General features: G+C 36.8%; 12 protein-coding genes and 1 long non-coding RNA gene across 17 annotated transcripts; 7 read left to right on the top strand and 6 right to left on the bottom strand.

Moving 5' to 3' along the window:
• The first annotated feature begins 24,749 nt into the window (after positions 1-24,749).
• Positions 24,750-34,924, top strand: vps16 (VPS16 core subunit of CORVET and HOPS complexes). Its single transcript, XM_059571587.1, has 22 exons — positions 24,750-24,993; positions 25,879-25,967; positions 26,067-26,158; positions 26,894-27,022; positions 27,137-27,281; positions 27,408-27,523; positions 27,663-27,785; positions 28,018-28,073; positions 28,164-28,348; positions 28,781-28,857; positions 29,345-29,476; positions 29,588-29,751; positions 29,911-30,019; positions 30,867-31,001; positions 31,088-31,196; positions 31,565-31,662; positions 32,249-32,353; positions 32,613-32,690; positions 32,827-32,996; positions 33,835-33,931; positions 34,011-34,114; positions 34,599-34,924. The coding sequence occupies exons 1-22, from the start codon at positions 24,944-24,946 to the stop codon at positions 34,741-34,743; spliced, it is 2,508 nt and encodes an 835-aa protein (XP_059427570.1). The 5' UTR covers positions 24,750-24,943; the 3' UTR covers positions 34,744-34,924.
• Positions 34,925-35,523: 599 nt separating this feature from the next.
• rgn (regucalcin) lies at positions 35,524-38,765 on the top strand. Its single transcript, XM_059570249.1, has 7 exons — positions 35,524-35,652; positions 36,592-36,757; positions 36,974-37,159; positions 37,623-37,829; positions 37,928-38,059; positions 38,311-38,465; positions 38,557-38,765. The coding sequence occupies exons 2-7, from the start codon at positions 36,595-36,597 to the stop codon at positions 38,605-38,607; spliced, it is 894 nt and encodes a 297-aa protein (XP_059426232.1). The 5' UTR covers positions 35,524-35,652; positions 36,592-36,594; the 3' UTR covers positions 38,608-38,765.
• A 4,219-nt stretch (positions 38,766-42,984) lies between these two features.
• On the top strand, positions 42,985-53,935 carry zgc:112023 (PI-PLC X domain-containing protein 1). The gene is given in 11 exon segments (XM_059570113.1): positions 42,985-43,008; positions 43,139-43,202; positions 43,283-43,370; positions 50,420-50,492; positions 51,030-51,065; positions 51,068-51,163; positions 51,237-51,281; positions 51,689-51,808; positions 52,504-52,577; positions 52,579-52,682; positions 53,683-53,935. Coding segments are annotated over 11 exon segments (972 nt in total). The 3' UTR covers positions 53,931-53,935.
• A 924-nt stretch (positions 53,936-54,859) lies between these two features.
• si:ch211-207l14.1 (histone H3.v1) lies at positions 54,860-59,853 on the top strand. The gene is made up of 4 exons (XM_059570248.1): positions 54,860-55,318; positions 57,829-58,092; positions 59,005-59,103; positions 59,432-59,853. Exons 1-4 carry the CDS (start codon positions 55,124-55,126, stop codon positions 59,537-59,539), a joined length of 666 nt encoding a protein of 221 aa, XP_059426231.1. The 5' UTR covers positions 54,860-55,123; the 3' UTR covers positions 59,540-59,853.
• Positions 59,854-60,798: 945 nt separating this feature from the next.
• On the top strand, positions 60,799-66,112 carry sft2d2b (SFT2 domain containing 2b). Its single transcript, XM_059571586.1, has 8 exons — positions 60,799-61,084; positions 61,324-61,413; positions 61,506-61,591; positions 62,515-62,596; positions 62,719-62,754; positions 62,910-62,968; positions 64,555-64,584; positions 64,978-66,112. The coding sequence occupies exons 1-8, from the start codon at positions 61,022-61,024 to the stop codon at positions 65,015-65,017; spliced, it is 486 nt and encodes a 161-aa protein (XP_059427569.1). The 5' UTR covers positions 60,799-61,021; the 3' UTR covers positions 65,018-66,112.
• A 1,608-nt stretch (positions 66,113-67,720) lies between these two features.
• tbx19 (T-box transcription factor 19) lies at positions 67,721-81,689 on the top strand. Its single transcript, XM_059570247.1, has 8 exons — positions 67,721-68,137; positions 70,261-70,525; positions 76,495-76,629; positions 76,964-77,025; positions 79,566-79,627; positions 79,733-79,921; positions 80,832-80,967; positions 81,051-81,689. Exons 1-8 carry the CDS (start codon positions 67,908-67,910, stop codon positions 81,286-81,288), a joined length of 1,317 nt encoding a protein of 438 aa, XP_059426230.1. The 5' UTR covers positions 67,721-67,907; the 3' UTR covers positions 81,289-81,689.
• Positions 81,690-83,267: 1,578 nt separating this feature from the next.
• Positions 83,268-89,168, bottom strand: iqcb1 (IQ motif containing B1). Its single transcript, XM_059570246.1, has 13 exons — positions 88,897-89,168; positions 88,451-88,616; positions 88,253-88,373; positions 87,649-87,742; positions 87,438-87,537; positions 87,164-87,336; positions 86,961-87,067; positions 85,978-86,099; positions 85,735-85,877; positions 85,407-85,555; positions 84,617-84,748; positions 84,310-84,466; positions 83,268-83,668 (listed from the first exon to the last, which is right to left on the bottom strand). Exons 1-13 carry the CDS (start codon positions 89,000-89,002, stop codon positions 83,448-83,450), a joined length of 1,791 nt encoding a protein of 596 aa, XP_059426229.1. The 5' UTR covers positions 89,003-89,168; the 3' UTR covers positions 83,268-83,447.
• A 6,268-nt stretch (positions 89,169-95,436) lies between these two features.
• On the bottom strand, positions 95,437-106,962 carry ccdc14 (coiled-coil domain containing 14). The gene is given in 12 exon segments (XM_059570112.1): positions 95,437-96,332; positions 96,778-96,910; positions 97,278-97,454; positions 97,609-97,691; positions 98,016-98,154; positions 98,774-99,134; positions 101,112-101,206; positions 101,305-101,511; positions 105,236-105,373; positions 105,454-105,508; positions 105,644-105,657; positions 106,860-106,962. Coding segments are annotated over 12 exon segments (2,400 nt in total). The 3' UTR covers position 95,437.
• Positions 106,963-109,135: 2,173 nt separating this feature from the next.
• On the top strand, positions 109,136-222,083 carry kalrnb (kalirin RhoGEF kinase b). Of its 5 annotated transcripts, XR_009438153.1 has the most exons (49): positions 109,136-109,760; positions 139,076-139,168; positions 139,365-139,479; positions 139,892-140,084; positions 140,543-141,043; positions 142,473-142,595; positions 142,725-142,916; positions 144,325-144,456; positions 145,357-145,587; positions 146,220-146,342; positions 146,523-146,714; positions 147,777-147,949; positions 149,264-149,438; positions 150,543-150,738; positions 156,814-156,980; positions 158,299-158,418; positions 159,272-159,490; positions 160,324-160,473; positions 161,404-161,518; positions 161,648-161,763; positions 162,275-162,397; positions 162,705-162,887; positions 163,067-163,191; positions 163,463-163,529; positions 163,722-163,828; positions 164,659-164,728; positions 165,038-165,127; positions 165,493-165,585; positions 165,697-165,808; positions 166,245-166,435; positions 166,559-166,660; positions 167,198-167,340; positions 167,555-167,657; positions 175,477-175,723; positions 183,622-183,899; positions 188,695-188,808; positions 189,492-189,598; positions 189,743-189,809; positions 189,987-190,090; positions 191,712-191,781; positions 191,859-191,945; positions 192,016-192,108; positions 193,124-193,174; positions 193,278-193,355; positions 193,642-193,827; positions 193,914-194,085; positions 194,179-194,342; positions 196,617-197,165; positions 221,972-222,083. XR_009438153.1 is itself a non-coding variant. In XM_059571581.1 (48 exons), exons 1-48 carry the CDS (start codon positions 109,694-109,696, stop codon positions 196,833-196,835), a joined length of 6,939 nt encoding a protein of 2,312 aa, XP_059427564.1. In that variant the 5' UTR covers positions 109,136-109,693; the 3' UTR covers positions 196,836-197,963. The 5 variants fall into 5 exon arrangements, 4 of the variants coding, with proteins under 4 accessions (XP_059427564.1, XP_059427565.1, XP_059427566.1 ...); XM_059571581.1 differs by lacking the exon at positions 221,972-222,083 and having other exon boundaries at positions 196,617-197,963; XM_059571582.1 differs by lacking the exons at positions 109,136-109,760; positions 139,076-139,168; positions 139,365-139,479; ... (29 more) ...; positions 167,555-167,657; positions 221,972-222,083 and adding an exon at positions 172,416-172,586 and having other exon boundaries at positions 196,617-197,963.
• LOC132160603 (uncharacterized) lies at positions 124,293-129,781 on the bottom strand. Its single transcript, XR_009438056.1, has 5 exons — positions 129,514-129,781; positions 129,371-129,429; positions 129,212-129,282; positions 124,893-124,957; positions 124,293-124,777 (listed from the first exon to the last, which is right to left on the bottom strand). It is a non-coding gene; the product is annotated as an uncharacterized LOC132160603 (long non-coding RNA).
• LOC132161493 (sterol 26-hydroxylase, mitochondrial-like) lies at positions 216,289-241,992 on the bottom strand. Its single transcript, XM_059571585.1, has 9 exons — positions 241,583-241,992; positions 239,482-239,672; positions 227,759-227,958; positions 227,447-227,644; positions 225,246-225,409; positions 224,609-224,775; positions 222,561-222,642; positions 222,237-222,443; positions 216,289-217,439 (listed from the first exon to the last, which is right to left on the bottom strand). The coding sequence occupies exons 1-9, from the start codon at positions 241,820-241,822 to the stop codon at positions 217,323-217,325; spliced, it is 1,566 nt and encodes a 521-aa protein (XP_059427568.1). The 5' UTR covers positions 241,823-241,992; the 3' UTR covers positions 216,289-217,322.
• Positions 241,993-246,205: 4,213 nt separating this feature from the next.
• map3k2 (mitogen-activated protein kinase kinase kinase 2) lies at positions 246,206-262,666 on the bottom strand. The gene is made up of 18 exons (XM_059571580.1): positions 262,644-262,666; positions 262,212-262,477; positions 260,620-260,692; positions 260,377-260,492; positions 259,162-259,202; positions 258,135-258,234; positions 257,926-258,039; positions 257,729-257,825; positions 256,615-256,745; positions 256,425-256,504; positions 252,196-252,263; positions 252,005-252,097; positions 251,675-251,893; positions 249,412-249,560; positions 249,192-249,323; positions 248,175-248,304; positions 247,612-247,789; positions 246,206-247,276 (listed from the first exon to the last, which is right to left on the bottom strand). The coding sequence occupies exons 3-18, from the start codon at positions 260,621-260,623 to the stop codon at positions 247,057-247,059; spliced, it is 1,872 nt and encodes a 623-aa protein (XP_059427563.1). The 5' UTR covers positions 260,624-260,692; positions 262,212-262,477; positions 262,644-262,666; the 3' UTR covers positions 246,206-247,056.
• Positions 262,667-263,314: 648 nt separating this feature from the next.
• Positions 263,315-273,417, bottom strand: LOC132161489 (cytochrome P450 27C1). Its single transcript, XM_059571579.1, has 9 exons — positions 272,706-273,417; positions 269,531-269,721; positions 268,771-268,970; positions 267,570-267,779; positions 267,317-267,480; positions 265,576-265,739; positions 265,378-265,456; positions 264,473-264,676; positions 263,315-264,320 (listed from the first exon to the last, which is right to left on the bottom strand). The coding sequence occupies exons 1-9, from the start codon at positions 272,997-272,999 to the stop codon at positions 264,204-264,206; spliced, it is 1,623 nt and encodes a 540-aa protein (XP_059427562.1). The 5' UTR covers positions 273,000-273,417; the 3' UTR covers positions 263,315-264,203.
• Between the last annotated feature and the right edge of the window lie 14,941 nt (positions 273,418-288,358).

Below are 288,358 nucleotides of genomic sequence, written 5' to 3'. Positions count from 1 at the left end.
GATATGGATCAGCTTGCCTGAGCATGGATATAATGCATGTACAAATGGAAGATGCAATAGTTTTTCAGAAACATGGCTGTTTAAAAACCCACAATGCTGATCGTCGGTGATCAGTTGATTGGTAATGGCACAGTGCTGTCATAACGACACCATCAGTCTGTATTCCTCGCTCTCCCTGATGGAAATTCCTTGGAATGGCCTAAAGCTCTTTACTGGCTAGGAGCAAATTGACTGGGGTATTTATTACTCCGGCGATAACATTTGTTTCCTCTGACATCTGGGTCATTACAAGAAGCGGAGGCTTGGACTCGACCGGCCCATTATGACCCTGATGTGTTTCGCAATGTCATTATGGGCAGATTAATGCCAACCATCAGAGCGGCTATATCACACTTTAATCTGAGAAGGAAACCAGAATGATGAAGCCTACTCAGGAACCAAATTCAATCATTCTCCATCTCTCGTGTTCAGTATAATGATCATAACACTTTAGTTTTGATTTTTTTTTTTTAGAAATAGATAAACTAATTATGACAGTGCAGAGCCGTTTATCTCCGGCTGAACAGCTGCACTCTCAGACTTGCTTTTTCTTTCTGGAAGAAGACGATCTGTGTATACACAAGAGAATGTGCCTCGAGTTTGAGCGCCTGAATTGTAATTACCTTAATCGTAATGTAATATTGTTCTGCTGCTCTGTTTTGTGCTTGTTATTTACTACATACAATAAACATACTCAGAAATTCCTGTGACTTAATAAGTGGAATTCAAACACCTGGATCTCTAAGTCCTCAAACAAAATGCACCTCAATACCAGACGAAGGACAAAGTGATTATGAATGCTCCATTAAGACGTGTCACTGGTTGTCCCCACAGAATGGACAGAGTAATTATACATGGAATTAGGATGCAAACGATGAATTATAAGAGTGAAGCCACAATTAATTAAAGTTACAGTGACAGTTTATATATATATATAGAAGAAGCTAAGGTTAACAGGAAGTTCTGACAAGAAAACATTTTTTTGTTAGTCTATAAAGTAACAATTTGTAAAACCAAATTATTAAAAAGAGGGTTGATTCAAAAGTTTCTGATTACATTTGTGACATAACTCTATTATAAATAATCAACTAAGTTTTTCTAATGGAAAACATGAAGTAGCCAACTGTTGCTATAGTTTCCTCCTCAGGTGAACACAACTTTTGTTTGTAATCACTCATTTTTTTAATTGTAATTGATTGATTTATTTTGTGTGTGTGTGTGTGTGTGTGTGTGTGTGTGTGTGTGTGTGTGTGTGTGTGTTACAGACACTTGATCATACAAGTCAGTGAGTTTCAGACAAACAATGAAGACTTCAAGAAATGATACAGGTTCCGAATGACATGAAGGTGTGGAAATGTTGACAGAATTCACAATTTTGGGTGAACTTTATTTTCTTTAAAATCAGGGGTTAAAACATTACCATAATTCACAACCTACAGTCACTCTAGCTAGTTGTTAAACAGTGAGACAGCTCAGTCAAAGCTGTTTGTAATAGACAATTTTCCGTTTTTGCGTCAATCCCTTTTCTTTAGAAGAAAAGCTCAGCTGTAGTTAGTGAACAGGAGGCAGAGATCGCAGTGGAGAGTTTGTGAAGGCGGCGTGGTGTTCTGGGCAACAGCTGACACAGATGCTGATTTCATGCTCGGAAGGATGTGCCTTCTTCTATTAAATGATTGGTCAATTAATGTAGGTTGAAAGATTTGTTAGTCTGCTTTGATCCCAGTGAGAACGTGCACATTCATTTCCGTTCTGTGGGACACTGTACCATTAGACAAGACTTTTACCCAAAATCAGCAAACACAAAAAAAAAGATCATAGGTCAGATATTTTATCACAATTTTCTTTTGTGAACTTGAGACAACTTACTATATCTTGTTCATTTGATAATGTTCTCAATGCCTTGTCCACTTAACTTGACATTATGCTGCTTTTACACAACACAATTTTAGCCCTGAAACTTTTAATGGAGACTTTAGACAAAAACCTGATATTGCAGATGCAGAGAGATATTTAGCACATTCAATATGTCTGCAACTCCATATCCTGCAGTGTCAAATGTGTTTAGACTGAAAATTGTACAAATGATAGTTAGACATTAAGGACAGCACTCCAACAACTTATATCATTAATAGAGATACGATAGTTATACTTTTTTTTTATTACCTAGTTTTAGAGGTTAGTCAGGCTTTTTGCAAATAATCCCCCCCCCCCCCCCAAAAAAAAAACACAGCTCAGGTCAATAGGGCCAGTGGCCTGGAGTATCAAACTGCAAAAGAAAGTTGAACGCCTGGGTCCAAATAATGGATGTTGACCACTAAAGGCCCCGCAACACATGAGAATACACTGAGCAGTAGGTTCTTCACCAATATTTACACTTTTTTAGTACGGTATTGTTATTTAACTTTAAAATACCATGAATAATTCTAGACACATTACCTTAGTACAAACTGTACAGATTTGTATCATGGTCGAGAAGCATGGATGAAGAAGTGAAGAAGACTGGCTGAATGAAAATGCCAATTTACTTCTTTGATAGCACTGTACATTTTTTTTAACAAAATATTATTAGAATACTGTATACAAGACTGAATATTACTTCAGATTTTCTCCTTAGAAAAGCAATGTTTAATGCAATGTGTTACTTGCAATTTCTCTGAATTTTTTTGTAAAGTTTATTAATAATTTCTGAGTGAAAGTAGTTTGAAAGTAAATCCTACACCAAATTTTTCTCCAGTGCATACGTGGAGCTTAGAGAAAGGCAAAAATTATGTGGTTCTTTTTTATCGTTCTTTATAGTTATGCACTTGATCTTTTGAAACATTTATTTCTTTAAACATTTCAATGCAAATAAAACAATAAATAAGGTATATAAATTTATTTGTATTACATGAAATAGTTATTAAACTTATTATTAACAGGACAACACTCACCGTACATTTCTGTACCTTGATAAAACACCATGATCATACTATGATAAAACTTTAGCAGTTATCATGATATGAAAGTCACAATGTTAACCTATAAAAATGTTTCCTAATTTAAGCAAATATTTTTAGATCCATGACAAAACCATTAGAAAGTAATAAAATACAAAGTTACTATTTCAATAACAAAAGTTTCAAAATGCCAAAATGCAGAAAGCTTAAAAATAACCAACAATTTGAAACTCAGAATGATTGAAAGCAAATCCAGGGCAAGATTAATTTTTAGTGCAGCCACATTAGATTCTTACAGTTGAAACTAAAACTTTAAAAAGAATAACTGAGTCTAAGTCTCATCTAAAAGAGTATACATTAGTGAAAGTGCAATAATGAACATGTTCAAACAATAAAAATTCTTCTTATTTTGACTTTGACTCTGCTCACATTTTTTACTAACAGCATTTTCTTCTGGCTTCAGAGCTGACCACTCTTGCAGTAGTTGGGGTGTATCAGCAATTATGGATTATACCATTAAAGAAAGTCTCTTTAAAGCATCCCAGAAGGGAATGCAGTTTAGTGTGCAGGGCTCATCAAGGCCCTCACTGATGGCTCTTTCTCTCGCCTTGATGTCCACTTTCAGTTCGGATCATTTATAAACAAAATGGAGCCTGCCAGATGCAGAAAGCTTCAAAATGGCTGTCCCTCCGCCTGATTGAGATTAATGCTCCCACCCCGGCACAGATTAGAGGAGTGAAGTAACCGTGTCTGATTTCAGCTCAAACTGGGATTTATGATAGAGAAACACAGGGATGGGGTTACGCTTGTCATTGATCCGGCCCTGACTCGGTAATGCTAGCGAGTCTGGGAGATGGCCTGCTGCTATATATCGATAACTGATAAATAATATCTGTCAGAGCCACATGACTGACAACCAATGGTTTAGCGTTACAGTTTGAACTTAAGGGGTTTATATAGCTCTTTTTATGACCATTGGTGTGATAGTTTCCTTTCGTTTCTTTAGTTTTTTAAGCACAAATCATGTTTTATTCCAAGTGAGAGCATGCAGATATGTTATAAACTATTATCTAGAATAAGATTAACCTAGTAGCAGCTTTAAACACATTCTTAATCAATTTTATTTACCAAAAACATGATGCTTATTATTATTAACGTAAGTTAACCTTGTTGTATATTTTCGCCTCTAGGCCGTAAAAAATATTGTTAACAATTTCTCAATTTTCTAACAAATTATTGAGCTCATTGTATTAGTCAAACTCAATTTATTATAAGAAAAATAATCAACTAATTGAATTTAAGTTTTCAATTTTCATTTAATTTTCATTTATTATCTATTTTTCAATCCTCAAATAAATGTACAACAAACCTACTTGTATAATATTTAGTCTAATGTTGACAGTCAACATTTTCTGAAGATCAAGTATTACCTTTCATTGATCATTTGTTGTAAAAAAAAAAAAAAAAAAAAAAGAGAAAAAGAGTTTTACAGCATACATTTTCCCTGTTCATGAAAAGAGCCATATCACATTTAAGAACACTTAATGGGTGTTTTATGATGTATAAATGCTTCTTTAGATAAAGACATGCTGACATATAATGATATTTATGAGTGCATATGCTTAATAAATATTTATGGTATCCTGCATGGCTCAGCAACGAAGAGGCCCTAGTGTGATCACACATGTTCTGTCTCCTCGATGAAGAGAGAGCACCTCTGATGCATAAATATTACCTGCTACATTTTACACAGTAATCTTGCAGTTACCTGCTGCTCTTTGCCCTACATTTTTAATCATAAACCAAACTGAAAAGTGGAGCAGAGGTTTGGGTGATTCGAATATTGAAAAATATCTGAGAGAGTTTTAAGATTCTTATATTATTTATTTTAGTCCAATAAATTGGTCCGATTAAATATTCATTTTAAATGACCAATTCGTTCAAAAATGAAAATATACTAAAGACTAACTTACTCAGCCTGAGGTGATCCAAGATGTAGATGATTTAGTTTCTTCATTAAGAACGGAGTTGGAGAAATCTTGAAGGACAACAATTGCTCACCAATGGATCCTCTGCAGTGAATGGGTGCCGTCATAAAACAGCTGATTAAAATAATCCACAAGTAATCCACATGACTCCAGTCCAACGATTAACATCTTGTGAAGTGAAAATCTTCATCATTAAGGATTTTTAACTTTAAAACCATTGCTTCTGGTTAAAATATCAATCCGTAATAACCTTTCCTTCAGTGAAAACGCTTATCCCCTCTCACATTCAGACAAGATGACTGTTTTTTTTTAACTGGAGAAAGCAAAAATTATGGATAGAGGGCTCATATTTAACTGGAAGCAATAGTTTGAAGTAAAAAAAATCTTTTCGATTGCACTTTATTTCAAGGTGTCCTGTTACAGTGTAATTATACATTTAAGTACTGAGTAATAGTAACTAACTACATGTTCTCACTATATGGTTAGGATTAGGGTTTGGATTAGGGTTACTTGCATGTAATTATGCATAATTTATTGTAGTAATAGTAAGTACATGTAACGTGTAACTATGACACTGTAAAATCAAGTGTTACCAGTATTTCACAAGAAACAAAACAAGAAACATACTCATCTACATTGTGAGTGCTGGACAGTGAATAGTTTTGGTTTAACTATTCCTTTTAAACCAGTGTAGATTTAACTGCTTGCCAAAAGTGAACTTGAGGGGAATAGATTTAATAAATCCACTAAAAACATCCACCTAATACTACTCGGTTACAAGGTCACAAAAAAAGCCACAAAGTTAAAAGATCTTTTGTTTATAGACGCTGTTTTGTTTTTTTCTAGCCCAATGAAATTCAGTTAAAAGGGAAGCTTAGTTTCCATATACGTTAATTTCCCTGTGTACAGTACATCAATTGAAAATGCACTAATGACTTTCCCTAACTTCCTCAACTCTCTCTTAACTTATTCCTTTTTTCTCATTAAAACATTTTCAAATCCATTGACTGCTTTCAACAGCAGTCCCAAACACTCTGAGTTACTGCTGTCTGTGTTATAGCTATAGCTGTTTAATATGCCATAATTATTGCTCATGTTTTTTTTATGGATGGTGCGAAAACGTGTTGTGAAATTGGCAGTAAAATTAACAGGCTGTTAGATGATCGCATAGAACAATTATCTGCTTTGTGCGTGGGCAGGCATAAAGTACAGATATCACTACAAGAAAAAATAAAAAGCCTTTTACTGGGTTTAACAGGCTTTCTGCATTTGGGGTTTTCACACTGCATTGATCACCAAATGTTACCTTTTTTACCAGCTTCAATTCTCTCTTGAAACGACAGCAGAAAGCTCTGCGCTTTAGTTCTATTGTGCTTTAGAGCTGTTCAGAGTGGCACGGTATGCAATGGTATTCTGTTAAAGAAGTATCTGCCAGGGACTGGCTCATTTCTCTGAGCACTTAAACGTGCTCATTCTTATTTCAGAGAACCTCTCAGTTTTTGGATGAACAGACGGGAAAAAAGACTTTTACTGGCTGGCCACCTGTTCTCATCTTTTCTAAAGAACAGGAGAAAGAGAAGCCTGTATGTGAATGTGTGTGGCAGAAATAGATAGAGAAGGAGAAAATGAGAAAGAATAGGCAAGCTGAAGGGAGGATAGGGAACTCAGTGTGACTGAAGCATCTGTTTTTCCGTTGTATACTGACCTTTGGGGGGAGAGATTTTGAGCCACACACACAAGGAAATGCTGTTATATCACTTGGCAGCTACATTTCTTACCTTTCAGAGCTTTGCATTTATACATACACACACACACACCATGGTTTATAGGATTTCACACAGGTCACCAGGTCACCCTACTGTTGATTGCTATAGTCAGTTGAACATTTTGTGCCATTAAGCTGTTGAAAATCTGATTGCAAGATTTTATTTGATTTAGTCAGTAAATCTTACTTGCTGCTAAACATTCAAATTTTCATGGGAAAATGTATAAAAATTGTTCATTCATGATTCATTGTCTTTAAGTGCTTTAAGACCAAGGTATTGCAGCAACTCCCAGCAACAAATTTCCATATTTCTATGCAGCAACAAATCAACAGAAAGTATTTCATTTTTAATGAGAGTCACTGATTTCCGCTGGCATTATTTATTCAGGTTAAATTTTTGAGTGACTGACCATTTTTAAAATACACCAATTAAAAATGGCATCTGTTCATCAGCAGGTGTACAGATGTGTTTTTCCAAACTGTATGAGTTTCTATGTGCGGTGGAACACAATTGAACCTATGTTCTTGTCCATAATAAAAATCACTAGGGACCAAATCAAAACTGGGCCCACATATATTCATTACAAACAAACAAGCAAACAAACAAATAGATAAATAAATAATGTAAAAGAAGATAAAATAGGTAAGATGTTTGGAAAATTCACAAATTGAGTAAACTGTATTAAAATTTAAATGTTGGGGTGAACTATTCCTTAAATTATACCCATAAAATAATAATAAGAAGAAGAAAAAGGTAAATTATACAAGCTGGTAAAAGAATCTGAATATTTTGGTACCAAAATAAAGTATTTATATGTCTGATCTGGAAATCTAACAGCTGGTTATTGTTATGGGTGTAATAATATTTTATTGATTTCTTTTTTTTTACATAAAGAAAGAAATTCAAATGATAGAATTTTATTAACTGAATCTCTGGTCCATGCTGAGGCCTAAAATTAGTTCATTAGAAAACTGCAGATCATTGCAGAAAATTCTGAATCTTTAGCGAGGAATCCAAGTGGTCCTAAAGCGGACACCTGAGGCATGCCGCAGCCAGACTCAGCAGACCAGAAAAGATAAGGAATTTTGTGGGGTTGTACATTCACACTCACCGATCAGCAGAACAGATAGCGAGTCAAAGCATGCCGCAGGGTCCTATTAACAATTGTGGCCAGGCAAGCGTGCGAGCATTTATGACCTCTGTGAAAAGAACAGAGGGAATATTGTTCCTATTATTCTCGGTTCATCGTTTCACTTTTCGTGTGAAGGTCAGTTCCAGAAAGAGGTCGAACTAAGAGGTGGGAAGGGAGGAAAGGAGAATAATTCATATTCTCATAAAAGGGTCAGTGCAAAACACCACTGAGTCAATCTCTATAGTTCTCTCTCACTCTTTTCCCTTTCTCTCTCAAAGCTTAAAAGGGATCTAGCTAGCTGCCTTTAGTCAGAGACACCCATACAGAATTAAAAGCTTCTTGTTTTATTCCTTGTAGCATTATCAAATTGTTCTTGTCCATATTTTCTTATCAAGAACCATTTTCACTGCAGAGCATCTAGTTGTCAGCGAAGGAAGTAAAGGATTTACTAGTTCACCCAAAAACTGCAATTTATATACTTACAATTCCAGACTGTCCTGTGACTGACGTTAAATGCAAGTGAAAAAAATAAATAGCTCTTTAAGAGCCTAATTTCAGTTGCTTTTTGTAAAGAAAGATGCATTTTAGGTCCAATTTGTGCAATGTGACAATGGAGACTGATGTTAAAAAGCCAGCCAGCTAAACTGAGCTCAAGTTCAGTGGCTGGTTGCATAAACTTCTTAGATTAGTCTTAAAAGTTGGTCATCTATCTATTTATTTAGCCTATTTATTTTATTCAAGACTGGTTATAACTTTTTAAAGTTAGTTACATTAAAAGATCTTATTTGAATCTGAAAAGTAAGACTTGGCTAACTGCTAGTTGATTAAAGACACAGTCTTAACAATGTGGCCATATTTATCCAGATCTGCATATTGCTTTCTATGTTCTATAAAGCACCAGTAACCATTTTAATGCTTTACAAAAATACCCCAGAACATTAATTCAAAACTATTTTTTAGGACTGCCATTTTTTCTATAAATACATTTTAAATTAAAAACAAAAATTTTGCTTGAAAAAAAATTCATGTTAGGTCATTCCTCTTCTTTCATTTAAAATGATATACAAAATATTTTTAAAGCTTTTATAACACTTGAAATTATATTTATATTATAGTTATGAAATCCACATTAAAGAACTGTTTTTCATTCCTTATTTTTAAGAGTAAATTAGTAAATACTATATAAAGTGTCTAACATTTTGTCTGTGGTTGTCTATCAGGACACAGCTGGATATACATACACACCAAAAGTAACTCACACACAACATGCTCACACTAAACACAGCTGATGGGAAGGCCTGGGGCTTTACTTCTGCGGTCTTGCCGTATCTCCATGCTGCCTTCTGTCTCTGCATCTGCTCACTTTGTCAGAGTCTATTATCATCCTCTATATTATAACTCCCAGTTTTGACTCATAAACCTGCATTGATTTGTCCCTCAGTATACAAAAATTCTATTTTTAATTGAAAAGTCTTAAACCTATGTCACCATGGACAAATAATCCCTGGAAAAAAGGTAGAAACAAGTTACGTTCTGTTATTGCCAATTAGATCATCATATTATCACTATGTAGAAAAGAGAATTCAAGAGCTGTTGGTTTGGTTGATTTGACATGCAGTTTATGAACTCAGGGTGTTTATTAATGCTTCTGTGTTGCAAAACAAAAGTCTCTGGTGTATTAGTTCGCTCAGCAGAGTTGTTAGTCATGGTCCACTACACTATAACATCATAAACACCCACAAAAATGAGAAAAATTATGATGCAAGCTTCATCTTCTATCAGAGAAGTAATTAGTGCTGTGGCCTGTTAATTAAGGCTAAGAGTTTCTCTCTAAATAACCTTAGAAGAAAAGAGTTTTGTTTGTAACACTGTAAAAATAATTAGTTCACGCTTATTTTATGGAAATCAATTGCCTCCTTACATTGTTGGTGATTTATTTAAAAGATTACTGATGACTTTCTTCTGACTCAATAAGGCAGCTCATGTGCATCATTGCCATAAAATAAAACCTGTCAAAAACACGTCCTGAGCCTGGGTTCCTGTTAACGATTGATCTGAGCACTTAAGAGCGTTTTCTACGAGTCATTTTACGATTGTTGTTATTGTGCGTTTTCCAAAAATGCACTTAAAGCAATTGCACGTAGCTGTTCTTTAAGTGCTACTTAGTAGTTGCTATACGTTTGTCAAGTGCTGAAATGTTACCTTATAGAATGGCTCTTTGTAGTAGTACACGATCATTTATTGAAATGCTAACCTAATGCTGCATTCCAGACAACCTGGATATAATAACTATAATACAATACAATACAATATTATATTATAATATATTATATAATATTATTCACATTTCCCTGATGCTTTTATCCAAAGCGATTTACAATTGCTATATATGTCAGAGGTCACATGCCTCTGGAGCAACTAGGGGTTAAGTGTCTTGCTCAGGGACACATTGGTGTCTCACAGTGGATTCGAACCTGGGTCTTTCACACCAAAGGCATGTGTCTTATCCACTGCGCCAACACCACCCCATTAGCTTTACTTTATTATACCCCACCCCATTATACTTTACATAATAATATATAATATACTTTATATACTATATATATATATATATAGAGAGAGAGAGAGAGAGAGAGAGAGAGAGAGAGAGAGAGAGAGAGAGAGAGAGAGAGAGAGAGAGAGAGAGAGAGAGAGAGAGAGAGAGACACGTTATTTCCGGGTCCAATACATAGCTGGTTTTTGTGCACATCAACACATCATTTTTCCCCAGTCTTTGAAGCATGTTTCCTACATTACTTCTTTTATTCTTTTTTTTCTTTTAGATGTGTATTTAAATATTTTGTGCACTTTTTAATTGTTTCATTTATAAATTAATAAAAAAGAATGAAAGAAAACGAGTCATAAAGTGTACTATAAAGCACAATCAAATTCTTATATTATAATATCATTGCATTTGAATCAAGTTAAAGGTGTAATCTGCCGATTGTCCTGCAGGTGACCGCATTAATCTGTCTTCTTAGATGCACTTAGGGCTTTACGATTACTCCAGAGCACTCGTAGATCTAGAATGATTTTCAAGTGCTACTTATGTTATGATGCTTTTGGGAAACAGACCGTAATATTAAGATCAAACTTCTTAGGTTTACGAAGCGTTTGGGAAACACAGCCCTGGTCATTTTTCTCACCAAATTTTGTTAAATATTACTTGTTCTTGACAGGTTTCGTGAGTCACCCTATACCTTGACACAAATTATTTGAGTTAAAAAGACAATGCTCAGACTTCCATTCAAACTTTCTAAGACTAGGAACTTGTTGGAATGTTTTTTTTGTTAGTTTTTTTTTTCTAATGAGAGAGTAGGCCTATGTGTTCTGCTTTCTTTCTTCAAAGAGGAATATTTTGAAATGCCTGATTCACTAAATGGAACTAAACCAAGAGAAATGTTTTATGTAATTTGTTTCCTACTGTATTTTTCTCATCTGAAGTTTTTGGAGAACTCCTTCTGAATGGTCTTAAAGTTTGTACAATATATGCATGTGCACTTGAGTTCGTAAAGTATTAGAAACTCTAGTGGTGGAGCATAATCAATATTTCCCTATCTACTCCCACTGGGCAACTCTGATAATGGTATTAGGCCACACGTGTGTCTTATCAAGCCTTAGTGATTCATTCATTACTAGGATGAATCTCAAGCAGTGCAATAAACTGAGCAGAATTTCAGCTGTTTATTGTCTCGTATGTGCCTAATGTCTTTTTAACACTCTGGAGAGGAATAGAAAGGAAAGACAGAGGTTAAATGATGAAAGCCAAATACATGACATTTTCTTGTTAGTGAATCAATGACCTCTTTATACACACATTACACTGAAGGAAGTCTCTGTTAGAATGAAACTCCACAAAATTGATTTTATTGTTCTGGCTTTTTAGTTTATTTGTGTTAGCTTTGAGGTATCCATATGCTAGAGGTGTCCTTCTCAGATGGTAGGTCATCATGTGTCAACATGGATGAGTTGTATGACATAAACTCATCCTTGAAAACCTTGAACTATTCAAAACTATGCAAAGTGAAAGAAAATGTGACCTAGATTACATGAAATATGGGTTCACTTCCAACAAGACTGAAAATGGTATGTATTAGGGGTGGAAAGGTTCACCCTATACCTTGACTATACTGTCAAATATAAATAAATAAAATAAGGATAATCTATTCAACTACAAGAAACAGCACAAATAAATACAACAGAGTAAATATACAAATAAAATAAACTGTGATTTTCAGATTCTAACGTTAGTTTTTAGGTACAGAAATTTAATAAAGCAATGAAATGTAAAAAAATTTGACTGTATAAATAAAAGATTGTATATTAAAGTTACAAAAAGCTTTTCAATTAAGAGCAGTGAGTGATTTCTTTGATATTAGGAATGTGCTGTCACTTTAAGAGAACACACTGATCCTGTGCACTGATACAGTAAGTTCAGCCGGCTATGTCTGCTATAGGATACATACCAAGACGGGTCTTTTGACAATTTTTGTATGAATTTGTCCATTTCAACACAATACTTTAGAGAGAGCATTTTGAGCGAGCTCGCGTCCTCTGGCTCTTAAATGTTTAAACTGGCAAAGCTTACATGAGTTTAGTTTGAACAGAAATAATAACGTGTGCTGTTCAGGTGTCTGTACTACGGTGGCCCAGTAGTGCACAACACAACGACATTAAAAAAGCAAACATAAGCACACAACACAACGACATTAAGCCACAACACAAAGACATTAACCCACAACACAACAAAATTCTCACAACACAACGAAATTAAGCCACAACACAACGAAATTACGCCACAACACAACGAAATTCTCACAACACAACGAAATTAACCCACAACACAACAAAATTAACCCACAACACAACAAAATTCTCACAACACAACGAAATTAAGCCACAACAAAACGAAATTCTCACAACACAAATACATTAAGCCACAACACAACGGAAATGCTCCCGACCACTAGGAGGCAGTTGGTCTGCAGAAACGGGCAATAGACTACGTATTTCCTGTGAAATCTCAGGGCGAATAAAAGGTTCCTGTCTTTATTCTGCCGTAGTGTGAGTGCATTACCAGCTGCAAACTTTTATCCATAAACGATGAATATTAAATAATATTTATACATTTTGCTATAATACAACAAATTTAGTATACCACAGCAATATAATTATTTAATGAAGAGTTCCATAAACATCTGTGAGGGTGGTTTACACAGCTATTGCTGTGACCCGTTTTGTGAGGCTCCTCAAAGGTTTTTCACACTTCTCCCCTGGATGTAGAAACTCGAAATAAGTGGATTCAAATTAGTAATGTAAGATTTAAGGATTTCAACATCACTTCTGATACTTCAGTCTGCAGGCGCCTCTTCAAGAATGACAACAGCATGCGAATCTACACTAGGTAAGATCTAAACCTTTATTACTATATTACCGAGCACAATGTAGGCCTATTGTGAATTTTTTAATTGTCATTATTTATTTTTTGTCGCTGTGGTTGCCTGTTTGTTTAAAAACCTCTTCCGTGGATCAAGGCAATACGTGTTAATAGATGATCAACCCAAAAATAAAGCTGTCATCATATACTCAACATTATGTCGCTGTAAACCCATATGGCTTGCTTTGTTCATTGGCATACAGAAATGTTGTAAATAATGTTACCGTCAGTCAGCTATCTAGATAGACCCCGCAGAATAAATTCAGAACAGTTTAGAATGACATGAGGGAGAATAAGCTAAAACCCCAGCTAAAATCTTTTTACAGACCTACCTATTTTCCACTTGTATGTCAATACATTATACATTTTTAAGTATCCTTCAGGTTCAGTGTAGGCAAACAAACTTTTAATTGTTTGGTGTGTATTTTCTGAAAACATGTCTCATCCAATCTAGATTTGAGAAGTAGATCCATTTAATGGCCTTTTGGAGAGTTATTGACACTGCATTCCACATGGCTCGTGAGACCAGAGCAAGGACAGCTAAAGCGAGGAGAGAAGTTGGAATAACAAGCAAAGCAATGGTAAATATTGATATTGTATTGTTTGTGACAGAGAAAGAAAATGTTATATTTATTTTCACTTTTTGATGCACACGTTACATGCATGTATCATAATTATTCAACATTTATTTTGACAGTGTCAGTCTCTGCAGCCCTTCGATGAGTTCCTCCTCTTCATGGTCCACCTTTCAGTCGATCTTCCACAGAGAGATCTGGCCTTACACAAAAAACTTGGGATGGATTAATTTGGTTTTATTTGTACAGACTACAATATAAAATGTAAATTAAATATTATGTAAGTGCAAATATATGTAACTTTAATATGTTTTCTTGCTCACCAGTGTAATGTAAACATGTAAATATCCACACTTAAATTTTTGAAACTTTGATACAGTTTTAATAGTTATGTAAAATACAAATACTAATAACTATGACAGTGTAATGGTGTGTTACTATATTTTTATAACACTACTATATTTATAACACTTCTGCCACTTGGAGGACTGATAGGTCAGGCAGATCACTTGTGACATCACTGTAAACATTCTCCTGAGATGAAAAACAATCATCTCATCATTACAAGTAGCATGCATAATGAATAGAGCCATAATCATTATGATTGTGTTTTTGTCTTTTTTCTGTTAGGGCTAATCAAATAGGCATGTTATACATTATGAATAAAAGCAAGATATGAAAAGATGATCAGTATCAATATTAGACACGTTACTCCTAGCTTAACCACTCAGCGAGTTTCCTCTCTTGAAAACAGGACCACCATCCCACTGACAGGACCTGGCTTGACTCTCTAGGCATACCAATGGGCCGTGTTAATATTATTAATCAAAGTTTATTAGTTATGTCATACATTAAAGAATTTGATAATTCTCTTACTTACCATTGTTCTAGGTTTGTGCCAGCTCTGCTCCCTTCAGTGCAGCTCTGTACAGGAGGAACTGCACTGATTCTCACTTCTGAATAGTGTGCTGTCTGCTACAGTGCTGCAACAGTATGGATGGGAGTCCGTTAAAACAATCTGTGAAGATAATAACATTGGTTTACATATTTTATTGATTTCAGATACATTTGAAATTACTTTCAGTTGCATTTTAAATTATTATATTGTAAATTACTCTATATTTAAAATAAATTATGACAAATAATTAATATTTTATATAATGTTACAAACATGCCAATAGACTGTAAAGAGATCAGTAATATTTGAAAGGATGTCCCTATCTCTCTTAACCATTTCTGGTCTTGTTTGCTTTTTACTGAATAGCTTTATCGTGCTTGTGTTGGGGATCCCTGGAAAACTGCTATATAAATGTGAACAATTAATTCAAGCTTCTGGTTACAGATAATACAATTTGAAAATATAACAATAACTGTCAGACTAAAGCCCCGTTCACACGATGAATGATAACTATTAAGATAACGATAGAGTCCACAGCAGCGAATGATATAATCTGTTTATTCTAAGTGCGCACACGCTCGTCCGCTGCTTTACATTCTCAAGCTCGTTATAGCAGGATTCTGATTGGCTGTCAATGTTTTTAATCGTTCATCAGCTGGAAAAAAAATTGTTCTTAAAGTGATTCCAATGATATTGTTTATCTATGTCTTTATCATTATAGCTGTGGTGTTGACTCTTTTTTTAAATAGTGAGAACGATTTTTAAAACTAAATATCTTTATCGTTTTCTTTATAGTTTGGTGTGAACGGTCCTTTAAGATTTATTACGATACATGGCAATCTAAAAATGGCAACAGTATTTAAATTACTTCATATCAAGTGAAGAAGTTCCTGTCACAGCAAACACCTCTCAGAACCACCGATGCAAATCAACGTGGATTACTACTATCTCTTACGAGTTATAAAAAGATGAGGTGGACAGAGTTTACAGCTAAACTCTAACTTAGCCCTGCTATTTTTGAGCTGATCAAGTCAGTGCAGCACCGTTATCCAGCCTTATTAGCTAGATTTGCTAGAAGACGATAGAACAATACTCACCCTAAAGTTGTTGATGTAACTTGAAACGTTTAATGCCCTTCTCCGCGCGATGAAATTCATTTACAGTCATCAGGGGAAGTTCTTGTAAGATGAAAAATCTTCTCCTCTTGTCAATTTGAAAGCTCTACGGAAAGAGCAATGGTTTCCCCGCACAGCATCGGATTTACATAAGCCCCCTGAGGAAAAACATTGTGTACAAGAGCATAGCTAAACGAATTGAAAATATTATCAAATAGTCCAAATTGAAAATATTATCAATTTATTTTTTGCTTGATTCATGAATCGATACATTAAGATTATCAGGATATAAAAACATTTAATAAAAACACGTTTTTCATTTAAAAATCGATTACACATATTAAGTTACACATACGTCTCGATGAAATATCGGTGTTTAACTTTCAACACTGCCCCCTAGTGGTCGGGAGCACTTCCGTTGTGTTGTGGCTTAATTTCGTTGTGCTGTGAGAATTTCGTTGTGTTGTGGCTTAATGTATTTTTGTTGTGGCTTAATTTCGTTGTGCTGTTAGAATTTTGTTGTGTTGTGGCTTAATGTATTTTTGTTGTGGCTTAATGTATTTGTGTTGTGGCTTAATGTCGTGTTGTGAGCTTATGTTTGCTTTTTTAATGTCGTTGTGTTGTGCACTACTGGGCCACCGTACTGTACCGACCACAGTGTGTGATGAATTACTGGCTAACGAGAACATCAGTTTGACATTCAGTTGACATTTAGAAATCAACCCTTGAAGACTGTATATCCCACTTCTGCCATTACATGCAATTACACATTTTCTTATTCAGTCTGTCATGTTAACAATTTGACGTTTTTGGAATCTGTTTGATTATCAATTTTGGAATGTTTGGAATGAGAACGAAATGGTTTGTACCAACCACAATATAATTATAAATAGAGGAGTAAAAACAATATTAATACATAATAATATTAATTAATATAATATTAAATATTAATACAAAGAATAACAATAATAATATTCATATTATAAATATACAAACATACTAAAAAAATACAATATGTTATTCAAAAGGTTATTTATAACACTTTTATTTATAACATTAATCCTAAAACAAAACGCAAATTAAGAGCAAAATTCATAATACAATAAAAAAATGGAACATTCCTTCCAATTAAAACACTGACATGTTTTCACTATATTTTTACTGGTTTTACAGTGCATGTTTGCTTTTAAGAAACATCACAAATACATTTCTTTGTAACTTTTTACTACTTATACTGTATGTGAATATTTCGTATAATTGCATTCAGCCCATTATCGACTTGTTAAAAGTTAATTGACCTCAAAGTCTATTGTTTAGTATAACTTTACTGAACAATAATCACATTAAACTGTAATTATAAGTGAGAAAATCACACTGCCATTAGCAAGAACGGTTATTTATATACTGAAGTGCTCAACCAAATTGGTCTCTAAACAATTTCTTTGATGACTGATCGCATTTCAGACGCAGTGAACAAAGGTCGGCATTTGTTGTTAGTCAGGCTGGGCAATTAAAGTGATATTTCATTTAAAAAAAAACATCATTCATCTGTTTATGGAACACAAAAGAAGATGTTCAGAAGGATCTTCAATGCTTTTAGCATTATTTATGTCAAAATCTTGATGTGTCATATTAATGTAAATCACATTTGGGAACATACTAAAAGGTATTTCCATTAAAGAAAGAAATAATCACACAGTTTTGCAATGATATGGGAGTCTCATCTTCATATGGATTCTTTCCAGGATTCATTTTTTCAGACTTGTGGGTTTCTCTTCAAACAGAGGTGTTTTCAAGGACATCCACTCTGTCAGAAGGTCTCTTTGTTTAAAACTGGAAAGAGAGGTCAAACAAACCTAACTAATTGAAAAGGTAACAGAATTTATAAAATGTTCACTTCTGTTTGAATGATCCTTTCAGATTAATTAAGTGTGAGGATAGCATATGAAATGTTCTTTCATAATATTAATTATAGATAAAAATCCACCCCCGGATAAAATATCTTCACGCAGATATGCATTCTTGCTTCTTCAACTATACAGTGTTTGATAAGACTATATGCATTTTAGAAAATATCTATACAGTGTAATACCTACATGTACTGAATTTTTTCTTGTGAGTAAGAATGAACTGTTTTTCAGAGCTGAGAACACCCTACTGATCCAGGGTAAATAAGGTACATCAGTTTAATTAAAAAGCCTCCGAAAGGAGATCTGGTGAGATTTACATTTCAAAGCTCCTCTGTCTCTGCTGCATATCCTCCTGGAATGGAAAAAAGGGATGTAATTTGGTTAGAACACCCCTCTGAAAATGATTTGGGTGATTAAGTGACCTGAAATGTTTGAATATCAAATGAGAAACCTGTGAATTAACCATGAGAAAGAGATGAGTTGCAAGAGGAGGGAAGAAGAGGTTTGACAGTGAGAAATCGACTCATCAGGCAAAGATCTTCAAAAGGCATGGGAATAGTCAGTCACCAACAATTTATTTTTATCTGTAGATGAAGTAACAAAGGCTGAAAAGTTAAACCCTTATATTGACATTTCTTCCCTCTGACCAGTCGGATCTGGAGAGCTTAGACCTTCTCTATTTAGCCAAAGGATATTGAGTTTGAGGCCTCGCAGCAAGACCATGTCTTATTGATGTTTGGAGCGCAATCATATGCACTTCGATAAAGCAAATCGAATTTTGATCCTTTTTAGACAGTGTGCCAAACCTTTTTGGTGAACTGTAAGAACTGTACAAAGGTTTCTCCCACAACTTTTCCATTTTCAAAAAAAAGTGAGCTCACTTCTGACAGGCTTCATGTTTTTATTCCACTTCACATTTATTTTTGGAGAACCATCCAGAGGTCATCCACAGTCAACATGCAGATTTTAAAGGGAGAACGAGTTATTCAGTTCAGCGCGTTTGGGTCACAATGGCAGAGCCTGATATAGGAAACATTCTTTATGGAGGCTTCGTTAATTATGTATGCTTAATTAATGCAGGACTTGAACACAAGTCACTCTGATCGCATTGCAGAATCCTAATAACCAATAACCACCTAAATTAGGGGTTCTCAACAGTGGGTCCTGTAAGAATAAATAAACAAACGTGTTAAACAACATTAATTTACCCTTTAACGAATACGGGATGCCTACGTTTACTTCACTATATTACAATCAAATCTAATCTAATCTTGACAAACTATATATCATTGGAAAGGTCTAAGACTCCTAAATATATATTTTACCAAGTTTTTTTACAAATTTTTTTTTTTTAAATTATGTAGGAAAAGTAATAGACTAATTTATGACAAGAGTGCACCCACAAAAATCTACATTATAATAGGAGTTTTGACCTTTGTTTAAAAAAAGACTTCTTCGTTGCCTTTTTCTCTATCACATTTTAGAAATCATCAGAAATTATATATCAACTGAAAACTTTAAATCTCAAAATCCATCCTTTAAAACCCATTTTAAAATCCGACATTGCATTACCATGTAAATGGTACATCAATATCATGTTACAAAATGTTTTCAGTCATGAATTATAAAAATGTAGGTTTGTATCATGCACATTCAAGTCTATCACCAAAAACGTGAGTGACAGTTAAGGTTAACCAACAAAGTTGTGAAAAGTTCAATTACATATAATTATTCCTCCCACACAAAAAGAAATGCATCAAGTTTAATTCAAATGTACAGAGTCATATACTTGTTTTGATTACATCAATAATTATTATTTTAATGTCTTTGCAATTTAATGAATCAATGTAAATACACTACACTTTGAAAATGTTTTGGCGCAGAAAACAAAAAGATTAGTTAGAAGTTGTCATAAATCAAAAATATTGATGCTAACTTTTTTGCTTGAATCTCGAGTTATAACAACTTCTTAAAAAAAATTATGCTCAACAACAAATTAAACTTTAGAGGATAAAAACATTAACAGGTATTTTCATTAAAAAAAACACTTAATTGTATCATTTACTCTCCTTAACTTATCAACATTTAACTATTACTTAAAGTAATAAATCTGAGTTTTTAACATGCAGCCATGCATTTATTTAAGTTAGGTCCCACTGAATTCCTTTTTAGAGTATATAATTTGGTACTATATACATGTTACTTTAAGCCAGGTTTGCATTATAACCATTAAAAGTTTAGATCAGGGATCATTTAAAGTCAGTAGAAATGTATTGTTTATTGTGTCAAAAGTAATGCACTAGATTTGCAAATTGGCTAGATATTAAAATATGATATATGATTTCCATTTGTTTCAAAACGCATAAGAAAATCCCTTCATAATACAACTAGCAATAGTTTGTATTAGACAGGCATAAGTCCCAGGCTGGTGTGTGTGTGTGTGTGTGTGTGTGTGTGTGTGTGTGTGTGTGTGTGTGTGTGTGTGTGTGTGTGTGTGTTTTCACATAAGCCCATGCACTGCATCATCACGCACGTCCATAACACAGACACCTGAGCCTTATGACTCTCTGAGTAATGACTCTGCAGGGAGATCTTTCCCAAGACTCCACCCCTCATTTCCAGTCCAGGTGGTCTGATGCCAAACTGCGTTGCTTCTCCAAACTCTGATAACTGACGGGCCTTTTTCCCTCTAATCTGATTTCTATTGAGTGAGTGCGGCAAGCAAGTGCTACTAAAGCCTCTCTATGGTGTGTTATAAATTTTACCACTGACACCTTAAAAGCCAACAGCCCCCACCCACCCCATCCCGATCTGACAGACTGTATAAACACACACGCTCCCCTCTTGCCCCTTGCCTGTATGCTGCTGCTCCTCCACCATCCTGCAGCCTAATGGGGGAGATAGTGTTACGAATGGAGAGGGAAGTGCCCCTATCATGATGTCAGACTTCCTAACGGCTGCTTAAGTGCTGCTTAAAAATGACCCCAGCACTTTCTGAATCTGAGCGCATTGTATCGCGGACTAATGATTACACGTGCAATGAGATGCGGCTTAATGAGGAAGCATTTTACGGTGGAAATGACTTAAATCTTCTTCTCCGGCTGTAGGCTCATTTGGTATTAAATGAAAGCAGTCCAGGCAAATGTCTGATGCATGCTGGGAAATGGAGATTAGTATGTATCTATGCTGCAAGGAGGAAAAGTGTCACAACTAGTAAATATCATTAGTTTGCAGATGCCGCTTTGTTTGATATTTTCTTATACACTGCTACACAAAAGTTTGGGGTAATGGCTGCTGAAAATTCAGTTTAGCCAACTCAGGAATAAATAAACTTTTAAATATATTAAAATATAAAATGGTTATTTTAAATGTAATAATATATCAAAATATTACTTTTTTCTTGTCTAAACACTTTTTATGGTTACTGTATATTTGAGTTGAATATATTTAACAAAGAGCAGGAGCGAGACTGTCAGTTAATATTTCAGGCTCAACTGAAATATCTCACATGTCACATCTATAAACAATATTGAAGCGAGTTATTGAAACAATGAGTATTTTCCATGTTTACATTTGCTGTTATTTACTTTCATTGTAAGCACCTCATTGTAACCCATATTTTTGCTTAAAAATTAGATAAGTAGAAGAAAGCAAGAAAGAAAGACAGAAAGAAAGAAAAAGAAATGAGGGATAAGTGGACGTTTTTAAGGTAATCAACATTATGCTGTCGACTGAGCTTTACTTTACTGAACCTGGAATTCTCCTTTCAGGTTTGTCCCTTAGACTCTGAAGGAAAAGCTTTGTACTATAGAGTAAAATTGGGTTCCCACTTCAGCAGAAGAAAGGCACATGTCAGTTGACATTTGAAAAGTAAGCACTTTTGCATACGCTCTAAATCTCTTTCTTTTTGGCTCTTAGTGTGTGAGTGAAAATGGTCGCTGTGCGGGCACTGATGGATGATGGTCTGGTTTTTCCTCTTCATCAGCCTGATCAGAAATGTGGCAGCCACCTCAGACAACCCCAGAGCTGCCGTGCTCTCTAAATCACTGGCCAAAGAGACAAATAAACATCTACTGCACCAGTACTGGAGCGAGTCACAAGCCCTGGCAGCCTATTTCTGTTTTAAAAAAGAACTCTTTTCTAGCTATTTTAGTATGTTTTCAAGTTTTATTTATTTCTGTGATGGCGAAGGGGAATTTTCAGCAGCAGTTACTCTAGTCTTTTGTGTCACATGATCCTTCAGAAATTATCCTAATATGCTAATTTGCTCAAGAAACATTTCTCAGTATTATCAATGTTAAAAAAAAAAATTGCGCTTCTTCTTTTGTGGAAACCATGCTACGTTTGCAAGAAGTTCAAAAGAACAGATTTTTGTTTTAATTTAGCAGATTTTTTTATTATTTGATCATTCTTATGCATCCTTGCTCCATAAATAAATAAATGGGAATGAAGGAATACAAAAATGGAAAGTAATAGCCTATATGCATCATTAGCTTATACTGTATATAGCTGTAATGATAAAACCTTCGTAATCATCGGGAAGAAGGAGGCGGGAACCGGCGGACACTCAACTGAAACTTTAATAATCCAAATAAACACAAAACAGCGCACCAGCCCCTCACGGACGACTGATGCGCACAAAATAAAACCAAAACATAAAATAAAGCCCAGGCCTGGTCCTCTCTCGTCCTTCACTGTCGTCGCTCAAGTTTTATATCCTTCTATCTCCTCCGTAGGCCTCGAGACCGATGGGTCGAACAGGTGTAGCTCATCTCCAATCACTCCACCGGCCTCGCTCCCACGTCCCTCGGCCCCGCCCCACTCATCACAATAGCCTATACATCATTCCCCGGGAACTGCTTCCACTTCACAACAGTGAGCACAAGCTAGATTAAAGTGATTATTACGTTTTGAATATGGCTAAATTTCTTGCAAAAATGCGTTGATTAGCTACAGAAGCCCTTTGTTCACCCCCGGAGCAGTGTGAGACACTTTTTTTAATGGATGTGCTTTTTATTAAACTTTTCATGGACCGATGGAGTGCAACACCCGCTGAGTGGCATCAAACAGCTTGAAAGATCCAAGACAATTTTTTAAATGACTCGATTTAAGGGCTAATTTTCTTTTTTTGGGGGTGAACTAACCCTTTAAATACAAACATCATGTCTTTTTAGGCAAGAACAAGACATGGAAACATAAAATATGTTTCATGGGGCTATATTTATATTTGTGATTACAAATCGATTAAAACATTATGATGAGAGAATTCTTGAGACAAAAGTCCGGATTTCTGACAGCGAACGCGGGTGCGCTCAACAAACCGAATGAGTTTCAGCGATGGCTCATCTGCACGCCTCTGATTGGCCATTGCATTCCTAAGCTCAACAGAATCGCGTGTGAGTAGTTTAATGCGCAAAACTGTAAAAACGCCTAAAATTAAATACGGTGCAACATGAGCAGATCTTAATCTAATGCCGCAAACGACACTTTCTATTCATTTTCAATTTGTTAGTAACAGATTTAATTTGTGCAGGAGCATTTTTGTCCAATTTAGTAGCATTTTTGCCATAAGACCCCGTTACCAACACGCTCTGCCTATGTATACACAGTTTTTCTGAAGTAAGTTTATTAGGAGCTGATATTCTTCTTCTTAATAACCATAATAATATAGGGGCAACTTGGCATGTTCTGCATTGTTTTTATAAATAATGATATAATTTATCCCAGTAAGGCTACATAAATTGTGCCTCGCTCTAGCTAGAGTGAAAAATTAATTAATTTTCCTCACCAGACCTCCTCCTCTCCAAAAACTTCTTTTGTCATGTCTTCTTCCATTATAACCACTTTTGAAATGTGTCTAATTTTAAAGAATGACTAACAGATTTTTTGATTATTTTTTCGATTTTGAGAAACATAATTATATCTTAGAATTAACAACTAGGCAGGCTATGCCTACTAAACCAAATTCCAAAGTTGACAGTAGAATCTATATCTAAAATATTCATTCATGAAACTAGACATTGTATGAATTATACTTATTGGCCTGTGCATTATAGTTAACACAACGTTTTATCCTTCAGCTAATTATCTATTTGTTTTGTGCTCTCTGATAAAAAAAAAGGACTCCCATTCTTCTCATTTGACTGACAGTTAAATAGTCAACCCCCAACCCCAGAAGACAAGAGTGTAATTATAGCAGGACTGCTTTTGTAATGTTAACCATAATGCGATTTTGAGACGCTCAACAGCACCATGTTATCTCCACCGCAAAAAGTCCTAATGATTACAGCCTGCTGCATTCTAGCTGAATGAGGTTGCATTTCAAAGAGACCCAGACAATACAAAGACAGGAAGACAAGAGCTAAGCCCAGACTGATTCCTAATGTTATGTACGTGACAGCGTTGCTTTTAAACGCCAACACACCTGCGCCATTCTTCGGTCCATTCCTGGATGAAACGACACAACAGGTGTCCATATCAGGTGCGCTGCAGCTGTGGATAGATGTGGCACAGCACAGCAGCGACATCATGTGGTAATTACGGTTATTTCGTTGTTCAGTCGAGCTGAAGAAAAAGTTGTCCTCTTCCTGGGGCTTCAAGCGTTTTCTAATAACCTGTAACTGACATAAAAATCGAATACTCTAGAAACGATTTATCCTTGTAACCTGAAAAGACTTTATCCGATTTTAGCAGCGCTGAGAAAAGTAACAGAGACCACGTGACAACGCAGTCTACGTGCTATGTGCTTTGAATATCTGTGCACATAAATAACTATAAAGAGAAAGTTGTAAACGTTTAATCTAAAATACAAAATTAAAAAATATTATTATCGCGTTTGAACAATTAGAAACAGCATCTAGGTCCCTTGAACTTTTGGTAGGAGCCTACTGTAGTGCAACTTCCGAAACACTAGAAGGCGCCAAACACAGGCGCTGATCTCTGATCAACGACATCATAGAGTCAGAAGAAGATTACAGGAAAAGCTGGGCGTCTATGCGAAGAATGAAATAAACAACACGATAAAAATTATAAATCATATTGCTGCGCTAATACTGACATTTAATCATAACCTTAAACACATTACATCGTTTCATCAAGACAGGAGGACATGGCGTTTGTCACAGCGAACTGGAACCCTCTGGGCGAGTCTTTTTACAGGTAAAATATCAGAACAGCTGAATCATTCTGTTTATTAAATGTGCAAGAATATGAGTGTATAAAGCATTGTCCTGCACAGATGTGTTCGTTTAGGTCCAGAGGAAGTGTAGCTTTTAAACTGGATGTTTGTTTTGAGGAGCCTCTGGTGTCATGTGACAGCTGTCATGAGTGGCACTGAATCAGTTAACAAACAGCACAAACGCCTTTGTCTTTCCTTCATAGAAGTAGCCTGGATTTAATTGCAACTATGACTGAATTAACTATTCTATTCTGGAAAAGTTCATAATACTGTAAATCTATTAGTAGGAAATGTTTATTCCAACTAGTTTTTTAAAGGGGTTTAGTTAAGGTTACAGTTCTTTTTTATTTACAGTTTGCTTTATGAAAACTACAATCACATAACTTGGCATTAAGACAAGAAAATGAATGCAAAGCACTGCAGAAGAATTCTGATTTATTTATGTTATGCTTTATTAGTTTTATTTTATACTTTATTGGTTGATTTTCGGGTAAATTAACTGCACAAGCAATCAGACATGGAAAAATATTTTTAATTATAGGTTTAATGTAGGCTATAGGTGCTGTATTTTTTGTCATGTAATTTCAGCTAATTTTGAAGACTAAGAATGTTGTCATTGCTAAGCATATCTCTGAAAACCCTAGATGTCCACTTTAAAGTACATTTAGACTTAAAGCTGTGGCATGTAAGACAAAACAGAATTGCTGGGTCCATTGAGGTTTTCCGGAATGCATGGGTTGTGTTTATCTAGGCAAACATATTAACCTAGCTTTTACAGTATGTTGTACAGCATGGCAGTCATACCAAGTACTATTATGCTTTTAACATTTTGCCTCCCCCTTCTTTTTTTCTTTTTCCTTAAACAGAAAGATTGAATTGTATGATATGGGCTGGAATCTGAAAGATGGCCTGAGAGAGTCTCTGGTTGCTGCAGCTCCATATGGGGGTCCCATCGGTGAGTTTTGGGTTAAATCAGCCCCGCAAAATCTTATGTATGATAATTTCTCGGTACAGTTTTGCAGAGTTCAAAGACTGACACTTCTTTCTGTATCAGCTCTCCTAAAGGGTCATAATCGACGTTCTTCCAGTGCCAGACCTCAGTTAGAGATCTTCTCTTCCTCAGGACTGCCTCTAGCCAGTTTTCCAGTAAGAACACACAGCTGCACAGGAAGGCTGCCTGATTAATTAAGATATGGCTTAGTGTGATTAGCAAATCATAAGACTACCATTTAGTTAAATAAATATGTGCAGCATTGATTTCCTAGTTTTTTATTATCCAGCGGTGTTTGTGGCATCTTTGAGCAGCTCAGTTTGCAGTAAATGCTGCTTCACATGAATTCATCTATGTACTGTATCTGCACTAAGTTTGGATTGTTTCTAACATGCATTAGGAAACTCAAATTGCAACAACCATCTTCCCATACTTGTTAAAAGAAGTGCTTAGACAACAAAGGAGATGCTTTATGGGCTCAATGTAGTTTTCTGTCTAAATAAAAGTTAGATGGTTTAATATAAAAAAAGAATTCTAATAAAAAGTAATATCACTGTTGTAATTAAAATAAAATAGTTTTTTCTTTTTTTACTTATTTTTTATTTACAATGAAATTACAAAGCAATATTTCTTATTTCATTTTTATTTCAATAATTGTCCTATTTTTATATTATTATTATTATTTTATTGCCATATATATACACATATAAATGCAAACCTTAAATTTTTTCAAGCTAATTTTAAATTAGAAATGTTATTGCAGTTCACTTTTTCCCCAGATTGAGCAGCCCTAGAACTAACTAATAGTTAATATTTTTTTGTTGTTGTTGAGAATACTATAATCTTGAACAAAAATTCTGTATAGTAACTTCACTCTTTGTCTGTCTCAGTGGAAGAGTGGAGTGGTGAAGCAGCTGGGCTGGACGGTGTCTGATGACCTACTGTGTGTTCAGGAGGATGGCACTGTGCTTGTCTACGATCTCTGGGGTGGCTTCAAGAGACACTTCAGCATGGGCAATGTCAGAATGCATACATTTGAAAAAGGATGCGTTTGTGATTCTTTAATTTCAAAGCATTGCTTTTTTAAATCAGTATTGATTTATAGCTGAGCCATAGCTTTGTTTCTCTCACAGGAAGTTTCTCAGAGTCAGGTGCTGGAGACCAAGATTTTCCATTCGCCATATGGGACAGGTGTTGCCATATTGACAGGTGCCTTGCGATTCACTTTGGCCACAAATATTGATGAAATAAAATTGAGGCGGTTGCCTGAGGTTCCAGGTAAAATATGCATTCTTTGTAATAACAATACAAAATTCCACAGTATTGTGAAAGATAATGTGTAAGTGAGATATAATTATTAAGGGTCTGTGTTTCTAACCCCTAGTGGTCTTTTTTTAATTTCAGGTCTACAGGGTGCGCCTTCATGCTGGGCAGTCCTGACACAGGACAGACAAAGTAAAGTGCTGGTGGCCAATGGATCTCAATTGTTCATCTTAGATAATACAGCCTGCACACCTGTGGTAAAGACCACTCACACACGCTCAAACTACACAGATATTCAGATACAATCAGTGTTTTATTACCTCATAAACAGCCAACATGGATAAGAGAGCACCCCGCTAAACAGTGTTTGAATATATGTGTGTGTTTGTGTGTTAGACTCCCCCCGGTCTCTCTCCACAAGCGTCCAGCATAGTTCACATGTGTGTCTCATTCAGTTATAAGTATCTGGCGCTCCTCACCGACTCTGGCCATGTGTGGATGGGTACATCCAACCTAAAGGTAAGTGAAACCCAGCAATATCACTTGTGTATTTTATTCACCAGTATACTCTGGTCACAGTGGTCTAAGTGATTGTTTTTCCATCATTCATTATTCATTCATCATTCATATCCACTTTAATTGATTAGTTTACTAATTTTCTAGTTAATTAATTGCTCTGTCTTAAGCCTTAATTACAGCCTTAATACTTTTGTACAACAAAGCAGCATCAGGCGAATGTTTTCTTGTGCAGGAGAAACTCAGTGAGGTGGACACTAACATCAAAACTCCCCCTAAACAGATGGCCTGGTATAGCACTCTTTTACTCTTTGCATGATATATGTATATTTGGTGTATGTTGTGTTTTCACGCACATAATTTATTTATTTATTTTTGCAGGTGTCGCAGGCCCAAGAGTCAGCAGCCATCAGCTGTGGTAATGTGGGATGGGCTCCTCATAGTGGTGGGAGAATGTCAAGAAACAATTCAGTACCACCTGGACGATGACTCCGTTCTGGTGCCAGAGCTGGATGGGGTTCGGATTATCAGTGGAACACACCATGAGCTTCTGCAAGAGGTCCCAGGTTAGTAAATTAAGTATATTGAGGAAATTCCACACTACCATTTAAAATTGTGGGGTCAGTCAGATTTTGACAGGATTAAAATATATGTTTCTGTGATGGCAATGCCACATTATCCTTCAGAAATCATTCTAGTAAACTGGTGTTCAAGAAACATAATATCAATGTTTAACACAGTTTTGCTGCTCAATATTTTTGTGAGTTTCTTTGATGAATAGAAAGTTTAAAAGAACAGAATTTAGCATTATAAAGGTCTTTAGTGTTACTTTTGATTTAATTTATCTTTGCTGAATAAAAGGAATAATTTCAATCAAAAGCTAAAGCAAAATCTTACTGACCCCAAACATCTGAGCAGTGATAATGTATATGGATTGCTGCCAGGTTCTACATCCCTCAAGCCCACTAGTGATTTGATTTTCCCATGATGCTCTGCAGGTGCATGTGAGGAGATCTTTAAAATTGCCTCAATGGCTCCTGGAGCATTACTTCTGGAGGCTCATAAAGAATATGAGGTAAGACACATTTGCTGTGTCGGGTACACATTATTAAAGTTCGACATTATTAAAGTTCGAAGAAATGTGAAAATGTAATACTTATTAATGACAATAAATGTACAGCTACTATTGAAAATTAGATACTTTTGTTAAAGTTATTGGGGTAAAAAATTGTTGTTAATTTGTCTTAGAGGTAAATATTTGGAAAATTAAAAAATATGTGTTTAAAATATTTAATTGTTGCCAGCAGAAAAAAAATCTCTGTATCCAAGGTACAGTTCACCTAAAAATGACATTTCCGTTTAGTCACCTTTAAGTTGTTCCAAACCTGTATGAGTTTCTTCTGTTGAACACAAAATAAGATATTTTGAAGATTGTGGTTAACTGAACGGTAGCCATTGACAATCAGCTATTTATTTCTACGTTTTGGGTGAACTATCCTATAGGTGCTAATTATGGCGGGTATATTATATCTCATGGCTTTTATGTTTGAACACATTTGCAGAAAGAGAGTCAGAAGGCAGATGAGTATCTGAGAGAGATTAAAGAGCAGAGTCTGTTGAGCGAGGCTGTGAAGCAGTGTGTGGAGGCCGCCGGACATGAACATGAACCTGAGACACAGAAAACACTCTTGAGGGTGAGCCATAAAGCTTAAATGCTGCGGGAAAAGAGACATTTCATTTACAGAGGGAATGACAATACACATGGGTTTTATACCTTCTCTCTCTCTTAATTGTTGTCTCTGCAGGCAGCCTCATTTGGGAAGTGCTTTTTGAGTAATTTTCCTCCAGAGCAGTTTGTCAGCATGTGCAGAGACCTGCGGGTGTTGAATGCAGTCCGAGACTATACCGTTGGAATTCCTCTTACCCACACTCAGTTCAAACAGATGACTTTGCAGGTGCTCATTGACAGGTGAGACCATTAGAGCATCTAATTCTGTGCAGAACAATTGTCTGTTTGCATTGCAGAGAATTGTTGTCATCACTTCCTTTAAAATGAGTAAAGTTGTAAAATAAGTGTGGCAAACCAGATTATTCATCTTCGCTCTTATTTGCTCTTTCTGTGTTTCAGACTGGTGTATCGTAAACTCTATCCGCTTGCTATTGAGGTTTGCCGCTATTTAAAGACTCCAGAATATCAGGGAGTGAGCCGAGTACTCAAACACTGGGCCTGCTACAAGGTGTGTGTGTGTGTGTGTGTGTGTGTGTGTGTGTGTGTGTGTGTGTGTGTGTGTGCGCGCGCGCGCGTGCGTGCGTGCGTGCGTGCGTGCTTGACTCGTTTTTTTAAAAGTCAAAATATATGAATGTTTTGATTTTTATTGATAAAACTATCAAATGTAATTCATTTTTATATAATTATTTTTATTGAATTAAATGATTTATATTATTCTCAAAATACAGTAAAAACAGTAATATGCTAAAGTGAAATATTAAAATATTAATTAACTGTTTTAAATAATGGTCTATTAACTGTTTTAAATAAGAGTCTTTACTGTCAATTTTCATCAATTTATTGCAACTTTGCTGAATACACCCTTTTTTTCTTTAACTGAAAGTTTTATTTAGCAAAGTTGCATTACATTTTCAAACTTGACAGTAAAGACTATTATTATTTAAAATAGTAATAATATTTTACTGTATTACTGTTTTTACTGTATTTATAATCAAATAAATGCAGCCTTGGTGAGCATAAGAGACTTCTTTCAAAAACATTATATCTTACTGACCGCAAAGTTTTGAATGGTCATGGACTACTTTTTTTACTTTCATTTTATGCCACTTTTGTGTCTCTTTAAAGTCCCCATTTATTATAAAGTTGATATCACAGTCATTTATGAGTTTTATGAATCCACAGACATCAGGTGTTTTCACAGATGTTGTTTACAGAACCTGTGGACATCTGCAGGTGCAGATGGGTTTCATTGTACTTGCTAAACCTTGTGAAGATGTGATGTCTTGTTCATTCTGAGAGGTTCTGATGTCAATCAGCTAAAACCCATAAAAGTTTCTTTGTGTGTGCTTTTTTAGGTCCAGCAGAAGGAAGAATCAGATGAAGTCATAGCAAAAGCTGTGAGTGTGAAGCTTGCTGATGCTGCTGGAATCTCCTACTCTGAAATCGCCACTAAAGCATATGAGAGTGGACGCACAGAGCTCGCCATTAAGGTACACACACACAGACTTCTAATAAAAACCAAGGGCCGTTGGTATTATGGGTTGTCAGTTAGTTTGTGTTGGTCTCTCTCTTTCAGTTGTTGGAGTTTGAGCCTCGTTCCGGCGAGCAGGTCCCACTGCTGTTAAAAATGAAGAAAAGCCCTCTGGCTTTGAGCAAAGCCATTGAGAGTGGAGACACAGACCTCGGTACACACACCTTCACATACATGTTCCAAAACCTCATGAACTGTCCACCTAGATACACTGCTTTTCTATTTTGTTTAAAAAAATCTTACAGACCCAAAACTTTTGAAATTAACTGTGTGTAATAAATTACAGCAAATAGTAGCTTGGTCAGATCACCTATGTGCATTAAAAAGATTTGATGTATTTTAAAGATTACATTGTTTACGATCCATTTGACAGGAATGAAAAATAGAGATGTCATCTGATGCTTAACTGAGCAAACACTCACACAAATGCATTAGAAACACACACTCTGTTACAGATACACACTTTGAATCATATCCAGAATCACTGGAGATGGGTTACCTGCATGCTCTCTTGTATGCTAGTGTACACAGTGGTTATGTACCTGAAGAATGAGCTGAACAGAGGAGACTTCTTCATGATGTTGAGGAACCAGCCTGTGGCTCTGAGCCTCTACAAACAGGTAAGCACATCTGCTTCCCAAAGACACACTGAACTGTGTCTCTGAACTGAGAACCATAGGCATTATTTATGACAAGAACATGCCCCATCTCTTTTTGAGCTAACCTATATAATGTTCATGAGCTAATGTTCATGTCTGGGAACATTGCAAAGGGCCACAATAAAATCTGATTGTTCCAAATCCCTCAAAATGCTCATATATGTACATCAAATCTGTTCTGATTGGCTAGGATTTTGTTGCATTATATATGGAAAAATGATTTCTGCCTAGTTCTTCCACTTCAGCACCCTAGTTGTTATCATTAACTACAGTAAAACTAAAACTACTGAAAGTTTTCATAATTGAAAAATACATATTATTACATGAAAAGCCTAAACTTAAATGAATATATATGAATATGTTGAAGTTCAACTTTCCAAAACTAAAAAGGAAATAAAAATAAATTATAGGTAAATATAAGTATTTTTAATAGACATAAGCACATAACAAAAAATGTTTTGTGTTTTTTTTTTTTTTCCACTGTTCACATTGTCATTGATTTTGTGTGTGTGTGCGTGCGTGCGTGCGTGCTTGCGTGTGTGTGTAGTTCTGTAAGCATCAGGAGCAGGATACACTCAAAGATCTTTTCAATCAAGATGATGATCACGATGAACTTGGCAATTTTTATGTCAAGGCCAGCTATAAAGAGCAGGTAGGTGTTTACAGTTCTTTCTTCCTCATTTTCTTCCCACTTCTGTGATTTGAATGACAGACGTGCTATAAAAGTGCTAAAAATGATGGTGGATCCATTTCCACCAATGTGTGGGGTTTGAAGGCATGCCTTCTTTGGTTTACACCTTCATTTCTTAATACTCTTCTATTGTTTTTAGTAACATGATTTTGCTAGTTGCATTGGTGGAAATGCATCTGCTAAGAATGTAAATGTACTCTACATATGTGTGTAATTGCAGAGACTGGAAGCTCGGATTGCTCTTTTACAAAGTGCTGTGGACGAGTACTACAAAGCCAAGAATGAATTTTCTGCCAAGGTGAAGACCTCAGACTGTCCTGTTACAGGCAGATTAGCAGCCTGGGTCAGAGTTCACTGTCAGTGTAGCCAGAACATTACATCTGTGAATTATTAAAAGGAATTATAGTCTTTCTTTCTTCTTTCTCCTCTCTCAGACAACAGAAGATGAAATGCGTCTTCTGCGGTTTCAGAGGAAGCTAGAGGAAGAGAAGGGTGAGTTGCTCGTGGGATTCTCCCTTCATGACACTATGACCACGCTGCTGTCTGTGGGACTGCACAAACACGCCGAACAACTTTACAAAGACTTCAGAGTCCCCGACAAGAGGTGTGTCTTCTGTTTATAGTTTTACTTATATGATTTATAGTGTCTCCTTCTGTGGCACTGTTTTTATTTTGTTTTAATGAAAGAATAAACCTTGAACAACATTTAATTCATTTCCCAATGGCAGTGTTGAGAATCTCGACCAGAGCTAATATTGTCTACTGTAATTAAAGACAGCAGTTGTAATGTAATGTAATGGGCCAGTTCTGACATTCACATGCCTACTGTATGTACTTTCGCCGATGAACATGAGTTATCAGGGAAACTCTGACTGGTCTGTGGCTACAGAGCAATCTGCAGTGCGCTGTGTCCTGAAACCTTGGCCAGCATTGAGGTTTTTTTTAGCTATTAGTACTTAAATTGTTTTTCTGTGTGATTAGAGACAGTCTAGACTTCACTTCCCACCTATGCCCATGACCCAGACTCTGTGTCCCAATGACTGCATACAGCCCACCAGACTTGCCTTTTTGAGATGCTTTAATCACTATTTGGCCATCATCAGAGTCACTCAGATGTTTTCGCTTGTCCATTTTTTCTGCCAACTTATGAATGTAAAGAACTGACTGTTCACTTGCTGTCTAATGTATCCCACCCCTTGACAGGTGCCATTGTAAAGATATAACCAATGTTATTCACTTCACCCATAGTGGTGTTAATGTAGTGGCTGATACATATATACTGTATGTTTCTGAATTAAGAATAATATAATGTGAATAGAGGTCCTAGACGCTGAGATAGTCCCCATCCCCCTGCAACCCTGCAGAAGATAAGCAGTAAGGAAAATGGATGGATGGATAAGGTATAAGATATTGATATGAGTGAAGGTGTTTCTCATTATCAGGTTCTGGTGGCTGAAGTTAAAGGCTCTGGCTGAGAAGGAGGACTGGGAAGAGCTGGAGAAATTTGGCAAAAGCAAAAAATCTCCTATTGGATATCTGGTAACTTGTGTCCTATGATATGAATTATTCTTAGACTTGCTGTTGTGAAGTATTTATAATCGTCTTTCTCTGATTACAGCCATTTGTTGAGGTGTGCATTAAACACCATAACAAATATGAAGCCAAGAAATATGTGTCTAAAGTCACACCTGAGCAGAAGGTCAAAGCTCACCTTGCAGTGGGGTAAGAGTTTGTTCTGAAATGTATTAGGCATTTTCTTCTTCTTCTTCTTCTTCTTTTCTGAAAGAAATTAATATCTAAAATTAGCAAGGACAAATTAAAGGGACCAAAAAAATACAAATTAGTAAGCAGCACAAACATTTTCAACATTGATAACAATTAGAAATGTTTCTTGTGCAGCAAATAAGCATATTAGAATGATTTTTGAATGATCATGTGATACTGAAGACTGGAGTAATGATGCTGAAAATGTAGCTTTCCCATCACAGCAATAAATTACATTTTAAAATATTAAAATAGAAAAGTTATTATAAATTGTAATAATCTTTCACAATATTAATCTTTGTACTATTTTTTGATCAAATGCAGACATGGTGACTTTTTTCAGCAACATTAAAAAATATTTCCTACCCCAAAACTTTGATCAAAAGTGTACATTACTGTTCATGATTAAGAACCACAATAAATATTGTTGTCTCTCACACAGGGATATAGAGGGTGCTGCAGAGGCTGCTATCGAGAGGCGTAATGAATCAGAGATCAGTACTGTTCTGTCACGCTGTTCAGCCACCACTGATCATCTTCTGATGGAACGTCTCAACCGTGCTAGAGCCACTGCTGTCAAAAAGTGAGCCTGTACGCTTCTTTCCTGCTCAGCTCAACTGCATTTGCTGCCCAACAGTGAACCACTGTGCACCCATTCTCCTGCACAAACCAGCTCGCAGCTGAATTTGCTTTTGAGGCTATGTAAATTCCTCCTGATGTAATGGAACATTGTCATTAAAATTCTGCACAATGAAGGAAATTTCTTGGGTGCATGTCAGCTGTTTATGTTTTTGCTGTGTCTGTCGGACAGCTAGAAGCGGTTCCTATCTTGCATTTACCTGTAAACCATAAAAACATTTGTACCTATAACTGCATTATGAACCATTGTTTGTGTGTTGTATAATCAGACTGTCTTTGATCGTATGTTCATGCCTGTGCTCTGTAGAGATTATGCCTTTATCAATATAACAAAACACTTGTTATTTTAATTAAAACATGATTGTATACCAAAACGTGTTGAATGCAATGTGTGCACATAAATCACACTGTTGGTTCTTTTTAGAACAATCATTCTTTTTTGTCATCATGACCAAGTATTGAGGGACTGGGGTCAAGCTCCTCTCTCTTGCACCTTTATCCTTATTTTAGGGTGTGTTTAAACCAAATGCATGAGACAAGAGGGGAGACTTAGGTCTCTGCAGAGCAAAAGTGGGCGTCTATCACCTTGTGGGTGTTTTCAAACTGCTGGGTGTTTCTAAATCATGCAATTTAAATGAGCCCCCTTACCCAACCCCACCCCTAAACCTAACGTCACTATGACGTCAACCAATCAGGTATCATGGTTTGATATCTGGTAACTCCCATTACTTTCCTGCAGAGACCTAAGAGGGCGCTCTATTGTCACTGTCACGTCACGTGACATTTACAGGCGGAAACGTTGCAAAGTTGGAAACTTTTTGCAAGAACAGCGACCAAAGAGGATATAGTTTAAAAAGGTAAGACAAAACGTCTTGGTTTGCAGGAAATACGATGTCCAATACAAACTGTTTCCACAAAAGCTGCATGCCTTCTTTATCACGTGATTTTGTAGTTCAGTCTTATCCAAAATTGCTGCTCTTTACAGTTCTTATTGTTTCTCTTGGTTTTGTTGGTGTAACTTCGTTAAATGAAACATCATAACGGTATATGTCTTAAAAAATCCATTGTCTTAAAGCCAATTTTTCAGTACATAGTCGATTAATGTTGAAGAGTTTCCAGTGTATTTCAATAACAGATGAGTCGTGTAGACACGAGCGTGATTAACGACAAATTGTGAATGAGCAATGCTCTGTATGACTGTCATTTAACATTAATTCGTCAGCAAGTGTCAAATGAATTATCGAGGTGATTACGGTTATGATTATGAATACAGTTACATTGTATTAATATACAATCAGCTGTCACGTTCATTCGTAGCTCAAACAAAGAGAAATAATAATTTATTTAGGTTAATAATCCATATTAAATGTATTTTATGTACTCAATAATAGTGTGGCTATCAGTGCAGCATATTTGTTTCGACCAATGGCGTGTGTTTGGGGGAGGACTAAATTTTTGCTCGACCAATAACAGACGACCCATAACAGACGGGGGCGGTGTTCTGGGGAAATCAGTTTGACTACAGTTTTTTTTTTTTTTTTTTTTTACATATCTATCTTACATATTTATACATATCTATTTATTTTGTAAGAGTTTTTTTTTTAATTCTGTTATAAATATCATAATGCCTGCTAAAATAAAGCTTTCAAGTTTAGTTTATTCTAGAGTGTAAACTACAAGAGCATGTGTCTTCTTGTACTGAACTTTGTTTTCCTTGATCTTAACTAAGCAGTTTCTAAGGTAAAGGTTGTTTGAGGACGTCATACAATTACTTGAACTTCACTTGTGCGTTTCAGGTCATGTCATCCATAAAAGTTGAATCTGTTATCAAAGAACAGAATGAAGTCGGTGAAAGTCCGGTCTGGGAGGAGAAGGACTCCACTTTGTTGTACGTTGATATTATGGGTAAAAGGGTCAGCCGGTGGAACTCACTGACCAATCAAATAGACAGCATTGCCACAGGTAAGCCTGAAGACATGGAAAGTTTAGTTGTATGTGTGGGCTGCATTTTTAGTGACTTTCAAGGAAAATGCAACCAAATAATTAATTCCCAAAATAAAAATCATGTTGTTACTGTTTTGAGTTTGCATTTTATTTAAAGGTGCATTACACATTGATTCAAATTAAATTAGCATGCATTATAATGTCGATGAATTCAAATGTCTTCTCTTTGCACAGAGAAACTTGTAGGCTCTGTGGTTCCACGGCGGGCAGGTGGTTACGTCATCGCAGAGGGAACTCGGTTTGCATTTGTTGACTGGGTAAAGCGTTCAGTTACACCTGTCGCCAATGTTGATGACAGGGAAAAACCAAACACCCGCTTCAATGATGGAAAAGTAGATCCAGCTGGCAGGTTTTTTGCAGGTACTGTGTGAGAGAAATCAGTGTTGTGATCTTGTGACAGTTTGTCATTTTGCATTGTAGTTTTGGTTTTTACAGAATTTACAGAAGCTGATAATAGTTTCTGGCTGAATATAAAGATGTAGTTCACACAAAAATAGAAATTCTGTCATCATTTACTCAGCTTTATGTCATTCCAAACATGTATGCATTTTTTCTTCTGCTGAATACAAAAGAAGATATTATGTAGAATGTATGAAGAACCAAACAGTTTTGATTCCCAATGATTTCCTTTGTATGCATACAAGTCAATGGGAACAGAAACTGAAGAAAGAAAGTCATACAAGTTTGGAATGACATAGGGGTGAGTAAATGATGAGAGAATTGTCATTTTGGGGTTAACTAAACCTTTAATTCTTTAAATAAACCAGTTGAATTATTCCCATTTGGACTGCGTCATTGGCACTTCTCCTTTACTTGTGTGCAGGTACCATGGGTTTGGACATGAAGCCTGATGTGACGGATGGGGCACTATACACCCTTCTTCCTGACCACTCTGTTGTCCAGCATTTTGACCAAGTGCACCTCTCCAATGGTTTGGACTGGTCACTGGATCACCGCATCTTCTACTACATTGACAGCCTGGCGTTTATGGTGGAGGCGTTTGATTATGACATCCAGACAGGAGGGCTGTGTGAGTTTGTTTCGCATTGCATTGGACTGTGGTCTTGATGTAAAAATTAAGATAGAGTGGTTTTGTAAAATCTGTGTATTTATTTATTTCTGTTTAAGCTAACCGCAGAATGGTTTACAACATGGAGAAAGATGAGGGCACACCAGACGGTATGTGCATAGACACAGAGGGCAAACTGTGGGTTGCCTGCTACAATGCAGGAAGAGTGCTGCGTATCGACCCACAAACAGGTGTGTAACATAACATAGTTAAAAAGTCTCCACAATGTTGCTTCCATAATTGGCCTTTAAATTCATGTTTATGACAGAAACATTCCCATATTTAAATGTTCATACACAAAGTTTCGTATCTCTGTTTCCACAAAAAAAAAGAAAAAGAAATTAAGCATCACAACTGTTTTTAAATTGAGATGAGTCTAAATGGAAATCAAAGATCAGTCCAATCTTTCAGTTGTTGAACGGTAATGGGCTTCCCTTCAAAGGCAAACGGCTGCAGACAGTGAAACTACCAGCTGAGAAAACCACTTCATGCTGTTTCGGAGGGAAAGACTACAGTGATCTCTATGTCACCTCAGCGTATGCAGGCATGGATGCAGATTCACTGGCCAAGCATCCGGAAGCTGGCTGCATATTTAAGGTATATATTAATCCTATTTCATATCATGCTCAAAGTAGCTTGACATCAGCTCTGACACATAATGACATTATGTGCTTTATTCCTATCATAGGTGTCTGGTTTAGGAGTGAAGGGCATCCCACCATTCTCTTACACTGGATGAAAACAAAGGAAAAATTGTTATTGAAAGCCTCATGATCATTTTGCAGTCACGATACAACTTTATTGTTCTAATCATGCAGTATATTTGATACCTGCACCTCATAATATTAGAAAAATCGTACCTTTCTAATATTAGACAATTAACCGGCACAAGCATTTTGTAAAAAAAAAAAAAAAATGTAATTGCATGTGTAATAGGAATAGGAATTTAATGTTATTAAATTTAAATAATCTACTCAAAGAGCAATATGTGACTTTGCACACATTTCAGGACATTATTTTAAGGGATGTATTTTTGGGTCATTTAGGGTAACTTGTATATTAACCACAAATGTGAGGTTGGTTTGGCTCTGCTGCTGAAGTTAGTCAGATGATCATGATTTTAAAATGTAAGTAATTGTGATTGACAATTTCCCTTCCATGTCCAAATGACAAACTGTTCAAACTATTTTACATCCATAATCTGTATTTCAGAGTAAAACTGTCAGGGATCTGGAAGGAGGACCCTATTGCATTGTGAGATAATGAGGGTTTATTAACCAAAACAGACAAGAGAGATACAAGAGGGTAGTGAAGTGCACAAGTGATTCCACAACAGGAACACAGTAAACAAACAGCTAGGGAAGGCCACTGGGACAGCTTCAGAAAACAACAGGTAGAATACTTTGGCAACAGAGGGGGCGGCAAGACCAGGCTGATGGAAAACACCACACAAGGCACCATAGAGCAGAGCTTACACACACACACTTGTTGACTGCCGACTCTGAAGCAGACCAAGTGCCAGGCAGGTAGAACCAGGTCAGGAACTCGAAGACAAGACTAGACAGGACAAAGCTCCTCAGAAACAAAACAATTTTCCCTTGTTCCCAAGACAAGGGAAAATAAATCAATGAACTAATAAAGACTAAAGTAACAAAATAAGTAAGAAACTATTACCAATTTAACCAACTTCGAGTATCAAACAAAACCAAGACTCAGGACTAGAAGAACTAAACTATTAAAAAAAAGAAAAAGAAATTACTAAAACAAGGAGCAAGACAAGAACATGGAACTACGAGAACTAGACGCCACAAGACCAACTGGGAAAGAGACAGAGGAGGTGAAAATGACCACAAACACAAACCGGTAAGGGGTACTATAAATAGGGAGGAAAATATATGGGGGACAGGTGAGCACAATTAGACTAACCAGGCTAACAAGAGGGCGTGGTAGAAAGGAAACAAGGAGGAGGGGCTAAAGGAGCACATGGCCGAGAAAACAATTAACAAGGCCATGTGCTAACACAAGAAACAAAACAAAACAGAGTGAGAGTGCAAAACCCTGACAAAAACGATTTCAGTGAGAAAATGTGGAACAGGACCTGATTTTAGTGGGAAAAGTTGCTGTTATATGCCAAAATAATGGTTGGAAGGAAGAGGCTGAAAATAAAGGGATTTATGCATTAAAAGTCCCATTTTTGCGCTTCTTTGAAGCTTTGATTGTGTTTACAGTGTGCAATATAACATGTGTTCATGTTTCGCAATTCACCTATCTTTATACCGCTGTTTTCACTGTCATAAAAACGGGCTGATGACTTCCTTGTTCTATGAAGTCCCTCCTTCAGAAATATGTAAGGAGTTCTGAGTGGGCCAGCGGTTCCTGTGTTGTGATTCGACAGCAGCTGAGCGCAGGCTGCCCTCCAGGAAACGCGATTGGGTTCGTTTTGAGAAGCAAGTGGGCAGGAGCATGTGAATCAGAATCAGTATCAGAATGAGCTTTATTGCCAGGTATGTTCACACATACGAGGAATTTGTTTTCGTGACAGAGCTCCGCAGTGCAACATAACAGCGACAGAACAAAAAACACAATAAGGAATAAAAAATACAAATAGGTGGGTAAGGATTGACAATATACAAATTGACAATGTATGGCAGGTATATTTAAATGAGCATTTATGTATGTACATGTATATTATGTGGAAAAATTTTAACTGTACGTTAAGTATGTGTGTTTGGATAAATAAGTGTATGTGTATATAAATATAAATATAATTAGTATAGTGTGTTCCATGTATGTACATGTATATTATGTGCAAAAGATTTACGTGTACGCTGGAGATGTAATCACAGGAGCGTTTTTACTGACGAGATGCGCATGAAAATCTCTTTTGATTTTTTTGCACAGCCCTAACATCTAGTTAACAAAGCTAAATAGTGTTGCCCTTTGTGTAATAAGTTACAGAAACTGTTAAACGAACCAACTTAAATAATAAAATACACTTCCGGTTGTGGTCCATAAACAACGCCTTCTCCAGACAAAGAGGGAACTGCTCCATCTTTCAGGAATAATCTTTGTGCGAATCCGGCATCAAACTGATTGAGATTGAGGAAGCTGTCCTCTGCAAGCTGTCCTCAGCAAAATGTGCTGCACATAGTTTTACATGTGGATTATAATTTTCGGGAACCGAGTTAGACATAAATTGTAACCATTCATCTCCAAGTACAGCGTCCCTGGGAAGGCCAAACAAAGATGATTGGACTCCGAGATGAAAATAACAGCGTTTCGACGACATGGCGACAAACGCAACTCTTCCTCTTCTCCGTCGGAGCGCAACAAGGCCACGCCCCCTTTTTTGGGTATTGATGTGGGCGGAGGTTAGGCAAAAAACTGCTTTAGTGACGTCATTACTGCAGGAACTAGAGGGATGTAATCCAAACGGGTCGTTCATTGTAGGCGAATTCTGTTAAATAAAATATCTCGCTTGGCATTGAACTTTGAGCATTAGAATTTTACAGATATTTTTTATACTCTAACAACAACATTACACACCAACTAAAGTTTAAAACATGGGATCACAAAGAACGGGACCTTTAAGAAGGGTGAATAGGATCGGTTTCGTGTTGACTTTAAGGATACTAAGTAGACCTAAGGGTTGTGGTGCAAAGGTTGAATGGATTCATTCGTTTTGTTTGTTGGTTTGCTGTTTTTGTGAATCTTTCAGCATAACCTGAAATAATAAGATAAAAGTTTTGAATTTAAATAACCTCTGGAATTGTAGATTTCAAGAGTTTATAATCATATTCAAATTTTCCAAACTATCCATTAAACTTACATTATATAAACGTATCATCACATACAACAAACATGAAGTGGACATAGGATGCTGTGTGAACTGAAACAGAACAGACATTTCTTTAAGGGAACCATGATGCTATGGCATACAGCTTGGATACAGTACTCTTCAGTACTGGAACCTAAAAATATAAAGGCCTTGGACAAGATGTTCAGTACTTTCTTAAAGCCCATTGTCAAAAAATGGATGACTGCTCAGGTAATGTCACATAAATGTCAGGAGCAAGTCTATGTTCATGTTTTCAAGTGATTGTCCAGAAAAAAAAACATCTCTGAGCAGACTCATGTGGGTATGCAATACTTTGATCTGAGGGTTGCTGGGAAGCCTGAATCAAGTGATTTATTCTTCGATCATGGACTATACACAACAATGACTGTGAAGGTTATTACCCTGATTCATTTTCATGTTATTCTTTTTAAGTTAATTGCATTTAACAGCTTAATGGGAAAACTGTAATGACAGCTAACCTTGAATCACCACAGGAGGGAATGACAGAACTGGAGAGATTGTTAGGACAGCACACTACGGAGGTTGTCATCCTTGCTTTCTCACATTTCAAAGAAATATCAGCCGATCAACACACCGACCTGAACAACTTCCTCAAAGAGCACTTCAAAACTAAACTACGCCTCAAGTGGTACATACATACCCTTTGCCATATCCTCATAAACTGAGGGAAATAATTCATTCAGGGACCTCAGCATATTATGCAAATGGTTCCAGCAATGAGTTAATAATCATTCAAACTTTTTTTCCCCCCAATTTATGTGAAGTTCAAACTTGTTCTCCCCAATTTATGTGAAGCCCTCACTCAAGGACTGCTGGGAAAGTGGCTACCAGGTCATCCTCTCTTATGACAACAGAAGTGTTGACGATTCTGTTTTGTGGCCTCAAATCGATAATTCAGACCCCAAGGAGGTCATTTCATACCTTAAAAACCAGAAACAAAAGGGAAGACCAGGTGAGTTAAGATGCCAATAGCTTAAAAATCCCTTACATGTAAGTCTGATATTTGTAAAAAAAAAAATGCTCAGAGGGAAAAAATGTTTTATTCCTTTCTTGTTATAACAAAATAAAAAAATAAACAAAAAAAAAATCACATGTGAGCCAGTGTTGTTGTTTTGGGTCTCTTCAAGAAATGAAAAGTGTCAAGAGATCGACCTGCTGTTTTTCACAGTTATAATGATCTCGTCAAACACTGCTGTACTTCTGTACAAAGCAGCACTTCTATACATCATTTAACAAGGTGTTTCTGTCTGGCATCCCATGAAGATAAACGCGGAAACAGTGGTTATTTTGTTACAGCGGCCGATGTGAAGAGGTTGGTACAGTGAGTAATACAAGTGTTTAGGTTAATTGTTCATAGAACACGTAACAAATGGAGGATGAAGAAAGATTATGCATCTCCAGCTGTTGTTAGGACTGGATATCCGAGATGCCCTCGGGTTTTTGGGACATTCCGCTGTGGAATCTCGCTATACCCGGTAAGTCAGCTACATTTGATTATTTCCATGTTTTATTTCACAATTTTTACTGATTAAAAATTTCAGCATCTGTTTTTCAGGAAGTCATGACACCATGACTTACTGTTTAGATGAATGTCCCTCAGTACTGAAGTCTTCCCTGAGGTTGCTTCAACTATTAGACAATTGGTCTTAGAGTTTATACTTGACTAACTGGGGCCCAGGTCATGAAGCAGACTGGCTAAACCGACCGTCTGCTAGCTGCCTCCCGTCACAGAGGTCAGTTAATTCTCAGCACATAGAGACTCTTTCACCTAGATATCACACTATAGAGACTGTGTCTGTTCCCCGAACTAGAAAATACAAAAAATGTCCAAACCAAGTTAAGATTAACAATTTAATTGAGGTTCAACAAATAAAAAACAAATGCAATATGGATAAACAAATGATAAAGCTTGGCTTATTGAATATCAGATCCCTTTCTACGAAAACACTTTTTGTAAATAATATGATCACTGATCATAATTTAGATGTACTCTGTTTGACAGAAACCTGGCTAAAACATGATGATTACATTATTTTAAATGAGTCCACCCCCCAAGATTACTGTTATAAACATGAGCCGCGTCTAAAAGGCAAAGGGGGAGGTGTTGCTTCAATTTATAACAACGTTTTCAGGATTTCTCAGAGGGCAGGCTTCAAGTATAACTCGTTTGAAGTAATGGTGCTTCATATAACATTATCCAGAGAAACAAATGTTAATGATAAATCCCCTGTTATGTTTGTACTGGCTACTGTATACAGGCCACCAGGGCACCATACAGACTTTATTAAAGAGTTTGGTGATTTTACATCCGAGTTAGTTCTGGCTGCAGATAAAGTTTTAATAGTTGGTGATTTTAATATCCATGTTGATAATGAAAAAGATGCATTGGGATCAGCATTTATAGACATTTTGAACTCTATTGGGGTTAGACAACACGTTTCAGGACCTACACATTGTCGAGATCATACTCTAGATTTAATACTGTCACATGGAATTGATGTTGATAGTGTTGAAATTATTCAGCCAAGTGATGATATCTCAGATCATTATTTAGTTCTGTGCAAACTTCATATAGCCAAAATTGTAAATTCTACTTCTTGTTACAAGTATGGAAGAACCATCACTTCTACCACAAAAGACTGCTTTTTAAGTTATCTTCCTGATGTATCCAAATTCCTTAGCATATCCAAAACCTCAGAACAACTTGATGATGTAACAGAAACTATAGACTCTCTCTTTTCTAGCACTTTAAATACAGTTGCTCCTTTACGCTTAAGGAAGGCTAAGGAAAACAGTTTATTTATTTATTTATTAGGATCCCCATTAGCTGATGCAACAAAATGCATCCGCTACTCTTTCTGGGGTCCACACACAACATATAACACACTACATAATCAATACACAAATGAACATATTACCAACATACACAACCAATGCTCAATCATCCACTGAAACAACAAATTCTCATAAAATACATATATACATACATACACACATATATGTACATATACACTTACACATACACATATACATACACACAAACACATACAATGTACTCTATCTACTAATATAAGCTAACATAAAAAATTCCTTTATTTGTTTTTTAAAACCAATATTATTTTGAGTTTTAACAATATGACAGGGAAGAGAGTCCCATTCAACCATAGCTCTATACAACACTGTACGTTGTTTTGAGTTTGTTCTGGATTTTGGAATAATATATTTACCAATGACGGCATGCCTCGTGGGATAGGTATGTACACTAGAACTCAGAGTAAGTTGCCTATACAGACAGTCAGGAGTCTTCCATACATTAATTTTATTTATAAAGCCAAGAAGTGATGCTTTTAACCTCCCATCAACCGTTAACCAGAAGAGTTTGCCGTGCATTTTGTTAACATTAGCCCTTATTGTACAACAAAGGGCTAAACGAGCAGCTCTATTCTGAACCCTCTGTAGTTTCCCTAAATTCTTCTTTGTAGTTCCTGACCAAACCACAGAGCAATAATCTAAGTGTGATAACACTAGGGTCTGCAAAACATGTTTAGTTAAATATGGATTTAAAAATGAATAACACCTTTTAACTACAGATATATTTCTCCCCATCTTTTTCACCACTTCTTCTATATGTCTTGACCACGACAAAGTACAGTCTAAGGTTACCCCAAGAAGCTTTACTTCATGTACCTGCTCAACAGCAACATTATTTAGTGCTAAATCCAACATGGGCCTTGTTTTTAATGAACATTTAGTTCCAAATAAAATACTTTTAGTCTTAGTTAAATTTAAAACAAGTTTATTATCAGTAACCCAATTAAATACCATCTGCAACTCATTGTTGAGAGCTGCAGTAATATTTTCTAAAGCTGGTGCAGGCATATAAAGCGTTACATCATCCGCATACATAGACACAGAAGCTCTTTTACAGACCAGTGGGAGATCATTCGTAAAGATAGAAAAAAGCAATGGTCCTAATGAAGACCCTTGTGGAATCCCACATGCTACAGACCTCACCTCAGAGAAGCTTCCATTGAAATACACCTTCTGTGTTCTATCTGTCAAGTAGCTCTCTACCCATGCTAATGCAGATGGTGTAAAACCATAAAATTTGAGTTTCCCTAATAACAAACTATGGTCGATTATGTCAAAAGCAGCACTAAAATCTAATAATACTGCTCCGACAATATTTTGGTGATCAATATAATGTAACCAATCATCTGTCATTTGTGCAAGAGCTGTACAAGTTGAATGTCCTTCTCTATAAGCATGCTGGTATTTGCTTAACAATTCATTCATAGTGAAATAACCTTGTATCTGGTTAAATACAATTTTTTCTAAAAGTTTACTTATAACAGGTAACAAACTAATTGGTCGACTATTAGAGCCAGAAAAAACAGCACGAGCATTTTTCGCTAAGGGGATCACCTTTGCTTCTTTCCACACTTGTGGGCACACTTTCCTCTCAAGACTCAAATTAAAAATATAATGTATGGGAGTGGCAATATGGTCTGCTACCATCCTCAATAGCTTTCCATCCAGGTTGTCCGTACCGGGTGGCTTGTCATTATTAATAGACAATAATAGTTGTTTTACTTCTTCTCTTGTCACTTCTCGAAATTTAAATGAACAATTCTTATCATTCATTATTTCTTCTGATATACATAAATAAGTTGACTCACAGTATGATGTTGGCATTTTCTGCCTTAATTTACAAACTTTATCAATGAAGTAATCATTAAAATAATTTGCAATGTCTACAGGTTTAGTTATAAACGATCCTTCCACTTCAATCCATGATGGGATCAAATTACTCTTCCTACCCATGATATTATTTAAGGTGCTCCAGAGCTTTTTCCCATCATATTTTATACAATTAATCCTGGATTCATAGTACAGTTTCTTCTTCTTTCTATTCAGGTTGGTAACATAATTCCTCAATTTACAATATATTTGCCAAACATATAATAATCCAGACTTCTTTGCCACTTCTCTTGCATTTTCTCTTTGACCCATGTATCCTTTTAATTCTTCATCAACCCAAGGAGCCCCAGTAGCTCTAACAGTCAGCCTCCTAACAGGTGCATGCTTATCCATAACTGGGGCCAACAATTTCATGAATACATTAAGTGCAGTATCTGGGTCTTTCTGTTGAATGACATCAGACCAACAGATATTTCCAACATCTTCCACATATGAATCACAGTCAAAACCCTTGTACATTCTTTTATATACAATTTTCGGCCCCGCCTTTGGAACTTTAGTTTTCCTGGATAAGCCCACCAAATTATGATCACTAAAGCCGATCGAAATTGAAACGGCTTTAGAACAGAGATCAGCTACATTAGTATAAATATGATCTATACATGTGGATGATATAAGTCCTGTCTTATTAACAAATTCCCTGGTTGGCTGATTAATAACCTGAACCAGATTACAGGCCCCGGTTATAGTAAGAATTTTCTTTTTCAGCGAACATTTTGATGCAAGAAAATCAATGTTAAGGTCTCCCAGGACATAAATTTCCCTATTTTCATCACATGCTCGCTCAAACATTTCTCCGAAATCGTCAAGATACTGATTGCCAGACCCTGGTGGCCTATAACAGCATCCCATCAACATAGGCTTTAAATGGGGTAGGTGAACTTGTAACCATAACATTTCGACATCACATGACATTAGATCTTCTCTGATTTTAACTGGAATGTGGCTCTGAATGTACATGGCAACTCCTCCCCCATAAACATCCCTATCCCTTCTATAAATACTATATTCCTGTATTTCTACTGCAGCATCATCAAACGTATTGTCTAAATGAGTTTCAGAAATAGCTAAAATATTAATATTATGAGATGTTAACGTGTTACTTATGTCTGGAATTTTATTTCTTAAACTACAAATATTTATATGAGCTATTTTTAGGCCTTTCTTGGGAAATGACATTAATAGTGTCTAAAAATTAACACACCATGTTTGACACCATGATATAATGAGCATACTCGCACCCTAAAGAGAGCAGCCCGAAAAATGGAGCGCAGCTGGAGGAAAACAAAACTAGAGGTATTTCGTATTGCTTGGCGGGAAAGTAACCTATCCTACAGAAAAGCATTAAAAACTGCTAGATCCGATTACTTTTCTTCTCTTTTAGAAGAAAACAAACATAACCCCAGGTATTTATTCAATACAGTGGCTAAATTAGCGAAAAATAAAGCCTCAACAAGTGTTGACATTTCCCAACACCACAGCAGTATTGACTTTATGAACTACTTTACTTCTAAAATCGATACTATTAGAGATAAAATTGCAACCATTCAGCCGTCAGCTACAGTATCACATCAGACAGTGCACTATAGACCCCCTGAGGAACAGTTCCACTCATTCTCTACTATAGGAGAAGAAGAATTGTATAAACTTGTTAAATCATCTAAACCAACAACATGTATGTTAGACCCTATACCATCTAAGCTCCTAAAAGAGGTGCTTCCAGAAGTCATAGATCCTCTTCTGACTATTATTAATTCCTCATTGTCATTAGGATATGTCCCCAAAACCTTCAAACTGGCTGTTATTAAGCTTCTCATCAGAAAACCACAACTTGACCCCAAAGAACTAGCTAATTATAGACCAATCTCGAATCTCCCTTTTCTGTCCAAGATACTAGAAAAGGTGGTATCCTCACAATTATATTCCTTCTTAGAGAAAAATGGTATATGTGAGGATTTCCAGTCAGGATTTAGACCGTATCATAGTACTGAGACTGCTCTCCTTAGAGTTACAAATGATCTGCTCTTATCATCTGATCGTGGGTGTATCTCTCTATTAGTTTTATTGGATCTTAGTGCTGCGTTTGACACAATTGACCACAACATTCTTTTGCATAGACTTGAACACTTTGTTGGCATCAATGGAAGTGCATTAGCATGGTTTAAATCGTACTTATATGACCGCCATCAGTTCGTAGCAGTGAATGAAGATGTACTGTATCATATCGATCACAAGTGCAGTACGGAGTACCTCAAGGTACTAGGGCCGCTACTCTTCACGTTTTATATGTTACCCTTGGGAGATATCATCAGGAAACATGGTGTTAGCTTTCACTGTTATGCTGATGATACTCAGCTCTATATTTCTTCGCGGCCCGGTGAAACACACCAATTTGAAAAACTAATGGAATGCATAGTCGATATAAAAAACTGGATGACGAGTAATTTCTTACTGCTAAATTCTGAAAAAACAGAGGTGTTAATTATAGGACCTAAAAACTCTGCTTGTAATAACCTAGAACACTGTCTAAGACTTGATGGTTGCTCTGTCAATTCTTCGTCATCAGTTAGGAACCTAGGTGTGCTATTTGATCGCAATCTTTCCTTAGAAAGCCACGTTTCTAGCATTTGTAAAACTGTATTTTTCCATCTCAAAAATATATCTAAATTACGGCCTATGCTCTCAATGTCAAATGCAGAAATGTTAATCCATGCATTTATATCCTCAAGGTTAGATTATTGTAATGCTTTATTGGGTGGTTGTTCTGCACGCTTAGTAAACAAACTACAGCTAGTCCAAAATGCAGCAGCAAGAGTTCTTACTAGAACCAGGAAGTATGACCATATTAGCCCGGTCCTGTCAACACTGCACTGGCTCCCTATCAAACATCGTATAGATGTGAAAATATTGCTTATTACTTATAAAGCCCTGAATGGTTTTGCACCTCAGTATTTGAATGAGCTCCTTTTACATTATAATCCTCTACGTCCGCTACGTTCTCAAAACTCAGGCAATTTGATAATACCTAGAATATCAAAATCAACTGCGGGCGGCAGATCCTTTTCCTATATGGCGCCTAAACTCTGGAATAACCTACCTAACATTGTTCAGGAGGCAGACACACTCTTGCAATTTAAATCTAGATTAAAGACCCATCTCTTTAACCTGGCTTACACATAACATACTAATATGCTTTTAATATCCAAATCCGTTAAAGGGTTTTTAGGCTGCATTAATTAGGTTACCTGGAACCGGAAACACTTCCCATAACACCCTATGTACTTGCTACATCATAAGAAGAATTGCATCTATGCTAATATTTGTCTGTTTCTCTCTTATTCCGAGGTCACCGTAGCCACCAGATCCAGTCTGTATCCAGATCAGAGGGTCACTGCAGTCACCCGGATCCAGTACGTATCCAGACCAGATGGTGGATCAGCACCTAGAAAGGACCTCTACTGCCCTGAAAGACAGCGGAGACCAGGACAACTAGAGCCCCAGATACAGATCCCCTGTAAAGACCTTGTCTCAGAGGACCACCAGGACAAGACCACAGGAAATAGATGATTCTTCTGCACAATCTGACTTTGCTGCAGCCTGGAATTGAACTACTGGTTTCGTCTGGTCAGAGGAGAACTGGCCCCACAACTGAGCCTGGTTTCTCCCAAGGTTTTTTTCTCCATTCTGTCACCGATGGAGTTTCGGTTCCTTGCTGCTGTCGCCTCTGGCTTGCTTAGTTGGGGTCACTTCATCTACAGCGATATCGTTGACTTGATTGCAAAAAAATGCACAGACACTATTTAACTGAACAGAGATGACATCACTGAATTCAATGATGAACTGCCTTTAACTATCATTTTGCATTATTGACACACTGTTTTCCTAATGAATGTTGTTCAGTTGCTTTGATGCAATGTATTTTGTTTTAAAGCGCTATATAAATAAAGGTGACTTGGTTTCCTTGTATCATTCGGCCGTGTATAATCAAATGGGTGACTACACAGGTACAGACGATGTGATATTTTGTTGTTCTAACACTGTTAGAACCTCAGTCACCTTCACCCCACTTTCATTGCATCTTTGACATATGACAAAAGTAAATCAAGGGATATATCACTTGAAAATGAAAATTCTGTCATTTACTCACCTTTAGTTTGTTCTAAATCTGTTTGAGTTTCTTTCTTCTGTTGAAAACAAAATAAGATATTCTGAGGGATGTTGGTAACAAAACAGTTGACAGTAGCCATTGACTTTCATAGTTAGGAAAAAAATACTATGGACGTCAGTGGTTACCGTCAGTTGTTTGGGAACACACATTCTTCAAAATATAATCTTTTGTGTTCAGCAGAAGAAAGAAACTTATACAGGTTTGAAACAACTTGAGGCTGAGTAAATTATGACAGAATTTTCATTTTTGTGGAAACTATCCCTTGAATGGTGACTGAGTCCTTCTGATTCCTTTGGTGTTTCTAAGAAGTCACATAGGTTTAAATCAACTTAAGTGTGAGCAAACTATTGATACTATTGAAACTATTATCCAGGAAGATAGCATCTGTAACCAGCTGGATTTAGGCATTTGGTTTTTCTTGATTTAAGAATAGCTCATAAGATAAAAGACCCTGATAAAGTTTTCTACTTTGCACATGGTATCTTCTTCTCCCTTCTGACAGTGGAGGTATGGCTGATCAGAATTTTAGAAGAATCTTAATTCCTCATTCCAAGTCGTGTTGTGGTTTTGTTATTTTAAGGAAGTGCTCACAGAAGTTGCTCGCTGGTTAGATCAGTGTCACAGTGTCTGGGTTGTGTTCCCTGGGTTTCCACTAGGTGTCCTCCTGTTCCCACGGTGTGTATCTTATAACCACTTCCTGTTCCCTTATTTGGTCACCTTCCTCCTTGTTTGAGTTAATTGATTGTTCCCCACCTGTCTCCTGTTTCCCCATTATCCTTTTGTGTATTTATACCCGGTCTGTCTGAGTCTGTGTCACGGAGTCCTTGTTTAAATGTTCACGTTAATCTGTAGTTATCACGTCTTATTCTAAGTCTTGTTCTTGCCCGTGTGTTTGTGTCTGTTTATGTTCATTGGCTATTTTGGTTTTGACCCTTGCCTGGACTGATTACGAACTGGATTATCCCAATAAAAAGCATTCCTGCACTTGGATCTCTCTCCCTGTGTTTTCTGGACCGCGAACGTGACAATCAGCACACCAAGGAAGTGATCATTATTGCACTTTCTGCCTTTGATGGCATGAACCTGGATCAACACTGAGATCTCATTCAATTCCTCATAAGCACATTTGACAATAAAATTTGTCCCAATCATGTAAGTAATTTCCATGTATTTTAAAAAATGCAAATTTTATCAAATACTATGTAACATAAATGTAAATGTAACAAAAAAATCTGAATGGTACAGAGCACTGCATATATAATTATGGACAAAAAAAGATACTGTGACCACAAATTAAGTTAAATTAAATTATTCATTCATGGCTAACTTTTTTGATTATTATTTTTTTCTTATTTGATTTAAATTGTGTCCACAATGTACTAATATGTGCCCTTGGTTTTATTTAGTAAAATCATAACTATGATTTAGATTAATCAATTGAACAAATTCATAATTCATGGGCACAGTACATTTTAGACACTGTACTGTATATGCATCTAAAATTACATGCTATCTAGTAGGTGCAATATTTGGTTTAAAAAAATACTTTATTACCATTAAAAAATTCATATGAATGAAATCTGGACATACTTCATCTGCCATGTTGTTACTGTCATGTGATCAACCATTATTAATTGTGTTACTTCACTGCCATTCACAAATCATCTCCTGTTGCCTCATGGGATAGTAAAGTGTCAATCAAATGCCCACTTCAGAATCTCAGTGCAAGCAGTTGGTCATCCGGGTACTTTTAGCCTACTATGACTTCTGACATGTAACTGTTTTTATGTACTGTTTCTCACATACTGTATATTTCAGTAATCTCTTGATTATGATACTTTTTTCAGACCATACCCTCACTACAGCAGTGTTGGAATCACAATTATCAGGTTATTTTGTCATATGATGACTTAGCAGCGTATGAATGAGGAATTGTGGCCACACTGTGAATATTGGTGGGCAAATACATCAGATCCAAAACATGTCATGTCCTACCTGGAGGAGAGAAAAACAGAAGGAAGACCAGGTCAGTAGTTAGATGACAAACTTTGATGTTGGCTTGACAAAGCCTTGTTAGAAAGTTTGAAAATTTTTGCAACATTTGCAGTTTGAAGATTTTTCTCTGAGAATATCAATAAAATGTTGCAGACATGTTTTAGCATCTTACTTATATGATATAGCATGTTGCTAGCTAAAGTACATTACTAACTAACATGTTTCAAGCATGATCTGACACATTACTAGCATATTTTAGAATGTTGCTAACATACCAACAGGCATGTTTCTAAATTTTTAAAATGTAGGAAACATGATATAGCACATTGTTAGCAAGTTACTAGCACGAGTTGACATTACTACCACGATTTAACACATTAATATGTTTGAAAATGTGCTAACATGATTTAGCACTTATCTAGCATGTTGCTTCTAGCATGATTTAGCACATTCCTAGCATAAATTAGCACATTACTAACATATTTCTATTAAGTTTTAACACGTTAGAATATTTCTAACATGATTTAGAAACATTAATTGCTTGCAACAAGTTAGCACTTAAGCACATTGCTGTCATGTTGTTAGCATTATTCAAAACTTTCTAGCAAGTTTCTAGCATTATTTAATATTTATAGCATTTTTCTAGCATTATTACAACACTGCATGCTTTAGCATGTTTCTAGCATGATTTAGCATGTTGCTAGTATGATTTAGATAAATAGATATTAGACTGATCTTTAATGAAATTGTTGAATGTAGCGTAACTCTATTAGATTTCATGTGTTAAAGTTTTGTCTCTGGGATTCTTCATGATCATCTTGTTTTTGAAAATCAAATGTATGATCAGTTAGAAAATATATCATACCAAGTCAGTACAGTCTGAAAGTCTGTCCTAAGTTTGATGGTTGTAGCCTAAAGGAGCAGGAACATTTAGAAATTGTGTCTCAGAAGAAGAAGCCGGTAGGAAGGAAAGAAAATATTTTCCATTAAAGCTTGTTTTCCCTAAATTATTGCCCTGAATTTGTTTTCAGGTCAGTTTTTTGCTGCTGGTCTGAACCTAACTGAGGATGCCAACTATGTTCTCTCTCATCCTTGCCAGTCTTTACAAAGCATGGCCTTGAGCTCCTATAGTCTGCTTTTGAACTGGGTCAAACAGCAGCATCCAGGCCCAGGCAAATCATGTGTCAACATCATCTGTGCAGATTTTGTGGGAGCTTTCAGAAATGAATTCACCCAACTGGTTATTGGACTCAATCAAACACTCTTAAAGGAGACCTGACCCTTAAATCTGCCATAAACATTACATAAATGTAGCATCTTTCTTACAGTGTATCTTGTTATTTTTAATGGAAGCCTTGTTGTTTTTGATGTTTACATATTAATATTGTTTTAGTCTTTTATGACAGTCCCTAAACTGTGAGGAAACGATGTTTTGTGCGATGCTGCCATCTACAGGCAATCCATATTTAGGGTTTTGTTTGCTACGTGTCTCAAAATAATGTTACCTGCAACTTTACAGTTAAATCAATCTACTGAAATGTCAAAAACTAAACTTCTTTCCTGATTGTTCTTGGATATTTGACAAAAGGGCAGAAAAGGCAGATTGATATAATCAAAGACTAAGTGGCTCAATAGATTATAGCATTACCTGTCCAGTGAGTCACACTTAATTTTAGTAACGTCTAATGTCCTGTCATGACTTCATCTATTGTTGACACTCTGTTTGGCTTTCAGTCTATGTGGGTAACATGTATCTGTGGGCTCCAATTTTAGACGCCCCTTTGAGTGCACTCTCTAAAGTGCTTAACATTTATAGTATCTACTTAAATGATAATCCAGCTCACTGATGCCTTTCACACTCAGTTTATGTAGGTTGTATGAGGTAAATAATCATGGGTTTTACTTTTTATGCATGGTTTTTCCAGACTTTTTAAAATCAGAAAATAACCACAAAGAATTTTCTGAAATTTCTTAAAAGAAGTTTAATTGTTATTTTAACATCTCATTAATCTGAAGACAAAAAAACATGTTTCATAGGCAACTTTTTTTTTTATACCAGAGTTAGCAACCTGGATATCATTTTGCAGATTTTTTTACTTTTTTTCCAACAATGCCTTGTATTAGTGTGCTCTCCAAATTATTTAGAATATTCTGAACAGATCTGGAGAGGGATTCTTCCAGAGAGCTTTGAGAATCCCCTCCTTCCTCTTCCAAGTCCCCACCTCTCTCCTAAACAGATTATTGAGGAGCTAAAGGAGCTTGCATTGGTCCCTGTGTCGTCTCAATAAGGCTTAAGAGTTCCAGAGGAAACAGATGGGATAAGAAAACCAGGGGATCTAATTACAGAGGCTTATTTAGCAATACAAGGCCCGTCCAGAACCCAGTCGCAAGCCTCAAGCCGCCGCTGCTCCTCGCAATTTCTCTTTCATAGTTATTCGTCTCAAAGCCTTGAGACGGCTACGGTTGTTTAACATGGAGAACGAGGAAGAGGAAGATGAAATCTTTACCACATTTCAGGGAGGATATGAAAGGCAGGAAGATGCGAAGGAGCAAGAGGAAGAAGAAGAACAAGAGGAAGAGGAGCCAGAGGCTGAGAGGAAAAGCAGTTGGGATGTCCCAATTCCAAGTCGATCACTGGCCAGTCGCAGAGCTTCACTTCCATGTCCGGTTAGTGTCCAGTATGTGTGTAATTTGTGGCATATATGCTTTTAAATGAGAGCAGAAACAAACCACTTGTTATGGTGCCAGGCCCTGGCTTTCTTTTCCAGAATGTCACCGAGCAGCTGATTTAATTAACTATTTTTAAATAGTATATCAAAGCACACTTGCTTAATAGTGCTTTTCCTAAAGCAATTTAGTTATCTTACCTTCTTAGTTAATTTTGCATTTTTATTTCTGTTTACTATTATTTTTATTTCAACTCTATGTTCTAAAACTATGTGTCCTACGCACTGGGGAAAAAAAAAAAGCTGCTAAAACAATTTTCACTCAGGAATAGCTAGTTACTGTCATTTCTCAATTAAGTACAAAGAAACAAGTAACACATTTAATTAAACCTTAAGTTTTGATGTAGCGAGACTGAAATTGAATTTTCTTGTTAAACATACTCCGATAATCAGTTTTTACAGTGTGTATGTACGAGAGTTGTATGTACAGTACAGACCAAAAGTTTGGAAACATTACTATTTTTAATGTTTTTGAAAGAAGTTTCTTCTGCTCATCAAGCCTACATTTATTTGATCAAAAATACGGAAAAAAAATGTAATATTGTGATATATTATTACAATTTAAAATAATTGTTTTTAAATGTATTATACTTTAAATAATAATTTATTTCTGTGATGCAAAGCTGAATTTTTAGGATCATTATCACATGATCCTTTAGAAATCATTCTAATATGATGATTCATTATCAAAGTTGGAAACAGTTCTGCTGCTTAATATTTTTTCAGAACATGTGATACTTTTTTTAGGATACTTTGATGAATAAAAAGTAAAAAAAAAAAAAAAGCTATGTTTTTAAAATATAAATATTTTGTAATAACAGTATACACTACTGGTCAGTAATTTGGGGTCAGTAATTTTTTTTTTTCTTTTTTTTAAAAATAAAACCAATACTTTTATTCAGCAAGGATGTGTTAAATTGATAAAAAGTGATAGTAAAGAAAATATATTATTAGAATATATATTAGAATTTATTTATTTTTTGAATAAATGCAGTTCTTTTTAACCTTTTATTCATCAAATATATTAGACAGCAGAACTGTTTCCAACACTCATAATAAATCAGAATATTAGAATGATTTCTAAATTATCATGTGATAGACTGGATGTTACATGTGACACTGAAGGGTGGAGAAATGATGCTGAAAATTCAGCTTTGCATCACAGGAATAAATTATTTTTTTAAAGTATATTCAAATAGAAAACTATTATTTTAAGTTGTAATAATATTTCACAATATTACAGTTTTTCTGTATTTTTGATTAAATAAATGCAGGCTTGATGAGCAGAAGAAACTTCTTTCAAAAACATTAAAAATAGTAATGTTTCCAAACTTTTGGTCTGTACTGTATATGAACGTAAAAATGTTTTAAAGCACTTTATATAGTGCTGCAGTGTCACTTTTTATGAAGTTTTCTTACTTGCCTCAATAACTCAAGTATATGAATTGCATTAAATTTTTTTTTTTTTTTTACAGGACTGAAGCTATAATTTTAAAAACACTGATTTGTTAAAAAAAATATATTATTAGGTAAAAGAAAAACATGTAACTAATAAATGAACAGTTTACCCTATGAAGACCAATTCTCATACAAATGAATCCTAATTGGATATTATTATTATGTCACCAATTTAGGGTGTGAATCAAAATGTGCATTTACATTTTTACTTTTATTTACAGGTTAGGTATATCAGAGATCAATGCAGGACACTTTTGCATAATCCAAACTCTTAAGAGCAGTTTATCCTGAAATTACCTTCCACTGTTTAGACAAAACTGATTAAAATTTTGATAATAGAGTTTCTGTTTGTGCTGTGTCTGCTTCAAAAATGCAGATGAAGTTGGAACATTTTTTTTAATATTTAACTTGATTTAAAAACAAGAAGTATATAAAATTCTGCCCTTGTATTCCATGTGTGCTCATCATATAAAATGCTTTGTATCATTCTCACATACTGGATAGTATGGAACATCATATTTTAGACAAACGTGGATTTCTGCAGCTCAACTACTTCTGCCATTAATGAGATACTGTCCAAAAATTTATTCTATCATTATTCTTTATTATCAAATTCTATTATCAAATTTGGTAAGCATTTTTCGAGGCTGCAAATAAAGCAAAAACTATTTGAGAACATTGAACAAGATAACAAGATATTTGGTACTATTTCAGACCAAATTGAAAATGTAATGTTGAATTCAGTGCATTTCTTGTCATTTTTTGTAACTGTTAAATGTACAAGCAGTGGAACAAAACTATTTTTTTAATATTGTTGCAAATAAAGCAACATTGGATTCCACTGGCTGAAATTTGTGTAAAAAAGAAAAACTGATCAATTTCTTCAAAATAAACTTTTCACTAATGCTTTTATACTGTAGTAATTTCCTTAATAATGAAAACGCATTGTATGTGCCTATCCCTTAGTATTTTGCATGCATGCATATTTTTCAGGCTCAGCTGAATGCGATGCATCTGAGCCGTCTGCACACTGCCACCACAAGCCCTAGCCCTAGTCCAGCGTACCTGAGCCACTGGCTTCAGAGCGGTGAGGCAAGGCCGTGCTCTCGCTCCAGCCATGTTGCCAATAGCGAAGAGGAAGCACACACCAAGAGCAACGCATGTGAACGACGCCCACATGCCATCCCAACCATCCCTGAGATGCACGAGCCTCTGGAGAGAAAAGCTCGGTTTAGGAGCCGCAATGTCATGTCTCTGGTTGGTGTGATATGATTTTGCTTTTTAATGTGTAAAAATGTTAATGATTACCAATAGGTTATGCAATCACAAGAGCATTTAGATAGGCAAATATAAGATCATTTTATTGTTATGATACAATGCTTTGGCAAGGCTAGAGAAATCTGAGGCTATATCAGTGGAACTACGAGATATGTTATATCCTGAAGCTAAAATTAACAAAGCTAAAAAGACACAACTTTCGAGAAATAAATAACCATAATTTTTTTTTTTTTTTTTTTTTGCTTTCAATCAAGTATGTTCGAATATTTTGTTTAGATACTTATAGTTTTGACTTAGTAATATATTTGAGAAGCAATTATAGGCCTACTTTAACTTAAGTATACATTCTTATTCACATTCTAGTGTGTAAGCAACATGTTTCCAAAATAAATCACAACTTTCTATATCACAATTCTGACTTTATATCAAAAAACTCTGAAGTTTACATCTTGTTATTCAATTGTTTCCGCCACGGAATAATAACTAAAATAAAATAAACAAAGTCCAAATCGTGAGATATAACTCAAAATTTTTGATTTATTTTTCAGAAATTCCAAGTTTGTCATTTTTATCTTGCATCTTTAGTATATATCTCACAATTCAGAACTGTGAGAAAAGAAATCTGAATTGTGAGATAAAATGTTGCAATCCCCCTTTTATTTTCCCTTTTTTTTTTTTCATTCATTCATTACTTTTGTCTAAGATTTTTTTTTGAACACTAAAGAAGATATTTGATGACATTCAGTGGACTATCACTTTATTTAAATGATTACTTCACAGAAAACTGAGAAATGGAATTGCAATGGAATTGCATTTTTGTAATGTTGATCAAATATAATGTGGGGTGAAACTAAATTATTTGGCTGATATAATGTGGTGTTTGTTTTGTAGAGTGATGCAGACAGTTTGTGTCTGATCTGCCATGACGACCTATGCAAAGGAGGAGGAGTTATCAGAAAGCTTCACTGTTCCCACAGCTTCCACAGTGAGGTAAAGGTTCAGACTTTAGAAACTAGTTGCCAGGATATTGTAAATGATCAAATTCAACTTCAGAAATCAAATATTGCCAAATATTAATGGCCCAGAAACCTGGACTTTTCAGTTGAGCTATTTTTTAGCTGCTGAGCATTAATTTCTCTTAAAGTTCTTCCTCACTCTACATAACCCTCTTAGGGAGTTTAATACTTGCCATTGTCCCCTGTCTTGTTCACTGGGGTACTGAGATACTGTCCTTTGTAAAGCTGCTTTAGAATGTGTTGATGAAAGCACTGTACATAACAACCAAACGTTAACAAAATACTGTGCTCCTCTGGTGTAGTGCATAGAGGAATGGCTGTGGACCAAGCAGACCTGTCCCACGTGTCAAAAGCATGTTGCCATGCCAGAGCCCCTGTACTGGACATCTACCAGAGTAATAGTGCCCTGAGCTCTTCCAGCCATCTCCCATTCAAACTACCTTGGACGTCAGATGGCTAACCAAAACATCAGACATGATGGTGGATAACTGACAATGGATAAAGTTATTCAGAGAAACATACTGGTAGAGCATTTCTGTGTACATAGGCTAAATTATTTTAACTTCACTAAGTGTAAAACTAGTTTTTTCTTTAAAACATACTTACATATTAAGAAAATGTGTTATTTTCTATTGTTTTTCTTTTTCTGCAGAAATGTAAGCAAACAGCACAAGTTGTATGAAGTTGTACAATTGAACATTTTAAAATGTACCTCGCTATATTAGTAATTAGTAACTAGTAACTACTATAAAAAAAAAAGTGTAGGCCTGCATTTGCCAGATGTATCTGAGTTTTACTATACTTAAGTACTACTTGGGGAATTTGTTCATACAGTATTTCACTGATCATCCTGACAAGGAATTTTGGTGATTCTTACCAAAACTAACGTCAAAATAGCATTCCTGTGATGTTTACTAAACTTTAATTGAAAACACAAATCTATTTTAATGTTGTCGTCATATTTGTCCTTGAGTTGTTTTTTTTTACCAAAGCAGCAGGTTTTATTATAAACGTATGTCTTTGAAGTTTAAACAATGACAATTTTTATCTAACATCTGATCTATATATATTATAGATCAGTGCATCTGATGTGTTACATACAGGATAACAGTGAGACAATTTGAGGGTAAACAAGTTATTGTGTGGTTATTTTGCACAGTTTAAGTTAATGTAAATACCTAGCTAAGCTTTCACGTGAGTATGTTATGTTTAGATACATAAAGTTTAAATGAGTATAACGGCAATGCAATTCCACCAAAAAAAAAAAAAGTAAATTCTTAATACTTTTTACACCTCTTTTATTAAGTTTTCAAAATGGATCGTCTAGAAACGTATTGATACATACTTTATATCATCGGTGTGAATGTAATACAAAACGTAAGCGTATTAAAAATTGAAAAACAAAAGCAAACAAATCACGGATACCACCTTTTTATTGTCGTAAAATTATGAGCTGCCGATTGTAAATTCTATGGGTCTGGCTTCCGGTCTCATCTTTGCTGCTTGATATTGAAAGTTGCTGTGTCTTATCATATTATTTTAATGTATTATCTTAATTATGAACACATTGGTTTGTAGTGCAAACAGTTTTACCGTTCTCACCCATAGGCTTACTTCCGCGTTAAAGAAAAAGGTGGATACCCATAGACAGTAAAAGAAAGGAAATACCTACCCCGTCGTGCCGATTCAGAACGTCGAGCGTAATGACGTCGCGTGATCGTTGCCGTGGCTACACACGGAAGTCATCGTGTGCACCTGTTACACTTTCAAACAGGAAAGAGAACGAATGAATAGATATTCACTCGAACTAAGTCGCTTCGAGCCAGTGTTTTAAACTTGAGACGTCTTTTTTTTGGGGGTTGTTTTGAAAAACCCCGTCAACCTGAACCTTTATGGACAAATTAAAGAAAGTTTTGAGTGGCCAAGATGGCAGTGACGACCTCAACGTACTGCAGGTAACGTTAGTCTACTGCATTACACTTGAGTTAGAACTTCATGTGTTTACGTCTAATTATGTATAGAGTGTGATGAGATATCGTTTTGAATTCGAATCTAGACTTTTGGTACTTGTTTAGTTGCGTGCATGTGTTTACACGACTGTCATTAGCAAAAGCTGGATATCTGCCTGTTTATGAATATCAAATGGATTTAAATCTCTTATGTTGGACATGAATATATATAAACGCTGTTTTAGGAAGCGAATGAAGCATCAACACTGGGATGGGGCACGCGCGTCAAGGGATTCCTCGCGTGTTTTGTGGCTGGCGTCTTGTGTTCAGTTTTGGTAAGAGGAGTCCACCAGTCGTTCTATATTGTTTTATTTTAATTGTGCATACAATGGCCAAACGTCTACTCTTTCCTTACTTTGTCATTCAGGGAACCTGCTTGCTTTGGGTGCCCAGAAAAGGACTGACACTCTTTGCAGTCTTTTACAGTTTAGGTAATATTGCTTCTATTTTAAGGTGAGTCATGCAGCTTTCATTTGGCCAGCTTCGATATTATTTCACCCAAGGTGTGTCACTGGCTACATTGTTTATGAAGGTACACCATGTTTGCATTGGCATGTGGTCAGTGACAAATACGGATGTTTGAGTTGAAGAACACTTTAACAAATTGATTAATAAGTGACTTTTAAATATCAATTGATACAAGCACACTGAAGAAAAAGTATGTAGAAACACATTTCACTGAGAAATTGCTAATGGTCTCAAATAATTACAAAGAATCTGCAAATAACACATTGAGTTAAACATGAAATGAAGTAGATAACTGAAATAGTATTTTCTTGTAAAACACTTTAGCAATCTTTGTTTAATTCACTATTTTGTAATCATTTTTTATAGTTAAATTAATCAAATATTTTCCTTATTACATAAAGGAGTTATTGCCAACCTCTCAATTGTATTAAAATGAAAGTGTTAGTGTGTGTTTGTGTGTGTGTGATTTTATTTTTTAATATCACGAAGGGTTAAACCAAAATCTTTGGGGTTATACCATTTGACATTTAAAAACCTAAACTTTTTTTCTTATGTTTTATGTCAGAAAGACCACAACATTTAATGGCTCATAAAATAAAATAACTCCACAATTTTGTCCAATCATATGAGAACTAGGTAAAAACTAAATTACAATAAGAAATATTAAAGATCATGTCCATTTTCAGCCTTTTCATGTAATATGTCCCCAAATATATATCAAAATAAATACTTTTAGAGAACATGTATATTAAAACATGTACACCACCTTTGTAAAGGTTGAATGTCAAACATTTACATCATGTTAAAGCATTTGTGAACAAATTAATAGAAAAAATGCAATGCAGTTGTAGCATCTGTGAGAATCTGTAATTCAGTCCTGAGGTCTTTTGGGTGTGGATTGTTTTCAGCACAATGTTCTTAACCGGTCCATTAAAGCAACTCAAGAGGATGTGTGACAAGACGAGAGCTCTGGCAACTTGCATTATGATTGTGAGAGCACACATACATATACAGATATCATATACTAATGCACAGGGAGATTCAGTGTGTCATATAATTCACTAATTGGCCCTTTTCCTTTTCCTGTAAACCAAACATTTGTTGTTTTAAAGACATGCCTGGTGCTAACCTTCTGTGCTGCTTTTTGGGTAAGTGGGTTTCTTATTTAGCATGATTTTGTTTTGTTAGGCTTATAAAATTGGTGTCAAAATATCTTATGTAACACAGTGTGTAAATCTGCATGTTTATTATAAGTAATTGTTTCTTTTCCTTATCTTTTTGATTTCTTTGTTTTTGTATTTAGTGGAATAACAAAGGCCTTGCTCTGCTGTTCTGTATCCTCCAGTTTTTGGCCTTTACATGGTAAGATACCAGCCATAGTTACGTTCTTTTATATATGACTCTATAAATGTTATAATTGTATATATGGAGTACATGTACAAATACACACAGACATTAATGTGTATATATAAGAATGAGTGAAAGTGAGAACACCAGTGATATGAGAAAATAAAAATACTTTGAACCATGCAGTACTGTAAGTGATATGTTTACTTTTTTAATGGACTGGCATTATTACGTGACCAATATCACTGTAATAGGCATCCTGAACGTTCACACCTGTCTCTGAGATGGCCCAGGGCTTTGTAAAACTTTCAGAAGATAATTTGTGGTTTCAGTGGGCCTAGATAATTGAAGCAGGAATCTGAGGCTGATGATACATGGAGCAACTTTTTGACCAATTCTGCTGGGCAACTTTTTTTTTTTTTTTTTTTTTAGCAATGTTGCTTGGGCACTTTCCCATTGAGAACGGGTAACAAATTTATATTTGGATATTTTAGATTGGTCATGGGCTCTGTGTCTCCGTGCATGGCAACATTGCTCAAAAAGTTTCCAAGTGTATCATCAGCCTGACAGTTGAACTGGATATTTGAATTTAAGTGCCAGAATGCTATTTTGCCACTTGATTTTGTCAGCACAGAGATGATGTTCTTCTGCCCTCTTTCTTGCTCCATCTCTGTGAGGGGATGTGTGTAATACAGTCAATACCTAGGGGTGGTGTTGGCACAGTGGATAAGACACACGCCTTTGGCGTTAGAGACCTGGGTTCAAATCCACTGTGAGACACCAATGTGTCCCTGAGCAAGACACTTAACCCCTAGTTGCTCCAGAGGCGTGCGACCTCTGACATATATATATATATATATATATATATATATATAGCAATTGTAAGTCGCTTTGGATAAAAACTTGTAGATGCAAAAACTGAGCATGGAAGAGTTATTTTAGCAACAGTTGGGGTTTTGTATCTACACTGAAGATATTTAACATACATTCTTATCAAAAAGCTATTAAGATAGGGCAATAGTGGCCCTGCTCTGGTAGCTGTAATAACGAAAATAAAAGTAATGCAGTGAATGCTGCTGTTATTCCATATTCAATTGAAATGACATCTTATTTATGGTGTGTGTGTGTGTATAAAACCTTATGTTATGGTGACCAAATCTCCCCACAAGGATAGTAAAACTTGAATTTTTCAACACTATCTCATGACAAATTTGTACATGGTTTATGAGATGGTTAATTCGTACGACCTCGCTCATACAATTTTGTGTGTTTTCTGTGAGTGGTAGGTTTAGGTAAGGGGTTAGGGGTGGTCATTTGCATATGTACAAATTGCAGTGAGATCAGGTTGAATTTTTTTTATATTATGGGGACATTTTTTGGTCCCCATGAGGAAGGCAGCATGTAAGTCCCACTGGATGCATTTGAAATTGTACAAATGCAAGTTATTTGTGAGGTTTAAGGTTGGGAATGAGTAAGGGATAGAAGATAGAATGTACTTGTACAGTATTAAAATCATTATGTCTGTTGAAAATTCCCATAAAACATAAGAGGGGGAAATGTAGCTTAAGATCTGTTTAAATTGTATCCCTTTTATTTCACAGGTATAGCTTATCCTACATTCCTTTTGCAAGGTGGGTTTCTTTAAATTTTCAAAACCATACATAAAAAAAAAAGCTGTTGACACAAATCAACAGTCACTTGAGGAGACAAATTACAAATAAATTAGCTTAAGTGATATAGCAAAATAAATAAATTACAGATGTCAAAGTCTGTCACTGGACCAATTTACCTAATTTTATTGTAGTTGCTTTTTTATCTATTATACAATATATACATGTAAAATTGTTAAAATCTGCCATTTCCATTTTGAAATATCTGTTTTGCCATTAAAGTGTCTATTGTGTGTAAAAATTCACATAATTGCTTCATAGACTAAAATCTAAATTTTGTCACAGCCAAAAAAAGGCATCATCTGTTTTTTGGCTTTGGTGTTTGTTTACCTTTGGCTGTTTGTTTTTATGTAGGGATGCAATTATTAAGTTGTTCTCCGCGTGCTTCAAGTGAGATGCCTCTACATTTGGCCTTGGCTGTCTCTCTATGTGCTGCTTTGGCTCCAGCTTCGGTGCTACCTTCAATGCCACTCATGTACCCACTCTGCAGCCTGGCACAGACACCTCACCACACTACAGGCTCCCCTTACTCTCCCCAACGGATGGACGCTCTCCATCTGTGTGAACAAGCACACACAGACAAGTACTCTCTCTCACACACACACACTTGTGCTTTACATTCAAGTAGGGAAATATGAAGGATGAAATAATTTAATTAGGTAAATGGTTCAGTTTTGGACACTGCCCTATAGTGACATGTTTGGTGCAACAAGATGGAGCAGCTTATTTTACATTTAACTGCTGTGTAATTGATAATTCGTTCCTACGTGCCTTCCTCTCTGCCGTTATCCAAGGATAATTTAAGGATTAGATTGGGTAGAAATGTAACCAGTGTTTGCAGTTTTTTAGGATTTAGGTTGATTTTTTTTTTTATGCTAGAACAAGACAATGATGAAGGGCTTTCTAAATAATTAATCCAATTATATTTTAATTCGGAAGTTATCTATTATAGGTAAGTAAAAGGATGACAGAAATGTCTTATTGTTATCTTATTAGATAAATCAAATATTAAACTCTTATTCGGGTGCCAATGTATATCTTTATGGTCCATTTGTCTTCAAAAAAACTTTCTTTCTTTGCATTTAGGAGTAAAATGATGTGCCTTTCTGATTCATGTTTATTATGCCTGTCCTTATTTTTTCAAATCATGTCAGACACATTTCCTTTTAACTGTATTGATTTAAAAAATGACAGTGGTAGTTTTCCTCCTTGTTGTCTTTTAAAATGTCTGCCAATAGATTCACTGCAGAGATTCATTTTATTTATATGTATACAAATATTTTTCTGACTGAAATGTACATTCCAGAATTATTTCATCATGACTAAAATTGAAATTTCCCCTATCATGGTAATTAATTGCCCATGTTTGTTTCATTATATAGATTTGCATTATTTCTATGAAAGGATTTCTATCTGAGGTGTTTAAAATTGTTACTGCTACTGTATGGACATTATAACAATCAATGCTATTAAAAGTTATTCATGTTCATTTAGTCTGTGAATCAATTTCTCTTCTCTAATTTTATGGCGTAAGTTTTACTTACATTTTCATCTGAGTGCATCCTACAGTATTGTAAATGATGAGTACTGTATTTACGTGCTGTCATTTAAGAAGCCCCGTCCCACAATGCATCTGTGAATCTCAACAAGACTTTTATGAGTTGACTGATATGCGTAAGTCATCTGCTAGTGAAAGGTCAGGGAGGGTTGGTTTGCTGATGTTTGATATGCCGGTGGATTCACCGCTAATGAGACTCTTTTTCTCGGATTTAAACTCTTTGAATCCTCTAATCTCCGTGCGCGTGGCTCTGTGATTAGAACACCGGTCGCTGGATCGAGTTTCCGTTCATTCTCGCCCGCTGCAGAGAACATCCAGTATTTGATTTCTGCTCCACATGTCTTCCACAATACTACAGCCCTTTGACAGAATGCCCTTGTTTACGCCCTCACACATGAGTCCATCTTGTGAATCACCGTGGATCTTCTGATGACTCATAGCAGTCCGATTGCAGTAAGCCAAATGAGGTTTAAAGCATCACGTATACAAATAACAGCTCCATCATTCATTGAAAATGAAATATGTGGATTTAGAATTGTTGTAGAGTTATAATGTAAATATACATAGTGATATTAATGCTATATGTTTTAAGCTTTAAATATGGGTCCATGACAAATAAGAATGTCCGATATTGAAAGTTTAAAACTCGTACTTAGATGTCTTTACATTCAATTATTTAAAAATATTATATTTAATACAGCTTTTATTTCAAATGAAGTTTCATGTTTGATCCGAGCAAGACGTCCTATTAATAAAAGGCAAAGATATGTGATATACTATTTTTTTGAAAATCTAAAAGATACACATTCAGAAGGGGTGCTTTGTGTTCTATGGTTCTATCGTCAGATGACAATAATAATAAGTTTCTTGCGTATTCTAGTTAGTTGACAGTCATTCAAGATCTTTTAAATATTTTTTTTTCTCTCTTGATAGTTTTAACCCGTTAATAAAAGTGGGGAAAAATACATCTAAATGACTTTTTCAAGAAATTGGAAACATACTAAAGAAGCTTTACTCAAGTATTTCTAAGTATTTTTTTTAAAGTGATATGTATTTTTAAATAACTACATAACGCCGTTAATACAGTTCAAATTTTGATAGGCCTACATTTTGCGCACACACAAAAATAAAATGTAATTAAAATGACGAGCTGTCCATGGTTCTGAAAAAGAAGAACATCAGAAGTCATTTTATATTTGCAGTATAGCCTATATACATAAAACAAATCCGGAGCGTGACTGTCCATCATGTTTTTCATTCTTTTGCTTGAGTTAAGGTAGCGTTTATCATACGTTTATTTTTCTCTCTGAAGGGTTATGCCTGTAAGTTTCCTTTTGAACTTTCTGCGAAGGTTTTTCCTTTTATTTAAACAGCATAATATTTCTAAAAAATATAAATGTGAATACTGAAAATAAACGTTAATGTAGAATATTAAAGTGGGATTTGAACTGAAAACAATGGGTTGCGAAAGAATCACTTAATTGGAGAAGCCCACGTGACTGCACGTGTATCCTCCGGTCATAAGAACAGGTGGTCGCAGAGAGCTGAAGGATCAGATCAAACACACACACACCTCCTACTAAAGAGAGTCGTTTTTCTATGATTGAAGCCGTCCTAAAGTTGTGTTAGGCACAACGTTACGTCTAAATCTTCTCATAAATTCTAGAAAGCTAAAGTTAAAGTTATTTTGTACTTGTCAAGCGCGTGTGAGATTTGCCCGTCACTCATGAAGGTAGAGGAAGAGCTTAGGAGCGGCGGCGGAGCGGTGACCGGTGCTCGGGGCACCAACGACTGCTGCATCACCAGACTGCTGAGCGTCGTTGAGAGCGAGTTACAGGCCGGCCGAGAGAAGGGAGACCCCACTGAGAAACAGCTCAAAGTCACCCTGGAAGATTCCGAACTCTGGAGGAAATTCAAAGAAGTGACCAATGAGATGATTGTGACCAAGAACGGCAGGTGAGCCTCCATGAACCTGATGCCAAAGCTGTAAAAGTCTTGTGAAAGCAGTGGTGTTTGTTAATAACATTTGTTTTTTTATAAACCTACGGTTTATTTTTCACAAATGACATTCAAATTCTTACATTCAAGTAAATTACAAGTTCTTATTGTTTATACATTAAAGAACATGTGGTTATAGTTAATAATTAGTATAAAGATTAGTAAAGAAATTAGTAAAGAAATATGCCATTCGCGTCAATGTGATAGTTTGAATCTAAACTTTAAAAACAATTGCGTTAGTTTGGATCCTTATGAAAATGTTTATTAATTTGTCAGATGTTTATCAAATTTAGAAGTTTTTAGATTTTTTTTTTTTTTTAACACGTACATAACGTTACCCCAATGAAATATTCGGACAATGAAATTAGTAGGCTATTATTATTTATTATGATGTTTACATTATTTAACAAAATATAAAATCAAGTGACATTTATTTTAAAGCAAAACTTTTTCCACAAAAGATAGCCTATTAGGTTTTTATATGATTAAACAATATTTATACTATACCAAAAACTTCAATTCAATTTTTCAAAAATGTCTCAGAAAAGTTGGTCATGGAAAAAAAAGGGGGTTGCAGACGCCAATGCAATGACATTCAAGCATTTTTAAATATTACTTGGGTATCTTAAAACTTTTAGGGGCCAGTGTAAACATGTAATATTGTTTCTCAAGAGAACAGAAAAATGTCGATGTGATTTGAGTTTGAATCTAAATGCTGAAAACAATTGTGTTAGTCTTCATCCATATAAAAAAAGTTTATTAATTTATCAGTCGTAATTTTAGTGTTATTTTTTTAGAAGTGTTCTCATTAATAAAATTAAACTATGTCCCCATGGTCCAGTTATCTATCTGTTTTTCTATTAAAATGCCTGGTCATCCCCAAGCAGGTTGATCATTTTGTGTTGCTGGTATTGGCACTTGGTGGTGTTATGGTTTTTGGAACAGGCAGATTAATTTAATTGAAAAGGCTTGTTGTGGTGTTATCGAGCTGAAGGGTGACTTGACCAACTCATTCAGTAGTTACAGGTCAGCTCTGCAGGTGGGTGTCCTTCCATTTGCAGCCCCTCTTAAACGTGTTCTCATCCATAAAAAATAATCATGGGGGAAAAAAAGTGGAAAATGACTAGCGTCCAACCTCTCATGAAGTTCATGCTTGTAAAGTTAAGGCAGGCAGTGTGAATCATTGTTGGGGATAACTTTTTAATCATGTATGTGAGTGTGTGACAGTTTTTGGATAGATAAGATATTGTGTCTTAAAAAGATGTAAAAATGTAAAATCCCAAAATGTAAACTCTTTGATTTCTTCTTTATATGGAAACAAAAGAAGATGGTCCATGTCAGTTGTGGAAACCTTTGAGTTTCATTGTATGGACAAAAGAGAATTTAATTTAAATGCACAAGATGTTTCAAAAGTTTGTTCCTACACTTATAAAAAAAGATACTTTGAAATAAATATAACACAAATATCTTGTGTTTTTTGTTTTGTAGCAGCAATGGCATAGAAGAACCATTTTGGGTTCCCTAAAGAACCTTTCAGTGCACCATTTTTAATCTTTATCTGAAGAACACTTAAATATAATTGTCTTTTATTGGCATTGATGGTTCCATGGAGAACCTTTAACATCCACATAACCTTTTTATTCCACAAAGGTTATTTTTAGTGGGAAAAAAAATTCTTTAGATTATTAAAATGTTGTTTACACTAAGAAGAAAAGAAAAGGTTCTTTTAAGAACCGTTCAGGTTCAAAATGGTTCTTAGTCATTGCTTTGAAAACCCTTTTTAGAAGCGCTTTTTTAAGAGTGAAATAATCTTTTGTGCAATGCACCATCAACTCATCAAAAAATCTGTATTTTAACTGGTTCAGAAACACTTTTCACTCAGAAATTCCTAGCAAATTTCACAAATAATTACCAAGAAACTACGTTGATTTAAACGGGGAAATTTTAAAATGGGAAAGACTGAAATAGTATTTCCTTGTAAACAAACTCTGGTAACCTTCATTTTATTTACAGCTTTGAAAAAGCTTGATTTATTTATTTATTTATTTTAGATCTAGCAAGCATTCTTCTGTCCTTTGTAGGAGGATGTTTCCAGTTCTGAAAGTCAGCGTGACGGGTCTGGATCCCAACGCCATGTATTCGTTCCTGCTGGACTTCAGCCCTGCAGACGGTCACCGCTGGAAGTACGTGAACGGCGAGTGGGTTCCTGCGGGCAAACCTGAGCCTCACAGTCACAGCTGCGTCTACATCCACCCCGACTCACCCAACTTCGGTGCCCACTGGATGAAGGCCCCGGTGTCCTTCAACAAAGTCAAACTAACCAACAAACTCAATGGAGGCGGACAGGTGCTGACATGCTGACACATACCAGACAAAAAGTTCCCACTGCATTTTCTTCGGCCGATTTCTCAACTTAATCATTCCCAGTTAAAAGTCTGAGAAAACAAAGTCCCCCTGCACATTACTCACATGTAACACTCATGTTGTACAGGTGTGTAATGCCGTATGTGACCCGTTCCGTAATCTTGAGTAGCCTCTCTGGGCTCTTGTGTGTCCATACAGGCTTCTGTAGCTTTTAGGAGTCTTGGCCTGCCTTTAATCACCCTGTGCGCTGCCACAGGGAAATTTCAAGTGTGCATTTATACAATTAGTGCGCTCCTCTGCATCCACTTCACCTATGGAGCCCCTTTGTTCAGCAGGGACTGCATGTAAACAGGAATAAACAGCTCTTAATTGCCACTTTTCTCATTTAATGCACTTCCTGCCGTTCAGACAGAGAGTGGTCTACTTCAGCTAGCCATCCTGGCTTTCAGCGGGGCCGCTGCGAGGTGCTCCAGCCCGCTCCATTCGAGTATGACTCCGCCACCAAATTATTATTGGTATTTACATGACCCCTCCCCTGCGCCCTCCCCGCCACCCATCCTCTTCTCCTCTATTCCTGTCTGTTCCCTATTTACCGGGGTTTTTAAACGCAGAGCTGGCAGCGAAGAGGACGATGAGAGAGAACCAGCTCTAAATGAAATAATTGCTGTGGTTAGTTGTACATTATGGTAATTACCTCTGTTTTTTCTATGCAAAATTAATTTAGCCATCAGTCCTTAGATGTTCAAAAAGGCAACATATTAAAAAAGGCAGCGGGGACAGAAAAGCAAACAAAGCCCTTTATGTCCCCTGTAGCCATGCGGATGAGTACCTGCCCCTCATCAGTCATTGTAATCTACCAATTAGAGTAAAAAAAAAAAATGCTGCTTTTCTCTCTCGTTCCATCCGTCTCTTTCTCAGAATTCAGTCCATAGATTTATCCATGCTTGATGTGGTCACTGCAGTCATCCGAAGAATTTTTCGCACACACACTCAAAAAAAAAAAAAAAAAAAAAAAAAAAAAAACACAGACAATGAAGTATCTAAATGTAAAGACCTACCAATACACAGTATAGTGTTACTGTCCGAATTTTCAGCTGATGACTTGGAATGCTATGGCACAGTTCTAATCCAACTTTTTATGGCATAAATAATTACGTATTGACAAAATACATTTATTCTTATCTGATTAGACTTATTATTCTTAGTAGGATAGTTCATGCAAAAATGAAAATCATGTCATCATTTACTCCCTTTCAAGTAGCTCAAAAACTAAATGAGGTTCTTTCAGCTGTTGAACACGAAAAGAAGATATTTTAAAGGGGTTATATGATGCCGTTTCAAGTTTTCCTTTCTCTTTGGAGTGTTACAAGCTGTTCGTGAATAGATAAGATCCCTAAAGTTTCAAAGACTAAAGTCTCAAACCCAAAGAGATATTCTTTATAATAATATAATAATAAGTTAAGACTCGTTCACGCCCTCCTAAAATGCCTCGTTTAAACACGCCCTCACAACTCTGTCACGGTGTGGGAAGATTTGCATAACACCACCCAAATGTTCACGCAAAGAAAGTAGGTGTAACTATTATTCTTGCTGTAGTGTTGTTGCTGCTGCCGTCATGTCGTGGAGACCCTGTGTGTTTCATTGTGAAAGCGAAATTACTTTGTTTGGTCTTCTAAAAGAGAACACAATTAGAAATCAGTTGTTAAGTTGTATTTACAACACCGTTCCAGAACAGTTCAACCCAAATAATCAGGGTGTGTGCAGCATTTTTATAGAGGACTGTTTCCTGGGAGAGTAGCCTACAGTGCCGGCTGTGAACAAAGGCTGTTTATATAAACACGACGCGTAAAAAGAGTCATTATAATCAATAATTATGTCCCCACGGAATGCAAAAAATGCCTTGTTTGTAATTGGTTTTATTGTTTTTTCCCGTTGTGCCGGGACACGACATCACAGTATGGTAAGGGGCGTAACATATCCGTCACACACTTGAGGCATTCAGCCAATCACAATGCACTGGATAGCTGGCCAATCAGAGCACACCTCTTTTCAGACCGATGAGCTTTGTAAACACGGGGCATAGAGGAGCAACAATAATGTACAGTGTTGTGGAAAATAATGTGGTATTTTTTAAACCTTAAACCGCATCAACACATTGCATTACACCAAATACACACAATAATGTTTTGTTTTTTTAGCAACGTCATATGACAACTTTAAGTAATGTTGGTAACCAAACAGTTGATGATAGCTATTGACTTCCATAGTTTGGAAAAAATACTATTGAAGTCAGTGGCTATCATCAGCCATTTAGTTACCAACATTCTTTAAAATTATCTTCTTTTATGTTCAGCAGAAGAAAGTCAGTCATACAGGTTTGGAACAACTTTAGGGTGATTAAATGATGACAGGATTTTCATTTTTGGGTGAACTATCCAAGTTTGGTACTATCAAAATAATTAGCACATCCATCAAAACAATTTTTGCCATACAGCACTGCAAAATAGCCACCATGTCAGGTAACTTTATACAAATATGTTGACATTATTATTAGAATCATTACAATTATTTATTATTCATTCCACCACTTAAGAAACCCAACCTCAACCCATCTCTTTTACTACAGACCAGTTTCTCTTCTTCCTTTCATTGCTAAAACACTTGAACAAGCTGTGTTCAACCAAGTCTTTGCATTTCTGACACAGAACAACCTCCTTGACAGCAACCAATCTGGCTTCATAAGTGGACATTCAACTGAGACGGCCTTGCTCTCAGTTGTTGAAGCCCTAAGACTGGCAAGAGAGGAATCCAAATCTTCAGTACTTATCCTGCTTGATCTGTCCGCTGCTTTTGACACGGTTAACCACCAGATCCTCCTATCAACCCATACTGGCAAAGGGCATCTCAGGAACCACACTTCAGTGGTTTGAGTCTTGCCTATCAGATAAGTCCTTCAAAGTATCTTGGAGAGGTGAGGTGTCCAAGTCACAACATCTAACTACTGAGGTGCCTCAGGGCTCAGTTCTTGGACCACTTCTCTTCTCTGTCTACATGGCATCACTAGGTTCTGTCATTCCAAACCAAGGCTTTTCATATCACTGCTATGCTGATGACACTCAACTCTACCTTTTATTCCATCCTGATGATCCGACGGTAGCTATTCGCATCTCAGCTTGTCTAACAGACATTTCTTGCTGGATGATGGACCATCACCTTCAACTCAACCTTGCCAAGACAGAACTGCTTGTGGTTCCAGCAAACCCATAGTTTCATCACAATTTCACCATCCAGTTAGGCACATCAACCAGAACTCCTTCAAAAACACCCAGAAGCTTTGGAGTTATGATTGATGATCAGCTGATTTGATTTGCTTTATTCAACATCAAGAAGATCAGACCCTTTCTTTCAGAACATGCTGCACAACTCCTTGTTCAAGCTCTTGTTCTGTCCAGGCTGGACTATTGCAATGCTCTCTAAGCAGGTCTTCCAGCCAGTTCTATCAAACCTTTACAATTAATCCAGAACATGGTAGCAAGATTAATTTTTAATGAGCCAAAAAGAATACACGTCACACCTTTGTTTATCAATTTGCACTGGCTTCCAATAGCTGCTCGCATAAAATTCAAGGCATTGATGTTTGCCTACAAAACTACCACTGGCTCTGCACCCATTTACCTAAATTCATTACTTCAGACTTATGTGCCCTCTAGAAGCTTGCATTCTGCAAGTGAATGTTGCTTGATTGTGCCATCCCAAAGAAGCACAAAGTCACTTTATGGACTGTTTCCTCCTGTTACCTCCCCAACTCAATCTGAGCAGCTGAGTCCTTAGCCATCTTCAAGAATCGGCTTAAAACCCATCTCTTCCATCTTTATTTGACTCTTTAACTTTAGCACACAATATTCTAATTCTATTCTTAAAAAAAAAAATTCGAACTACCCTTCTAATCTTTTTGTATTTTATTTTAATTTATTATGCAATTGTGTGTGTGTGTGTGTGTGTATATATATATATATATATATATATATATATATATATATATATATATATATATATATATATATATATATATATATATATATATATATATATACAGTACAGACCAAAAGTTTGGAAACATTACTATTTTTAATGTTTTTGAAAGAAGTTTCTTCTGCTCATTAAGCCTGCATTTATTTGATCAAAAATACAGAAAAAAAGTAATATTATATATTATTACAATTTAAAATAATTGTTTTTAAATTTATTATACTTTAAATTATTTATTTCTGTGATGCAAAGCTGAATTTTTAGGATCATTATCACTTCATATTAGAATAATTTCTAAAGGATCATGATTCATTATCAAAGTTGGAAACAGTTCTGCAGCTTAATATTTTTTCAGAACATGTGATACTTTTTTAGGATACTTTGATGAATAAAAAGTAAAAAAAAATCAAATCAAATAAAAAAATAAAAAAAATCAAATAAATGCAGGCTTGATAAGCAGAAGAAACTTCTTTCAAAAACATAAAAAATAGTAATGTTTCCAAACTTTTGGTCTGTACTATATATATATATATATATATATATATATATATATATATATATATATATATATATATATATATATATATATATATATATATATATATATATATATATATATATATATATATATATATATATATATCTATATCTATCTATCTATCTATCTATCTATCTATCTATCTATCTATCTATCTATCTATCTATCTATCTATCTATCTATCTATCTATCTATCTATCTATCTATCTATCTATCTATCTATCTATATAGATATAGATATAGATATAGATATAGATATAGATATAGATATAGATATATATATATATATATATATATATATATATATATATATATATATACACAAAACATATATACACTTACAGTACAGACCAAAAGTTTGGACACACATTCTCATTCAAAGAGTTTTCTTTATTTTCATGACTATGAAAATTGTAGAGTCACACTGAAGGCATCAAGGGCTATTTGACCAAGAAGGTTTTAAGTGGTTTAGGGGTGAGCTGGACCGCAGACAGAAGGCAAAAGGGCCAACAAGTGCTAAGCATCTCTCAGGGAACTCCTTCAAGACTGTTGGAAGACCATTTCAGGTGACTACCTCTTGAAGCTCATCAAGAGAATGCCAAGAGTGTGCAAAGCAGTAATCAAAGCAATAGGTGGCTACTTTGAAAAACCTAGAATATGACATATTTTCAGTTGTTTCACACTTTTTTGTTATGTATATAATTCCATATATAATTCCACATGTGTTAATTCATAGTTTTGATGCCTTCAGTGTGAATCTACAATTTTCATAGTCATGAAAATAAAGAAAACTCTTTGAATGAGAAGGTGTGTCCAAACTTTTGGTCTGTACTGTATATATCATTGCTCTTTTTGTTGTTTTTAATTGCTTCCACCGTCCTCATTTGTAAGTCGCTTTGGATAAAAGCGTCTGCTAAATGAATAAATGTAATGTAATTTAACAACTAATTCGACATTAAAACTTTTAATCTAACAAAAACGTTTCTTGAGCAGCATATCAGCATATTCGAATGATTTCTGAAGGATCATGTGACACTGAAGACTGGAGTAAATTAAGATTCACCATCAAAGGAATACATTACACTTTAAAATATATTAAATGGACATATTATGTGTAAAATATTTGATATGTAATGTTTGTGCACTCATAGCTGAAAAATTAAATGTATTATACCCATTTACAACAGTTGTATAAAATGCTAAGGATGTGTTGATAATTCTTCTTTACATTCAAAACCTTTGCCGTTTTGCATCCTGTTTGATACCTCATTTAAAATTCATTTTAAAACATATAATAGTACAGTACGAACCTTGATTTGGTGTGTTAATAGATCTTACAATCTTCTGTAATAATCTTCTCTTCTCTTCTCTTCTCTTGCTCCAGATCATGCTGAATTCTCTCCATAAGTACGAGCCTCAGATTCATATTGTTCGTGTAGGAGGCAGCCACAGGATGGTCACCAACATCTCTTTCACAGACACGCAGTTCATCGCTGTAACAGCCTACCAGAATGAAGAGGTAAGAGCATCTTCACAAAATATTTTGGTTCAACATGTCTAACGAGATCATTCACCTAAAAATTTGGATTCTGTTAATTGAATAATTCTGTGATTTAGTCATTCCAAAAAACAGGTCACATTTCTGACTACTATAGCCCTTGAAAAGTCTTTCCCATGCAATGAAAGTGAATAATCAAGCTCCTACTACAACTTGTGCACTACAGTATACACCCACATCTTTCTGGGTGAACTGTACCCTTAAAATAAAGCTGTCATGTTTTGTTAAATCCAAAATATAATGACTATGTGAGATATTTTACTCTCACAATCCTCTATGCTTTCTCCTTTCACAGATAACTGCACTGAAGATAAAGCACAATCCATTTGCCAAAGCTTTCCTTGATGCAAAGGAAAGGTACTATTCGTTTAAATGACATTAAACAACAAACACAGTCAGTGTCAGAAGATAAGTTTTCTCACTGAGTTAACAATGTGTACTTCAACTCATAATAATATCATAGCGGGCATTAGCGCTAGACTAGTCAAGCTAGCATGACTGTGCGAAATCAGCCATGATTAGCAACCAATTATTAAACATTTATGCTTTGAATCGAGTGAGTGTGTGAGTAAAGGAGCTTGTTGGAGAGGCAGTGTGAAGTGAGAGTGAGAGATTTCGAGCAGCTACAGTGAAGAATGTGTGAGATATTACACAATAATGTTGGTGTTAAATTACTGTTCTCCAGTATATGTAGTCATAACTTCACCAGAGCAGAGGTACAACACTACTCAAGTGAGACTGTACAGAGAAAATTTAAACTATTAAAGGTGAATCTCATGAACGTGTTTCTCACCATTTCTCACTGTTAACTTGCTTAACAGCATGCATATTTCTAGCATATTGGCTGTTTATTAATACTTATAAAGCACATATTAATACCTAATTCTGCATGACCATATTTTACATCCCTTAATCCAACCCCATAACTAAATTTAACTACCTTACAAGCTGTTATTAATAAGCAGCAAATTAAAAATTTATTGAGGCTAATACTATACTTAATAGAGAGTTAATAATAAGAATTTGACCTTAATAAAGTATGGCCAAAGTAATTATATTTTGCCTAAAGCAAATGGTATAATATGCATATATAATTAATACATATTTTAGGACTGTAGTATTTTGCATTGTTACATTTTATTCATGACAATTGAAAAATATTTCAGAATTAAAGGGAGTACTACAAATACTATTTTGATATAAAACTTGATTATTTAAGTTATATATATATACAGTACAGACCAAAAGTTTGGAAACATTACTATCTTTAATGTTTTTGAAAGAAGTTTCTTCTGCTCATCAAGCCTGCATTTATTTGATCAAAAATACAGAAAAAACAGTAATATTGTGAAATATTATTACAATTATAAAAATAATTTTTAAATTTATTATACTTTAAATTATCATTTATTTCTGTGATGCAAAGCTGAATTTTTAGGATCATTATCACATGATCCTTTAGAAATCATTCTAATATGATGATTCATTATCAAAGTTGGAAACAGTTCTGCTGCTTAATATTTTTTCAGAACATGTGATACTTTTTTAGGATACTTTGATGAATAACAAGTAAAAAAAATAAAATAAAAAAATAAGCTATGTTTTTAAAATATAAATATTTTGTAATAACAATATACACTACTGGTCAGTAATTTGGGGTCAGTAATTTTTCTCTTTTTTTTAAATAAAATTAATACTTTTATTCAGCAAGGATGTGTTAAATTGATAAAAAGTGATAGTAAAGAAAATATATTATTAGAATATATATTATTAGAATTTATTTATTTTTTGAATAAATGCAGTTCTTTTTAACCTTTTATTCATCAAATATATTAGACAGCAGAACTGTTTCCAACACTCATAATAAATAAGAATATTAGAATGATTTCTAAATTATCATGTGATAGACTGGATGTTACATGTGACACTAAAGGCTGGAGTAATGATGCTGAAAATTCAGCTTTGCATCACAGGAATAAATTATTTTTTTTTAAGTATATTCAAATAGAAAACTATTATTTTAAGGTGTAATAATATTTCACAATATTACTGTTTATTCTGTATTTTTGATCAAATAAATGCAGGCTTGATGAGCAGAAGAAACTTCTTTCAAAAACATTAAAAATAGTAATGTTTCCAAACTTTTGGTCTGTACTGTATATGTATATGTATATATATATATATATATATATATGCATTACACAGCACAGTCCATACACCAGTGAAATATGAATACTAAATTTAATCAAATTATTAGAAAATGTTTGATGAAATTGAAAGTGATTTGTCATGATAATAGTAAAAGTATAAGAGAGATTATTATCTGTGAGATGTACATCCAGTAAAAACCTGACAGGTGTCACATGATGTGCCTAAAAAGAAAATAAACAGTGAACAAAATTATGATAATGTAAGTACTCTTGGATACATTATACTGTTCAGTATTTTTAATAGTTGTGTAATGCATACAAGTGAACACATGCTATTAAAAAAATAGTGAAAGTAAAGGTATTTAAATTGGTACAAAAAAAAATCAGTTTCTAGTGATTCATCATCAAAGAATTCTGTAAAAGAAAAATGTATCAGTTTTCACGAAAATAAGCAACATGGCTATTTTCATTAAATAACAATAAGAAATGTTTCCTGAGCAGCAAATCAGCATGTTCGAATGATTTCTGAAGGATCATGTGACACTGAAGACTGGAGTAATGATGCTGAAAATCCAGCTTTGAAATCACAGGAATACATTTGTTACATGAGCATAAAAGAAAAAAATCTTACCAACCCAAACTTGAACAATAGTGTATGTGGTTCATTTATGTGTATTATTAATCATTATGATATATTAGTCCTATATGTGAGGTTTGTCTCATGCATGAAGCTGTCTCTCTCCATAGGAGCCATCCTAAGAATCATCTCGAACTGCCAGCTGAAAACCAGCATATGGGCATCCCGCACTGTTAGTCATTCATTTTCTGATTTATAAATTTATTTTTCTTTATTTAAAAAATATTTACAGCATTTTGTCATGTGAATCATATTGGTGTCTGTTTGTTGGCTGCAGGCGGATGGTTCATATCAAATCCCGACACCCTGTGTTCTGCCAGTGGTGGGAACTTTCCGTACCCAGGAGGTTTACCGCTCACTCCCCATCATGGGTACAAACACTACCCAGGCCTGCATGGGCACCGAGCAGCCCCCTACCCATCACCCTACCTGCCCCGCCATCATCACCACCACGGCCATAACTCAGGTGCAGTTTAATTATGTCTGTATTTATAGACAGTCATGCTTTTTGTAGAAAGACAGGGTTTATGAAGGAAATGCAGGGGGATTGTATGCTGATGAAAAGCTAATAATTAATAAAACGGAATTTTGGGTTCACTGTAAAGGCGGCTTCTCACAAATTCTATTTCTGTATGTGCTGTGAGTTTAATACATTAGTGAACACAGTTCTAGATTATCTTTATATTCACATTTGCATAATATTTAAAAAAAATTTGGGATAAAAGTGTACTGCATCTCACCAGTATTATATATATTATTTTGTCATTTTTAGTAATTTATCAGACACTTTTATCCAAAGTGACTTACAAATGAGGACAACAGAAGCAATCAATATTCTTATTAAAATAACTAAAAATCGAAAACTGAAAGCTAAAACTTTATAAATACTACCTATACACATTTTAAAAATAAAGAAACGTAACATTTAAATGTAAAACTAAATAAAAAAATATTAAATTATAAAATATATTTATATGCAACCATTAACAGTCATCATTAAAACATAAATGTGCAAATGTGTCTGTAAATTATTCAAATGTGATATTAAAATATTGGGGTTCCTTCCAAGTATTTTATGGTCAAAGGGTTTGGCTGACAAAACAAATGGGAACCCCTGTATTAAGGGAATAATTCATCTAAAAACCTAAATCAAGTAATTGTTCACTCACCATCATGTTTCAAACTTGTATGACTTTCCTCCTCCTGTGTAAAATAAAAGGAGAAATGTTTTAAAATGTACCAGTCATTAATTTCTCTATAATAAAAGTAAATGGGGCTCCAAACTGACAAATAGTTTACATATCGTGTCGCTTCAAGTTTTTTTGGTTGTCAGTTTTTTCTTTATCTCACTTGAGTTTTCTCATTTTTCTTTGAAGTGTCTCTATCTGAGAATCTGAGTCCAGGTGCTGTGCAGATGTTCTCTGGTCACGAGGGATGGACAGGTGTGTCGTCTTCTGGTCCTGCTGCGATGCTGTCTGTGCAGCCCGCTCCAAGCTCTCCTGGAGCCAGCAGGTCAGAAAGAAACCCGACTTTTAACTCTTAGGTAATATGACAATATTTCCAACAATAAGTGAATAAGCTGATGTTATTTTCAGTCAGTATCCATGCCTGTGGACTGTGAGCAGTTGCACGGTCTCATCCAGTCCTCCGGGGGGCATTGTGAGTGCCACACATAGCCAGGAGGAGCCCGGAGATGGAGGCTCCACCTCAACATCACCCTGCTCTCTGCTGCAGGGCCACGGACCAACCAGCTCTGAGGGTCGTGTGGATCAAGCCAATCACAGTAGGGTAGGCGGGTTAAGCTGGCCTTCTGTCTCCACCCACTCATTTTGAGTGTTCTCGTTTATTTGCAAAGAAAGAAATGTACATGGTCTTTGAAGATTGTAAGTGTACAGCTGGTTCTGACATGTCAATGGTCCTGTCCCAATTGACTCCATCAGCCATTTCTCTGTCTAACTTCTTTTATCTTTTATGGTAGAAAAATTGAAACTGTTTGTGCTTTCAGTGTGTTGTAAACTTGTCGTAATATTGTATTTTGGTATATTATATTAAGTCATTGCAATGGATCTGAGCACAGCTTTTGTGTTAATGTTGTCGTCAAAGTCAGTGATCATCTAACAGCTGCAGAGGTCATGGGTTCAATTCCCAGAGAACACACATGGTGATTAAAAAAAGAAATAATTCGCATAAAAGCATCGGTCCTATAATTATAAATGTACATTAACGTTCAAAAGTTTGGGATCGGTAAGATTATTTTTAATGTTTTTTGAGATTTTAGGTTTTTAACTCTCTTATGCAAACCAATACTGCATTTATTTGAAAAAACAGTAAAAACAGTATATATTATAGTGTATTATTATTATTTAAGTGAACTGTTTTCTATTGTAATATAATTTAAAATCTAATTTATTCCTGTGATGGTAAAGCTGGATTTTAAGCATCATTCCTCCAGTCTTCAGAGTCACATGATCCTTCAGAAATCTTTCTAATATGCTGATTTGCTATTCAACAACCATTTCTGATTATCATCAATGTTGAAAAAACAATGTTCTTGCATTTTCATGGAAATGGGGATTTTTTTTTTTTCAGGATTCTTTGATAAATAGAAATTTCGAAAGAACAGCATTTACTTAAAATAGAAATCCTTTTTAACATTACAAATAATGTTACTATCACAAGTATAAATAAAAAAAAAATACTTACTGACCCCAAACCTTTGAAGGGTACTCTACATGTAACAAACTCATTCCTTTATCTTATATTCTCATTTCTTTTCAGTCATTTTTGGTACATTTATACAGTCTGGTAATAAGTTCAAAGCTGTTATCTGAACACAGAACATCTGACTGAAGTAACTCGGAGAGAAAGCTTAACACAGCTACAACTGTAGTAAAACTCTACAATTAGGCCCCAGCATAAATGGTTAATCAATTAAACCACTTTGGCTTGTGGAACAAGCCAGTGTTTTGGCAGGCACAGTGATTTCGCTCTTACCTGGACTTTTTTCCCTCCACAACAGCAAACACATTCATTCACGATCTTTCTCTCTCTCTTACACACACACGCACCACACACATTCATTGCATTCACACTATTCAGGCAGAAACACATACACATTACAGTTGCATTCACAACTACGCACACAGCTCTGCTTCCTCCAAAAGCAGGCCTCACTTACCCGCAGTTTAAAATGCTACATAAAGAGAAGACAATTATTCCCCCATCATATTTTTCCGCTCTTGAAAATGTTATTTTAATTGTGCCGGTGGAGTGGACCACTCTGTTGTTTTCACATGTGTAAAAAATAATGACGGCTGTCCAGTGAATGGGCCCTTGGCATGTTTTGGCCACTATGGGCATGCAGCAGACTCTCTCTCTCTCACACACACACACACACACGCACACACATGCGCACACACACACACACACACACACACACACACACACACACAGTGTCTAAACAGCATCAGAAAGGACCAAGAAAATCTTCAGAATTTTATTTTCTAAATCCACTGATCTCTTATATTTTCATTTTCCATTTGTCTTATATTTTCATATTAGTACTTATTTTTGGTCTGTGATGACAAATCATATTTTAAGCCTTTAAAATGGAAAAATTGAGTACCTGGATAAAAAAAAAAAAGCCAAATCCCACAGCTGATATATGACCCCAAACTAAATAAATAAAAATAGCACTTTATATGATGTTAAAAAGGTGACTATAATAGTCTTGAACCTGACTGCTAGTGCACTATGTACCTGACATGTTTAATAATACATTTAAAAAAAAGACAAGAACTTGTGTACAAGACTTCATAAGACAGTTCACCCACAAAATGTAAATGTACTTCACTGTACTTGTTCTGTTATTTGTGATATTGCTCTTAAATCACATTGGAAGCCTTAACTTGCCATTAAACCTGTCCACATGTACCATTCTTTCATATTGATATGAACAATATATTGCAAATAAAGTCTCGTTTCATCATCTGTTAGTTGCCGCCTAGATACAGTGACTCAATGTCCATGTCATAGTCTTTCCTGGGAGGCTCCTCTGGGCTGGAGGACTCCTCTCCGAGCGTCCTCCACCACGGGAGACGCATGCTCTGTATCAAGGCATTGTGGGATTGACGGGCGCGTGTGGCCACAGGGCAGGAGCGGCTCAGGAACAGATTCACATCCTCCGCTCTGGCATCCTTCAGCGACGGCGCATCTAAAATGGACAAACAAATGAGTGATTTTAGATTGGTGGTTCTCAGTGCCCAAAAAAAACTATACCATAAAAGCAGAGTGGGTAAATGTCTATGGTAACATATTAAAATAAAAAGTGAAATGATAATAAAATGCATTTACAGTTCAGACCGAGGTTTTCATAAAAAAGTTTTATAAAATGATAAACTTCACATTTTATACTTTGAACAATTTTTAAGAAAAGCGATGACTCAAGAGTACCAATTATCACATTATTTTACACAATTATCAATCAATTATTATATTAATTCAATAATATAAATGTGTCTTAATTGTTGTTGATTTTTATCATGCATAAGCATTAGCTTCTTGTCGATCCACCGTTTCACATTTGCAAGTACATGTTTGCTGCATAAAAATATGGGTAAATTATCCATTCCCGCCCCTGAATAACACAAGATTTAAAAATGTGTGACATGTAATATAGAGGTATTGCACCAGATACATAATCTATGCAAATTTGCAAATGTAGCCACATCTGAAATCAGGCTTGCACAGCTACAGTAGAAGCTTCTGCGCTCACATACAGTATTTAGATATGTTTCGGGAATTCCTGAAATCATACTTCACATCAGTAGATCAGCTATAGATTTAGGTACGTACTTAGTAAAAGCTCCAAGTCTGTGTTGATCTGCGCAAGTAGAGCCTGTCTGTGCTGCTCCTGCGCTCGATCGGATGCTCTGTGGATCAGGTGCTGGTGCAGGAGACTCTGTGCTCTCTGATGGAGCTCCACACTGCCCTCTGCTGACGTCACTGAAGACTGCACAACAGAAGAAAAAAAAACACTTTTAAAATTAACATTATACAAAAGAGAATTTGGCTATATTTGGATACGGCTTAATTGATGCTTTAACTCCGAGGCATAAAATACCAAGAGAAAACAAAATGTGATTTCTTCAAGGTGACTCACAGGATGTAGAGAGATGTGCTCCTGTATGTGTTGCCTGAGCTCCGTTCTTCTACTGTCAGTCAGTCCTTTGGGTCCTTTTAACGGCGTGAGAATACTTCTCTGTGCTCTATGATGTTTTAAAAACTGCAGAATCTGTCAAAGAAGAACATGAGCACATAAATGATCGAGATTATCGGAGAAAAACAACTCAACCTCTTTAATGTATTAAAATGGCAAGTGTACAATGTTCATTTATTATTTTCATATATGAACAAAGTCCATGGTTATTAAAGTGAACAAACTGAAACCATAAAGAATAAATTTATGCTACTTGAAAAGATTAATGAGTAAATAAGCTTATTTTAGCTATGAGTACATAAGCTTATTTAAGCTAATTACCAAGGTAACATTTCAAAATTTTATTAAAGCTGAACTAAAAATAAAAACTACAAAAGACAAATCTAAAAAATATACATTATTACACGACTCTGTGGAATACTCGATTCTGATTGGTCAGTCACCACTTTCCTAGTTATGTTATTTCCTGTTAACAACTGATAAAAACTAATAACACAGGCTCATCCGGGTAACTCCGTTGAGCTTTATTCTGCAATAAAAATGGACCTTACTTAATAAGAATAATCAATTAATAAAACAAAACTTTTTTTTTTTTATGAAAATGGAAAAACTCATTCAAACCATTAGGAGAAACTATAATTGTATCTCAAGGATATTAAAATACCAGTGACAGAGCCTGAGCTCCTGACACTGTAAAACAGCTGTCCTTTAGTCAGATTAGTTGTACACTCACGGCTCTCTGTAGAGTGACAGCAGCTCTGTGCTGTCTGAGAATGTATCTGTGCTGCTGGAAGCTGCGTCTCTCTCTGTGTCCTCTCCACACTCTCTGAATCAGCACGGCTGCCTTGTTCTCCAGCTCCCCCAGGTATCTCTCCACCTGGGCTGAGAGAGGAAGACAACAGACTTTAATTTGTTGACATGCTTGCTGGCTATATTTTCAGTCTTCATTTTAATTGTTGTAAATGTGCTTTTGTGTTTGTTTAGTATTTTTTTCTGAAATACAACCCTGATGCATACGCACAACAAGGTTACCACACTATGTTTGATTAGGTGTTTGTTACCAGCCGGTAGTATCTCCATCAGATGAAGCTGGTGTTGGCGGAACTGTCTCATGGCTCTCTGTCTTCGTAGACACACTTGATGACGTAATTCTTCTTGTGCGCGTTGTCTCTCAGTGTGTTCCTGTTGTCGCCTGCGCTTTTCCCTATTGCACAAAGATAAATCTCATTTACCTAAAACATAAAGTGTCCCTAAATGGTAAATTTCTTCATTTCACAGAGGGACTGACCAAATCATTTTCTTACCTGAAGCTGCGCTGTAATGTGCTCACCGCTCTGGGGAGTTTCCGAAGTCTTTTTCGGGTCTGATGGGCTCTCCAGGCTGCCTGGATAATACAAGCTGCTCGCACACACTCCTCAGATGACTCCTTCATTTATATACAGTATGTAGGGAAAAGAAATACACAACAAACAGCCAGTATAATTATAAATGATCAGCAAGATAGTGGAAAATGATAACATGAGTTTTTAATGAAAGAAACCTTAAAAAAAATGGTTTATCTAAAAATTAACATTTGAAGAAAATATACTCTCCCTCAGGCGAGAGTAAATGTAGATGAGTTTGTTTCTTTATTGATTTGGAGAAATGTAGTATTACATTACTTGCAATGGATCCTCTGGGGTGAATGGGTGCCATCAGAATGAGAGTCCAAACAGATGATAATCTGGTGAAGTCAACAGCTGCATGTTTGTAATAAACAAACTAATCAATTATGATTACTGTTAAATAAAGTTCTATACGAATATGTCAGACTTTGATCTGAGAGGACAACAGGAGACTTTCACTGGAGGAAGCGTTATTATGGATAAAGTTTTTAAAGCCTTAATGATGGATTTGTTTATTACAAGCACACAGACTTTTGCTTCACAAGACATTAATTGATGGACTGGAGTGCTGTGGATAACTTGTGGATTATTGTGATGTTTTTATCAACTGTTTGGCCTCTCATTCCGACAGCACCCATTCACTGCAGAGGACCCAGTGGTGAACAAGTGATGTATTGCTATTTTGGATTAATTCATATCTGTTCTGATGAAGAAAAACAGATTCCTCTACATCTTGAATGGCCCGAAGATGAGTACATTTTAAGCAGATTTTCAGTTTTGGGAGAACTATTCCTTTAACTATCATTACAAGTGGATTTAAAGGATAAAATAAAATGCTACCAAATGTAAAACATGTCTACATTAAGGCATTTAGCAGACACTCTGAGCTAGTGGCCACTGACCTTAGTGTCTCTCCATGGGACGTCTGACCGCAAGTGATCAATAAGCTGATCCAGAACAGAGTCAAAGCCTTTACCACGCCAGTCTTTCACAGCTAAATCAGCCAAACCTGCAGGACCAAACAGCGGAAGACAGGTCTAAACACTAGTCCATAATTGCAACTAAAACTTGAAGATGCTTTGAGATCTAAAGAGTGCAACTGTACCTCTGTATCGTTTGTGAATGAGATGATGGGTTGAGCTGCTGTGGTCCATAATCAGAACAAGGGTCTTTACAGCTGCTCTGCCAATCACAGGATTCGAGCTACTGGACATTTTATACACAATATCATCCATGATGTCAGTCAGAGCCCTGTTTCCCATCTCAGCTACAACAGCACTTCAGAAACATAGGGAGAGATAGAGGTATTTGAGTATTTGAATGTGAAGCAGTTACATGGATAAAGACTGTATTATGGACTAGGTGGCTTTCTGTTGTACCCGTTTGCCCTGAAGATATTGTTCCACATGGTGACAGTAACAATGGAGACGTCGTCATCTTCACAGATTTGGATGTTCTCATAATGTTTAGATCTCAGTACTGAGAAGAGAATGCTAAAAACGTCAGTTTAATTTCAGTTCAAGCTAAAATCCATCTCTAAACACATCTTGTGATGGTTAATTTGTTAAATTTATAGAGGAAGTTGTTTACCGTGATGAATGAGATGTGTATGAGCCCTGAGGAGCCAGCCAATCGAATCAAAGACTTTTCTAAATAAACGAATTATCTCATTATGTGACTTGTCCTGTTAAAAAGAGAAATGAAGTGATCTGGTTGGTTACTACTCAGCTAATAAAATTATGTTCTTAGAACTTCCCATTATTTATGAATGTGCTCTTAAAGTTCAAAAGCTGAAATTATAATAGTATGAAACAAATAGTATGTTTTTAATGTTATACATTCAAGGCCCCATGAATGATGTATAATGTAAACAACATTAATCAAGACTTCTATTACGGTTCTATTGCAAGTGTGATACGATAACATTCTATTATGATTACAGGTAGAAGTTAACTTTCAGAGAACCTTGCCAGAACATTTGCCAAAGTTCTGAGAACGTTCCCCGTTAGCTGGGTGCTGTCTCTTGTAATCAAAATACAGCAATTATTATCAAATTTCAGATATGAGAGAACTAGTTAGAAATAATGACAGGTGTTTAAGATTCGCATTAAAACGTACTAGCAGATTGTACAATAAATAACCCAAACCTTGCTACTTGCTGTTTTCTGTGATTCAGGAGACTATAATATCTTACCCGCAAAGCTCTGTTCATTAGACGGTCTGCAAGAAAAAGAAGGCTTTCCACCACAGAAGGCAGAAAATCGTGACTAAACACCTCCATGTCTCTGAAAGCTCCCAGACCCACACAGCATGTGCTAGTTGAACAGAAACATGCTTTAAAACTGACGCTGCGCATGACAACAGTACTCAGCTTGTGTTTCTATCTGAATACCTGAGAAGGTCTGCCATCTGTGTCAGAGCCGCATAGCCTCCGTGAATCTTGGCTGGACTGAATCTCAGGGAAGAGGAGCAGTACTGCAGCACACCGTGAGAGTAAAGACTCTGTTTGCATGCCTCCAGATCCCTCTGATCTCCTAAAGACTTCCTGCCTAAAAGATCTGTTCATGAAAGGGGTTTGAGTTCATTCATGTAGGTCAGGAGATACATGGTTGTGTTCTAGGACAGCTGACATGCAACATGTTTCAATAATACTTTATAATTATTGTAAAATGAATGTACATGCAGTTTTATCAGCTTGTATGAACTGAGAGGTTATATCTTATAAAGCATTTGTCACACCGCTTGACTATTTGGGTGAACTGCAAAAAAGACAGCTTTAAATGAACGAAATTCTACAGTGATAAATGAAGGAAAAGAGAGGACTTTCATTATCTTTACCTTTTAATTTAGAAAGCACGTCGTTAACCTTGTTTTCGGATTTTTCTCGAGTGTCTGCGACCAGATCCTTCATTTCTGGGCTCACTTTATCTCCTGATGGACCCATTGCGCTCACCAGCTCGGATAAAACGTGTTAGATTTCATATATGAAAACCCAGGTCGAATCTCAAGAGTTTATGTAGCTTATCCCTTCTCATATTTTGGGTGAAGATTTAACTTCCATGATTGTTTAGTCAAGAAAAGCGACAAAACAGACGGCAACAGACGAAAGCCAGTTCAAACCTTACGTCATCACATTGCGACCCATCGTGTGTGTGTGTGTGTATATATATATATATACGTTTTCACACATGATGTTGTATTATAACAATAAATGGTATTTTTGTTAAAATAAAATACAAATTCACATATCCTTTTCATATATTTCTGACTGACTGTTGCGGATTTATGCTAATCAACTCCAACAAGGGTAAAAGCACAACTAGTGTGAATGTCTTGAATGTGTTTCTTTAGAATAATTTTTTATTTTTTTGTTAATTAAATTTCCTCTTAAATTTCTAACACAATGCCAAGTTGCCAACAATGTCGTTATTTCCGCGACAACAGCGCCTCCAACTGATGAGTCGATGTTTTAGTTGTAAATTGCTGATCTGTGTGCAGACAGGGTCTGCACCCAAGCGTGCCGCACAAGTATGGGATTTAAATCCTGCCATGATTCAAAACTGAAAATACAGGTCTGAAAGGTTGAAACTAAGTGTTCGAAAACTCAAAATCTTACAAAAAAAAGTTTTGCAATATCGAAAAATAAGATTTGCAAGCTTGCAAAATGTAAAAAAAATAAAAATATCTCTGCAAACATTGTTGTTTTTTAGATTTCCTTCTTCAGAACTGCAACATTTTTTTACGATGTTGCGCAAATAAATTTTCAGAGTTTCAAATTTGTCAGTGTTCTCCCACTGTATTAGATTGTTTTCCAGGTTTGAAACCTTGTAAATGGTGATCTGAAAACTGGTGTGCGAATGTGTGAATTTTTTTTTTGAAACTCTGAAAACAGAGCTTTGCAGGCTTTCAAAGTGGTAAAAAAAAATTACATCTCTTCAAACGTAATTTTGTTTTTGAGTTTTCCCTCTTCAGAAGTGCAACACTCTTTTTTATGGTGTTGTGCAATCATTTTTTCAGAGTTTCGAATTTGTCACTGTTCTCCCAGTGTATAGTTTGTTTTCAAGATTTGAAACCTTGTAAATAGTGATCTCAAAACTGGTGTGCGAATAGGTGAAAAAAAGTTTTGAAACTCTGAAAACTGAGGTTCGAAAGGGCGAAACTTATTACATTACATTAGCACTCCTATTGCAGACTATTTTTTCAGAGCTGAGTTTACAACACCCACTTTGCGGAGATACGCACACACAGTTGCGAGCTTGCGTCTCACGTGATTTGTGGCAGCGTTGTCACGCAGCTCTGCTCTGAAACTCTGAAACTCAGACTGAGCGAAAATTAAGCTTCGCAACCTCGCAAATAAAAAAAGCCTGGAGGGAGGGCCTTCTGCTCTTGGCCAATGCTTTGCTGTCTGCAGACGTATAGTCCAATCACAAGTCGTATTTACTGGAAAGGTGGGATTGACCGACTGCTCCGCCAATGACAAAAGCGCACAGGATACTCAAACAGAGGATGCACAGATTTCTGTCCACAAGGCGGTCCCGTCGCGGTCCAGTTCTAAAATAAAGGTTTACCCACTTGTCGCTGAAATTCACCATACAATTGCCAGTAGCCACTGAGTTTACCACTGATAGACCGGCGGTGCATCAGTATACACACTTGCACCTTGTCTGGTTTAGGCCTGTCATTGATAAATAATGATGACAATAAAAACGCCAGTAGGTGACAGCAAAACCATGGTTTTAAGTAGGCCATTTATTGAATCGTTCAAATCAAACTTTTCGTTCAAAACGCCTGATTCTATTAGAAAGGAAACAAAAGAGTCCATTTGAATGGACTGTTGAATCACTGGCTCACTTGATTCGTTGAAAATCTGATGAATTCAAGGAACAAAACACCGTGTTAAGGGCCGTTCACATGTCGCGCCTAAATACGCGTCGCTTTCTCCTTCTTTCCAAAGCGCTCGGCAGTTGCGCTCCTATGTGCTGTTGTAGCTATAAAATTAATAGCACATTTTTGCTCGCGCACGTGCTACTCAATAATTAATGTTCAATGAATATAAAAACGTACACCATTTTTTTCATGACTTAAATTATAAGGACATTCTAACTGTATTTATTAATTCTAACAGGCTTCATTGCGAAGTGAATGCTTTTGGACTCTTAGGACGTGTTTTTGTTGGGTTTTTGCAAAGTCGGTGACTCAAAATGTCAGCTCTATCGTCTCTCAATCCGTCACAAACAGCGTATGAGGACAATGGAAGCAATAAAAAACAACAAATATACAAGTGCTATAACAAGTCTCAGTTAGCTTACACGTAACAAAGGCTTTTAAATAATATAATAAAGAAATACTGATAACAGATTGAATAGAAAAAGAATAGAGCAAGCTAGAGTTAGAGGTCTTTTTTGCCTTTGTTAATTGTATAATAAAGTGAGTACAAGAAAAGTGAGTGTTAAAGTTAGAAGGTCAAATACATTTCAGAGATGTGTTTTAAGCCGATTCTTGAAGATAAGGATTGGGTACAGACAATCCAGTAAAGATTTACCCAAACGAAGGTCTGAGACGACAGAATATCCTCAATGCAGAAAGCACTCTCTTTCACTCACACACAGTATCAATTTTAGCATGTGGTGGAGAACAAATAGTTTATCATATGTTTTAAACATTATATATTTATTAGCCTACTTATTTATGTTATATATATATATATATATATATATATATATAATATATGAAAATACAGATGTTTAGATTATAATTCAGGTTTATTTTTACAAAATATAGATTTTAAAACGTCTCAATACATATAGCCTATAGTGATTGCAGAAAAAAGTTAACCATGCATTCATAAATTTGTAATAGGCAATTATTTATAATTTTACTGAAATATTTTAATAAAAGTAAAAAATACACTGTACACCTTTCTGAATATTTCAATATAATATCTAAATATTCTTTTGGATGCACTATTGAAGTCACTTTAATTGTAATATTCGGTCTCTACATGAAGAGAGAGTCAGTGGTCCACTGCGTGAGGAAAGTGAGTCGTGAGGAAAGTGAATCGTTCGCTGCGTGAGGAAAGTGAGTGGCCAGCTGAGGAAAGTGAGGTGAGTGTGTATACTGATGCACCGCCGGTCTATCAGTGGTAAACTCAGTGGCTACTGGCAATTGTATGGTGAATTTCAGCGACAAGTGGGTAAACCTTTATTTTAGAACTGGACCGCGACGGGACCGCCTTGTGGACAGAAATCTGTGCATCCTCTGTTTGAGTATCCTGTGCGCTTTTGTCATTGGCGGAGCAGTCGGTCAATCCCACCTTTCCAGTAAATACGACTTGTGATTGGACTGTACGTCAGCAGACAGCAAAGCATTGGCCAAGAGCAGAAGGCCCTCCCTCCAGGCTTTTTTTATTTGCGAGGTTGCGAAGCTTCATTTTCGCTCAGTCTGAGTTTCAGAGTTTCAGAGCAGAGCTGCGTGACAACGCTGCCACAAATCACGTGAGACGCAAGCTCGCAACTGTGTGTGCGTATCTCCGCAAAGTGGGTGTTGTAAACTCAGCTCTGAAAAAATAGTCTGCAATAGGAGTGCAAATGTAATGTAATGTAATAAGTTTCGCCCTTTCGAACCTCAGTTTTCAGAGTTTCAAAACTTTTTTTCACCTATTCGCACACCAGTTTTCAGATCACTATTTACAAGGTTTCAAATCTTGAAAACAAACTATACACTGGGAGAACAGTGACAAATTCGAAACTCTGAAAAAATTATTGCACAACACCATAAAAAAAGAGTGCTGCACTTCTGAAGAGGGAAAACTCAAAAACAAAATTACGTTTGAAGAGATGTAATTTTTTTTTACCACTTTGAAAGCCTGCAAAGCTCTGTTTTCAGAGTTTCAAAAAAAAAATTCACACATTCGCACACCAGTTTTCAGATCACCATTTACAAGGTTTCAAACCTGGAAAACAATCTAATACAGTGGGAGAACACTGACAAATTTGAAACTCTGAAAATTTATTTGCGCAGTTCTGAAGAAGGAAATCTAAAAAACAACAATGTTTGCAGAGATATTTTTATTTTTTTTACATTTTGCAAGCTTGCAAATCTTATTTTTCGATCTTGCAAAACTTTTTTTTGTAAGATTTTGAGTTTTCGAACACTTAGTTTCAACCTTTCAGACCTGTATTTTCAGTTTGAATCATGGCAGGATTTAAATCCCATACACAAGCCCTGAAAAGTGAAGCCAAAACGTCTTGATCGCCCCCTGGTGAGTGGTCCTAGTATAGGTCTTAAACCCCGCCTCCCCATGTTATTCAATGGGACGCGAGACCAACTAAACAATTAAATTACCCTTCAAATATCTTTTTTCCGAAGCTGTTTTTTGTCATTTACTATAGTTTGTATCACGCTAATGTAAATTCAAGTGTTCGTTTTTAAAATAAGTTGTTTTTTAGATAGTTATTTAATGCTCTAAAAACAGTGGTGTGACGTCGTGATTGACAGCTGTGATTGACAGCTCTCTGAGCCGAGGAGGCACTGAAGCGTCAACAGGCTTTTTTCATGATCTTCGGAGGACTGAGGAGATTGTATTTACCTTATTTTAATGAGATTGGAGTGGAACGGAGCAGACAGAGTTCACAGGAGCAGGACTCCACTTTCAAAACAGTGCAGATTACGGTATGTGCATTCTGCGAGGGAGAGTGAGGGTGGGGCACAGGGGCGGGGCCGTTGATTTCGCGGCTTTAAGGCTTTACTTCCTGCTTGCTACTGCGCATAGCTACTGCGCAGAACTGGTCCCTAGATCGCTATCTGCGCAGGCGCAAGTCCAAGATGTCAGCGCCATATCGGGACACTGGCGGCTTCAGTTTTGACCAATGGAAGAGAGCGAAGGCGAGTCGTCCATCTTTTTTTACAGTCTATGGGTCTGCACATCAAAAGTGTTTAAAGCATGACAGAAAATTATTAAAACATAATGAGTTGAAATGCACTTAAAATTAAGTGAACTTTTTAAATGTAACTTATACGATATTTACGTGTGTTAAGAAGCACAGTCATGAAAGCGCACCACACGATCCTGGAGTAGCCTAACGTACGTTACAGGTTTTTAAATATAGATATGTTTTTGAAAGATTTGAAGCTCACTTTTTTCACGAGGGTATACTACACAACGTAATTTTGCACTATTAATGTAAAGGAATAGTCGTGTGTTCCGTCTATGCCTTAGATGATCTGTATTAATTAGATTAACGAACTATATTAAAAGATATTGAAAGTTACCACCTGAAAATTCAAACTAACATTTGTGTTACCTTAGCTGGTTTAGTTGCTGCTTTTACCTCGGTTATATTAAGAGTTTATAATCTAGAAATTGAACAAAACACGGTCAAAATAGCTACACAAAACTGGGGTTACATTTGCAAACAAAATAATTTTGATGTATCGTTTTTAAATATACTTTGATCATTCAAAGTATATCTTAGGCTATATTGTGCATTGACCCCAAAAGTGTAGACCCCAAAATAACCTTTTTGTTTTGTTCAAAAATTCACTGTTTGTGACATGAAAAGCACAAAAAATAGAGATAACATCCTTACTTTAATCGTTACGTTTAGACAGAACCAGTGCACCACTTCTTGAGCTTCTCAGTAAGCTAAGCATTTTGTAGGCTGACGCAAAGTGAACGCCATTTCTCAACGCCATAGCATCTGGGAGGGCTGAAAATGTTCCTGCCACAGTCAACCAGGCTTCCTCTGCTTTACTCAGCCTAGATCTCACTGTTTTAGTCACCCTGGACCAGTCCTATTGATTCCTATAATAGTCCAGACTTCTTCCCAGTTTTCAAAACATTCCATCAGTGTGCTTTTGGTTAATAAACTCAAATAACATCTTTATTTTCTTACTGTCTCTTGGCACCTAGCACCATTTGAGCTTACAGAGTTACTGAATTTTCTAACACAGCCTCGGAGGATTTTATGTATTTAATAAACCTTTTATGAGGTCTAAGATTTCTAGAAGTTCAGGAGTCCCTAATAATTAAAGCAAGAAGATGAAAACAATGCTTGGAAGGAAGGAAGTTGAACACTCACAATCATAAGCAAAATTATTCAAACACAATAAATTAAGAGTTTAATATCATTTTTGTGAAAGTATAATGTTAAAATACAGGACAACCTGTGCCCCGTAAGGATCTAATATGGAACATTTCAGTTGATTCTCTATTATTCAAGACTTAATCCTAGCGAACTTGGGAACAAAAAAAAAAAAATTAACTGAGAACTGTGATATCTATTGATATTACATATAATAATTTAATAAAAAATAAAGAGACATTTAAAAACAACCACTGATTACATATAATCAAAACACAATACATTGTCGTACTGAATTATATCTTTAGATCAACTCTCAGGGTCTTCTGCAGACTTTCTATGCTGGCATCTAGTGCTGCAAGACCTTCCCTGAAATTCTGCTCATCCTGTGTGTTAAACGTGGTCCAGGAGTTAATGCTCCAATCAGAAGCTAAAGATTTAATATCACACGAGGAAAAGGTGTTTTCTGTCACTGAAGGGTGTCCAGTGGATGCTGACTGAACACCCATCCTTAGACATCGACGGGCATGTTGGGATTGCACTAGCCGATTGTTCAGGCCCTTATTTTTCTGATTTAAATGTAAAGCCATGCCATGATGATCTGAAACGTAATCTTGGCCATCATTCTTCACATCCTGAATGTGAAGCCCATCTGAGATGTCCAGCTTTTCAAAAGCACGGCCCATATATTTCAGGCCTATATGAGCATCCACATCTTCCCTTTGATTCTTGGATGTTATCAGCTCATTACACTGAGTGAGTGGACTACTGTGAGCAACTCCTGAGGCAAGCTGCACCACTGGAGTCTCTCTTAAAGGGGTAAACGTTGTTCGCTTCTGCTCTTCTAACTGAGACTCATTATCAGCTATGGTTTCCAGGGTAGGTTTGCGTATATATGGAGAGCAGACTGGCATAAAGTTCTCTTTTCCACCATCAGTCCGACCAGGAGAGGTTGGTTGTAATGTCTGGGACCTACAGTAAACTTGGTGGGGAGGAGAGGCCTGTTTGGTGCCCTCCAGGGTCTGAAGGTAGGTCTTCACAGAGTTTGAAAATTTATCTGAGAAAGCGGTCTCCCTCTGTGCATTTTCATGCAATTCCAGAACACTCTTGGTAAGCTGAGAGTTTGGTTGGCATAAGTCCAACTGATGAGAATATTTGCTGGTGTGTTTTGTTTGACTTATCTGCAGATTTCTGTGTGCATGAAAAAAAAACAGCATTTGACCTAGATATTCTGTTATATACTACAGTCTCTAAATTACATTTGAAAGGGCAATTTCATTGTAGTTTAGATGAGTGGCACACAAGCAAGAATTTAAATTACATCAAGTTGCACAAAGTACAGTATCAAAATTTCTTGTTCTACAGTACAAACAAAAGGAGGACTTGTCATGCCACCTGTCCAAATTAACATATCTACTTTGGCTTTTTTTTTTATCAAGTGACAGATGAATGTTCGTCAAAATAGATTTTGACTGGATGCACATCCTTTCAACAACAAAAAAGAAGCACTGTCTTTTAAAAGTCCTTCATCTTAACTATAATCAGTTATGTTTATTTGCATGTAGAATGATTGATTTTTTCACTGCTCTCCATGACTCCATGAGAACATACCTAACCCGTGGGTTTAGTTAGTTACCTGATGACTTCCTGCAGCCTGCTGATCTCTGCCTCCCTCTGCCGAAGGCTCAAAGTCAGTTCAGTCTTCTCAATCTCATACTTTCCAAGTGTACTCTGCCAACTCTGCATTTCAGCTAATGCCTCACTCACCTCTGCATGGGTACCGTAAGTTACATGACAATTACTCACAGCATACAGAAAAAGGCTTCAAATATGTATGTAAATTTAACAGCAGTCATGGTTTTAATATTAGTAAAATAAATATATCTTGGAATGTGCAACAAATGTTACAATGCAGTCACCTGTTAATATAATATCAATATAGTGATTATAAAAATCAATTCTGTTTTTTTTTTTAAATAGGATAATATAAAAATGCTAGATGGTTAACATATTTACTATACTATAATTTAAAAAAATAATAAATAAAACCTATATAGTATTACAAATACCAACTAAAACATGATTTAAAGCAAAAAAAAAAGAAGAAAAAAGAGAAGTCTAAAAGAATGCTCTTACCCAGTCTTAGTCGGCTGTTCTCTAACTCACACAAGTCTTTGTGCTGCTTCAGGTCACCGTCTTTGTCCTCCATGGCTTTCTGTAGTCTCATGTTCTCCTGTTGCAGATCATCGAGCTCTCTACGGCTCTCATTTAACTGAGTTTGTAGAGTGAGGTTCAGAGACTGCAACGCAACCGCTGTAAAACAACCGTGCCAACAAACTCATACATCCACTTGGTTAGAAAATATAAGGTTAAATTCTAAGAACATATACATATTTGTACATTTGTTCTTTCATTGATTTATTAATTTCTAAATCAAGCCCTTAATAGACATCATGAAGCCACTCACCCTCCATGTCGAAGGCTTCCGGCCTCTTCCGCCGTTCTGCTCTCTCTCTCTCTAATAACTGCTGATTGAGAATTCGCAAACGTCTGGGAGTCATGCAAATTAATACAAATTAGACTTGTCAATTAAAGTGTGATTTATTAAGATAAAAATAACAGGATGAAACCCTTTTTATATAATCAAGCTTTTATCCAATGCCATGCAATATACTGACTTCTAAGGTAGCTTTTGTATGCTATTCAATGCTTTTTTGCCACAGTAAAGACTCTGAATGAACTTGATTTAGAGGCTACACATACCAGTAAATCTGATTAGATTTTAGTTTAGATTAATTAAATGGCATGTACCATGTAATTAATTTAATTGCAGTTTTATTTTCTATTATATTGTATTTAGCTGTAGTCACTGACCTTCGCAGCTGTACATTCTCACTCCTGAGTGGCTGTAGGGCGAGTGCGATCTCAGCCTGGATGTTGGTGCTGCCCACCATGACAGGAAGCAGTGAGATGCTCTGCTCCACCTCAGAGATCAGCCGCACAGCATCACTGTCTGCACAGAAGAGTGAACGATAATACCATGTGAAACTAACACACACACTCTACTTATTGGCCTAGTTTCTAGAATCTGCAAAACCAGCAACTCAATCCTCGGGTGATCTGATACTCTGTGACAGTCCAATATTTTATTATGTTACAGAAAGTGAATTAGAGAACCATCGGATCAGTTTTCATTTATCAGAACTAGAGATCAGGACAGAGGGAAGAAAGGAAGATATCCCTGTAATAAAAGCCTGAAAACAACAACATACACAAAGAACAAGAAAAATTTTAAAAGATATGTCGACAAATGTCTCATTGTTTTTGTCCTGTATGATGTACATTCTATTCCACAGAAGAAAGAACATCATACAGGTTTGGAACTACAAAAGTGTATGTACATTAAATAACAGAATTTATAACAGATATATAACAGAATATATATATATATATATATATATATATATTACACACACACACACACACACACACACACACACACACACATATATATATATATATGGATGGATGGATGGATGGATAGATAGATATTTGCTAAATTTAATATTATATGAAAGTATTTAAGATGGATGAAAAAGTCATACGAAGGAAATGTAATCAATTATTCTCACCCTGATTAGCAACTAAAGTCTTCAGTTCTCCCAGCAGATATTTAACGGTTATCACTTTCTGTGTGGTTTTCTCTGGACTAGTGGGTTTGGCGTTGTGATTGAGAACTGTTAATTTCTCACTGATGTCTCTGACAGGTTTAGTATCCATCCCATCTTTTATGTTATCCTCTGCGTTAGTACCACTTTCTTTAGAACAGATCTCCTGCTTCTGGTCATCGCAAATAATAAGTCCATTTGGATCAGGTTGAGGTTGGCTGGCCTGGGGCTGGTTGGGCACCTGTGTTGTTAGCACTGCAGATGAGGGAATGGTTGAGGACCCCGTGGATGATGCCAAAGGGGCTCTTGGCTCTACAGATCCCACCTAATGATGAAGCATCTATATTATTAGAACCATTAATGAAAGTGCTAATTCAGTATTATTAGTTAAACTAAAGGGGCCATATGATGCGATTAAAATGTTTCCTTTCTCTTTGGAGTGTTACAAGCTCTTGGTGCATAAAGAAGATCTATATAGTTGCAAAGTCTAAAGTCTGAAATTCAAAGAGATATTCTTTATAAAAGAGTCAACCACTCGTTCTAACATGCCTCCACATCTCTACGTCACTATGTGGGAAGATTTGCATAACGCCGGCCAAATGTTCACGCAAAGAAAGAAGGTGTAATTTTTATTCTCTCTGTTGCCACCACCGCCATGTCGTGGAGTCGTGTGTGTTTGGTTGTGAAAGCGAAACTTCTTGTTTGGCCTTGCAAAAGAGGACACGACTAGAAATCAGTGGTTAAGTTGTATTTCAACACTGTTTCAGAACAGTCCAACAGAAATATTCAGATGTGTGCAGCACATTTTATGGAGGACTGATTCCTGAACCAGTAGCCAGCAATGCATCTGTGGCACAAAGGCTGTTTCTATAAAGTTGGGCAGTTCAAACATTGCAAGGACAGTCTGGGGCTTCTGACTCACAGCTTGGAAGTACGTTATTTATATTTAAATAATTTGCCAATGATAATTCAAACGTGAGTTTGAGGAGTGTAGAGTAGGCTTGGTTGTTGTTTTTCAGATCACAAATGTTTTATGTTTACGCAGCACGATACACAACGCAATGCGTAAAAAGACAGTATAAGTCATAATAATCAGAAATTATGTCCCAACTTGATGCAACGGATGCCTCGTTTGTAATGGGTTTTATTGGTTTTGTCTTGTCTAGACAAGACAAAACACATTGGATTACACCAAATAATGTTCTTTTTAGCACTATCATATGACCCCTTTAAACATTTTACACATACAGCATATGTATTCAATAATGAGGAATAATCCGAACCAAGAAAGATGCCAGGACAATTCGAAAGTTTGAGGTCAAGTTGAATGCTTCAAGATTAATACTTTTATTCAGTATGAATCCAATCAAATAATAAAACATGAAAGGAAAGACTTTTAAATTATTACAAAATATTACTATTTCAATTAAACACTGCTCTTTTGAACTTTCTAATCAAAGAATTTAATTTTTGAAATGTATCACGGCTGTCAACTGTTTTCAATACTGATAATACAAAAGGTTTCGAGCACCAAATTAGCATACGGTTTTATTTCTTTATCTTAACAAATTATTTTAATCTTTTATTATTTAAGAGTTATTTTTATAGTTTTTTTCCGCAGGCTATATTCAGCCTGAACAATTAAACTTTCATAATTATACACCGTCCATCACAACTGACATATTTATACACAGAATCCAAAAGTTGTACACTTTTGTACATAAGTACACTACACACTTTGAAAATCACTTATCTGCAAACTTAGATCTGTACATTTATTTAAACAACTAAAACATTTTTTTCTACACTTCTATTCTGTATATGTGACCATGGACCATGAAAAGGGTCTTTTTTTTTATTTAGATGTATACATCATCTGAAAGCTGAACAAATAAACTTTCCATTGATGTATGGTTTGTTATGATAGGTCAATATTTGACTGAAATACAACTATTTGAGATTATATTGAGAAAATCGTCTTTAAATTTGTCCACATGAAGTTCTTAGAAATTGCTTATTACTAATCAAAAATTAAGTTAATATATTTACAGAAAGAAGAAATGTAAAAAAAATATTTTCATGGAACATGATCTTTACTTAATATCCTAATGATTTTTGGCATAAAAGAAAAATCTATAAATTTGACCCGTACAATGTATTTTTGGCTATTGCTACAAATATACCCCAGCGACTTGAGACTGGTTTTGTGGTCCAGGGTCACACACATATTTATTTTTATACATTTTTAATGGATCAACAGCTCTCCTTGTTTGCATAGTGGATTATAGTGCAGTAAACATACAGGTTCACTGTGAGCTGATCCAGGTCTCTGAGGGCTCAGCGCAGGTGTGGATGTAGTCAGCCGACAGTTAAATACACTGGATTTGTAAACCTGACCTGCAAACAGAGTGAGTACACAAATTGTATGTTCATTTACTAATTATATTTACTATGTTAGAGTCATTATACTGTGTGTTAGTTAGTATGTCTGTTACCAGAAGATGGAAGATTACAGCTAGCAGCAGGCTGAGAGTAAGCCAGTGGAAGTGAGTTTTGCTAATCATGTTCTGCTTGTGTCACAGGGGTCAAACCTGAAGGATGGTCCTGTGACACTTGTTGTCTGATCCCAGGGTACTGATCACGACGCCCAGCTGAACTCAGGTGACAACTGGTAGATGGAAACGTCTTCTGCACTGGAGGAGCTACATTAAAAGAAGAACAACAAATTTGTGATCTTGAAGTATCTGTGCTTCTGAAAATGACTTTAACAATAATAACCCGTTTCTACATTTCATTACATTTTCATTTAGCAGAAGCTTTTATCCAAGGTGACTTACAAATGAGGACAATGTAAGCAATCAATCAACAAAAGAGCAATGATATACAAGTGCTATAAGTCTCAGTTAGCTTAAAGGAGTACACGTTGCAAGGTTTTTTTTTTTATTATATAATAAAAAGTAAACCGATAGAATGAAAAAAAAAATTAGCAAATTTTAGCAAATAGAGTGCAAGTCTAAAATGGAAAAGTTTTATATATATATATATATATATATATATATATATATATATATATATATATATAAGGGGTATAACGGTACGTGTATTCGTACCGGACCGTTTCGGTACAGGGCTTTCGGTACGGTGCACGTGTGTACCGAATGATAGAGTGCAATATTTTGTGCGCGGAACAAGTACATTTTCGTGTTTCCAAACGAACATATTAAGTGGCGGAAGTCTCCGGGTTCAGCGCAAATCCCGCCCTGCAGCCGGCAACACACTGGATGCGTGGTTTAAGCGTCTCAGCTGCATGGCGTGTCCGTTTTTAATTCGGCTCCCATATTAACAGGTTAGAGCTTGCAGACTGCCTGCATGAGACGCGCATCTCAGGCGCGGCTCGAGCCGCGCGGAAAACGCGTGCATGCTAGAAACAGAACCGACGCCTATTTTTCACGCGACACGCAAGCGTGTTGGAAGCGTTTCCAGGCAAAATAGAATAGGAAAATATGTTTATGTGTCATTTTGTACACAAATACATATTAATTCATGACACTTTGATGTTTGAAAGTCTATAGGTTGACATAAATTCAGATATAAATGTAATTTCAAAAATAAATTAATAATTATTGATTTTCAAATATTGCACCTGTCAAACATAGTCTATTTTGCCGTCAATACTGTTGACGGTGTCCTTTATCAGTAGGCTTTATATTTATGCTCAACATGAAGTATAGATATTGTTGTCATGAAGACATGTCTGGTCTGTTGGCATTCTCCCTGTCACCTACAGCAGCAGGCATGGCACGGTTCTGGTGAAGCAGGCCTACAAGCTGGGATTTGTAATGCTGCACTGTAATCATAGTTATTTATTTATATTTTACATTATATTTTATTATATGATATTGGTTTGAGACTGAGAGTATTTTATTTAGAGGAGAACTTTGCAGCAGTATTTTATTTCTTATTCTTTTTTTATTTTATATATATTTAATTTAAAAGTATTTTTTTTAAAGTGTATAGTAATAAACAACCTGCAGTTTAATGTTTGCATTTCTTTCCCTTACTGTACCGAAAATGAACTGAACCGTGACTTTAAAACCGAGGTACGTACCGAACCGTGATTTTTGCGTACCGTTACACCCCTAATATATATACACTACAGACCAAAAGTTTGCAAACATTACTATTTTTAATGTTTTTGAAAGAAGTTTCTTCTGCTCATCAAGCCTGCATTTATTTGATCAAAAATACCGAAAAATTGTCAAATTATCAAATATTGTGATATATTATTACAATTTAAAATAATTGTTTTTAAATTTATTATACTTTAAATTATAATTTATTTCTGTGATACAAAGCTGAATTTTTAGGATCATTATCACATGATCCTTTAGAAATCATTCTAATATGATGATTCATTATCAAAGTTGGAAACAGTTCTGCTGCTTAATATTTTTTCAGAACATGTGATACTTTTTTAGGATACTTTGATGAATAAAAAGTAAAAAAAAAAAGAAGCTATGTTTTTAAAATCTAAATATTTTGTAATAACAATATACAATACTGGTCAGTAATTTGGGGTCAGTAATTTTTTTTCTTCCTTTTTTTTTAAATAAAATCACTACTTTAATTCAGCAAGGATGTGTTAAATTGATAAAAAGTGATAGTAAAGAAAATATATTATTAGAATATATATTATTATTAAAAAAAATTATTTTGAATAAATGCAGTTCTTTTTAACCTTTTATTCATCAAATATATTAGACAGCAGAACTGTTTCCAACACTCATAATAAATCAGAATATTAGAATGATTTCTAAATGATCATGTGATAGACTGGATGTTACATGTGACACTGAAGGCTGGAGTAATGATGCTGAAAATTCAGCTTTGCATCACAGGAATAAAATTGTTTTTTAAGTATATTCAAATAGAAAACTATTATTTTAAGTTGTAATAATATTTTACAATATTACAGTTTTTTCTGTATTTTTGATCAAATAAATGCAGGCTTGATGAGCAGAAGAAACTTCTTTCAAAAACATCAAAAATAGTAATGTTTCCAAACTTTTGGTCTGTACTGTATATATATATATATATATATATATATATATATATATATATATATATATATATATATATATATATATATATATATATAATTAGAATAGAGTGCTAGAGTTAGAGGGTCAAATAAAGATGCAAGAGATGTGTTTTAGATTGAGTTGGACAGGTAATTCCTCCAGGAGGGAACATTTAATTTAAAAGTCCGTGAAAGTGATTTAGTGCTTCTTTGGGATGGCACAATCAAGCGGCGTTCACTTGCAGAATTCAAGCTTCTAGAGGGCACAAAAACTCTGAAGTAATGAATTTAGGTAAAGGGGTGCAGAGCCAGTGGTGGTTTTGTAGGCAAACATCAATGCCTTGAATTTTATGTAGCCAGTGCAAATTGATAAACAGAGGTGTGACTTGCATTCTTTTTGGCTCATTAAATTGTTCTGGATTAATTGTAAAGGTTTGATAGAACTGGCTGGAAGACCTGCCAAGAGAGCATTGAAATAGTCCAGCCTGGACAGAACAAGAGCTTGAACAAGGAGTTGTGAAGCATGCTCCGAAAGAAAGGGCCAGATCTTCTTGATGTTGAATAAAGAAAATCTGCAGGACTGGACAATTTTAGCAATGTGGTCTGAAATAGTAAGCTAATCATCAATCATAACTCCAAAGTTTCTGGCTGTTTTTGAAGGAGTTATGGTTGACGTGCCTGGATGGTGAAACTGTGGTGAAACTATGCGTTTGCTGGAACCACAAGGATTTCTATCTTGGCAAGATTGAGTTGAAGGTGATGGTTCTTTATCCAGCAAGAAATGTCTGTTAGACAAACTGAGATGCGAGTAGCTACCGTCGGATCATCAGGATGGAATAAAAGCTAGAGTGTCATCAGCATAGCAGTGATATGAAAAGCCATGGTTTTGAATGACAGAACCTAGTGATGCCATGTAGACAGAGAAGAGAAGTGGTCCAAGAACTGAGCCCTGAGGCACCCCAGTAGTTAGATGTTGCAACTTGGACACCTCACCTCTCCAAGATACTTTGAAGGACATATCTGATAGGTAAGACTCAAACCACTGGAGTGCTGTTCCTGAGAAACTCTTTGCCAATAGGATTGACAGGAGGATCTGGTGGTTAACTGTGCCCAAAGCAACAGACAGATCCAGCAAGATAAGTATTGAAGATTTGGAATCTGCTCTGTTTCTACTTTGGCATTCACACAAATTGTACTAGGGTTTTTACAAAGGATGGAAGTGAAATAGGAAGATTGACAAATTTGTCACATTTCATAAAACAGGTATACATTCTAGCAGGTATACATTCTACATTCTAACTTCTTTTGATAAGATACAAAATGTACAATATATTTAAGGACAATACCTGGCCTTTTGTTTGCATGTATAGCTGTGTTTGTCTTCTTCCCATGCCTTTTCTTGTCAGTTTCCATTTTTCTTGATACATTTTTGGGTTTGGATTTGAAGGTGCAGGTTTTTGTTCCCTGTGGTTTAGGCTTTGATTCTGTTGTGGGAAGATTATTGCTCTCATCACTTCTCAAATGCTGAACATAGAAAATGTATGGATTTTTTAAAATACAATACCTGCTTGTTCAGTTTGAAGTATCCCATTGAGTAAATCAGCACATCGGTAGAGTCCCTTATGTATCGTCGTCCACAGGATGCAATTTTTAATCAGAAAGAATGTCACAAAAGCTTAAAAATGTATATACCGATTTTCAGTTCTGTTCAGTTTATACACTACTACTTCTAGTATGTGGCTGCTATTGTTTACCTGATCTTCGGAGTCTGTTGAATAAAGAGAATATGCTGGTTCAAGAGGAGGAACATATCTCCCAGCAACCCTAAACCAGACACCATTTCTGTATGTCAAATGTTTGTTTCAACTGTTTAGAAGTGTCTAAATTCATGCAGTATGGACAGGATTTCTGTTATCCAGTCTGTTACCTTTTCTTGTGTATCTGTTCACGTCCAGAGGCTGTCAGTCTGCCTGCTGAAATCACCTGCAAAACATAATTTGCTTATAAATAAAACAAAACAATGTACAATAACTTATATAATATAAATATATATCTTACAACCACTACCTTTGGTTTTGATACTCCCTGTCTTGCCATATTTGATTCAATCTGCAAAATTCACCAAGTGCACCTACCAAGCAACAAATATTTATTCATCGTGATCGTATAGGTCTAATAATGGCTTGTCATTAACTTCAAAACCGTAAAGACCAAATGTCAAATCAAACTGCACTCATTTAAAAACCAGAGCCATATGGCTCTGCTAAAAACTAAGGAATGAAAATCAAAACAAACCGCTTCTGTTACAATCATCAGTAGCAGTTTGCGTTCAAAAACGGAAGCGGAGTACCGTGAACCAATGGGAATACAGTCAATTTTAATCTGTGGATTTCATTGGTGGATTACAGAAAAAAAATCAAACCTGTCATCTATTGGCCTCGGACTATGTCAATCAAATAAGCGCTAGCCACTCAGATTCCTCAGACTCAGCCAACGCCCAACACGGCTTCAGACGCCAGAAAGGTGTTTCTATGGAGATGGAATGGAAGAATAATCAGTCCGATATTTTGCGGTTCTGTAAAATGATATTCCAGCATGTCATTTTATAATTAACGATTTTTTTTTGCCTTTAATATTTTTTATACAGTAAGTTAAATAACTTTTATTTTAATATGTCAATATGTTAGCCCCATAGACTGTAAAAACAAAAGTAGGCTCATGTACGTTAGTTTTTTAATTTAATTCTAGTGAAATGAAATCGGACAGCATAAGTGGTCCACCATATTTCAGAGCAGAGTGCGAAATACCATGTATAAAATCCAGTCTTGTGACAGAACAAGAAAGCTAAAACCCCTGAACGCTATTTTTGACTGGGGTGTTTATCGCCTCCTGGGTAATGGGTAGATGAGGTTACAGTCTGTTCTCTTCCTCTCGTTATCCCATTAAATTCTCATCCAAAACACAGTTTACCACAATTGATGAAATCAGACACCCTCACGATGCCATATGCCTTCATGTGGTGAAAGAAATCATACAGCTTTTCAGAAGGGAAAGGTGACCACAAATCATTCATGTTTGATCGTTTATAATGTTATCCATCTTTGAACAACTACATCTGTAAAATTAATTTATACATTTTAAAGATGTTTATATTCTACAGGGTATCCAGATAGAGAGTGTCATGTGAAATCTGTCTCTGTAAGATATATGCTACAGGTCAAAAAACATCGCAATCAGCAAACATACATTAGAGCACATATGGTCATTGTTTAGATGTGGCATGAGCCATGACATTTCTATATATTATTATTTATTTTGATGTAAATCATGAATTCACTTGTATATGTTTTATTCAGACTCAGCTGTAACTCAGAATCAAGAATATGATCACCATTGCATGCACAGCAGTGAAAATTGCAGGTTTGGGATCCATTAAAATCAAGCACTTTTCTCACTGGCAGAGGGTTTCATTAGACCACTGCTCTGAAGATCTCATTCTCACCAACTTTTCCCTGCATACTCTGAAGAATATAAATTCTTCCTTATGAATGTTTGATGACTAATAGATTTGTGTTCTGCTTTCTCAGCAGGTTATGTAAATCTACATAAAGTGATGTGAAACTGTTCGTTTTGATCCTCACAGCGCTGCCTACTCAATTATGTTTTCCAGCTGGGTTTTGATGACATCCTTCTGGAGGGATGATCACCTGCCTTGGCGTAACAACTATTATATATAAGACCAAGCATACATCAAGAATCAATCCATCTGAATCAGGTACATTTTATAATAGCAAAATTAGACAAATAAAGTATGTCTACTAGAACACTGCATGCTTTCAATTGAATTGCTTGCACACAATTGAAAATGTGAATACATTTTTCTGTTGTATCATACCACTGAGGCCTCTATAAAACCATATTTCCTCAAGAGGGCGGTATTTCAACATCTACGAGCACGTTTTCCTCACATAGCCTCAATCTTTCTAAAAAAGCGTTTGTCATTGAATTTAAGTTATGTAGAAGACCGATTAATCGTTTTAATATTATCTTACAAATCAGCAAGTCATGCGGTAATACAATCATTTAGTAGGCCTATGTCGACATTTGTTTTCGCAGATGTTGAATTCACCCTGTGCAAAATCTGAATCACAGGAAGACCAAATTTCCTGCATGGTTTGAGTCGACAGGGCTATTTAACTTCCAGAAACAACACAATTGTGGTCACGCTCAAGCATACTTTTGATTTCTAAAGGGATGTGCTGATTGACAGTAGTGCTACTGGCACATTCCCACCAAACTAAATAATATTGTTACAACTAGAAAGTTTTTATAGACTGAACCAAAAACCTGATAATAGACCCTACAAGTGACACAATACAATATATTTAATATTATCATAATATTATCTGTACGTTACAATATAAGAATAATCATTCCAATGTATCTTTAATAGGCCTGCAGGTTATTTCCTGTTAATTTGAGGAACAATGTAGGCTACTCGTACTAATGACTGTTTTTTCATGGAGCAGGGGATAGCTTAGGAGGTTTCTTATTAAAACTTATTTATTTATTATCTGATTATTATTATTATTATTTTATTTTTTTATTTTATTTTTTTGCTAATATTAAGTGGAGTAGTGTGGTTTTGTCTCCAGCACTAATGAGCGTTTTTTCGCTTAAAAAATAAAATAAAAAATTGGATTTCTAGCTTGGATTTGGAGTTGAAACTATAGCTCCGATCCACTCATATGCGCTCCAGACCTTGATGCTTTGGTTTCTTTATTGGAACCATTTTCGTTCGTGACTAAAAAAAAGAACGATGTTGTTTATAAAAAAATAACAATTCTTAAGCAATATTGTTCCTTAACATAGTAAATATTATATAATAAATGTATTATATAGTGTAAAAATCTATAAGTTCTCACTCTTTGTGTGATATTGTTTACATCTATTTTCAAAAATATATAATTTCACAGAATAGCTATCTACTAATGCTATTTTTAAAGAATAACATGACCAACTTTTCATAAACAACGATATTTAGTGAACAAAATAACCACGTTTATGGAAATCTACAAATAAGTTTTAAATAGAATTCCAATGATAAAAGCATCCTAACAGGCCGCGATTCGTTGATTCTAATTAGCAGGCATCCCCTTAACAGGACCGTATGGTGATGGTTTGGGGTTCTCTGGCCTCTTGAGAAATACACACACCCCATTATCAGCGCATCGGGAGGACAGATTTGGTCCAGTTCTCCACGCTGCGCCACAATAAAGAACCTAGAACGATTGTATATACCTCTATAACAGTCGTTGCATTAGCTGCATTGTTTCATATGTAATAGTGGGAGGCTGGAGCATACTGTGGAGGCAGTTTGCGGTTCGCTCGGTCAGTGTAGGTTAGCGCTGCCATTATATCCACTGGGTTGTGCGAAACATCGAACGGATGGAGGAATATACTACGGGTGGAGGAGGAACGGATGAATAAGGGATTTTAAGAGACATGTATTAACATTGCATACGCGTTTTACACGGCTCTCTATATCGGGGTTCCCCCAGCAGTTGTCTTGCAGAGGCGGGTAGGCTTTAAACAATAGCGCCCCGAGGAGCGCTGGATACAGTATCGCTGAGCGCAGAACCTCGGGCATCATCATCATCATCATCATCATTCACTACTACGAGCGTTCACCAATGGAGAAGGCCACGCGCTCTAGTGTTCCTCACACATAGATCACAAAGATCCGTAGGTGTAAAGTACGACCATCATCATAAGCATCATCCGTGGAAACGTATCCTGCAAAGATGAATTCTGCCGAGGCGGCTGAGGAAGGACCGACCGATCCAGACACGGAGCCGTTTTTAAAAACAGGTATATGCTTTTGTTACATTGGATGTCAATGAGTTTATTTTACTCATCAATCCGCACATGCACTTAGAGGTTGCATTACAGAGTTAAACAGCATTAGAAGCTGTCAGATGTGTCCCATTATGCCCGAATGGCATAATTTAGCGGTCTGGATGTGCATCACACCCTTCACATAGGCTATAGGATATTGCATACAGCCTGTGATGCATATGCGTGATAAAACTGCCATATTCCTCAAAAGCCTGTGTGTGATGTTCATACGTGATTTGGCACGTTCAACGCCCTTACATTGCATGTCTGGGCTATTTTGCACAAGAGCAAGGAACCCCCCTGTAAATTGTATGCTACCTCACCTGTCACTTTTTCTCACTCCCTCAACACCTTCTCTAATTACGTTACTATCACCGACGCGCCAGGGATCGCGTTGCGCGGCGCGGCGGGCGCGGGAGTGGCTCAGCCTTTTGTCGGTCGTGACATTGATTCATGTTTCTGAAGCCTGTTGATTCAAACAAACAGTAGATATTCTTAGTGCTGTACTTCCCTTTTCACGAGAAACAGAAAAGCTTTTTATTATGAGAAAAGGCAGCGTGGAGAGATGCAAGAAGGGCATCTACTCTTCTGCATCCAGCCCAGTGTCCAACCTGACACCTCCACCAGCTGTGGTTCAGTGATTTTGTTCACTTTTATTTACTAGAGATTTACCAGTGCATGAGCTATGACCCTTAAAACTGACCCACTTCTGGTAAGCCAATAATGCACATCTGTCTGTATGTTGCCTATGTAAAATGTGATTCTGTGTCGGAATGTGAGTATGCATCTATGGATCTCACATATGTGTATGCATAATATGGCATGCATTCATTGTGTTTTGTGAATAAATATATATTATATGTCATTTGCATCTATCCTGTGTGGTGTTTGTTTACATGTGAAGATCATACATCGTGTCTGCATTATTATATGAACAGAGATGGCTAAACATATAGTTTTCTACGATATGAAATAGACGATATGGAATAGACAAATAGACTTAAATGCCTTCAGTCTTGTTTTTGAGCATTTCCATCATTATTGCACAGGTAAAAAGATTCAGTTCATTTAAGCCATATTGACCCACATTTGTGACAACATGGCCCAGCGGGTCAAATTATATGAGAAGTTGTCACACTGAGAATCTGCCATTATAGCACATTTAAACTGTTAAACAATTGCAAAGTACAAAACATTTATTGCAAAAGCAAAAATACAATATGTAACTTACAAAAATATTAACATTGTTAATATTTTATACACCATAATATACACAATATACACCATAATAGATATAAATAAATTGCATAAATTAAGTAAATTGTATAATCTGTATAAATCATACATACATACATAAAATTACAAAATTTGAAACACATGACTTGCTCCAATCTAAAATTTACATAAAAATGCCTTTGTTGTAAGAATATAAAGAAGATAGACTTTATATAAAAACATGCTGACTGCAAAAAATATATAGTTACCTAATATTTTTCTCATTTAGTTTTTTTTTAATTTACAGTAGAAAATTAATTTTCATGAGAAAAATGCTTTGAGATATTAAGTCTTGTTTTTTCTTTTCTTTTCCTTTATGTTTTTTAGAAAATAAAACCTAAATATAATTTATTTGTAGAATGATAAAATTATTTCTGAATTCTAAAATATTTATCTAAATATTCTACATATTCTACCTTTGCTACACATCTTAAAAACTGGCTGTCCGACAATTATAACTGCATACATTAATCTGAAAGTTGTGATGTGTATTTGATGTGACATGGTCATGCTGCTGCCATTAGATTTTTCTGCTGTCTGTTTCAATGTTAGGTTTTGTCTGTGTTATTATCGTGTATGTTGCTTTGTACTGTTTTAATGCATTAACTGCTTATATGCCTTTGCAATTTCTGCTTGTTTGTTTGTGCTTGTCTCATTTGTGTGCCACATGTTTGTATGTCTTATTCAATCTTGCTTATCCGTGTTGTAAATATAATTGTATTGTTTTTTATTTGTTGTGTGCCTTTTAACAACTGGCCGGGGACTACAGCTGGAAATTAGCCGTAGAGGCTAAAGCTGCTCTTTTAATTAAAAGGGATTGTCCACGTTATTATAAACTAATAAACTCAAACTCAAACTAAATGAAGTGTGTTAAAAAACTAAAATTTCCATAAGTTTAAGGAAAATTGTAACTAAATTCAAAGGGAAAACGTTTATTTTTCTTATACCCCTTTTGCATGTTTTTCCTATTTTATTTGCATAGAGTCACTGAATTACATTTACATTAAATACATTTTTCAGAAAATACTTTATCTCTTATGTCATTTTGATTCTTAATTAAATGTATCTTGATTTAGGAATGCTTGCATATCTGTATTTGGGTATGAACCAATTTTTGCAGTGTTTGATGTTAAGACAATTTTTTATCTATATATTAAAAAGCAACATACAAAACCACTTCTAGAATCAGGCATTTTTGTGACAGGATTTTTGACCCCAAACCCTATAATCACAGCACTCATCTGGACGTGTGTCAGTCTGTCTCTCTGATTTGTCAGTTAGCAGGAGGTGTGTGCGCAGGGCAGACTCCGAGTGTCTCCTCCTATGATGGAGGTTCTCTTGCACTTTCCTCCCACACCCCCTTCGCTGTAATCCAACATATTCACCGTCTAATAGTGCCTGTATTTCTGCTCTCTTCATCGGATTAGCATGATCACACTGGGTGGGATACTCATGTCCATAGGATTGGACGTCTGGGAATCAGGTTGTCCCTAGTCCGCAAGGATGTCAGACACTGAGAGAGGGCGGCAGAGACAGACACCGCTGTGCCAGTGTGGGAGATCACAATCACTGTGTGGGGAAGAGTGTCTCGTTCATGTGCAGCATCCCTGCAGACGCTCATCTGGGGTCTTGTTTGAGGTGTAAGAGGGAGGCAGAATGAATCAGAGCTTGAATGTTTGTTTATGAACATGAATCACCTCATTATCTTTTACATGAGTCCACAGATCGATAGATCGATAGATAGATAGATAGAAAGATAGATAGATAGACAGTCCTTGTTACATAATGATTTCTAATCTTTTAAATGGTATGCTTCTGTTGGTTCATGCTTTGCAGAATTTAAAAAGTAACTAGTCTGTAGAGCTTCTCATTTAAGCGTTTTGACATTTAAAGGTTGAGATTTGCCAGAGAACAGATGCTTGTAAATTGTTGTGACATGATTTCTCAGCTCCAAAAAACAGTTTTTTAAATAAACATAGGCTATCTCAGACTGTGAAGCAGACAGCTGTTGAATTTATGATTGCTCTTTTATTATGTTCATGCATTCCAGGTGCATAGATAAAGGGTATTTGCTTTTCCAAACACCATTCAGTTTGAAATCTCTCTTTAAACAGTGAAAACACAGACTGGTGGTGACGCTGTAAAAAGTCTTTAGAGAAACAAACTGTAAAAATGCTGTTGGATAACTGCAAAAGGAAATGGTTTAATGCTGCTTTGAATGTAAATTTGAAGTCAATAAATCAGATTAATGCTTTTTGTAAGTTAACGGTATAAGAACATTCCCAGAAGTCCCTGAAAGCACATCTGATCTATATAATCTTTCATTTCTGTTATGTACTATTAGTGGTGTAAATGTACAATTAGTAATGTAAATGTACATTAGTGTTTATTCATTTATTTTATTCGTGTTTATTAGTGTAATTTTATTTGATTTAATAGAGGTTTTTATTTATGTTGTTTACATGAACTCTGAATGGTGCTTATTAGTGAGTAAATGTAGTTCTGTCTTTTGGAGTGAAAATCCAGGGTGTTTTGCTTGTACCTGTGTTCTATAGAGACAAATTGTTGAGGTTGTGGCCAGTTAACCAAAAAAAAAAAAAAACAACACAAAAAAAAACTAGTGAACTTGTTATGCAGCTTCCTTTGCATGTGTCATCACAAATTGAACTAGAAAAATTGTGTCTCCATTTCCATGAGTGCAATAGTACACAAGTATGAAAATTAGTGGAGATAAGGTTTCATTCTCTGGAAATTTGTTGGAACTTGATAAGGACATGACCTTAGGGGTCATATCACATTGTTTTGATTTGTGAAGTTCATCTTCCAAGCATAAAAAGAAACGGAAAAACTGTGGAGGAAAATGAACAGCAAAGTAAAGTGTTACTACTGTAGTTATAAGATAGAAGGCTCAAAAGAGGCAAAAGAACTTGCTGCTTACTGAACATATTTTACTGAGCACTGATATCGAAAAAGTGTTATCTTCAGCAACTAAACCACAAAGCAAAACTGCGACCTGTGTTATTATGATTTACTGTAATCCCTGAACATATGGATTTTACAAGATGCAAGAGTTATCCTCTACACCTCGTTCCACACAGAAGAGGACTGTGCTTAAAATTTGAAACATTGGCTTCAGAGAGGCAAATCTTGCACCACACACCTCATCCTTAGCAGGCTTTCTCTACTGAATGAGGGCCAGAGGGGTTGCTGTAGCAACTGTTGCCAAGATTCCTGCTCAGGAGTGGAGTTCTCTGAGCAGAATAGGTACATTCCGTGATTATGTTGGCCAGGAGACAGTGAAATCAATTTTAGAAGTATTTTTGGATTATATCCATTAGGGGCAACTCAGCTGCACTTTTTCATTACAATACTTCTACTTCCTGCCATTTGTCAGCAATGCACTGATTGAAAAGTTTTCTATAGAAAATCTTTAAGGGTCTTACAATCTTTAAATGTGATATTAAAGGGATAGTTTGCCCCAAAATTCAAGCTCTGTCACCATTTACGTTGTGTGTGTCACATGCTAGAACAAACCTCATTGCTTCTCGTACATCAAACACATGTTCACCATATGTGATCTGCTTTATGTGAGTGAGTGTGACGGTCCTTGTTTAGATTTAAATAAAAGCCTAAATTTAAGGAGACCTATTATGTCCCTTTTTACAAAATGTAATATAAGTCTCAGATGTCCCCAGAATGTGTCTGTGACATTTCATCTCAAAATACCCCACAGATCATTTATTATATCATTTCAAAATGGCCATTTTGAGTGGAAGCAGAAACACACTGTTTTTGTGCATGTCTCTTTAAATGCAAATGAGCTGCTGCTCCCCACCCCCTTTTCCAGAATAGGGATGTGCCTTTACATGTACCCCTCAGATACTTACCAAAAAACATCTTTTTAATTTTGATTACCATGTCTATCGTACTGAAATCATGCATTTTAAACAATATTAGTTTAAACTTCTGATAGAGGCTTTTCTAAGCGAACACATCCAAAGCACACGCACAGAAAGCAGCTTTCACACAACATGTGAGTACTACACTAAGTTCTCTTTCATGTCTTATTGCACTTAAACAAAAATCTATGTTAAAAACAAGGTAAACAGCTGGGAAAGATATCACATGTTTATATTAGATCTGTGTGGCAGCAGGTAATATTCAGTTAATAAATAAATCAATAAATGTACTGCTTCTTGTCTCCTCTGAGGCTGGAACTCTAAATTGTGTTCTGTGCTCGTCAGTTCTGTCAAAGACAGAACAGTTAGCATGCTTTGCTCGCACTTTCACCATGCCGTTAGAACTGGTGCGTCACTTGCGAAAACACAATGGCGCCACCATGCTTGCACACTAAGAGGCAGAAATATTATAATAATAATATTTCCCCCCTTTTTCTCTTCCTGTCTATGTCACAGGGGATCGAAATCTGACTTGATCATTTTTTTCACAAGCTTGCACAGAAAGTAGTGGTGGAAATTATGAATCTTTCTAGAGGTTCGTTCATTTTCAGTTCGTTCACCAAAATGATTCGTTCAGAATCGTTCACTGATTCGTAATTTCTTCGTATTACACAAAATATGCCAGCAGGTGGCAAAAAAAAGAGTGTATTATGTGTTATGTCTTTAGTCAATGAACGTATTCACTTGTTACTTAAACTGTTCTGGCTTTATTAAAATGTGTGTATAATCGCATTCAATATATAAAGTCTAATTAAGTTGTTCAGATGAACAAAGCACAAAGTGCTTAATTAGCAAAGCACAAAGTGCCTAATTAGCATTTTAATTGTTTGGTCAGACAGTTTGTATATTATATATTCACATTCATAAATCGGGGATTAAACATGGAGTTGCTAAATATCAAAACAAGCGTATGTGCACTGCGCTTTGCATTTTGTGAGATTGACATGCTAAATGGCAGACTAACCTGGTTTACTCTCATTCAAGATAAGCTAGGTACCAGTTCATTTCATTCACGAACGACATGTATCCGTTCATTCAGCTCGTTCACGATCGACATGTGTATCAGTTCAGTCATTTCATTCACGAACGAGATGTACTAAATCATTCAACTCGTGCACGAACGACATGTGTACCAGTTCAGTCATTTCGTTCACGAACGATAAGATCTCTAGATCTAGTTCAGACTCATATGAAACTCGTTCATTGAAGGGCGTATTCAACAAATCACATACTCTGTCACATCTCATACTCGAAGGCTATCACCTCGAGGTTGAGTAGTTCTTTGACAGGATGAAATGGTTGTTACCCGGTTCACTGAGCTGCGCATGCGCTGCTTATAGCACTGTGCTGCTGTGGAGGGAGGAACTTCACTGAACGAGAAATATGAGTCAGTGGATTACTTGAACGAGAACGATTCGTTCACCTAAAAAGAACGATTCGTTGACGAACGACACATCACTAACAGAAAGGCTTACTAAAATTTTTTACTGGGTTGTACTACTTTTTCACATTTACTGTGTTGGTAGATGCACTGGGGACCTGATTATAGCACATATGTAGATATATCACCTTTAAATCTGTTCATCATTTAAAGCAATCACATCTCTTCACAAGACTTGGATTCAACTTCTCGATTCATATGGATTTGTTTTAATAGGCCTTTACTGTGTCTTGTTCTTCTACATTAAAACGGTTTTGGAGGTTAAAAACTTTATATTTACATTGAAAATGTTCAATTGGCACAACTAAAGTGCCATGTTGAAAGACATACCATTTACATAATTCAACTGAGCCAACTGGACATTTTCAATACAGCAAATCAAAATTCAATTTAGAATTTTGACCTCCAATATCCTTTACAGTTCAAGTTTTTATAACTGGTCTTTCAATTGAGAGACAGAAACTTACTGTGTGTTTCAAAAGATGTATTTAGAAACAACCTAATAATGATTTCACTTTCATTTTTTGGGTGAAATATCTTGTTAGTATAAACATACTAAACATAACATTATAGAATTTATTGCTTCTTGATAATGTAAGGTAGATTGTATTCCATATTCCATAAAAATTGAGAAATACGGAATAGAACATGAATTTACATTGGGCTAAAAAAAAGCCAAACCCAAGGGAATTCATTTCAGATGTCCACCACATGCCATTGTTGTATATCTATGTAATATTTCAAAGCCATCTGCCTATTCGAAGATATTATCAGACGTTAACAGACTGTTTGATCACATTACACATTTCTGCTTTCAAAATCACAGGCTTTAGCCAAAGTGTGATTTACACAAGAGCTGTAGAGATTATTTTTAGATTTGTTGGAATACGCGATTCATCTTAAAATATGAAAGATATTGTTTCATTCCTTTTTGGCTCTTTATTTCTTCTGCTCACTAATGTTTTTTGTATAGTAGATTTTAATTTATTTGATATTAGATAAGTTGTTTCAAGTAATCTTTCCTTTTTGGTCTTGTGGTCGATTTGTGGTGGGTATTTAAGCACAAAGCAGCACTTCTGAAAATAGCCCCCATGCCCCATTCAAACCTACAGTCCCCTGAATAGCCGGGCACCTATAAAATTAGGTTATGTTAGATCACATCCCAGTGTTATTGGACTGGGACCAGTTCTGATCTCACAGCTTACACTTACACAATAGTTCATACTAACACCAAACCTCAGCCAGCCATTGTTTTCTGACTTCCCAGGACTGTAAGGGCCATAATCATAGCTTTCTGGCCCTGTCACAGTTCTTGCTGTCCTTGGCAAGATTCAATCCTGTGGGGCCATTTGGCAACTTTTTGGCAGGATTGGTTTCATTTGCAGAGAGCAGGCTGTTTCCGGGTACTTCTATGAGGTTTATATTACTGTTTATGTGGATACACCCTGATCCTGTAACATGGGAAGTTCAGAATGCTTCATATCCCAACCCTCTCATCAGGTTGTATTATGGGTGACAGTGGGAGCACAGTGATTATTTTGCTGATGTTCAGTAAATATTCACACAGAGTTAGTCTGCATAACCTATACTGTAGTCACATGAAGCATACATGATGAAGATCTCATAAAACATGCAGAAAACAGTGCATGGCACCCTTATGAAATATGGATACTGCACTTTGAATGCGGTGGATAATCTCATGACATCTCAGTGATGCCCGTGTCCTTTCATCTGACATCTTAGATGTTACAATCTATCTGCAGTATTTACAAAGCTTGCAACAGTACCTGGTTCTGCTGGGTAAAGCAGCAATCCAGCATTTTTGTTTAGAGTACACCTTTGTTTTTAGTCTTGTGGAAAATAATGATACTGTTTCGAATACATAATGCATGTTTTGCATGTGTTTTGGTGCTTCAGAGTTTAATTTGGAAGCAACATGGTCGATCAAGTTTGGTAATAAGCTGCCTCCCAATTTGCATAGTTATATTAGGCACTGCAAGTACTTTGCTGATGATGGAAAAGTACTGTAAGACAGACACACATACAAATAAATTGCACCTTGCTCTTGTTGCTTACTGATTGCATGTAAGCATTAGCATCTGGCTAAATTAGTTACGTAACTTTTAAATGAATGCATTTTAAAACTGCTAGACTAACTGAAATGTTGAAAGAAGGGAAGGAATTGCAATGTAGCAAAATGTAAAGTAATACAATGAAAAAATACTGATTACAGAATAGTTCAGTGTTAGGTTGTTAGCATAGCAGTGTGCTAATGTAAAACTCATTTGAAATCAACTGTGAGTAGCGTCTGCTTTGCTATTAGTGTGATTTATGGCAATGCTACCTATACAGTGCATTACTAATCAGTCACTCAAGTTCCATCTTAGCTTGGATGCTGCTTTAGAAAGCAGACTCACAGTAGGCAGTGAGGCAGATCAGTAGGCTTTTGGAACGGAGCCTCTTTTGTTGTGCAAGAGCTGGTGGGCAATACTAGGCCAAAAACATTTAGGTATCCACACTTTAAATATCCAAAAATATTACATAATCTGGGCACATTTGCTGTTAAAGACGTGGACTGAATTTACTGTGCGGTATCATGTGAATTGATTAGGGATGCAGCGTTACACGTTTTTTATTTATTTATTATTATTAGCAATTAAGTAACAAGGTGTTACTCGTGAGACTGCAAATAAATAGTTTTTTTTTTGTCGAGACCTTGTAAAACACATCTTTGCTGGTAACAATCGATATTTTCGTATTAAAAATATGTTTACACTAGAGCCAAAAATTAAAAAATGCAATTTTTCTTTATTACATTTAAAATTTACTGGGTGAAAAAAAACATATGTCTTTAGGAATATACAGCATCAGTTGAATTAACCACATTTTGTAATGCGTATTGTTTTTCACATATTATTATTTGAAACTTGTCAGCACTAGTCTTCATTAATGTTAATTATATTGGCTAAAACAATAAAAATGTTTGGGTTCCACAGCAGGAATTTTTTTCTTGTGCAATAAATATTTAAAACCTTAAATGTATGTTCATGGTCAAAAACACTACTGTTCAAAAGGTCAGTAAAAGATTTTTCTTTTTTGAAAGAAGGAAAAATACTTTTATTCATCAGGAGGAAAAAGTACAGTAAAAATGTTGCAAAGTATTTTAGATTTCAAATGCATGCTGTTCTTTCAACCTTCTATTCATTGAAGAATCTTAAAATATATATGCAGCAAAAACATTGTTTCCACAGAATAATTAAACAGAACAATTTTAAATTAATAATACCAAGATTACTATCCTTTCAGTATTTTTGATCAAAGAAATTAAGCCTGGGTGATCATCAGAGACTTATTTCAAAACGAATGTAAAAATCTTACCAACCCCAAACTTTTAAACTGTTGTGTCAATACATATTTCTTGTGAGCGTTGGAAAATGTACTTTGCCTAAACTTCACTGAACCTTGGACAAGGTTGTCACCGCACAATATGCCAGATCAGCTAGTTGTAAATGAGAAATGACCATGTTCAAGTGTGTTTAAGTAGCCTTGTCCTCATTTATGTTTGTGTGAGAGAGAGTGTGAAATAGCATCTGCCCTCTAGCAGGGGCTGAGGAAAGTAAGTTCTCACAGTAAATTTAACATGCCATGTTCAGCATCAAACACTTCCACACAGGTTTAATAGTTTATGTAGTCTGCAGACGAGGGTGAGCAAGAGAGATGAAATGCAGACATAAGCAGTGTAAAGACCTTTTTAGGCCTCAGACAGACTCAACAGATGTACTGCACAGTAGTGTGTGTGTGTGTGTGTGTGTGTGTGTGTGTGTGTGTGTGTGTGTGTGTAAGCATGCATTTGTGTGTGTGTAAGCAAGTGCATGTGGCGCATCTGTGAGCATGCAGCTTGTGTGTACACTGTATGTGTTTCTGCTGTCTATATGTGTTTAAGTGGGATTGAACTTTTCCCTACCGGCTGTCCCGGTGCCCAGCTGTTGGCCATGGGATTACAGAGGGGGCAGATTACACCACTAATGAATCTAAACAGAAGGAGATGTGCCAACAGCTGGGCTTCCCTGCCCCCCGCTCAACCTACTATGGCCTACTACTCTATTTTCCATGAAGCTAGTGTTATGCTTAATACTGTCCGTCATTCAGTATTTACAGAATGCATGTGTCCCCAGTGATCCTTATACAAAACGTAGAACGCAGCAATGTTGGTAGCATGCCTACACAGCATTCTGTTTATACATATTTACTAAGAACAGAACTGTTTTTGCAGTGTATTTATGTTATATTTGCACACATTTGAATTCAAGGATGCTGTAGTACATACATACAATGATTAAGCCAAAATTAAATTATCTATAAAATAACAGAATGTCTATTTACACTAAATGTAATTAACCCACCTTGTTTGCACTAATTGCAGGCTATTTACACCAATTCTGTCACCTACTCTCTTGTTGAGCCAAACATGATTACAGAAGAAACCAGTTTGCTAACGAGAACTGTGGAGAAGGGAGTAAAAATAAGGATTTATCTTTTGATGATTCCGATTTAAAAAGTCGGAGTCTACTTTTTTAAAATCCCATTCTTCTCCCTTTTCCCATCACATATGAGCTTGGAGAGATTATTTTATATATATATTTTTAAATAAAAGTGAAATAACATATATTTAATAGGTCTGTAATTGAAATTGGATGTGGTGTCTTCGAGCAACCACTTTACAGTTCATATAAATAACATGCTACATGCTAAAATATGGAAGTAAAATAATGACTTATGTCTTTGAAACAAAAAAGCATGCTGAATTAGCACTAACTGAAAAAAAATGCATTGCATTAACAGTACTTGCATTTTAATGCCTTGAATTTCCAGGGCTTGCATTGTTAGGTCCTGAAATTTTATATAGTTGTTCATTTAAGCTGTGAATATTTCAATTGAAAATATTTCACACACCTTTTCATAATTAAAAAATCAATAATTCATATTCACGTTCCAGAATTCACTTCCAAAATATTAAATCGGTTAAAAAATACGATGTATAATATTCGACAGGCAAATTTCGGTCCATTTTATTTCACTTTCCAAATTCGCTTCCAAAAATTCAGTGGTTAAAATTCGGCAGATAATTCGCCCTTTCACATCCGGGAGCTGCAGGAATAGCAGTAGAGCACAGAGGCATAATCTCCAACTGCTGTCAATTGCTCACCAGCAGGTGGTGCAAGCGGCTTCTGATGAAGACCAAAGCAACAGGTGGATTAAGTAATACAGTTACAAAAACTGATCTGCAGAAATTAAGCAAGCGCTAAGTAGAAGTTTTGATTATCGGGGCATGTGGAAAAGCTGATTGTGCGTATGTTTATTTCAACCTCTTTGCTGTTACCAAGTAAGCAGCATTCAAAGGAGATTATAATGGTGTTTTACCCAACGCTGAATTACAGAACTAACATTACATCTAAGGAAGACACATATTGCTTTCGGTTGTTTAGTTTCCGTAACTTTGTGTCATGGCTTGTTTAGTTTCCGTAACTTTGTGTCATGGCTTTTGCGTCGCTGAGCTGTAATACTGGGGATCCCCTCACGTCACACTCCAGGATTCCCCAATGACGAGTAATGCTTCTCAGTCAAATAATACTGTGATATAAGACCTCAGATCTCAGAATAGATTTTATTGAGGATTATGCAAACTATATACAGGCAAGCAAATTGGGTCAAAAAGAATCCAATGCGCTGCATTTTCTTTATAATTGATTTCCATTACCGCTGATCTATAAAGTCGACAGTCACACAAAGATATCAATACCATGATTAGTTTTAACAATATGCAACCAATTTATATTAACATAAAAAAATGAGTTAAAAACAATCTAGGTATATTCTGAAAATTTAAACTGAAGAAATTATTGACGTGCTACCGCACCCAAGGGACCGTCTGACAATTCCACTGACTGGGTTAAAAGTGTGTTTTAATTAAAATTTTAAATAACACAGTCAAATTCTTAATCTTGTATTTCTCATAGTGATTTTCTACAGGTGAGATTTTGCCAATACCTGGAAAGGGTTTTCATGTTCCAACAGTTGTAGTACATTGCTAGATACAAGACTGACTAACTAGGGATGGGCGTTTTCCACAAATATCACATTCGAATATTTGAGCTCACAAAAAAAAAGAATATTCGAATATTCGTTTATTTAAATTAAGTTTAATGAGTCAGATGTTATTTTTCAGCAACATTTGTTTTAGTCTGTTAACAATAAGGCCGGCCGCGAAGAAAACGTGCTCTGACGGCACAGACGTTGTCGGGACTTACAAATAACGGTGTGCTAAGCGAATAAGTTTTGTGAAGCGCTTCGTGTTTTCGTTTCACCACTAAATGGGATCCTCATCTGGTGGAATACATGGAATACATGGCTCCAGCAAGAACTGTTCCCACTCGTCTCGGCTGGACTCTCTGTAATCATCGCTGAAGAACTGGCTCAGCCTTTTCCAACGAGTGGGCATTGCATCTTCTTCATCGTGGCGGCTGCATCCGCACCACTGGCATCAAGGAAAATGTTCTGATAATGTTCAATGTTCTTACTTCTCTCATGTTTTCATCGAGAAACCTGAGATGTTTGTGCCGAGGGTCTAGGGCAGACACGAGAAGAGGAGTTTTCACTGCATTCTCCAAGCCGCAACAATGTTCTTGAATTCGGTCACTTTCTGTGATTCTCCACGGCATATTTGAAGTAGAAGACCGCAGTTCTTAGGGGGCGTTCACATATCGCGTCTTTTGCATGCTCCAGTTCGTTATTTCCAATGTAGGCGCGCGGTATGCGCGCTCATAATGGAAGCGACGCGGTCGCGATGCGCACGCGGTCGCGATGCGCACGAGGTGCGACGCGCCGCGATGCGCACGCGGTGCGACGCGCCGGTAGTAGCCCAGAGTGCAGTCTGGACGATGGGGCGGGGCGACACGTTGGGGCGGAGCGACACGTGTCGCCCCGCCCACCTCAGCGGTTATTGGTTTATGATTAAGATGAGCTTATTGGTGTACAGATGAGTGACGATTTTACAGCTTATTGGTATAGAGAATTATGACACTGTGAGCAGGATTGGAATGCGGAAGTAGACACTCAGATTAATAAACTTTTAATATAAATTAAAAAGCGAATATAAATGTTGTGTTTTTGCATTTATTGTTGCGTTTCCACAACATCCCGTATAAATACAAAGAGTTTTGGATTACGACGAACAGAACAGAAATAAATGGTCTAATTTACAATTACTCCCTCAACGGCTGTAGACGCTACCTCGGCATTACTCGCTGGATTTTGAAAATGACACAGCAATATAATGCGAAGTATGGTTATGTAGATAGTCATGGAGTACCTTGATTTATATATTCAAATGATATATACATATATATATATATATATATATATATGTGTGTGTGTGTGTGTGTGTGTGTGTGTGTGTGACAAATTGTCACCAGTCTCTGAACGTCACCAATAATATACTGAACATTCCCTTAGCCCCTACGAAAATTTACCATGGTTCTGCTACAAAAACTATAGTTAAACTATGGTGTTTTTATAATTACAGCACATGGTAAATTAATATGCCAACAAATATTTTTACTACAATAAATCCATGGTTACTTTTTGCAAGGAAGGAACTATACAGGTTCTAAAGAACTTGCCCAAAAACACTCGTCACTTTCTGTTATTTGTTTTCTGAACTGCACTACTGAAAACCTCATTAATCCTGAATTTATTTAGTTACCCGCTTCTATATAAAAACAAAATACATTTAATCACCCCTTTAAACACTTCATTGTTTATCAAAATCATTGGTAATTGAAAAATTACACCGAATTGTCACAACTAAATTAAGAATTCATTATGAGCAATGCATAGCAAATGATGTTACCATCAAATATGAGAAACCTTAAAGAATGATAGACTGATGTAAATGACTGAAACCTGTTGTCATGCACGTGTTTGCCATAGCTTTTTTATTAAAACATTATACACTGCAAAGTTTAACTTTAAATGACATCAATTAATACATCAAAACCAGTTGATCTCAGTTCATTCTCTATTTCCCTTCAATGGACACACAAATGTGTTTCATGCCGCAAAAAAAAAAAAAAAACGGCCCTTGGAACAAAATCCTGTGTAAACAAAAGCCCAGAAGATCACCACGCCGGCCTCTTCCCTGTACCCTGGTGGGTTAAACTTGAAAAGGGCTCTGCACTGCAAGCATTCCCTGATGCTGTACATCCGTCTGAACTCGTTCCGGTAGACAGGAGGACAATTCTTCCAGTTGGCCACAACTTATAGTGTAAAGACAAAATACAGGAAAGATAATAATAATAATAATAAAAGTTTAACAGCCTCATACTACAAAGTTCAATTGGAGAATGAGCATTAAACAGGGGGAAATCTTACTGTCTAGCCAGGCAAAGTGTGCCGCTTTCCGGAAAACTTCTTGAGTGACCACATCCCTAAGCCATCTGCAAACCAGAGATTATTGACTTGGCGCCGGTACAGGATGGCTGCCTCCGTGACGTGCTCTGCATATGTTTTTGTCTTTTTGTTAGTTTGTCCTGTCTTTAGTTATATTCCTGCAATCAGTTTCACCAGGGATGAACTGCTGAACATTCGGTAGAACGCACCACAAGATGTTTTTCCGGATTTCAATTATTCAGACGTTTTACTAAATATTGTTATCGGAGGAGCAGCGGCGCTGATCAAACGCTTCAGGACGCGCAGGCGGGGAAAGCGAGCTGGTGCGCTCATCAGACTCAGGAAGCGCGGATTTCGAACGCCGTTGCCTAGCATCCATCTGGCAAATCTACGCTCTCTACCCAACAAAACGGACGAACTCCTTCTGCTTTCTCGGACAAATAAGGATTTCACACACTCTGCTGCTCTGTGTTTCACGTAAACCTGGCTGAATGACGCCATACCGGACAGCGCGCTCCATCTGCCGGGCTTTCAGCTGTTTAGAGCGGATCGCGACGCAGAATCAACGGGGAAATCGCGCGGCGGCGGGACATGCTTTTACATCAATGAACGGTGGTGTACAGATGTAATTGTGTTAAAGAAGATGTGCTTTCCTGATCTAGAAATGCAGTTTGTCAACTGCAAGCTGTTCTATTCGCCGCGGGAGTTTCACTCGCTCATTCTGGTTAGTGTTTACATCCCTCCGCAAGCGCAAGTAAGTCTGGCTTTACAGAAACTCGCTGAGCACATCACAGAGATAGAACAACAACACCCGGACTCTGTTTTAATCATTCTCGGGGACTTTAATAAAGCCAATCTCTCCCGTGCACTGCCAAAATACAGACAGCATGTTACATGTCCCACCAGAGACAGTAATATATTGGATCACTGTTACACCACAATAAAGGATGCATATCACTCTGTTCCACGAACAGCTTTGGGACGTTCTGATCACCTTCTGGTTCATCTTATACCGACCTACAGGCAGAAACTAAAATCAGCTAAACCTGTATTAAGGACTGTAAAAAGATGGACTAATGAAGCAGAGCAGGATTTACAATCTTGTTTTATACCTCACTGATTGGAGTGTTTTTGAAGCTGCTGCCACCGATCTGGACGAACTCACAGAGACCGTAACATCATATATCAGTTTCTGTGAGGATATGTGTATTCCTACCAAGACTCAACTAAATTACAACAATGACAAACCGTGGTTCACTGCAAAACTCAGACAGCTCCGTCAGGCCAAAGAATATGCTTACAGGAAGGGGGACAATGTCTTGTATAAACAGGCTAAATACACACTGGAAAAGGAGATCAGAGTGGCAAAGAGGAATTATTCTGAAAAAATAAGGACTCAGTTCACTTCGAACGACTCAGCATCAGTGTGGAAAAGTCTAAAGAAGATCACCAATTACAAGACACCACCCCCCAGCACTGTGGAGAATCAACGACTGGCAGACGATCTGAACGAGTTTTACTGCAGGTTTGAAAGAACACCCATCACCTGCCCTGAACACCTCTCCACACAACCGTTCACACCAATAACAACTCCTGCAACCAACCCTGAATGCCTCTCCAAACAACCGTTCACACCATTAACAGCTCCTGCAACCCATCCTGAACACCTCTCCAATCAAGCACTCTCACCATTCACACCTCCTGCAACCAACCCTGAATGCCTCTCCAAACAACTGTTCACACCACTCACAACTCCTGCAACCCACCCTGAACACCTCTCCAATCAAGCGCTCTCACCATTCACACCTCCTGCATCCCCCCTCTCCCGCACACCTGCAATACAGATCAGCGAGGATGCGGTGCGCCAGGTCTTCCGGAAGCAGAAAAGGAAAAAAGCACCAGGCCCAGATTGTGTTACACCAGCCTGTCTGAAATCCTGTGCTGACCAGCTGGCCCCCATCTTCACAAAGATCTTCAACAGATCGCTGGAGCTGTGCGAAGTCCCTTCATGCTTCAAACGCTCAACCATCATCCCCATCCCAAAGAAATCCAAAATTACAGGACTAAATGACTACAGGCCTGTGGCTCTAACGTCTGTAGTCATGAAGTCATTTGAAAAACTGGTGCTGGCCCACCTGAAGGACATCACTGGACCCTTGCTAGATCCTCTTCAGTTTGCCTACAGAGCAAACAGGTCTGTGGACGATGCAGTAAACATTGGACTGCATTATGTTCTGCAACACCTAGACAGACCGGGGACCTATGTGAGGATCCTGTTTGTGGACTTCAGCTCGGCTTTTAATACGATCATGCCAAACCTCCTCCTGCCCAAACTAACTCAGCTCTCCGTGCCCACCTCCGTCTGTCAGTGGATCAACAGCTTCCTGACAGACAGGCAGCAGCTAGTGAGGCTGGGGAAATACACATCCAGCACCCATACAATCAGCACCGGAGCTCCCCAGGGCTGTGTTCTCTCCCCACTGCTCTTCTCCCTGTACACTAATGACTGCACATCTAAGGACCCCTCTGTCAAGCTCCTGAAGTTTGCAGATGACACCACACTCATCGGCCTCATTCAGGACGGTGACGAGTCTGCTTACAGACAGGAGGTTAAAGAGCTGGCTGTCTGGTGCACTCTCAACAACCTGGAGCTTAACACGCTCAAAACAGTGGAGATGACTGTGGACTTCAGGAGAAACCCCCCTGCACTCCCCGCACTCACCATCATGAACAGCACTGTGACTGCAGTGGAGTCATTCAGGTTCCTGGGCACCACTATCTCTCAGGACCTGAAGTGGGACATTCACATTGACTCCATTGTGAAAAAGGCCCAGCAGAGGTTGTACTTCCTTCGCCAGCTGAGGAAGTTTAACCTGCCACAGGATCTGCTGAAACAGTTCTACTCCACCATCATTGAATCCATCCTCTGCACTTCAGTAACTGTCTGGTTCAGCTCAGCTTCTAAATCGGACCTCAGAAGACTACAGAGGGTAGTCCGGACTGCTGAGCGAATCATCGGTTCAACTCTCCCATCTATTCAAGAACTGTACTTATCCAGAGTGAGCAAAAGGGCTGTTAAAATCACTCTGGACTCCTCACATCCAGCACACTCCCTCTTTGAACTGTTGCCATCTGGTCGACGCTACAGAGCACTGAGCGCCAGAACGACCAGACACAGGATCGGTTTCTTCCCTCAGGCAATTCATCTTATGAACAGCTGATACACACTGAACACACTGAACACACTACACTTTATATTTATATACACATACACTTAATTTATCTAACACACATACTTAGTATACACTTAAATTTTGCACATAATTTACATGTACATACATAACTGCATTTTTGTAATATACCTGCCTACAATTGTCAATTTGTATATTGTCATTCCTTGTCTACTTATTTGTATTTTTTGTATTTTTATATTCTTTTATTATGTGTTTTATGTTCTGTCGCTGTCATTCTGTTGTACTGCAGAGCTTCTGTCACGAAAACAAATTCCTTGTATGTGTAAACATACCTGGCAATAAAAGCTCATTCTGATTCTGATTCTGAGAAAGTGTCAAATATGCGTAGTCACCCGCTGACAAAATAACTTCACTGAGGATTTCCAGGGGAAGCTGTTGAATCAAAAACATACATAGGTTTATTTATACAAGTATATAAAAGTTATTAAACATTATATAAACACTGACTACAGACAACCTTGCTTTAAACAAACTCTATAGATTGTTGTCACAACTGCATACTCATTCTTTTATAATACCACTAATAAAATGTTAATATATACAGTACTGTGCAGAAGTATTAGGCATGTTAGTATTTTCACATTGAAAAAAATATTTTTAAGCCAATTATTTATATCTTTTGCTGTAGTGTGTCAGTAGGATATATTAGTTTACATTTCCACACATTAATTTTGCCATTAATTGTAATAATCCAGTGAGATATTTGTATATATTTGTATGCATGATCCACATGAAGATCTTTTACATTGAATATAAATATTTCTGTCTTATATGGTGAACAAAATCCACATTAGATCGCAAACAGAAGTTATTTAAAACACTCGCTGCTGTCTGAAAATGAATTAAGATGAAATGTTTTTAAATGTATTTGATGCTGATGTTAACTGATAGCTATATATGAAATAATCCACGGTGTTGACCAATATAGTACTTGTACATAATCCCAATTTCATATCTGAACAACTATGTAGCTGTAATAACTAAAATACCTCTGCATGTACACACATGTAATGATTAGTTCTTAATGAATGTATGTGCACAAATAACCTGCTTTGCTGGACTCTGCCTGAAGACACTGTCTTTTGAATGGTGAAGTTCCTCCCCTCAGTGGTTGAGCTCTAAAAGAACAAATGTCAAGAGGTAGGTATATTGCTAGATATAGTACAGAGTAATATTTCATGTAGCAACATTCAAACAGTTACATACATTTGCGGAGTGAAGCTGTCCAGGAGAACAGAACACCACCACCTACTGATCATCTCATCCTGAAAAATAATAATAATAATATACACACAATAATCATGCATGTCTGTTCAAATAACTTGACAAATGTAATGGCATAACGTTACCTCTGTAAAATCAAACCTAAGAACTAAAGCCATGTACAGAGTGTACTGTTACAATCCACAAAGAACAATAAAATGAGCAATTTATAACAACTATTAACAATAATTATTCAAATTGAACGTACCATGGATAAATAAATGATCGAACATCGCATTTAATATTATAAGATTTTTACACAACCACTTTTACTCACCACATGCAATCAACGTGGAATAGCGTTATTACTCTGCTGCTGCAGTTGCCACCGTTCTGTTTATTTCAACGCAAACTGTCCCCTCCTGGCTCGGAGCAAAATGTCAAAGGCGGGGGAAACAAATATGGGCTCGAAATGTCGCCCCGCCCCATCGTCCAGACTGCACTCTGGGGTTACTCACGCGCCGCGACGCGCCCGTTTTTTCCAGGCGCGTCCGCACTGCATCGAGTTAAAAACATCTCATCTTTCAGAATGGCGCATGCGCACCGCGGGTCATGTGACAAGAACTAAACATTCAGCTTCATCCTTTCCCGTAAACGTTGAAAGCTCAGCCAAGATGAAGGAACTGCTGATCATAGCTGTATATGGATTGCCATTTTGAAATAAATTTAGTAGCAGAGCTACTGAAAGCGATTTTTTTCTTTTGTGCTGCAAACCAATTTATCCTTTGCTGAAATTTCCGCGTCTTCATGGAGAGAGCAGGTCATTGTTGCTTAGCCTCAGGAGAGCTTCTGCCCGAGCGCTTTGGAAAAAAGGAGAAAGCGGCGCGCATAGCCTTTTCCATGCATTATTAGGCGCGATACATGAATGGCCCCTTATTCATTCATTAATTATTTTTTAAATAAATTAAATAAATTATTTTATATATATAACATGCACTTTTTCTTGTTCCGTAACTTGCGTTCATATCCTCATCCATCTGTATATAGTTTGCATCATCAGTAAGATGTGAGTTTTGTCTTTTAATCGCTGTCACTGTTAGTGCGCTGAGCCACGTAATGTGTTTTCTTTTCTTTAACAGATTTCTGAGGGAAACCGCGTGAAACCTTGAGCGTTCGTTCATATTTTACATCTGCTTAACTGTCTATATAGTTTGCATAATCATCAATAAAATGTATTCTGAGGTCTTATATCGCAGTATTAGCTGATTGAGAAGCGTTACTCGTCATTGGGGAATCCTGGAGTGTGACGTGAGGGGATCCCCAGTATTAGGCTACAGCACAGCAACGCACAAGCCATGACACAAAGTTATGGAAACTAAACAACCGAAAGCAATATGTGTCTTCCTTAGATGTAATGTTAGTTCTGTAATTCAGCGTTGGGTAAAACACCATTATAATCTCCTTTGAATGCTGCTTACTTGGTAACAGCAAAGAGGTTGAAATAAACATACGCACAATCAGCTTTTCCACATGCCCCGATAATCAAAACTTCTACTTAGCGCTTGCTTAATTTCTGCAGATCAGTTTTTGTAACTGTATTACTTAATCCACCTGTTGCTTTGGTCTTCATCAGAAGCCGCTTGCACCACCTGCTGGTGAGCAATTGACAGCAGTTGGAGATTATGCCTCTGTGCTCTACTGCTATTCCTGCAGCTCCCGGATGTGAAAGGGCGAATTATCTGCCGAATTTTAACCACTGAATTTGTGGAAGCGAATTTGGAAAGTGAAATGAAATGGACCGAAATTTGCCTGTCGAATATTATACATCGTATTTTTTAACCGATTTAATATTTTGGAAGTGAATTCTGGAACGTGAATATGAATTAGTGATTTTTTAATTATGAAAAAGTGTGTGAAATATTTTTAATTGAAATATTCACAGCTTAAACGAACAACTATATTAAATTTCAGGACCTAAAGATGCAAGCCCTGGAAATACAAGACATTAAAATGCAAGTACTGTTAATGCAATGCATTATTTTTTCAGATAGTGCTATTCAGCATGCTTTTTTGTTTCAAAGACATAAGTCATTATTTTACTTCCATACTAAAAACCGTGCCTCCCAGGGGTCGCAAAATTACACAATCCCTGGTAGCCCTTCAGGCAGGCACCCAAAATAAATTTAAGTAGCCCGAATAAAAAATTAAAAAAATTTATGTAGAATATTGTAAATGAAACAAAACATCAATCAAAAACATTTTTAAAACATAAATTACAACAACCGTATAAAATAGTCAAATTACAATCATCAAAAATATTTGGTTCTAAGTGAACAGAAATTTCTATGAACTTGTAAGAACAATATAGAGCATAAATCAGTCTGAAATTTCAACTGAAGACACTGATGAGAAAATGCCACTCGATGTTGAGGGCATGGCATCTCCTTCATCAGCTTTCTCCTCTTGTGCATTGGTCTCCACTTCTCTGCTCTTTGTTGTTGTCAGGGTTTTATGTTTCAGGTGTCTTGAAACTTTTCCCAAAAGCATCCAAAAAAGAAATGCCTTGTCATGGCAAAAAGATTCAACTGATTCCCCATTTATGGATAGTTGCATGCTGTCATTCAGTGTTTCAAGCTGTAGAGAGGTATGATGTGTTGTCTTCACTCGGTTCATGCAAGAATATCCTCTCTCACAGATGGCTGTCGATGGACTAAGTGTCAGCATTAATTGCACCAGCAACAAGATATGAGAGAGGTGTTCTGGATTCTCAGAGAGGATATCTCTGTACAAGCAATCATGTTACCTCAGTGTTCTGCAAGCCACATTTTTAGACCCATCAATCCTTGTGGAATTTTCTCCTCTCTTCCTCATCTAGCAAACTGGAAAAATGTGTGACAAGATAATGCACCTCTTCATCCCCATAATTTGCCAGCTCTTCTCTGGGGCAGGTAAGAGTGGAAGGGTCAAAAACCTTGAAACAAGAAAGGTTTTTTTTACACAAATTTAAAAATCTGCTGTCCATTTTCTTGACTGTGTTGTCAATAATCTTCTGAATCTCTGCACCAAAGGTGTCTTTGACTGTGCCCTCACCTCTTCTAGCAGTTCACTGAATTTTTGTGAGCTGAGTTCCACGGTAGCAATTGCTGCCATCCTCGTTCACTGTGAACTTTGTGTCCAATGTTTTCTGGTATTCTCCAGGTTTTGTTTTCAAGCTGAATAAGCGTGATGTGGTGCTTTCAACTGATTTGTTCACGTGATGTTTAAGTTGTCATGCTGAAAATCAGTACTGCACTTGGATAAGATGATACTGTAGTTCAACATGAAATGCAGGAAGCAAACACATTTTTCAGTCATCATCTCCTGCACCACCCCCTTTGCTTTGGCTGCATCCTCTGACTTGATATCACTTCCTCCTGCCATGTTCTCCATATGAACAACAGTGGGAGTGTAATTTTTTTCCACAGCCTTCAGACTACTCAGCCGGCTTGGAAGCCACCATGTGCTCTTCAGGCCACTGAAATGGGCCACTTTCTCATTTAGCAGTTCACTTATTTCTGTCAGTTTTCCGTCGCTTCTTTGGGAAATCTTAAAGATGGTTTTCAGTGTATCTTCACATTTCACTAGGTACTCACAGCCAGGGCAGGACTTAGTGGGGCGGCGGCCCCTGGGCTTGAGGTTATGTAACAAATGCCCTCAAATAGAAAATCATTATAGAGTAACAAAAATACAAACATATACTTTGAGGTTCATAAATAGTCAAGTTAATATGCTATTAATATGCATATAACATGTTTAGGCTATATTCAACGTGTAAATGTAATATAAAATGTTCACTGTAATATAATAAACATGATGTGTTCTCTCATTTGAGAGAATATAACCCTGAAATAATTTTGAGCAAAAAAAAAAAAATTGTTTTTACGGAGCCCCGCACATGACATGCAAGAAAAAATAAATCAATTGTGCGAATGATTTACTAATTCGTTCCCTCAATTTACTAAAACACGATTTAGCAAATCGAGGGAACGAATTAGTAAATTGTGTGCACAATTTATAAATCTAGTGAACGCAATAGTAAATCAAGGGAACGCTATAGTAATCGTGTGCACGTTTTAGTACATTGTGGGAACGAATTAGTAAATCGTGCACACGACTAAACCTTATAGTTTTTCCTGTGTGTCATGTGCGGGGCTCCGTAAGTTTTAGTATTTTTACTTATTAGTATTTTTACTTATTAGTATTAGAAAAATGAAATAAGCTACTTTTTTAAAAATATGTAACTACAACAGCCAGTAGGTGGCAGCAAGTGACTGTTTAATGAATGATTTGAATCAACTGATTCGTTTAAAAAGCTCTTTGGGGTTAAAGGCTTAATGAAGTTTTTTAAAGTAACCATGTGGTAACAAACCAATCGATGCAGATGCGATTCAATACGTGCTTCCTTCTTCTTTGTGAAATAATCATAAATACCAGTTTATGCTGTTTGATTGTTGCCTCGAAGGTCGTAGTTGTAAGTTGTAGCCCCGACTGGCCATTTAGATCTTATGTGCACAGTGAAAAGAAATGCAGCTAATAATTTCTGAATTCTGACTGGCATATAACGTACAAATCAAACAAACATAAACGGGCAAAGGCGGGGCCCCCTACAAGGCAGGGCCCATGGGCTGCAGCCCACTCAAGACCAGTGGTAAGTCCGACCATGCTCACAGACTTTCACACTATCTAGCACGGCTAGCTCTAATTTGTGTACCACACAGTGGATTGTTATGAAATGCCTACAGCATTTGCTCTCTTGACTGGCTGACATTTGATCATGTATGTAGAAAAGTCACCATTATCTCTCACATACCTGACATAAACCAACTCCTGTTCTATTATACCATTGTCTGTACTGCCATCTGCAAGAATGGATAAGTACCTGCTTTCTTTGAATTTTCTTTTTGATCTGGTCTCTTGAAGTTTGTGCTATTACTTCAATAAACTTTTGTCCATGAAATCAAAAAGCTGCACTTTCTTTTTGCCTCATAGTCTGATTTTTCAGAACTTTTCTGCTTTGGGGAAGTCTGCTTTTCTTTGGCTCTCTTTCTTCACCCTGACCTGTCTTATTTGGCTCAGCGGAACTAAAATACCTGTGTAAATCCATGCAACTCTTATTTTCACACATGCACACACATAACGGTCAGTGATTTAAAAAATTCTCTCAACTGAGCAATCAATCTCTATGACATGTTTAAGCTTGCTGCGGGAGATTTAATTTGTCACGTGAAGATAGTAGGCTAATGACTTACAGGACAATGTCAGAGGAATTGGTGTGTAACAAATCCGTCACTGACTAATCAATACTGCTGCTCCCTATACACAGTTTGTGCAATCACAAATTGAAACTGAAAGTAAAAGTAAAAAAGCAGGTGTGAATTCAAATGAGATTTCAATACTCCACATATTGTTAGTTGCTCCTGGATGCCCAAAAATTAACATACAACCCAATTATATTTATGAGAGAACGCAAAAGCATTGAAATATATTTTTCCTCCCCATAAGATAGCCCAATGGGCAGGGTGGAGATTTTGGTTTTGGTAGCCTGACTGGAAGACACAATTGCCTTGGGACATCGGGCTAGCAATTTTGCGAGCCCTGCCTCCGTTCCCGGACTTTTGCTGCTGCTTTAATATGGTTGGGAGAGGTGTAGTGTTGAGTTTTAAGACCTCAATATACTTCTCATACTATAAAATCAAAGAATAAAATGCAAAGTTCTGTCATGAAACTCTAGATGGCGCAGGCTGATAGGTTCTAACTCAATCTGATATAATTACATCAACATTCACATGGTGCAGCTGATTGTTTGAGCTTGCTGCTCAGCATTCAAATACTTGGCTAGTGCTCATTGTAGTAGTTGCATCGGGATCAGAAACCCTCCACCTCCCCCAGCTCAACCTGTATAGATCAAGCGTCAACCTTCCAGTCTCACTCGTGAAACCAAGAAGGAAGTGACTAAAACTGCAGTTCATCGACTGGCCGCTAGAGGCTGGCTCCAAAAGGGAGTCAGTCCCATATACAACCCTTGTTAAAATCCCTAACTTTTCAGCTGAAAAAAACATGTTTACAGCCTGGTACAAAAAGTGGTTTTGGTGTATATAGCAAATATTGCCCTTCATGACAACTGTTAGGGGGGTGAATTTTTTTATAACTCATTCATTAAAAATATATTAAGCCTTAAAATTCTCCATCATTAAGGGTGTGGCCACTTAAGTGACAGGTGGATTGCCGCTGCTGTCTCCACCTTCAAGCTAGGTGGGTGTGGTTTCAGCAACCAGCTCCCACCTCTTTGCCCATGTTCAATTATCCGGGAGTGATGTGGGGTGGCGCTTTGCCAAGATGGTGACAGCTGGCTCCGCCTACTTAAGGCTTCAGAAACACCATTCGGAAACCTACATATGATGTCACGGACACTACATCCATGCTTTTATACAGTCTATGGTATAGATCTGCTAATTTCATGTATTTTATATGGGTGGTTATTTCATATACTGTATGTTACAAATGCAGCAGCAGTATTTCCTGCATGCTCATAGCAGCATATCTCTGGATGTATTGGCAGCAGTAAGTCTCGGTACTTGCTCTGCCACAGCAGCAGCATAGCTAATCAATTCCACCTAGACCAAACACATAACCATTGCCATGTATATTACCATGCTAAAGTCTCAGAGAGTTGTCATGACAGATCTGGTGTGAAGCCATTTTTAACAAAATCAGGCAAAAACAAAGTTGGAGTTCATTTGGAAGTTCGAAACAGTTGCTAAACTTTATGGAAAAGTTTGCTCTGGCTTGTAAACACCTTCAAACTACCATTGGTCTTAGGTGTGCTCTGGGGCTCTGTGTTCTTTTGACGTGGAAATCTCCTCTGGCTCATTACTTCTGTTCAGTCCATCAAGGTCAGACGTCAGCAAGTAAAAATATGAACACACTGGAGAGCTGCTTTAGAGTGGAAATTAAACTTGTAGTTCTAACTGAAAGCGACATTGACACTTTTTTATGTTTAATACTGTAAAGCTGTTTGCTCTAAAGCAAACAATGATAGAACATGCTCAATAAATGTGACGTGACTTGAGTTGAGTGCTGAATTGCAGAGCTTGGGCAAGCATATGCACATCACTATCAAATGCTTTCTTAACTGCTGTTTTCTCACTGTTGTCATTTTTGCTGTGTACTTATTTTATTATTGAGAGGAAATTGTACAGCATGCATTTACAGTACATATTTATTAGGGGTGTAACGATACGCGTATTCGTATTGAACCGTTCGGTATGAGGCTTTCGGTTCGGTACGCGGTACGCATTATGGACCGAACGGTTCGTTGGACTAATTAATTATATTTGGAAAATTAAAATAATTGTGAAATATAATGATATGCGTTCAACAAGGTAGCCCAATAACCCAAACGACGTAACAGGCAACGCCCCTGACACCCCCAAAGAAAAAAAAAACACCAACTTATATGTCTATGTTAGGTTACTCAGTCAGGCGCTCGCTCACTCAGTAATACACGCTGAAGGCTCGTTGCAAAATGGCCAATGCGTTTAACAGACCAGAAATAGAAGATCCTCCAATAACCAACAGGTCTGGTGTTTGGGTGCACGTTGGATTCCCTGTAAGCTATAATGGTGATGGCAAGAGAGTGGTGGATAAAAAAAACAACGATATGTCGCATCTAGGGTACATCAGCGGGAATAATAATAAAAAAAAAAAACACCAGCGGGATTACTTGAAACATGTCAACTCTTTTACGCCGACATCACCTTAGTGTGTCAGTATCTGGGAAAAGACGGAAAAAAAGAGAAACATACACGAAACAAACTATCCCCGCAGCATTTAGACAGACATTTCCAACGGATTCAGACAGGGCAAAAGACATCACCACGGCGATAGGCTACATTTACGTTATAGGCGCGGACATGAGACCTTACTATTTACAATTCATTCTATCATCACCATTATAGCTTACAGGCAATCCAAAGTGCACCCAAACACCAGACCTGTTGGTTATTGGAGGATCTTCTATGTCTGGTCTGTTAAACGCATTAGCCATTTTGCAACGAGCCTTCAGCGCGTACTGAGTGAGCGAGCACCTTACTCTGTAGTGGAAAACGTAGGTTTTAAGAACATGCTTAATGTAATTGAACCCCGTTACAATATTCCTTCACGAGCCCATTTCAGACAGACCGTAATTCCTGCTTTGTTCAAAAAAACATAAGCCCTATAGAGAACCAATTGAGTAAAAACACACTCAATATAAAGAGTTATAGAATTCCATATAAAAAGTTACATCTTTGTATTTGTTCATAACTAATATAACATTTTCATTTTTTTAATATTTATTTCATTTTCATATTTATTAAAACATACTTTGTTAGTTTTAATAAATAAAACATTTTTTAAAAATCAAGGAAATTTATCTGCCAATTTTTTCTTTTTGCTGTATCTAAAACGTACCGATCCGTACCGTACCGAACCGTACCGTGACACCAGTGTATTGTATCGAACCGAACCGTGCATTTTGTGAACCGTTACACCCCTAATATTTATCTAAATGCACTTTCACCAGTGTGTTGCATCAGGATGTTTGCTAACAGTATACCTTTCAACTTCTTTTTATTCCTAAAAACAAGACACAACAAGAACTTCGCCGTGTGTTTATCATGGCCTTTAGGAATAGGGACAAGTAGGTCCCAAGGAGGCTACATCCATTAATGATTTTAATTAACATACACTTAATATGTTGTTGTTTTTATTGTATACTGTTTTATTATGTGTATGTGTTTGTGTATGTGTTTATTATGTGTAAACTCTATTTGCACCTGCCTTAAAAGAAAGAGACCATGTTTTTTAGTATTTGTGAAGATCACACGTAATTAGAAGCTGAATGTTTCTTTTTCGTAGAGCACAAATAGAGAAGATTGCCTGAATGTTCATGCTGCTCTTTATACATACAATGAAAATGAATGGTAACCAGGTGTCAAACTAAAAAAATAACTGATAGATAAAAAAAATGTCATAGTATTAGTAGTAATCACACAATTTGAAATCCTTGAATTTCTGTAATAGATTATTGTGAGGAAAAAGTCACTGTTTCAGTATCATTTCAATCATTTATCACTTGGTATCATTTCAAATATGGCACACCAAGACATGTAACATAATTTTTAATGGTTAGTTCACCCAAAAATGAAAATTCTGTCATTAATTACTCCCCTTCTTGTTGTTCCAAACCCATAAGACCTTGTTGATGACTCCACATGGACTATTTTAACGATGTCCTTACAACCTTTCTGCTACCTTTATGTTTTTTTTTTGTTTTGTTTTTTACTTTATGATTGCTATTTTGACATTCTTAGAGCTTAACAGGTCCTCGTCACCATTCATGTTTATTGTACTGAAAAAAAAACAACAAGATCATGATATCTAGGTTTTCATTTTGCTATAAAGTATTGTTCATTTAAAATAATTTGGGTTAAGATGGACATCAGGAGGTTGAGTAAATTATTAACTTTTCCTTTGAGAATCATTTGAAAACACCTCTCGGGTCTCATTCACTGTTCTGAAAATTGGAGCAGGCGTGTTTTCTTCTTTGTCTATGGTGGTTAAAGCCCTGAGTCTATGTATAACTTTTTTCCCTCTTTCTTTCTCTCCTCTTTTTTCCCTCTTTCTCAGTTCCCTCTTTCTCATCAGGATCTCTTAGGAATGATGGAATAAAGGCAGCTGATGTTCTGACAGTTTTAAGAGAGAAGGTTGCCTTTGTCTCAGGTGGGAAATGTATAATTGCATTGTAAACACACACACACACACACACACACACACACACTCATTCACTGTGAACCAGCTTTGTTTTAGCACCCTCTTAAGCACGCACCCACACAGGCTCATCGGTATTACCATGATTAGAGCCATTGAAGTACTCTGAGTAGTAAAATTAGTAATAAATCGGTCCTCTTCTTTTTAGGAGGAAGAGACAAGAGAGGGGGACCCATCCTTACCTTCCCAGCACGAAGTAATCATGACAGAATAAAACAAGAAGACTTGCGGAAACTGGTGACCTACCTCTCTACAGTGCCCAGGTTATAAAATTCCAACATTTATTTGGAACACTTAAAATGTCCCTGGAAGATTTCCCCAAAGAAAAGAGTCTTGAGAAAGCTTTCTCTGGGACAGCCCTAGACTCAGTGAACAGCATAAAAGGGCTCTGCTTGTTTAGTCCTCAAAAATCTTATCAAAACAGCTAAAATTGCTTACAGCACCTCTACACTATATCATAATATAATTGCTAAAGTTTGACACATAAAGGGTGAGATATGTATGCATTTAAAGCCTTTGATCTTTAGGGCATACTGATGCAATGTGATGCAACTCTAAAAATATATAGCTTCACTTATGCAGAACTATGCAAGTTTAAGCAAATGTTCAGAAGATTTCCTTGGATTTCTTTAAGTTGTTGGTCTTCCTCTAACTCAATCTCTTTATCTGGTGCAGTGAGGATGTAAGTAAACGAGGGTTTACAGTGATCGTAGACATGCGTGGCTCGAAGTGGGATCTAATCAAGCCGTTGCTGAAGACGTTACAGGAGTCGTTTCCAGCTGAGATCTGTGTCGCTCTCATTATCAAACCAGACAACTTCTGGCAGAAGCAGAAGACCAACTTTGGCAGTGGCAAGTTCACCTTTGAGGTATACGAATGGAATTTTGTCTAATAAGAAAGCCACAGAAACGTTCATATTGATTTTATCAAAGTATCAAAGAGTTAAGATCCAAAAAACTGACAGAAATGAAAAGTTTTGCCAGTGCAAAGCAGTGTGTCTGTTCTTGCTAAGAAAAAAAAAGTATTTTATGCTCACCAAGGCAAATGAAGTAAAAACCATTTATGTTGTGAAATATTATTACAATTTAAAATATCTCTAATATTCTTTATTAGAATGTATTTAAACATTTAATTTACTCCTGTAATGTGAAGCTGAATTTACAGCAGCCATACATACATACAGCACCCATAAATTCAATTTATTGATTTGTAGATACAATGTGCAGTCGGCCATTATAACAAAATAAACCTATATATATACTATATATATTCCTTATGTATTATATACTGTTTGGAACACCAGTGGTTGTTCTTTATTTCTTTTAGACCAGTATGGTTTCAGTGGAAGGTCTGACTAAGTTGGTGGACCCGTCTCAGCTGACGGCAGATCTGGAAGGGACCCTGGAGTACAACCATGTGGAATGGACTGAACTCCGTGTTTCCCTTGAGGAGTTCACTGGAGGCGCTCTGCACCTCCTTTCCCGGCTGGAGGAGCTGCAGGAGGTGCTTTCTCGCCAGGAGCTGGCCACTAATGCAGAAGAAGCACGTAAACTCCTGGAGGAGCACGCTCGACTGAGGAAGACTATGACGAAGGCACCGGTGGATGAGTTAGACCATGAAGGACAGCGGCTCCTTCAGAAGATCAGGGATGGGGGAGATGGAAGGCTCTCTGGTGGGGCAGACTTCCAGAGTTTGGTACCTAAGATTTCCACCCTGTTGGATAAACTTCAAGTTACGCGGCAGCACCTGCTACAGGCCTGGCACAACCGCAAACAGCAGCTGGACCAGTGTTTTCAGTTACGGCTGTACGAGCAGGATGCAGAAAAGGTTAGAGGACAGAATGAAAGTGTGAAATATGGAGTAAACAACAAAGAAAGAACAAACTATCAGGAATGAAACAAGATATATACATATATTAGAGCAAATTAAAACAAAAATTGTAAATGTGTATTTGTGGTGTGAACTACTGCAATAATAATAATAACTTTTATCATTTAAGAACTTTTTAATAAATATGATCAGTATTATTAATGTATTTAAAATATATAACTTTTATTCAGTTATAAACTTAATAATAATTTTAAATACAATAATATTTAATAATAATATAGTAATACAATTCTATATTTAATATTTGTTATTTAATATTATTATTTTATTTATAAATGTTAATACATTTATTATTTATATATTTTTAAATATTTTACTTTAGTAATAATTCTGTTCCACTGTAAATAAAAATCATTAAAGGTACTTCATAAAAATAATAATTAACATTATAGATTATAGTAAACTAATAAAATAATGATATAAGTTAACAATAATAGAAAAAAATCATACTTATTATTATTATACATTTTTATTCAATTGAATTATTCAATATTTGTTTGTTTAACTGTACTAATAATACTATTGTTATATAAAAATGTATTTAATAATAAAACAATTAAACAATAACAATAAAATTAACAATAATACATTTAATAAAATAATACAATTATGTATTATATATGTTAAACATATTCTTAAAAAAAATAAGTTTTATGAACAAATTCCCTATTTTCTGTTCAAACGTGGCAGTAAAATATGCTCCTTTGTTTTAATGTAGTTAAACTGCAGCAAGTTAAAGATAGATACTCGCATTTCCATATACAGTATACTGTAGATATTGCACTAATAAACACCACTTACATTTTTAAAAAGCTGCTTCTAGCATTACTTGATGACAGAGAAATCATGTAATGGAAGTAGAGTACTGTGGGTGCAGGTCATGTGAAAGTGTAAATAATGAATGATGGGAATGATAATCGCATGTTCAATGTACTCCCTTCTGTGGCCTGAAGTCTGTGGAAGGCCGTGTGTTCCGTTTAAGCCCAAACGGAGAGGCAGTCTCACACTCCCCGGTCCTGCTGAATGAGCCCATCTGTGCTCCACAAGAGCCAGAACACTAAGGGCTATTGCTTGTACATCAGCCAAAGAGAAAATCTGTGTATATTAAGGTTCACTTGGAGATCACTAGAACACTAACAGGGAGTTAAATCACCCAAAGCCCTAACACAACTGTTAAGCAAATTTGCCTGGTCCTTTGTAAATATTTATGTACAAATGTGAGTCTTGATTGGTCCAGTATGGTAATCTACAGCCTGTGGTCATCGTTTGCTTCTTCTCGTCTGGGTGTAAACACATTGGAAGCGTGATTTGAGACCAAACTGCCTGTGAATGCAGCATTTTTCTCTCTGTTTCTCTCTCTCTGTAGATGTTTGAATGGATCGGACACAATAAAGAGCTGTTCCTGCAGACGCACACAGATATTGGCGTGAGCTACCAGCATGCAGCAGATCTACAGACCCAGCATGACCACTTTGCTATGAACTCTATGGTACGATGGAGGAATGCTTCAAGAAAACACCCTGGATACTCTCTCACTGGTCAAAATTGAACAGCTCTTTTGTGTCTGCTTGTTAATTTAATGGGATCATCTTCTGACATCCTGTCTCTCTCTTTTCAGAATGCGTATGTCAATATCTCGCGTATCTTCTCGGTGGCGACGCGGCTGTGTGAGGCGGGTCATTACGCTGCCGCTCAGATACAGCAGATCTCCGCTCAGCTGGATCAGGACTGGAAGAGCTTTGCCTCGGCGCTGGAGGAGCGCAGTGCCATCTTGGCCATGTCCTCTGTGTTCCACCAAAAGTCTGAACAGGTGAAACCTTTTTTGACACATGAATTGTTTTAAGCAAATTATTTTGTAAATCCCTTGAAGCTTTCCCATCTTATTCCAATTTTAAAGGTTGAAATATATTGCATTGTCTATTTATCATTTGGAGCCTTTGTCATGAGTGACATTTTCTAATATATGTGATCTTTTTTTGTCCCTTATCATCTTTTCTTTTGAAAAGAGTAATGTTGATTTTGAACCAGCTATTTTGCTGGTTATATAGGGAAAGAGCAATTTGAAAAATAAAAGTAATATAAAATGTACATTTTGTGTCCATGGGTTCTTTATATATATACATATATACATATACATATATATATATATATATATATATATATGTATATGAAATGTATATGTATATGAAAATACTATGAAAATTGTAGATTCACACGAAGGCATGAAAACTATGAATTAACACATGTGGAATTATATATAGAATTATATACATAACAAAAAGTGTGAAACAACTGAAAATATGTCATATTCTAGGTTCTTCAAAGTAGCCACCTTTTGCTTTGATTACTGCTTTGCACACTCTTGGCATTCTCTTGATGAGCTTCAAGAGGTAGTCACCTGAAATGGTCTTCCAACAGTCTTGAAGGAGTTCCCCGAGAGATGCTTAGCACTTGTTGGCCCTTTTGCCTTCAGTCTGTGGTCCAGCTCACCCCTAAACCATCTCGATTGGGTTCAGGTCCGGTGACTGTGGAGGCCAGGTCATCTGGCGCAGCACCCCATCACTCTCCTTCTTGGTCAAATAGCCCTTGATGCCTTCAGTGTGACTCTACAATTTTCATAGTCATGAAAATAAAGAAAACTCTTTGAATGAGAAGGTGTGTCCAAACTTTTGGTCTGTACTATATATATATATATATATATATATATATATATATATATATATATATATATATATATATATATATATAATGGGTTCATTAAATGAAAAGATTTCAGATTAAAAGTAAGTTTTTTTTTTTTAAATGTATTGGTGGTCATTTTAATTTCATTAAATGTTATTAGTTTTAATTAATATAATTTTTTACAGCTGCCTGTAAGCACTGTTTACTTTTTATATTTGTCAACTAGTTTGGTTCCTTGATTCATTTGATCCATTTTTTTTAATAATTCAGAATTTCCTTTATATGCAACTGTACTTAAGCTTCCCTGTCAGTTTCAGTCTCTTTCTTCATTAATAACTCCTTTGTCGAAATGTACACACATAGCTTCTTCATGCGTTTAATTTATGATCCCAATTTGTATGATCCTCAGCAACTCTATTTAATTATGTCTGAGCTTGTTTTTAATGAGTGTGTACAACTGTGCACTTCTGTCCTCTCTGGTTTTATTACAAGGACCTATTATGCTATAAAGTTTAAGAGGGTGTTCTCTCTGTTAGTTTCTGTCCAGCATGGAAGGATGGGTGAAGTCATGCGGTGAGGGCGGCTTGCCGGCAGCGACGAAAGAACTTGAGATGGCCATTCACAACCACCAGAATCTGTACGAGCAGGTCACCACGGCATATACAGAGGTGAGCATCTGAGGAGCTGCTCTATTTAGGACACTTTTTAACATGAAATGTTGCCTACAAAGCCTTGTGTTGGAGATTTGGAGAAAGTTTGCATTACATCACTTGTTCACTAATGAATCCTGTGTAGTGAATGGGTGTCCAAACAGCTGATAAAAACATCACAATAGTACAAAAGCAAACCACAAGACTCCAGTACATTAATTAATGTATTGTGAAGTGAAATGCTGCATGTTTTTTTAAAAAACAAATCCACCATTAGATCGTTTTATCATTAAACCGTAATCAGACATACAACTTTGCACTTCAGTCAGTTTTACTCAAATTAAAATTTTTGGGTGAACTATTTCTTTAAAACATTTAGTTCACGAACCAGTGGCTGTCATGTACTGAATAACTTAAATATGATTTTTATTTACATTGAACAATACTATAAACTGGCAGCTTACTGTAAAATAGCAACTTACTGTACGTGCCATTAATCAAATCCTTTGCACACTTGAGCTCTGAGTGTCATATTTCTTCTGGTTCTCGACTAATTTTGAGTCAGACATGACCGATTGACTGAGTTGTTAATCAGAGACTCGCTCCTAATGATTCACTGAATCAGTGAGTTGACTCAAGAACAGCCGGAGCTGGATTAGACTATTGAAGATAACTATAATGTTAACTATATTAGCATCCACACCAACAGAACATAACTTTCTGTTTATTATAAGCACACTTTGCAGTTACTGTATGTTATCTACCACTTAAAATGCTCAAGCTCTGTAAAGTTGAGTGGATTCTGGATTATGCTTATAATGTAGTCTTTACTCTAAAACACAAACACTTGGAGTACGGGGCTAAAATAAATTGATGTTGTCCACCACTGAATTATGGATGTAATATTTCTGATTGCAGGTCAGTCAGAAAGGAAAGACACTACTGGATGTGTTGCAGAGGCCTCAGCCTCCGGCTGACTCCGGGTCTCTGACGGCAGGAGCCGACTACAGTCAGGCGGTGAGGGGGGTCCTGGAGGGGGTCCATGAGGTGGTTCATCAGTATCGCAGACTGGAAGGTCTCCTGCAACACCGCAAGCTCAGGCTGCACCAGAGACTTCAGCTGTGTGTGTTTCAACAAGATGTGCAGCAGGTAAATACATTGTGTAAATCATGTATAGAACCATTCAGATATGCATGCAGTGCACAAACATACACTATACCCACAGAATTCAACATTTGATGAATGTGACCCCAGCCTCTCAACCTTTCAGCAGCTGTTTTTAGATCTTTGCGTGTAACAATGTTTCTCCTTCGGCAGAATAAATATCAAGTGCAGAGAGCATTAGAAGAGGTGACAATGATGTGACATGGACTCTGACTCATAGAGTTGACTTGAGGAACGCCAGTATTGTGCTTGGCCAATACCTCCAACAATACACTACTTCCTTAGCTGTCGCCTTCAGGGGCTTTTTGTTGTACCTTCACCGGTCCTCTGACAGGACTATGTTGAATATAATATAATATAATATAATATAATATAATATAATATAATATAATATAATATAATATAATATAATATAATATAATATAATATAATATAATATAATATAATATAATATAATATAATATAATATAATATAATATAATTCACTTGACAAGGGAAGATTTGGAGAGATCTTAGTGTAAACTGTTAATCTGGAATATTACTTGAAATTTGAAATAACACTATACAGTGTTGATGTGTGTGTATGTATGTGTGTGTGTGTGTGTGTGTGTGTGCAGGTCTTGGACTGGATTGAAAACCATGGTGAGGTATTCCTCAGTAAACACACAGGAGTTGGGAAGTCTGTACACAGGGCAAGAGCACTTCAAAAACGGCACGATGACTTCCAGGAGGTGGCACAGGTTGGAACCGAATCAGTTTATTTTGTGTTTGTGTGTGTATTATTTGCTTGATGAGAGAGTAGCAAATGAGCAGTAGCAGTGATATCATTCATCATACTATTGAGTTTCCTGTTAATATTCAGGGAAGATGTTTTTAATGTACTACCCTCTCTCACGCACTTTCTCTCTCTTTCGCTCCAGAACACTTACACTAATGCGGATAAGCTCTTGGAGGCAGCGGAGCAACTGGCTCAGACGGGAGAGTGTGATCCAGAAGAGATTTACGCTGCCGCCCATCAACTGGAGGTCAGAGTTCAGGAGTTTGTGCGGAGGGTGGAGCAGAGGAAACTACTGCTGGATATCTCAGTGTCTTTTCACACCCACACTAAAGAGGTATTGCACACACACACACACACACACACACACACACACACACACACACACACACACACACACACACACACAAAGTAAACAGAGCTTCTTAAATAGTTCTAACAGTTTTGACTGATTTCTAGCTCTTAACTCCACTTACTGACTGACAGCACAAATTAAAAACTAAACCGAAAAGACAACAACAACATTATGAGATTCTATTTAAACAACCTCTTATTAGAAGACTCTAGCAACACCATTTTGACCCCCTAACAATGATCTAGAAACTACCCAGAACACACTAGCAACACCCTATCAACTCCGAAGTGACACCCTGGCAATTGCCTTCCAACGACCAAGCAATGCTCTAACAAGTACCCAGAACACACTTTGGCAGCTGTTACCATATGGATCCATTCAGAATTACTAAACCATTCACCCTCACATTTAACACACTTTTTAGCCAGCATCCATTATAATAATTTTGCCAGCTACGCACATATCTTAAAATGTGTTCATGCAAAATATGATATTACAGCAATCAGTGTGCATCGGATTTGTTTGCATATCAATAATAACGGACTCGCGCATGACTAATGTATGACTCCTGTATGTTACTGTAATTGTTTTCACCATGATTACCATCGTCATGCATCAAAACTTTTTTAGCGCAACAATGGTTTGATTTTTATCCATCCGAGAAATGTAGTTTGTGTACATCATGTGTACATCATGCTCATGCAGTGGTTGGGTGTTTTGAGCGGCTGTTCAGTCTGTATTTTACACAGTGTGATGAAAAACTGTTTTGGCTGCTCTAAAAACAGCATATGAGAGAGATCATGCTTTGAAGCCAAATACAGACTGAAATTAATAATGTACTAAAAGCTGGACGTGAGTAACTATTCTCTCCACCATCTCTGATGTAATCAGCTGGGTTTTTCAGCCTTAGGGCTGTTTTTAACTCTTTGAATGCATTTGCTTCCTGGATGCTTGGACTAAAAACTTTCAGTTTGAAATGATCTGACCACAAACAGAGGAGTGGAAATATCCAAAACTCGGTCATTCTGCTCTGTCTGTCTGTAGCTGTGGTCGTGGATGGAGGACTTGCAGAAGACTCTTGCGGAGCCGGTGGTGAACTCGGAGTCTGTGGATGCTGTTCAGGAGCTGATCAGACAGTTTCAGCAGCAGCAGAGCAGCACTCTGGATGCCATACTCAATGTCATCAAAGAAGGGGAGGAGCTTATTCAGCACCTGCGGTGAGGTTTACAGCACACTCCTACTGTACAGTATTTCATCATAACCAGTGGTGAAATATTTGAGTACTTTATACCCTTGCTTGAATTTTTAAAAAAAAATTATATACTTATAATATTAAATAGTATTAAAATAAATGTTTTGTTTAATTTGTAATTAAATTTTAACTTGTATATTTATTTTTTAATAATTTTATAGTGCATATTTAATATAAACCTACTGCTCAAAATACCTGGGTAGGGGGCTTGTTATACACTATCAAAGCATTAAATATATTAAATATCAGTTTAGGTTACTGATAGCCTACTTAATTGAGTGAAAAAAGTGTGTGTTGACTAACAATAAAAGCAGACGCCACATAGGACAAAATGTATAAAATTATACAAAGAATGTGTTATTTTTGCATAAAACCTAACCCACTGAGATGGTGATACACAAACATGGACATGTTTGCATTCAAGTACAGCATGTCATACAGTGGGCTTAGACAGTTCACTTTTTACCGCAGTTTTGACCTAAATACAATATGACTTTCATTTACAATAATAAATCCTTAAATTCAGCATTGCTAACTTATTTGTGCTATTAGTATGCGCACATACTCTGATGGTCTCCCATTCCTGGCTCATTTTAAGTCAGACTTGTGAATTAACTGAATTGTTAACTAGAGACTCACTCTGACTAGATCATTTCAATTTCAGCTGTTGACTCAAGAACAGCTGCAATCCGATCAGTTAAACTGGCGTACAAATCTTTCAGTGCGATTTGCGAAAAGATTTAACAGTTTAATTGAAAAGAATCAGCTTGGTCATAAATTGCACACTACTATTGCGTCTCGGAGCAGGAGACAATTTCCCATGTTTTGACATATTTTTAAGAAATCTAGTGGAGTAAAATGTACAATATTATGCTTTGCAGTGTAGTGAAGTAAAAGTACAGATACTTGAAAAATGTACAGTAACAAAGCAAAAAATACTTGGATTACTGTCCACCGCTGAGCATAAACCAACTATTTTCACATCTTCCATTCCAGAAGTTACCAATTTCTTCCTAACATGATACTTGCAACAGCCTTGAAAATGTAACAAACTAGTGAAGAACTGGATTTAGATCCAAATCTGTTAACCATAAGGCTACAGCAGCTCCAACCAGTTTCAGTTTGCAGATCAATTTTAATAAAATTCTTTTCAGATTAGTTCTGAACAAGGCCTTTCATGTTATGTCATGCTGATATACTGGTTCTGAATTAACGTGGCCTCTGTTGATATTGATTTGCTCTTGGATGTGTTGGTGTGGGTCTGTGTTGGTTCAAACAGGGACTCAGCGCTGGCCTGTAATAAGCTGCCTCATGCCAGCTCCGTGGCTCATATCGAGGGTGTTCTTCAGCAGTTGGATGAGGCTCAGGCTCATATGGAGGAGATTTTCCATGAGCGCCGGATCAAACTGGACATCTTCCTGCAGCTTCGTATCTTTGAGCAGTACGCCTTGGAGGTGTGTGTGTGTGTTTGATGGCCTAAACACAAGTCATTATCATCAAAACTTAATTTGAACAGATGTGCTTCCGTGCCATCTGTGTTTGCATATCTGGATGTTTGTGTATTATGTCAAATGTAATGTTTTGAGTAGCGTTGTTTGTTTTACTGTATACATTTCATCACATGGTTCATCCCTAAGTTCTGTCATCATGTGGTTTGCGTTCTTCTGTGGAACACCAGATTTGAATTTTTAAAAAATATCCTTCCTACTCTTTTCAATATGATGTAAGTAAATTAAGACGAGTGCTGTCTAACTTACAAAAAACAACTAAAAATGCACCTAAAAAGTGGTCCATATGACTCGTTCAGACTTGTATTTCAAGCCATACATAGATTTAGGTTTTTATCCACTGATTATACTTGCCTCCAGTGCAGTCATTTTGCTATTATTTATATACTATTATTTATTAATATTAACATTTAGCATGTGCTTTTATTTTTATACTTTTAGTTTTCATTTTTATTTTAGTTTATTTTTTTATAATTGTATTATGTGCTTTTGTAATTTTTATTATTTTGGGGTGTTTTTATATTTCTATTTAGCTTCAGTATATTTTTATTTCAATTTTAGTTTTAGTAATTTTAGTTCTTTACAGTAACTTATATCGGTTAGATGCTAAGGCAGCATTGCTTCTTTGATTTTTATTTGTTTTATTTTGTTGCATTTATTTTATACCTAAAACTTTATAGAGAAAACTTTTTAATATTTTTTTTTCTTTTACTGATAACAGCACTGCTCCAGTGAGCTGTTAACCACTGAAACCAGATTGTTGAATGAATGAGTTGAACTGGATCGATGTGATTTACGAGCAAATCATTGAAAATACCGACTCACAATAATGATTCGTTCACAGATTGGGCATCATGGATGTCAAGATTTCTGGCAATTAGTGACCTAAATTCTGGTTACTGATCTCACACGCCATGAATCATATTGATTCAAACTACTTGTATGTTACTTTAATAGTGCTTTTCACATCCTTTTTCAATTATATTGCAAAGATTTAGTTTCTTTTATTAATATGTGTGAAAACTGGTAATATATGCATCTGTTTCATAGGTGATGGGTGAGCTGGATGCATGGAAACAGGATCTGATCCGACAGGCAACTGATTTCAACACAGAGGAACTCACGCTGGCTGAACAGAGATTACACAGGCACACTGAGCGCAAACTCGCCATGAACAACATGACCTATGAGGTTATACAGCAGGGACAGGATCTTCACCAGTACATCATGGAGGTCCAGGCTTCAGGTGAGGAGATATAGAGACAGAGTAAAGGACACAGGAAGAGTGCGAGAGAGTGTAATAGTTTCATACTACAGTTGTAGGGTTCTGCTGAATCAGTGTGTTAATGATTTTGCTGTTTGTTGGCAGTTGTTGCTGTGTTGGTGTTTGCTTTCATGCTTGGTTTTTCCGATGTTCATTTTGCATTTGTCGGGTCATGGAATCTTTGAGCAGTGTGGCACAATTTCCTCCACCAAACACTGATATAATCAGGGTGCTTGATCAGAAGCAGGTTCCATGACAACAGTGTTGGGGAGTAACTAGTTACATGTAACGGCGTTACGTAATTTAATTACAAAATTATTGTAACTGTAATTAGTTACAGTTACTACGAAAAAATGAGTAATTAAATTACAGTTACTTATGAAATTTTTAACGATTACAAAGGGGATTACATTTGAATATTTACACACATCCACATACAGATTTAACTGATTTCTTTCCCAAATTGCACTGACTATTCTGACACATACCGCCCTAATAATTTCCGGGATGCGGAAACACAGTCTGGTTCGTAGAATCCAGTCATAAAAACGAAATGCCTAACGCGGACGGAATATGTCACATTTTGGATGACTAAATCAAAAGTAGGTCAGTACACTTGAATCAAAACATGACATGGACTAGTGTCTGTGAATATAAAGCCCCGAAAATGCAATATATGACTTGCTCATTCTGCGTGTCTGTGGAAATCAGGCGCGGACTGGACACCGGGAGAACCGGGACAATTCCCGGTGGCCTGGAGGCCGATTTTGCCTCACTATTTAATATCATTATTGTATAATTGCCTGCCGAATGTACTAAAGCGATCATTTGTGAATCCACCATTTGATAATTAAATCTCTAATAAGTCATGAAGTGTTAGTCATGACTCGCGCGCTCTCCGCGCCTCCGCCAAACGGTTTGGATCAGACTCAGAGTAATCAATGCGAGAGAGAGAGAGAGAGAGAGAGAGAGAGAGAGTATAGAGTGGAGTGTGGAAGCGCACAGCTGGAGCAGAGAAGCAGAACTCCTGTTCAGGGTTTTAGGTCAGTTTCATCTGTAAAGATGCTTTTTTGTCTTTTTTTTTTTTTTTTTTTTTTTTTTTTTTAATCAAGCAGCAGCACGTTGCTCACCAGTCATCACTCAAAATACTATATAAAGGACATCATTATTATCAGTTGTAATGTTACAGTAGGAATTTATCTGAAAAAAAAAATTCCTATTTTTTTATAGGTTTAGGGGGAGCTACGACAGACAACAACACAACCCTTACGAAAATTTACATTTTAATATTTAACTATAAATCCAGAGAAAATGGTTACTATTGTTTAAATGTGATAACCAAAAATGTAAAATTATTTTACAAATGTATTTATTTAAAAATAAATACAAATCCATTTGCAAAAAAACAAAAACAAAACAAGGTTATTTTACTTTTATATAGACTAATAAAAGCAAGGTTAATTTTTGTAAGGGAAAAACATGACTCGTGTACAGTATTAGGATTTTTCTATAAAGATATTGTAGTATTGTAGAGTATTGTATTGTAAAGTATAGTTTTGTTCAATCTTGAGTATTAAAGTCATGAGAGAGATGGATAACAGGGCAAAATAAAGAGACTGAAGAGAAAAATGGAAGTGAAGGTGCAGTTCAGGAGAGAACTTTTAATTATTTTGCATGTCCCCAAATTAAAGATTTAAACTTGTTTTTGTCAGGTCCATACAAAAAAATAGTTTTGTCCATGAATTTGTTTGTATGAGTTTGAATTTTCCAGTCTGAATTTTTTTCCCAGTCCACCCCTCCTGTAAATTAATGGCAAAGACATGGTTTCATTTACTACACATAGGCCTACTGAAGCTCGCAGTGTTTTCAACCTCTGCCGCCTCAATATAGGAGTACACAAGCACATAAACATAATTTCTAGAACTGCTCTGTGTCACTTAATGTGCATTTTACTTATTTTGAGAAAACTATCATCATGTACAAAGAGACAGCAGTTTAAAAAAAACACCAATGTTTCAGGAGTTTATTACACAGAATACGTCACATGCTTATTAGATAACTGTATTTAAGTTGATGTATATGCCTTTATTTATTATTCTTTAATTTTCACACATTTAGAAAAGTAATCAAAAAGTACTCAAAAGTAATTAGTTACATTACTTTAATAAAGTAATTGAAAAAGTTACACTACTATTACATTTTAAACAGGGTAACTTGTAATCTGTAACCTATTACATTTCCAAAGTAACCTTCCCAACACTGCATGACAATGAGATACATTTTTATGAAGTGAATTAAATGATTAATGACTCGAATGATTAGGAATTAATCACTTATATCAATATTTATGGATAATGTAAAGACATTGCTGTGGCAGATTGTGGAAACCCATTGAATAGGCATCACATGAAATAATAATAGACATTATTTCTGTGTAATTAAACATAAGCCTATCACAAACGTACAGTCCACAGCAATCCATATTTGTCTGCCGTAGACAAAAGGCCCTTCACACAGAAGATGTTCTTTTGTGCCTTTCACAACGTCCATGTTTTCTGTTCTGTCTGTTCTATATAAGTGTGGCTTACTGAGCCGCATTTCCTGTGGATTTCCACAAACATGAATTTGGTGAAGCACGTTGATAGTGAAATCCCTCATACTGGGGTCTGTGTATGAGTAATGGCAAAATATATTTTAGTACCGTTTATAGGCTGTGTAGTAATTTTTTACTACCATAGTATTTGTAATTATATAAAATATGTTATTCATCTTTTCATTAATAAAATAATTTTTATTATCTATTTTATCATTCAACTTTATTTTAAATTTAGTAATTTCGTTTTGTTTTGTCATTTTTCATAGTTTTTTTATATATTTCTATTTAGCTTATAGTTTTAGTAAAAAGAAATTTAATCTAATGAATTTAGATGTATTGACAAACTGTTTATTGCAACTGGTGGCATGAATGCAATTTCAATTGCATAATTAATGGCATGAGATTAATGGGTTTAAAAAAGTTTTTTTTTTTTTAAGTTAACCCAAAAATAAAAATTATTTCTTCATCTAATCATCTTCATGTCATTTCAACAGTGTTGGGGAGTAATTAGTTACCTGTAGTGCAATTATGTAATTTATTTACAAAATAAATGTAACTGTAATCTGTTATGGTAACTGGGAAAGAAATGTGTGATTAAAGAGTTAGTTCACCCACAAAATTAAAATTAGCCCATGAATTACTCCCCCTCAAGACATCCTAAGTGTACAGTATAGGAATTTCTTGTTTCAGACGAAAAATTGTCTTTGATCTTTCAAGCTGCTTAATGGCAGTCAGCGGGTGTCGCAGTGTATCAGTCCAAAAGAAGTGAAATAAAGCGCATCCATCCATAATAAAGAAGTGCCTCACACGGTTACAGGGGGTGAACAAAGGCCTCCTTTAGTGAATCGATGAGTTTTTGTTAGAAAAATATCTTAAATTTCTTACAAAACACATCGATTTGCTACAGAAGGCCTCTGTTCGCCCCTAGGAGCTGTGCGAGGCACTTTCTATTATGGATGGATGCGCTTTATTTCACTTCTTTTGGACTGATGCACTGCAACACCCGCTGACTGCCATTAAACAGCTTGGAAGATCAAAGACAATTTTAATATAACTCTGACTGGATTCATCTGAAAGAAGAAAGTAATATACACACTGGATGCCTTGAGGGTAAGTAATGTATACACTAATTTTTTATTTTTGGGTGAACTAACCCTTTAAATTACAGGTACTTATGAAAATGTTAACAATTACAATGGGAGTTATATCTGAATATTTCCACTCACACAAATTAGATTATTTCCCAAGTAGCATTGACAATGGCTTGTGTTTTCCAAGCCATTGTTAGATGCCAGTGTCATAGCTATGCTAATATTTGATCTCAAAAACAATATTATAGCTATTAAACTATATCTTGTTATGATGATTAATTAATATTAATATTTTGAATATATACTGTATTTAAGATGTATATTTAATTTTATTTCTTAGCATTTTTTTTCTCTGTCCATTTTTATTTGTGCAAATGCCAGTGTGCCTCTCTTTTAAAATAAGTGCCATGTCTCTCACATCATGTGATGAAAACATTATTTATTTTTTACTAACTAACCCTTTAAATTTCATCTTGTTAGGGTTAATGGTTACATTCAACTTCAATCATCTGACTTAATTAGTTTCTAATGTCTGCTGTAGTGTCCAGCAAGAGATGAAAAGAACGCAGGAGTGATGATGAGTTAGTGTTCAGTGGAGAGATAAAAGAGTGTGAATCAGTCATCGCTTCACTCCTCCGTGCTCTGTTGCATTTTATTGACAGTTACCATGGACACAACAGCAAAAACCTGCTACCCACATTATGGGCTGTATTAGATACAGTACGTGTGATGAAAGACGAAGAGTGAGAAGCGGAGGATTGGGTGGGAAAGATAAGAATGGAAAATGTGTGCATGACAGCCAGTGAAGGTGAAATGGATTGGAAGGAGCAGAGGGAGAAGACAGAGCTCCATACTATTAACTCTGCATGCAGGGGTGAGGTTGCTATGGAAACCCACCCCTTTACATCCCATATACTGAGGTTTCCATGGTGACGGGGCCTTCGCTCGTCACTTTGGGGTTGCCTTGGAGGCTTGGGATACTGCAGAGGCCCTCCTGTCACTCATGCATCACGTTCCCATTGGAACCGACTCCTGCGGCCCGCTGTGAGGCTGTACTGGAGACAGGTAGCTGAGGAAGTGGGGTGATATAAAGGATAGTAGAACAAAATGGCCTGTGTTGTACCTGGAGAGAGTCTCTGTCTCTGGCCCGCTGGTTGTCTGTCCGGCGCTAATGCAGTTATAGACCTGTGAAGGCACATGGATGGATCTGGCTCACCTGTCTGACATGTTCGCCGCTTACATGCCATCATAATTGCTCACTGAGATTACAGCAGAGAGGAGACCTTCAGAGGAGGTTCACAGCACAGCAACCCCTGCTGGACAGAGGAGAGAAAACTCACTGCAATAATCTAGTCATCTGAAACTGTTTTAGTTTATCTGATCAAAACCTTTAAAATAACACTTTGAACTTTTACATTCATCAAAGATTCCTGAAAAAACGTATAATGGTTTAAAAAATATATATTAATCAGCAAAAACTGTTATTATTTTTAACATTGATAATAATAAGAACCATTACTAATTGAGCACTAACCATAAATGATAGTACTTGAGCAGTAAATCAGTATTTCAGAATGATTTCTGAAGGATCATGTGACACTGAAGACTGGAGTAATGATGCTGAAAATTCAGCTGTGCATAAATTAAATTTTTAAATATATTAAAATAGAGAATAGTTTGTTTAAAATTGTAATAATATTTCTCAATATTAATGCATTTGTGATCAAATATAGGTGTTTCATCTCATTTCTTTCAAAAACATGAAACGTGAATCTTAACTGTAAATGTATACTGAGTTCAACTATATTTATTTGTTGGTTTATTCTGCCAAAACAGTTTAAACACTGCATCTCTTTGGCAGAAAACACTGATTGGTTGAGCATCCCGACAGCTCAACCAATGGCCTGCCATGACTTGTTTGGGAAGAGACTGTTTGACTAACACATGACCAACAGAGGAATCCTGTTTTAAAACTATCATTTTTTTGTCATTTTATTTTCTCATACTAGTGGCACAGAAATGACAACACGTTTAAATTGCATGCCTAATTTTATGTGTTTGTTCATTCAGTCTGTAAAATAAATATTGGAAAACTATAGCACTTTTGCAAGTAAAACATTTCATGAAAAGAAGTTGATTGAAGTAGGTTATGATAAAATTAAATGATTATATACTGTTCATGCAGAAGACAAACAGCATTTGGACACCTTCGGGTTGTCAAACATTTGTATAGCCTGATATTTCATAAAAACAGCATAATTTGTTTGTATATGGTTCTTAGATTGCTATATGTAATCTACCGTAGGCGTATATGTGTCTCTGTGTATATGCTGCTGATATTTATTATTTAAATCTGCGTATGTTTTTCAGGTATGGAAATCACTGGAGAAAAAGATGTTGACTTGGCGGCAAAAGTTCAAGAGCTACTGGAGTTCTTGAATGAAAAACAGCATGAGCTGGAAGTGAGCGCAGAACACACACACAAACGTCTGGAGCAGTGCCTTCAGCTACGACACCTGCAGGCCGAGGTCAAACAGGTGTGTGTGTAAAATCAATTGCTACATCTCAGCTCATGGTCAGATTTAAGGACCCCTAAGTTACACTCATCAACATGTTGTGAGGAACGCCTGACTTGTGGATTCAGGAAAAAAGCTTGTGCTCTGCTTCCATCCAAGATTCTGACTGATCCCATTAGCCTTGAGTACAAGTGCCCAGCTAATTGCTTTTATCTTTGACACTTTGAACACACACACACACACACACACACACACACACTGTCGCTCATATCCAGAGCTGTGCGGGGGTGCAGACTGCATCCCTGCATTTCAGAAAAATGAATCACTCAATTCACTTGGATTATTTCATAGACACCACTGCTTTCTTATCGGCAGTGCTGTCACCTCGGGACTTCACAGCTTCTCAGCTTCATCTTGGTTAGAAAATGACTGTAAATGTAGGCAGGGTTAAATGACGTGAGAGACGGAATCCCTTCAGCTCATCTTTAATGTTTCTGCATCCTTAATGCCCATTTCACAGATTTTTTAGTTAAGGAACAAAAAATTGGAACAGTTTTACATGCCATTAGTTTTGAAAATGCAAACATTTTCACTTTAATATGAAGCAGAGATGATTTCTAGAATGTTTATTATACAACTGCATTTTTTCGTCTTATTTAATGACCACAGAACATGAATACATATTTAATATAAATTAGGGAAAACTGGCAGTAGTTCATATGCTTATACTGGACAAACTACTGTTCAAAATTTTGCGGTCGGAAATCATTTTTTATAGTTTTGAGACAAGTCTCTTTTGCTCACCAAGGCTTGAAAAATAATAAAATAATAAAAACATTAATACTGTGAACTATTATGCAAGCTGTTTTTATATATTTTAAAATGTAATTTATTTCTGTGATGCAAAGCTGAATTCTTGGAAGCTTTAAACATTGATTATAATATGCTGATGTACATAATATTTTTTATAATAACACCATTGCAATTTTTGTCAATAGTGACAGTGATGAGAATTCAGTAGATGGAACTGAAAATGAGTTTGGAACCATCATACAGTCTAGATTTATGGTTGAATGCTAGATTTGGAATTATTAATTATTTGACATGGCACATTATTTCTGTAACTGACAGTGTTGAGACATTGAGTTACAGCAAGGAAAAGCACATTTCTCAAATTTTGTCCGAAAATGGAAAAAGTAGAAGGGCTGCACCAAAATGTAAATTAATACATTTGAATGTTAACAGATTACTCAAAAATAATTCATTGACTTTCATTTTTCACCTCTGTAGCCTGTTTTGTCACATGCCGCTGTGTGTGTGTGTGTGATGAACTGTGCAGGTGCTGGGTTGGATCCGTAAGGGTGAATCCATGCTCACGGCAAGCACAACGAATGCAGGATCCCTATCTGAGGCGGAACAACTTCAGAGAGAGCATGAACAATTTCAGCTTGCCATGGAGGTACACACATACACACATTTTCCTTAATCGGTTCTGCAGGGGGCAGCTTCGCAAGGCTGCATTATGCTCTAATATGAAGATTAATATTAAATATTAAACCTTGTTTACACCATTATCTGCAATTAGGAAATAATTTTTGGCTTCTATCAAACTGTTTATTTATTTAACCCTGTGGGGGGTTATAAAAACATTTTGTGAAATGTTAGAGAAACATCATCCCTTTTGTTGTTATCTGTTATCATAAACAGAAGGTAAATTGGTCTGTAGGTTATAAAGCCCCTCTTTATTATATTCATCAAAGGGATGGAATACAAAACAGCTGAGAGTTGATTTAAAAAAACAAAACAATTACTCAACAAATTTATGAGCAGTAAGAAGCACATTAGCCTGAAATGAGGACTGAGTTTTAATTCAGCAAATTGCTGCCTATAATTCTCGACTAACGACAGCTTCTCTAAATCAAAGGAAGTCAGCACTGAGTATCTGCCAAAATCTGTCTTCCGCCAAATATATGTTTTAATCATCTACAGCAGCAGTTCTCTAACTTTTCAGGCCAAGTACAACTTTTCATCAAATAAGACCATCCAAGTACGCCAAAACAAATGTGTGAATCAGACTGCTAGTTTTATTCATCTAGCATGTGCTCTTGTGAAAGCATCAGGCTGTGCTTCACCACTGATTGTTTTGGCCTTGAACAGCAGGACGTCTAACTGATCGTGTCTTAATTGCTCCTTCAAGGAACCCCCTGTGACCTTACCCACCTCTCATGTGGTCCTTGTGTACTGGCAGTTAACAAATTTAATTTAAGCACATCTCAAGACTTAAAAAAGCCACTTTTCTCTGCTGTCCACAGTCTCTTCTCCATGCCGACTCCCTGCAGCGCACCCATCAGAGCGCCCTGCAGCTCCAGCAGAGGGCGGAGCTGATGTTGCAGGCGGGTCACTATGACCCAGACGCTGTCCGGGCCTGCGCTGAGACCGTGGCCCTGCACTGGCAAACTCTCATGCTGAAGATGGAGGACAGATTAAAGCTGGTTAATGCCTCTGTGGCCTTCTACAAAACATCTGAACAGGTGAGTTGTAATCGATGGTTACTGTCACTGCCCACAAATACTAGTGGCTATGATGGTTGAGAATGTGAACTGATGACAAAGTTGCAAAATTGATTCATAGCAGTAGTTCTAAACCACTAGGACATATGCATTTGCAGTAAAAATTTTTAAGATGCCTTATTTTTGAGTAGTTCATTTTTAAAAAAGGGGGGTTTCAAGACCCTTTCGCAGTGTACATAAAGTTCTGTCATGACAACTCTTGGAGGGACAATGTATTTGGTCTTAGCGGAATAGATCTGCTGCATTGCTGCTGCTGCTGTGGCAGAGCAAGTACCAAGACTGGCAACTTACAAAACATCCACAACATGCTGCTGTGAGCATGTAAGAAATACTGCTGCTGCACATATAACATGAATAACCCTTATAGCATACATGATCACCCCGTAGCAGATCTATACCGGTGGAGCTGGGGAAGATGGAGGGTGTCTGCAGTTCGCTGCAATGAAAGTAATCTTAAAAAAAAAAAAAATCTAAGTATGGGACAGTAACCATGCCCTCTTGTCCCTTTACAGAAATGTTAGCTCCCCCTAGTGTCGGTTCCAGAATCTGCTGAAAATGCACTCTGTTATCAGATATTTTTGTAATGAATATTTATCTTTTTTCATGGCAGAAATTTAATAAATGTAAAAAAAAATTAAAAAAATATTTTTTTATACATTATATACACTCTTTACTGTCATTACATTGTATTCTATTATTTATGTTGCCAGTATATCTGTGACCATTGTGAACAGTAAATAGGCTTAAGCTTTATGAAGCTGCTGTTTGGGTAACGTACTGTATGTCTGTCGCAGGTATGTAATGTATTGGAGAGTCTGGAACTGGAGTACAGGAGAGAGGAGGATTGGTGTGGGGGTCATGATAAATTGGGCTCAACGGCAGAGACTGAGCATGTCAGCCCTCTCATCAACAAACACCTGGAGCAGAAAGAAGCCTTTCTCAAGGTACACCTTGCTCTCACACACACAGACTCAAATACCTGCAACAGAAGCTCATCAACTCTCTCACCAATTTGTCCTATATATATATATATATATACAGTACAGACCAAAAGTTTGGACACACCTTCTCATTTAAAGAGTTTTCTTTATTTTCATGACTATGAAAATTGTAGATTCACACTGAAGGCATCAAAACTATGAATTAACACATGTGGAATTATATATGGAATTATATACATAACAAAAAAGTGTGAAACAATTGAAAATATGTCATATTCTAGGTTCTTCAAAGTAGCCACCTTTTGCTTTGATTACTGCTTTGCACACTCTTGGCATTCTCTTGATGAGCTTCAAGAGGTAGTCACCTGAAATGGTCTTCCAACAGTCTTGAAGGAGTTCCCGAGAGATGCTTAGCACTTGTTGGCCCTTTTGCCTTCAGTCTGTGGTCCAGCTCACCCCTAAACCATCTCGATTGGGTTCAGGTCCGGTGACTGTGGAGGCCAGGTCATCTGGCGCAGCACCCCATCACTCTCCTTCTTGGTCAAATAGCCCTTGATGCCTTCAGTGTGACTCTACAATTTTCATAGTCATGAAAATAAAGAAAACTCTTTGAATGAGAAGGTGTGTCCAAACCTTTGGTCTGTACTGTGTATATATATATATATATATATATATATATATATAACTGCATCTACAGAAAAAAAAATATGTGAGCACACATGTGTCAGTTTAAATGGGTCATCGTATGGAAAAAAATCCTTTTGAAATAAAGAGACCTTGAACAAAATTATTAGTGTGTCTAACAATGTCACTGACCATCTTACATCAACACTCCTAAAACTCCAGCTGCTATCAATATGGTCAATGATGATTTCACTGTACAGTTGTTTAGATGCACTGATTTTACAACATGTTTCATTTCTCGGATTCCAGGCGTGTACTTTAGCACGTCGTAATGCGGAGGTCTTTCTTAAATACATCCATCGAAACAATGTGAGCATGCCTGGGGTCGCTCCCCACAATCGAGCCACTGAGTCCCAAGTCAAAGGTCAGTTCAGGACTACTTAAAGTCATTTTACCTTCAGAATCTATATCTGTAATGTCTAAAAATCTAAAATTGTGCCTGAATGTTTTGTAATTGTTTATTGATCTTATCTTGTTTTCTTCTCATGTATAGCCATTCTGAGTGAACTGCTACAGAGGGAAAATCGTGTCCTTCATTTCTGGACTATGAAAAAAAGACGTTTAGATCAATGCCAACAATACATTCTGTTTGAACGACATGCCAAACAGGTGAGTGAGAGAGCGTTGTGCAAGCACAGTATTTGAAGGATTCGATAATGATGGTGGTTTGGTTTGTTTTTGCCTTCCCTTGTGAAAACGAGCTACACATTAGAATATATTTACTTTAGAATTATATACTTTAAAAGAACATACTTAAGTGTGAACTGAATGTTATGTTTTCTGGCACGTGACTGCATATTTAAAATAAATGCACTTCTTTAAAGTACTTCATCATGATTTAAAAAGTGCTTTAATACAAAACTTTTAATTTGACACAAATTGCACTTTCTAAGTTATATGTAGAAACATTGTCAGGAAAGTGTACTCTTTAAGATTTGAAAACATTCAGTACAATTAAGTGCACTTCTTTTTTTCAACCCAGCAATCGAGCAACCTTTTATAATTAACCAGTTAGTCAGTTATTTGTGCAGTAAAAAATACGCTAAAAATATAAAATAATGAGATTGTAGATAAACACAAGAAAATGTTTTACATTTTTAAAACTGTTTTCTCTACACAGGCCATAGACTGGTTACAGGAGACAGGAGAATATTTTCTGTCCACACACACAACGCCTGGTGATACCAGCGAAAAAACTCAGGAACTACTAAAAGAGTACGAAGATTTCCGTGTATCCGTAAAGGTAACAACCTCAGTCATTGAGGGCAGTTATTTAACATTTTGTCATCATATATTCACTGTCAGGTTGTCTTAAACCTTAAACCTGGCCATTCTTCCATAATAAACTTCAGAAATTACCGTAAATACCATAAACAAATCTAAACATATTTAGCCTTCACCTAGAGTGAAAAAGTATAGGTCTCAAAAGTGACCTGTCTATCACTAAGCTTTGTACAATTCTATTCACTTACATATATTATGTATAAAAAGTGAACATGCATTTGTCTTAACCCGTGTTATATGACCTGATGTTGTTTCTTTTCTTCTAGCAAACACAGGAGAAGGTGAAGCTGTTGATCCAGCTGGCTGGTAGTCTGGTTGAGAAAGGGCATGTCCATGTGACCGAGCTGAAGAGGTGGGTTTCTACGGTGGACAGAAGGTACAGAGACTTCTCTATGAGGATGGGTCAGTACCGCTGCAGCCTGGACCGAGCGGTAGGAGTGTGTTCTGAGGTGAGCCATCCCTTTTTAGGAAATATATCCTGCATTTATTCTTCATTTCATGCATTATTTAATATATTTCTAAATCTTGTATATTTATAATCACTGTATATAAAGGTTTATATCCTGAGGAATTGACCCCTTTGCTTACACACTGCAATTTTTAGTATTTCTTCTGACTTCTCCAAAAGGGCAATAAAGATTTAGAGCTGGATATTATCCCTGCCAGCTTGACCCACTCTGACCCAGAGGTCAACCTCAACGATCCCGACCATGAGGTTAATGAGGAAAAGAAGAAATCGTCCAGAAAGAAAGAGTGAGTGATGAAATTAACTCCATGACTAAGAGAGATTTTAAATATGACTCAGAATCCTCATAATGTGCGGCTGCTTCCTGTGCGCAGGTTAAGCCGATAGTCCCAAACTAAATCACAGCATCAATAGCTCCGTCTTCACATGAAATCCTTTTTAATCTTAATCATTTCCTGAGGAATTAGCTTTGTGTTATGAAGTGCTGTCTCAGGCGTTCTTTGCATTTCAATGTCTGTAATATGCTGGGCTTTCAGTGGGGCGTTTTGGTCTCTGTAGGTATATTATGGCTGAGCTGCTCCAGACAGAAAGAGCCTATGTACGAGACCTACAGGAGTGTTTGGAGGTGAGAGTGTTTCTTTTGTCAAAGGGAAGCTTTAGAGGTTTTCTTACTGATCTCAGACAGTCATGGCTTTTGATCGCAAGATTCATCCAAGGTTGCATAGTTACATACTGTACTCTTCCTGAAATGCTGTTTGATTTAAAAGAATTGTGAACTTAGGATGAACCAACCTCCTTTGTGCGTTTATTTGTGCAGACTTTTCTCTGGGAAATGACAAGCGGTGCTGAGATCCCATCTGGAATCGCGAACAAAGAACATGTGATCTTTGGGAATATTCAGGAGATTTATGAATTCCACAACAAGTATGTTTTCAAACAAGCTTTATTCTTTCCAGGTTTATGTAGTCACTTTGTCACTTTAAGGGCTCATAAAGCTGTAATTGTGATGGCCTGTGTAAGTATGTGAGTAACCAGTGATGTTTGCCAAGGAGATCTATAATACCTGGAGAAACCTATACGTTAGCATTGCCATTCATCTCAATGGCAGCTGCTTAGCTGAAGCATATCTGCCATATTTAACTCCGTTTTCATCCCCAGTAGTGTTATTATAAACTTAAAACCATTTTTTAAATTTGTTTATTAGAATAAAGCAAGCTATGAAATAAAACAAAAATGAAATAGAAATATTGTAGATGAAAAGATGAAATACTTCCAACTTAAAAAATGAAAATTAGAAATGTTTCCTTGGCAACTATAATAAAAACTTAAAGATCTAATATTTCTAAAATTGTACCCAAAACTAATGCTATATATAAATATTGACTAATAAAATTAATAAATAAAATAAAAATTCTAAAACACATAATAATTTACTAAAACGTAAAATTAAAATAAAAGGCCCGTTCACACCAAGGACGATAACAATAAAGATAACAATAAAGATAAAGTTCTAACAATTGTTCTCAATATTAAGAATAGCAGAGTCCAAACTGCAACTATAACGATAAAGGCACAGAGAAACAATATTGTTGGGATCGCTTTCAAAATGATTTTTCTCAAGCTGATGAACGATAAAAAATTGACAGCCAATCAGAATCCATCCTGCTGTAATGAGCTTGAGAATTTAAAGCCGTAGACAAGCATGCAAACAAGTGTTCAAATCTAGTTATGTTTGGCATTGTTTGTTTTTGCAGCATTTTTCTGAAAGAGCTGGAAAACTATGAGCAGCTTCCAGAAGATGTGGGCCATTGTTTTGTCACATGGGTGAGATACAGATGAATCATCGTCTTTTTCCTCTAATTTTTCTTTGTTTGGAGAACATTGTGATTTCAGTACGGACTAGTCATCGTCATTGTACTCTGTATGAATATTTAAACACCAGTGTGTGCTGAGAGGCGGTAAAATAGGAAGTTTGCCCACACTGTATTTTGTTAATAATAATTTAAAACTTGAAAGGTCCAAAATATAAATTCAGCTGTGAAGTATTAATGTTTTAGCAGTGGCTTCTGGTTCTCTGGTGAGATTGCCTACATCATAAATAGTGAATGTGTTTATTTTTTTCATGTACTGAAGGCCGATAAATTCCATATGTACGTCACCTACTGCAAAAACAAACCTGACTCCAGTCAGCTCATCCAGGGCCAGGCTGGAAGATTCTTTGATGTGAGTTGGCTCTCTTATCCTCTTGGTTTGTTTTGGAAGTTTGTGTGGCATGGGGTTGAGATAGGGATGACTCAACAGGCAGACAGGGGGCGCCAGAAAGATGCTGTCGTCCACCCTTACTACTCTGTTTACAATGTGAATGCACTGATGTAAAAAACTGATAACCCAGGGTGGTAAATTGGTCTTTTGTGCACTTGTTTTGGAGATAGACTAGCTGGCCAACCAACTAAAAACAAGATTGATGGTAAGGGAGACCAGCTAGATCAGCTGAACACCATTCTATGCCAGAAAAGGCTGGGTTAACCTGTTTTTTTTTTTATATATAATTTATGCAATAAAATGTTACTTCATGTTGTTTCTCACAGGAGATTCAGCGGAGACATGGACTGGCCAATTCAATCTCTTCGTACCTGATCAAACCCGTTCAGAGAATCACCAAATACCAGCTTTTACTGAAGGTGGAGATGAAGTGTGTTTGTTCAGACTTGACCTGATGTGAATCAGTTTGCAGCACTAAATGGTTGTGTTTGTGTCTCTGCGTGTGTTGGCTCAAATTTGTTCGTGAACAGGAGTTGCTGACATGCTGTGAGGAAGGGAAAGGAGAGATAAAGGAGGGTTTGGAGGTGATGCTCAGTGTGCCTAAACGTGCTAATGACGCTATGCACGTCAGCATGCTGGAGGGTGAGCGATAATCACGCCAGCTGTACTGAAAACGGAACTGTGTGCAGAAGTGCCAAATAGCTTTTTTTTAAGCATTTTCTTATGTACGATGACTGTCTTGAAAACAGATGATATTTATTTGTTCACAAATGGTTTGTTTTTTAACATCATTCATATAATCCGCAAATAATTGACACAAAATAACAGATTTTTAAAAACTATTTTGACGAATGCATTTTGCCAGATTTTAAAATAGAATTTAAAAAAGTAATACAATTTCGTTAGTTTTTTATTTTGTTTCACTTCAATTATGCTAACAAATATTCTTGCAATTTATTTATCATTAAATATTTATATTTATTTAGCTTGATGAAGCCAGAATCGGAATTTCAAATCGATGATGAGTTTTTGATATTTTTGCGTTTGGTTATCTGTGTAATTGTCGTTCTGGTTTCAGGTTTTGATGAGAACCTGGCTGTACAGGGGGAGCTGATCCTGCAGGACACCTTCCAGGTGTGGGACCCCAAATCTCTGATCCGCAAGGGCCGGGACCGGCATCTTTTCCTCTTTGAGATCTCTCTCGTTTTCAGTAAAGAGATGAAAGACTCGTCAGGACGCACCAAATATGTTTACAAGAACAAGCTGCTGGTAAGGAGCTCCAGGATGACACGTTGTCAAGAAGTGTAAACATCATCGCCAAAATGAGGTGCCTTTTTCCCACTTTATCAGTAAGTCGTTAGTGGTAGTGTGAATTCAAATGTGTTTTGACAGACATCAGAGTTAGGAGTCACCGAACACATTGAAGGTGATCCGTGTAAGTTTGCTCTGTGGGGCGGCCGGACGCCTACATCTGACAACAAAACGGTTCTCAAGGTAAGATGTGCTTTTTTGTACGTCTGTGTGTATCATTGTCAGATAAACCCAAGAGCAGAATCATAGTGGCCAATGTTAGTAAGAGATGAATATTTTTACCTTTATGAGGGTACTATTTAAATTGCATTCTTGATATTATGACTATTATACATTTAAATTATTATATAATTGCTACATTTACTATTATTTCTTATGTCAGGCTTTACAGGTTTTTTTTAATGCTGCTACCACCTTTAATGAAACAATTATCATGAATAAATGAGCCAAATATTTGACAATTTGCACAAAGGCCTATTATTTAGTTATCAGTCCTTAAAGAAAATCCCAGCAAATTACATATTAAATCCTAAATATCTGGGGCATGTTTCTCATATGTATTTCTCATATTTAGGGGTAATGCTGCTCTAAGTTTTGGTTAATTTCTGACTTGGGTGAACATGCTTTGAGCCATTTTACTCACTTGAGTGATTGTGGATTTTGTGCATTCGTACATTTTCATCTTCTCTCTCTTTTACCCATCTTCTCATCCACCCAAAGGCCTCCAGTATAGAAGTGAAACAGGAGTGGATCCGAAACATCAGGGAAGTGATTCAGGAGAGAACCGTCCACCTGAAGGGGGCGCTAAAGGAGCCCATACACCCTCCCAAAACCCCAGCCAGACAGCGCAGCATCAGCAAGAGGTATTTGACCTCATCCACCTGCTGTCTTCATTCCCTTAAAACAGATTTGTCTTTTTTTATCTGCCCTGGTTTTTCTTTAAACTGCATTGAGAGAATCATTATATATGTACTCCTAAATTGCATGGCTCTTATCAAAGACCTTGTTACTAGGTATTATATATTGTGTATGTGATTGCAATAGAAATGAAGTTTCTAGTTTTATTTAATCTTTCAGGGAAACGACTGAGGACGCAGACAGCCAGGGCGATGCCAGCAGCCAGCCGGACACAATCTCCATCGCTTCCCGTACCTCCCAGAACACTGTAGACAGTGACAAGGTACAACTAAAATACAAAAACACAATAATAACTCTGACATGCACTATGTAGACCCTGACACTGTATTGCAATTTGGTTTGACAATTTTCCTCAAATATACAGAAACCCCAAAAGCATTGGTTAAAATCGCTGGTATCAAAATTAAGTTCAAGAAGAGAGTTTTGATTCATTCATTTGATAGAATTGATATTAATATAACTGAATAACCTGCTTTTTTATGGTTGATTCCTTGGTTGTGTATGCAGGTTTGACTGTGTGAGGATTTTATGAATTTATCCTCAAACATATGAGAAATATGTTGAAAATGGGCGCTTTAAAAATAAATTCTGTCAAATGGGAGTTCCCCTCCCTATGGAAAATCTGACTCACATACACACATAAGTCTGTTTAGACACCAAACAAGTTCATCTGTGGTGTGTGTGTGTGTGTGTGTGTGTGTGTTTGAGTATAGAGGTTGGTCATGGATATCAGGGTATGTTTTTTGTATATATTTTGGGTTATAAAAAATGACTTATGCTCACCAAGGCTGCATTTATACAATAAAAATATCTCCTTTCTATTTTCTCTATTCTTTTGCCCTCATTTGTTGTCTTGATGATTGTGGTCCAAAATACCCCCAACGGGACACGTGTTTGTGTTTTGTGTTCATTAAAAAGTTCAATACTGAGATTTACAGTTTTGCCCAAATTATTTTTGTGTGCAGGATGAATCATTTTGCTTTCTTTATCTCACCAACTTTCTTGTTTCCTTCGTTGTCTTTGTTATATAATTTTCATCTCTGTCCTGCTAAATTTGGATCTGATTCACTATTCACATCCAGTATGTTAGTGCAGCAAAAACCGTATCATCGCTTCTCATCTCTCCCTCTTTTCTCTGTAATTTTATGATTACATGCGCCTGCTCTTAACCTCAGGCCAGTCTCTCCGCTCTTGTTTCATTTAACCGTCTAATTACAGCCAAAAAGCTCTGAGTCAAGGGTGGCTCATGTTTCCTAGAAACACTTTTTCTAGCACACTCTGCTCCCAGATCAGTTGTTTCATAGTGTTCATGTGGTTTAAGTCAGGACACGGACATCAGATGACACATTTACTGACCTTTCACTGTCTGTCTGTCAAATTTTTTAAAGACAATGAAACGTGTATAATTAAACATGACATTTGAACACAACTGCATGTACATCCTGCACAGCCATAATCATATGAGAATTCTGACAGCTGTCACTTTTATGTCAGTCCTCCTGTCTAAGTGAGGCTTTTTTTAGCCAGAATTAACGTGAATGTGAAGTAGACTTTATGCAGATTTAAAATTAATTAAGATGTCATCGCCTAACAAAGCAACTCGAGCAATCAAGTGATTAGTCATCCGAGCTGGCTTCTTACAAATTGTAATCCGTTACTGATTCCAAAATACATGAGAAAATTTTGAACTAGTAATGTAATCCATTACATTACACATTGTAGGTAATATAATCAAGCTACTCTTTGATTACTTTTACATTACTTTTAACCTAACTCGGTTATCACATTGATTTTAATAGGATAACCTTGTACACTGTATTGATATAAAAATACAAATAGTAAGGAAATAGATTTTTGATTTAATGTATTTAACAACAAAAAGTGCATTAAACATCACATTTCGTCAAGGTTTTCCAAATTAGAGTTAGTGAGTTTAAAGAAAAACTCATAATTAATTAAATCATAAAAATGTCAAATTAAAATAAAATAAAAATCAACCAATTAAAACACTTACTAAATAAATATTTTATTTGTTTACCTCCAATGTCATATTACCATTATCCAATGTCAGAGAACTGTGAACATGTAAATGCGGTACTTAATTATTAATTTATGACCTTAAAGGGTTAGTTCACCCAAATCAAAATTATGTCATTAATAACTTACCCTCATGTCGTTCCAAACTCATAAGACTAGATTTAGTCCGAGAGCTCTCAGTCCCTCCATTGAAACTGTGTGTACGGTCTACTGTCCATGTCCAGAAAGGTAAGAAAAACATCATCAAAGTAGTCCATGTGACATCAGAGGGTCAGTTAGAATTTGTTGAAGCATCGAAAATACATTTTAGTCCAAAAATAGCAAAAACTACGACTTTATTCAGCATTGTCTTCTCTTCTGGTCTGTTGTGAGCGCGTTCACTGCAGTGTATGATATTCGGTTCGCAAACGAATCATTCGATGTAACCGGATCTTCTTGAACCAATTCACCAAATTGAAATGAATCGCTTGAAACGGTTCGCTTCTCCAATAACCATTAATCCACAAATGACTTAAGCTGTTAACTTTTTTAATGTGGCTGACACTCCCTCTGAGTTAAATCAAACCAATATCCCGGAGTAATGCATGCATTCAAACAGTACACTGACTGAACTGCTGTGAAGAGAGAACTGAAGATGAACACCGAGCCGAGCCAGATAACAAAAAATAGACTGACTTGTTCACAAGTCAAGAACTGGTTGCATTGGTTTTCGGATCACCAGTAGTTATTTTGGACAGTTCGATTCAATAAACCGGTTTAAGAAAACGGTTCACCGGTTCTTTTGCGCTCGGCGTAATGCCTTCATTTGCGATGACTGCCCTTGATTCAAGCCTTCGGTTTACCCGCGCTCATAACATTAGCACAGAATCAGCTCAGAATCAATCACCAAAAGAATCAGTTCGGTTCAGGCGCTCTGTGTGTCAGTCTGCTTCATGCTGAATCACACATGCGCAGTATCATCAGCTCCTCGGTTCTCGAATCGGACGCGTCTGACAGAAACGGTTCTTGACTCGTGAACGAGTCAATGTTTTGTTCATTATCTGGCTCGGCTCAATGTTCATCTTCAGTTCTCTCTTCACAGCAGTTCAGTCAGTGTACTGTTTGAGTACATGAATTACTCCGGGATATTGTTTTGTTTGAACTCTGGGAGAGTGTCAGCCACATTAAAAAGTTAACAGGTTAAGTCATTTGTGGATTAATGCGTATTAGAGACGTGAACCGTTTCAAACGATTCAGTTTGATTTGGTGAATTTGTTACATCGAATGATTCATTCGCGAACCGGATATCACAAACTGCTTTGTTTTGAACTCCTCTCACAACAGACCCAGAAGAGAAGACAATGCTGAATTAAGTATAGTTTTTGCTATTTTTGGACCAAAATGTATTTTCGATGCTTCAACAAATTCTAACTGACCCTCTGATGTCACATGGACTACTTTGATGTTTTTCTTACCTTTCTGGACATGGACAGTATACCGTACACACAGTTTCAATGGAGGGACTGAGAGCTCTCGGACTAAACCTAAAATATCTTAAACTGTGTTCCGAAGATAAACGGAGGTCTTACGGGTTTGGAACGACATGAGGGTGAGTTATTAATGACATAATTTAGATTTTTGGGTGAACTAACCCTTTAAATCTCACAGGGATATCAAGTAAATATATTTGGTGAAAAAGGTTCTGCTGACAAAAAATAGTGTGTGAATGCCTGCATTACATGTGCATAGGAAATAATGTGAATTTCTGCATTTTCATGTTTTTGTCATAGTATAATACATGGTTAAATAACCTACTCAGTAATAATTCAGACAAAGTATTTTAAAATGTAATTTAATCTAGTACTTAACTTTTTGGAATCTGATTACATAAACAAGATTACATGTAATCTGTTACTACCCAGCTCTGTTAGTCATGTAATTACACATATCATTTTTTTTTCTGTCTGTCTTTTTGGAGTTATTGTACTGCTAGGACCTTCTTACAGTATGTCATTGTGGTTCGAGGTCTGTGTGTTGTTTGTATGTATAGCTGTGTGTGTGTGTGTGTGTGTGTGTGGGAGACTCAATGGACATTCAAATATAGAACTATATACAGTATAGGTTCCTCATATTCGCTATTTTTACTGACTAGACATTTCTTGACTGTTTGTTGTTTGTGTCTCTGGGTAGTGCGGTATGCCATGCTGTCAGCATTTGTCCCAGAAGTTAGCTAAATTTGACATAACCTCCATTTTTACTCAAAGGTAAAAAAAAGATATTCATAAGAAAACCATGTGTTATTTATTTAATTCCCAAAATAAAAATTAGGAGTATAGCCTTAAGGTTTGGTTTGGTTTAGTCTTTAGAAAATAAAATGATTACATGTAGTTGTGTGTGTGTGTGTGTGTGTGTTTAGGTACATTTTTGTATTTATATAATTATATATATATATTAGTTTGACTTAAAGTTGGCACATCAGTAAGTAATGTTTCTTGTTTTTAAAAATGCATGAAATCTATGTGCCTGTGTGTGTTTATCTTCCATATGCTCTCTGTCTTTATCTCACATGCATATATGCACACACACACACACAGTTCTTCTTCTTATTTCCTAGTGTTTTTTCCATGCTGTCGCAGGGGTTTCGGTATGTCGCTTTCCACTTCTTCCAGTCTTTCATATCTTTGATCCGGTCCATCCATCTCTTCTTCAGTCGACTATGTGGATGCTGTCCATCTGGGCTAAAACACAATGCTCTACACACAAACACACAAAAACATCTTTGACCTCACTCTTTCCTTGCCCAGTTTGGGGTGTTGCGTCTTTTAAATTCATTTTTCCTTCTCTCTCACTTTTCTTAGTTCTGTTGGAGTCTGTGCTTGTTTTCCTCCTCTTTTTCTCAGTCTCTCCCTCTCTCTCCTGCATGGGCAGAACCCTCTCAACACTCAGCTGTGCAGATCTATATGTTCCCCCTGTACATGCTGAGGATGAGTTCAGTCACTAGCTCTGTGTGAGAATCTGGGAGTGAGAACTTTGGTTAGTGCATTTTCTACCTGACTGTCGGCCAATCAGAAGGCAGATCTGGTTGGCAGACTGACTTCTGGTTGGTTGGATCGGTGGTACAGATAGAATCATGCCCAGGTGGAGGAGTTTCAGACTACCCAAGAGAACCAGACCTGTGAGTACACATGCTTCTGATGGGTTTTGGATATCAGATTATATTGGCTTGTGCTTTTTTGGTGAAGGATTTATTTATTAGTAATAGTTTTTAAGGAGTTGTATTGTTCAATATTGTTTGGGATATCACATAATCGTATGGTTTATTTATGTATTTAATCATTCATAAAGCAATGTGTTTATACACTGACGCCACCTGTGTTTCCAGTACAATGCCATAGTACCAAATGAACAGAAATTGCCACTTTTTAAAATGTTTACACTGCTATAATATCAAAAAGTATTTTAATAATGCTGTTTTTGCCAGCAGAGGCTCTGATTAAACAAGTACTGTAAGGGTTTTCCCCATAATCTTTCTTAAATTATTATAAGTGTCTCTGCTGACATTTGCTCTTTAAATGTAGGAGAAAATGTGTATTTTCTGTCCCCATAAGCATGAGCTCACATTTGGACTGTGTTTTTTGGGTTGCTCAGAAGGGAGTGGCTGTTCATATTCTACTCCATGTGTTTTTGTGTGTTTGGCTAGTCAGATCTTTAAAGCTATAACATGCATTATATTTTAATTAGTATCCGAAATAATAACTAGACTCCTGTTTTCAAAGCTGAACAATATATAGCATAATGTAATTCAAAAATATATTAAAATATATTAATTATTTCAAACATATAAAATAACCGAAATATATTAATAATTAAAAAATATTAAAGAAGACTAAATTATTTAAATATATAATACAATGGATAAACCAGTAGACGTGATGTTTATATCTAAATGAACTTGATATATAAATGGATTTTAAGTATTATATTATGATTGTAAATTACTTTGTGATTGTCAGAGATGTCAAATTGTTACCCTATTAGTATTATTATTATTATTATTATTATTAGTGACTGATGCAAAACACAGTATATCTGTGTGTCTTCTACTACATGTTATTAATTTTACTTGAACTGCACATGTATATTTATAAGTTAGCAGTACATCTTGACTCTAGAAAGGGAAAGCGAGGGCTAAAGGTTCTCATATGGCACATATGTAATCCTGTCTGATTCTCTGTGGGAGATTATGCTTTCCTCATGGCTGTGAGTTCTGTCATCATGGAATAGTATGTTCCATATGGCGGGAATTCCTGTCCAGCTGTAAAGAATCAGGGAGGGAAAACACCCTGTGTTCCCTCGAGGAGGGTGTATCTCTCTCCTCCACCCAATCACACACTCTTTCGTCTCTGCCTCACTCTTCAGAGATTCTAGAGTTTTAAATCTTATATTAGAGCCTTTTGTATTTCCATTGTAGCTTTGCGAACAGCATTAATTACACACATAATTACAAAACACACTCACACTCATACACAAACTCTCACAGATGCAGCAAAGACAATTAACACACAAAAAGTCAAATCTTCCAAAAAAAAACATTTGCATGTGTAAACACACACACATTCAAACAGGAAGCAAAGCACATTGACTTTTGTTTTTACATCATGATGTGCACCTCCCACATGATTCAGTAGTTTTTAAATGAAGATGATTGCAATTATCACAAACTAATCCCGACACAACTATTTGGGTGTTATTTATTTCAATGCATTTACTATTTTAATATATTTTGGAATGGAATTTATTTCTGTGATGGCAAATCTAAATTCTCACCATCATTTCTCCAGTCTTCAGTGCGACAAGATCCATCAGGAATCATTTTATGTTATGCTGATTTGAGGCTGATATTTCACATCACTGAATGATTACACTTTTTATATAGCACTGTGGTACTAGCATGGTAAATGTCCAGAAAGCCATAACAATTTTATCTTGGTATTATGTTTTGGTCCATTTTTTTAAGGTTCTACTGTGTTTATGAGCACAGCTCTAGTGTTTGATATGAGAAGAAGGAGAGTTTTGTTTTACCTTCCAGCTGAATGTGTGTTTTGATCCTCAGAACATGGGGAGTTCAGACATAACTACATTCAGGGAGCGCCGCTGTCTAGGGTGGGACGCTGGGTCAGAACAGAACCAGTGCAGACACCCAGCAGCAGAGTATGAAGTTTTGATGTATTCAGGAGGCAGGTCCGAGATGGAGAGACTTCCATAGGAGAACAGCTGTTCAGACCTGCCCTTTCCTCTCTTACTCATTCTGTTTCTCTTAGTCTTGAGCTCAGTTTCTGTTTCAGTCGGTGTGTTTGATGAAGATTAGAACATGTCTTTAAATGTGTGTGTGTGTGTGAGGTGTTGAAATGATTTTCTGTCACTCTAGAGTGAGTTTGACTCAGGTGGTGATGTGTATATTTCTTCAGTGAGCTGGTTTCTCTCAGCCTGCCCTGTTTTTCCTTTCTCCTGAGATGGTTTTGTACAGTTCTAGCAAACACTTTTTCTGCATAATTTTTTTTTTTTTTAATGATATAGGGTGGGACTTTATATCCACCAGGATTTGCCTGGATCATAAAAATACTTTTGTAAAGGTTGAGCAATATGTTTTTAAGTTGTGAAGAATAACATTAGCATTTAATAGTGTGCTGAATAAAAGAATATACTTTTTATTAGTTAGCTCAAACTTTTGACTGGTATTGTACTGAGGTTTCCAAAAAAAAACAAAAGTTAATTAAGGGGCAAATTTCTTTTTTTACATTGATAATATTCAGCATATTAGAATTATTTGTGAAGGATCTTGTGACACTTTAGTAATGATGCTGAATATTCAGCTTTACATCACATGAATAATAAAATAAAATAAAAATCTATTCTGGAATAAATAACAGTTTTCACAAAACTGTTTTCAGCATAGATGCATACAGATATCTAACTCATTTTTTCTTCTAAAATAACATTAGAGGCTTCTTTAGAAATCTAAAACCTGTATCTCTCTCTCTCTCTCTCTCTCTCTCTCTCTGTAGTTGTCAGGTGGCTGTGAGCAGACTGTGGTTCTCCAGGACTTTGTTGCGGGATCGGTGGGTGAGCTGAGCATTCAGTCGGGTCAAACTGTCGAGTTGCTGGAGAGGTCTGGAGAGCGGCCCGGCTGGTGTCTAGTGCGGACCACCGAACACTCGCCCCCTCAGGAGGGTCTGGTTCCCAGCAGCACCCTGTCTGTATCTCACTCCCGCAGTAGTGTTGACATGGACTGCTTTTTCTCACCTGGGAAAGGTGAGTCACACCCACACAAATATTCACCGCCCACAAACACAGATCATGTGTCACTTTCTAATGGTTATGTTGAACCTCCATCCAAAGCTGCCAATAGCAGTTCAATAGCAAGTGCCACTTGGGGATGTAATATGAAACTATAATGCAATCAGATTTTTAACAAGTCAATATTTTGATATATTTGTTGAGCAAGTCTTTGTCATTTGAAACAAGATACTTTTGGATGTATTTCTCCATATTGGCAAATGCTTTTATCCAAAATGTCTTACTTTACATTCAAGATGTACATTTAATGGGTCCATACATTGCCATGGAATTAAACCCATGACTTTTGTGTTGATAGTGCCATAGTGTAATGTTTGAGCTAATACTTTCCTAAAAATGTCATGCTTTTTTTTTTTTTAACAGCATACAATGAAAAATGTCATGCTTTTAAGATAATCCTGAGAATTCAGTTGAAAAACAATTATTTTAAAGCTGCAGTCCATAAGTTTTGCCTCTTTGTCACCATCTCTGTTTGAAAACCTGCAATTGCAGGTTTCAGTGTGGATGAATCTAATGTTTTGTGGAGTTTGTGTGGCAGTCAGTCACCGTACCATTGTTGATATTTACTGTACTTCGCAATCACAGTGCGGTTAAGAGATTTGCGCTCGCATATTATATTAATGTGCTTTCACGCTACAATAATGTGCCCTCGACATTTGTCAAATAACGCCACACTCCAGGAGCAATGTGTCTGCAGTAGTCATGCATCCAGTCTATTTCTGCTGTGCTGCAGTGCACATGTTTAATTAAAGTGACACTGATTGTTTCACGTTAAAAATTAACATGGATTGACACAGAAATGTAGTAATTACACAATAAATGCGTATAATTAATGTGCCATTTAAGTCGCTTTGGATAAAAGCGATAAATGAGTAAATGTAATATAATGTAATGTAAAGTGCCTACTGTTTCACGATCAACACATGGCTTTTTGGCTAGATTTAAAACAAGGAAAAGTGCACTTTTAAATAAACAAGGCAATAATAGATGGCACTTGTTGAGATAGGAAAAAATTTTTTATTTGAGTTTAAACGTGAATATGTCTATGAAAGATTGTATTACTGTACTGTGATAAAATAGAATCACAATGCTGAAAAAGCATTTTCAGAAACAACGGATTTGAAATCAAAATAATGGATTAATGTTGGCGGCATTTTGTGGGCACAGGTGCACCACAACCATACTCTCCACCTGGGGAATGTCAATGTATCCCCTAGCCACAGTCAACTCTGGGTCTGATTCGGCGTGGCGACAATACCCAAGTGGGGCAACCACTTGGGTATCCACTAGCACTAGAATCCATCTAGTGGATCCACTGGAGTCCACTAGCCAAATTTCATTGCCGTTTTCTCTCAAATACAGAGAGTATTGGGGCTCCCAAGTAAATCCCCTAATGTCATCACAACATAACTCGTAGTGACCGACAGTTAGGGAACAGTTGTGCTGCTTAATACTTTTTATTCATGAACAAATCCTGAAAAAAATGAATAAAAATAACAGCATATTCAAAATGGAAAATTATTTCTAATAATATGTCTTTACTATCACTTTTTATCAATTTAACACATCCTTCCTAATTAAAATATAAAATTTTTTTAAACACATATCATATTGGGGGGCTTTGAAATATTTAAAAAAGATTGAGGACCACTGATTTGTAGTATTTTTGACAGCCTCCGTTAATATCTACTTGCATTACATGCTAAAGAGCGGCTTTCACATTCTTTTCAATAGCTCCTTTTGTATTCTGTGAGGGAAAAATCCATACATGTTTCAAATGAAGTATGATAACAGAAATTTTCCTCTTTGAATGATCTATCATTTTAAGCTGTTGTACATGTGTCCATTGCTCTCTGAACAGCATGTGTTCTGGATTTTTCCAGGGGAGCCAGTTCTCAGTTGGGAAAGGTACACATAGGGTTTGATCATTAATTAGCAGGGTGCTAAAGTTGCTACGAAAGGCTTGCACCCTGCTTTGATCCAACTCAGGGGATTGATGTATGTGTTTGGTGGAGCTTCAATTTTGAGACACTCACAGGCTCACAAGATGCTCCACATAATAGATCCACACCGACTCCATGAGGTAGCCACTTTGTTTTAACTTTGTAGTAACTTTTAGAGGTCAAATTAAGGACCACGAGGGTGTAGCTTTGGTTTTTGGGTCAGGGCGGTGTTAATGTGTGCCTTTAGGGCCCCATACTGTCTGAAGCGGAACAGTCTGTATTGTAGTCCCTTTACTTCCTGTTGTCTCCCTGCACTGCACTTCCTGTGTTTAGAAGAACACATTTGTAAACATCCCTACCAGAACCCCAACACCCCCCCACCCCAAACATTATGACAGTTCTGGACTGGATCTAAGAATAGACAGAGGAAATGGGGAGCTTGCCTTTTCCAGGTATGTGTCTTTCAAGAAAAATAAAATACATATAAAATGACAGGTCAAGATGACCGCTGAACTATGACGAGATGAACTGTCACATTCATAGAGATAAGCTTGTAATTAAACTAGAATATTTCTGGAATGATCTCACTTAAAGAGTCTGCCATCTGTTCTCCCTCTTTTTCTGTATTTAATTATCATGTGAATTCTTTATGCCTGTTAAGCTTCTGCCTTTATATTTTGAGGATGTGATAGTGGTGTGTGTATGTGTGTGCTGCTCTGTGTCTGATTACAACAAAGTAATAATAAACAGATAGTGAGGCAGAGTAACATGGAAAATCTTTAGTCAGGCGTGACGGATTCTGCCCAATGTTCACTGTACGCTACGCTACACCTCATTCTGTCGACTGGGCTTTTTTCAGTACTGTTATTGGAACTTCATGTTGATGTTGATGTGCAAAATATTACCCTGCCAGTTGTCTCATAGTTAACCTGTACATTGTAGAAATAGTATTCCAAGTATTGCCAGCCCAGAACCGGAAACAAAATGATGCACACTATGGGCTATCCTCCATGAGATACTAAAATCAGTTAAATATGTCACGCCTTTTCTCATTTGAGCTATAACTAAAGTTGTGCCAAAGTGATTCACATTTTCACACATAGGTTACCCTTGCAAACTTCGAAGGGGCCCATGACTAAATAATTTAAAATAAGACAACATAGCATTCAAATATGCTAAAAACAGCCACTGCCTTGAATGCATTTTGAAACTGCGATTTCTAGACCTTGAAAAGTTGCAATTAATACAATCTTTAAAATCCCTTCGTATCTATATTTATAATTATTATACATTTTCTAATTAGGCATATATCCAATAATGTATGTTTTCACATTACTCCATGTGTTTTTGCTTCTCTCACATGTGAACAGCAAAGTTGTCCTGATTATTGAATAGAGAACATAAACATTAAACATTATTGTAGGAAATATTAGGCTGACCCTTGACCCTAAACTTAGGTTTTTACTGTGACTATCTTTACGCACAAGAATGAGCTTCTTAGTAATGTGTGCATATCTTAAATGTGTCTGTTATTTGATTTAAATATATTTAAGTATAATTTGACTATTTAGTCATATGTGTGCATGTGTGTACCTGGTATCCGCTACATTATGGGCACCAAATGCCCACAAGGATAATAATACTAGTATTATTACATGCATAAAACATTGAAGCCCAACGTTTGTGTGTGTGTGATCTTGAATCCTCTGAAGTGGGGACAAAGATCTTGTGATATACTGTAGACACACCCTATCAAAAATGGGCCACTGCAGCATGCAGACGTAGCTGATTTCAGGATTTACAAACACACGCAAGCACAACCACACACACGCACACACATGAAATACACTCATAATGGTAGTTTGTCTTTCCCTGTAACAACATCAAAACGGTCACTTCAGTTGCTCCAGTCTTGTGTGAAGAGAGATTTTTATTTTTGCATATTGGTTTAACAGACCTCAATGTGAATTCAGTGGAACCTTCCTGTATCCCTTTTGAATGTGTGTCTTTGTGGCCCCTGATCCCGCCCCCTGGTCCCTCCCCTTTATTGTGAAGAGTAGTGCTGAACTTCCAGCTGAGCTTCAGTATTGAAGCAGAGAGAGCCACAGCGTCCTTCACCTCCCAATACGTACTTCTCCCTTTCTCCTCTTCTGTCTCTCACCTGACGCACATATGAGACAGTGAGCGAGCAGCATGCGGAGCGGGAGGTCATGTTGCTCTTGTGGAGTTTGTCTCAGTTGGATTTTGGGAAAGATTCGCTGTTGTGATGGCGCAGGTGCGTAACTCAACACGCTGTAATGTATGCAGATGCATTCAGCAGTGTGTGGAAGCATGTGGGTCTGTGTATGTTGCCTTGTGGGAGTAGGGTGTTGTGAGTCTGGGTTTATGATTATGATTGAGTTTTGTGTGTTGGTGCAATTTTATGTGGATCTTTTAATCTGAACTCTGGTATTTAATGTAACGGTTCAATGATCTGAATCCTGGAGATCTCAGACAAGCTCAGGGGTGTGATGTGTGACTCTGACGGTTATCTACAGACAACTGTGTTTTGTGTTACATGCAAAAGCATTAATGATTTTTGCAGTGTTGTCATTTCAGTGAGTGCTTTTGGAAGTTGATAAGCATTTAAATTGTGAAAAGTGAAAATGTGCAGTTGTTATATACTTTCATCCAAAGCTATTAACAGTGCATGGAGGGTGTATATTTTATCAGTCCATTTATTGCCTAAGAATTGAACCTATGTCCTTGGTGTTGCTAGCGCCATGTTCCATGAGTCGCGCTGCAGAAACACCTCAAGCTGTTTTTTTTTTTTTTTACTTACCCTTCAAAATGACTTTCTCTGGTTCAACCTCATGCAGTCGACATCCAGTCAAACTATTAAGTTAGCTGTAACCCTTTTTTACTGTTACATTTTCCCATTTTTGTCCCTTTTTCCTATCTTACATACAGTATCTACTGTTATTTAATAATTAATGAAAAGTGTTAGGGAAAAATATCAAATGCCGTGTCTGTCTGTGAGTGTGTATTGTGCATGTGAGCGATATACTGCCCCTTCAAGCTTCTCTGTTTTCCTGTAACCTAATTTCTCCATCAGCAAACCGATGTGTCTGCTGTTCCCTCTGCTTTGAAGCTCAAATCAAGTCCCCTGCTCCGTTTGATCATTTCTTACCCTTTTTATCTTGAAGAATAACATGCTCTTTGAAGATTTGGCACATTTGTTGATTCAGTATATGAATTAGGATCAGGGGTCTTCAGTCTTTTTCAGGATAAGGACCTCTTAATGGACAGATTGATGACACAGGGAAGGGACCCCCTGTACACTTATGGACTGAGTTATTAAAATGTTATAATGTTAATAATTCCAATATTTACATATATATCGCATAGATATTAAGGTAGATCTTTATTTTACAGTCCTGTTCCTCATGTACGTACTATGTATTTATTATAGTATTTACAATAACTTTGCACTTACGCTGAACCTACCTCTAACCCATTTAGTTACCTTATATCACCTGTACTTTCGTAGGTAAGTACACTGTAAGTATATACAGTAAGTACATGTACTGTCAAATAAAGTGCAATCTATTTTAAGGTAGCAATTTACAACAAGATTCCATTTACTAAAATTAATTTTATATATATATATATATATATATATATATATATATATATATATATATATATATATATATATATATATATATATATATAAAGTTGTTACTAAAATTAAAAAAATTAATTAGTAATAAAATTAGTAATAACAAGAACTAACAATGGAAAAGCATTTATTAATCTTAGTCCATGCTAATTTTAACATTTACTGAAAAATTATTAAAAACAAAAGTTGTATATGTTTCTTTTTCACTGTTGTTTTTGTTCTGTCTAGAATGTTACTTCAGCGACTTGACATGAGCGTGGCTGACTGTTGCTTTCAGGTGGCTGTCTCATTGATATTTAGAGAGAAATTTAAATAAAGTAGCAGTAGTGAAGATTCGGTTTGTCTGGAATGCTTAACATGAGGCGCCTGTTCTAATGACAGCAGTGGAGCTTGAGGAAATAAAGTGTAATTCTAACAAAGGGGCATTATCCCGGCACATGATCAGCGTGGATCCTCCCTGGGGCTTTCAGGACAAGCAGAGCGAGATCTGATTGGTGAATACCTGAAAGGGGGTGTTGGCGGGGCAGTTTCAGGGGTGCTTGGGGGTAAATGGCTCTTTGAAGGAACACGTATCAAGGAAGTGACCTTTGTCCCATTCTCACCCCATGGGAAGTTACTTACGCAACATCTGCAGTTAGTCCGCATCGCAGTGTCTGAAGCAGCATTGAGTTAATGATTTGTGCTCAAGCAGACTGCAGTGAGCATGACTACACTTCAGCTTGTTTTTTATTTCAGCTCATCCTCTAAGGAGCACCCATATTCCTGGTGATCTGTTACTTGCAGCAATGTCTATGGATGCTGTTAATTAGCACACATAATCGTTTGACTCATCCCTTTGCTCTTTACAACAAATATAAAATGCAGTTACTGAAATACGCTTACAGTGCTAGCAGCTGTTGCGACTGGTGGGTTTAAAAGCAGAAACAGTAAGCTCATAATTTAGCTACATTTTAGCACTTACATGAATTCCTTCAGGGGAAAAAAAATTGTTGTTTGAGCTGTAAATGTAGAGTCTCAGTTGTCTGTTTAAGGAGGGAATAGTTTCCGGGTGGATGAACAACTCTTCTGTTTATGCTTCTGATGTAATTCTCTCTTTTTTTTCTTTTTTTTTTTTGCAGCTCTGTAATCAACTCAGCAGGTTGTAGTTGCTTGCGAGCTCAGAATGTTGAAGGATAATTTGAAAGTGGCATACTGTAGATAACCAGTATTTCTATTTAACCAGTATTTATTTGAAATAGAAATCTGTTATAACAATGTATGTCTTTTCTTTCATTTTTGAGCAATCTAATGCATCCTTGCTGAATCAAAAGTATTTATTTGTAATATTAAAAATCTTACTACTGACCCAAACCTTTTTTGTGTGTTTATATATATATATACTAAACTATGTGGTCAACTGTAGGACTAATTTTTTTATATAGGTGAACCATAGTTGAAAAATGTTCTCTTGCATTTTCAGCATGTTTTTCCTGTAGACTGTAAAGCTGCTTTAACACTATCTGTATTGTATAAAGCACTATATAAAAAAGGTCACTTGACTTGACTTGTGTGTGCATTTGTGAGAGTTTGCTTCTTTAGCCAGTCGTAACATGAGTTGAAAGATTGGAGATATCTTCAAACAGAGACAAGACTGATAAGCAGTTCTTTTCCACCGATTTTATGCTAACGTCATGCCATTATGATGCGTTATATACTTCAGGATGATAGTTTAATAGGTATATGATTTATGATTTATGATTTTACAATCTGATGGACAATTAAAATGGTTTTCTGTGCTAAATTCCACAAGCTGTGAACTCTGCAGTCCCTTGGTTTTGTAATGTCCCTTTGTTGTAATGTCCTGCTATGTGGAATTACACCTTTATGCTCAGATCAGGTCAAGCTGGTTTTTTCACTCTACAATTGTGTCTGTCACTACTAGCCTATAGACCAGACAGCGGTTTTGCCTTTCACCTCAGTAGAGAGTTTGCTGTCCAACACAGTGCTCAGGTTTCTTGGCTTTCTGTTGTTGGATTTGGTTCCGTGGGTTTTGATGTTTCAGCTGGAGTGAATATTTCTTGACTGGTCTGTCATATTGATATTTTCTGAAGTTATGTCATGTTCAAAATGTTTTGAGGTTGGGTATTACATGCCAGTTTCTAAATATTTTGTTGGACTTGAATTGCTTTAATTGGTTTTCTGTTACTTCCAATGTAAGATGTCTTTATTCTGAATATTTCTATATCATTTTTGCTGTTTTTGTTCAACAGAAAACTATCCTGTGGGAAGTTCAGAGGTCAAATCCGAGTCTGCCGCATCGCTGCAGCCGCAGACATCCATGACCTCTCTTCCGACCGGTTCTCCAGGACCTAAACGCTCTGGAACTACTGGAAACACACTAAAAAAATGGCTCACTAGCCCAGTACGACGTCTCAGCCACGGCAAGGGTGACAACACTAATGCCAAAAAACCCAACAACAAACAGCGTAAACGAGACGGCCGGAAGAGTGTAGAATTGGGACCGCAGCACCAGGACAGCACTGAAGAGGTACAACAATTAACCATTAACCATTTAGGTTGCATAACATGATGCATAATGGCAACATTCCAACATTCCAGCATTGTAACAATACCACATACCAAACAACGCGTAGAAATGCACTCTCCTTAATCTGGGACCACACCTAACATGACATATGTGACCCTGGACCACAAAACCTGTATTAAATCGCTGGGGTCTATTTTTAGCAATAGCCAAAAAAAACTTTAATATTATCTTTAAAATTAAAAAAACGTTAAAATTATAAATTTTTCTTTTATGCCAAAAATCATTAGGATACTGAGTAAAGATCATGTTCCATGAAGATATTTTGTACATTTCCTACCGTAAATATATCAAAACTGAATTTTTGATTAGTAATAAGCATTGCTAAGAAGGGGTGTGACTAGTGCTGGGATAAACGATTATTTTTTAAACGATTAATCTAGCGATTATTTTTTTTGATGCATCGATTAATCTAACGATTAATTTTTCCAGACCGATTCGATTTCGATTATCTCCCCATTAATTGACTACTAACAATTTATACATGTTGATTTACATATCTGAATGAAAAAAACATGAATTCCTTAACATTGCAATATATGTTTATTGCTCGTAAATTACAAAATAAAAGACTGACTAAGAATGCATTATGTTGCACTTGTATAGAGATAGCATTCAATAAAACCTTGAAGCCTTGAAAACACACAGCTTACTGAAACAAGCTTACTGAACACATAAGGCCTAGCTTACTGAAAAAAAGTTCTTCTTTCAGATGAAAATAACCACAACTTGATGTCTAGCATTCAATAAAAAAGTTCACCCAAAATACTTGTTTAGAGCAATTGAAAGAATACAGTAACCAATGTAAACTTTAGGGTTTTAAGCTAATACAGAGAGTGCTTTTCCAAAAAATAAAAAATAAAAATTAACAGTGGGAGCCAGCAGCCTGTCATGGAGAAAAAAAAATCTCAGAATGCTCCACGTGAAACTTTGGCGTTCTGCCCTTTTTCTATCGTGTCTAATGATTTTGGTTAATATTCACGAGGGGAGCGGAGTGGGGGAAGAGAGAGAGAGAGAGAGAGAGCGCTCGTGTAGTTTGAAGACTGTGAGTGAAACTGCGCGTGAAACGTAGGTGTTTCGCCCTTTTTCTATCGTGTTTAATGATTTTGATTAATATGCACAAGGGAGGGAGAGAGCAAGAAGCGCTCGTGTTGTTTGAAGACTGTGAGAGCCGGGGCTCTCTCTCGTACGCGCCCTGTCACTGTCACTCACCGATCAAATAAGGCTTTGACAGCCGCCAAAAAAAAAAGATCAATGCAGAAAAACCCCTGGATTGGTTATATAACGTTGGACAGAATGTTGATCCGGCCATCGCGTATATTCAGCGCACATAAGGTAAACGTTTTGCAAACGTTTTTTAGAGAAATAAAAACAGGTCGACGAATCGATGCGCATATTTTGCGTCGACGTCATCGATGACCTCGACGCGTTGTCCCAGCCCTAGGTGTGACCGATCTCGTGGCACGAGAACTCGAGAGGTCTAACTGGTCTCGCGAGAACGTGACGATATCCTCGCCCATACCTTTCACGTATATTTGCATGACACTGGCCCTTTCACCAGTGGTGGGATGTAAGATATTATATGTTCACATCAGGCAAGTGGACTCATGATAAGTTGGAAAATTACGCAGTGTATTCTTTATCCAGTTATAAAACCGGAATTTGCTGTTTTACACAAAATGTCAAGGACACGGAATTTGTCAAACTTTGAATTAAAGGTGCAGTGTGTAATATTTACAACGATCTATTTACAGAAATGCAATATAATATATATAACTATGTTTTCAGAGGTGTATAAAAAAAACCTTTCTTAATGAACCTCTATCTTTTTATTACCTTAGATTGAGCTATTTCTTTCTACATACACCGCGGGTCCCCTTACATGGAAGTCACCACCATGTTTGTACGTAGCCCAAAACGGACAAACTGCTCTACAGAGCGTGTTTCGTCACTTTGTTGTTTTTGCAAATTAAACACTGACACAATGATGAACAAGTTCATTAACATTCACAATAACATTGATTTGTTGAATAATTAAGTAAACATAATTCCTTGATTTATCTTTGTAAAAGAAATCTCACTGCTCTCTGCTGTCTTTGCCGACTACATCTTTACCTTCTCTAAAGGGAGGGGTGAGTGGGGGACAGAGGCATTGGTTGCAATTCGCATTCTCAACGCTAGATGCCGCTAAAAATTACACAGTGCACCTTTAATGAATCAAACAAAAGGAGGTCATTAGACTTGAATCAAATCACGATATGTATCTGTAAATATAAAGCTACAAAATTAGAGTTAAATATGAATCCTGCATGTTCTGCGTGTCTCTGTAGATGAAAGGTGCAGACGCGCATTTCATTTACTAAACACAGAAACGCGCCTGACGCTCGTGGTGATTTCAGCGTCTCACTAAATGAGGATGGAAACACATGAACAACATCCCCAAAACTGCTCTGATAGTCACTTCATGAACATTTTACAGTTTAATTTGAGTAAAACTAGCATCATAGAACTATAAAGGTATTCAACCCGTCAAAATAAAAGTCTGGTACTATTTTTCAGTAGAATGTAACGTAGCCTACATAGCCGGCTACTACTGTACTTGTACTACTACAAAAATGAAACAAACATTATCTTTTAAAGGATTAATCACACAAAATTTCTTCCATGTTTTTATTTTAATAGTAAATGCCCTTTCTTTGCCAAAAAATAAAGTTTTCCTAATTTTTAATAATTAAAAGATAAATGAAATTAATGTTTTATGCCTTCATTGTGATAACTATAAAAATGTAAGTACACAACACAGAATTCCTGACGGGGAAAAAAAATAATAAGGCTACTTTAAGAAAAAAATTATTAATAAATTAAGTTGTTTATACATTCAAATAATTAGAATTAGGTAAGAATTAGGTAACAATAAAAAATATAAATAAATTATTGAGAAAATATAAAAAAACCTGTAATATTTGTTAAACTTTTAATAAATTGATGTGAAAATGTATACATTTAATGATTTTGATTAATTAGACATGATTTTTAATTGATCAAATTTAATTGAACTTTAAAAAAAAAGGAATTGAGAAAATTTTAAACTTTAAAAAAAGAAAAGCAATACAGAACAATTAAAATGAAAAACAGAATTTTGAAAATAAATAAATAAAACAGAATTTAGGGAAAAAAATTAATGGATTCCATAGGGCCCTAACGATCCCTCAGCGTTGCTGCTTCCACAAGTTTGGGAACCACTGCTTTATTTTTTTAAATTGATACATTAATCTTGTTTATGATATATACTTTTTTATTAAAGTGGAAATCAGTTTACTAAATAATAAACTTGACCGACTGCTTCACTTCCACTTTAAAGGGATATTTGTGTTGTTTATTTTTATTTATACTATTTATAATTTTTGTGCAATTTCTTGTCAGTTGAGTTCGTAGCAAAACCATCTGCATAAAATTAATTAATCAAGATATTTAGTTTCATAAAGTACAAGATTTCAAAATGCATTTTGTGTTTTTCACCTGAATAAAATAAAAATGTTTCCTATATATTTCATCGAGGATTTCTTAAAAAAAAAAATCTCTTGTCTCGTCTCGTCTCGTGGGATAAGTGTCTGGTCACACCCCTATTGCTAAGAATTAATTTGGACAACTTTAAAGTTGATTTTCTTAGTATTTTGATTCCAGATTTTCAAATATTGTATTTCGGCCAAATATTGTCCTATATAGAGGTCTGCAAGCCTGTCGGGTCCCGCTGAGTCCATTTGGGCTGGGCTCTGGCCATGTTTTTTTTTTACAGATCGGACTTGGGCTTATTTAGCTTCTCTCCTTTTATTATGCCCACATACGCACAGAGCACATATAGGCTACTGTATGAAATACTCTTATAATGATTATAGGCTATTATAAATATTATACATTGCTAAAAAACAAAAGTAGACCCTTTACAGTTACTAATGATAAATTACTCTTATCTTACGAGCAAAAATTATTGCATATCCACGGAAAACATGCAAGTGATTGCTGGCGCCTCCATGTCCTGCTAAGTGCGCAGCTTCTACTCTCCGCACAAACTATTGGATACAGCGCACATTTATCAAGGTTTAAAGTTGAAACATTGTTATATGCTTGAACTGTTTTAGTATATATATATATATATATATATATATATATATTGATTAAACATATATGATCAGCTTACTGTCTGCTGCTGGCCGCTTGGTCATTACTTTAAAAAACAAAAACGTATTTTTAACGAACAAAAAATGCTCCAAACATTTTTCGAAATTAACTTAATAAAAAAACTAAACGAAATAGAATCACTTGGCCATTACATACAAAACTGAACTATTTTTAATAGCTGAAACAGTAGTATAAACTGTTTTGGGCGAAGGGGCGGACTCTGGCCTAAATTTGAGACCCGTGCAGGGCTCTAGTTCTATCCCAACAAACCATACATCAATAAAAAGCTTATTTATTCAGCTTTCAGATGATGTATAAATCTCAATTCTGGAAAAATGAAGACTCTTAAGATACTTAAGACTGGTTTTGTGGTCCAGGTTCACATATTTTAGTCTTCTCAAACGTTTGCATGTAGAAGAGCTTCCTGTACAGGTGCATGTTTTATGAGGAGTGTGTCTACTGTTGGAGTTTATAAATGATTGATTCCTCTCGGCTCTTCAGTGGCGGTTGTTATGAATCCATTGAAATGGGTGTGACGTTTTTCTCTGTTTCTCCAAAGAGAGGAAGACGAGGAGTGAACAGCGGAGGAGAGGAAGAGGCTGAAGACGAACCGCACACACCCCTCCCTCCCCCCATGGAGATCATCAAGGACCCCTCCACTCAGGAGGAGAAGGTGAAACATAAACTTGCTTCAATTTTTTATTGTGGTTTTGTCCTTTTTCTTTTTTTCTCTGCATAGGAATAGTTCACTAAAAGATTCATGGAAATTATGTCATCATTTGTTCATCTTTATATTGTTCTAAATTAGGTTTGTCATCTGAACCTGTTAGAATTAAATAATTTAGTAATTACAAAAAATTTAAATTTAAAATTTTAATAATTCAACAACACATTTACATTTTCACAATTCTCTGATGTCAGTTAATGATCACACATATAAAGGGAAACCAATAAAATGTCAAAAAATTTACTAACTGTTCTACAGAAATCTTTTGATTTTATTTTGTTTTAATGTTATTAACAATTTTGCTTTAAAAAATGATTAGCTTTTGATCAACTCACAAACCCCCTGCAGTTCCTTCACTTTCTTCAGTCAACCCATGACGTTTTTTCTTATCTTTTGAACAAATCATTTGAATCAGTTCATCAAACCTGTTTGTATGTTTTGTTCACAGAAGAATGTAAGTCAAAGGTTTGAAATGACATGAGAATGAGTAAATGATGACAACATTTGAGCTATTCCTTGAACACCTTGTACCTTGTGTGTGCACATTTTCCCTTTCGGTTTTGTTTCTTATCGCGCTCTCTCTCTCTCCCTCTCTCTCTCTCTCTCTTTCTTTTCACTTTCTCTTTCAGACTCCAGAGCCTGGCTCTTTCCCAGTGTTGGGTAGCGTCACGCCGTCTGATCAGACGCCCAGAGACCCGGAAACAGAGCAGAAGAACAAGGCCATGAGGGGACGAATGTAAGAGAAGATGAAGAGAAACTGCTGAAAGACTGATCAAATGAATTCAACAACAAATAAATAATCAAATCTCAGTGTGATAGTTGGAATATGTGCATGTTCTAGCATAATCTGATATATCGCTCGCATCTCCCCTATCCACAGGTTTGTGTTAAAGGAAATGGTGCAGACAGAGAGGGACTATGTGAAGGATCTGGGTGTCATAGTGGAGGTATGTTACAGATATGTTTTATTACTGATTTAAAAAACATAGAGTAGATGTATCATCATTGTGCAAAATGGTTATTGATCAGACTTCTTCTGAATTCATAAGTGCCACAGAGAGCCATTTAAGAACCTTTATTATGAAGTAGAGTCTCCAAATGTCTGTTTTCCTCCTCATCCCAAGGGCTTTATGAAAAGGATTGGGGAAAAAGGTGTTCCGGAGGACATGACGGGGAAGGATAAGATCGTATTCGGGAACATTCATCAAATCTATGACTGGCATAAAGAGTAAACCACATCTCTTTTTCATGCTGTCAGAAAGAGCTCTTGGAGTTCAAATATTTTCGGGAATTAAACCTAATGCTACACTAGAAATGATTTTCACAGCTGGTCAAAACACTAATAACTTGTTGCTTTTTATTAGGAACTAACAGAATATTTAACATCATTAAAAAATTAAATTAGAAATAAAAGTAATAACATTTTTTTAGCTGGACAGCAAAAAATATAGAATTTTATGTATACAACCATTAAAAGTTTGGGGTCAGTAAAGTTTTTTTAATATATATATATATATATCATCTGTAAGTCGCTTTGGATAAAAGCGTCTGCTAAATGAATAAATGTAAATGTATATATATGCACCCCATTTTCCGGACTATAAGTCGCACTTTTTTTCATAGTTTGGCTGGTCCTGCGACTTATAGTCAGGTGCAACTTATTTATCAAAATTACCGTATTTTTCGGACTATAAGTCACACCTAAGTATAAGTCGCACCAGTCCAAAAATACGTCATGACGAGGGAAAAAACCATATATAAGTCGCACTGGACTATAAGTCGCATTTATTTAGAACCAAGAACCAAGAGAAAACATTACCGTCTACAGCCGCGAGAGGGCGCTCTATGATGCTCACTGTAGACTACAGGAGCACTGAGCAGCATAGAGCGCCCTCTGGCAGCTGTAGACGCTAATGTTTTCTCTTGGTTCATTTCTCATAAGTCGCACCTGACTATAAGTCGCAGGACCAGCCAAACTATGAAAAAAGTGTGACTTATAGTCCGGAAAATACGGTAATTTGACATTAACCGAGAGAAATGAACCAAGAGAAAACATTACCGTCTACAGCCACCAGAGGGCGCTCTATGCTGCTCAGTGCTCCTGTAGTCTACCACTGAGCAGCATAGAGCGCCCTCTCGTGGCTGTAGACGGTAATGTTTTCTCTTGGTTCTAAATAAATGCACACAGTCCAGTGTGACTTAGATATGTTTTTTTCCTCGTCATGACGTATTGTTGGACTGATGCGACTTATACTCAGGTGTGACTTATAGTCAGAAAAATATGGTATATACTTTTAGCAGGATGCATTACATTTTTCAAAAAAGTACAGTAACATTTATATTTGAAATAAATAATGTTCTTTTGAACATTCTATTCATCGCAGAATCCAGAATTTTTTCAACGGTTTCAACAAAAATATGAACTGTTTTCAATATTGATGATAATAAGAGATGGGGGTTTTTTTTGAGCACCAAATCAGTATATTACAATGATTTCTGAAGGATCATGTGACACTAAAGACTGAAATAATGATGCTGAAAATTCAGCCATCACAGAAATAAATTAGATTCTAAAATATATTAAAATAGAAAATAAGTAACATCAAAAAATCTTACAGACCCCAAACTTTTGAATGGTAATGTATATTGACTACACAATGCCCTTGCAGTATTTCACACGATTTTCATGCAACAGTTTGCCATTTTGGATACCAAAATAATCAGCATGCAAAACTTGTGCATACAATTTCCTGGTTGACATGACACATGCTAAAGAAGGAAATGGACTGAATTTCAGATGGGAATCTAATTTGGTATACACATGACCAATTCTTTTCTTATTTTTAAAGGTTCTTCCTCTGTGAACTTGAGAAATGTCTGCAGGACCACGACAGACTGGCTGAGCTGTTTATCAAGCATGTGAGTTAAACTAAATGAACTCTGTATGTGTGTGTGTTGTAGAAAGCTTCATTCCTCTGTCTTCCTCTGTTATCCAGGAGAGAAGGTTACACATGTATGTCATCTACTGTCAGAACAAGCCCCGCTCAGAGTTTGTCGTGGCTGAATATGATGGATTCTTTGAGGTGAGTGTAATTTGAGCAGCTCTCTGAAGTAAAGTGCTCTGTCTGATGATGTTGTTGGTGTTTCTGTCAGGAGCTGCAGCAGGAGGTAAACTCCAGACTGTCCATCAGTGATTACCTGATCAAACCCATCCAGAGGATCACCAAATACCAGCTTCTGCTCAAGGTATTAACCACTGAATTACACAGTGATTACATACTTAGTTTAATACTGACCATGGTTAACATAGTTGCTACCAAAATAGCATAGATTTGCATTGAAACCATGCACCACTTTTCTGAAGTTTGGTCTAAATTTTTTTGTGAGTGTTTTATTTTGGATGCATTAAATAAATGAAATGCAATAAAACAGTAATATTGTTAAATATTATTGCAATTTAAAATAATGTTTTTCTATTTTATTATATATTTAAATTGAAAATGTATTCCTGTGATGCAGAAGGTGAATTTACAGCATCATTACGCCAGCCCTCAGTCACATGATTCTTCAGAAATCATTCTAATATGCTTATTTGTTCGAGAAGCATTTCTTATTATCATCACTGTTGATGTCAGTTGTGCTGCTAAATAATTTTTTGTGGAGACCGTGATTCATTTTGTCTTTGATGCATACAAAAACGGCATTTATTTGTAAGAATGCTACATTTTAAACCCCTTCTCTCACTAAAGCTGCACCCACAACAAGCCCTGAAGGAACAAAAATGCATTCATAAGCCAGTCTGAACATTGTCCTCATTCAGTCTATTACAGCTTGCACAGTGGTCCTGTTTTAATTTGGTATTTTTTGACAGGGAATTGAACAAATATGTCAGTTCAGTCTGGGTAGATTTTAGCAAAAACAGACACTCAATCCAAAATCAATATCAAAATGCATTTCTGCACATACTGCTCTTATTTCTATCATTATTATCAGTAGTAACGTATGGCAGTGTTATTATAATATTACATTAATTGGTAATATTTTGAATTAGATTTTTATTTTGATATTCTCCACTTTCATTTTACTTACTGTAAATTTGTTTTTGTTATTTTTTTTATTTAATCTTTAACTTTAATTATATATATATATATATATATATATATATATATATATATATATAGTTTTGGTTAACAATAATGCAATATGGTCAGATTATTATCCTATTTTAAGTTTCTTGTCTTGGTTTATTTGTTATTTGAAGGACTTTTTGAAGTACAGCACTAAAGCAGGTCTGGACTGTAAAGAGATAGAGGTAGGTCACTAAAGCAATTTTATATTAATATGTATAAATTATACCACATACACTTCTATCCTGTCATGTTTGGCATTGCTGGTTTTTAATGTCTGTCCTGTAGAAAGCGGTTGAGCTGATGTCCCTGGTGCCCAAACAATGTAACGACATGATGAACCTTGGACGATTGCAGGGCTACGAGGTAAACTCATCTCTCCTGAGGTACATTAAAAAGTTATTTAACTGTAATTATCACAAAGTCACAAAGGTGAGTTATATTACAATGGTGAGATAAAAAGTTGCAATTACCTTTTTTATTTTTTCACCATTCTACTACCAAATCTGCTCCAAAAAAAATCCAGGCAGTGCTGGAAAATCACAAAAACCAAAGTACAAAAACTTGACTTTATTGAAATATCAGGTGATGAAAAAGTACAGATATACTGTACGTATAAGTGCTTAATGATTGCTTATGTTTCTTTGCACAGGGGAAGTTGACAGCTCAGGGAAAGTTATTGCAGCAGGACACGTTCTTCGTGACAGAGCAGGACTCTGGCGTTCTGTCCCGCAGTAAAGAGCGCAGAGTGTTCCTCTTCGAACAGATCGTCATCTTCAGCGAGCTGCTTCGGAAGGGCTCGTCAACACCAGGGTACCAGTTTAAAAAGAGCATCAAGGTACATTCAGCACAAGTTAGCTCAAGTTCAATGAAAAAACTTTCCAACTTTTTTTATTGACATTTTTGTTAACCTCTTGTGTGCAGGTGAGCTACCTGAGCATGGAGGAACATGTGGAGAGCGACCCCTGTAAGTTTGTGTTGTCATGTCGCGGCTCATCTGAACGACTGACGCTTCAGGCCTCTAACATTGACATCAAGAAAGAGTGGGTCCAAAGCATCCGAGAACTGCTGGACTTGCAGATCAACTTCCTCACAGGTAAGTGCAATATGAAAGGGTTTCAGTGCTGTTTATTGAATTACGCTCATTGTTAGATCATTCATAACCTGCTCTTCATCTGTTTCTGATCAGCTCTCCAGAACCCACAGGAGTACCAGAAGAAAGAGAGTGGAGGTTCTTTGAGCAGGCAGCTGTCCAATAGCAGCCGTTCCTCATCCTCTCACCCCTCCACCCCCCTCAAACCCAGCACCACCCCCAATGGAAGCCCCGCCCACAACCCCAATAAGCATGTAGAGGTGAGCATGATTCAAAATATTACATAAATTAATTATTACACATTAATTAATTAATTAACACATTAATTAATAATAACGACTGTCAATCAGTTTGCAATATTTTATATATTTTATAGAAAAAGTTTACTTAAAATAAAAATGTATTCATCAAAGTTTATATTAATAATTGCTGAAGTAAAGGTTCCAACATGATGATAGGAATCAATGAAAAAAACTAAATAAATTTAAATTTGTGCTGTCAAACAATTAACATCATTTAATCGCATCCAAAATAAACATTTTTGTGTACATAATGTGTATGTGTTTTTATATTTATTATGTATGTAGATAAATACAAACACATACAGCATGTTTTGAAAATATTTTCATGTATATATTTATATTCATATAATTGATATAAATATATTTTATGTATAAACATAACATATTTGTTAAATATATACATGCGTGTGTGTGTGTGTGTGTGTGTATTTATATATACATAATAAATATACACAGCACGCACACACATATTATGGTAACAAAAACTTTTATTTTGGATGCGATTAATCGCAATTGATTGTTTAAGAGCACAGACTAAACAAAACTAAATATTTTACATAAGTTTAAATATAACAAATTTTACTGTTTCATTCTGCTTTCTAAATGCTGGTCAGAAATCATGAGAGTGATCACAAATTCCTTTAAGTTTGTATTATTTTATGATTAATTTTCACAGTTATAAATGGGGTTTTATGTCTGGAAAATACACACCGTTGAACAGGCTGGGGGTGGTTTTTTGTAGAAGCCTTTTATGCTCATTAAGACTGTTAAATTAAATTGAATTTTGAATGCTAGTGTAACTGCCTTTATAAATATTAGGAGGGCTTATCATATTTTGGGCTTCTTTAGCATCAAAAAGAGCAGCTTTCTCACCACTGAACTCTGACGTGAAACTGATGTCCACAGCAAAAGTTCTAGAGTGAAAGCACCCTAATCAGCCCGTGTGTCAGGAGACCAATTATCTCAATAGCATTCTGTGCTTAAACAGGCTTTTGTTATCTAACTAAATCAATTAGTTATCCTGACCATTTTAATTAGTGTCTCATCCAGGCCAGATAGATGTAATTAAACGTAATTAGTTCACACTACACTAGTTCTACACTCGATGAACTGGATGTGTCTGTGCTGCAGTGCTGTGAAGTTCCAGTCTAATTGTCTTTGAGGGGAGGAGAGGTGCTGCTAGTTATTCTTAGTGGGGAGAATGGCCTAGTTTTCCAGCTCTGCCTGTGTTCTGTACCTGTTTCTCCTCTCAGTAGGGTCTCTTTCTTCTGATCTGTTCTCGGTCTTCCTTGTTCTCTTTTTTCTCTCTGCAGTCTCTCTCTCTCTCTCTGGTGAGCTTGTATCTTGGCCTTGGCACACTCTGCTTTTTTCTGTGTCCCTAATAAATCACATTGTCACCGAATACCAGACTGAAGGAGCAGCTTGCTACTTTTTATTTTTAAATGTCTAAGCTTTTCACCCAGCTATTTATTTCTCATGCCAGGTCAAGGTTGACAGTGAGGAACAGACTTTTGTCTGTAAAACTTTGTCCTGATTTGTCTGAAGTATTCGACCGTATGATTGAAGGATATACGTTTGAGGATTTAATTTTTACAAAAATCAATTTGATTTCAGTTCAATTCTACTCTGATCTTGATTCGATTCTTTTGAAGATATTTCTAGTCCAAAGAAATCTAATTGAATATACGGCAAAAAAAATCTCTAGAAACTGTAAAGCAGTAACCTATACACAGAAGTTTGTTCAAACAGCAAAAGATTGATTCTTTGTATTTAAAAATCATTATAAAACAGATATTTCCGGTCCTTGATTCTGATTGGTTGAGCCAGGTTCTAAGCTGTTGTAAATTATCCCACAAACATACACCTTTGTTTACGTTTGTGTGTTTCTCGGCAACCACTTTGTTGCAACCACAACTAATTCTGAGAAACTACATTGTTTGGTGGAAGAATACTGTTTTTATTAATATCATTACACTTTATTTGTTTTAGTTTTTTACCTTGCTACGTACTGTATATGGAATAACTATTTTATAAAAGCAATAAGCCCTGTGAAGCCATGGTTTACAGTGAATTTATAACAGCTAAGGGGGCTTATTGATTTAATATTGGTTCATCAAAATGAGATTGGATTAAAATCTATATTTTTCAACCCAGCTTAATTAAATTGTATATTGTTGATCAGAATGTTTAGTCTCATGTTTTAGTGATCTTCAGATGTGTTTGTGTTTCCAGGAGCTGGACGAGGGGGAGTGTAATGGCCTGTCATCGGTGCTAGTGACACAGGATTACAACGCAGTGAAGGAGGACGAGATCTGTGTGGTGGTTGGTGAGAAGGTACAGATCCTGGCGTCCAATCAGCAGAACATGTGCCTGGTTTACCGACCTGCAAACAGCCAATCACCTGCTGCAGAGGGCTGGGTGCCGGGTCATGTGCTGTCCTCGACCCGGTAAAGCCACGCCCCCTCAACACATCGGAATAAACCACTACTCACATCCACCATTCAGTTTCACCTGCCTACTCTGGGAAAGCATGCCAAGACATGCCACTCAACCTCCTGCTAAGCTACTGTTGGTCAGTCAGAACAGGAAGTCCCGCCCCGTTCCCCTGCAGCCGTACAGTTGAGGACTTAAAATGCACGCTGCGACAAATGGTGTTATTTCACCTCCCATAGTCGATATGGACAAAAAAAAAACGAACTACAGAAAAAAGGAAGTTCAAGAAAATATATTATACTGCGAATAATTTAAAAAAAGATTGTGTTGTATAGAGAGGAAACGGAGGTGAATTTACGTGTGGATGTGTATGGATGTAAACGTCGTCCTTTCTCATCAACATGCTCCATTATGCGCAACAGACTGTTTTGAAATGGGGCTCTCTCTTTTTTCCCTTTGTCTATGCCAAGTCATTTGCACACTGTGTATATTTTCTTTTACTGAGAAGCTATTTTTGAAGAGGGTTTTTTTTCCTTAAGTGTCTTATTTTTACAGCTATTAGGCGTGGCACATTTATTATTTTCGTTCAGTTCTGTCAACCCGTTCAGTGTTCTGTACAAAGTATTCTGCACTTTTCCAACAAATAGTATCGCCATGATGGCAAGTTGTGCAGTACCGCAATCGTCACAATGCTCATAACTCTAACTAAAGATTTAAATGTATTATTCTGTATCATTTAAAATTTGTACATAATATTTTTGACATTGCCATATTAGATGCACAGCAGAGGAAAACGGTCCCTCTATTCCTGTCAGGCTCAAGAGGGAAAAAAAAAACACGTCAACTAAGCCCTGGTAGTCTGCACTGCCTCCAAAACCCAGCCCTCTGATTTTACATTCGACATCATCTGATTTAGTATGTAATAAGTTATCATCTGAATCATATCAGAACAGATGTCTACTCAAAATTAGTCGATTAAAAATGGATGTTGTTGAGTTCTGAAGAGTAGTCTCTGCTGTCAGCTTTCAAATCTCAGATATACGTGTAAATAAACGTATAAAAATACAAAGAATTCTAGCAGGTATTCCACTTGTTAAACTCTGGAATGTTGTTCACAATAAAGCTGACAATTTTTCATCTTGGAAATTGTGCATTCTGTATCATTTGAGCATGTGTGCATCTATCTTCAGCAGCAACTATACTATTATAACAGAGCGATAGTACTTAAAACCTGAATATATGAATATAATTTCAGTCTATATATAGACTGAGGAGTACTTTTTCCCGTACCAACTGATTAACGTTTAGGATTCATGAATTTAGTTGTTTGAAGACACCTTAAAATAGCAAGGAATTGCATTGTGCCATCTCAGGCTATGTAATTTATTATTTTATGACTATTTTTCTACCTTGTCTATCCTTTCACAGACACAAGCGTTACTATATACTAGTTTAAGTAGAAATATGTGATAGTTTTCACATATGAGCAGCATTTTAGTCCCTCTTTTCACTGGGACTGTTTCAAATTTTGGATTTGTAATTTTTTTTTACATGCTAAGAACATTTTTGAGGGTGACCACATGTCAGTTAAGAAAAAAAAATCTTTATATAATTTATGAAATTTTTTATTTTATTTTTTACAAGAGAGAAATCCAAAATAAAATATACTCTAAAGTTACAATGGAAAAACCTGTATCAAATATCATTTTTAAAAGATGTATGAAATTAATGACAGCAACAGGGTTGACGTCAAAGTAACAGGACCAGAGTAACAGGGATGACAGGACACACATTCTTCAGCAAAAGGAACATATTTGTTTACATAGGACTATAAAGTTTTACCGTATTAAATTTGCGTTCTATTGTTTTGTACTTACTTGGCATAGTTGTATTAGTCATGTCACCTTTTTTTTATTTAGTGCTTTATTCAATACAGATTGTGCCAAAGGAGTGTTACAATGTTAAACAGGTTAATAGTGTCGATAATATAGGAGAACAGTAGTTAATAGTTATTTTTTCAGTTAGTCAGTCATTGTTGATTTAGCACATTAAATGAAATAAAAGAGATATGATGTTTATTATAATTACTGTGTCCATAACTTCGCCATTGTCCCCTCACAGAACTTAAAGTATGCTGATCTGTTCAATTATTAGGCAAGGAAGATTATCAGATCTGGGTCTTTCTGTGATCATCTTAAAGATTTTGATGCTAAAACTTAGGTTTCATTTTCTTTAACATTGCGAGGCTGAGGAGAGGGTATGCAGAGTCTGTTGTTGATAATGAGCGGGGTAAGATTATCAATAGCAATAGTAACAATACTAAAAATGTAACTGATGCTCAAATGCCAATAACACTGAATAATATAAGCATTAGGTCAGTAATACACCCAGGGTGACCTTTAAGATGTTTTCACCTAGTCTAGGTCGTCCCTGTTTCCCACGTCAAAACCTTTTAATCTGAAAAAACATTTTGGTTACGTATGTAACCACGGTTCCCTGAATAGAGAATGAGATGCTGCGGTGACGTCACCGCATGGGAACACCCCTTGGTGTGACGAATGTCTGAAGCCCTGTACCATCCCGCAAATATTATTGGCCAAATAGTGTTTGGCACCACCCTACGCATGTGCATGCATAGTATACCTGGAGAAAGGTAACGTCACCGTATGGGAACCTTATACCATCACGCCTGATGTACCTTAGATAGCTGGGATCTGATAGTCATGCTCGACGTGAAAAAGTCCACTTCTGCCTCTCCAAACGCTCGCCATATATAGCTCACCCTTTGGGAGTGCAACCTCCGTTCCCCTTCCTCCAGGTTCTTTCTCGAAAGCAAATCCGCTCAAATGGTTCGGTAACACTTTAGAATACTGTATCTTACTTAATGCATAGTTGATAAGGAATTATTGCAGAACTAATAGGTATTTATCTATGAACACTTCAGTCACTACTATTAACTACTAAGGAAGATGTGTTAACTAATCAGTATGTAATATCGTTTTTTTTATTGTGTTAAGTAACAATTAACTAATCAATAACTACTGAATTTAGTCATGCCTCCTAAATAACTACTAAGTATCTACTAGTTAAGGTTCAAGAAAAATAACTATTAAGTAACTACTACCCTACTACCCTAACCCCCATGTATGGCCAACTGCTTCGTGAGTGAGGTCTTTATGAAGAAATAAACTTCGGAATGGAACCCCAAGTGCCTTGCCACAATTAGCTAACTTACCTCAGGTAGGTTTATACATGTATATACAATACAGTAGGCCTATGTGTGTCTTTATTAGGTCAATTATTTCAAAATAGGCAATGACTGAGGGGAAGTGAAAATACGGGGTACCCTAGAATATTTAACAAAGAATTACTACATAGTTATGAAAGGAACTACTTAGGAATTACTGAGGGAAAGTGAAAATATAGGGAACCCATTAGTAATTAATAAAGAATTACTACATAACTCTGAGGGAATTACCTAGAACCTGGAACAGTATTCTAAAGTGAAAATATAGGGAACCCATTAGTAATTAATAAAGAATTACTACATAACTCTGAGGGAATTACCTAGAACCTGGAACAGTATTCTAAAGTGAAAATATAGGGAACCCATTAGTAATTAATAAAGAATTACTACATAACTCTGAGGGAATTACCTAGAACCTGGAACAGTATTCTAAAGTGAAAATATAGGGAACCCATTAGTAATTAATAAAGAATTACTACATAACTCTGAGGGAATTACCTAGAACCTGGAACAGTATTCTAAAGTAAAAAGGGAACAGATCCATTAGTAATGAGTGATTGTTTTTGTATTTCAGTAAAGTTATGACTCAAGTGGCTGTTCAAAATTTTTTTATTAGCTTCATATCCTCAAATGACTTTACTGAACAATGTTTGAATAAAATTATCTGATGTAATGTCTTAAATGCAGTAATACTTTCTAATATCCTTCATCAAACACCCCAGAGGACCATATCTGTGCTCCATCCCCATCCAATAAGTCCATTCAATACAGGCCAGGTGTTCCTTCAAGAGCTTCTCGGTCTTGTTGCCTCTCAATCTCCAGATCTGACTTTTGTATGTAGACCATGCCCTTTCAAGATGTTGTGTGTGTCCTCCATGATTTGGGTTAACAAAGAACCTGCTGTGATTCACAGAGTAGTGAGAGTAGCCCAGCATTGTCAAAGCCCTGTAGGGTCTCCACTCATCACTTAAAATTGTGGATCCTGGGCGAACATGTCTTCTGATAATGGGAATGAGATGATTTCTTGAACGGCGTTCTACGAGTCGCAAAATTGGTCGTCGTCTTTGAGCTTTAATGGCCAGCATGCCAAACACCCACTTTTTCCTTTTCCATGTTGCACCTACTCTCCCACGTCCATACTAGAAATACAAAAATACTGTTAATAACTGCTTTTTTTTGCTGATTGGCTGCATAAGCGTTGTCCTTTAAAATAAAATAAAAAAAATAAAAAAATTCTACACTTTCAACTTTCATCCAAACCACAGTAAAATAATAACATGTTATGTTTTACAAAGAAATAAAGAAGTGTGAAGTCCGCACACTGAAAATTACTGCTCCAAAAGAATTTATTAAAAGCAACGTTTCGACCCTCAGGTCTTCATCAGACACAGTGCCTGATGACTGTGCCTGATGAAGACCTGTTGGTCGAAACGTTGCTTTTAATAAATTCTTTTGGAGAAAAAATTTTTTTATTAAAATAAAAATATACTTACTTACTGTAAGTAAAAAAAAAGAACAAACAAATAAATAAATCAAATGCATGGGTGCTATTTTACTGAATAACATTTCAAGTTCCAGCCAGGTTTGTTCTTCAATTCGCTTACTATTGCTCATAATATATTGATACTGAAGGCAGAGTACATTAAAGGAATCATTCATTATATTACTAGTGTACATCATGTATTACTTTTTTTGCTCAACACAAATTAAGCTTTTTAGAAGAATTAGGTCTTCACGTCCATTTAATGCAAGTGAATGCCTGCAAAAACTACAGCTTCAAAAATATACAAATAGTCTTTAATAAATATATTCTGAAGTAATTCAAAAGTATTTGGGTGAGAACATAATAAAATACTGTATAACTCCTTTCTCATTGTAAATTAATGTAAATGTTTTTAAGCCTCAATCTTGATCATGATGATTTTTTAGCATTGGAGTGCTGGCACCCATTCACTTGCAGTGGCATACAGAGCTGCGATATTATTTTGAAAATTCAACAGCTCTACAGAAGAAAGAAAGTAATTCAGATCTGGATATTTTTATTATTGGGTGTACTTTTTATTTAAGTTTTAATTAGTCAATTACTAAATGTGAGAGTTACTGTATTGAATTTAATAAGATTAATTAAAAATAGAATGTCATTGTAAAAGCTTATACTGTATTCTATACAGCACAGTAGTGTAATGCTTTTTACAGTAATAAACTGTGATTACAGTACACTGTAGAATTAGTGTTATGCTGGTAAATGAAGCTGCCAGTATTTTACTGTAATTTAACATGGACATATTTTACAGTACATATGTATTTTAATATTTTTTAATTATTACACACATTTAAATGGAAGTTTGTTTAAAAGCTATATTTTACTTTTTTATGTTGCCATCATCTGTGAAATTTTTAACTGTTAAACATAAAATGAATAATAATAATACAATATGTCCCACCTTCCTTTTATGGCGGAAGTTGCTTTCATCTATAACAATGAACTCTGTTCTTCCACCCATATTCTGTCCAGTCTTCTTTTTATATCTCTTTAAAGCATCTTTACAGACCAATCTGAGCTTTTGACTCATTTTACTCAGGGTTGCTGAACTTCCAGCTATGCCATCCTGCATCATGTCGACCTGCCTTAATCTTAGTCCTTGACAGTATCTGAAAAAAAGAAAAAAAAAAGAATTAACCATGTCTACATCAGAGTGCTGCGACAAAGGCAAATATAACCCATATAATCAGTGATGCTGATGTGACACAAAAATACAAAATAGACTTTCTCTCGCTCAAATGCACACACACACACACACACACAAAGAGAGAGAGAGAGAGAGAGAGAGAGAGAGAAATTAACTGGTAAGACTGAAACAGCAGCTTTTAAGAATAAGAACATGCAACTTTTTTTACAGTCTATTATTACCTACCGGTATATGAACTTCATCCAGTTTTGTAAGGTCACCTTGCTTTTCTCAAAAATTGATCCCGCCCTGCATGTCTTTTTCACTTTATTACTATGTGTTCGTCTTTTACATTCCCTGAAATCACCATAAACATAATTTAGATATAATTCAATAACGTAAAATATTACATTTAGCATGTTAATAATATTGTTATATATATATTGTTCTACATTTACCATTGGTATCCATCGCCTTTTTGTGTCTTCTGGAATTTCATTTTTTTTTTACACAGTCTGCATTTTCAGTCTGCGTTTTTGTAGCCATTCAACTAACCTTCTTGTCCCTCTTCTGCTGGTTTGCTCACAAAGTGAAACAACTTTCGTACCAAGTGCCATTTTTGTTGTTCAAAAACCTGCAACCAAGCAAATATATATATAAAAAAAACCTACGTCCGGTTCAGTAGGCGCCTTTTTGTCCTTATTTGGAAAAGTTACGTACTACCCTTAAGCAGTACCCTCATTGGACAATCGGGTTATGTGATTGTATTATAATAACTTAACATTTCGAAGCTTTACTGTTTAAGGGCTACTTTTGAAATTCCAGGGAAAGTGCATGTGATCCCAGGACGATTACAAAATTATTTAAATCTTAAAAAACATACCTAAAAGGGATTTGTATCTTTTTGCCCATTCCGAATCAGTCCTATTTGCGAACCGGTTGAAAAGATCCGTTTCATTTAAGAGCCAATTAGCGGACAAAACATGGCATGTATACAGTTTAAGCAAGACAGGGTAAACAATAAAAACGTTATAAAAATGTTGGAAGATCTTAAAATAACTGGGATAAAGCCAGCCATTTATATAATTTCACTTTGGAGTAATGAACTAGACGAAGGGGAGTCACACCAAATGATTGAATTCATTAGCCGAGATGGGAGTTATACGCAAATACGGTTGGACAACCATATGACATACAGTTCCAGCTCGGAAGAAAGCATGGCGATGGATAAGAGAATTCCGCGGAAAAGGGCACGACCTCAACGTCTGATCGACGAGAATGACGAAGAAGCCGGTAATTGTGTATTTCATCATATGTTTTCTTAAAATTGCACAGTATTAGCATGTAAAGTTACGTCTTAATCAGACATGTCGGTGTTGTGCCGATTTCTGTGGCCTACCAAAGTGACCGCAGCAGGTACTTTATTGAGCTAGCTAAACCAGAGACAATTTATGGCTAAACCTAATCCTAAACCTACCATCACTGAATTATGTACATTGTATAAGGTTACACAATTAGGTGGATCCCTATGGGACGGGGACGGGACGGGACGGGACGGGGGACGCGGGGGGGGGGGGGTGGGGGGTGAATGAACATGCGGTTTTGTTAACGTGATTTAATTGTGCCCACTTCAAAATACCGCAAATAAGTATGGTAACATTAACGTTACATCATTAACAGAATTGTTTAGTGTTTTAGAACGCACTTTGTAACTTATTTTACATGCTATTTGGTGTGGCCTATGGGCTGAATCAGAGCTCTGGGCTGGATTAAATTCTAATTCACTGACCGAAGATGGAGCTATGGAACGGTTATCCTGGTAACCACCAGCGCTGGGCAAATTTCTGGTTGATTAAGTTACCAGTTTAATGAGTACAATGAAAACTGTGGTTACTGTTATTTAGATTACACGCATTAGATTATCAATTTCTACATTTTAAAACTTGTTTTTCGCAGGCTGAAAACAACAAATGCTCTTTTTTATGAAATTTTATATGACATAGCCTATTTAATCTAATAATTAATACAATCAGCTTTGGCTGTTCTCTTAACATAACTAAAATGTGTTTTGTTTCAACAGAAACATCAACACCACCTGCACCAACCCAGCAGGTGTCCTTAATGAAAATTAAGGAAGAAAACATATTTTTGCAATCCAAAATCAAAGTACTTGAGGACAAATGCAGAGATCTAGAGAGTGAGAGGGATTTCCTGCGCAGCAGTCTGACTAATGGTAAAATGCTCTCTGTCTAATAAAAAGCAGTACTGTAATTTTTTTAATATGCAATCATTTAAATTGTTCAATCGTTATAAAGATTTACCTATACAATTTTTTTTGTATGTTTAATGCATACAAATTTGTATAAAATTCTTTATAAGATGGACTTGACATCTCAATCACATAAATCACATTATGGAGAGGGTACCCTCGTGGTTTTGGACCTTTTCATTAACGAGTTAAAGGAATCATCATGGCTAACTCTAACTGAGACTGGACCCTTTTTCAAAGTTCACAGTTATCAACATCGCAAGTCTAGTTAAGTTTTTCATATATTCATTTTTATAACATTTAATACACATTTATAACTATAGATTTTGTAATATTACATAGTAAATGACAAAAAACAACAACAAATCAACGCTGCTGTGAGGGTGTTTCAAATACTGCAAAAGTTACATCTATCTTATTTCTTATAAAAGCAGTGGAAACTCTATCATAGATTTCTTTCTTTTGCTAGAGAAGTTCACTGCTATAGAAGTTTACTAACTGTGATGACTTCCGCTTCTGAGAACCCTGGGCTGGAAATGTGAAAAGGGTCCATAGCGAATATCTGCAAAGGCTGCAAATGCATTCTATATACAATGAAAGATTTAAGCCCTATTCGGACGAGACTAGTTTAACATGGAGAGGTCAGGTAAAGTAATTACCAGAGGTTCTAATTGATTTAATCCTGTCCGAATGTACAGTCTCAGTAATAATTACGGACAGTGTCAGTAAAGATTACGGTGACTTTTACCTTCTGTAAAAAGGTCCGGAAAAATAACCTCAGGTAATACTAATACGGTGTGAAAAAAACACTGTAAATATGTATGTAAATATTCCATAATTTCCTGTTTAAAAGCAGTTTTTCAAGTATGGAAGCGCTTGAAAATGTATTTAGTTGCGTTCTAGGCAGTGGGACAAGTCTGTGGCAAAACTCAAGTGTTTTCTGCAAACCATTCACATCTAAAAGAATGTTGAATGAATGCACTTGTTAGAGGCACAAAACAACTTTTAGCTTTAGGTAAGTGCCTATTACCAACAGAATTAATGAATTAAATTCTTGAATAGTACCAACATAGGCTTCTATTGTAATTGAAACTTGCCGGCCCAGAAAGTTAGTAAAGACATTGTTAGAATAGTCCAAGTGACTAAAGTAGCTCAACCTTAAGTTTATCAAGCGTCGAGAATACTTTTTGTGCGCAAAAATAACGATTTTATTCAACTATTAAACTTCTTCTTTAGACCTTGAAAAAGTCTCAGGCTCTATGCTTGCACTTTTTTATTCTCATCATTTTGGTTTCTTTAATTTTAAGTTTATTTGGATAAAAGCATCTGTTAATTGAATAAAAAGTTTTTTTAATTTTATTTTACTGTGTTGTATTTTAAACATTTATATTTATAAGTTATATTTTTAAATGGTAAAACAGTTTACAAGCTGACGTCTTGTCCAAACGCATTACTTTGTGTTAATCAAAGTAGTAGCTCACATGTGTATGATGGCAAATAATTCAAATTAAACATAGTTCCCTTTCAAGGGAACTCCTGCTGCATCATCGCTGTGGGAACACTTCTGTGTGATTGCTTAGGAAGCATGTATGGAACCAATAGCGATGATGACAAAGCGGTTCTTCAGGGAACTAAGGTTACATGCATAACCAAGACTTTTTTTTTTCTTTTCTGTTTTTCTTGTCAGCATTGTCAACAAAGGATGAGATGCAAGGAGCTTCCTCAAAAATGCAAAGTATGATTTCCAACCCTGACTCTTCTGATGAAGGAGACAGCCTGCATGAAAAGAAAAGGGGGAAAAGAATGGCAAGAAAGGAAAAGAAAAAAAAGTCAAAAAAAGTGGAGTCTTCATCCTCTTCCGATGAATCAGTATCCTATTCCAACTCTGATTCATCTGTTTCATCTTCACCCCACAAACCAAGGAAACATAAGAAGAAATCAAAGAAAGCAGAACAAAAAATGCAAAAAAGCAGAAGAGGTATGTTGTCATTGTCATATGTCATAATAACTATGCCATCATCAATGTTATACTTATAATGGTATCCTAAAGTACTCGGGAAATGTTTGAAATACTAGTGTAAAATGTTGTCAAGTAAGGCCTTGTCCACACGGACACGGGTATTTTTATAACCGTGACTTTTTTTACGCGGTTCGGCCGTTCGTCCACACTGAAACGCAATATCAGGTCACTGAAACCGAACATTTTTGAAAACTCCTGCCAGGGTGAGGATTTTCAGAAACGCTGGTTGCAGTGTTGTCGTGTAGACAGTCAAACCGGGGGTTTTGCCTTGCGACGTCAGAGTTTGTAGGCTTCTGATTGGCCAATGTGGCTTTACAATATTGCCACCTGCTGGTGTGGCATGCTCTTGACAGCGCTTGATAGCGTGTTTTTGCGTTTTCATGTAGACGGCGACCGAGCATGTGTGGACGGGATTTTTTTTTTTAAACGCAGGAGGAAACACTCCGGTTCTAAAAATACCCATGTCCGTGTGGACTAGGCCTAAGTGCATTATCAAAAACACATGCCTGATAGCGCTCCGGCGCCATGCCGGATTTCCGGCGTACAGACTTGTCTGCGGGAAAAAAAAAAAAAAAAACAGGTTTGCGTTCGCGTGATCTGACAATTCCCAAGATCTGAGAGGCGCTTTCACTAAACCACACCAGTAAGCCTACTTCAGCCAATCGGTAAAAGGGTAGGGTCTGGTCTTGGTTTTTGGCCAATCAGATTGTTTCAGCAGTCACTCCACGTGCGAATTTGTTGTTTTGTGTTTCCCATACACTACGAATGTGTTTCCCACACTGGCAGCGCGAAACATAGTCAAAGTCATGGAGTGCAACTTTATGAAGCCAGGGGAAGATACCAAACTTGTCGATAAAGGCATAAAGAATAAATTAGACTATCTAACCGAAATTAGCGGAGGATAAACTCGACCGTTATGCATCTGTCTGTCTCGAGGGAGCATGCGGGCTATCTTATTACACACCCGGCATCTCGCCAGAATTTAAAAGAAATCTGTCTGACAAGCTTAAGAATAACATGTTTTCACTTAACATTGATGAGCCCACGGACAACGGTGGGGTTCGGTGCATGAATATACACGGAGAATACACGGTATAAAATGAATAAAACTCGCGTGCAATTTAATTAATGTAATGCGGAACTACTGTTAGATATGCGGGTTCTTTAGGGACACCTAATCTGTAGCCCCGCCTTAGCTCCGAAGCCATACTGTCTATGCTCCGAAGCAGGCTGCGATGTAAAGATTGCAATGCTGGAATATGTTGTGTGCGTGTCTGAATGAGGCGCGGGCGCGATCGAACAGTGGAAATATAAAAAACATACTCAGTCATTTTTTTGTTCATACGGGACATCATTCAAACTGCAAAGTGTTAACTTATATTTGTGTACACTCGCAATATAAAACAACAGTGTGCTTTTGTCAAACTGTAAACTCTTGATAAACTGTAACCTACAACTGCCACCCAACCAAAATCACACACAAAAGCACACACACAGTTTAAACGCAGAAATATTTATCCAACCCCATATAAAAACAGTCTGTCAGTGCCGTCTTTTGGACATTCATCATGGTTTTCATTTCTTGTCCTCAAACACAGCACTAATCTGTTTATTTTTAAGTTACACATTCTACATTGGTTATAGAAAATTAAATGTGTTTTTAATGGTAGTATTATTTTATACAGAATTAAATTATTTATAATTGAGATAGGAATAAAGTTAGTGTTAATTAATATTTTAAGTAAAACAAATATATTGATCTGTAATATAGCAAATTAATTTTAAATTCAGGTACAATTACCAAACATATCTCAAGGTCTTTTTGTCTTTTTATTAATTTAATTAATAAACTAATTATATAAAACTATTGTCAGTGCACTACAAATAAACTGGTTCTATGCCTTTACTTTATTAATAAAACTTATTTAAAAAATACAAGGCTTAAGACATTTATTTTCCTTTGGTGGTACAGCCTGAGACATGCAAAATAAAATAAAAATTGCCTTCTGCAATTTTGTTTTGCTTTTCCCTCCGAACCGTGATGTCTGAACCGAGGTATGAACCGAACCGTGACTTCTGTGTACCGTTCCACCCCAAAATGTACCCATTGATTCTAAATGTACTGGTCCGAATTTATGACAAGGATGCAGGCAGTGTGAAAACACAGCACCTTGCCAAGGGACTATTTATCAAAAAGGGACTATTTATCAAAAAACACCCCTGGATCCCGCTTGACAATTATGTTGATCAGCCATATATCTTGGCTTAGGGGCCCGCTTACCTCCCATGGAAAAAAGTTGAGGCTCAGGATTTTTTTCTACTATCACCCCTGAAAACAATGTCATAAATAGTTTTCACTTCTCAATTAACATCATAGAAAGCTAAATGAATATTTGGTGTAACCAATTTTGTTTATGTAATCCCAGACTCAATAATGATTATCAGGACCCAATGGGGGTTGTTCCATCTGTGTCAGTGCCTATGTGCTCTATGTGAATGATATTGATATTTAAATTGATATTGAAATAATTAACAAAAGTTTGTGTGACATCTAATGTGCCTTGGATTTCTCACATTATTAAGGGTTTTTTTTTCTGCTCTCAAATAGCATTCAGTATATTGTCATTTAATATTTAAAATACATTTCTTGAATGTCAAATTTGATTTGTGAGAAAGTTTAATCACACTATTTGGGACATTGTTTATATATATATACAGTGTGTGTGTGTGTGTGTGTGTGTGTGTGTGTGTGTGTGTGTGTGTGTGTGTGTGTGTGTGTGTGTGTGTGTGAGAGAAATATTTTATTTGAGTCTTATTTGAGTCACTTACCAATCATGCACCTTTGTTCTCTCCCAGTGTTTCTACCAGAGCATGCCATTCAGAGGTACAAAAAGGTCTTGCAGTACATCAATAAGGGAGTCACCAAAACCCTGGCATACCACAAGTGTGGGGTTGACCGAAAAACAATTGTTGACACTGCAGCGATAGCGGAGCTGGAGGCGTGTGACATTGAAGCCTACAAGACCTTGCGTGAAAATTTTCATAGAGGGCAAAAACTGTCACGATTTGCCGACCAATGCAGGGAAATTTGCATGAAAGAGCCACTTCAAACTGTGATTGAAGAAAAAAAAAAAATGGCCAGCTAATTGACCTCTGTCACAGACAAAAATAACTGGTGTTGGCAAGGTTGAAGTTCAAACCTTGACAGTTGACGTTTTATAATTCGGTCAGTTTTTTTGTAATTTGGTCTGACAGGTTTGGAATTAAAACAATGTTTTCTTTATGTTTACCTGCTGTTTTATAGGTTTTTTTTTTTTTTGTACATGTACACTTTCATTACACTTTTTGCAATAAATTTCAATGTTCTAATAATTTGTCATCTTGTATTGTGTAATTACAGTTCAGTAGCACATAATCATCTGGTGATATCAGATGATTATTATATTATTCATTAATGGGTTCCCTATATTTTCACTTTAGAATACTGTTCCAGGTTCTAGGTAATTCCCTCAGAGTTATGTAGTAATTCTTTATTAATTACTAATGGGTTCCCTATATTTTCACTTTCCCTCAGTAATTCCTAAGTAGTTCCTTTCATAACTATGTAGTAATTCTTTGTTAAATATTCTAGGGTACCCCGTATTTTCACTTCCCCTCAGTCATTGCCTATTTTGAAATAATTGACCTAATAAAGACACACATAGGCCTACTGTATTGTATATACATGTATAAACCTACCTGAGGTAAGTTAGCTAATTGTGGCAAGGCACTTGGGGTTCCATTCCGAAGTTTATTTCTTCATAAAGACCTCACTCACGAAGCAGTTGGCCATACATGGGGGTTAGGGTAGTAGGGTAGTAGTTACTTAATAGTTATTTTTCTTGAACCTTAATTAGTAGATACTTATTAGTAGTAATTTAGGAGGCATGACTAAATTCAGTAGTTATTGATTAGTTAATTGTTACTTAACACAATAAAAAAAACGATATTACATACTGATTAGTTAACACATCTTCCTTAGTAGTTAATAGTAGTGACTGAAGTGTTCATAGATAAATACCTATTAGTTCTGCAATAATTCCTTATCAACTATGCATTAAGTAAGATACAGTATTCTAAAGTGTTACCAATGGTTCAAATGTCCGGGGAACTGCTCAGATGGACAGAAATCTGTTCTGAGGCACAATCTCACCGTCACTGTGTGCACCGTCACTGTGTGGCCTGCATTGAAATGGCAAAGGCATGACATGAAAGACTGAACACTTGGGGGAGACAATCGTGTCCTGATTGCGCAAGAGTCCAGATCTATCCCCAAAAAGGTTATCCACTTGGAGAGGATCAAAACACTCTTTGGAGATTCATTAAAACGCTTGAAAGTATATTAATAAAAGACACATTGGTTGAGAGGAGCCCAAGGAACTCTAACCAGGAGGTCTAACCAACTCGAAAAAAGGGAACGAAGCTGAGCAAAGCTGTACAAAGAGCTTAGCATGTGTACTTTAATGCGTAAACCCAGGCTGCTTAGATGATTCAGCACGAGATCTCAATGAGAGCGTGCTTGAGTCTGTGATTGTGCTAATACCAGACAATGCCCTGGAGCCGCAATGGGGCCAGAACTGCGTCTATGCATTTCATAAAAGTCTGTGGAGCCTGGGCTAAACTGAAGGGAAGAACATGGAATTGATAAGCTTAAACGTGCAGTATGGAATTTTTGGCCACCAGGGGTCACTCAATCAAAACAATAACATGAGACGTACTTTGATGACGTCGGGAAAGAGCGTAGGCTCATGGGAGTTGTTGTTCATTGGAACACGCGCTCTGTCGCTCCCCACATTCCTCACTCATTTTAACTGAGGCCGGCGACACACTGGATGCGTGGCGTGTCAGTTTTTAATTCGGCTCCCATGTTAATAGGTTAGAGCAGGGTTCCTCAAATCTTGCCCTGGAGGTCCAATGCACTGCCGAGTTTAGCTCCAACCCTGATGAAAGTCACCTGCCTGTGATTTTCTAATGATCCTGAAGACACCGACTGGCATTGATTAGCATGCTCAGGTGTGGTTGATTAGGGTTAGAACTAAACTCTGCAGTAAAGTGGATCTCGAGGTCGAGATTTGAGGATCCCTGGGTTAGAGCTTGCAGACTGCCTGCGTGAGACGCGTGTCTCAGGCACGGCTCGAGCCGCGCGGAAAATGTGTGCATGCTAGAAATAGAACCGACGCCTATTTTTCACGCGACACGCAAGCGTGTTGGAAGCGTTTCCAGGCAAAATATAATAGGAAAATATGTTTATATGTAATTTTGTACACAAATACATATTAATTCATGACATTTTGATGTTTGAAAGTCTATAGGTTGACATAAATTCAGATACAAATGTAATTTAAAAAATAAATAAATAATTATCGATTTTCAAATATTACACCTGTCAAACATAAGTCATTTTGCCGTCAATACTGTTGACGGTGTCCTTTATCAGTAGGCTTTATATTTATGTTCAACATGAAGTATAGATATTGTTGTCATGAAGACAAGAGCCTGGTCTGTCGGCGGTCTCCCTCTATGTCACCTACAGCAGCAGCAGCGCGCCACGCTTCTGGCACGCAGCAGAGCAGCACGCAGCCAGTGTGTCACCGGCCTTAGTATTTTGACAATCACGTATTTTCGAACGGAGAGATATATGAATTATCAGACCCCTATCAAATCAATATTCCATCTAGCTAGTAGTAATATATGTAAAAAAAAAACACGGTTGCCTTTCGTTAATAAATATATTTAGGCTACGTTTATACTATGATATCGAACAAGATAGTGAACTGCATTTGAAGCTACTTTATCCAGCTAGATATAGAACACATGTAGATTTACATTATACTCTTCATGAGAGCTAGTCCGTCTGCGTTTTACACAAGACATCATCGTTTCACAAAATATACGGATAGATAGTTAGCTGAATGGATGCATACCTGTTTATTAGAATGCAAGCATCTCTCTGTAGTTTCAGCTTGTCACGAAGCTCTCTCTATCTTGGAAATGCAACTCCAATATTTACCCGTGTCTCGTTTCTTCTTCGTCCCAAAACCTTCTCATGTCATTTATTTCACTCGTACGTTTGCGCTTCACAGAACGTGCAGGCAAAGCATAATCATGATCCATAACTAAGTTATTGATTGAAGTATAAATACGAATATAAACAATATAAATATAAAATATAATAGTCTCGATCAAGGCTAGCTACTACTTTTTCTTCTTCGTCTCGTCTTTGCTTCTGCTCACCTTTGTATTTGGCGGCTCCGCCGGGTTCCGCAGGAAGTTAGATAAACTAGAGGGGTCAAAGTTTATATGACGCCATAGACGGGCGACAAAACGGAAATAAAGAAACGTGCCGTGTCTTCTAATTAAACTATAATTTTCTCCGGATTTTAAAGTTCGTGGAAACTGTCGGGATAATGTAAGTACACAACAAAAAAATATATATAACATAGATATAGTGATATCTGCTATTTTTAAAGCAGAAAAATTACATATTGTGCCTTTAAAGTGATTTATCCCACTCGAGTGGGGTAGAGAGAGCGTAGTGGAAAAACTCCACCGCAGCACTGTCCTCATAGTCGAGGCCGCACACATTGCCACAAGTCACCGCCCCATGCAGCGCCTCGGTAACCGCAGAAGTGTTATGGCAGGGGTTAGACGCGAGGGCGAACTAGAGAAAATGTATAATCCCGAGTGCAGAACTTAGCCACAGGCTATCACAATGAGAACTTGTAGAGAGGCTGCTAAGCGTACCTCTCATGAGTGTCATCCCCGTGATAAACCTCTTACATGGTTCATTACCTTTCGTTGACTCATCGCGTCCGTGAAGAAGAGTTGAACACAGCTCGTATAATTGTTGCTGAGAATGCGAGATGCTTTCCTAGGGCACAGAAAATTTGCTTTCCTGAAGGAAATGAAATCTGAGCAAAATAGTGCATGGCACGCAGGTGTACTATGCGTGCGCGTGCGTAGGGTGGAGCCAAGCGCTATTTGGGCAATAAAATTGGCGTGATGGTACAGGGCTTCAGACATTCATCACACCAAGGGGTGTTCCCATACAGTGACATCTCCGCAGCATCGAAGTGACCTATGAAAGGGAAACAGGGATGACAGTAACAGATGAAATTAATTTTCTACCTAATAGCTAAGTTCCCAAAAACATGTTGTACACTTTGAAAGAATGTTGTAGATTTCAATAATATAAAATGTGATGAATTGTTTAAATTTACATTCAAAGTGGTAACAGAATTGACACTGCATGATCCCAAAAAATGTATGGATAAGTGCAAATGATGCATTAATTTCTGCAATGGTTTAATGACTGAAATGTGTTTGTGTGATGCTGAATCCAAACCACTAGGTGTCAGTTTAAGTCCAAAATGACTACAAAGATGTGATGTAGATCCAATTCAGGTAAGATTGTTACCTATACAGCTTGAACCACAATAATAGTCTACAATTCAGGCCTGCAGATATACATTTATGTAACTCTCACAATACATAATTAAAAATATTGGGGATTATTATAGGCTATTCCTTCAAAGTAAAAAGAAATAGATTTTTTTCCTGTGTGAGTCAATAATTCATGCTTCAGAGGATTAAATACAAGACAAAAGGATGAAATATTTACCGTTACCGCAACAGAAAACATGGATGCCTCTGCATGTTCCACTCGTTGTTGGTATTATGGCCATTACTTTATATCAAACTTTTATTCATCAAAGCCATCAAGGGTTTGGTTGGATCTCTTCTTGATGAGATTTTATACTGGTGAACATTACACTATCATCAGTACCAGACCAGACCAATGAATAGGTAATTTTCTTGAAATGCGGTTCGATATGAAGCTAATAAAATGAGGGAGACCTACTGTACCGTATGACTTAATCCACAAGAATAATAATAATAAAAAAAAAGATTAGTTAAGAATGATGTACACATACGGTTTATTATTATTATTATGTTAAATATTAACCAATTTAAAATTAACTAGGTTGAGGTGGGGATATATGGGAGAAACTATGTGTGTAGCCTATACTCATGGTGGTACTGAGGTTATAACAGCACTCTCTCTACTTAATACTAATTTATACATTTATATAGCCTATAGATCGTATTTTTCATCAAAAGACATTTGTAGCAGATGAATATGGAAAAAAAGGCTAAAAAAAAACACTACACGCTCTTCCTGTTTTAAGATGTTTTAAAACACATTTCCTAAAATGAATTCCTAAAAACAACAAAATACAGACTTCTCTATCTTTGGCATTACTGGACAGATTGCAGTTCTGTCACTCTGTAGTAGGCCTATACAAAACCACCACAAGAGGGCAGGATTTCTCGGTTCACATACCTGAAAACTATAAATAAAATCTGAGTTGGCTTTATTGGTTTTGATAGGATTTCAAGAGTCAGACAATTTGAACAAAAGCCATTTATTTCAGTATTTAAAAAGCATATGGAACGACAGAAAAAGCTTCATAAAAATGGGTATTAATTAAAAATGCATAAATTGCTGTTATTTGCTATACGTGTGTGAATATACTGGATAAAATAGGATTATTATGCTTATTAAAAATAAAATAACAAGGTTTTTTTTTTTTAAGATACCTCCAACACCTTTATATATGCTAACTCCCAGTTCTTCACTGAGCAGTGGCTTTATAGCTTTTTATTTCCCCCTTGTTCATTTTGTCACGGTGTAAATAATAAAGACATATGCCTAATTAATGAAGTACCTTAACTTGAGTAGTCAGAGCAAAATTTCCTGTACTTCACTAGAAATATTTCATTTAGAACAAGTTTACACCCATAAACTGGAAAGTATTACAGGTAGATATTACGTGACATGAATCACACGGCTGATTCTGTTGCTCAATCAGCTCATCCAAGCAGCTTCAAAAGCAGACATGTCTGACAAAATCTTAAGCAACAGAGAATCATGCACTTAACTATTTAGCTGTAGTAAATGTCCTTGTTGTAATATTATTGAACTGCAGCTGAAACACTGAAATGACTCTTTACTGATACCAAAACAGCTCCACTGTTACGTTAGTATATGGATAGAATACTATTATAGTTATTATTTTAAATGATCTGTTTTCATTTTATTAACTAAGTGTATTGTCATTCAGTTTATATCAGTACATCAAAGTACGCAAAAATTAAATGTGAATTGTGAAATAATGTGAAATAGCTGAAATGCAATAAGCTCTTCATAGATGCAAGTCAAGATGTGAGTGGTTTGGCAACAGGTTTATTGATATAAACTATAATTTCTAGTTCATTCTGTTTCTAGGTAAACTTTCTAGTTAATCCGTTGCTTTCACTCTGGCTCAGAACAAATGTCAAGGGAAGAGTCTTTTGATTAAAGTTTGAACAAATGCAATAACATCAAAATTAAATATATATTAAAAACAACAAAGTTTTTATTTTTAAAAACATTCTTTCTGCTTGATAAGAAACTTGATGGGCATAGCAAATAGCAGGTCATGTATCTGTAGTATCTGCAGAGTCACTGAACCCAACACATGAACAGAAGGTCTTTGTTTCTTCTGTCCCTTTCCTGCTTTCCCTTCACAGTGTTAATAAAAACAACAGTGATTTTGTAAGAGACTCTGTACACGTCTCTCTGTTGGATAGTTTGACTGTTTGCAAATGCTTCTTTAATAACGCAGGTGAATTGAACACCCCAGCTGTACATATCTCTTATAATATTTAGGCTCAGTTGTGATTTTATTTCTTCTTTTTTTCACTTTTAACTTTTAACCTTAATTACCACTGTCAGCATTTTAAAAAAAAACCTTTAAGGCAAACTTTAAACTTTAAAGGTGCTGTAATGTAGGATTGACACTGAGTGTTTGAACTAGGTATTGCAGTCCAAATTCGAAATATTGGAGAGTTTTTTTTTCACTGGGCCCCAACTCCTCAGACGTGACGCACACAGGTTGCCAGATTGACGACACCAACAGGAAGAGCGCATTTGACAATCAATGAAATGAAATGCGCTGTTTTCTGCCAAATGGCAACCCAGGGTGCCAAAATACAATTGGGTAAACTGGCAGTGGGCGGGATTCACAAACCAAAACAGAGACTGTAGCATTGTTTTTCAGATAAACAAGTATGTTCATTTAGCATGTTTCTTATATATATGCAAGCATATTATGGTAATTTTATGCTAAAAACTTACTTCATACTTCACCTTTAAGGCAAAATTATTTGAATTAAAAGTACTGATTTTGGTTAACAGATTGATTGGAGCTGGTTGGGATCAAGCCCGAGGGATAAACTGCAGGTCAATAGGTTTGGAGGGAATGAGCAGGGTTCTGGTTTTGGGATGTACCGATGGGGCTCCCTCCACTGTTTTGACCTCATAATGTTGCATCAGCTGTGGATTGAAAGGGCAAAGTGTTAAATTTATGAAAGCATGAGAGAGATAACGATAGTGAGGTAAACTGAAGTTTAAACATTAACTTCAGATTAGATAAAGAACTTTGGATGCACATGGCTAAATCTATTTCTCAGCTTTTGGTTTGATTTTGAGCCATTCATTTAGGAGTGAAGTAAATGGTTCTTTATGAATGGTTCATTGAATTATTAGGCTTGTTTGACTTGAAGCGGGTCATCACCATCAGACCGATCAGTGTGTAACATCAGGTTCAGCGGTTCTTTTACGCTCGACGTATTGACGTCATTGGCGATGACGTAATGGCGTCACATCTATCAAACATTCAAATATAAAGTCAGTAATCATAACTTTAGTCTGTTAAAAACCTCATTATCATGAAAACTTTACAATTAAGTTTTGCTACAACACACCCAAATACAGTAACAGCAATAATGTGCATACGAGGATAAGATATAAAGTAAATAAATTAGGTGTCATCAGCGCAGAAACCATGATCCACTTACTATACATAATCCATTGCGATGTATTTGTTATTAAATGAACTTACGTTTCGCCAGATTGCCCTTCATTCAAGCCCTCGGTTTACCCGCGCTCATAACATTAGCACAAGAATCAGTTCAGAATCAATCACCAAAAGAATAAGTTCGGTTCAGACGCTCTGTGAGTCAGTGTGAGTCACGCTGAATCACGCATGCGCAGTATCATCAGCTCCTCGGTTCTTGAATCGGACGCGTCCGAAAGAAACATAGACAGTAAAAGAAATGGACACAGCGACCCCATTGGATTCAACGGAGACAAGTGAAGTCAATTAGAAGCACGCACTTCCTGGGGGTCGGGCATACTGTGCAGACTCAAACTGAGCTTGATGACGTATATGTCACGTGAGCAACCTGAAAGTCTTCTAATCGCTGTGCCAAGAGAAATCTGAATTACCCACCGAATCTTGCAGAGAAGGCGAGTGTGAACAGGAACAAATTTTGGTAAGTATTCTGATTAATTATCTCACTTGACTTCATGTATCCACGTCCACCCGATAGCCTCATAGATAGTAAAAGATTGTCTGCGAGCTTCTCCTCCTGTCCATACGGTAATTTCTCTACTGTGCGACAGAGAGTCGCTGGTTATGACGCAACCGTTAGCCTATTTTTTACAAAAACTGCTTCTACAGGACCATAACGTAAGATACAAGGTAATGGAGCCTTTTATACATTTTCGTGTTTCTTTAGAAATAATTAATGGACAAATGGAGTCTTTAAACGCCTCAGATGTAAAGTTATTCGCTGTCAAAGTGACGTCAAAATGAATGGGAGTCAATGGTATGCTAACAGCAGGTGGGGGTCCGCTAGCCAATGGCGGCGCCCAGGGGTGCTTCAAAAAAAATATGAAAACCTGTCCCCCTAGAAAGAAACGGTTTTCAGTTCAGTGTACTGATGATCCGAAACCCGATGCAACCGGTTCTTGACTCGAGAACGAGAATCGCTCTAACCGGCACGTGCTGCAGTTCAGTATAATCAGCTGCTCTACTCGTGTTCATGTTCTGTTTACTACAAACTCAATTTGTGAATGTCATCACTATACATACAGTACAAATATTTCATAAATCATCCCTTATTCCTATTAAATAGAGTCTTTAGAGTCTTAATTATTGTCCAACTTCCCTGAAAACGCCTTTTTGCCTATACATTACCTACAATATACAGATTAGAAACATTCATTTAAAAAAAAAAAAAAAAGGCAAAATAAAATATAGTTATTTTATCACACTTTCCGATGTTTAACAGAATACTTAAACAATTACACGCATGCACAGTATCATCAGTTCATCAGTTCTCAAATCGGACACGTCCGACAGAAACGATTCTCTGTTCAGTGTACTGGTGATCCGAAAACCGATGCAACCGGTTCTTGACTCGAGAACGAGAACTGCTCCAGCAGTGGCCGTGTTCGTTCGTCATCTGGCTCGGCTCGGTGTTCTGCCTTGCAAAATTGAACAAAACAGACAACATTGTGTCTAAAATAACACAATATTAACTTCTTAATGAACTGTTGTATAAGAGGAGTATCGCATTTGCACTCATGTGATATTGCAGTTAGCCTACTTCTCGTATTATTTCTTAACTATATGATGTAAATATGAGACACAATCTCAAATGGTCATTTTGCCCCATATCTTGAATTTTAGAGACATTCTCTAGGCTCCATCAAGCAGTAAGTTGTTGCCCTGCATCATATCAGTTGACTGTATGAAATGGCAGATGATCCACATACTGTAGGTCTGGGTCTGTGTCAAATGCATTAATAATTTTAACGCATTATTTTTCTCCATAATTAATTGATCTAATTAACGCGTTAAATTACCAGCCCTAATATGAACCTTTAAATTATGTTTCTACTCCAATTAATTTTTAAAACATGAACATTTAAATGGAGGATGTTCTTAAAATGTTTTGACGACAGATCGACTGAAGGTAAATGTCACATTACATAAAATTGTTTACAAGTTGTTTTATTGGCCGCTGTTGAAACAATGATTGAATGATTACATAAGATATCATACATTTCAGTTCAGAGTTGTACTGCACTTTCAACACACCTTCTGATGTTCATTTAAGTTTATTTCGTGCTTTAACTGGTACTAAAGTGGAAATATATATATATACAGTCTTGGCCAAAAGTTTTGAGAATTACATAAATATTAGTTTTCAAAAAGTTTGCTGCTAAACTGCTTTTAGATCTTTGTTTCAGTTGTTTCTGTGATGTACTGAAATATAATTACAAGCACTTCATACGTTTCAAATGCTTTTATCGACAATTACATGACATTTATGCAAAGAGTCAGTATTTGCAGTGTTGGCCCTTCTTTTTCAGGACCTCTGCAATTCGACTGGGCATGCTCTCAATCAACTTCTGGGCCAAATCCTGACTGATAGCAACCCATTCTTTCATAATCACTTCTTGGAGTTTGTCAGAATTAGTGGGTTTTTGTTTGTCCACCCGCCTCTTGAGGATCGACCACAAGTTCTCAATGGGATTAAGATCTGGGGAGTTTCCAGGCCATGGACCCACAATTTCAACATTCTGGTCCCCGAGCCACTTAGTTATCACTTTTGCCTCATGGCACGGTGCTCCATCGCGCTGGAAAATGCATTGTTCTTCACCAAACTGTTGTTGGATTGTTGGAAGAAGTTGCTGTTGGAGGGTGTTTTGGTACCATTCTTTATTCATGGCTGTGTTTTTGGGCAGAATTGTGAGCGAGCCCACTCCCTTGGATGAGAAGCAACCCCACACATGAATGGTGTCAGGATGCTTTACTGTTGGCATGACACAGGACTGATGGTAGCGCTCACCTTTTCTTCTCTGGACAAGCCTTTTTCCAGATGCCCCAAACAATCGGAAAGGGGCTTCATCGGAGAATATGACTTTGCCCCAGTCCTCAGCAGTCCATTCACTATACTTTCTGCAGAAGATCAATCTGTCCCTGATGTTTTTTTTGGAGAGAAGTGGCTTCTATGCTGCCCTTCTTGACACCAGGCCATCTTCCAAAAGTCTTCGCCTCACTGTGCGTGCAGATGCGCTCACACCTGCCTGCTGCCATTCCTGAGCAAGCTCTGCACTGGTGGCACTCCGATCCCGCAGCTGAATCCTCTTTAGAAGACGATCCTGGCGCTTGCTGGACTTTCTTGGACTCCCTGAAGCCTTCTTTACAAGAATTGAACCTCTTTCCTTGAAGTTCTTGATGATCCTATAAATTGTTGATTTAGGTGCAATCTTAGTAGCCACAATATCCTTGCCTGTGAAGCCATTTTTATGCAACGCAATGATGGCTGCACGCGTTTGCAGGTCACCATGGTTAACAATGGAAGAATAATGATTTCAAGCATCACCCTCCTTTTAACATGTCAAGTCTGCCATTCTAACCCCATCAGCCTGACATAATGATCTCCAGCCTTGTGCTCGTCAACATTCTCACCTGAGTTAACAAGACGATTACTGAAATGATCTCAGCAGGTCTTTTAATGACAGCAATGAAATGCAGTGGAAAGGTTTTTTTGGGATTAAGTTAATTTTCATGGCAAAGAAGGACTATGCAATTCATCTGATCACTCTTCATAACATTCTGGAGTATATGCAAATTGCTATTATAAAAACTTAAGCAGCAACTTTTCCAGTTTCCAATATTTATGTAATTCTCAAAACTTTTGGCCACGACTGTATATATATATATATATATATATATATATATATATATATATATATATATATATACACACACAAAATTTGAAAGCTTAGACTTTTGGAAGAATATTTATCAGACTTTGGATGTAAATTTTAAAATTCAGGGATCACAATGACGACTGATTGAAAACAGCTAATCAGTATTGTCAACCAGGGGAAAAGATAAAAAAAAAAATTTCTTTGGTTTTGTTTTTGGTTTATCATAATATTTATTTAAATACATTATACTGGAAATAATAATAAAAAAAATTGTGTTGTATAGAGAGGAAACGGAGGTGAATTTGTCAGTGATTTACGTGTGGATGTGTATGGATGTTAATGTCATCCTTTCTCATCAACATGCTCCATTACGTGCAACGGACAGTTTTCCCTGTCTATGCCAAGTCATTTGCACAATTTTGTATATTTTCTTTTACTGAAATGCTATTTTCGGAGAGGTTTTTGTGGTTTTGTGAAGTGTCTTATTTTTACAGCTATTAGGTGTGGCACAATTATTATTTTTATTTATTATTGCAGATATTGTGAAAGCGTCATACTTACTCTACTTAGGGCAAAGTACATCTCCAGCTCTGCGACCCTCTTCCCCACGCAGGCCCGAACACCAACCCCAAATGGGATAGAACTGTAGGGGTGATGCTGAGAGCGAGACGGGCTGTCTCTCAACCAGCGCTCTGGAACAAAACGCTCCGGTTCAGGGAAATTACTCTCGTCGTGACTAACAGCGTAGTGACAGAGATGGAACTGCGTCTGTGAAAAGAGAAAGAGAGAAGAAAACACGTGAAGGCTGGAGTTAGGCCAGGTTTAATTACTGTATTAGATGTTTCAATAGAAGACTTTGAGCTGTGCGCGTGTCTGTGTGGTTACCTTTTTAGGGAACCAATAATTATCCACAATTACTTCCGAATCCACAGTCAGGCGTCCATTACCAGAGACAACAGGATAAAGCCTATTGAATAACGAGCAGCATATTGTGAGAAAATACATTTTAATCTAAGGTGCTGTCAAAGGTACCAAAGTACTACACTTTGCACTACACTTTCACACAATGCAGTTAGGGCTGGGATAAACGATTATTTTTTCGATGCATCGATTAATCTAACGATTAATTTTTCCAGGCCGATTCGATTTCGAATATCTCCTCATTAATTGGCTACTAACAATTTATACATGTTGATTTACATATCTGAATGAAAAAAACATGAATTCCTTAACATTGCAATATATGTTTATTGCTCTTAAAATTACAAAATAAAAGACTGACTAAGAATGCATTATGTTGCACTTGTATAGAGATAGCATTCAATAAAACCTTGAAGCCTTGAAAACACACAGCTTACTGAACACATAGGGCCTAGCTTACTGAAAAAAAGTTCTTCTTTCAGATGAAAATAACAACAACTTGATGTCTAGCATTCAATAAAAAAGGTCACCCAAAATACTTGTTTAGAGCAATTGAAAGAATACAGTAACCAATGTAAACTTGAGGGCTTTAAGCTAATACAGAGAGTGCTTTTCCAAAAAAAAATTAACAGTGGGAGCCAGCAGCCTGTCATGGAGAAAAAAAAAATCTCAGAATGCTCCACGTGAAACTTTGGCGTTCCCCCCCTTTTTCTATCGTGTCTAATGATTTTGGTTAATATGCACGAGGGAGAGAGAGAGAGAGAGAGAGAGAGAGAGAGCAAGACAGCGCTCCTGTAGTTTGAAGACTGTGAGTGCACGAGCGCGCGTGAAATTTGGGTGTTTCGCCCTTTTTCTATCGTGTTTAATGATTTTGATTATGCACGAGGGAGAGAGAGAGAGCAAGAAGCGCTCGTGTTGTTTGAAGACTGTGAGTGCGCGTGCAGCCGGGGCTCTCTCTCGTACGCGCCCTGTCAGGCGCAGCAATCGTTCTATTCTACATCCGATCAAATAAGGCTTTGACAGCCGCCAAAAAAAAGATCAATGCAGAAAAACCCCTGGATTGGTTATGTAACGTTGGACAGAATGTTGATCCGGCCATCGCGTATATTCAGCGCACATAAGGTAAACGTTTTGCAAACGTCTTTTAGAGAAATAAAAACAGGTTGACCAATCGATGCGCATATTTTGCGTCGACGTCATTGATGACCTCGACGCGTTGTCCCAGCCCTAAATGCAGTGAATCGTTTTTATAAATCGCATTTTTAAATTTGTGCTTAAACTAAGGATTAAGATGTAATCTGTCACAAATTGTACTGTATCCTAAAGTATTTGACAGCATCTTTTTTAAAGGGTCATTACATCATAACCAAGCATTTATTTTCAACAAGAAACATGAACAGTTTTAGTGGCACATTTTAATCAGCCGATAAGGTTTTCTGTTTATCTTCTGTGTCGGAAATGGGACTTTGTTTCATAAGACATTTATTAAAAAAGGCTTAGGCCTAGTCCCAGACTAAAATGCAAGTCTGAGCTGTTTCAAGTGAAAGAAACTTGCAGCGATTGATCTTGAAATATTTCAGCACCCTTGTTTTGTCTCTAGATGTTTTTTCTAAGGCATATTTACAAAAATTACTTTAAAAATCCTTTTTGAACTATGGCCTAGTCCTGGTTTAAGCTAAGCCCTGTCTGTGAAACTGGGCCTAAGACTGTTACAATACTAAACTTGTCATTTCAGCTACAAACTAAAACAAATCTAAAACAGAAGTTCACTGCAAATTCATTGTTTCTCCAAAAGAAATCTGCATGTTTAAATCACTGTAAAGGACATTTCTGATGATGTGAGTTGTTTGTTTAAATAAGTACAGAGCAAAGGTTGTTTTGTCGCAGTATAAAATGAGTGAGATCTGGCCACTCCTGCATAATGTGACCTCTTTCACCCCTTTTTAAGATAGAATAGCACTGTTTTCCCTGCACTCAGTGTTTGGGGGTGGACAAGGACGGATTGCTCTCACCTGAGCGTTTCTTTGATGACAGCCTTCATGTAGGGCATCCTTGTCAGGTGTTCTGCACTCGGAGGCTCTTTATTCGGACACACAGATGCGATCTCATTATAGAGGCGGTTCTGTACTTCTGCATCTCGTGCAAGGTGGTACAAGGTCCATGATAATGTGTTAGATGTCTTTCAAGAACAAAGAAAATAGGTTTATCAAATAATGCATTTATAGATCTCAGCTGATGTCATCAGACACCTTACATTCAAGTTTATTATTATCTTATTTCTGTAATAATTACTCTCTTTAAAAGTATGCTATAGTGTATTCTTTTTTCACAAGAAAAGTAACAGTTTGGGATGCAGTAATATTAACTTTCTGGTATCATTAATAAATAGTTTTTTTTTTTTTTAATTGTTTACAATTTGTGCCTCCATGTTTCTCTCGTGTTCCGCCCTTTCACAGGAACTTAACCTTCTCTCTTGTTTTCTGCAGGTAATTTCAGAAAACACCCAGTTGTCACAACAACTGAATCAGTGGTAGAGGATATTGTTTTTTGGAAGATGATTAATTTCTCACTCTTACAGATAACAAATCACATTGCTTAATTGGTTTCCTCTTCAACTGGTTCCAGATGAAAGTAAACACGCATTCTCACCGTATCCACACCTCCCAACAGAAGTTCAGTCAGGCTGATGTACATCTCTCCTAAACTGAGTTTACTGCTGGACAGCAAGTAGGTGAGATACATGCCCTCCACCTCCTCCCCACGCTCAATCTGATCATGTATCTCCTTCACCTTCTTATCAACCAGACGCCGGGCTGGACAAAAGTACAACAGAGAAAGAGAGAAAGGACAATCAGTTATGCTATTGTTTCACAACCACTGATAGATAGACTCTACACCAGGGATAGGCAACTCCGGTCCTGGAGGGCCACTATCCTGCAGAGTCTAGCTCCAACCCTAATTAAACACACCTGAAAAAGGAAATCAGTGTTTTCGGGATTACTAGATAGATACAGGCAGGTGAGTTTTTATGAGGGCTGAAGCTAAACTCTGCAGGATAGTGGCCCTCCAGGTTACAGTTGCCTATCCCTGCTCTACACTCCACACTCTAATCAGTTAATTAACTCAAAACACCTGCAAAGCCTTTAAATGATCTCTCAGTCTAGTTCTGTAGGCTACACAATCATGGGTAAGACTGCTGACTTGACAGTTGTCCAAAAGACGACCATTAACACCTTGCACAAGGAGGGCAAGACACAAAAGGTCATTGCAAAAGAGGCAAGCTGTTCACAGAGCTCTGTGTCCAAGCACATTAATAGAGAGGCGAAGGGAAGGGAAATATGTGGTAGAAAAAAGTGTACAAGCAATAGGGATAACCGCACCCTGGAGAGGATTGTGAAACACAACCCATTAAAAAATGTGGGGGAGATTCACAAAGAGTGGACTGCAGCTTGAGTCAGTGCTTCAAGAACCACTACACAGATGTTTGCACAGATGTATGGGTTTCAGCTGTCGCATTTGTTGTGTCAAGCCACTCTTGAAAAACAGACAGCATCAGAAGCGTCTCGCCTGGACTAAAGACAAAAAGGACTGGACTGCTGCTGAAAGGTCCAAGGTTATGTTCTCTTGATGAAAGTAAATTTTGCATTTCCTTTGGATATCAGGGTCCCAGAGTCTGGAGAAAGAGAGGAGATGCACACAATCCACGTTGCTTGCGGTCCAGTGTAAAGTTTCCACAGTCAGTGTTGGTTTGGGGTGCCATGTCATCTGCTGGTGTTGGTCCACTGTGTTTTCTGAGGTCCAAGGTCAACACAGCCTTATACCAGGAAGTTTTAGAGCACTTCATGCTTCCTGCTGCTGACCAACTTTATGGAGATGCAGATTTCATTTTCCAACAGGACTTGGCCCCAGCACACAGTGCCAAAGCTTCCAGTACCTGGTTTAAGGACCATGGTATCCCTGTTCTTAATTGGCCAGCAAACTCGCCTGACCTTAACCTCAAAGAAAATCTATGGGGTATATAAAAGTTCCACATTTAAATGGAATTAGTGAAATAAAACAACTTTTTGATGATATTCTAATTATATGACCAGCACCTGTACATACATATATATATATATATATATATATATATATATATATATATATATATATATATATATATATATATATAGTACAGACCAAACGTTTGGACACACCTTCTCATTCAAAGAGTTTTCTTTATTTTCATGACTATGAAAATAGTAGAATCACACTGAAGGCATCAAGGGCTATTTGACCAAGAAGGAGAGTGATGGGGTGCTGCGCCAGATGACCTGGCCTCCACAGTCACCGGACCTGAACCCAATCAAGATGGTTTAGGGGTGAGCTGGACCGCAGACAGAAGGCAAAAGGGCCAACAAGTGCTAAGCATCTCTCGGGGAACTCCTTCAAGGCTGTTGGAAGACCATTTCAGGTGACTACCTCTTGAAGCTCATCAAGAGAATGCCAAGAGTGTGCAAAGCAGTAATCAAAGCAATAGGTGGCTACTTTGAAGAACCTAGAATATGACATATTTTCAGTTGTTTCATACTTTTTTGTTATGTATATAATTCCAAACATAATTCCACATGTGTTAATTCATAGTTTTGAGCCTTCAGTGTGAATCTACAATTTTCATAGTCATGAAAATAAAGAAAACTCTTTGAATGAGAAGGTGTGTCCAAACTTTTGGTCTGTACTGTATATATATATATATATATATATATATATATATATATATATATATATATATATATATATATATATATATATATATATATACATAATGATATATCATGAGTCCCTAATGCAGACATTAAACTTTAGCATACCTACGTCATACAAGTCATCCCATGCCTGGACAAACCGTTTCCAGAATGGGAAGATGTTACGGGTCCAGCGAGGGAAAAAAAGAACCGTCTCTGACAGTGCCAACATGTCACTAACGGCAGATATGAATTGTAGGGTGTCTGTCGGAATTTCCTCCTGTAAACAGCCTAAGCGAGTTTCAAACAGGATTGATGAGATTCCTGAAAAGCAGGAAAGAAAAACCACAGTCAAAAAAAATATTCTAGACTTCACAAGAGTATAACATTACTGCAGAGAGCTGCAGGATATTGTTACCACCCTGTATCCATACAAACCCTCAAAGCCAAATTTGTAGAGCTCAGAGGCGAGGTCCTTGACAGTGACCTGGTCTGGACTGCGCAGACGCAGGAGTTCCACACGCTGTAGGAGATCAGACACAACCTCTTGAATGATTGGCGCATATGCTTTTACTTCCTTCAGTTTAAGCATCTTAGGGTTCAGAGCACTGCGGATGCGATACCACTCAGGGCCTGTGCTGAAAAACGAAAAAAATGTCTAAATTGGTGATTTTATCAAATATTGGCATTAAATATATTACCATCTACAGCTGGGGTCAGTAACATTTAAAAAAAAAAGTTTTCCAAATGAAGTATCTTACTCTCACCAAGGCTGTTTTTATTTTATCAACAATAGTTAAAACAGGCCTATAGTAAAAAATATTATTACAATTTAAAATAACCTTTTTCTATTTTAATGTATTTAAAAAGTTAGATTTTATGGCAAAGTAGAATTTTATAAGGCAGGCTCTAAGATGGTTTAGATCCTACCTGTCCGATCGCTACCATTTTGTTTATTTAAATGGGGAGTCATCTCATTTATCACAAGTAAAATATGGAGTGCCACAAGGATCCGTCCTAGGTCCCCTTCTATTTTCAATATACATGTTGCCCCTTGGTAATAGTATTAGAAAATACAGGATTAGTTTCCACTGTTATGCTGATGATACTCTGATATATCTCAACGAGACCAGATGAAACGTCTAAATTATCTAAGCTAACATACTCACTTAAAAAAGTTGGGTTAAAAACGACCCAACAGCTAACCCAATGGTGGGTTGATATAGCACCGACCTATTGTTGGGTTATTTTAACCCAATAAATTAGGTAACTAGTTTTACCCAATAAATTGGGTTACAAAGAACTAATCTGTTGGGTTATTTGGCCAAAATGATGCTTTAACCAACCTAGTAATAATATTATTATTACTATTATTGCCATGTAAATAAATAACTCACAACTTAAGTAATATTAACAATGCTTTATTTACATTCAATTAGACATTACATTCAAAAGTTATTGTTGCAATTGTTTTAATGTATCTCCTAATGAAATTGTTTCAATAAAAGTCTCATAAGGCGACAGTGTGTTGAGGGAACACCTCAGGCACAGAATATTAATGCTCAAATGAATTTATTTACAATTTTGTTTTAAGTTCTAAGAAGCATGGAATACAAAAACACAAATAAACAAAAAAAACAAACCAAAGCAAAAGCCTGTCCAGCTTATCCAATTATAAACTGCCTAAGTAGGCGACAGTGAGTTGATGGAACTCCCCCTGGCACAAAATATATTGTGTGTTGTAGAAACTGCCAAACAGCTGCAGCAGGCTTTGGATACTCAATGTCTAAAACATAAAATAATTTAAAGCATGTATCCACAGCTTGTAAAAGGCTGTCTTGCTCAAGTGCCATTCCTCCCACAACGACGAAGGCTTGTGAGCAGTTGAATTTATCCCCAAGCTGTAGGACATGAGGGAATTGCCTCCGTTGCTCCTCCTCCTACAAATACTGAATGATGTTTGTTCCCACCTTTAAACATAATTTTTAATTGTAAATATGCACACATGGATCAAATATTACCCAAAATGTGTTGTCATAAATGATGTACCTACAGGCTGTAAATCAACAAATGCTTGTTTTGCCTCCTGGTAAGAGGGCCAAACCATCTTGCAGCCCATTTTGTATGGCAATGGAGGAAGAATAGCTGGCAGGGTTTTTAAAGCAACATCTCCAAGAGTGTCTTTACATAAAACAGAAAGAACAATGGATTAATCTTTAAACAAGTGCATTATATTATAGACAAAATATTATAAATTGATATGAAAGTACAATGTTGTGCATTTTCTCACCAGAAGAAATGTTAGTCTGAACAGGAAGAAGATCCAAGGCTCTCTTCTCGGTCTTGCAATATGAAAGGATTCGTTGAGATGCATGTCCCCAAATTTCAAAAAGTTTATCTTTGGCATGTGGGTATAAAATACCAAAGTCCTGAGCAATCTAAAAATTAATAAAGAAAAAGATAAGTTAAAATCACACCAACATCTCATATGGTGCAGTAACAATGAAAGTATGGACATTTGTTTTTCAATATCAAAAAATTAAGCTAAGTGAATCAAATCAAGTGGGATTCATTTTTTTTTAGGGCAGGACACAGTGATTTTTTTTACAATGTCCAAGCAAATAAATGAATTGTTTAGGTTAGTATTAATTGTTTATTAAAACTAATGCGAATTTCATTTTCTTATTATAGATTTAACATTTCTTTACCATTCCGGGGGTGTCCAGAAGTCTTGGAAACTCTTGCGTGATCTCTATTAAAGATTTAGACCCGTTCTCTCTTATCCACTGTGCCCTGTAGATAGCTGTTCCTCTCATAAATTCCTCAACTTGACTCACTGGTTGTTTATTCTTTTTCAGCCACTCTGTCATTTTGTTATTGTGTACCTCACTGACTTGTGAATCTGCATGAATCAAACAGCATCAGAGTGATTAAAGGAGAACTCCGGTCAATTTTAACATTGAGCTCAATTTTTTTTGTCAATTTGGAGTGCTGTCAATACAGAGAACAACGACAAAAATCGGTGTTGCTTACACCGTGTTATCCTCTTTTTAAAATTTTCACCCTGTTGACTTCAGTGGGGCAATATTTAAACCTGCTTTTAGCCTCTTAACATCCTTGATGTGTCATTACAAGTGCACAGGTCATGTGAGTGATTCCTTCAGAGTGAACACGGTGAATCTGACTGCAGATGTGAAAGATATGGATAAAAATGATGTTATTTAAGCCAGCGCAAATACCTGTATTTACATCCTGTTTTCGGTTGAAGTCAATAGTAGTCGATTGTCGAGTTCACGCGCATAGGTTTAGTTACCTAGGATCACGCGCGTGAACTTGCCAATCAACTACTTTGGCTTTGGCTAAGAGGCTAAAAGCAGGTTTAAAACTTGCCCTATTGAAGTCAGCAGGGTGCAAATTTTAAAAAGATGATAACACGGTGTAGGCAACACTGAATTTTGTCGTTGTTCTCTGTACTGACAGCACTCCAAATTTACAAAAAGAGTTCTCCTTTAATATCTCAACAACCTAAAGCAATGTTTGAAGAATGTTAACAGGCCGATGTAACAGTTACTACTAAAATTTCCAAATTAGGAGAATTATTTAGATAGTTTCACATTAAACTGCTTTGATCATAGCACAATTTGGATTTAAGGAATAAAAAAGGAATAAGTAAGAAAGTAGAAAGAAGAACGTCAATAAGGTTTCAGCACCTTTGGTTACATTTTTCTTTTACCTGGCAATAAAGTAATCCTCTCAGTCACAGTAGCTCGGCGCTCATCTGTGGTTTTTGACCTCTGTCTAGATGTTGCACTGTGCCTGTTAAGGCGTTTCCTGATATTACGGAGTCGTTCCTCCAAAAACCCTGAGGCCGGATGGCGGTATCGCCCTGGTGTATACCATACCTCCTAAAACATCAACACAAATGTGAAATGGATAGTTTTTCCCAAAAATATCTTAAAAATGTCTTGAGTTTTTAAAATAGTATAATTCTGTGTAAAGGTGAGTGTAGTTCTGATAAACTTGGGATCAGCATACTCACATATCCACTGCCCTCTGAATCTCTAAGGCATGGAAATTGTGTGACCAGGGTCAGAGCTAACTTTTTTTTTTTCGGTCTGGTGATGGACTTAAAGGGATAGTCCACCAAATAATGAAATGGTTTCAGGTCCCATTGATTAACCTCATATTCTCATATACACTTTACCCTATTGGTGTTTGGGTTCCATTAAAGTCCACATATTTATAAAGCAATTGTATAAAAAAATAATATACTTTTAATATGATATATCATTTTTATTATTCACTTATCAATACATTTATGCTGTGTTTTAGGTGATATGTTATATTTTTTGTTAACCCATTTACAGCAAAGTTACTCAACTATTAACAGATTGCATATTATGAAATGTTACATTTTTATGAAAAAAATACTGTAATGGTGATCTTAATTAAATGTAGGTTGTGTCTGAAAATTGATCTAGGTGTTAGAGGCCGAATTTTGTTGTCTGCTGGTTAGAAAAAACCTGGGGAAATTACAGTGTGTGTGTGTGTGTGTCAAATAATTCCCAACAGAATTATTATTTGAGGTGTTGTAAAATTTTATGTTTTTGCAATAACACCACAAATTTTGCACAAATATATTTATTTTAATGAACCAAATGTAGAAAAAAATATATATAATATATAATAATAAAAAAATATATAAAAAATGTGTATATAAAACCAACACCAATAAGCAGAAATGAAAGTTGTACATGCATGTGTGTGCACCTGCATTTGTGTTTGTGTGGGTGTTAAGTCTCACCCCTTTATATGCATTTGTGGCTGTTCTATACAAATGCACTCTTGCAGTCACACCTGTGTGTTTGTGTGTATGAGCAAGCATGTTTGTTCCAAAATGCATTTGTGACTCAAGGCTTTCCTTTCTGTGTGAAAATGTTCTGATTTATTCTGGATTTATTGATTTGAAAAAAAAAAAAAAATAATATAAAAAAAAAACCTCTTGGGAATTGTGTTCCAAATAAGAAAGAAGTTAGTATAGGGACATGGTGAGAAAATTATGACAAATTCAAAAAAAAAATTGTGGACTATTCCTTTAAAGAGAGGTGTCATTTGAATAATTAATTATCCTTTGTTACTAGTAAGTTCTGATTTTCATGAAGTCAAATTAAAAAGGTTTCATTATATTAGTGATGACATTTTTTAATTGTCATTTTTTTAAAGGTAAGCAACTGAGACAGGGTTTCCTTTTTCAGACTTGCTACATTATCTCTCACCTGCAAATCTGTCGATTAATGTTCCAAGGTTCCACTTCTGAAGTGTCAAATGTCTCTTACATATGAATCCATAGCATCCTGTGTAAAAAATGTTTAGTTAATATAAAGTGAATAACAAAAATAAAGCCTATTCTCACTAACCTACTATAAATTAACTGTAAAATTGTAGAGCTGTAATTTTAAAGTGTTAGCTTCTGCAATGGCCATGTATTGTGGTAAATTACCTCCATTTAAAATGTCATTTTACTGCTATGTGTCATTTAAAAAGTAATACATGTTATTATAAAGGTATATGGTTATAAAGGTAAATGTTATTATAAAGGAATAAAGTCTCAACCAACCGTCATTTTATTTAATGGGCATGTGGCGATCTGAAAATTGTTATGTAACTTAACTGGCTATTGTAATACCTTACTATCTTATTGAGTCATAGTTATCTTTTATAACTTTTAATCTTTATAGAGATTTCTAGATAAAATATCTAGATAAAATGTTTAATTAGGGTGACCATATTTCGGGGAGCAGCCAGGGGGAATGCATTAAAACACTACTTGACTAATGTATTTGCAACCATGCAAATATGCAACTATGTTATTAAAGTTTAATATATTAATTACATTCTTTCCATTCAACTTTTGGCCCGCAACAATAGAACAATAACAAACAAATAATAAAATGGTTTAGCTTTCACATGGGAATTTTCTCTGTAAATCGTTTGTGAATTTACATTTGGGCTCTTTTGTAACGCTGTTCTGGAGCCATGTGCCACTGTTGACAAGCCGTGGTGCAGTTTGAACAATGTTTCTGTTACGGTTACATGACCCAAAATCTGCAAAAACGCATACAATGAATGGCGTCCCGGCCGGACGCATTTTTTTAGGTCCAAAAAGGACATGTCCCGGAAAAAAGAGGACTTATGGTCACCCTAGTTTAACAATTTGTAGTATTTTAAATTCACAATGTAGTTGGGATAGCCCAAGTAAACATTTGAGCAGCATTTGAGCTACAATGTGGGCCTTTATAACACAGCATAACGTTACCTTCTTCCTGTAGCTGGCTGCTAAAGTGACTGTGTGACACTGGCAGGCTTCCGCTGGGTCTTGAAGCCGAGCGCGTCGGTTAAACACTTATCTGAAAATATGAATAACTTCCCAAAAAGTGTTGGAAAGAACATGGAAAGTTAGGAAGAGTATCACAACCGAGTATCAATAAATTGGCTGGCTATTATTGACATATTGGTGTCGTTAGTCGCAGATAGCGGACAAAAAGCAGTCAACAGGGGAGATATAAACATGGAAATAATTGGCTGAACATTTAGAAAAAAGCGGCAATAATACTATGTAAGAGCTTAAAGTCACTTTATAACGAAAAAAATAACATGTATACAATATGAATACTGTGTATAGTGTAATATTAACTCACCCGTGTATCTTCTTTATCTTCGTATCAGCTGCAGCGGCGGTCAACCGTTGAAATTTAAATTTTAACCCAACTGGCTGCGTTGTTATAGAAACAACCCAATAAATGTTCCGAATAACCCAACAGAACGACCCAATATTTTTAACCCAGTTATTGGGTACACAAAATAACCCAACGTTTTTTAGAGTGTAGTGTGTTAAAAATGGATTGGATGACCAATAATTTTCTGCTATTAAATTCGTATAAGACAGAGATATTAATTATTGGACCAAAAAACAGTACACAGAATCTTGTAGATTACAATTTGCAACTAGACGGATGTGCTGTTACTTTGTCTACAGTCAAAAATCTGGGTGTTATATTAGACAGCAACTTGTCTTTTGAAAATCATATTTCCCAGGTTACAAAAACTGCATTCTTCCATCTTAGAAACATTGCACAGCTACAAAACCTTTTATCTGTTTCTGATGCAGAAAAGCTATTCATGCATTCATGACCTCTAGACTGGACTATTGTAACGCACTTCTAGGTGGTTGTCCTGCTTCTTCAATAAACAAGCTACAGGTAGTCCAAAATGCAGCAGTTAGAGTCCTTACCAGGTCAAGAAAATATGATCATATTACCCCAGAGATGGGACCAAGTCACACATCTGCAAGTCTCAAGTAAGTCTCAAGTCTTAACCTTCAAGTCTCAAGTAAGTCCCAAGTATTTTTTTCTTGGGCAAGTCAAGTCAAGTCAAGTCACAAGCTATGTCAAGTCAAGTCAAGTCAAGTCCTGTAGTAAGTCAAGTCAAGTCCAAGTCAAGTCACCTTAATATTGTTATTTTACCTGCAGAATCTGATTTTACCTGCAGAATCTGATCTTAATAAAGTTAAAAGACAAGATATAAGTAACTGTCAGTAAATTAAAATAATTTGGATTTGCATTGTAAATACTCATGTTCAGTAAAATACATCATGGAATCAAACAAAATTGTAACTTCATAAAATTATTAATTTTTCACTTCTGCCAACAGTGTTTGAAAGCTTTTACATTTTCAACATTGAGTCCATAAAACAAATAACAGCTAAACATCCAACAGACTCCTCTCTGAACACCTCTCTCTCTCTCTCTCTCAAACACAGTTTACATACAACATTAAACTTTGTTACATTTTCCTCTCTCTCTCTCTCTCTCTCTCTCTCTCTCTCTCTCTCTCTCACACACACACACACACACTCTTTCTCAAAGAATAGAATATGAATATGACGTTTTTTCAGTTGTTTCACACTTTTTTGTTATCTACAGTACAGACCGAAAGTTTGGACACACCTTCTCATTCAAAGAGTTTTCTTTATTCTCATGACTATGAAAATTGTAGATTCACACTGAAGGCATCAAAACTATGAATGAACACATGTGGAATTATATATGGAATTATATACATAACAAAAAGTGTGAAACAACTGAAAATATGTCATATTGTAGGTTCTTCAAAGTAGCCACCTTTTGCTTTGATTACTGCTTTGCACACTCTTGGCATTCTCTTGATGAGCTTCAAGAGGTAGTCACCTGAAATGGTCTTCCAACAGTCTTGAAGGAGTTCCCCCGAGAGATGCTTAGCACTTGTTGGCCCTTTTGCCTTCTGTCTGCGGTCCAGCTCACCCCTAAACCATCTCGATTGGGTTCAGGTCCGGTGACTGTGGAGGCCAGGTCATCTGGCGCAGCACCCCATCACTCTCCTTCTTAGTCAAATAGCCCTTGATGCCTTCAGTGTGACTCTACAATTTTCAAAACTCTTTGAATGAGAAGGTGTGTCCAAACTTTTGGTCTGTATATATATGTATGTATGTATGTGTGTGTGTGTGTGTGTGTGTGTGTGTGTGTGTGTGTGTGTGTGTATATATATATATATATATATATATATATATATATATATATATATTATAAACTGTAATATGCACTTCTCATGATTAGGTAATCGCGGCAGCTGTAGTCTTATTCACATTTGTTTTTTCTGATTAATTGTTTTGCTCTATGAGAAAGACAAGGTAACAAAATATTCGGGGCTTAAGCCCCCTTAGCCCAGCCCTAGCGCCGCCCCTGGAATGCGTTTTTTTTGACGGCCTGCTAGCGGATCATTAGGGGCCGTTCACATATCTCGTCTTTTGCGCGCGCAAGTTCGTTATTTCCAATGTAGGCGCGCGGTATGCACGCTCATAATGGAAGCAACGCTGTCGCGATGCGCACGCCCATCGAGTTAAAAACATGTGACAATAACTAAACATTCAGCTTCATCCTTTCCCGTAACAACGTTGAAAGCTCAGCTAAGATGAAGGAACAGCTGATCATAGCTGTATATGGATTGCCATTTTGAAATAAATTTAGTAGCAGAGCTACTGCAAGTGATTTTTTTGTGCTGCAAATCCATTTATCCTTTGCTGAAATTTCCGCGTCTCCATGGAGAGAGAGCGCGTCATGGTTGCTTAGCAACGGCAGACGCCCCAGGGGCGCAACTGCCCGAGTGCTTTGGAAAGAAGGAGAAAGCCTAGCGTTTTCCACGCATTTTTAGGCGCGAACTATTGAAGACAAAAGCGATGATCCTCGGTACCCCTCAGGCTGATGTTGATGTGATATCTAAGTGGGCGTGGTGTGCATAAGGTAGAGAGGGCACGACTGATGATAGTGTCCTGATCCAGTCATGACAACGCTATTCTTATGCGCTATTTTCAGCCTGCGCTCCAGCTGAGTAATCAACTTTATTTTTACAAATAATTTATATATTTTATATTCAAACTGAAATCATGATGTGATTAACACTCAAGTCATTCAAGTCATCGTGTCTCAAGTCAAGTCCCGAGTCTTTAACTTCAAAGTCCGAGTCAAGTCTCAAGTATTTTTATTTTTTGTCAAGTCAAGTCATAAAAATAGCGACTCGAGTCGACTCGAGTCCAAGTCACCAAGTCACAAGTCCCCATGTCTGTATTACCCCAATTTTACAGTCTCTGCACTGGCTACCTATTAAGTTCTGTATCAGTTAAAAATTATCATTACTTACCTATAAGGCCCTAAATGGTTTAGCTCCTGCGTACCTAACTAGCCTTCTACCACGCTACAACCTATCACGCTCCCTAAGGTCACAAAACGCTGGACTTTTGGTAGTTCCTAGGATAGCAAAGTCCACTAAAAGAGGTAAAGCTTTTTCACATTTGGCTCCCAAACTCTGGAATAGCCTTCCTGATAATGTTCAAGGTTCAGACACACTCTCTCTGTTTAAATCTAGATGAAAAACGCATCTCTTTCGCCAAGCATTCGAAAAATGTATCTCTAAAATTGTGACTGCAGTTGTATCTGATCAAATGCCCATTCTTATTCTTTAGCTTAGGTTAAACTAATTAATTTTACTTTGTTGGAACAGCAGCTATGCTAATGATGTCTCTATTTGTTTCTATGTTTTGCCACGTGATTTACATCCGGTGGTAACTAGGATTTACACGAGCTACAGTCTGGATCCAGAACACCTGAGAAAAGATGATGCTGACCCTCAGAGGACCCCAGATGATGCTAACCCTGAATCAACAAATATTGCTACAAGTATGACTGTATCATATAATAATTGCTGTTAATAATGTTCATTGTCTGGCTGACTATGTCTTGTATTAATTGTTCTGAAAAAATCCTTTCATATGCGCACAAACTGACAGTCACCACTTCTAAGCTACTACAAAATATTGTAGAAACGTAATTTTCTGTAAAGTTGCTTTGTAATGATTAGTATCGTAAAAACCGCTAAACAAATAAACTTGAATTTAATTGAATTGTAATTTTGTGTTTAAGAAACATTTCTTATTGTTAAAAAATTGAAAACTACGGTGACACATTGCTGCCTCACACATATTATTGTTGCACTCAATTATGTCGTAATATGTCGTTCTAATGAGGAAAACATCTCATTATTATGAGAAAAGTTGATGTCAAAATGACATGACATATCTCGTTATTACGACATAATTGAATGGAAAAAATCATGTGCGATGGAGCAATGCATCACTGTAGAAAACAGTTGTGCTACTTCATTTTATTTATTATATATATATATATTTTTTTTTTTTGGAAGTCATGATACATTCTTTTAGAATTCTTTGCTCACAAGAAAGTCCAAAAGAAGAGCATTCTGTAACATTATTAAAGTCTGTACTGTCACTTTTGATCAAATTAATGAGTCCTTGCTGAATAAAAACATGTATATGCATCGATACATCCGATCATTTGCAGTAGCTGTTTCCACCACTGCCACAACACATAACTCACTACAACAAAACACAGAATCACAGTTTTTTTGCTACTTTTGTTGCTTCTTCACTTAGCATGTAGAGAGATACAGGAATATTTTACTGAATATTTCGCTTAAATGTGCCACAAATGTCTTGTAGTAACCAAGAGGAGTGTCATCGCAGAAGAAATGGCAGAGGTTCCTCAGACAACTGTGAACACCGAGGACATCATCTTTATTATACTTCTCTGACTGGAATAGCAAGGAGCAGTCAGAGTCGATGACAAAGTAAGTTCAAGTAAATGTCTGCACTGACCATGATTATACTATATAATATAATATTTTCTGCAACAGTTGGGGGAAATCTTAACTGAAGAGACAAACTGACCAACAGGAAGTTATGGATGTAATGAATGTGTATTTTTCAAGCATTTTACTGTGGCATTCACTGTTAGTTTTCTGCACAGTGATGATTAGAGAATACGGTTTATACTAATTTACTTAAAAGTATAGTTAACCCAGAATTCTGTCATCATAAACATCATTAATATTATTATATCAAATGCCCTCATTTTTTCAAACCCCTGACTTTTGTCTTTCTGCAGAACTCAAAAGAAGATACTTTGATACTTGCTGGTAATCAAAACCGACAGTTTTTTTCTACATGTAGATGACATAAAGGGAGTAAATTATTTTCATTTTATGGTAAATTATCTTTTTAATTAGAATGATACACACTTTAATTTTCAATCATACTGGACGCAGCCACTTAATGTGCTAGAATTAAATGGGTAAATAATAATAAGTAAACAGTATTTCAAAGTAAATTGTTTTCTGTTGTTGGTGAAGTGTTATTTTGGTTTCTGATCACCAAGAAGAGGCTACACGAGGTCCTAAAGATGTTGGCCACAACAACAACAACAACAACAACAAAAAAACATGAATAGGAGTGAACTGTCATTGTATTTCTATTGTCTGTGGTTCAACTCAGCCTCACGGAGGGAAAGATTACCATGTAATAATCTTACATAAGTACTGTTTGGCACATAGAGCTATTATATTGCTTGGATGATGTGGTGCAAAGGGTCATAAAGGCTGATTTTATCATACCTTTATGGTGCTTTTGTATCTTCTTAAAGATTGAGCGCTCCAGAAAAAATAAAGTCATACAGGTTTGGCACAGCAGACTATGTGTGAAGGAGAGAGGTGCTTACTCTACATGAATGCCGTACGCCTGTCCTCTCATGTCTCTGTATTCTTTCCAGTGAGGCAGATCAGTCCGCACTGGATAACGGCCCTCCTGTCGGATCACCTGTGCAACCAGTTCAGCCGTCGCCACATTTACCACATCAAACGGCCCAAAGCGTGACCGCCAGATTGGACCATACAGGCGCTTATGCTCCACCTGCAATAAAAAGTGAAAGTCGTGACATTTGCCATGTATGGTAACCCATACTCGGAATTGGTGCTCTGCATTTAACCCATCCAAGTGCACACACACACCCGGAGTCTTTTGACAAGATACAATCAATTTATTTAATGAACAGATATAAACATAAATTAACACACACATTGAGCTTCCATGTTTACAATATGTGATGTTCTCTACGTGCATGTGTAGATTATGGTTGAATTGAAAGGACAAACCTAAATTAAATCAGTCAATCATTTAGCCTCAAACAATTGCATCTCTTCACAAGTGCTTTATTAATTTGGACTTATTTTACAAATACCTTTTTGTATAAATTTTAATTATCTGGACATTCAATGGAGGGACAAAAACCACTCAGGTTTCATTAAATCAATCTGAATGTGTGTTTTTAAGATTAACCTGTTTGGAAAGACATGAGTGTGAGTAAATTACAAAATTCTAAACTCCTTTAAAGCTGATGTATACATCATTAGCAGCAAAAACACTCCCCTGTCTTCCACTGGTTGGAGATGCAGTTGGGAAACTGCCCTGAAATAACACCATTAGTTAAACAAGAACTTCACATATCAAGTCCCTCAAAAAACAAAAGTGATGTTATGAAAGAACAGCCTCCAAGTTTTCGGATTAGCTAAATTGTGTGGGCCACATTTTTCTTCCTTTTGATGTTTACAGGGGCTGACATACAGAGATAAGTGTGATTTTTATCTGGCATTTTACCAATGGTAGCATTCCATAAACAATATATTACAGCAACTGTTCTTTGACACAATGGTGATTCAGATTCTGTCAACCTAATGCCTACAACCTTTGAAACACAGGCCATTGGACAAGGTCCAATATATAACCCACTAGAAATTTCCATAAGTATGGCAAGCTGTTTTAACCTTTATTCCCATAAACTGTCACCAATTTTATATTATTACTACTTTTTATTATTATTACTATAACTAATAATAATTCCCATTCACTTCCATCATATGACTGACAGAGTGCTGTTTGAGATAAAAAAAATCTTTCTTTGTGTTCTACTGAAGAAACAAAGTCACCAACATCTTGAATGCCCCGGGGGTAAGCAGATAAACATCAAATTTTCATTTTTGGGTGAAGTATCTCTTTTAAGGTATCTATGTTCCCTAGAGCTGTTTTAATGCAAATCATCTTCTTAGAAGCTAGGATGTAGGGTCTCTAAAGGAACCCTTTTCCAGGTGTTTCACACTTGTCTGCACACACACATACATATTTCCCACATCAAAATACCCCAATCATACCGATGAAGCATTCAGAAAGTTTAAAGAACACTGTTTAAAAAAGCAAATAATGATAAAATAAAATAACATTTCCCTCACAACTAGCAAAACAAGAAACATTTACAGAAAGTCGAAAATGACAGAAGACCATAAAAATTATAAGTAGTCTACTAGAAAGACTGTTAGAATAATTACAAATAATAATAACAAATAGCTACTAGTTAAACTGGAAAATATACAAGTCACATTTGAATTACTAACATACAGTTAGATTTAAGGAATACATATTAAAAGGGCTTTCCATACTGAATTCACATTCCAGAGATATCAGCTGTCAGTATCAGGCAGGCTTTCCAGAGTCTATGAAGCCCATTTTAATGCTTGTTGAACACCATAAGAATATTCCTTAACAAATCAGTTCCTGCACGAGTAGTTAGCAATGTCTTATATACACTTTGCCTTATATAGATATTTATATACAGGTTATTTGTATTAATATGGACATTAATATTTGATGTATTAATCTTAAAACACTCATTATTTCTGTTACGCAGCAAGTTTGAGAGTACAAACTTGCGAATTTGAAACAAAATTAAATTAAATTTTCTAAAATAATAATAATAAAAAGTGTCTTACCTGCATTGCATGACTTTTATCCGCGTATCCTTTAACGAAGAGCCAGTACGCAGTTGTGGCCAGACTGGGTCCTGGTAGATCATCTATGGTTTTGTAGTTTCCAGTGATCGATGTTGCACTGTGCAAATTTACATCGCCTGCTTGAGACTTCAGGGTTCGTGATATGAATTCATAAAATGGCGCATATTTTTTGCCAACATGAGTTGCGAGACGTTCAGCTTTTACAAGAGAAGACAACATGATGACTGGCGTCTGTCGAACTGGGGATCTGAAACTAGACGACAGTCTACGGAGATCTTTTGGTGTCAAACCCTGGGCGGATTCAGTGTCTCAAATCCTAGTGAACTGCCTACATAGACAGCATTGCCAACGATTCGAACCTAAACGCCTATGATGCGCAACAAAGCTATCTAGGTAAACAGTTCACTGTTTTTGAGACAGAGCCCGGAACGCTGCGCTCACACCCAGAGTTTGACACAAACACAGACATGAAGCGTTACTGTTTAGTCACCTGTACTAACTTATATACTTGGGTCTTTTTTTTTTCTTCTTACAGCTAAAACAAAACACTACCGTCCTGAAGTTTTGGATCATTAAGTTTTTATATATATATATATATATATCAGCAAAGAAAAATTAAATTGATTAAAAGTGACAGTCAAGACATTCATATATTTGTATTTCAAACAAATGCTATTCTTTTGAACCTTCTATTCATCCTGAAAAACTTGTGTCACAGCAAATAACAAGCAGTGCAACTGTTTTCAACATTTAAGATAAAAAATAAAAAAGTTTAATGAGCAACAAAACAGCTTTAGAATGATTTCTGGAGGATTGTAGGAGTTATAGTAATATTAGAGAAAATTGATATTTCTAAAACTGTAATTATATTGATAAAAAAATGCCACCTGGGTAGGTATCAGGGACATCTTTTATATTAAAAAATAAATAAAAAAATAAAACAAAATACAGACTACAAACTTTTGCATGCGGCTACAAAAAAAAAAGATGTATATATATATATATATATATATATATAGAGAGAGAGAGAGAGAGAGAGAGAGAGCGAGAGAGAGAGAGAGCGAGAGAGAGAGAATAAAAAAATAAGGAATTACGCAATTTGAAAGATAACCCACAGAGCAATTTCTAGCTGTAAAAATATTACAACATAATACATGACTTTATGGTGTACTATATTTCAAGCAATCAATACATCACCATGAAAAGTGAAATAAATATCTTTTATTATTTATTTTCATCATCATTAGCAACACTTTACAGAGTGCCAGCCGTCATAGACAATCTCATGATGCCATCCTGCAAATAGGCCGATCAGTCCTGCCATCAGCAGACCACAGAGCCACGGTGGGCCTTTATGATGCCAATCATGCTTAGAATTTGAGTTAAAAAAACAAACAAAAAACAGAGAAAATAAAAATATATATATATAAAAAAAATATGCATACGGTACCACTGATATACAGATTTGATATAAACAGGCTTATTGGTCACAAACCAAATTGAATTATAAACATGGCTTTTCTCATACAATAGACAAAAAGGACAAACAACAGATAGAAGTTCTATACCAGATAAGTGTACCGTCTAAAAAAACGTACATTTCATAGTTCTAAACTTTTGTTTTTGTCTTTTTTTTATTACTTTTCTGTCATCAGTTGTACAAGGCGCAAGGCATTAAGTGCGCTGGCAATAATCTCACTCAACTGGCACACAGAAAAGAAGTCTCTTTGAAACACAGACAGTCAAACACACTCAGACGATATAACACTCACACCAACAAATACAAAGTGCATTCATGACCCTGGAGTGGCAGCAGTGGCGTGTTTCACTGACGAATCCAGCCTGTTTGAGTTCACAGAAAACTTCCTGTATTTACTTTCAGAAAAAAACAATGCATTCTGCAGCTATGGAACTCTATTGTTAAACTGGAGAGATATTTCAAAGAAGAAAAATCCAACAATTTATATACAGGCGAATAGTTGAATGATGCCACCTAGTGGTGAAAAAAAATCTGATATTACATTCCAGGAGGAAGATTCTAAATTTACTTTACAACAAACTCCAGTCAGGATACCAGTCATGTTGGTCCAAGTCAGTTTCTTTGGCACCAGTCAGCATTCAGACATTCGGTTCTCATTTTCAGACTCTGACGTCAAAAAAACAAACCTTTAGTCTGTTCGTTTCGCAAGTGTGTTCGTTTGAGGAACAAGTTGCGGCAATGAATTGACCACAGACGAGAGAGCAGTGAGTGACCATGTGACCAACCTAACCAACAAAGCTGGTAACCGTTTTCTCTAATATATGCTTAAAGAGAAAACAAGCATTCAGACTCATGCAAGATCGCACGTCGCTTACAAACACACACACACACACACACACACCGAATGACTGATGAACACTGGCAAAAGTATTAAAATCAGTGTAAAAATCATGGTCTCAAAATGTGCAAACATTTCAGCATCAAAAAGAACAGTTTAACAGTACCTACATTACAAACATACACTGCCTACTTTCCGTGTAGTATGTCTGTACACTGTCCTATCGAGTAATGCTTAAATGAAAATAAATGTGGCTTTAGTTCTACGAACTGGCACTTTAAAACTCTACAGACCAGAATTTTGCTCATTATACTGGGTGCGGAGAAATTCCTTCAAATACTGCCACAGCAACCCAGGGTTGGCAATGGCTGCAAGGGGTAAGAGCCGTGTTTAAATGACAGAAGGCGGCCCCAGATAGAGAACTGCTAATACAGTAGGTCTATTGTGTGTGCGGGTCTTCCATGTCCTTCACTCCCAGATATCATGATCCGGAAGAGCCGCATGAAATCATTCCTAAGTAACTCTACACAATGGAGGTAGACTTTCTTAGTCACCAACAGAAAACTGCAAACGTTTGATTGGAGTGTGAAAAACGAGTATCACATGCAGACTCATTGCTATAGTTACTCTTATTGACAGCGAAATGCTAGATTCTCTTATTTTATCACAATCTATCGTCCCGGGGTAGTTTACACTGCTACAGTTACAGCGTTCACACAGGACGAGTTCTCGCACTGACACACCTAGACTGATCACATTTAAAAAGAACCGTTATAGATCGAGTTCTTTGTTCATTTGTTTTAGCAAACAACAGTTCAAAAGTTGTTTTAAACACAATAACAAAAGACTAAAAATAAATAGTTCAAAATAATTGTTTTTATCTTTATCTTCAGTCAAACTACTTTTTAAAATGTATTTTATGTACCGTAAGCTTTTTTCTTTATTATGATATCAGGACAGTTACAACAAATTTTATATTATGCTACAAATGCTCTTTTTTTTATTATGGCATACTGTAATTGACCCACATGTGTAAAACAAATCAACAAATCACAGAAGGAGAATACAAGAACGTGTCCTGTGTGAACGGACCAAAAATTTGAAGCTTATTCTTATTCTCAGGTCAATACAAGTAAGCAATACGAAATTGCTGCTTAAATTTTAATTGTGTTTCCATTCTAAAATGATTAAATGAACAAACATATGGCAACTCACTAATACCATACTCTCATAATTATGAGGAGAAGAATAAATGGCTTTCTAATTAAGAACGGCAGATTGTGACACAAGGAAACAAACTTAATGGATTAAGGAGGGAGCGAGGGTAACCCCAAAATGTACGTTATCACCTACGTCTGAAGGCAGGCACTACAGCACTAAAATATTCAGAAGCATTCACTAGCAGAAAGTGTGTAACCAAGTGCTTGACAAAGAGTGTGAACGGGTGAAACGTCCTGTCCCAAGGCATCGTGAGATAGCGAGGTTCATTTATAGGCAAACCGTTAGTACTGTCAAGTGCTGAGTATTGTTAGGATTTGTGAAATTCTGCATATTCTGAAACCTATAGAAATACATCAGAGTGAAGAAGATTTCTGATGAATTGGAACATCAGACGTCTGGAATGGAAAATATCAGCAGAACAGATTCAGGTTGTGTGGTCTTCACTAGAAGTGCACTTACAGTGTCAACTTTCATATTGAGAGCAATCCATTTCTCTATTCAGCTCTGAAGATCTTTGCACATAGAGTTCTAAATTTTCGCACCTTAAAAAAATAAATACAACCTCACGTTGTGTCAATCACGTTTCCAAACTGCCTCCGAAACTTGCGCCCATCATAAAAAACATGTAATAAATAAAAATACAAAATTAAGCTCAGGTTTCATTTTCAGCGTTTTCGCATCCGTAGCAAGCATTTTGATAGGAAAGGATGACGAATACGAATTTTTTGAAGTCTGTGTGCAAGGACCTTAACTCTCTCTGTTCTTTAGATTTATACTGGAATCAGAGTGATTCTTACTGTAAAATGTCCAGGCACTAAACCCTGCCTGTGTGGTCTGGGTTTTTTAGTTTCGTTTTTTGGCTTTGGTGAGTGAGTGTGTTCAACCCGCCTACCTGATCAGATTGAAGTGTACGGCACTGTGTTAAGAGAATGCACAGCTAAACCTGACCCGAGATCAGTTTGCCAGCAGAGGGACCAAAGGGGGAAAAGGCAGAGGCTGTTTATGCTGATATAGAAACAGTATGAAGAGCCGAACTGTCCTAAATAATTCCAGACAGAAAGACTTGTGAGTAGCTGTGCATTCAACCTATAAAATTCTAGAAAAATGATCGGACACTTAAGACAGAGCAGCATACAAAAAAAGAGGAAGGAGACGTCATAAAAAGGCACACAGTAAAAACAGAAACTAAGCAGAAACAGGTACAATATCCTGACGAATTCTAGAGCTAGAAAGAGAGGATACACTCCGTTATGTGGTTGCGATCAGAAGGTGAGAGAGAGTTCAGCAAACGCAAATGTTTGTACAGCATAGTGAGTAAATATTCTACAGTAAGAGCTTCAATCAGAGTTCATGTACTTGTTTGGGTATGTTCTAAGAGGACTGCGGAAGAAAATGAGAACTTTTAGAAGCCAAGACAGCCGGGCTGGAGAGTCTCATGCATCCTGTCATCTATTCTGTTGTTTAATTTTTTCCTTATACCCTTTAGCAGCGTATTGGTGTACCTGCCTTGTTCTGGGGTTGACATTCAAAGATCTTCCTGCATCCAGAACCCAACCGGACTCCCCAGAGCAAAGGCTCTCCACAATCATGGGGGTATCAAAACATTAAAAATGAATAAAAGAAAGCCTTAAAAGACAACATCCTCAAGTTTTTTTACGGTACCGATTTCCGTTTAGTCTTTAGGGGTACTTACCCCTGAGTGAAATTAAGGTGCAATGTTTTCATATGGAATCGATCTGCTCCAAATCAACCCTCCTGCTCCAGCAGAGGTGTGAGATTAGGCCACTGCCCTCTTCACTATCCGCTCTGATCCGAGTAGGGGCTCTTAGGCCTGCTGGGATGAGTCTGAAAAATGGATGGTCCTACGGACACTTCTGGAAGTCTCTGATTGGTCAGAGATGGAAGAGGGAGTGGCTAGTGGACGAAAGTGTGCCGTAATAGGTCCTCAGCAGCTGGACGCTGTTTAGTCTCCACAAAAATCCGTTTAAGGAAATCACGGCAGTGGTCCGACACGTGAGGCGGCAGAGTGGGGTTGGTGGGCTGTGTGGCGATTTTAAAAATGGCTGCCATTGCTTCGTACTCTGCCCAGGGCGGCCGCTGTGTCAACATCTCCACCACGGTGCAGCCGATGCTCCTGAAATCATACAACATGCTAGAAACTGGGCATCAAGTTAAACTGAATATTGCAACAGTAAAAAATTTACCCATCGGTTGTTGATTGAACGGAGACAGATGTGAACATAAACATGCAGTCAATTGTAAAAAAGAAATTGGTTTAACTAGATTAAGTAGTCACCCGAAGACAGAAGTCTGTCATTTTGCCATCAAGTTATAACATTTTAATTAAAAATTATCAGGTAAAAACTCATTTTTAAAAATGAAACATATTTGGAGAGTCATTCACTGTCACATGCATTTACAAAAAAGAAGGAAGAGCATTTTCATTTCATGCAGACTTTAAGGGCTTACCAGATATCAGCTTTCCTGCCATACCCCTCTCCGCTGATGACCTCAGGGCTCATCCAGTAAGGTGTACCTGTCACTGACTTAATGCCCGTTCCGGACAGGCAGATGGTCTGGAGCCGCCGACTCGCTCCAAAGTCACCCAGCTTCACATTACCCGCGGAGTCCCGAAGGATATTGGCACCTATATGAATGAAAGAACAGGGAAAAAAAGTTCATCATGAAAGGAAGGAATATTTGAGATTGCAAATTAAACACAAGAATGTCAAAAGTAACTACTCTCTATTAAAAAGCAGAAAACATAACAACAAAAGTACTGACTCGGTTTCAATCACGGACAAAAAAATGACAAACAGTGAACTGAACTCTGACAATGTTCATTTATAAAATAAGTGTGAATATTTTGCTAAGGTACTTTCAGAAGCATTAGAAGATTGAGACATTTAAATAACAGCTACAAAAGAAGTTTGAGTGCTACATGTATTGCTTCTATATGTGTATATATAAATATATATTTAAAAAAACACATTGTTCATCACAACTGACCACATCACATGCAGTTGGTTCACCTTTGATATCTCTATGGACGATCATGTTACTATGCAGGTAGCACACGCCTTCTAGTATCTGCCGTGTATATTTACGTGTGACGTTCTCCGTCAGAGCACCATAAGACTTCAGCTGGTCTTTAATGGAGCCCTATAGAACATAAAATCAACATTTATGAAAAAGAAAGACACGGTATCTACAAAGCCCTGACTGGAAGTAGTTTCAGAAAAAAAATGTAAATAAACAGTAAGTGAATCCATTACTGAATTAATGTCTAACTGAAGTGTAAGTTACCCCTTTAGTGATGTTTGATTTGAAAAGAACTTCGAACTGTTAGTGTGTTATGTATATTTACTGTTGGTGAGATTAACATCTTCATACAACAATGTACTTAAATGTACACATTCAGAGATTTTTGTAATACATTTGTAATTACAGGGCTCCAGACTCATTCTTTCCACTGGTGCTCTTTTGCGACTAACTTTCTCAGTTGGTTGCATGAGCACATGATTTGTTATATACAATAATGTTATATACAAAAATACTTTTCGTACTTGAGTACAATAAATATCAAATACTTTAAGACTTTTACTCAAGTAATATTCTAAATGGTGATTCAACTTCTACCAAAGTAATTTTCTGATAAGATATCTTTACTTTTACTTGACTATGACTTTCAAGTACTTTATACACCACTGCTGTTTTCTGATGCTGAATCTGGAACGCCCTTCTAATAAACTTTTGCACATGGATTCTCACTCGGCTTTAGCCTCATCGTTACACTTACAAAACATTTATTAACAAAGAAAATTAACTAAATGAGGCATGGCATGCACCACATGCTGTATTATATACCGTTGTTGTTTCTCATATGCAGCAGAAATGGCAGCGCTTATGAGTTAAACAACGCAAAAATTTAGTCGCACAGTCTGGACCCTGAATTATATAAATGTCTTTATTTAGTGCTGCAAAAACTTTAGAAAACACAGTAAGCATACAAGAACATGTCTGTTCCAAGTGAATTTACACATACTTACCCCAGGCATGTACTCCATAAAAATGGAAAGAGTTCTTTCATGTGTGTCCCGCAAGCAGCCATAGTACTGAACAATGCGCTCATGGAACAGATTTTTCAGCAGCTGAATTTCACACTCCAGAGCGCTCACCTCCTGAACACACATACAAACCATAGTAAGTGCAAAGGTTCAACTAGACACCATACTAGTTGTACAAAGCCTTTAAAGTAATGATGTTCACCTTGCTGGTTTCTGGGCTATCCGGATCAAACTGCACCTGTTTAACAGCCAGTTCTCTGCCAGTGTCAGCATCGTAGCACAAAAACACTCGCCCGAATGCTCCTTGCCCCAAAAGCTTCCCTAGACGCCAGTTTGTGGGAGCCCGAGGGGCTATAAGCAAAAGAAAGAGGCAATTACACACAGAACAACACACTATACAGAGTTTCTCCACAACTTTTTGACTAATTTATTTAAATTAATTTTGTAGTCCAACATGTAACAATTTATTCAAGACTCTAAAAATAAGTTTATAGATAATGTACTCACAAAGAGCAATTTCAAGAATGTTAAGAAATTGTGTAGAATAGGACTATGATTGGATGAAGAAAACAAGGCTAAGATATTACTGGTTGCATATGTAAAAACATTTGTGGTCAGAAAGTTAATTTCAATTTAAAATAACTTTCCTCTCTTAAAATATATTTAAAAATAAAATTTATCCTGAGATGGCTAAGCTGAATTTTCAGCAGCCATTAGTCCAGTTTCGTCAGTCTCACATAATTCTTCAGAAATCGGTCTAATATGCTTTCTTATTATACCAGTTAAAAACACTTAATTTCTGAATTGATTAGAAAGCTTAAAACAACAGCATTTTTGAAACAGAAACCCTAACCCTAGATTTTCTATTGTGACATTTAGGGATGCACGATCATGATTTTTCATGGCCGATTCCGATACCGATTTTTTACAAGCAACCTGGCCGATTCGATACCGATTTCCAATTTTTTTTTTTATCTTAAGCAACAAACAAGAAAGAACGAAAGTATGCATAAACAAGATCTTTGGTATTTAATAGGCCAAACTGACTTTTGGCTATTGAAAACAATAACTGTAACCATCTGAAATTAACAGCAGTATCTGCACAGTAAGTAGCCTACATTCAATACAAACATAGATGGTACAGACATCAGCATTTAGCTTTTGTTTTTGAATTGGCTTGAAACTACATAGAACTAGCCTTAAATTAAAAGATTAACTGTAACCATGTGAAATTAAAGTCAATAACTGCATCGTTCTACAGTCCAAACACCAAAATCAACACACATTCAATAAGATGTTTCTTAATCAGCATTCAGTATTTTAGTTTTTAAATTTGGTTTAAAAAAAAGGTCTTTACCATTGAGACTAAATAAAAGTATGCAATATAAATTCATTATTCCAAAATGTTAAAATCAAATAATGTTGGTGCGAATAAAACAAAGATGCAAAGTGTTTCATTCATCCAATAAAAATAAAAAAATTTGATTCACATCTATATTTTTTTACTTGAGTCAATGAAAAATAAATAACTTATATTGTCTCAAGTAAAAAAATATAGATGTGAATCATTACCCTAAAATGTTTTAATTGGATGAATGAAACACTTTTTTTCAGTGTGCTACAGCAGGTGATTTTTAAAACAAATTAAGTCTATGTAATTTTAAGGTAAAATAAAAATAATCATCCTAATGCAGAACTGACGTTTACTTCTGGCTTTTCAAACGTGTGTGCAAGTTCTAATAAAAAAAAAATAAAAAAAAAAAACATTTCAGTTTTGTCACAGTTTAGTCCGTTTCGTTTCTCATCTAACATGTGAGAAGTTGAGTTGAACAACCCTTCACGGTCTACTCTTGTTCAGGGCGCAGACTGGTACAGTATACGCTCGCGCAGCTTCAGTGCGCAGGAAAGGGGCTCTTATTATTATACAACGGCTGATCGCTTCCTGCTATCTGTGCCTCAGACATGAAACTCTGCATTTCCAGTACTGATCAGCTGCCCGTGTCCTGCACACAGATTTCGAAATACTTCCACACAAATGACATAGCGAACGATTACAATGTAGTCTGTGCACGCGAGCGCACTTCCGGAAAAATCTGCCGAAAAAAGACAAAAATCCGATTTATGGCCGGTCAACCGGTGCATCCCTAGTGACATTATAAATGACTTTACTGTTACTTTTGTTCTATATAATGTATCCTTAATGAATAAATGTATTTTAAAAGGGAGTGTATATAAAATAACTTTAAAATATTGGGTTATTGGAAAGCAACATATATTTGCAGCTGATCAAATTACAAATGCACACCTCAAAGTAGTGTCACATCTGACAAATCAGAACGAAAGTAAGCTTCATCTGTATGTAAACACCAAGTTAACATTAGATCAGCCACAATGTGAAGAATATTAGTGCAAAGGAAACTGGTACAAACAGAAGATGTTTTCCTCCAAACCCTGAATGCACTCACAGCGGCTTGGAGGGCTGATGTCCATGACTGAGAGAGTGGGGTTAGAGCTGGGCTCTATGTCGCTGCCGCGGCGTCTGCGCCCCGGTTCCTCTAACTCAGGAGTGAAGATGCTGCTTCCACTGCTAGTACTGGGGCTCTGCTGCTCTGTCGGACTAAAACTCACCGGAGAACGAAAACCATGAGCCTGAGTACGCCGTGCCCTGGGAAAGGTCTTTCGCCCTGAGTGGAGAAAGATAATTCAATTTAGAAACAGTGCGTGCTATCTTGATTTTGCTTTTTGGAAACGTTACCAAAGCTTCAGTTTATGACCAAGGTCCAACTTAACCTCACCATCGCTGTAGTCGTGCAGACCAAACGAGATGGGAAATCGCCTAGGATAGGTTCCTCCCTTCCCTGATTTTTCAAACACTGGTATATCGTACTCTGTGAAACGGAGCAGAAACAATCAACATAGACTTAGAAATGCAATCTAATGTTAGTATTCATGTGACATCAAAGCAGAAAGATCAGCAACAGCTTACCAGGGAACTCTTGATGGTTATCAGGGTAGCTCAGGGCTCGAGGCATACGCGATTTAGGATAGGTATCACTGGAAGAGATCCATCAAAAAAAATTTAAAAAATCACTTCGTATTTTAATTTAACTACATGCAGGGACTGTACATTACTGTTCAAAAAGTCTCTCATGCTCACCAAGGCAGCATTTATTTGATCAAAAAGCAACACATCATTACTATTTTAAGACATTCCTTTTCTATTTATTATAAAATATTTTCAAATGTAATTTCTTCCTGTGAGGCAAAGCTGAATTTTCAGCAGCCATTACTTCAGCTTTCGGTGCCACATGATCCTCAGAAATCATTCCAATATGCTGTTTTTTAGCTTAAGGATAATTTCTTCTTTTTATTAATGTTAAAAACAGTTGTGCTGCTTAATACAAGAGATGCACCGATCGACCAGACAGGAACTGGAATTAGCAGATTTGAGCTGGTCCATTTTGACGTCACACTTACTCTTTTACTTAATCTGCATGTAAACATGTCACTTCTCCACTGCGAGTCAAGAAGACACAAAGTTCGCAATTTGTAATACATCTGAGGCCAAAGTAAACTGTGGGGGAACCACAGGGCTCGATTAACACTGGTCCAAGTAGATTTTTTAAAGGAGCTAGTTAAAGAGAATTTTACTTGCTTGACCAGACAAGAAGCCTGATTAAAACCTTAATAACAAAAACAATAAGTGAAGCACTGAAACGTGGCGACCAAAAATGTTAATGTGAGAACGATTCTGAATTTATGCATTCAGTGTAAACAGCGACTGATAAAGCCAGATGAGGCTTGCGCATCCTGTCTGAGTGAGAGTGAGAGAGAGAGAGATTTGTGCAGAAACCAAAACAAATGAGTGCAACACACATAAAGGTTATAGAAGAATACAAAAAAATATATTTATAATATAAGATTTAGGCAAGCAACATTATACAACTAAGATGTTTCCCTGAATATCAACACAGCTCCAATGTAACATTGATTTTATACAATAGTAGTTCAATAAACAAGAAGTTAAAATTAAGTGACTTTTGACATTTTAGGCATAATATGGACTGTTTTTGCTCAATTTCGCTGAAGAAAATCATTCTAATCAAAGCCACAGCAGAACTGGGGACGGTTGCATAAAAGGTTTAAACTAGTCTTATAAGTTAGTCTTCTAATTTTTTCTTTAGGACTGGTCATATATTTGAAATTCAGTAACATAAAAGCATATATTAATCTAAATCGTAATTAAGTAAAACTCATACTTTTAACATAGAGGCTAGGTTTATACAACTGGCCCCTGTCTCCCAGCAACACATAGTGTTTTGTTACTGAATGAATCCATGTTTTTGAACAATGAGGGAGTCAATGACTCGGTAACCCATTTATAAAGAAGTCATTGCCTCGATTCTGAATGAATGAGCCATTTGAACGAATTAGTTGAATGAATGACTAAATGACACACTCATTTGCTGCCTCCTACTGGTGGTTTGGTTTCATATTTAAAAGTATCATTGCATTTTTTCAAATCTTTTCTTTGTACATTCAAGAAATATTTAAAACATTAATCTTATAAAGTTATTTATGCATTTGTAATTCTGCAGTGTAAATGCATTTATGGCACCTCAGCTTCATCAAACAGTCTGTGTAAATACATCTAATGCCACTTCAGATGCAGCTTCCGTTTCCTGCAGTAGAAAGATGGAGTTTGTTGATACTGATTCCATTTGAATGACAACAACTCTACAGTCTCATTATTCTAGCCGGATTAACTGAAACAATGGAAGAATTTGATGTGGAAGAAAACACATTTAATAAGGTTAGGGAAAAAAATGATCATTTACAAACAGTGGGAAATATCATCTGTTTTGTTATATACAGCAACTCATTTTCAGTTAATTATTTCTAACTCTTTGTTAGAAAAAATGTTTTTTTGTTGTTGTTGTTGTTTTATGTGCTGTCAATTATAGTTCTTAGAAGAAAATCAGTATCGGCAGATCAGTCTTGGAAAATCGAAATCAGTGCATCTCTATTTAAAGGGATAGTTCAACCAAATAGCAAAATTATGTCATTAATAACTTACCCTCATGTTGTTCCAAACCCGTAAGACCTCCGTTTATCTTTGAAACACAGTTTAAGATATTTTAGATTTCTCCGAGAGCTCTCAGTCCCTCCATTGAAGCTGTGTGTACGGTATACTGTCCCATGTCCAGAAAGGTAAGAAAAACATCATCAAAGTAGTCCATGTGACATCAGAGGGTCAGAGACTCGTTCACCAGTCAAGAACCGTTTCTGTAAGACGCGTCCGATTCGTGAACCGAGGAGCTGATGATACTGCGCATGTGTGATTCAGCGTGAAGCAGACCGACACACAGAGCGTCTGAACCGAACTGATTCTTTTGGTGATTGATTCTGAACTGATTCTGTGCTAGTGTTATGAGCGCGGGTAAACCGAAGGCTTGAATCAAGGGCAATCATCGCCAATGACGCCATAACGTCGAACACAAAAGAACCGGTGAACCGTTTTCTTCAACCGGTTTATTGAATCAAACGGTCCAAAAGAAGTACTGGTGATCCGAAAACCGATGCAACCAGTTCTTGACTCGTGAACGAATCAGTCTTTTGTTCGTTATCTGGCTCGGCTCAGTGTTCATCTCTCTCTTCACAGCAGTTCAGTCAGTGTACTGTTTGAGTACATGAATTACTCCGGGATATTGGTTTGTTTGAACTCAGAGGGAGTGTCAGCCGCATTAAAAAAGTTAACAGCTTAAGTCATTTATGGATTAATGCGTATTGGAGACGCGAACCGTTTCAAACGATTCAGTTCGATTTGGTGAACTGGTTCAAAAAGATCCGGTTACATCGAATGATTCGTTCGCGAACCGGATATCACAAACTGCTTTGATCTGAACTCTCTCACAACAGACACAGAAGAGAAGACAATGCTGAATAAAGTCGTCGTTTTTGCTATTTTTGGACCAAAATGTATTTTCGATGCTTCAAAAAATTCTAACTGACCCTCTGATGTCACATGGACTACTTTGATGATGTTTTTCTTACCTTTCTGAACATGGACAGTAGACCGTTCACACAGCTTCAATGGAGGGACTGAGAGCTCTCGGACTAAATCTAAAATATCTTAAACTGTGTTCCAAAGATAAACGGAGGTCTTACGGGTTTGGAACAACAGGAGGGTAAGTTATTAAAGGCATAATTTTGCTATTTGGGTGAACTATCCCTTTAATACTTTTCCTGACAATGGGTGTGCCGGCACGAGTATCAGTACTGAACGGTTCACGGTACAAAAAAAAAATGCAAATGTAAGTGATCATCACTATCCCCTTGGGAGTGAGGACTTTGGAGTGAGCAGGACATGTGCATGCCATTGTGTAGTCATTTGGAATACACTGGGCAAAGGAAGTGACGTAATTTCCTCATTATCTTCAGCTGGCATGTCCCCGTGACAACGCAATACGGTGTCAGTCAGCGATTCGCTGTTGGACACCGGGATAAAAAAAACTAAAAAAACATTTTATATTGTAATTACATTTTATATTACTTTTTATATATTATATAGCATATTTTAAAAACTTTTTTAAATATAAAATGTATGTTTATGGCAGATGTGGCCTTATGGTAAGAGGGTTGGACTCGTAACCCGAAGGTCGCCGGTTCGAGTCTCTGTGCTGGCAGGAGTTGTAGGTGGGAGGGAGTCAATACCCATGGCTGAAATGACGTTGAGCAAGGCACTGAACCCCCAGTTGCTCCCCAGGCGCTGGATATATAGCTGCCCACTGCTCCGGGTGTGTGTTCACAGTGTGTTCACTTCTCACTGCTGTGTGTGTACTTGGATGGGTTAAATGCAGAGCACCAATTCCAAGTATGGGTTACCATACCTGGCAAATTTCACTTTCACAATTTCATACCTGACTTTCACTTTCACTTATTTGCAACAGTTATACTAACAACAATAAAAATACATTTATGACAGTAAAGCAGCGACATCTGCTAACGAACACCGTGCTGCATTGTCACGTGAAGTGATCATCCCTATCCCCTTGTACTGGCACACCCCTATTCCTGACATACTAAAGGAATGCTGTAGATACAAGTTCAGATTGCGTTTTCAGTTATGCATTTTTAAAAGGAATCTATGGGCAAGCCACCATCTTCAGTAACAGTCTGATTGTGGTTACTTGTGTGTGTGGGTTAGTTGTTCACCTATCAAGTGGACTGTCCAGTGAAGGACAGCTGCCTGAAGCTGAATTCTCAGGACTGCTCATAGACAGAGGGTCCAGCATCTATATGAGTAAAAAACAGAAAAAGATAAATGAGCCATCAGGACACAGGCTGATTATGCTACTGCTTAGTAAACCCACATCAGCTCAACCAGATGTGTGAGACTTTGTACCTGGTCCATGCTCTCTGGTATGAACTCGCCCTCACTGTTGATGCTTGTGAAAGAGCCGTTTCTGGCCACCTGCTGGAGAGCATCAGGAATATAGCCCGGGGGAGGAGAGCTACGATCGGTTGACTGAGAACCTGGAGAAGCAACAAGAGAGCAAGTATGAATTAAATTTAGATTAATCTTTGTTATAGCTGTTTTGTTGTTTGATTAACATTAGTGACATATTCAGCAGCACGTATTTATAGGCTGCTGTCCCTTTAAAACCGACTGCACGGATTCAGTGTAATGATAAACATCTGATTTCTTTTTCAGCTGTTTACATTCATTTAAAACATAACCGACTGCATTTCCGAGAATAATCGTCTAGATGGGTACTACTGACATAATTCTGTGTGTATGTGTCTGTTCAGACATGAGGAGTTGAGACAGATGAATTAACTTGCTATTCGCACGTTGTCTGAAACTCGTTTCTGTGTGTGTGTGTGTGTGTGTGTGTGTGTGTGTGTGTGTGTATGTGTGTGTGTGCGCTTTGCACGTGTGCGGCAGAACTGAAGAGACGCTGTGCGAGATGCGGCTTGTGCGCGCGTTTAAGGTATGAGTCAGACAGCAAGATGAGATGGCAAAGAGTTGGTTTCGTCTACGTATTGCACTTAACTGTTTTTAACATCAAGCAATTCTCTGCTATATGCGTCAAACTAAAACTTTGACATTTTGCAATGTTTTGATTTAAGTATCCTATTATTAAAATGATTCAGTTATCGCACGCCATTACGATATCCATATTGCGATATTTACATTTGTGATATTTCAATTTATCATGCAGCCCCAACAAACACCTTACTTTCATAATCTGAACATAATGAAGTCAGGGAGATCAAGGGGAGGGATTCAAAAGTAAAAGAGATTTGTCAGATAAACCCAAATGGAAAATCATTTCAGGAGAAGAGTCGCTATAGCTTGACAAATGATAATGAACAGATTTTTTTCTTTTAAAGAAAAATCTTATAATTAATTGAGCACAATCAGGCCAAGAGTGTGCATTTAAAAAGTAGGGTCAATTTTGTATTTATGTTGACTTCTGTCAAGGATGCAATTCAAAACCACGAGTGCAACCCACCTATGAGTGCCAGCATTTTCTTTTTATCTGCAACACTGAAGTCTGTGTTGTCCAAGTTCTCATGAGTTGGCAACAGGTCCTTACTGGAGACAGTGTTCTGAAAGCACAAGAACATTTGATGCATTTAGCTTTTAGATTAGGTTACAGGTCTCAGACTAGCACTTTTTCTCTGAATGTAATTTATAATGTCCACTGACCTGAGTACAGGAGGGGAGCACAAGCAGGATTTTTAGGCTCTTCATATGCACTGATCGATCCAACAGCTCCACAGCTTTATCCAGATCGTCCTGAGTACTCAACGGAATCACAAGCTACAGGACAGAGAAAAGGACAACAATCTTTCTATTTAGAAAGCATTCAAATAAACACATCATAAATACAATAAAGCTGTAGTAGCATATTTTACCTCATTATTGGTGTAATGCAGATCCATGGTCTGCCCAAATGCTACTTTAGCTTTGGTGCTCAGATCGTCAAGACTGACAGGTCGAGGGAACTGCAGGATCCTTATAGAAACACATAAAACATTATAAACCACACCATCATCTGCTACTTTGACAAAATCAAGCAAAAGTTTCCTCCGAATGCATTCTCTTTATTTTAATAATTAAATAATTAGGTTTGTATTAAAACTTTCTATGCTATAATGATCAAAAGTGTTGCTTATTGCATTAGATAGTTCCTTTTAATGGAAAGTAATATGTTACTTTTGCATTATTGTTGTCAGCTGCCTTGTTTATTTGTTTTTTAATAACAAAAAAAATCCAAAGGTTCGATTTTTGGCAACTGTTAAAGGCCCTGTGAACCAACAGTGAAATGAATAAGCCTCAGACTAATGAAAGTGCCTCTGCACCTCACTCCTAATTTTTCTTAACACAGCAGCAGGGGATGTGTCAGTGAATAAATGGGAAAATCAAGTAAATTATGTTAATTGTTTGAAAAAGTAACTTAAAATTAAAAGCAATGCATTTCTTTATTAGTTACTTGAGAAAAGTAATCTGATAGCGTAACTCAAATGACTTGTAATGTGTTTACCCCAAACACTGGGGATCATATCAAAATGACCAAAATAAATAAAAATCATTCATATTTCAGCGTGGCATCTATTCTGGCAGGGTTTGGTTCTTAGTATTTGCATAAACACACATGAAGACACACACTCTGATGCACACAAACACATGACTACACATAACACTAATTCACTAACACTTTAACTAAATAAGAAGCCCCTTAGTTAATTTGGCTTAGACCAAAACATCTTAAATCTTGAATAAAAATGGGAATAAAAGCGCAGGTTTGGACTAGCTAACACAAGATCGATTACACAGTGTCTACAGGGCTCTGTCGGACAGGTTTAATTAAGAGAAAACTCTAGAGGGAAGTGCTAAAAATAGGAAGTGATGTAGAGCAGAAGCAGGAATTGTGGTCATTACCTCTTCTCTCCTCTGTACTCAAACTTCACCCTTACATCATTCTGTGGACAAGAAAACACAGTTTTACCCATCCATCAATGCAAACTGTTTCTCATTCACTACAGTGTGAAACAGCACTGGGAAACACAGACAATATTCAATATAAATGTAGATTCACAATGATATTTGTGTAGAACAGAAAATAAGCATTCATAGCAATATTGCAAAGATTTTAGTGTATTTTTTAATGTGCCTGTGACTGTGTTGATGGATTAGTTTCACAGAATGTCCTTGTCTCACAGTTTTGTTAATAGAGACATTTTAACAGTGTCTCTTATTTAAAAAAGGGCATTAAAATTGGTCATTTCCATTAATTAGTTCAAACTGTCTATTTCAATGCATGTATTCAACGAATGCAGCATCACTAATGATCACTGAAGTCTCTATGGCATTTTTCGTTTATTAAAATGTTTTTGCAAAATATATTTAGAAAAATATAGATTTTTATTACTATATATGCTATTTATATTAATACTGCTATCTAAAATAGACCAACGCACCAATAAAAACGAGTAATTTTTAACAAATTAAATTAAGATAAATTTTAAATTAAGATGGGTATTTGGCAATAACGAAATTAAGATAAAGGCTCCGCCGAATTTGCTTTGCACTAGCAGATGATATTTAATAAAAGAATAATGTCAACATTAGCGTAAATACTCTGTACACATTATGCATTTAAGACTCAAATAATATTTAGTTATCATTTGAAAAACCGGGTCCCGTCGGGTTCGGGCAAAGATCTTCAGCTCTACTGAGCAGCATAGAGCGCCCTCTCGCGGCTGTAGACGGTAATGTTTTCTCTTGGTTCATGTCTCTTGGTTCATGTCAAATTAATTTTGATAAATAAGTCGCACCTGACTATAAGTCGCAGGACCAGCCAAACTATGAAAAAAGTGCGACTTATAGTCCGGAAAATAGGGTACATAAATACTGAAACATATCAAGACATTTTAAACTACATAATGAACATTTTAAACGAAGTCACTGACATCACCCTTATTTAACTGTGATCACTTTTACAGTAAACATTCTCTTTATATGTGTTCAAATGACAAATAAGTGGTAATGCTGTAATAGTTTGAGAGTTTGTAATGTGAGTTTCTTAAAAATAAAAAAAACGATAAACACTAAGTAGCGGGTGCTGATGTGAATAAGGAAAGAGTCTATGCAGACCTGGTTCTTAGGAGAGGAGGCCTTGGGTTTGCCCAGGTCAGGCAGACCAGATGGTCGACTGGATCGGTGCAGCACTACCAGGTCTTGCATGATTGAATTCAGGGCCTCCTGCTCATCTACAAGGTATTTTTATTACAAATTCTTATTAAAATTAGATTATACATATATAAACAGATTACACCCTTTTTTTCTGCTAAAAATCCTTTCAATATTTTTATGAATTTTAAAAAACTGAGCACATACCCATTTCGACAGATCACCGGTTCACCCAGGAGTAAAGGAAAGAGGATTCTCCCATCAAATGGGATCCTTTCTCCTGTACAAGAAAACAATATTTTTATTAAATAATACCATTATTTATTAATTAAATTAACATAAAATACTTGTGCGATCTATTAGCGAATTCACTGGCACTAAACTTCTCCAATACCACAGAACAGCAAAAAAAAAAAAGCTAATCTTAATATAGCAGCACATTAGAAAGCAATGCTGTTGGATATGGAATTACAGTTACAAAAAACATGACATTAGAATCATAGTCTCTCATTAAAAAAAATTGCTGAAAAATGCACTCAACCTCAGGCCATCCAAGATGATGTTTCTTTATCGGAACAAATTAGGCATTGCCTAATCCTCTGCAGTGAATGGGTGCCATCAGAATGAAAGTGCAAACAGCTGATTAAAACATCATAATGATCCACAAACAAACTGCACGACTCTATTACATCAATTAACAATTTGTTGTTAAAAAAAGTTTAAAAAAAAGTTTACAAAAAAATAATAAAATCCACCCTCTGCTGTCCTCCATCGAAATCAACATATTTCAACTGTTTTAGACTGTTTTGACTTGTAAAAGTTGCTTGATCTGTGTATACTTCTCTCCTCATTCAGATGAAAGGACTTTTTCACTGGTGAAAGCAATATTATGGATATAGGACCCATATTTTAGCTGGACAACGCAGTTTGAAGTGAAGAAAATTATTCTCAGTACATGATGGCACTGCAGAGGATCCCCTGGTGAGCAAGTGAGGAAACTCTAAATTTATCCTAATGTGTTCATATGAAGAAATAAACTCATGTACAAATTATATGGCATGAGGTTGAAATTTTTTTTTTTTCATTTTTGAGTGAACTGTTCCTTTAAAAGACCCAGTTACTGTACTGTCTTCAACAGTCTGTCAAAATCTGAACTGAATGACGCTAGATGACAGCAGTCGATAGTTTGACATACACACAAGTATTTGATTTAAACTCACACAAAAAAAAGTAAAAGTATATGTCAAATAACAGAAAAGTATTTTATCAGAAAAAGTCGTAAGGCGAGACAAGGTTCTACCCCATTCATGGACAAGTATGACAGTTCAAGTAAAACATAGTAACAACTGCCAACATAACACACACAATACTGTAAACGAACGATTTCAGAAAAGAAGAGTTCAATTAATGTACAGATACATTGTAACGGCACGCAAAGCTAATTCCAAAGCTAATTGATTAGCTTGCTAGCACCTGTCAAAACTATGGCAGGTCAAAGTAACCAAATGCGATTATATACTGATGTTGTACTAAGATCACAATGGCATTTAGTATTTAATTTGATCTCGTCTGCACCAAGACACAATGTTAAGTAAAACTACGACCCTTAATCATATTTATAAACACACAGTTAGCCGCTTAGCTCTCGAGGCCAAAAATAGCATTGCGCCAAGATGCTAACGAGCCACTTTATGCTTTAAACAGCAAACAGATATCGTTTTACGGTCTTATGTGATTAAAATACCTTTATTATGCAGTAATCTAATAAAATAGATACAAATAAAAAAGTATTTGATCACCTGGGTGAGCTCGGTCCGTTCACTTCCTCATCCACAGATAAGAGGCCTCGCGACGAATCTGACACTCTTGACAAACTCGATTAAATGGCTTCAACTTTAGTCCAAGGCCTGACTAAACGGCCAGATCATCTCCCGCCGACTCCAACACACTTGAGAGGCTGGTGAACGCCGCTGACGGTAATTACAGACGAATTTGTAGATGAAAACCGCGAAACTGGGTTTGTTTACATTCGATTCAACGCGCTCGACCTGACGAATATCAAATGCTGTCAATTAGACAGAGAAGAGTATTAAGATTCACGATCTTAGACGATAGCGATGCACAAGCATTAAAAGATTCGGTCAGAAAACTAATCCAAAAGAGATTACGACACATTTAGTTAAAGGTGTTAGATATTAAGTAGACTTAAAAACACACGCAGACACACACACTACTTTAAAACAGCACCGCTGTCCTTTGACTCAAACAACTCACGTGACTCCACAGCGCCATCTGTCGACTGTCATCTATTTAATGCCTCGGATGGCCAGAGACTCGCAGCCTCAAGTTCTAGCCAATCAGAAAACGTAGCTCGCTTCCTCTTGACCAATCAGAACATGGAATTCGTACTAAATAACGCCCATTCGATTTACAGGCACGTTTTGCTGCGTGCGCAAATCAAATGCATCTCACGCTACAGCACATCATGTATTAAACATGTAATTCGCTTGGTTATTTGTAATTTAGATAATTCAGTTTAAGCCGCTAATGGCAAACGAGTGAATTATAGTTAACTCTTTTAAAATATATGTTAATTATTTGACTTCCTTCATTTTCCTATGCATCCTGCCATCTGGTGGATAATGGTATAACGACTTCATAAAGATGGATAGATGCATTTACTTTTACTTTATGTCTGAAGTCATGTGTCACGAGTCTGTCAAAGTTTATTTAAATGAAATTTTAAAATTACAATTATGAGGGCAAAAGTCGTTACTGGGTTACTTTATTGCAAAGGATCTGAGTGGCAACTTTACATTCATTTCAACTGTGTGTGGTTTACACACTTGTGTGTGTTTGGTGTTTAAATGGTGTTTAAATAAAAAATGTACAACACAGCAGGTCTTCAAATTGTATTCATTCATACAAAATTCAGTAACTTACACATTTTCACACTTCCAAATGTCATACAATGCATTAAGTTCACAACCCTCAAAAACAACATTCATTTTATCCAAGAAAAATATTTCATTTCCACCAGTTCCCATTATCCATCTGTTGCCTATGAGGCTAATGCACTAAAAAGAAAAAAGAGGCACAATTTAGCATTTCACATTAAAATGTTTTCCACTAAAAAGGGGCCAACTAAAAATCCTCGCTCTTGAATAACAAATTAGATAATAATAGCCACACTGAAATCAATACAATGACATTGCTTTGATTTGAGGTGTTTTACTCACACGGTACTTATCTTATTATTAGTGTCCGCAGGACAGGATTTTAGCACGGTCTTCTAAAGTAGCTTTGTAGTTGTAATAGGATTTACTTTATGTTTGCTTTAGGAATTTTCTGCTTTTGAGCTAAAAGTCAATAAGCTTACATAAGCGTACCATGTTAAATAAATAATGAGCTTAGTGCTCAAGCTAATTTAATAGTAAAACATCTATATACAAGGTCTTCTTGACCATATTTCATTTTAATTATTAAGTGAAAACGAAAAAGCCACAAGAGAAAATTATAGATAGTGTGATGTAAATTAAGCAATTCTTGAAGTTATTCGTATTGATTTGAATATACAAAAAAGTGCCTGTTCTAAACATTTGTAACATATTTGGTCCTCTGATTGGCTTTCACACAAAAGCTTAGAGGCACTTCATATAAATAAAAGCAACATTCTTCGCTGGATAAAAGCTGGAAAAGGCACTATAATACTCAAAAACACTAAAAGTCTTTGGACTCCAAAAAGCACAGTATGGATTATGGTTTCAATTCACACACAGTGTAATGGCAGATTACTTTCGGTCCACAAATCTAAGGTTGATAGGTGATCCCGGACAGAGCAGGCCATGAGTCTTAGCATGCACATCAGCAGTCTGGGGAGACACCTCAATGTGGAACTTCTGCAGGAGCTGTGATGGAGAACAACATCAATACACCATTAGACAAGGGAATTAGAGTTCACATTCAAGTCATATCTGTCTTTATTGCAATAATCTGCTTAATAGTAGCACCACTATGGTTTGGATCTTTTGAATTTTGAGACACATATTTGAACAAGCACCTGTGTAAGAGCCAGATGCATCTCCAGCTCGGCTATTCTCCTCCCGATGCAGCTGCGGATGCCGTAGCCAAACGGGATGGAGCCAAAGTTATCGACACGGTCAGAGGCATCCTTGCGAATCCAACGATCTGGACGGAACTCTCCGGGACGAGGGAATTTCTCTTCATCCATAGAGGTGGAGTAATGGCACAGAGCCAATTGAGTCTGTGAACACAAGAAGATGGGAGATTTTTCAATAAAAACAATAGCTACTATGTTAAGTTATTAGTTACTGACTTAATAATAATTGATAGTTTGTGTTTTTGTCATTATAATTTTAATTAAGTATATTAATATAAATTGTTTTGTTATCAATATAGATTCAAATTGAAATACTTAATTCTCAAAAAAAATAAAATTCCCCCTTTGAAATTTCCAGAGGCCTCCTAGTGGGTTGAGAAGCACTGATTCAAGTTATTCCCTTTATTGTGTAACAATTGTTTTCTTTTAAAGTGTTATCTTTTTAACATAATTAGTGCTGTGACAATACAAGTCAACTGTGTTTTTTTTTCTAGCACACTTTAAGGCATTGGACTCAAACTTAATTCCTGAAGGGCCACAGTTCAGAACAGTTTTGCTCCAACTCTAATCAAACAAATTTGATCCAGCTAACCAAGCTCTTCAGGATCACTAGAAACTTCCAAGTAGGTCTGATTTGGAGCTGGTTGGAACTAAACTCTGCAGAGCTGTGGCCCTCCAGGAATTGAGTTTGAGACTACTGCTTTAAGGTAATTAAATCTAGAACTGCAGGAAAGAAAGACATGAAACAATGCTTCTACTCTGGCAGGTTTTGACACGTGTTTATGAGACAAGCATATAAAAATGTGCTTTGCATACACATACAGCCACATGATTTATGTTCTTACCCCTTTAGGGATGAAATAACCTCCAACAATCAGATCCTCCTGTGTAACGCGTCCATTTCCAGGCAAAACAGGGAAAAGCCTGCATGCGTTAGAGAGACGGAGGGAAGTGTTTATACTGTTTGATTTTTGAATGATCACTGTATTTCTGTCCTCAACTCAATAAACTGCAATGCATAATGAGTGGTGGGCAAAGCTTACCTGAGAGTCTCTTTAACAAGCCCTCTAATAAGGGGCAAATGAGCAACATCCTCTCCGGTTGGGACACGCCCACCCAGCACTCGGTCGACTTCCTCAAAAATGTCCTTCTGTATTATGGGATGTCTTGCTAAAAGGTATGTGCTCCATGACAGTGTGAAAGAGGTCTGTAGAGAGGCAGAGACAAGAACATTTGATTACTTATTAGAGATTAGTAACGTGATCTACACTAATTCCTCTGCTTGGTGCACTATTTAATATATGGGGAATAATGCATGATATAGTTAAGAAATACCATAAAAGCAAATGTTTTTCTGAAATATGATGCAAATGTGATATTGATTTATACCACAGTATTTTGCCAGTGAAAACATGTCTAAACAAGGCCACAGCAGTGTTTCACTGAATGGATGAGCCATTTTTAATGAGTCAGTTGAATGAAGGATTCAATGACCGTTCAATTCCGTTTAGTTTAATTTTAAAAGTATAATTTCATTTTTCTCATCCTTTCATATTTCTTAATTCAGAACTTTATATTTAAAACATTAATCTCATAAAACTTTATTATGGAATTGCATTGTAAATGCATTCATACCACCTGCATTGAGCTGCGTTAAATCATACATCTAAAGGTGTAAATACATCTAAATGCCACTTTAAATGCAGTTTCTGTGCCATTTTGGAGATGCAAAAAGGAATTTTGTTAATACTGATTTCATTTGATTGCTACCAGCAATTAAAATAATTAGGATAGAATCATAATGGCTAATTACTCTTATTGAATTTACTGCTAAATATAAGAATTTGACATAAAATATGCAGAATATATTTTAATACAGTCAAAAGAAAATCTATCTTCTTAAAAGTAAAAAAAAAATGGCGCTGGAAATCAAATTAAAGGACAAATAATGCCTTTTGAAGCTCTACTACATTTTGCAGTTTTGCATAAAACGTTCCCTTACATAACCACTGATTCACTCCCATGGACTGATTCTCCCAAACCTGTCCACTCCCCCAATGCCTCCTTTCAAAGATTGCCCAGTAAACATCATTCACTCTCTGCCTTTTTTGGCCATCCCTCTCCTTCCTTCATCCTGTAATGAACCACCTCCCATGCTTCTCGCCATTCATCATTACTTTTATCTCAGATAAATCTGGGCCTAAAGCGGCTGATGTCATGTGTGTTCAGCTCCAGTGATCACAATGTTCACCTTTTTGGGTGACTAATTCCTTTTTGGAGCAAGAACTCAAAACAGGCACCTTGCCTCAGAGGTAAAGAGAAAACAAAACAGAGAGACAGACAGGTGGAGAGGAAAAGATTACATGACCGGCTTTGGCTCACAATGGCTAATGTGATCATTTGGCTGAAAGAAAGAGAGAGAAAGATCAAAGAGAAGAGGATGCCAACTGACTCATCAGTGAAATGGGAGAGTCTTAGCAGGGCTTGGATATTGTGGGTATGAGATGTATGGAGAGAGGTCAGCGTTAGGTCAGGTCAACACAGAGTTCTCCATGGAGACCTCAGACACCCGTTATGATTTGACCGTTTGAAAAGAGTTCACAGGAAGAGAAATAGTCGCCTGAGATGCTGTCCTGATGAGAAGGTTTATTTATCATCACCATTAGATGCAACCATTTCTCCAGCTGTCTCAATACAGAATGTGTTCTGCTTTTTAAATCACCAGTTTTAAAGTTCAAAGTTCAGAAGCAATGACTTAACAGCAGCTATTGGACCAGTTCTTACCGTATCCACACCAGCCAGAAGCATTTCTGTCATGTTTGCGTAGATCTCTTCCAGATTCATCTCTCTGGTGACCAGCATGTGAGTCAGCAACCCTCCTTTAATCTCTTCACCTTTCTTCATCTTCTTTTTGATCTCTGAAAGTCTCTTGTCCACGTGGATCTGGCCTTAAACACACATTTATACAAACTTTTAACAAAAAGACCAATTTTCCCACAATGACACTGAACCCCAGCACAGTTCCCTCTGCTCTTACTGAATTTGAAGAGGCCGTCCCATGAGCTGCAGAATTCCTCCCAAGGTTTGGGAATGATGGGGCGCAGCCATTTGGGAATGGCCCCGGCGTACATGGTGGTCTTGAAAGAGCTGAACATGAGGTGCAGTGCAGCAATGTACTCCTGACTCATCTTGGGAATTTCATTTTCCAAGCAGCCCAGGCGGGTTTCATACAAAATGGTTGCAACACCTAGGAAAGAGTTTAACATTGTGTTTTTCATAATTTCCAATTTACCATACTGAATCTCCCACAAATAATAGCAATTATTTGCTAAGGTTTTCATGTTCTAATCTAAACCTTATCTGAATCTTTAATCCACTGTTCTATTAAAACTAAAAAGAGAGATCCACAAATAGTCACACTACAGAAATTTTGTCAGAAATCTGAAATTTATCAGAAATTATACTTTCAACTATATGTGCATGTTAGAATTTAGTTGTCCATTTTTTGATATCAGCAAATGACAATTAAAAGATCATTAATATTCTAAAAATACTACAGATCTAACTCTTCTGTATTTGTAAAAACACAAAAACTTAACCTGAACTGAGCTAATTAATGTCACTATTTTGTAGAGCTACTTAATGGCTAAAATTACGAATAATTTTCTGTCTAATTATATAGCTAATATCAATTATGAAGTCATAATTGATTAACTTTGCGACACTGACAGAATCTGAATCAGAATGAGCTTTATTGCCAGCTATGTTTACACATTTGAGGAATCTGTTTTCGTGACAGAAGCTTCCACAGTGCAACAGAATGACAGCGACAAGACAAAACACAGACAATAAGAAATTGACTTTACTGACACTCATTAAAATAAATTAAAACAACATTGAACTGAACTGAGCTGATTAATAGCACTATTGTCTTCTATAGAGTTAGCTTAAATTCATGTTGTGTCATCATTGATTAACTTTGCACCGATCAACACTAATCTGAATTGAGCTGATTATGGACCCTATTATCTTCTACAGAGCTGCTTTTGTAGCTAAAATTGCAGTTGTTTCATCACTGGTGAACTTTGCAGCATTGACAGTGTTATTAAACTAAACTGAAAATCTGTTTTGCTATACAACTATGTAAAAAGGCGACAAAACAACACTTGCTTTAAAAAAACAAATCTCCCTTCCTTTCCAATTTACCACAATAACGCACACTCTGCCCTCAGGCTCACCTTCCATGGCATATTTGAAGAACAGGTCATTGATGTTAAGGACAGTCTGTCTGTCGTCCTGCTGGCTACGCAGTGTCTTCACTCTCTCCACCAGGTCGGCCACCACAGCGTTGACGTCAGGGGAGAAAACAGCCACATCTCTGGGCCGCATAACCAGCTGCCGCAGAACACTGCGCATCTTCAGCCATTCATCACCCTCACTAGGGATAGAAAACATCATATATTTGTTATCAGAAAAAATATATTGGGAAATTGCAGATTCACGTTACTAATTTGTCATTTGTCATTTAAGATTTTGTAAATATTTTTTTAAAGAAACCTTTCATTTTCACCAAGGCCGCAATTATATGATCAAAACAATATATATATTATTACCATTTAAAATACAAATAACTGTTTCTATTTTATATTTTAAAATGTAATTCATTCATGTAATCCAAAAAAAAAATTTCAGGAGACATAACACCTTCAGAAATGATCAAATATGCAGAAAGTAGTTGTATTGCTTATATTTCTGTGTAAACCCTGATGTTTTTTAGGATTCTTTGATGAAAGAACAGCATTCAATGCAAATAGAAATCAATTGTAATTGTAACTGTTGATCAATTTAATGTGCACTTCCCTTGCTGAATGAAAGTATCAAAAGTCTTATTTATCTCAAACCATTTAACAACAGTGTACCATTTTAATCCAAAGAGACAAACCAAGTTATCCATTAGACTACAGCACTGCTCAAGAAAGCACATCAGCATGTACTTACGCTGAGATGAGTCCAGTAGATCTTCCTCTCAAATCTCTGTACTCCTTCCAGGACTCCATGTTACCCCTCTGAGGAGTCTCACCTTCAGTCCTGAGAACATGTGCCACCATGTCTCTGTCAGCAATGGACACCACCAGCTGAGGTCCAAATCGAGATTTGAAGATCTTCCCATACTTCTGAGAATGCTCCAACTACAAAAAATATTTTTGTAGCTGATCAATGTGGATCTCAGAAATGCACTAGTCCCATATAAATACAATTTTAATTTTGATGGATTTCTTTTGTCCTTGTTTTTGGCTAATCTGCATTATAGTCATTTGTTTAGATGTTTCCTTCAAACTTTAAACGCTTTATTGAAATTTACTGACAATATCTATGTCTCCCTAAAGATTATATGGCTCTTTGCTAAATGCTCAGTATGCACAGGAAGACATTTCCCGGTATGGATGGCCCAATTGCAAACCCGGCCCCTCACTGCGAGCTTGCCCACTTTCATCCCCCTTCTCAAGTCGTAAGTACTTTTCATACTAAATAAGACAACACAAAGGCCCCTTTGTGTCTCCTCAGCCAGAAAAATCCTGGAAGACATTTCTCATCTTTCACAGTCCTAAGACAACTTCACCACTGGCCATTTTAGATAAGTACTGGAGAGTTTTGGGCTCTGTTTCAGTGCATGAGTAGTTAGAATTTAAATTCAAATGGCCATGTTCCACAGGATTTTGAATTGGAATGAATTGAATTGAATTTCCTGAAAATGTGAAAGAAAATCAAGATACAAACGAGGGTTTTCATTATCACTGCATCAACACATTATTCCATCATTAATTAAAACTGATTGTGCATATTTACTCCTTGATAGAAGAATTTCTCATTAGTGATTAAATATTTGTCTAGTATAAATGCAAGTATAACCTAATAATCCGCAGTCACAAAAAAAACCTGTCTTCTTTTTAGTGTTTATTTTGTAATACTGGAATTTTTTGGATTTTTGTACTATGATTTTTTCTTCTCATCCAGTATTTTGAGGAGACCAGACCACCTCCATTGCTTCCTCAGAGGAAACATCTTGTTTATAATAAACATACCATATACAGTACATACTGAAAAATGGTAAAGTTTTAACATCTAAACTAGTTTTATTCAAGTAAAAAAAAATTGTTTAATACCAAAATACATTAATTAATATGAACAAGACAAAATATTAGGGGTTAAATCAGGCTTTTTTTAAATGTCAAAGAAGGCCTCGAGCTGAAATATTTGTTTTGTCCTACTGGTGGTTAATATAAAACAACATTAAAAAGTTTATAAATCACTCATTTTTCTAAAGAAACATTGTCCAATAGCAACACCAGCAGGTAAAGTTACAGCAGGAGTCTGCATCTTTCTCGCCTCCCCTGAGCCCATTGAATTTTAATGGACTCGTGTCCAAATGTAGCAATGAATTTTCACTGTCGCCAGAAGTCAGGATGTGATTATTCTTGCGTAGCTAGATCTTCAGACTGACGGCTGAAGGTCTGGAATCCATGGCAGCTTTCTTTGGCCAAGGCCCGCCCATAAGGCCATTTGACCGTATTTTAAAGATTCTATGCCACAAACTTTGGCGCCACTGATTCTTTGATTCCAGGCAGAACATTAACAAACGCGACACACACATCTCGCAGAAATCCTGTGTAATTCAACCAATCCAATGACGACTTTGACACTCATGAAGTGTTTCTAAATTTGTGTCCCATATGCATCAGATGTTTAGCCAACGGTCTGTGGGCATGACGTCTGAGCCTGAGGTTGGAATATGAGTTTGCGGATTACTTTCGCACAGCTAATGTCTTCGAGATCGGCCAAAAATATAGAGATGACTATCGGATTGTTGATACCTGATCCTCTCAAACTCTACATATCGAGTTATCTGCACAACTGGTGAATCTAATGTGTTGTGCCGACAGCTAAAGGCTTAGCTAGTGTGCGACATGCTTATTTTAGTAGATCGTTTTTCTACATTTTAAATGCAGACTGTTCATTTTTGATAATTTTGATAATTGTATTATCAGTTGTATTAAAATTCTCCCCCTATCAGTTTCTGTTATACAGTAGATCAGGGCACAGGTGAAGTCAGGAAACGTCTCGTATACTCAGATATAGACAAACTTTGTTTCATCAAAATAATACTTAAAACGTCATGAGAACATGATCCGTGTTGGAGTTTTTAGTTATCAATCAGCTTGGTAAAATTAAAAGTAAAACTCCACGTCTGTGAATTTACCAAGTTTTGATGTCCCTGACTTGAACAATTCTAAAGTAGCTAAACATTAACTACATTTAAAAAAAAACAGAAATTAAAATATAATTACTGCACTGAGTTAGCTAATATTTTTGAAAAAAAATTTTTAAAACGCTACCTTCATGAGAATATTGGTTACATTGTTAATGTAAAAATGTTCTTACTCTGATAGCGTAAGCAGTGGTTTTTTAAACAAGTGACTCCATGGGATATGAGTTTACATTTGATTAAAAAAAAAAAACTGAGGACTTTGCCTCCTCGTTTTAGAACACAACCCCCGCACACCACTGCACTGTATATCAGGAATTACATTCATGTGCATTCATATCTGAGTGGCCCAAATCTCTGTCGGACAGCTGGCGATCTTTATAGCTGGCCATTCTTGAGGTGTTTGAATTGCAAATATAATTCGAATCGAATCCCTCGTGTAGACTGCACCTGGCATAAAATAAGTTTTGCGACTGTCTCTCTCGATGGGGTGGAGACTGCGCTCGCCAGTTTATGAAACTCCTTAAGTAATCCAACACCTCACGTGTCCGCACTGCACATTACGTAGCCGAGTCTTGACTGTGTCCCAAACAAATACATCTTTATTTACGTTAAAGTAAACTTTAAAGTTTATTTAACGCTGTGCAACAATGGTCACTGGCAATTTATGGCAAGTACCTTCTGCCAACTCGTAAGATAAAAAGTTACAGGAATTTAAGTTTAGATCAAATTGAATTTTTTTTTTTTTTTTAAATGAAACCATATGGATGAGTCTACATGATGGCGTCTGGGTCTTTCCCACTGAACGTGTATTGAAGGTGTAAACTGTGCACTTGAAGACACACCATTGAAATGCAAACACAGAAAGTGACGCGTAACGGTGGTCCCATCTGACCGCTGCCGACTCACCTGGATCTCGTGGATGCGGCTGAACCCATCCCGGTAGAAGAACTCAATGAGGTTCGACATGGTGCTGGGTCCGGGCATCTCATGGAGGGTCTTCACTCTCGCTACCGTCTGCTCCTCAGCGACGGGGCGTACCATGTTCTCCTCCTTCAGATCCTCCTGACTGTGCGCCGCGATCTCCAGGGAGCCCTTCGCCACGGACTTGTGCAGCCCGTGGGTTTGGAGGAGAAACTGCTTGCATGAATCCTGCAGCAGACTCTTGCGGGCCAGGTGCAGAATATTGCTTTGAAGAGACATCTCAAAGGCTGAATACGTGCCACCGAGTTGAAACCAGGAGTGTCTTGGAGAAGTGGAGGTGTTCGCAGACTGGAGCGAATGCGCACTGATGCGTGGCGCGCAGCGGCTTTTTAAAGGTCCACGGGAGAGGTGTGGGATCAGGGATTGGACGCTGGAGTTTAGCCTTGGCAGGAACAGATGTCCTCACGCACCCCCACGAGGCAGTGGACGTCGATGAAAAGCTGAATTGAAGGATTTTCTTTTGTTGCAATATAAAATGTGGATTACATAAATCGACTGTGGCTGGCAGCTTCTGAGTTGACCGCATTAGACTCTTTAGTCCTAAAAACACTGAGTTATCAGAAATTCTATTACAGTCACAATAATAAACAAGTAATTGTTTTGAGTCTCTTGAAAGCTTTACATTTAAGAATGTAGGCCTATATGCCCAGCCTAAAGCCGCAATCAAAATACAACCATACTGTAAAGTCAAGGCTTTAACCTGGGACCAAAGTAATTTTGATGTAATGCCTAAATTATGGCAAAAATAATTTATCATGGCGATATAGCCAATGACTGTTTTTTAGCCTAATATTTATATCATGAAACAATTGTCGAAAATTAAATATGCTATTTATCATTCATTTTATCTGATTGGCCATCTCATTCATTTTGACATTGACAAGTGCTGTTAAAATGCAACTTTTAAAACTTTCACTGTTAAAAATAAAGGTGCTTCACGATGCTATAGAAGAACCTTTTTGTCTAAATGGTTACAAAAAGAACCTTTAGCATCTGAAGAACCTTTCTTTTTCAAAAAAGATTATTTGTGGTGAAAGAAGGTTCTTCAGTTGGTGATGGTTCTGTAAAGAAGCTTTGACTGAATGTTTATTTGTGGAACCAAAATGGATCTTCTGGAATCGCTATAAAGATCCTTTTGAAGCACCTTTATTTTTAAGAGAGTTCTTGTCATCCTTACAACAAACAAAGCTGTGCGTAATGCATGGACGCAGATATTATGACACAGGATTCATAATACAAGATATCAGCAAATACTGAGGGGACAGTTTGGCTATAGGCCACTTCTAAACATTGGGGGGACTTGTCCCCCTCTGGTGGTGGGCCCTGTAAAAAAAATAGATTTAGATTCTCGAAAATCTCTTGGCCAAGTTTCATGTCGCTGCATGAGTGCAAATGTATTTTTGAGTTCATGTACTCTCAGAAAACAAAGCTGTCAAAAGGTAGGCTATATGTTACTTTTAAAGTACTAATATGCACTAATGTATCATTCAGGGGTAAATAAGGTACAAAGATGTACCTTTTAGCCCTACATTACTGTCCTTTTTCTGAGTGTCCCATCAGGCACTTCATCAAGTGTGTAGTTTGGGGGCACCTGAGGTAAGGATCTTTATTTTACACAAATGCAAATCTCGTCTGAGCATTGCTAAGCTCTGGGTAGGACACTATTGCCAAACTTCACACAAAAACACACCTGTTTTTGAAGTCCTGGAAAAAGGGGGATTCATCTCCTTAGAATAGCTTGTACTGGGGCATACAGCAGGAATATTCACCCTAAATGTTGGTTTTCATACTCATACATACTGATCCCCATCCTCCTCCTCCTCTTTTTGTTACATAACATGTATTGTTCATTTCCTTTTATTGAAAACTGCATAATCTAAATATGTAACTTCTTAAGTGTTCTCATATGTTAAATGTTGTTAAGTCTGTATGAAAATACTCACAGAGTCCCCCTGTTTGAGGACTATTTGTATTTAGTCTCTCTTTTTTAATAACAAGAGAAAATCAAGCTCAGAATATTTATGCCAGATTCTCATCCTAAGAATGAAAGATTCAATTTATGCTACAGAAAAAAACTTTTGTGTTGCCTGCCTCTATTTAAATCTTTCTGTATCCTTCATATTAAACTATTGATACTACACATGCAAAGACACAGAAGGAAAGCCCACTGATTATCCTTTCTAGAGAATTCACATGCTTTCTTGGCATCAAAACCGCTGTCTCCGAGCAAAGCGGATCTAGATATTTAAAAGGGAAAAGCCCCAAACACTACAATCTCAGAAGACTTCGTTTTGCCCACACAATTGTATAAGATTGCTTTGCCTTTGTGTTCTTATACCAGTGTTTGGCAATCACAGGTGCATGAGGCTTCTCACTTAACTATAATCATATTAATAATCACAATCCTCTAATCCTGAAATCACCATTCGTTGTTTATCATGTAGCAGATTTTATTGTTAGGTGCACATGCAAAAAGGCAGAAAGGACTCGGGTAAATCGGCTCAATGGGCATAACAACGATCTGGCACAAGACACAGAGAAACTAAACACTAGTAACACGGAAGGAAATGCAATGAAGTAGAGCTGGTAAAGCAAATGAACTCATAATAAGGTGACAGAGGGACATGAGACCAATATGACAAACAGCAACAAACACAAGTCAAGAGAGCACATGGCAGCTTTACTCAATCATCAGCCGTGTGCTAAAACCAGAGCCAAGAGAAGTGTAGCAGGATCCTGCACTGACACTTGAAATTGCATTTACAAAATACTAAATCATGTTTTTAAATGATGTTCTCTACATTGATACAGCTGCTGCAAATTCAATGAAATAATGCAAACACGATAATTGAAAGGAATTTCTTAAGTGTTACCACTGGATGCTTTTTATTGTCATGGTTTTATGTTAGATATATAAATATACAGTATTCAAAAGTTTGTAATAATGAATATTTTTTATGTATTTGAAAGAAATATCTTATGCTTATAAAAATGTTTAAAGTTTTTTTATTTACACACATTTACATACACATATGTACACATATATTCACAGTATATTACAGTACACACATTTATAATAGTATAATATTAATAAATATTGATATTCAGTTGATATTCTATAATAATAATGATGATGATAATAATAATACAGCCATTAGGATAATAATAAGAGCCATTATTAGAGCACCAAAGCAGCATATTAGAATAATTTATGAAGAATCATGTGGCACTGAAGACTGTAATGAGAGTTATGATGCTGAACATGAACAGAAAACCATTATTTTAAATTGTAATTTTTCTCAGTGTTATGGTTTTTGCTATATTTTTGATTAAATAAATGCAGTCTTGGCCTCTTTGATGAAAGTAAAATACAGCATTAATTGTAGTAGAAATTTCTGTGACATCATAAATGTCTTCACTGTCACTTTGAATTAATTTAGTGCATCCCTGCTAAATAAAAGCAAAATTAAGCATTAAGATGTTGTGACCATTTCTTTTATGTACCTTCAAGCAGGTATGCTAATAATCTTAAGGCGAGACAATTAAAAAAAAAAAATCCGGCTAAACTGTTAGAAGCAATGGACTGGTTCACTCAGCAATAGTTCCTCACAATTTGACAACATATCGACAACAGTGACAGGAAATCATAATGCTTTACAAATGAAAGAACTTACTAAAAAAGAAGACTTATAAGAAAGACAATTACAGAGACAATCATTGTGAAAAGAGACTCATATTCTGATACAGTATGAGGTCTATTCAGATGTCATTGGTTGAACCATCCTTTAAGTGATCACTGGATCACCAAGAATTAAACTATAATCATAATCTTAAAATTTGCTGTCGAAAGAAGCAGGTTGGTTTTGTATTGTTATGAACATTTCCATGCCTTTATGGCATATTTTTAGACGTATAGAGAAAGTAAAACTACTCACATAAGACTATATAAGTATTTCATAAGTGTACAAACATACATTTCACCCCAAAATAGACATATTCATACTGAACATATAGTATGTCGATAAAAGAAAAATCACGGACACTTTGGCGTTAAGATTTTAAATAATGTCTGGGTAATTTATCGGGAAACATGTATATTTAAGCACAAAACATCTTTTAAACACATTAATAAATACATCTTAATTTTTAGTACAAAAACTTTTAATCTATGCTAAAAAATTGTTGTCTAAGAAATTTTGTAATATTGTTAATTTTAGATGAATATAGCATGCGATACTGTCATAGTAGCGGCTATACATACATCATGTGTCTTTTACGGAATGAGTGTGTTGAGGTAGCTGCTGAATAAATAGTTTGTTTTGAGGAGAAGCCACAGAAACAAAACATCTACTGGCAGGATCGCATTAATATGCATTCACTTTAAATTTGTCTAAATACATGAACTTAAAATCCAGCTCTGTCTTTAATTAGTTTGTACACTGAAGAATGTGAGGCTTGTTCTTTTAATTTCTGTCCATAATGAGATTACAAACTTCCGGATTTCTCCTAGTGTGAAAGACTAGATGATTATATGATTCAGCAAAACACATGAAGTGACATGGGGACAGGTTTCGGTGTTGGCTGGAGTGGTTCCCTTCAGCACCATTGTGAGAAGAGATTACATTTACAGGCACAAGAGAACAATTAAGTTCATTGTGAAAAAAACTAAACAAAACATTGCATTCACTAGATGTACAGTGTGATGAAGTGACCGCCACTGCTCGCTTCTGGGGAAGGAATAAAGGTAACTTGGGTCCGTGTGGATGTAAACAAATGATGGCATACTCGCAGAGCACTCTCGTGCAAGGTGTAATTTATTTACAGTGCCAAAAACACAGACGGTCCACAGTGAAATATATATAGACAGGTGAACACAAAAACCTAAAAAGTACCAAAATAAATAAAAATAAACATAAAGATGTAAACTTTCCAAAACGTATCCACAGTAAACGGTTTGCTTGAGGCACCACAGTTGCACTCTCACTCTGACTTGGTTAACAAGTCCTGATTACGAGTCTGGCCTCCCTTTTTATAGGCCAGACTCCACCTTCTTTGAAAACACCCACTGAGAGGTATAGATATATATTTAAATTCTTAACAGTTACATTATACCCACTAAAATGTTTAGTGAAAACTGAATCGAGTTACATAGAATTGACAACTTTTACAATTTAGATTTTAAACAAAATAACAGAAAACAAGAAAAGAAAAAGACATAACCAAACCACCCCACCCCACCTCACCCCGGCTTACTTAAAATCATATACAAATATAAAGTATAACAGGACTTAGTCTGGTAAGACTTGCAAGTCTGCAAAATATGATAGAAAAGGCTGCCAGACATAAACAAACTTGTCAGTGTTTCCTTTCATTGTGTACTTGATTTTCTCAAGTTTTAAGAAATGCATAGCATCAGTAAGCCACTGTGAAACTGATGGAGGATTTGGAGATTTCCACTGTAAGAGGATTCGACGTCTGGCCAATAAAGATGTGAATTTGAGAATTTTTTTCTGTGCCCAATTAAATCGATCTGATTTGTCTGGGGTCCCAAAAATAGCAATTAAGGGGCAAGGTTGAAGGTGTATTCCTATTATAATTGAAATTATGTTGAAGAAACCAGACCAAAAGTCGTGTAACCGTGGACAAAGAAAAAACATGTGGCTCAAATGACAACATGGGTTAAGACATCGTTCACATTTATCTTCTACTCCAGGGAAAATTGCAGATAATCTTGCTTTGGAGAAATGGACCCTGTGTACAACCTTGAAATGAATCAGTACAAGACGTGCACAAGATGATACAGTACTCAGTCTATCAATGACCTCTTGCCACCACTCCTCACTGAATTGTTGTCCCAGTTCCTCCTCCCAAGCAGTCTTTGTTTTTGAGTTTGAGTAGTAGTTACAAAGATCCAGAATACAATTGTAAATTTCTGAGACAATCCCTCTTTGTTGTGGCTTAAAGTCAAGCAATCTATCCCATGGTTGTTGAGGAGGTAAGAAGGGAAAATTAGAAAAACTTTTTGAAACAAAGTGCCGAACTTGAAGGTACCTAAAAAAATGGTTCACAGGTAATCCATACAATGATGACACATTGGTAAAACTTCCAAAGATACCATTGGAATACAAATCAGCGAAACAACGTATACCTTTGCTATGCCATATTAAAAAAGTAGAATCAAGAGATGAGGGAGGGAACAAATGATTCCTACACAGTGGACAAACTGGAGATGATGTTACAAATTTGAAATGTTTCCTAAATTGATACCAAACTTTTAAAGTATTAAGCACCACAGGGTTTTTAACATACAGCGAAATTTTGGTTGGAAGAGAGGAGTATATGAGGGCAGATATAGAGGATTTCGGACAGCAAGAAAGGGTTTCCAGTTTGGAAGACCGGAGCCTATGATGGTCTTTAAGTCTAAGATGGGTTTCCTGCAAAAACACAATGTCAGCGCTAAGCCGCTTCAGATGGGTAAAAACCCTGGATCTTTTAACAGGATTGCTCATACCTCGTATATTCCAAGTGAGAAAACGAATTGGCTTGCCCGTATTAGGATTCAAATTAACATTAGCAGAACACATTTAGAATAAATAAGAAAACCAGAAAGCCAGGGTGAGTGACCTCCCCAAATTCCCACCCATACACATACATAACCCCATGTACCCACATACACCAAAACAAAGTCTCCATAAGGGAGACAGCAGTGCAAAACCGGGAAAAACTGTCGCCACAACAGTGACAACTCGGAGAATCACTTAAGGTAAACCTAAGAGACACTCCCACAGAATCAATTGACATTAAGGTTCAGCTAATACTAATATACCCCATAACGGGTCGATCTAATAGTAATAAGATATCAAGTGTGTTTGCTAACTAGGCCTAATTTAAATTGTAAAGAGGAAATATAAACACTTGGCTCATCGTAACTAAACTTATATTATAAACATAACATTGAGCTAAAGTAGAGCGTTATTACACCTCGATTTAAATTCACCAAAGAAATTATAAAGAGAGATGAAGGAATCTCAAATTAAGAAATAAACAGGCCTAACCTAACGTTAAATATATAAACACAGGATGTAAACAATATTCGAATGTAAACTGAAGGCATGATATGACTGTAAGATGCCACTTGTAAATATTACCCAATGTTCATCTTCTCGACATAAGCTTTAGGATTGTCCGCTGAAACAAAGTCCTTTTCCACACCTCCATAGGTGATCCGCAGCCGGGCTGGGTAGAAAAGACATTAGCGGACCCCCTCAACGCCTCGCAGGTGCTTCCTAACTTCATTGAAGGCAGCCCTGGCTCGGGCTACCTTGGCAGTGTGATCGGGGAAAATACTAATCCTCACGTTCCCCGCACCGAACCGTTGGCCCTCTCTTGCGCGTCGCAAAACATCTGCACAATCAGTGTAGTAGTGGAATCTGGCGATAATGGGACGAGGTCGCTCATCTGGTCTGGGCCTCGGCTGGGCTGATCTGTGTGCTCGGTCTAATAGCGGCTCTTTATCCAACTTCAGTACGTCCTTTAGCAGGGCGGCGACCGCGGTAGTGTTAACAACCGTGTCTTCAGAAACACCAACGATTCTTTTGTTTTGGCGGCGTGATCTGGATTCGAGGTCCTCGCACTTATTCTCCAACTTGGAAAACTCGAAACTTAAGCGTTCATATTTGCACTTCAGATCAACAATGTCGTCAGTACATGACGAAAGGGATACCTCCACTTCACCCACAGTACCTTTGAGTAAGGCTAACTCAGCATCCGCAGCTGCTTTATCATATGCCAGCTGGGTTTTCACGGCTTGCAAGTCCGCTCTGATTGTAGATAGGTCGTCTCCCAGTGCCGCTCGGAGTTCGGTTTTAAAAATCTCCGCAATATCTTGTCTCAAACACGTTAGCAGTTCGAGCTTCAAAGCGGCCGTATCTGTAACGTTAACTTGAGCGTCAGGCCTGGGCGAGGTCGAGCCGCAAGGCGGAGACGAACCACCCGCAACCGAGGGTGTCACCTGTAAATCAGGCCTCTGCTGCTGGGTTGTAGCACGAAGTTTAGTATTCCTTCCAGACATTGTAACTCTTTCAAACTAAATGCTAACAAGCACTTGGGTATCTGTTTTAAAAGATTTGCACCAAAAAAAACCCGATTAATAACGATTCGGTCGAATATCTGCGGGAGCCTCTAAACACACGTCCTACTCCATTGGTTGCTCAGCAGCCCCCCCATAATACATCATTATTAACAACACCGAAACACATAAATACCAAACACTTAATTCACATATAATCCCCCCTTATCCCCCCGGATCTTAAAGTTAAAGGGCTGCAATGAAAGGTACCATCTCATGAGTCTGGCATTGTGATCTATCATAGAATGTATCCAGGTCAGGGCTTGGTGATCTGTCTCCAGGTCAAACTCTCTTCCAAAGAAGCAATACCTTAAGCTTTCCAGGGCCCACTTAATAGCGAGGCACTCCTTTTCAACTGCCGAGTAGCGAGTCTCCCTTGGCAAAAGCTTACGGCTGAGGTATACAACTGGCCTCTCATTTTCCCGGGTTTCAACTTGAGGACGTAGTTGCCCATTGCCCAGATGATAACCCAGATAGTTTGCCTCTTGTTTTGCCCACTCACATTTTGTCACATTTAATGTTAATCCCGCTTCTGTTATCCTTTCCAAGGTCTGTCTCATGTGCTGTAAGTGCTCTTCCCTGGAGTTGCTGTGTATGACTACGTCATCCAGATACGCTGCAGACCACTCCTCACATCCTTGCAAGACTCGGTCCATTAATCTCTGAAACGTTGCAGGAGCTCCATGCAGTCCGAAAGGAAGCACAGTAAAATGGAGGAGCCCCAACGGAGTCTTGAAAGCGGTGTAGGGTCTGGAAGTTGGCTCTAGGGGTACTTGCCAATATCCTTTGCAGAGATCTAGTGTAGTGATGTACTTGGCTTTTCCTATTCTCTCCAGCAGATCATCTATCCGTGGCATCGGGTATGCATCGAATTTGGATTGGGCATTGAGCTTACGGAAGTCGATGCAGACACGTAAGGATCCATCCTTCTTTGGGACTATGACCATGGGACTGCACCAGTCACTCAACGATGGCTCAATCACTCCCAACTCTCTCATCATCTCAACTTCCTTCCTTAGGGGTTCCACCAGTCTCTCAGGTACACGATAAGGTCTCTGTCTGGATGGGGTGGAGTCGGTAAGGTGTATGGTGTGGTGTATTATCTCTGTCTGTCCATGACCTCTGACGAAACAGAGTGGGGAACTGGTCTAGTAGGTTCTGCAATTCTTGGCACTTGATGTCCTCTAAGTGAGTTAGACTCACCACAGATGCTTGCCTCTCCGCGACCTCAGACCCATCTTCCTCCTCCACATCCTTCACCATCCGTTTTTTTCTGGTGATTCCCTCCATTCTCTTAACAGGTTAAGGTGGTAGGTTTGCTTGGACTTCCCCTTGTCGGGATGGTGAATCTCGTAAGTCACTGGCCCCATCTTACGGACCACAGTGTATGGCCCTTGCCATTTCGCCAGTAGCTTGTGTGTTGAGGTTGGTAGTAAGAGTAATACCTTTTGACCTGGTTGGAACTGCCGTAGTCTTGCATGCTGATCATACAACCGCTTTTATGCTTGTTGTTTCGCCTGCAGGTTTTCTTTCGCCTGTTCCCGGTACCGCTCTAGACGGTCTCTCATCTCCAACACATACTGTACAATGCCTTTCTCCTTGGTTTTGGCTGCAGGACTCTCCTCCCAGCTCTTTCGCAGGAGGTCCAGCGGTCCTTGCATTTGCCAACCATAAAGAAGCTCAAACGGTGAGAAACCTGTCGACGCTTGAGGAACTTCTCTGTAAGCAAAAAGGACAAAAGGTAGCCACCTGTCCCAATCTCGTCCCGTGTCTGCAACAAACTTCCGCAGCATATTTTTGAGGGTCTGGTTGAACCTCTCCACCAGGCCATCGGTCTGTGGGTGGTATGGGCTTGTTCTAATAGCGGTAATGCCCAACTGTCGGTTCAGTTGCCCCATGAGCTTTGACGTAAAGTTTGTCCCTTGGTCCATCAAGATCTCCTCTGGTATTCCTACCCTGGAGAAGAGTTGTACAAGGCAATGGACAATTTTTGGTGTGGTGATGGTACGGAGTGGGAAAGCCTCTGGTTACCTCGTTGCATAGTCACTGATTACCAGGATGTTCTGGTGACCTGTACTGCTTTTCTCCAGAGGCCCCACAATGTCCATAGCAATCCGCCTGAAAGGTTCAGAAATCACAGGGAGAGGTTGCAAGGGTGCTTTGTTCCGCCGGGTCACAGCACTGGTTTTTTGACATATAGTGCATGTGTTGCAGTGTGTCAGTACATCAGTATATAATGTTGGCCAGTGAAAAACTGAGCTGATGCGTGCATATGTCTTCTGTTGGCCTAGATGCCCAGCCCACGGAACTGTGTGTGCTAAGTGCAAGACAAGTGGACGACAACAAATTGGTACAACAAGACGGGTCACATCATTGACTTGCAAATACAACACTTTATTCAATAGCTCATACCTCTCATTACATAGATTTGATGGTTTATCAGAAGCAGTTTTCCCAAACAAAGGTTTCAACGTCTCATCATTTCTTTGTAACTCAGCAATATTCCCACTAACATCGAGACCCTCTACAGAAGGCTCAGAGACTGGTCTACCGAGGTACTTCTCAAGCCTTCTTTGTCGGCGTGACTTTTTCTAGTCCCGCCCTGCAACAGACTACAATCAAGATCTGGCAGTGGCTGAAGACCTGCCCTGGCTTGCGACCGAGTAATGGCGGGACAAGAGACTTCCACCGGGTTCACAATGGCATTTCCAGAGACTTTAACAGTGGCTTAAAAGTTCATTCAACACTGGTAAGTCTTGTCCCAGAATCATGTCTGTAGGCAAACTGTCAACTATAGCAACATTCAACAGGTACACTTGATCTTGTACTATACTTCCACCAATACCTCAGCTCTGGGTGTAGTATCAGGTTAACTAATGGGGTAGGAACCATGTGTAGGTTGTTGTTGTAGGGGGGAACGATAATAAAGCCGTGGGTTCAACGGATGTGCAGCTGTGGTCCTTGTGTTTAGCCTCCTATAAAGGTTACGGTGTACCTATAAAACACATAACATGGTGTCAGAAGCAAAAACGTAATATTAACGGACGTCGAACAAATAAGAGATAACACAGGACGCAGGCTAGTTGTTTATTTGCTTTCTCTCTGCCGATTACCGAAAGTTTGGGGCTAACGCTAATGCTAGCGAGCTCACAGACGGCAAAATGAATCAGTTTCAAGTTTCCCCAACAGAAAAGTTCACATTTAAAGCCGAAGACTGGACTAAATGGATTAAACGCTTCGACAGATTCCGCATCGCATCTGGATTGGAGACACAAGCGGACGAAAATCAAGTTAATGCACTGATTTACACAATGGGGGAGGAGGCGGAGGATATACTGGTATCTCTGCACCTCAGCCCAGAGGAAGCGAGTGAGTACGACACAGTTAAGAGAAAGCTGGATGCTCACTTTGTAACACGCAGAAATGTGATCTTCGAGAGGGCAAAGTTTAACCAGAGGCAGCAAGAAATGGGCGAGTCGGCTGACAGCTTTCACACTGCGCTGCACTGTCTAGCGGAGCACTGCGGATACAGGGCTCTGCATGACGAAATGGTGAGAGATAGACTTGTTGTGGGTCTGAGAGATAAACGCTTGTCAGAACAGCTACAACTCGATCCCGAACTGACTCTAGAGAAAGCAATTAACAGAGCTAGACAAAGTGAGCAGGTGAAGAAGCAACAAGAAATGCTAAAAATGAACTTTAAAGTAGATATTTCCAATGCTCAGCTTGACAGCGTGCATGCGCGACAGCGCAACGGCGCACGCGCAAAACAACTCAAGCCACAATACAAGCAAACAGAGAAAAAACAGAAGGAAAGACAGGTACAATGCAGCAGATGCGGTGATTCAAGATGGCATAGCCAACAACAATGTCCAGCTAAAGAGGTAATATGCAATAACTGCAGAAAAAAGGACACTACGCCAGAGTGTGCAAAACCAAAAGAATGTGTGAAATGCATGTAGCTACAGTGGTTGAGGACACTGGTGAGGAAGTTGCATTTCTGGGTTCACTGTCAGCGGACGCAAATGACAGCCCATGGATGACAGACATACATGTGGAGAATCTCAATGCACGCTCTAAAATTGACACTGGCGCAGACGTCACCGCTATATCGGAAATGCTGTATAACCAGGGCCAGTTCAGCAGGCTGGAGAAGTCAACGAGGGTTCTGCTGGGGCCAGGAGGGGCTCGTCTGAATGTGAAGGGCAAGTTCATAGCCACCCTCAGTAAGAACAGTAAAAGTACTAAAGAGGAAATTTACGTTGTGGAGGGGCTGTGCACACCACTGCTAGGCGGGCTTGCTGCAGTGGCACTGCAGTTGGTCGCCAGAATAAATAACATCAGCCTGGACTGCAAAGAGACAGTAAAAAGGGAGTTCCCTAAGCTCTTCTGTGGACTCGGTAAAATGGAGGGCGAGTACAACATAGTATTGAAACCAGGCGCTCAGCCTTTCTCCCTCTCAACTCCCAGGCGCATCTCCCTCCCACTCCTGCCAAAGGTCAGAGAGGAGTTGGACCGTATGGAGCAGCAGGGAGTTATCTCAAAGGTGGAGGGGCCCACTGAATGGTGTGCCTATGGTGGTGGTGCCGAAACGCACAGGAAAGGTGAGAATATGCACCGATCTTACAGAGCTGAACAAATCAGTTATGAGAGAGAAGCATCCCCTCCCCTCAGTTGAACACACTTTAGGACAGCTCGCTGGGGCCAAAGTGTTTTCAAAGCTAGACGCCAACGCAGGCTTTTGGCAGATTCCACTGTCCAAGGAGTCATCTCTGCTAACCACTTTCATAACTCCGTTCGGGGGGTATTGTTATAAACGCCTGTGTTTTGGGATCTCATCAGCACCAGAACATTTCCAAAAGCGCATGTCACGCATCTTGGAGGGCCTGGTGGGGGTTCTATGTCAGATGGATGATGTGCTCATCTGGGGAGCCACACAGGCGGAGCATGATGAGAGACTGTGGAAAGTACTGTCACGACTGCAGGAGGCGGGAGTGACGCTCAACGATAAGTGTGAGTTTTCTAAGAGCAGGATGAAGTTCCTGGGGCAGGTCATTGAGGCATCAGGCGTCAGTGCTGACCCTGATAAAGTGAGCGCTGTAAAAGCTATGTCAGCCCCCAGTAACGTCAGCGAAGTGAGACGCTTCCTGGGGATGACAAACCACCTGGGGAAGTTCCTGCCTCACTTGGCTGAGAAAACACGACCACTCAGAGACCTGCTGAAAAAGTCCATTATGTGGGCCTGGGGGCCGCAACAACAGCAGGCCTTCGATAACATAAGAGAAGATTTGACGACACCCCCAGGGCTTGCATTGTATGACCCGAATGCTGAAACGCTTGTCTCCGCTGACTCTTCCTCATATGGGATGGGCACCGTTCTTCTCCAGCGGCAAACAGACTCAGAGTGGAAACCTGTGGCGTATGCCTCGAGAGCCCTCAGCAGCACTGAGCAGCGATATGCCCAGATCGAGAAGGAGGCACTAGCATCAACATGGGCCTGTGAGAGGTTTGCAGAGTTCCTAATTGGAAAGAGTTTTCACATTGAAACCGACCACAAGCCCCTGATTCCTCTACTAGGCTCAAAGAGCTTAGATGAACTTCCTCCACGCATACAGTGCCTGCGCATGCGACTAATGCGGTTTGCCTACACCATATCACATGTGGCTGGCAAAGACATCGCAACTGCGGATGTGCTGTCCCGAGCTCCCGTCAGTCACACTGCAGAAGGATTGCAGGAGGAGGAAATCAACCTCTATGTTGACTCTGTTGTAGCGAATCTCCCAGCTACAGAAAAGAGGTTAAGAGAAATTCAGAGACACCAGGATGACGACCCCATACTCAAGCACTTGAAGAAATTCTGTGTCGAAGGATGGCCAGATAAATTCTCAATTAACAGAGTGTTCCAGCCATATCTGCAATATTCAGGTGAGCTCACAATTCAAGAGGGTCTACTGTTGTATGGCAGCAGAATAGTCATCCCAGTGTCACTCAGGGCAGACATCCTGTCCAAGCTGCACGAGGGCCATCTGGGAATAACAAAATGCAGAGAGCGAGCTAAGCATTCAGTGTGGTGGCCAGGGCTCAGCAGAGAGCTGACAAACATGATAGAGAAATGTGATGTGTGCAGCCGTGAAAGAGTCAATTTCAAAGAAAAGATGATGTCTACTGAGTTTCCGCCAAGACCATGGTCCACTGTAGGAGCGGATTTATTCCAGATAGACAGCAAACAATACCTGGTCATTGTGGACTATTTCTCCAGATATTTTGAAGTAGCAAAACTGACATCTACAACATCTGGACCTGTGATTGATCATGTCAAGTCTATCTTTGCTCGTCATGGTATACCTGAAGTGGTCCGCTCAGACAACGGCCCACAATTTGCATCTGAGATCTTCAGGCAGTTTGCACAGGATTGGGGGTTTAGTCATGTGACATCCAGTCCCCATTTCCCACAGAGCAACGGGGAGGCGGAGCGCGCTGTGAGGACGATCAAAAGTCTTTCCATCCAAGCTCAACCCAGGGTGCGCAGACATGGATAACCTGAAAAGAACAGAGCAAAGGTACAGACAAAAACTGCGACAGAATTATGACCAAAGACACAGAGCATGCGACATGCCGTTCCTTCAACCCGGTAATCATGTGTGGGTAAAAGATACAGTGGAAAGAGGCACGGTGGTGTCTACTGCCGGCACGCCGAGGTCATACATCATTGAGATGCCCGGGGGCACTCTGCGAAGGAACAGATACCATCTTTCACCAACCACTTTGGCTCCTCGAGAACCTGCTAACTTAATTGAACCAGCACCCAAGAGCACAGTTCTTGATGACACACACACTCCTGTCACACCCAGAGCACAGTGTGTAGCCAGTCAGCAGTCTCCTGTGTGTGAAAGACGTTTCCCAGTCTGAATAAGGAATCCTCCATCTTACTTGAAAGACTTTGTTCGGTCTTAGGAATGGCACCTGAGTTATGGAGGAGGGCAGGGAGTAGTTGATTGTCGCCAATTAATGTTGTTGATAAAGTGTTTACAGAAGCACATGTTCATAGTACTTCACAGCTGAACAGTATGGAAAAATTTGAGAACCATAAATGTGTGTTATTACTGTTACTGATCTTGATTATCATTTTAATGATGGTATGGGTTATATTTCCAGTATAAGTAATCGGAAGAGCCTTCTGTTATAGTTTAGAAATGCCTTAATGTTATTTTTGCATCTGCACAAAAATTATCCTTTGCTTAGAAAGGGGGATGTAGTATCAGGTTAACTAATGGGGTAGGAACCATGTGTAGGTTGTTGTTGTAGGGGGGAACGATAATAAAGCCGTGGGTTCAACGGATGTGCAGCTGTGGTCCTTGTGTTAAGCCTCCTATAAAGGTTACGGTGTACCTATAAAACACATAACACTGGGGTACTGCTTCACATCTCCATGTACACAATGAATAGAGGC

This window comes from Carassius carassius, chromosome 17, assembly GCF_963082965.1.
Source record: "Carassius carassius chromosome 17, fCarCar2.1, whole genome shotgun sequence".
NCBI lineage: Eukaryota > Metazoa > Chordata > Actinopteri > Cypriniformes > Cyprinidae > Carassius > Carassius carassius.
Note: the sequence above shows the minus strand (reverse complement) of the source record. Positions and strands in the feature narration are given on the sequence as shown.

What these genes read in the sequence shown, in the direction of transcription:
- vps16 (XM_059571587.1), top strand. Translation starts at nt 24,944, where the DNA reads ATGGCGTTTGTCACAGCGAACTGGAACCCTCTGGGCGAGTCTTTTTAC. An exon ending in GCGGTTGCCTGAGGTTCCAG is followed by an intron (nt 27,282 to 27,407) that starts GTAAAATATGCA and finishes TTTTAATTTCAG; the next exon opens with GTCTACAGGGTGCGCCTTCA. An exon ending in GAGTGGAGACACAGACCTCG is followed by an intron (nt 31,197 to 31,564) that starts GTACACACACCT and finishes CTTGTATGCTAG; the next exon opens with TGTACACAGTGGTTATGTAC.
- rgn (XM_059570249.1), top strand. Translation starts at nt 36,595, where the DNA reads ATGTCATCCATAAAAGTTGAATCTGTTATCAAAGAACAGAATGAAGTC. An exon ending in AATAGACAGCATTGCCACAG is followed by an intron (nt 36,758 to 36,973) that starts GTAAGCCTGAAG and finishes CTCTTTGCACAG; the next exon opens with AGAAACTTGTAGGCTCTGTG. An exon ending in GCGTATCGACCCACAAACAG is followed by an intron (nt 38,060 to 38,310) that starts GTGTGTAACATA and finishes TTCCCTTCAAAG; the next exon opens with GCAAACGGCTGCAGACAGTG.
- si:ch211-207l14.1 (XM_059570248.1), top strand. Translation starts at nt 55,124, where the DNA reads ATGGAGAACGAGGAAGAGGAAGATGAAATCTTTACCACATTTCAGGGA. An exon ending in GCCGCAATGTCATGTCTCTG is followed by an intron (nt 58,093 to 59,004) that starts GTTGGTGTGATA and finishes TTTGTTTTGTAG; the next exon opens with AGTGATGCAGACAGTTTGTG. An exon ending in CCCACAGCTTCCACAGTGAG is followed by an intron (nt 59,104 to 59,431) that starts GTAAAGGTTCAG and finishes CCTCTGGTGTAG; the next exon opens with TGCATAGAGGAATGGCTGTG.
- sft2d2b (XM_059571586.1), top strand. Translation starts at nt 61,022, where the DNA reads ATGGACAAATTAAAGAAAGTTTTGAGTGGCCAAGATGGCAGTGACGAC. An exon ending in ACGACCTCAACGTACTGCAG is followed by an intron (nt 61,085 to 61,323) that starts GTAACGTTAGTC and finishes ACGCTGTTTTAG; the next exon opens with GAAGCGAATGAAGCATCAAC. An exon ending in TGGCAACTTGCATTATGATT is followed by an intron (nt 62,597 to 62,718) that starts GTGAGAGCACAC and finishes GTTGTTTTAAAG; the next exon opens with ACATGCCTGGTGCTAACCTT.
- tbx19 (XM_059570247.1), top strand. Translation starts at nt 67,908, where the DNA reads ATGAAGGTAGAGGAAGAGCTTAGGAGCGGCGGCGGAGCGGTGACCGGT. An exon ending in TTCCTTGATGCAAAGGAAAG is followed by an intron (nt 77,026 to 79,565) that starts GTACTATTCGTT and finishes CTCTCTCCATAG; the next exon opens with GAGCCATCCTAAGAATCATC. An exon ending in GCATATGGGCATCCCGCACT is followed by an intron (nt 79,628 to 79,732) that starts GTTAGTCATTCA and finishes TGTTGGCTGCAG; the next exon opens with GCGGATGGTTCATATCAAAT.
- iqcb1 (XM_059570246.1), bottom strand. Translation starts at nt 89,002, where the DNA reads ATGGGTCCATCAGGAGATAAAGTGAGCCCAGAAATGAAGGATCTGGTC. An exon ending in GATGGAGATACTACCGGCTG is followed by an intron (nt 85,556 to 85,734) that starts GTAACAAACACC and finishes TTCCTCTCTCAG; the next exon opens with CCCAGGTGGAGAGATACCTG. An exon ending in AGCACATCTCTCTACATCCT is followed by an intron (nt 84,467 to 84,616) that starts GTGAGTCACCTT and finishes TCTGTTGTGCAG; the next exon opens with TCTTCAGTGACGTCAGCAGA.
- kalrnb (XM_059571581.1), top strand. Translation starts at nt 109,694, where the DNA reads ATGAATTCTGCCGAGGCGGCTGAGGAAGGACCGACCGATCCAGACACG. An exon ending in GAAGGTTGCCTTTGTCTCAG is followed by an intron (nt 139,169 to 139,364) that starts GTGGGAAATGTA and finishes TCTTCTTTTTAG; the next exon opens with GAGGAAGAGACAAGAGAGGG. An exon ending in ATTTATGAATTCCACAACAA is followed by an intron (nt 163,829 to 164,658) that starts GTATGTTTTCAA and finishes TTGTTTTTGCAG; the next exon opens with CATTTTTCTGAAAGAGCTGG.
- LOC132161493 (XM_059571585.1), bottom strand. Translation starts at nt 241,822, where the DNA reads ATGTTGTCTTCTCTTGTAAAAGCTGAACGTCTCGCAACTCATGTTGGC. An exon ending in ATAAAAGTCATGCAATGCAG is followed by an intron (nt 239,673 to 241,582) that starts GTAAGACACTTT and finishes TTTTTATTGCAG; the next exon opens with GTGGAGCATAAGCGCCTGTA. An exon ending in CTACAAATTTGGCTTTGAGG is followed by an intron (nt 227,645 to 227,758) that starts GTTTGTATGGAT and finishes CCTGCTTTTCAG; the next exon opens with GAATCTCATCAATCCTGTTT.
- map3k2 (XM_059571580.1), bottom strand. An exon ending in CCTCCTCTCCTAAGAACCAG is followed by an intron (nt 259,203 to 260,376) that starts GTCTGCATAGAC and finishes TCTTGTCCACAG; the next exon opens with AATGATGTAAGGGTGAAGTT. An exon ending in CTGGACAGTCCACTTGATAG is followed by an intron (nt 252,264 to 256,424) that starts GTGAACAACTAA and finishes GATCTCTTCCAG; the next exon opens with TGATACCTATCCTAAATCGC.
- LOC132161489 (XM_059571579.1), bottom strand. Translation starts at nt 272,999, where the DNA reads ATGTCTCTTCAAAGCAATATTCTGCACCTGGCCCGCAAGAGTCTGCTG. An exon ending in TTCTGGCTGGTGTGGATACG is followed by an intron (nt 265,740 to 267,316) that starts GTAAGAACTGGT and finishes GCCTCTCTACAG; the next exon opens with ACCTCTTTCACACTGTCATG. An exon ending in GTTATTTCATCCCTAAAGGG is followed by an intron (nt 264,677 to 265,377) that starts GTAAGAACATAA and finishes TTGTGTTCACAG; the next exon opens with ACTCAATTGGCTCTGTGCCA.